Source organism: Hypanus sabinus, chromosome 22, assembly GCF_030144855.1.
Source record: "Hypanus sabinus isolate sHypSab1 chromosome 22, sHypSab1.hap1, whole genome shotgun sequence".
In the NCBI taxonomy this organism is placed as follows: domain Eukaryota; kingdom Metazoa; phylum Chordata; class Chondrichthyes; order Myliobatiformes; family Dasyatidae; genus Hypanus; species Hypanus sabinus.
Genome location: NC_082727.1, coordinates 55,428,336 through 55,654,568, shown reverse-complemented (window position 1 = coordinate 55,654,568; position 226,233 = coordinate 55,428,336). Strand labels below are relative to the sequence as shown.

At 38.6% G+C, this 226,233-nt stretch overlaps 2 protein-coding genes and 1 long non-coding RNA gene across 10 annotated transcripts; 1 reads left to right on the top strand and 2 right to left on the bottom strand.

The window, feature by feature from the left end:
* Positions 1-39,545: 39,545 nt before the first annotated feature.
* Positions 39,546-193,003, bottom strand: LOC132379637 (arginyl-tRNA--protein transferase 1). Of its 8 annotated transcripts, none has more exons than XM_059947802.1 (12): positions 192,649-193,003; positions 187,152-187,215; positions 185,566-185,628; positions 181,748-181,848; positions 177,147-177,389; positions 169,880-170,127; positions 163,551-163,679; positions 141,490-141,522; positions 119,081-119,262; positions 112,595-112,694; positions 64,406-64,526; positions 39,546-41,953 (listed from the first exon to the last, which is right to left on the bottom strand). In XM_059947802.1, exons 1-12 carry the CDS (start codon positions 192,731-192,733, stop codon positions 41,775-41,777), a joined length of 1,548 nt encoding a protein of 515 aa, XP_059803785.1. In that variant the 5' UTR covers positions 192,734-193,003; the 3' UTR covers positions 39,546-41,774. The 8 variants fall into 8 exon arrangements, with proteins under 8 accessions (XP_059803785.1, XP_059803780.1, XP_059803778.1 ...); XM_059947797.1 differs by lacking the exon at positions 163,551-163,679 and adding an exon at positions 165,130-165,258 and having other exon boundaries at positions 192,649-193,000; XM_059947795.1 differs by lacking the exons at positions 163,551-163,679; positions 192,649-193,003 and adding exons at positions 165,130-165,258; positions 191,673-191,803.
* On the top strand, positions 59,898-111,055 carry LOC132379640 (uncharacterized). The gene is made up of 2 exons (XR_009507498.1): positions 59,898-60,041; positions 107,045-111,055. It is a non-coding gene; the product is annotated as an uncharacterized LOC132379640 (long non-coding RNA).
* Positions 193,004-199,311: 6,308 nt separating the features above from the next.
* On the bottom strand, positions 199,312-217,023 carry nsmce4a (NSE4 homolog A, SMC5-SMC6 complex component). The gene is made up of 11 exons (XM_059947803.1): positions 216,769-217,023; positions 215,230-215,310; positions 214,734-214,864; positions 211,850-211,995; positions 211,589-211,688; positions 208,078-208,168; positions 207,333-207,427; positions 204,196-204,244; positions 204,020-204,105; positions 203,727-203,809; positions 199,312-199,476 (listed from the first exon to the last, which is right to left on the bottom strand). Exons 1-10 carry the CDS (start codon positions 216,986-216,988, stop codon positions 203,747-203,749), a joined length of 1,062 nt encoding a protein of 353 aa, XP_059803786.1. The 5' UTR covers positions 216,989-217,023; the 3' UTR covers positions 199,312-199,476; positions 203,727-203,746.
* Between the last annotated feature and the right edge of the window lie 9,210 nt (positions 217,024-226,233).

Below are 226,233 nucleotides of genomic sequence, written 5' to 3'. Positions count from 1 at the left end.
TGTCTGCATTAAATTCCATCTGCCATTTTTCAGCCCATTTTCCAGCTGATCCAGAACCCTCTGCAAGCCATGATAGCCTTCCTCGCTGTTCATTTTGGTGTCATCCGCAAACTTGCTGATCCAGTTAATCATATTATCCAGAATGTTGACATAGATGACAAACAACAATGGACCCAGCAACTATCCCTGCGGCACTCTACTAGTCACAGGCCTCCAGTCAGAAAGGAAACCATCTACAGTACTTCCACTCTCTGGCTTCTCCCACAAAGCCAATGTCTAATCCAATATACTACCTCATCTTGAAATCCAAGCGACTGAACCTTCATGCAGGACTTTCTGAAATGCCTTATTAAAGTTCATGTAGACAACATCCATTGCCTTGCCTTTATCCACTTTCCTGGTAACTTTCTTAAAAACCTCTATATGATTGGTTAGACATGACCTATCACACATGAAACCATGCAACTATCCTTAATCAGTCCATGTCTATCCATATACTTATATATCCGGTCCCTTAGAATACCTTCAAAAAATGGATATACCCCAGATTCTGTGTTCTACTACTCCTATGGTGGTTAAGGTCCTGCTTTGCTTCTGTTTATTCAAATGCATTTTTCCCAATTATTAACACTCATGTTTTTGCATTTACTTTAAGCATCTACCCAATTTAAATACGTGATTGTAATCACTTAAACAAAGCATATTATAATTTCTAAATGTTTACTCTCAAAAAAATGAATTGAAATGTATTAAAACTGCAAACATATTTATTTTTTAATCAGAATCAGAATCAGGTTTATTATTGCTGGTATGTGATGTGAAATTTGTTAACTTAGCAGCAGCAGTTCAATGCAATACATAATCTAGCAGAGAGAGAGAAAAAATAATAAAATAAACATAATAAACAAGTAAATCAATTAGTATTTTTGAATTTTTAAAAATGTGCAAAAACAGAAATACTGTATATTTTAAAAAGTGAGGTAGTGTCCAAAGCTTCAAAGTCCATTTAGGAATCGGATGGCAGAGGGGAAGAAGCTGTTCCTGAATCGCTGAGTGTGTGCTTTCAGGCTTCTGTATCTCCTACCTGATGGTAACAGTGAGAAAAGTGCACGCCCTGGGTGCCAGAGGTCTTTAATAATGGACGCTGCCTTTCTGAGACACTGCTTCCTGAAGATGTCCTGGATACTTTGTAGGCTAGTACCCAAAATGGAGCTGACTAGATTTACAACCTTCTGCAGCTTCTTTCAGTCCTGTGCAGTAGACCCTCCATACCCAGACAGTGATGCAGTCTGTCAGAACGCTCTCCGTGGTACAACTATAGAAGTTTTTGAGCGTATTTGTTGACATGCCAAATTGCTTCAAATTCCTAATAAAGTATAGCTGCTGTCTTGCCTTCTTTATGACTACATCAATATGCTGGGATCAGGTTAGATCCTCAGAGATCTTGAGACCCAGGAACTTGGAGCTGCTCACTCTCTCCATTTCTGATCCCTTTATGATTGTCCACTGCCTTACCCTTTCTGAAGTCTACAATCAGCTCTTTCTTCTTACTGACGTTGAGTGCCAGGTTGTTGCTGTGGCACCATTCCATTAGTTGGCATATCTCACTGCTCTATGCCCTCTCATCACCACCTGAGATTCTACCAACAATGGTTGTATCGTCAGTAAATTTGTAAATGGTGTTTGAGCTATACCTAGCCACACAGTCATGTGTATACAGAGAGTAGAGCAGTGGGCTAAGCACACGCCCCTGAGGTGTGCCAGTGTTGATCGTCAGCGAAGAGGATATGTTATCTCCAATCCACACAGACTGTGGTCTTCCGGTTAGGAAGTCGAGGATCCAATTACAGAGGGAGGTACAGAGGCCAAGGTGTTAGCCTTCTCTTTACTTCCACTCTAAACTTGCATGACTAAGACACTTAATTCAAGAGCTCACATCCCTGCTGTCCATCTTATAGTATTCAACATCACCATACCTTAAATTTATTTAAAACTAAAAATACTGCCAAGAATAACTCCAATGGTGACAGAAATTTCCTTAATTTGCTGTAGTGACAGAATTTGTATTCTGTTACAGATCAGAGAAATTATGGTAGCCATATTTTCAAAAAGGAGAGGGTAAAGTTTTATAATGGAGTATCAAATACAGTGGATTCTGGATAATTGGGACACTTCAGGACGAGTACATTTTGATCCCATTAAGTGGCTGCCCCAACTAGCTGAAGTTTCATGGACATAGTTGAAAAGGTATAAAGAAAACAAACTGAGTAGCAAATTACGTATTTAAATGAAATACAGAATAAAAGAGAATATATCAATACTACTGCAGTACTAGAAACCTGTGTATTAGTTCCTGTGTTGTCTTTACGACAGTTATTTAGTTTATAATATTTTTGCTTAGTAATTCATTTGTTAGTATTTTCTAGTTAGAATTAGAAGTGTTTAAAGTATATTCATTGCATGTAAAATATATCGGCATGCGATGACATCACATCCGGTTTCGCCGCGTCTTGCGGGAAAATACCGGTTTGAGATCAACGCGAGGGTGGGGAGCTCACCACGAGGCACACCTGAGCAGAAGTTGTTTTGCAAGCATTAGAAATCACAGTGAGAGCAACGCTGTAAGTTAATAGATAATCGATATATTGAACTAAGATGTTAACGCCGATCCTGTTAAAAGTAACGACGGTCGATAATGTTTATGTTTTCGTTAGTTAAAGAGTTGCGGATAGTTTGCATTGAAGTGTATTTAAAGTAGTCAATGGCGCAGGTAAACTCTGCCTGTATACTGCACCTTAGTGTAATGTAGTTATAGTCACCTTTACAAGTATTTACAATTGAAATCTGATATTAAGAAAGGAACAAATACTGTATCAATCGTATTGTTTTATCAACAGTTTTCACCATATGTTAATGTGAAGAGTGAACAGTAAATGGTTAATCTTACTGCGATCTGGTTTTCATTGACTGTGGTTTATCTCGACGTTGAATTCGGCGTTATTAGTTACACCCGAAGGAGAACGTTACAGTTCCTAATGCATATTGATGGGAGGACTTCATCCACATTGGGCTCTTTTGACTGTAAGTGAACAAAATTACTACAGACACCTAAAGCAGATAATGGACTGCCTTCATTCAATGCTGTTGATGACTTCATCTTCACAGTAACATTTAAGAATCATCAATACCTTCGTAATTCCCCACTTGTTGAAGCAGTGAAATCATTTCATTTTCACTCCCGGCTATTTCTGGCATCTCCAAGCCTGCGTGCTTGAAACCACAGTGAGCAAAGCAGTTCTGAATAGTCTTCCTGCTTATTTCTCATCAACTATCAATGACAAAAAAATCACTGCCTTTTGAACACAAATGCACACAACTGAAGCTATTTTAAAACTGCTTGCTCTTGCAGCTTCTTGCCCCAATTAAGTGGCATAATGCCCCAAATAAATGAAAGGAATCCCGGCTGTTTTCTCAGTTAGTTTTTGTTCTTTATGAGTTGTCCCAAATAAGCAGCTACCCTGATTAACTGATGACCCAATTAACCAGAATCCACTGTAATCAGAACTGCAATTACAGTACATTCCAAAATAGAAGTATTCAAGGGAGCTATCTAAAGTCCTCAAGAATTAATAGGAAATGCTCTGGCTAATTAGTCATACAAAAAAAAGTGTAAGAAATGAGTGGAGTGTTTATAATGCATCTTGATTGGTGGTGAGAACATGGTTCAAGAGAAAGAAAAAACCTGTTTCAGAATGATCTCACAAAATTAGAAACAGTTGAAAGACAAGTGGGATAAAAACATGACTAACACTACACATTTAGGACAAAACAATGTTACTTTTGTTTTAGACTTCACATCAATGTCATAAAAACAATTACAACTAAATGTCTTTTATATTCTGATGTTGATAAATTCAGACGTCTTAAGAGATGGTAACAAAAATACTATAATAAATAAAAATACTTGTAATGTTCCTCTTTAAAAATTTCAGATGCATGTAAACTTGCTCATCAAATTACAAATTAGTATCCCTAGATTTCTGTGATTTCTGTTGAACATTTATTGAACAAATCATGCAATGAGAGGTGCCACCAAGTATTTTGTGATTTAACCATTTATCTACTAAATAAAACTGTATTACAGGAAATGCAGCAATGATATCCTCGAAGAACATCCAAAACTCATAGCACAGGAGGCACACATTTCTACACCATCCAGAATCTTGCTTAAATTACTTCAAGTCCCCAACTTTCAGTACAGCCATGTTAATGCTCATCCAGGACCTCTAAATGGGAAGAGGCTTTTTGTCCCAACCATCCTTTCACATACTTTCCCCCTACTTGTGCTGTCTGCTGTCCTTTCAATAAGTAACTTAAATTTCAATCTGTAGCAACATCTTCAAAAATTTCCTTGTGCCCTCTCTAGTAATATTGAATCCTTTCAGTAGTGTAGTGACCAGAAATATACACAGTATTTTCTCTGAGGCCTAACTATTGTTTAATCCAGCTCTTACATAGAATGCCTTAACTTGTAAAGGCAACTATCCCATACACTTTCCTAACAACAATCACTTTCTATTAATCTACCTCGTTGATGTATATATTCTTGCTCAGTTGCCATCCACAAAACATTACTTCACATTTCTCTTTTAATTCTTGTGGTGGTATCACATGCAATGATGTGCCAGTACGTGATTGGGCAGAGCACTGAGCGTACGCAGGATTGCTAGAATGTTCCAGCACGTGGCTGGGTTAAGACATGTTTGTTTATTACTATAAATAAAAATTCTCTAATTCTTCCAGAATATGATTCTTCATTACCTGAACTGCATCCAGGAGATGAAATAAGAATACAAGACAAAATGAGCACATGGACACAGAAAGCTACAGTACTTGAACAAGTACAACCCAGATTATACATGGTCCAAACAAAGGAGGGAGCAGTGTTAAGAAGAAATCGCAAAGACCTCAAGAAACAGCCAACTTCAGAGATTCAGTTATCTGATGAAGACGAGACAAATCATGTAAATAATAACAAGGAAACACAAGAACTGTGTGTACCACTTAGAAGGTCTACTCATTTTCATAAACATACAGAGACACTGATAGAGACTTGTTGAATTATGTATTTGCTTTGATTAATGTTGTTAATTGTTTTTCCTTTAAGGAAAGTAAGATGTGGTGATATCATGTGCCATGATGTGCCAGTACATGATTGGGCAGAGCACTGAGCGTGCACAGGATTGCTAGAATGTTCCAGCATATGGCTGGGTTAAGACGCATTTGTTTATTACTATAAATAAAAGTTCTCTAATTCTTCCAGAATATGATTCTTCTTTGTTAACCCACAGTACGTTTAAACAGAAGTAACATGACAATTCTATTTGTCAGTGCTTATGAAACCAAATCATTATTACCTTCCTGAACTCCAAAAATACTTAACCATAATTTTTACATTGAATAAAATAAAATATATCAAAAAAAGCAAAGCATCTAGTCCTGAACCCTGTGCAGCCTCAATGCACACAATCCTCCCAAGTCACTAAAACTCAATTACTCTCCACTTTCTCCCGACTATTTCGGGAGTTTGGTACAAGAATGAACTGGCCTGCCAGTTGACTTAAATAAGTGAAATTAGGGCTTAATGTTGGGAACATCATAAAATGATTAGCAAATGAAAAAAGGCCTGCAACAACATCTTTCAAATCATTGTCAGGGAGTTCAGTCAGGCTTGTTTGAAAAAATCTCTGCAAAATTCATCATGAAAAGGGGCAGAACAGCAGTATCATGGTTAACACAATGCTTTACAGTACAGGCGACCCAGGTTCCACGCTGCCTATAAAGAGTTTGTATGTTCTCCCCTTGACCGTGCGGGTTTCCTGCAGGTGCTCCAGCTTCCTCCCACTGTCCAAAGACATACCGATTAGGCTAGGATTAAATCGAGGGGTGTGGCTCAAAGGGCTGGAAGAGGATATCCCACTCTGTATCTCAATAAATAAATAAACACACACACACACCCTATATATATATCTCACCTGCAGTAGAAGGAGTCCCAACACACTCTACCACTGTTACACAACAAGCCATTCTCTCCTCTTACTATTGCTGTCTGGAAGGAGGTACAGGATCCGATTCAGGAACAGTTATTACAGCTCTTGAACTAGAGGCGATAACTTCTCAACTTTACTCACCCAACACTGAACTGTTTCCACAACCTATGGGCTCACTTTCAAGGACTCTTCATATCATGTTTTTGATATTTATTGCTTGCTTGCTTGCTTGCTTATCTATCTATCTATCTATTTATTAATTATTTTGCTTGTGTTTTTGTTTCTTTGTATTAACTGTGAATGCCCACAAAATGAATCTCAGGGTTTTATGGTGACATATATGCACTTTGATAATAATTTATTTTGAACTGTGAAACTATCCAAAAAGATCAATGTGTGAAGAGGGCATGGTTGTAAGAGAACTCAAAATTTCAGAAAACAAATCATAAAAGGCATGTGTTGTTTTGCGTTTTATATCGTCATGAAAGATTCAAAAAAAAACATTTTGTGTGAACATCAATTACTGCTTTAAAATAGAATTCCAATATTTCTTCAATAAAGAAATCCTTGAGGAAAATGATGTCATAGAAATTTATATTAAACATGTGTCTAATATTAAGGACCTCGTGATTTCTTTAACAATATGTCAGTCTCTCATCCCTTTGCATCAAGTATAAAGTTGACTGACAGCTTATATTTCAATAGCAAATTTAAGATGCAAAAACATCCGAAGCGTTTTCCAGAACTAAAGAGCTGCAAGTTGCAAATTTTTCAAAACTCCGTTTGCAGCCCCCTCCCCTCCCCGTAAGGCAAACTCCTCTCAAAGAAAAGTACTTGACGGCACAGAATAAGCTGCTGCATTCCTGCATCTGTGTCATTAACATTTAAATCGCATCGGGGTGCTTACCCACTGAGTACAATGAGAGAGCCATTCAAACAATGGCAGCGCTATCAGTCTCCCAGCTGTCAGAGTGGGGTGGACCGGGCGCCAGGCCCCGTTACCGTGGCAACGGCCAGCGGCTCGGTTCGGCTTTGCAACGGGGGCAGAGAAACCCCCTGCCCGGCCGGCCGCTCGCCCTCCCCGGCAACTGCTTCATCACACCCGCGGCTTAGGCCGAGGGGCTTCGCCGCCCCCAAAGTAAAGGGCAATACCATTCGTGCACTCAAAGTAACAACTTTACTTCTGAATATGTACTTTTTTTTAAAAATCCTCTGAATATGGCAGAATGTTAGTCGCTGTAAAATCGTTTCACTGTAAGTAAACAACGCAGGATATTGAATAGCAAAAATGCCGAAGGGGGGTTTCGATGCAGTTTAATTTAATTCAATACTGGCGGGGCTGCTTCTTTTCGTATATAAACTCATGTCTTGTGGGGGAATTGAATAAATTCCGACAGTTAGTTGGCTGGATTCCGCGGTTACATTACAAGGTCCAGACTTCTCGGCCCACGTTCATAGCCCTGGCCCATAGCCCTCTCAAAAGAACGCAAAATCAGTGAATAACAAAAAAAAAACATTTCACAGAGGATCTCTTCCCAAATCCATCTCATCTTTCCTGTCGTAATGTCACTGCGAAGTTGGGGAAATGTACAGTCTTGCACAGAAAATTTATTTACTGGGACTCAGCGCCAGATTTGTACTCACTCTCCCAACTCACTATTCTTTTTCTAACCAGAACTCACATCAACACTCGATACGTCCCCCCCCCCAATTTAATCTGATTTTACTCTTTAATCTTTCTTAGTTTGCTGTTCCACTGATCACTGATGCATTTCTTTTTTACAAGGTGATCTCACACATTAAAGTCATTTTCACGCAGTTGAAGGTTTCTGCTCCTGTATTTTAATTAGCAATGTTTACATAGAAACTCGGGAACCTTCATCTACACTGGCTCATTCATTTTACGCCAAGGGGGCTGCGTTGGAAGGGTTCGCAGAAAGCTCTCGGAACTCCGTCGATACCGCAAACGAAACATTCCACGGGAACTTGGAGCAATGAAAGATGCTCGAGTCGCCATCTTCCGCTGCTTTCAGAAATATCTGCCCTTTCCTGTCTTGATTATATTGGCAGTAGCCTTTTACAATGTGCTTAAAAGTTCTTTACTTGACATCTGCGAGACTCATTTCACCATTGCACTTTGCATAAGAGCAGAAGCAAACAGAATGGCAAGAGATTATGTGCACTCACCCAAGTGAAACACTGACAGCAGCGTAGCGCGATCCCTAAACTTTCAGCTTGTTTTCTTACAACTATCCCGAATTCCAGCTCTACTCCGCTCACGTGATCACAACCCTGCAGAACTGAGCGCACACAGGGTTTTCCACAGACACTGAATACAAACTACGTTCTTTAATAACCTTTATTATTTTAATACAAACACGGACGTTTAATAGGACACCATAACTTTAAAAAGTATTAATTTATTTTCTCCGATTTGTTTTCACTGCTTCATGTTACAGTTTAAGGAGCACGTTGTAACATCAGTTATTACTCTTAAATGATTTCTTATTTATAGTTAATTATTTGTCGAGTCTAAATAGTGAAATAACAGGTGATCAGATTTGAAATATATTTCTCACCTCTGGACTGTTATGAAATATAATAACGGAAATAATTTGTGTCTGACCCGGTTTGGCATTTTGATCAGGAGAAAGTAATCGCTAAATATTTTCCCCCTGCAAGTTACTGTTTTTACCCTGAATAAACGTGACTTGTCATTTCTAACATTTTAATTTCCTAACTTATATCTCTTCATTTCTTTCAAGGCAGTGCAGAGAAGAACATAAAAAAAGAGCAGTAGTAGGCGACCTCATCTATTAGGCCTGTCTCACCATTCAATAGATCATTTCTAATAGTCTTTTCTTCATGTTACTTTATAAGTTAATATCTGAATTTGATGGGAAAGTAATTTTAACTTTTATTAAAATAACTCAGCAATATATGGAGTAACTCAGCAGGTCAAGCAGCATCGATGGAAAGGAATAAAGAGTCGATGTTTTAGGCCGAGACCCTTCATCAAGGTTGGAAAGCAAAGGGGAAGGCGCCAGAATAAGGAGGTTGGGAGAGGGGAGGGAGTGCAACCTCCTCTGCATTTTGAGACCTGACACAATTTTGGGGAATGCTTTGTCAAGCACTTTTGCTCTGTCCACAATAAATGGAATTTCGTGGTGGCTAACCATTTTAATTCTAATCCCCATTCCCCTCCCAACACGTTGGGCAATGGCCTTCTGTCCTGCAATGATGAACCACCCTCAGGTTTGAGGAGCAACACCTCATATTCTGTCTGAGTAGCCTCCAAACTGATGGCATGAACATTGATTTTTCTAACCTGATTATTTTCCAGCTCCCACTTCTCTCTTCTTCCATTGCCCACTCTAGCTCCCCCTTACCTCTTCTCTTCTCGTCACCTGTCTATCACATCCCTCTGGTATCCCTCTTTTTTCTCCCTTGGTCTACCCTCTTTTCCTGTCAAATTCCTTCTTTGTCGGCCTTTTTTTACCTATCACTTCCCAGTTTCTCACTGCATCACCCACTCTCCACCCATCTACCTCTCCCCTCACCTGGCTTTACATATCACCATCTAGCTTGTATTCCTTTCCCTCTGCCCACCTTTTTCTACTTGCATCATCTCCATTCCTCTCCAATCCTGATGAAGGGTCTCAGCCCAAAATGATGACTGTATATGTTTATTCCTTTCCATATATGCGACCTGACCTGTTGAGTTTTACCAGCATTTTGCATGTGTATTTAGAAATACCAATTGTTTGACAACTGGATCAGGTGATGTTTGCCATGCTCCCTTCCAGACCACTGGGCCCCAGTTAACCATGCCACTTAATTCACTGGGCCAGGTTTTGCATGCTCCCCCTTCAATTCACCAGAACTCTGGTTCATGAGCTCTCTTTAAACTGACCATGACCTGGTTCCCGTTTTTTATCAGATTCATTGAAAGTTTTATTCGAGTAGCATATAGTATCTAAAATAAGTGAAATAAAAATGGGTTGGGTTAATAACACAATGGTTTGGAAAATTAGTTTTCCAGAACCGTCATCTTCCTGACTATGGCAGATATTGGAGTTTTATTAGCTTAAGGGAGATGTTATAATTTTTCTATAATTTAAAAATGTTCGATCACCAAAGAACTAAGATTAAAACATGAAGAAGAAAAACTTGCACATGTTATTTGGTTACTATTTAGAATGCCTTGCCTGAGGAACTGGTGGAGGTTTATAAGTTCACAATATTTAAGAAACACCTGGACAAGCATTTGAATCACCAAGGCATAGAAGCTCGATACCTAATGTAGGTAAATAGAACTACTGTAGTAAAGATTGGAGCAAAGGACACTGTGGATATGAGAGGCCAAATGGTCCTATTCATCCCTGTATGATTGTGTTGACTCTATTCCTTTAAAGGTGCTCTAAAGTTTCAAAAATTATTTTATAACCATTTGAGATCCATTGAAGAATCAATAAGGTTGTGAGACCATAAGATATAGGAGCAGAAGCAGGCCATTCGGCCCATCAAGTCTTCTCCTCCATTCAATCATGGGCTGATCTAATTCTTCCAGTCATCCCCACTCCCCTACCTTCACCCCATACCCTTTGATGCTGTGGCTAATCAAGAACCCATCTATCTCTGCCTTAAATACACCCAATGACTTGGCCTCCACAGCCATTCCTGACAACAAATTCCACAGGTTGTGATGATGAAAGTTCAACAGCCAATTTGCAAACAGCAAGGTTCCATAAAGAGCAGTGTGATAATGACCAAACAGATGGTTTTAGTAATGTTGGCTAAATACACAAGAAAAAAATTGAAGAAAAACATGGGCCTTCTGTGTATCCTGGTCTGGCTATGCTTTTCTTCAAAAATGTGTTGTTGTATCTTTTATGTGCATCTGAGAGCATGAACAGGGCATCGGGGCTTAATATCCCAACTGGAAGATGAAGTCACCAACTGTGCAGGATTCCCTTTGCTGACCTACGGAGACAGCCTAGATGTTACTCCACTTTTAGCAATGTGCGAAAGCTGACACAAAATATTAAAAATGAATGAAATTTTGAGATGGCATTAGTTGGCAAGGCTTTTCTCCCAAGTATGTTTGGAACCAGTCAATAATAAAAGTCTCAGCTGACCTTTGAGGAATTTGCTTTTGCAGATTATTTACAAAAGTGAAGAATTTTGATGTTATTCTTTTTAATTTTTATTTGTAAGGACAATACCTCAGAACCAGTATTATTAGTTGGATATGTAGCTATAATGTGATTCATATTGATAGGATGATGTACTGGAGGAGACTACTTGGTTTATCGTATCTGTCCCAAAAAATATAACTTTCCAGCCTAATGCCAACTTCCCTCACTGATTTCATAGCCTTGCAGATCACAGGAACATACAAAAAAGTAAGAGAAGAGTAGGCCATTCAGCTCCTCAAGCTTGCCTTATTATTCAATAGGATCACGGCTGACTTCATTTCCTCTTCTGCATCAGTTCCCCATAACAATGTCTAATAATCTGGCCTCCACACCCTCAAGGGCAGAGAATTTCAGAGATTGATTATCATCTGAGAGAAGAAATGTCCTCACTTCAGTTTGAAATGTATGTCTTATTTTGTAGCTACACTCCCTTGTCCATGTTCTCCCACAATTGACAACAGGGTTCAATGTCATTTATTCTGAATACTGGCCAAGTAAATGGGAGTGAAGTGTGATTAACTGATTAGTTATTCTTCAAAACTGAAGAGTGGTGATTTGGTCCCACTATATAAGAAAGAGAGGATCAGACAATGGGAAATATAGATGCTGATTTTGCCATGAATAATAATAATAAAGGGATTGGAAAACGTTATGCAGGTTATAATACCTAACTTCCACAGCTGGGTAGTTATTTGGAATATTTTCAGGAAATAAAGTTCTACTTTATTAATTTTATTGAGTAGTTTGTTGTTAATAGAATATTGGTTCAAGCATTAGGTCTTGGCATTAAGATAAAGAACAAATATTAGTTGGTATAGGAGGTGAGAAGGTACAGGAGCCTCAAGACTCACACCCCCAGATTCAGGAACAGTTATTACTACTCAACCATCAGACTTCTGAACCAAAGGGGATAACTTCACTGAACTTCACTTGCCCCATCATTGAAATGCTCCCACAACCTATGGACTCACTTTCAAGGACTCTTCATCTCATTTTCTCGATATTTATTGCTTATCTATTTAATATTACTATTTCTTTCTTTTTGTGTTTTTACAGTTTGTTGTCTTTTGCAAACAAGTTGAACACCCAAGTTGGTGTGGTCTTTCATTGATTCTGTTATGGTTATTGTTCTATTATAGATTTATTGAGTATGCCTGCAAGTAATTGAATCTCATATGTAGTGACATATAGGTACTTTGATAACAAATTTACTTTGAATTTTGAAATATTAGATTGGATAACCATCTATTTGAAACCACAGTGCAAATTTTGAAACCTGGCAAAAATAAATATTTTTATGACCTAGTTGAATCTTAGTGAAATATGAAATGGCTCTCTTGTTTAGAGTACCCAAACTTTTTCTAGCTTCAGCCATGGTACTAGTATGCCTATGCCAGTTGATCAATACTTTAATTTCAGTGGACTTGACAATGGTGGGATCATAGAAGTTCAAGGGAGGACAGCTAAATTATTTGTTTGTTTGCTTGTCTGTGGTTGGTAGTGACATGATGAAAATATTACCTACAACCTACCAGCATGGACTTTGCTGATTACCAGCTACTGCAATGATTTGATTCGTTACCAAAATATTTGTGAATGAACACTATGGAATAAGTAACAAAAACAGCCGGTTATAACTTTATGCTGAAGATATAATCATTGATAAATCAGCCATTGTCACTTGAACCAAGGTTACTTCCTTGAGTCAGACTCATAGAACACTACAGCACAGAAACAGGCCCTTTGGTCCATCTAGTCCATGCCAAACTACTGAGCTGCCTAGTCCCATTGGCCTGCATCCAGATTATAGCCCTCTATACCCCTCCCATTCATGTACCTATCCAAATTTCTTTCAAATATTGAAATCTAACCTAATTCCACCACTTTCGCTGGCAGCTCATTCCAAACTTTCACCACCCTCTGAATGAAGAAGTTCCCCCTCATTTTCTTTTTAAACATTTCACCTTTCAACTTTAACCCATAATCTCCAGTTCTAGTCTCACCCAACTTCAGTGGAGAAAGCCCTTCATAATTTTGCATACCTCTGTCAAATCGTCCATCATTCTTCTACACTCTAGCGACTTAAGTATTAATCTATACAACCTGTCCCTATAACTCAGGTCCTCAAGTGCTGGCAACATCCTTGTAAGTTTTCTCTGCACTCTTTCAAATTTATTGACATCTTTCCTGTAGCAAGGTGACCAAAACTGCACACAATATTCCAAATTAGGCCTCACCAATGTCTTATACAACTTCAAAATAACATCCCAACCTCTGTTCTCAATGCTTAGATTTATGAATGCCAATTAAACCTTTCTTTATTACTCTTATCTACAGTACTGTGCAAAAGGCTTGGGCATATATATATAAATATATGTATGTATATATATCTTACATTGCCTAAGACAGTGGTCCCCAACCACTGGGCCATGGACCAGTGGTTGGAGACCTCTGGCCTAAGACATTTGCACAGTACTTTTATTTGTCAACATGGAACGGAGAGCAAGTTTGTAAATCTGGTGGGAACAAAGGATGTTGGGAATGGTGAGGGTAGAACACCACCAGAGGGGTGTGGGACAGGTGGCAAAGAGGGAGTGCCAGGGAAAGGGGTTGGCACAGGTGCAGACATACTCAGCCCTGAAACATTAGGCAAGGTCATGTGGATAGTCAGAGGCTTTTTCCCAGGGCTGAAATGGTTGCCACAAGAGGACACAGGTTTAAGGTGCTGGAGAGTAGGTACAGAGGAGATGTCAGGGGTAAGTTTTTTACTCAGAGAGTGGTGAATGCGTGGAATGGGCTGCCAGCAATGGTGGTGGAGGCGGATCTTTTGGATATGTACATGGAGCTTAGAAAAATAGAGGGCTATGGGTAAGCCTAGTAATTTCTAAGGTAGGGATATGTTTGGCGCAACTTTGTGGGCCAAAAGGCCTGTATTTTGCTGTAGGTTTTCTATGTTTCCATGTAATTTGATTCCAAACTATTGGATTATTGATCATTACAGAATGTCTCTCTTGTGCTTCCCGCTCCCTCCCATTTCCCTTCCCCTTTTCCAACCGTGATTCCCCCCTCCCTGGTCCCTACCTACTCTCAGTCCACAATAGAGACCCATATCAGAGTCAGATTTATCATCATTTACATATGTCATGAAATTTGTCTTTTTTGCAGCAATAGCAGTACAGTGTATTACATTAAATTACTAAACTACTGTGCAAAAATCGTATGCACCCTAGCTATATACATGTGCCTAAGACTTTTACACAGTACTGTACCTGTGATGCCACTTTCAAGGAATTATGGAACTGTTCTACCACATTCTTCAGTGCCCTATTGCTCAGCAAGTAAGACCTACCCTGGTTGGTCCTGCCAAAGTGCAACCCATCGCACTTGTCTGCATTGAATTCTAACTGGTGCAGATCCTGCTACAAGTTTTGATAGTTTTCCTCGCTGTCTACTACACCACCAATCTTAATGTCATCTACAAATTTGCTGATCTAGTTTACCACATTGTCATCAATATCATTGATATAGATGACAAACAATTGACCCAGCACCGATCCCTGCAGCACACTACTATTCACAGGTCGACAGTCAGATAGGCACCCATCTACTATCAAACTCTGGCTTCTCCCACAAAGCCAATGTCTATCTCATCTTGAATGCCAAGCAACTGAACTTGCTTCATCAACCTCCAATGCAGGACCTTGTCAAAGGCTTTGCTGAAGTCAACCATGTTGAGAAACCTTTGTAATGATATGTCTTATTGGCTTAGAGGGTTCCTTGTAGGTATATTCTATTCTGGTCCTTAATTATTGAATGGAGGTTGTGAGGATCTAGTCTAATGTCCTACTTTGGCATAAGGATGAAATACTTATTTAAGCCTCAGAGAAAATTAAGTTTTTTCTTTAATAAATAATTGGTGGAAGCTGAACTTGCAATTTTGAGGTGTTTTTCCTTAAATATTAGATCACAAAGTAGGTATCTAATGTTACCAAATTTTGCTATTTTCTACTCATTTCCATACAAAATCAGGCCCATCCATCATTTGGCCTATCTTGCATGTGCCAAACCTTGTAAAGTACTAACTGCTTTTTCCTTGAGCAACATTCTCGAAATGCTGGAAAAGCACAGTAAGTCAGGCAGCATCTATGGAGAAGAATAATAAACAGCATTTCAGGTTGAGACCCTTCATTGAGACTGGAAAGTAAGTGGGGGGGGGGGGTTAGAAGCCAGAATAAAATGTGGTAGGAGGGGAAGGGGGATGTATTAAATGGCTGGGATGTAATAGGTGGAAGAGGTGAAGGCTGAAGAAGAAGGAATCTGATAGGAGAGGACAATGGACCATGGAATAAAGGGAAGGAGTAGGGGCACCAGAGGGAGGTGATGGATAGGTGAGGAGATGAGAAGAGAAGGGGAACCAGAGTGGGTCCATGGCTTCCAGTACTGCCATGATGAGGTCACACTCAGATTGGAGCAGCAACACATCTTCTATCTGTGTAGCATCTAAACTGATGACATGAACAATTAGTTTCTCAAAATTTCTCTTTCTTCCCCTTATCTTTTTTTTCCATTTTCAATCTGGTCCACCCCCACCCATTTATCATTTATCTAATTCCTCTTTAAAATTATAATGAAATCTGCTTCCATCAGACTATCAGAGAGCATGATACAGATTATCCCAACTCATATCAAAACAATACTTCTCTTTGCAATGATATATGTTAATTCCCCAGTTGTTTGATTCCCTGGATTCTCTACCCCCACAACACCCAATGAAAACCATAACATCTACCTATCACTTCTACCCCAAAAGGCACCTATCTCCAGCCAGCATTTTGAACATTTTCTGCTGTATTTTTCATGGTTAAAGCTGACAGAAAGAGGGTTTTTTATCATTTTACCATTAGTGGCTACACCTTCCAGCTGCTAAGACTTACATTGTTAGAATTCAGTCCATAATGTTCACTACCACTCTTTCTTTCTTGAAGACACAAGTTAAGTTCTACCACTTTAAGCTTTTGGCTTATAGTTCTTGAACTGTTGTGGTTTGGTGTTAAATTTAATTTGATATGGGTGCTGTGATCTCCAGTGTGCTATATTGCTGTAGTAAAGGTGCCACACAAGTTATTATTATTTGCTGGACAACCACTTCCAGACACTTGGCACTGGGAAAGTCATAAAATAAGGATATTGGTGTTTTATAATTATAAAACAATAAGACTGGTTAACAAGTTGCTTATTCTTTTCATTTGAAGTCCAATCAAACTTTGATGCACTGCATCTGAATACCTGTAAATTAATAGAATGCATGAATGCACTTTGCTTTAAAAGCAATCTTTAAATGTTTTTCAGTCATGAAGTGTTCGTAAGATAATAAAATTATGATCCCAAACTCTTGCAAGTGATTGAAAAAGCAAAATGAATTACACAAGCTGATGAAAAATTATAACAGTATGCAATAAAATGTCAAAACATATAATCATTTAATAATATCCTGCCAGATAGAAAGTTGATGATTCAGCAGATCATTGCCTAATATTTTTTGCATAGTAGTAGAAGAATGAAATACGATGTTGCATTTATGATAATTGACAAATCAAGTTACTGCCTTTGTGAGGCTGTCATGTGGGGGAATAGAGCTAAAGATAGATACTGCCCCAAGCTTATAAGGCAGGTAACATTCAAAACCATTTTTTTAATGCCAAGGTATCTAATGTAAGAAATGTGTTAGTTTGCATGTTTACACTGTATGTAATTTGTGACTGAATCTTTACAGTATGAAAACCTCATTTGGGCACTAATTCTGGAAAATGCAATAGTAATTGCTTGATTCACATTCAATACTTACGACACATGCAAAAGCAGGTCTCCACAATGAGATTTACTTTGGCAATACTCAGAACCATTGCTAGCTATGTGGTCTTATATTAACAAACTGAGCCCAAGCCGTGGCTCTCTTTTGCATAGCTGCATTGTGACTTTGACACCTTATTCATGACTTTAGCATCTGATTGTGGCCTTCTCTCAAATCAAAATTTATTATCATAGTGGCTACTTTATTAGGTACAGGAAGGGAAGCCAGTGTGGTCTTCTGCTGCCATTCATTTCCCCCCACAGAACTGCCATTCACTGGATGTTTCTTTGTTTTTTGTACCATTCTCAGTAAACTCTAGAGTCTGTTGTGGATTAAATTCCCAAGAAATTAGCAGTTTCTGAGACACTCAAACCACCTGGCACCAATGATCATTCCACAGTCAGTCATTTAGCTCATATTTTCCCCCGCATTTTGATGTTTGGTCTGAATAACAACTGAACCTCTTGACAATGTCTGCAAGCTTTTATGCAGTGAGTTGCTGCCACATGATTGACTGATTAAATATTTGTACTATGGAGCAGGTGGACAGGTCACATTCTTACAACTTCACAATGTTGTTTTGAATTGTGGGGCTTATGAACATCTTAAAGCCACTCACCAGCAGATGTATGAGTTTGAAATAATTTGATTTTAGTTATTTGAGATTCAACATTGTGGAAGATCATTTCAAGTACACAAGTGCAGAGAAAAATTAAGACATTATTGCTCCCAGATCAGATGCAGCACAAAAAAAACCAATAAGATAAAGAACATAATAATAATATTAAAAAACACAATGAATATAAATACATAAGATAGCTATATATGTGGATTGTATGTCCATAAAGTGATGCTAGGCACAGGATTTCTGTGCATAAGGTGACTGACAGGAAATAGCAAAGTAGTGTGGTTGAGGGGTGTGAATTGAATTGACTATTACTTACATTCTTCATATACATGAGGAGTAAAAATCTCTACATTACGTCTCCGTCTAAATATGAAATGTGCAATAATGGTAATTTATAATAAATATTCTGTACAACAGGATAGTCAATATAACATAGAAATACAGCTGCATCAGCATAAATTAAACAGACTGATGGCCTGGTGAAAGAGGCTGTTGCCCTGGCTTTTATGCTGTAGTACCATTTCCCGGATGGACGCAGCTGGAGCAGTTTGTGGTTGAGGTGACTCGGGTCCCCAATGATCCTTCAGTCCCTTTTTACCTTCCTGTCTTTGTAAATGCCCTGAATAGTGGGAAGTTCACATCTACAGATGCGCTGGACTGTCTGCACCACTCTCTGCAGAGCCCTGCACTTGAGGGAAGTACAGTTCCCTTGAGGGAAGGAGAGGGTTAGTGGCTAGAGGTGTTGACCAGCCTTACATTGGATAAAGTAACTGTTTTTGAGTCTGGTGGTCCTGGTGTGCATGCTACATAGCCTCCACCCTGATGGGAGTGAACAAGCAGTCCGATGAGTAGAGTGGGTAGGATCCTTCATGATCTTACTGGGACTTTTCCAGCATCCTTCTGTATATACATCCTTGATGGCAGGTAGGCTGGTGCTGGTGATGTGTTGGGCAGTTATAAATACCCATTGTAGAGCCTTCCTGTCCACCACAGTGCAATGTCCAAATCATGCAGTGATGCAGCTTGTTAGGATGTTTTCAGATGCTCATCTGTGGAATGATGTGAGTATAGATGTGCATAGTCCAGCTCCCTTCAGCCTCTTCAGAAAGTAGAGGCCTTAGTGAGCTTTCCTGATTGTGTGTAATGTGTTCTGCTGTACTTTGTCAGAAGATGCAAGGACAGTGAAAATTGGTAGCTGAAGCCAACATCATGGAATATTAGAATCATTACAGCACATACAGCACAGAGAAAACCTAAGCAACACCTACAAAATGCTGGAGGAACTCAGCAGGCCAGGTAGTATCCATGGAAAAAAGTAAACAGTCAACTGATGAAAGGTCTTGGCCTGAAACAATAACTGTTTACTCTTTTCCATAGATGCTGCTTGGCCTGCTGAGCTCCTCCAGCATTTTGTAGGTATTGCTTGGATTTCCAGCATCTGCAGATTTTCTCTTGTTTGTGACAGAGAACACCTGTTAGTTTCTTTCCTCATTCTTTTTCTATAGCCCTGTACATTTTAATTTATTTAAATCTTTTTTGAAAAGCACTAATGTAGCTGCTTCCACTATAGATTCAGTCAATGAATTGCTGGTCATAATTACGTGCTGCTTGGAATTTTTTTTCCTAATACTCTAATCAGCTTTGGTTATTTTACCGATCCCTCAAGTCAGCATCCTTTGACACTTAACAATTCTTCCAATGGTAAGAAAAAATCAAATTTATCTTGTTTAAAATCTGGATGATTTTGAATACCAACAAATTGTTTTTCAGCCTTCATGCTTGTGGAAAATAATTCTGGTTTCTGGGTGATTACTGACGTTCCCAGAACCTTTGGGGTCAACCTTTTCCAGAACTTTTTATAAAGCTTTCATATACTTTTTTAAAAATGAGATGCACAAAGCATAGAATAGTACAGCATAGTATGCATCCAATGGTCCTCAATGTTGTGCTGATCTTTTAATCTACTCCACGATCAACCTAACCCTCCCATCCTACCTAACCCATAATCCTACATTTTTCTTTTATCCAATTAGCTATCTAAGAATCTCCTAAATTTCCCTAATGTATCAGCTTCTACCACCAACCCTGGCAATGTATACCAGGCACTCACCACTCTTTGTGTAAAGAAAATCTATCTCTAACATTTGTTTTCACAACCAAAAATCTAGTTTAGCTGAATGAAACTGGGACAACAGTAGATCATGGCCAAATTCCCCAGTCACATTCTGATATTCCTTAAATGATGGCCACTGGCATTTACCTCTGTGAAGGATGACTAAGGGCTCAGAATGAATTGTAAATATTTCATACGAAACCTGGAACCGACTATGCTATGTTCATATCATAAGGTCATAACAGATGAGAGCAGGAGTAGGCCATCTGGCTGTTGAGCTGTTATCATTCAATAAGATCATGGCTGATCGGGCCATGGACTCATGTCCATCTACATGCCTTTCCCCTGTAACTCTTAATTCCCCTACTATACAAAAATCTATCCAAATTTGTGTTAAATATATTTACTAAGGTAGCCCCCACTGCTTCACTGGGCAGAGAATTCCACAAATTCATCACTCTGAGAAAAGCAATTCTCCTCATCTCCATCCTAAATCTACTCCCCCAAATCTTGAGGCTATGTCCCCTAGTTTGAGGCTCACCTAACAGTGGAAACAACTTTCCTGCCTCTATCTTATCTATCCCTTTTATAATTTTATATGTTTCTGTAAGATCTCCTCTCATTCTCCTGAATTCCAGTGAGTACAATCCCAGGCAACTCAATCTGTCCTTATAATCTAACCCCTTCATCTCTGGAATCAACCTGGTGAACCTCCTCTGCCCTGCTTCCAAATCTTTCCTCAAGTAAGGAGACCAGAAATGCAAACAGTACTCCTGGTAGAGCCTCACCAGTATCCTTGCAAGTGGCAGCATAACCTCCCTGCTCTTAAATTCAGCCTCTCTGTCAATGAAGGCCAATATTTCATTTACCTTCTTGTTAGCCTGCTGCACCTGTTCCCATCTGTTGATGAGAAGTGGAAGAAAAATTATGATGAAAGTTAGGAAATAGCAGGTTTAGAACAAAGATGGTCCATGTTAAAATGGAAATATCCAATGGACTTCGTGCTCAACATCTGTAAGACCAAGGAATTAATGCTGAGTTTATGAAAGGAAAGTCAGGACAACACATAGCAGTCCTCATAGTAGTAGATAGGGCAAGCAGCGTCACGTTCCCTGGCATCAACAGCTTTTCTTATGGCTATGAGGTATTTGGAGTGAGAACACAAGTTCTCTTCTAATTTGCCTTCTTTTACATACTTCCTCTTCTTCAGCCCAACTAAAATCAGGAATTTATGGGCATCAAACTTAGTGTATTGCAGCATATTGGCAAATTCAGTGAGTTGTACCGCCAGGCTGCAAATCTGGTCCAAAAGTTGAATATAATGAGTTCCTTGCAATTGTTTTCAATGCATCCTGTGCCATAAATTTAAATCAGACTTAGGGGTCATTGGTTAGTATGGCCTGCTTGTACCAGCATCTGATTGCAATCACATTATTGACCTTAAAATTGTGTAAGAATTTTGTATTCTCGTCATGTGATATACACTTTTCAGTTTACTTGGATTGCACACAAAAGCATTTAGGATTGATAATATTGGTGGTAAAATAAGTGAAGAAATAGTGTGAGAAGTGTGAGAAGATACAAAACAGAAAAAAGTTAAGAATTGATTTATTGCAATGTTAAGTTTTAAATAAATCATTATTCCTGATAAAATCAACAAAATGTGTAAATTAACATATAACTATATGAATTATTGCTCAAAGTGCAAGTAATATCCATTTAAAACATAGAATAATCTTCTGAAAACATCCGCTTTACATGTCTTTTTTAATGATACTTTTGAATATGCCAACTCCAAGCAATAAATTCTTGGAATATACAGAAAAGAGATAATTTAGAAATAAAGTGGTTGCCATGGGAATGCATTTTTTGTTAAATTAAAACCAAGAAGGTTGACTATTGCAAAGAATTAGGTACTTGTCTAGACAAGTGAAGAGTATTCTAAAAGCAATCCCCCACAGAGTGTTGATGGAATAAGACTTGGAAGAAGTTCAAGCACAATCAAATGTGATAATACAAATACAGACGCGCGTGTGTGTGTGTGTGTGTGTGTGTGTGTGTGTGTGTGTGTGTGTTGGAGTCCACAGTGCTCCATTTGCTGAGCTCCTAAACCTGGCATTAAGAGACTTTGCTTATGTAAGGGGATGAATGCCTATTTGAGGCCTCTTCTATAAATTTGGATTTCCCTGAACATACTTAGTGTCAGTTTGGCAGAGTTGAGTTTTTAAAAAAACAGATCTAAATGTGACTAACAGAAAGGTCCATAAAGGAACCTGTTCAAGCCACTGTTGAGAAGTGTATTAATAAGACATCTAAAAAAACTGTGTTTCCCTTGGCACTATAATAAGTTAAGCTATTGCCAGTTATCACCTACATCCTGCACTCACCAACCCTAATATCCCTTCTCACTTTTCCAGATTAAAGCACTAGTCTATGCCACCCTGCCTTCCACTCCTCCCCTGAACCCTGTCTCGGTCAGCCAATTAATCTTTTATTCTTTCACTGTACCACCCCATAGACTTTAAGGCCTACTCTCAAGGTCTGATACTTTATAAGGCTTCAGTTAAGCCAACATGTTCTAATGCAGAAACAGTTTAGAAACAGTCTAAAGCTAATGTTGCTGTGGCCATGAACAAGGACTAAGAAGGCAATTCCGTAAACACTTCTGTTCGGAAGGTTTTCATCCTGTGCTAACTACTACTTGTGTGTGAATGTTAATTACTAAGGAATAACCAGCCCTGGTAGTGAATCCCTGTTTTTAAGTATGCCTCTCCTAACCAATTAACTGTTTGAGTGTAGATTGGTCATTTAGGTATGATATAGGAAGGCCATTGATACTCATGGTCTGATAACTCATGAGATGCTTATTTCTGGAAAAGATAGATAAGAAATCAAGGGGGGAAAGAGAATATCAGAGAACTATTGTTATTGAGGAAATATCTTCATTGATTTGGGGCCCTTATCTGGTTATACAGTATGTATCTATCATGTTCTAGTCATTTCACTATAAAAATGCAGGCAGGTAGAGTGAACCTTTTTTGTGAGAACTTTGCTGACCTGGAGTGTTTTCATTGTACAGGATTTCTTTCTCCCAACTCCAATCTGCATATAATAATTTGGAATTAAATATCTCCTCCATGCCAGTCAAACTTAAAATGAACGTATTGTCTCTGGCTAATGTAGTACTGAATGTCATTCAGTGATTTCTCCATGAAATCAGGTCAGCCTGACATCATTTTTACTTGCAGCTGCCAATCTGACATTAAGTTTCCACTGCAAAATGTTTATTTTTGTACAAGATCAAACTGCACTGCAATCTAAGTACTAATCTGTTGTTCTGTTCATGTTGTTTTTATTGTGGTACTATTTATTACCATGTATGCTTTACACTGCAAGCTTCATGCAGACAAGGAATTCCATTGCATCTTGGTGTTAATAACAATAAAACTAATTTAATCTAATCTAAATACACTGGAAAAAATTAACTGCATTGTTTAAAAAATACAACCTCATTATTTGAAAAGAAATGACAGGTTGACAAAATTTGTTCATGGCTGCATATTTTTCCTCTTGTGTGATAAAGCAGAAGATTAAGAAAATAACAACACTAGTCTTTAAAAGAATGGTTAAGCATCCTTCAATTTTAGACATCCAATGTAATAATCTGAAATTCTGAATTAAACTTGGATAAGAATCTTAAAAGTCATCAGAAATCATTTCAAAAGGTGGTCAGGTTATCAAAATTTCTTTGTAAAGACTGTCCAATTTCTTTGGACAGTTGCAAGGGTGCGGGACCAGACGGCATCCCAGGGTGGGTACTCAGAGTGTGCATGGCAAAACTGGCAGGCGTGTTTACAGACATTTTTAATCTCTCCCTCTTCCAGTGTAATGAAGCCCACTTGCTTCAAAACATCCACCATTGTTCTGATACCTAAAATGACCAAGGTAACATGTCTGAATGACTGGTGTCCTTTCGGAGTCAACTCAATAATAAGCAAACGCTTTGAGAGGCTGGTGAAGGACTACACCTGCAGCATGCTACCACCCACAATGGGCCCCCTACAATTCACCTAATTTTCATAATAGAACATAGAACATAGAATAGTACAGCACAGTACAGGCCCTTCAGCCCACAATGTTGTGCCGACCCTCAAACCCTGCCTCCCATATAACCCCCCACCTTAAATTCCTCCATATACTTGTCTAGTAGTGTCTTAAACTTCACTAGTGTATCTGCCTTCACCACTGACTCAGGCAGTGCATTCCACACACCAACCACTCTGAGTTAAAAACCTTCCTCTAATATCCCCCTTGAACTTCCCTCCCCTAATTGATCGACAGTTGACACAATAGCCACAGCTCTACCCACTATCCTTACGCATCTGGAGAAGAAGGATGCTTATGTGAGAATGCTGTTCTTGGAGAACAGTTCAGCATTCAACACCATAATTCCTTCGAGGCTTGACAAAAAGCTCAGAGACCTCGGCCTTCACCCTGCCTTGTGTAGCTGGATCCTGGATTTCCTATCAGATCACCAGCAGGTGGTAAGCGTGGGCTCCCTCACCTCTGCCCCTCTGACCCTCAACACAGGTGGCCTTCAGGGCTGTGTACTAAGCCCCCTCCTTTACTCTGTGTACCCATGACTGTGTTACCACCTACAGCTCCAATCTGCTAATTAAATTTGCTGATGACACTACACTGATTGGCCTAATCTCAAATAGTAATTAGGCAGCCTATAGAGAAGAAGTCATCACCCTGAAACAGTGGTGTCAAGAAAACAACCTCTCCCTCACAGGAGCTGGTTGAGGACTACAGAAGGAATGGAGAAAGGCTAGCCCCTATTGACATCAATGGATCTGGGGTTGAGAGGGTGAACAGCTTTAAATTCCTCGGCATAAACATCAGTGAGGATCTCGTGTGGTCTGTACATATCGGCTGTGTGGTGAAAAAGACACAATGGCGCCTCTTTCACCTCAGATGGTTGAAGAAGTTTGGTATGGGCCCCCAAATCCTATGAACTTTCTACAGGGGCACAACTGAGAGCATCCTGACTGGCTGCATTACTGCCTGGTGTGGGAACTGTATATCCGTCAATCATAGGATTCTGCAGAGAGCAGTACGGACAGCCCAGCGCATCCCAAGGTGTGAACTTCCCACTATTCAGGACATTTACAAAGTCAGGTGTGTAAAAAGGGCCCAAGGATCATTGGAGGCCCGAGTCAACCCAACTACAAACTGTTTCAGCTGCTACCATTCGGGAAATGGTACTGCAGTATAAAAGCCAGGACCAACAGGCTCCAGGACAGCTTCTACCACCAGACCATCTGAGTGCTTAATTCATGCTGACACAACTGTATTTTTATGTTATATTGACTGTCCTGTTGTAGATACATACTACTTATTATAAATTGCACATTGCATATTTAGATGGAGACGTAACATAAAGATCCTCATGCATACGGTGGATGTAAGTAATAAAGTCAATTCAACTCAAAAGAAAAATGGAGCTAAATATTCTTCAATAAACGAATGAAATGTGTATAATTTGGTTTTCAGCAGTTTTAGATTAGAGCTAACAACTTTCCACTTACAATGGGTTTTTATAAGTTTTGTGACATTGGGTGAGCAATTCTAACAACAGCATATTCTATATTTTGAGATTGTCAGTGCAGAAGAAAACAGGTCCAGAAGCAAGACACAAGAGGTACTGCAGATGCTGGAAATCTCGAGCAATACATACAATGTGCTGGAGGGGCTCAGCAGGACAGATAGCATCTATGGATGGTAATAATCCTGATGAAAGGTTAACTGTTTATTCTCATCCACAGATGCTGCCTGACCTGCTGAGCTCCTCCAGCACATTCTGTTCATAGGTCTAGAAACTCATTTTCATTTGAAAGCATACTAAAATGGGTTTGTACGATGATTTTCAACTGTTGAGCTTAAAAAAACCTTATGTGCATGCATGATTTGCAATATTAAATGGTTGTGCATTTTAACAACATGTTATTTTAGGAATTATACTTGTCAATTTAGACAATTGTGCACTCTATGGCAAAGTTGTGAATGAAGTACAATATGGAGTACCGAACTGCAGATGCAGTGAGCCATTAAATTGACAGATGGAAGTGTGCAGGGGAGAACTCTGCAGCAATCACACTGATGGGAGTGGCTCCGGGGCTTTCAATACACCCAGTTTTATGCAGCTAGAAATAAGAACAATGAGTTACAATTGTTCACATCCCAATACAGCCATTTATGGTTCGTGCAAGACGATGTAGGTGGCTATTGAGCCCATCCATTTCTGTTGTATATAACTCCAATACTTGTTACATTAAGTTTTCCTCATTCCTCATGTCATATGACTGTGCTTCACAGCCATTCAACTATCTTTGTACCTCATCCTTTACTTATTCATGATACTAAACCTCAAGGCTCTGATACAATAATCATACTTGTATTGCTTGAAACGTCTATTCATTTCAGTTCTTAACTGCTGAGCCTTTTGTCTCAAATGAGACTGTTGAAATTCTTACTTTGGTTAAATCTCCCAGGATAGAGACCCAGACCCTTCATGGCCTAATTTACTTCTACTTTTCTCCAAACCCCTTTCCTATAGGAGAAATACACCACACTCGAGCCACAATACTAAGGAGGTGAAGGTGCGGAATGATTGCTCTTCATGTATCAGGCTGCAGGGTCGATATTTATTTATTATTGATTGAGATACAGCATGGAATAGGCCCTTACAGCCCTTCAAGCTACACTGCTCAGCAACCTAGCCCAATCATGGAACAATTTACAAAGTGATGCACCATCAATAACTCTCTGAGACGTGAGGTGAGATATAGGCTTTTATCGGCTGGAAGAAAGAACAAGCAGCAATTGACCACCACACTGCATCCTGGAGACTGAGGCCGGGGCGGTGTCCCCAATCGCCTTTATACCGGGGTCCGTGGGAGGAGCCACGGTCAGTGGGAGGAGCCACAGGAGCAGTCAGCAAAGGGGGGTGTGTCCAGACAGGTATATGTACCTACCAACCAGTAGGTCTTTGGACTGTGGGAGGAAACCTGAGCATCTGGAGGCAAACCACACGGCCACCAAGAGAAAGTACAGAAGTCCTTAATGGCAATGATGGGAATTGAACCCAGGTCACCTGTACTTTAAAGCATTGTGCTATGTTAATATGTTATTATGATACTGTGATATTGGCACAAAGAGAGTCTGGATCACAATGGTTTCAGCATTAAAGGAAGCCATGTGAAATACTCGAAACCATCTCGACATAATAACTATGTAGTTAGCCCTGTTCCTTGCCCTCTTCTCAAAGTCCTGTGAGTATCTCTTTCAAATTATTATTCCGTATTCTTAGGAATGCTATGAGTGAATTCACCTCCACCGCCCAGGCACTGCATTCTGGACCCAAAGCATTCACTTTTAATTATCTTACCAATCACCTTTATTCTGTGTCACTGTTGTTGTGCCTTTCATTAAAGAAATTGCTTTACTTTTTGTACTTTCATTATTTTAATTACCTCTGCAAGATACTTTTGACTATTCTGTTCACTGAAATATAGTCAGCTTTTACAATCCATCCACATAAATGAAATCCTTCAGCTCATTTATCATTTTACAAAATCTCGTTGGTACCCTCTCCAGATCTTTTACATCCTTCTTCAAGTGTGGTGTTCATAACTTCCATTAGCCTGTCTCTGTATCCTTGGTTTATTACTGTCCTCACATAGTTTCAAGTTCCTGGATCCCTGAAAATCTATCCAGGGCCCAACATATTGATACAATTACAAAAATGGCACAGCAGCAGCTATATTTCATTAGGAGTTTGAGGAGATTTGGTATGTCACCAAAGACTCTTGAAAATTTTTATAGATGTACTGCAGTGAGCATTCTAACTGGTTGCATCACCATCTGCTATGGAGAACCCACTGCACAGTTTCAGATAAAGCTGCAGTAAGTTACAAACTCAATCAGCTGCAGCATGGGCTCTATACTACCCAGTATCCAGGACATCTTCAATGCCTCAGAAAGGTGGCATCTGTCATTAAGGACCCCCATTACCCAGGATGTGCCCTCTTCTCATTGCTGCCATCAGGGAGGAGGTACAGGAACCTGAAGACACACACGCAATGTTTTAGGAACAGCTTCTTTCCGTCTGCTATCAGATTTCTGAATGGACAATGATACCATATACACTACCTCTGTATTTATTTTTTGCTCTCTTTTTTGCACTATTTATTTAATTTAATTTTCAAAAGTATATTTCTTATTGTAACTTAGGGTTTTTATTATTATGTATTGCAATATACGGCTGCTGCAATATGACATATGACAGTACGATTCTAATCTGATTCTGGTTTGTGTGTCATCTGCAACTTTGAAATGGTGTCCAAGTCTTTAACGTATATCAGTATTCCTACCACTGAACCTGAGAACACCAATATACCTACCTTTTCCACCAATTTGAAAAACAATCTTTCAAGACCTGTGTTTCCTGCTATTTGGTCATTTTTCTGTCTATGTTGCTATAGCCAATTTGCACGAGCATTAATCTTGATGATAAATCCAGTATGTGGCATTTTATTTAACACCTTTTAGAAGTTCATACTGTAATATGTATCACTTCAACTACAGTTTCCTCATCCCCTCTCTGTAACTTCATCTAAATCAACTTTATGTGGTTGGTTTACCCTCTGTGACTTCCTCCATTTCCGAAGGGTCTCCTCCATCTACAGTGCATCTGTGCTTACCCCATCCATTTGTAATAGTGATAGAGTTCCTTTGTCATTACCTACCACCCTATTTGCCTCCACATCCAACACATTATCCTCTGCAATTTCTGCCACCTGCAAAGGGACACTACCACTAAACTTATCTTTACCTGTCTCCCTCCCCTGTGCTCTCTGCTGGAATCATTCATCCTTCCCCACTAATCTCCCAACAGGCACTTGATCCTGCAAGCATACATCTCCTCCTTCTCCTCCATTCAGGGCCCCAAACAGTGCTTCCAGGCCAGCTAACATTTCATCTGCGAATCTGCTGGGGTTGTCTATTGTGTCTGTTGCTGCCAATGCAACCTCCTCTGTATTGTTGAGATCTGCCGTAAATTGTGGGACCAATTCACTGAGCACCTCTGCACCATCCACCACAAGCGGGACTTCCTGGTCGCCAAACATTTTAATATCGATTCACATTTCCATTCCTGTTCCGATGTGTTGATCCATGGCTTCCTCTTGTGCCAAGGTGAGGCCACCGCAGGGTGGTGGAGCAACACCTTGTATTACTTCTTTGGCAAGGACTCTCCAGCCTGCACTGACGATCCCTTCTTCCTTCTTCAACCTTCCTCTTCCTGGCCATCTGCCTGCACTGGATCTTTTCATTGCCAACTGCTGACGAGCCATTAACCAACTCGACTTCACCACTCCTCTCTCCAATTTGAACCTCACTCCTTCCGAAAGCACTGCTCTCCACTCTCTCCCCACTGATCCTAACCTCACCATCAAATCCACACATAAGAGGGTGCTGTCGTCTGGTGAACTGATGCCTACCTTGCTGAGGCCAGGTGATGACTCTAGACACCTTCTCTTACCACTCAAACAGGACCACACTAAGGAGCACCAGCCATTGTCGCCCCCACTATCACCGACCTTATTTACTCCGGGATCTCCCATCCACTGCCACCAACCTTAAAGTTCCCTTACCCTACACCTCCCACCCAAGATCCACAAACCTGCCAGGTAGACCCATTGTTTCTGCTTGTTCTTGCCCCATTGAACTTATATCTGCATACCTCAATTCTGCTTTACCCTTCCTGGTTCATACCTTTCCTGTCTGCATCCATGACACATCACACAGTCTGGATTTTTTCAATGTCTTCAAGTTTCCTGGCCCCGATTGTCTCACTTTCACTATGGATGTCCTTTCCCTAAACACCCAAAATGTCGACTGTTTATTCTTTTCCATAGATGCTGCCTGGTCTGCTGAGCTCTTCCAGCATTTTGTGTGTGTTGCTTGGATTTCCAGCATCTACAGATTTTCTCCTGTTTGCAACACCTTTTTTTCTGTCTGGGTAACATCCATTCTGATGGTATGAATATTGATTTCTACTTCTGTAAGCAAAACTCCCCCCCCCAACTTTATTCCTCATTCTGACCATTTACTTCTTTTCACCTGCCTATTATGCACCCCCGTCCCCTCCTCCTTCCTTTTCTCCTATTGTCCACTCTATCAGATACTTTCTTCTCCAGCCTTTGAACTTTCCCACCTACCTGACTTCACATCACCTTCCAGCTAGCCTCTTTCTCTTCCCCCACCTTTTAATTCAGGCATCTTCCCCCACTTCACTCTCAGTCCTGAAGGGTCTTGGCCCAAAACATCAGCTGTTCATTCATTTCCATAGGTACTGCCTGACCTTCTGAGTTCCTCCAGTATTTTGTGTGTGTTGCTAAGGATTTACATCGATAGATTTATCGTAAGGTACAGCTTGGTTGGCAGCCTTCAAATGATATCAAGGAATGTGGGTAAACATCCTTCCCAAAAGGAAAGAGATAGGCAATTCAGTGTTACAGATGGTGATACGTATTTCATTGTGCAGTGATTATTGGGCAAATTTCTGTTTCTATTATCATGCAGATGGAGGTAGCCAAAGACTACATGCATCAATGGGATCTCAATCTGCTCTTAGAGCTCTTCTTTCTGTCCCCTAGAAACAATAATTGACCACCAGGCAGCAGACATTTGTTGTTTGGGACTTTATCCTTCTAAATCATTGCACCATTAGTGTGGTGATCAGAATTATACACAATACTTCAACGATTGAAAGTACATTTATTATCAAAGTACGTATGTAGTATACAGCCCTGAGATTCATCTTCCCACAAGCAGCCATGAAACAAAGAAACACCATGCAATCAGTTCAAAGAAAACATCAAACACCCAACGCGCAAAAATGAACGAGTCGCACGGATGCCAAAAAACAAATGAAAAACACAGTATACATCACAGAGTCATTGGAAGTCTAGGACTGTTCAGTGTAGTTCTGTTCAGTTCAATTTAGTACTGTGACATTCGTTGCCTGCAGGCTACAGAGCCAGTCCACCCCGATTAATATCACACAAAATAGCAATTATAAAAAAAGGAGTAACTAGAAACCAGAAACACACCATAACATTAACTAAAGAGTCCAGTCCACAAACTGTGTCACTTAAACCTTGCCCAAGACCCAAGACTCTGGCACCAGTGAGCAAGAGGGATAGAGAGACCAGTCAAACGCAGGCAGACTGCATTGCACATCTGTTCTTGTCCTCATTGATTTCAGTCTTGCTTGACGCTTTAATCAGCAAGAAATAGAGTTGATCATGGGCTTACACCCCCTTTCCAGGCTTCTTGGCCTGCAGGCTGCACATTCTGCTTAAAACCCCACCAGACTCCTTCAGCAAAGTGCCAGATCACCCGATCAGCCTGAAAGCACACAATCAAAATGTAAATCATAGGTTTCAATAGTAGCAGTCTTTAATCTTTGAAAATTTGAAAGAAAAAATAGTAAAAGTAGTAGTTTTGAAAATTGTATGAAGGACACCACCTTTGGTCATGTTGTTCACTGGCATCATCTTCTTCAACTGTGGTCTAATTGAAAACCACAACTTCTGCTATTACACTCTGCAGCCATGACAATGAAGGCAAATATCCTATATCCTTCTTTAAACATTATAGAATGAGCAGTCATCAAATATCTCCCATTTTCCACTGCTGCAAGACCATATTTCTGCTTCTGTAAGTGTTTTGATAGGGCATGCAGGAGAATCTCTGTATAAATGTTTTTTTAATGATGAAATTATTACTGACGCTGTATTTTGAAATTTATTTCTTTGAAGATAGGTTTCATTGAAACCAGCTGGCAGACGGCAAAGACGACTTCATAATGTTTTTTTTGAACAATCCATATCAGTAGTGTAGTGCTCAAGTATCCACATGGAATTACTTCATGCCATTAATATTTTCATTAAATTACAAAACTTCAGTCAGCATCAGATACAAATATCTACCATTGAGGAAATTCACTGCTTTTGTGATTGTCATAATGACCAGCAATGGGACAAGGAGCTGTTATACTACCCAGGACTCTAGTCAACTTCCAAGCAATACAGCAAATCTTCCACTGAGCCCAAATCACCATCGTCCATCTTTGGAGCACACTATTTCCTCTAGTGTGGTCCTGGACTCAAGTCTTCTGCTGAAAACCTGGCTCCCAGATGACTGAAGACATTCAGCACTCTACTACAGTGCAGAAGCTCTTTTCTTAAGTGATCAGCTGCATGCCCAGAGTGATATTTGGTGAGGCTATGCCCCCAGGCTCAAAAACTGTCAAAGCTTTCACTGATATTGAACATAAACACACAAAAAAACTCAGGAATAAAAATAAAGTTAAGAAAATATTTGTTTTAAAATATTCAGATACAAAGTTGCATATACATTTAAAAATATTAAATACTTTAAAACTTAACGACTAATCAAATAAAAAGGCTAGCTTAACTTTCGGACCATAGGCACACGTCCACATTTATTCCCAATAAGAAAGCTGGGAAAATAGCAGAGGAATGTTCAGATTTCAGACCAGTGTGCTTGGGGATCTTGGTAATTGGAGCCACCTGACATTGTTAAAATGGAAGAACTAAGCCATCTTGTATTTACAGTTTTCCATTCATAGAACAATACAGAAACAAGGCCCTACAGTCCAGCTTGCTGACCAACCTCGTCCCATTAGCTCTAAATATCCCTCTAAATATTTCCTCTCTATGTATTTATCCAAATGTCCTTTAAATGATTATGGTTGTACCTGCCTTAGCTAGCATTCTTGTCATTTAAAAATGATCTGTTATGCAGATTATCTCAACTCAAATAGAGGGCAGATTCTGCTTGTGGTGCTTGGATTTTTGCATGTTGGTTGTACCGGGGGAGCAACTCTTTCACGATCAACTCAAACATGAAATGTACAATTCTGAAGTCTCTTTTTTCATCTTATGGGTGTAAGACAGTTAATTCCTATTGGGTAACCAATGTTTCCTTGCAATCTTTGATTTCCAAATGCAAACCAGATGTAATCTGTGCAAAGACACCAGAAACAAGGTTCATGACCAAAGGCTTCATGTATGTGTCTGTAATGTTTATATTGGAACCTAATACTTTTTCCTAGTAAAAGCTTGGATAGATGTACTTTGTCACAGAAAATTTCTCATTGACAATAACACTGTAAATGAAATAGATGTTGATGACAGAAGTAATTTAAGATTCTGCAAACTATAATTTTCTATAATATATTCCAAGGTTTCGATGGTATGCAGAGTATCAATTAGATATAATTCAGGCATTTGAAAAAAAAATTGGCAGTCACACTTTTTTTTAAAAAGATGTTCCCTCTATGCTATGTCTATTTTGAGCAAGCTTTGATAAGGGCAACCAAGGTCTTGGTGAGAAAAAATTACCAGCAGTTTTACTTCAATGTTTAAATTTAGTTTCACAGTTGGCATTACCAACTATCCTTAATGGACTACCTGGAAAGCTATCAGGTAATTATGAATGAATGCTTCTCATGACCCATAAGAATTCCACCTGCCAGTAGTCACTAAGCAGCTTATCAACATCCTTTGAGTCTTAACAACCAGAAATGAGGCTGGGAGCTCAAGTTATCGGAATGAATACAAACATTAATATGGATTGGAACTCTGGTTCATCAACTGGGGGTACAATGTGTAGGCCTCCGTTAGTCTCAGTAGGCCATGGATTTGCGCTTTGGAAAGTTTCCAGGGCGCAAGCCTGGGCGAGGTTTTTTTATATGGAAAACCAGCAGTTGCCCAAGCTGCAAGTCTCCCCTCTCCATACCACTGATGTTGTCCAAGGTAAGGGCATTAGGACCCATACAGCTTGGCACTGGTGTCATCACAGAGCAATGTGTGGTTAAGTGCCTTGCACAAGGACACACATGCAGCCTCAGCCAAGGCTTGAACTAGCAACCTTCAGATCACTAGATGAACGCCTTAACCACTTGGCCACGCGCCAACACTGAGGGTACAATACCCATAGGAACACACGGTGAATATTTTCATCAGTGAAAATAATAAATTCATAATCAAAAATACACAATTTTATCATTACCACAATTCTTGAGATGGATTCATAAATGCAATGTCCAGTTTGTTCTTGTCCATGCATCTTTCTTCATAATCCACCAAAGAAATTACTCTTGTCTGAGTTTAACATGAGTAATAAGGACCTATCGAATATATTTAAGAAATTTAAGTGGAAAAAGAACTCTGTTTTCAAAAATTGACCTTGTTAAGTGCAGTGATGAACATCTTGTCAAGCTACCATCCTAAGGAAACAAGCCTACGTGACTCCCTTGTCCATTCATCCCTCTCCACTGATCTCCCTCCTAGTACTTAGCCTTGTAAATGGAACAAGTGCTTCACCTGCCACTACACCTCCACCCTCACTACCATTCAGGGCCCCAAACAGGTGAGGCAACACTTCACCTGTGAGTCTGTTGGGGTCATATACTGTGTTCGGTGCTCCTGGTGTGGCCACTTGTATATTGGAGAGACCCAACTTGGATTGGGAGACTGCTTCGCCGAGTATCTATGCTCCATCCGCCAGAACAAGCGGGATCTCCCATTCCGATATGTCCATCCATAGCCTCTTCCACTGCCAGGATAAGGCCACGCTTAGGTTGGATAAACACCACCTTATATTCCGTTTGGGTAGCCTCCAACCTGAAGGCATGAACATCGATCTCTCAAACTTCCAGAAATGCCTCCACCCATCCCCCCCTTCACCATTTCCCATCCCCTTGTCCCCTTCTCATGTTATTACCTTGCCCACCCATCACCTCCCTCTGGTGCCCCTCCTCCCACCCTTCTTTTCTCCATGGCCTTCTGTCTCTTACACCAGTAAACTTTCTACCTCTTTGCTTCATCCCTCCCCCTCCAAGTTTCACCTATCACCCGGCATTTCTCTCTGCTCCTTCCCCCACCACCTTTCAAAACTACTCATCAACGTTTTTTCTCCAGTCCTGCCAAGCCTGCTGTGTTCCTCCAGCATTTTGTGTGTGTTGTTTGGATTTCTGGCATCTGCAGACTTTCTCTTGTTTGTGAGCCATCAATACACATTTGTGTTTGATATCCTTAAATAATTCAACTCGTAATCTTTTTTAAACAATCTTGCATATTACACTTTCTGAAGAATAACAACTGAATTAGTTATATTGTTTTATTTCTGCATACCATAATTATGTATTGTACATTTTATAAAAAGCACGTTAAGTCAAGACACAGAAAATAATATGACTGAACTGAGTCAATATGGCATTATGAAAAACAAGTCATGTTTAATTAAACTTTGGGGTTCTCTTTATCTGGTACATGAGAGAGCGAGCCCAGTGGATCTGTATTTAGATTTTTGTGAGGCTTTCAATGAGATCACACACAGGAAGTGCTGGACAAAGTTAGAGAATACAGAATTGACAGTAATACACATGTAAGGATAGTAAATTAAGTGTGGGGATCGAGTGATCCATCTAGAGGTTGACATCCTGTGACCAGTGGGATACCATAGGAACTTTGGTAGAAAGAAAAATATTGATTAATTTTAATTGGTGTGATATCAGGAAATGTTGATGTTGAAGAAGACTTGGTTAGCACTGTAGACTGAAAGATAACATACCTCTACAGTATTCAATTAGGAAGGCATAAAGTACGTTGGCCTTCCTTTCAAGTGGATTTGAATGTAAGAGTAAAAATATCTTACAACAGCTATATAGGACCTTATTCAGACCACAAAAGGTGTACAATTTTTGGTCTGCATATCCAAACTTGAATATATTTGCTATTGGACACAGATCCATCGTTAAAAAAAGATTAAACATCAGAGGCCTAGTTATTTCAATATTCAGATAAGTAAGAAGTGATCTTATTTTTTAGAGGTTTTGATGTAACTATGTGGAGAAAGTTCAAGATATTTTAGTCAGGGAAAACAAAGTCTCAAAATAATGCATAAACCATAATGCATAGGTAGTAGGGAGTGACTACTGGGGTGCTACAGAATCAATGCCTGGGTAATCAATTATCAATAATTTGGATGAGAGAGTTAAAACAACATTTCAAAGTTTGCAGAGACTCCAACGTGATGTAGGCAATTTGAGTAAGTAGGGAAATATGTGGTCCACTTTGATTCTAAAAACAGAACGACATTTTTATAAGAATGGAAAATAGACTTGGAAAAGAAAGGGTGCAACAAAGACTATGAGGGTCTGTGCACCAGTCACTGAAATCAAGCATCCAAGCACAACAGTATATGGTGTAATACTGGCCTTCATTTGCAGGATTTGTAGCATTCAAGTAGGACGTTCTTGTTATGGAACACTAACAAAGATATATGAGATGAATTCCTGAGATGGCAGAATTGAAGCATTAGGAAAAATTTGGCCAACTGGGTCTTTTTCATTAGAGTTCAGACAAGTACGGGGGGGGGGGGGGGGAATTCTCAGAACCCTGGAAAGTTCCAAAATGAATGTGACTATAGAGAATAGAAAGGGTGGGGGTAGGGAAACATTCCCAGTGGCTGGAGAGTCTAGAACCAGCGGATACAGTCTCAAGGTATGGGGTGATCCATTTTAAATTTGCGATCAGGAGAAATTTTTTCACCCAGTGAGAGGTGAACACGTGGAAGCCAAGTCATTAACTAAATTCAGGGAGATGGATATATATTTAAAGGTGAAGAGATCAGGCATTGTAGAGAGACTATAGTATCGAGGCACTGAAGCAGACAACCAGTTATGAGCTTATTGAATGGCGGAACAGGCTCAAGAAGCTAAATGGCATACTCCTCTTATTTCTTATGATCTTATTCGAATTAACATTAACTGATTAAAGTACAGAAATTCACAAAATGTAACCACTGATTATACGGACAAATAACTGCTTTGATTCGTACTACTTATATAAAAAAATCAAAAATACAATACAAAAGATGCATCATTTTGATTTTAAGTATTACCAGAGCACGTATATTTCATTTGTAATGGATTTCTAAAAGGTCAATTTTAGATATAAAGACATTGGATAGTTCTTGTTTCAGAAAAAAAAATCACTGACAATGTAATCACTTTTTAGAGGCACTTTTACAACAAAATAAACAGACGGAAACAATGACTTAGCTTTGATAAAAAGGATACGCTAGATTATTTTCAACTCAGAAAACCAGGACAACATGCTTACCATTTAAAATGTGCAAGTACAATAAATTGAGAATCATACATTGCTGATTTGTAGGAATAATATCAATGTTTGAAGAATCTTACAAAAATACATTCAACTGAGCAGGAGGTTATTAATCAAAACCACTTCCATGTGGACCACCAGAGAGACCACTTAGTACTCGTCTCTCAGCAGAAGAAAATGCAATTTGTTTATTCATAAAAAGCATGCAAATTGGGAAAAAATGATCTCTACTTTTAAATGAATGAGTCAGATCATTCTCATTTGACCTTTCACCTGAACTAGTGACTGAGAATTATCCTAAGTATTTTAACAAAAATTTTGTGGTGAAACGATAAGAAATTATGGTATCTCAGTATTTCAACAACCATTTACCCTGCATTTTTAAACTTTTCTCATTTAGTCTGTTGCTACGTGATCATGCACCTACAGTATATGCTACCAGGGACAAAGCTTTTTAAACCATAGGCAAACTCTTAATTCTAAAAGAATGTTACTTAAAGCCTTTTCACAAATTTAACCAGATACCTGACAGTATGTGGCTAAGATATAAGCTACACATCTTTGTAGTTATGAAACTAATTATTCTCTGTTAGGAATGCAAATCCATCATCTGTACCATGGAAAAAAATTAATGTTTACCTCTGCTCTGAGGCAAACCATGACCTTGGGTGAAATTGGGGCTGTAATTTACAGGCCACCCCTGGAAACAAACCTGTCCCATTTCTAGATGTCCGTGAGTTGATTTTGTCCTTAACTTAGAAAATGTGCAATAATCACTTGATAAGGTAACCATACATCTACAGTATTGCAATGAATGACATTAAAAACACAAGATTGATGAGAAAGAACAATTACTAAAAGTGGAGATGGACCAGCTTTGCTGTTCATGGAGTGAATGTATGATAGACTTTTGAATTTAATATTACAACCTGCTCATTTGTGGGCATGTCCACAAGTTGAGCTTTCTTAAATGGGGACAGCAATATAGTGAGTTTAGGATTGCTTCCATTCCTATCCATGGTCAAAGCAAATTTGAGGTCAACATTGCCATGTTGAAGCATTTCAAAAGATATTTATTTACAGATTTTTTAAAATCTCATGGAAAAGTTTTAAATTTACAAAAAATCTATTGACTTAAATAATAATGAAGATTTTGGATTAAATATATAGTCTGCCATACAAGTCAGAACACTTGCAGATCAAATGAGCAGGCATTTGTTCTGAAAGCTACATTTGCATTACTAATTTCTTTTCAAAAGAGGTTAAAACCTCTTACGCCCACACTAATTTTATTTTACAAAATATAAGTGTAAAATTTAAAGCACTTGTAAAATTATCCCAATTTCTTCCAAATTAATTTCACAATTATATTTAAATGGTGATGCGCACCTAATTTTTCAATCCAATTTGTATAAATATTAAATGTAGCACTTTAAAGCAAAAAGCCTTTGAGGCAGTAAAATAGCACCTCAGTTCAGATTCACAGTTTCAATCAAAACTGATTCTGGACAACAAAATCACACACAAAAAAAGAACAAATAAATCTTCTAGAGATGTACTCTATTACCATTTGGTTCCTCTGCACAGCCAACTGCTCTTGTATCACTTAATAATTCTGTTAAATAGACAATATATTGATGATGTTTAGAGATAAAACTTGGAGTAGGGCTTTCTGACCCTTCCAGCTGTGCCACCCCAGAAACCCCTGACAACCACTGATTTAACCCAAACCTAATCACGGTACAATTTAAAAGGGCCAATTAACCTAATAACTAGTACGTCTTTGGACTGCAGGCGGAAACCAGAGTGCCTGAGAAAACCCATGCACTCCGCAGGGAGGACGAATAGACTCCTTACAGAGGACATTGGGATTGAATTCTGAACCTCAACATGCAGGCTATAGCATTCTACTAATCGCTACACTACAGTGGCACCCCAATCATAGGAATGTGCTTGAGAGATATGCAAATATAACCCTGTCTTCAAATCTGTATCATGCAACTTAACACTTTAATATTACAAGTTTTAATAGTGAGGGAGGTTTACAGTATTGGAAATGCCTGTTCTGTTTCTGTAGATATTAAGAGTAGAAAGGTAACAGAAAACACATTTTTCCAGTTCTTAGCCAATATTCACACCTAACATTATACACAACACCTTGCTGTAAGCAGAATGGCTTTTAAATTTGACTTGATGAATATTCAATTAGTGGTATCCGAAGCAACTGGCATGAAACAAAGTAATATGATCTATCCTGAAATATTTAATAAGGCTTTACAGCTATAATGATTTTTCTTTTTCTCTGTGACTATAATAGCACATTTCTACACAATGCAGAAAAAATACTGTGATCTACTGAAAAAGAAAACAAATCTCTGTAAACTTCACATTTTATAATCGAATGCTCTCTACGAACAGAATTGGCAATGGTATAATGGATACTTTATTATATTTTGTTCCTTGGAAAGTTCTCCACAATTACCTCATGAAACAAAATGGAAAACCCATTATCTCACTGAAACAAATACAATATAATCAATATAGCTGTTTGGATGCTCTGAGGCCATCAACATTTACCTTTACAATGGGACTGAGAATATAATTTAATACTCAAGGATTTGGACAATCCAAATAGCAAAAGATGCATTTTCAAAGCATAGGATCTCCTGTTCTTTATTCTGTTTATTACCACAGTTGATGCCCCTTTGCCACTTAGACATGTATTTAAATCACTTAAGACAGCAGTTCACCTGTTACATCAAAATGCTTGATGAATACAACACATATTCTCTGCTCAATCTAAACACAAAACAATATAGCTGGAGATGTTCTCATAATAACACATGCACCATTTCAAACATTTTTTCATGAATGGCTTTGAGGATAGTGATGTGTTTGTTCAAACAACATACCTTTTCTAAAATTATCACCTTCACTTTTCAACATGATTTATGGCTCAAAGTTTGAAGTAAATTTTATCATCAAAGAACATACATGTCACCTTATACAACTCTTAGATTCATTTGGTTTAAAATGGAGCAAGTTTGGATTGATCTTAGTGCTGGGCCGATTTGGAAAGGTTGGGTTTGGATGAGAATGTGGCAGAGTCCAGGCCCAGAGCGTATTGATGCAGTGGGGCTCAGGTCCTAGTGCAGGGCATGACCCAGTGTTTGGACAATTTAAACACCTGGCCAGATTGACTGGTCTGCTTGCTGCTCCACTCTCAACACGGAGGCTGAGGCTGTGTCCTGCTCTGGGTTTTGTGCCTGTGTGCTTCGCTACGATTTGCCCCACTGTGTGACGGACTGAGGCTGACGCTTTGGACTCACTTTGGTTATGAATGTAGTTGCTTCTCTTACTCTTTGCATGATTTGTGTTTTTCCCCTCTCTCTATGCATTGGGTGTTGGTCTTTTTTATAAAAATTAGGTTCTTCCAGGTTTTTTGTTTTGTGGCTGCCTGTGAGCTGATGAATCTCAAGGCTGCATAATTTATACAAACTTTGATGATATATGTACTTTGAAATTGAACTTGAGAGTACTTTGATATGTAGCTGGTTGCCTATGATATAGACAGGTGAAATGAGCTTACTATACCATTGGGGCATTCTATCAATACATTTTTGAATTAAGATACAAAAATGACAGTGTTTTAAAAAATTGAAAATTTGCTTATATAGTATTTCTAAAATGAAAGCCCAACCCAACCCAAAACTTTATATATAAAAACAAAAAAAAACCCAAAAATAAATACACCCCAGAGAAGCACTTGCATTTATTTTGAATTATCACGTAAATACATATTTCTATAACAATATTAACGATGCATATGATAATAATTGCTTTACTTCCCCATTGTTTGCTCTGTAGATAGGTCTGTGTTCTCCTTCTAACTCCTCAGTTTTCAACAACTTTACTTATTAATCACTCTATAGGAATTTTTTTACCTGAACGTTAATTTCTCAAAATAGTTTACAGTAGAAGAAATTAAGTACATCCTTTGCAAAGGCTGCTCCCTCTTGCCACAATATATAATCTTTAATATATCACTTTTTCAATTTGAGCTAAGATAATAAAAGCCAATCTGTTATTTTCTGTTTTGCTTTGAACTGCCAGAGGCATTATATTGTATAAAACTTCCAATCTACAGAATAATAAAAAATTTAATCATGAAAGTTGGCTGCAAACTTTTTAGCACAAACCACAACACTTAAAAGGACCCACCTCTGACTATCACAAAATTTTCTACTCTGTTCAAAACTGCAATTTTCTGAATCATTAATTTAAAGATTGCACTATAAGCAAAGAAAACGTGCTTCTGTGAAAGCAACCTTATATCCAAAGGACAAGTGCCATCATGAGCAATTCTTAAGGCTATTGTTCAGGTGACAAAATAAGAATGGAAGAAAGTGAAAAGAAATTTGGAAAGAATTGATGTTAATGATATGATTCTACTCAAAGAAAATTCAAATCTGATATAAGTCTGGAAAAATTTGAGAATATATGAATATACTATAGCAAATGTTTGTATAAGACATTTACATGTGCAAAATGTATTTAATACATTATGCATTCTTATACTATTACACAGCATTATCTCAATATACCATGTTATTTTAATTGTACATCTTTAACATTTAAAAATACTGTATTTAGCTTCTATAAAGTACCATCCGTTCTGCACAGGCCTGCCCAACCAGGCTTGCATATTGTTGTACTACAGCTTCATCATTAATCCTCTTCTGCCGTTTCCGATAGATGTTATAAGGCATTACTGTATTTTTGTAAAGAATCCGAACTTTATTCAGGTTTTGGAGACTGTTTTCATCTTCTGAAAAAAATCAATAATAGTTGCTTAATAAAAACTGAAATACAATAGGCAATCACATTTTTCTCAACAATGTCCAAACAATTTTGAATATGCTTAAAGTTATTAAGTATTTCAATTAAAATTGTTAGCAATTTAAACTTGAAAAATGCAATCTCTCTTTGGGGTAGGAGTGAGACTTCACTTGAAAGAACCACATAAAGTATTCAAAATAGTTTAAAATCAAGTGAAAATTGAATCTTATCTTGATTCACTAAGTATTTTAGCAAAACATATCCAATAAACGTATTTCTGAAGGATTACAGATTTTAGCCATGTATGTATTTTTAACCCTCCACATTAGTAGGTTTTTTTTAAACTAAAGTAAAACAAACTGGGTTAAAGTTGTTTAGTGCAAATAGTCCATGAGAATAACTTAGGATGATTATATATGCTCTGTATGTAAACCAAATTGAAAGCTAATATCTTGTGTTGCTGGAGCATTTTTTGAACTGGATAAAATTGAGGGCAAGTGAAAATTTATATATAAAAGAGTGAGCTGCAAAGCCAATAGTGTGTTTTTTGATTATTCTTTCAAAGGGAAGATTTGTAAAATTTATCACTTCCTAATATGCATTAAATTTAATTCATTTCCTATTAATAAATCCTTAAAAACATTGATTTTGCTGAAATGTTAGGAATTTTGTTTTGCATCTTTGCTTGATAAAATTAATAATTCAGAAAAGTTCAACATTATACTCAGAGATCACTTTATTAGGTACCTCCTGTTTCTTCCACTCAGCCTATATGGATGTTTTCTGCTCTTGGCCACTATCCCCACCTCAACGGGATACAGGTTCTATCTGACTAGTCTAACTATATATCTCTCATAACCTTATAGCACCTTGCTCAAGTTATCTTTCATCCTCCTTTGCTCCAATGAGAAAAGCCCTAGCCCCATCTTTCCCTCATTTGACACATTCTCTAATCCAGGTGGTGTCCTGATAAATCTCTGCATCCTCTCCAAAACATCCACAAACTTTCTATAACGGGGCGACCAGAACTAAATATAATACTCCACATTGTGGTCAAGAGTTTTATAGAGCTGTAACATTATCTCTTGACCTCAGTCCCCTGACGAAAGAAGGTAGCACACCATACATCATCTTTACCACCCTATCAACTTGCATGGCAAATTAGAAGGATCTATGGATGTGGACCCCAAGATTCCTCTGTTCTACTCCACCTTCATGTTTGATCTTGCAAGGTGTAACATTTCACACTTTTCCAGGTTGAACTTGCTGGCTGAGAATCAATTGCTAGACAACATCCACTCCTCTACTTTCATCAATTTGTTTTGTCATCTTCTCAAAAAACTGAAATCAGACGCATGAAACATGACCCTCACAAAGTGAACTAACTAAACCTAATGATATGACTCTCCAGATGCTCAGAAATCCATTGATGTTAAGTAGTTGGCTGAGCTTGGCAATTAGTTTGCAGATGCTTCACCACTAGTTGAGCTGACATGCTAGTGTTTGTCTCTGGGTTGAAGATCGCTTTTATCTTATTTTTATAAGATTATTGATCGACCTCTTGTATGCTAAAGGTGAATGCTTGACTTTTCAGTCTAATATATCATGGCCCATGCACCTTAACAATCTACCTGCACTGCATTTTTTCTGTAACACTATATTCTGTTATTTTTTTTCTTTTGTGCTACCTTAGTATACATATATATGGAGTGAATTGTTTGGATGGCATTGAACAAAATGTTTCACTGTATCTAACAGCAATAATAAACCATTTACAGGAACCTTCTCAGCCAGCAAGCAGGTTCCTTGTGGGTAGATATTACAAACCTCTGGACGTCAGCACTTCTTATTGAGTATGAGATGGCAGACTGCTAATTATTAGTATGGACATATATGATAGAGATCAAACTAAGAAATGTTCCTTTTAACTCAATGATGTCTGCTTGGCACAGCAATTTTCTGACCAACCGAGCTCCTATGGCCCCTAGTTCTGAACCATTTTGCTCCCTCAAATAGGGAGGGTGATTACAAAAATAACCTACTCATGAAGGTTCTTGCCAAAGCAAGCCCATTGAGACAGCCATGCCAGGACATAACAGAGAAAGGATATTATGTGACAGGGCAGACATATGGGATCAGTTTGTTCCTTAAAAACTAGTGTCCACCTGTCTAGATATAATGCACCATGTCATCTCTGTGATCCCTTCTAAGCTTTTCTTCAGCGCATACATGTACTGAGGCCACTAATATAATCTACTTTGCAGTTGTGACGCAACTAAACTATGGCATGCAGTCCAAGTTCAACACAGAACACATGTAAGAACTTAATAAAAAATACTGATGCTAACAATTAATCGAATATGGGTGGATTTAGGGTGGGGTGATAGTTGGGACAAAACATTTGCAGAAACAATTTTTCTGCCAAAAATCTCACCCTTTACATTCAAGTACTATATAGAACATTTTTTTAATGAATGTTACATGCTATGTATTGAAGTCTAGTATTCAGAGCATAGAGCTTTTATAGCTTCTTGAGAAATTCACTGTTATTTGTTTCATCTGTGCAAACTGAAATTTCATCCTTATCTTTAAAGTTTTCAATTGTGAAAAAGAAGTTCAGCTAGCAATACAGTCAACGAATGATCTTCAAAAATCATGAGATATATTTATTCATCTTAGATTGACCAGGATTGGAAAGAATAAACAATGAACAGAATTGCAAGGAACTCCCATACTTGAGGGACTGTATTTAGTCAGTAATTTTCTAAACTATTAGTTATTCAATATCAACATTCATATCTGCAGTTAGGTGAAACTATTCCCAGAGCACAGGTGAAAACAATGTGCTGTTCCTCCACTGTAAAAATACTGTAAGATCATCTTTAAATTTGATAGCAAGCATGAAAGGCAAGATTAATACAACAAAATCAAGCGTTTTAAGTATTTTATTAGGAAGACTGCGCTGCATTATTTACAAACTTTGGTTTCAATTCAGTTTGAGTAATCATCCATCTAGGAAAACAATAGTATCATACTTAAGAAGTTCAGAATTTTAACTATTTATATTTTCTTACTTCCTATCTGTAATGAAATCTAATGACTCTAATCCACACTTTTACATAATGTTTGTTCTGAAATTTATAAATCTCACAGCTTTATGTTGAAACTTTGTTAACCCAGTCATTCACATAAGCCTGTATTGTCAGATTGCATTTCCAGACAGTAATAGCACAATAGACTTTTAAGCTTGTGTTCAGAAAGCACACTAATCCAATGAGCAGTAAGTTATTTTTTACTCCAGTGAAGTAGCCATTTTGCTCATTAAAAATTGAGTTTCAGATTTCTTGCTTCAAAGAATGCTTCATTTACTACAGTAAATGCTTCCATAATGAGGCTTTGAGAAATTTAAAAGGTATCGGACAGACAATATTGTTCCATGTATCACATTTACTAATGCCAGATAATGGTGAATAAATATTTTGCAAATGTTTTCAATGCTGAAAATATTGTAAACCCAAGAGAGAAAACACTTGTTGCCTAATATCTGTGACTTGGTAATATATGTACATAGTTTAAGAAACAGAGTGTGATGGTGCATTCCAGAGCATCCTGTGTAAATATAAACCATCTGGTTAGCAGCTGGTATTGTAACTAGACAATTCTATGTAAATCGAAAACACACATTTATTTTCATTTTTCTTCAAGTCAAAACTATCAGCTATATACAGTATTTCTGTAGTTTGATCAAGAAACAGTCCTTGAATACACTTTGTTTGATAAACTTGAAAACAGCTGTTGTGTGCCAGATATTGTCATTTCAACTGAAGCACGAGTGGAATGATATTCTTTCTCGCACAAATCTAAGATTTTCACATTTGTTGAATTCGTAACTAAAATAACTCAGAATCTGCCACATCCTTATAACTGATTAACAACTACCTATTGCAAACCAGGTCCATCTTTATTGCTTTTAATCTCCATGGGATGTAGTTTCTTTGCTTGCATGGTCTATCAGCAGGAAGCATTCCAAATAATCTGGTTAAAATTACTTACGGAATCATCAACATTGAAACAATAATTTACCTTTCTCATCTCATCACTGGCTGTTTATGGATGTTCCAAGTGAAGGTACAGCACTTGTGCTGTTCATGTTTTTCTTACCTGTGTTACACTACAAAACTATCACAGTAGTTTTTCACATTTGCCCCAGGCAGTGACAACAACCAACAAGAGAAAATACAGCTATCACCTCCAATATTAGCATCACTGAATTCCCGCATTATCAATACTGTAAGGACGACCATTGACCAGAAACCGAACTGGTGTGCACACACACAATGTACAGTAGCTACAAGAGCAGGTCAGAGACTAGAGTAAGCAACAGTAGGGTAAGCTACAGTAAGCAACTCACCTTCTAACACCCAAAAGCCTGTCCATTGCTGTTGTGATGGAAAATAACTGGTTCTTTGAGTCTCAACAGTAGAGGCCTGGACACACACAGTGTTGATAATAAGGAATTTATTTACAAGGGGAAGTCGGGTCAACACAAGCAACTACAATACACAGGAAGCGGTGTGGGGACAGGGTACAGTTACACAAACAAAGAGCAAGGGAAAAGCACTACAACAGCTATCCCCCTTGACCTTGGATAGCTACGGCTCCCTTACCAGGACAAACGGTAGACCTTCCCAAACATAAATCAATGCACTTACCTTCAATGAGGTGGTCTCTAAGAGAGAGCGAGCCAGGGACAAGTCTCACCTTTGATTAGTTGGGAAGGACCAAATGTTGATTGGCGTGTGGTGTGTCCTCCGACCAGCCAGGTGGCAGTGCATCTGTCACGTGGCTGGTATCTCTGGATAAACTGCCTACAGGGTTAGGAGTGTAATGGAGTACTCTCCACTTATCTGGAGCAGCTTCACACCACGCAGGATGTAGCAGTCCGCTTGATAGGCACTCCACCCACAACCATTCACTCACTGCACCACAGCTGCACAGTAATAATCTGAGTAACTACTTATTTATAGACCACTTTTCATTCAGACGATGTAGTTCAAGTTGCTTTACAATGGAATGAAGTGCAAACATGAAAATATAAGACAAAATTATGTTAATTAAAAGGAAGAGTGAATAAATAGGTTTGAGCCAGTGTTTACTGAATCAACTGAATCTGCATGTCCTATTGTTTTAGGTATTGAATTCTACATATTAGGAGGGTAGTTCAAAAAAGCCGACTTCCCAATTATTTTACGAGGGAGATTGTTTAAATTTAAGACACTGGCAGAGTCTTCCGGTTTAAGATGGCATTATTGAAGCATTACTGCAAAAGCTTACTGGTGGTTCAAAAGTAAAAATGATGATTAAAAACATTATTAATAATGCTTTCTTTAAAAAAAAGTAAATTGTGATAAACTATCACCGCAAGCAATGAAGAGGCGAGTGATGGCAAAGCAAGCTCGGGAAATATGCCCTGCCACAATGGATGCACTTGCAGTTGGAGCAATGCTGGTTGGCGCGGACGATCCAGAGGGGAGAAGATGGGATGGAGGAGTTCTGATGCCCGTCCAACTAACCTGGTGTGAGGATGGATTGCTCTAAGCATCCAGCCAATTAGGTGAGACAAGAACAGCTTCTTCAGCAGCGAACCCAGGTCCAAAGCCGATTGCTGGGAGCAATCCATCGCAGCAAGGTCCGGGTCCTAACACGAGGTACAATATGCTGTTTGGACAATCTAAACATCAGCCTAGATAGCCAGGAAAGGCAGGTATCGAGAGTCGAGTAAGGATGGATCACTATAAGTGCCAAGCCGAGTTGGAAAGAATGAGAACAGGTTCTCTGACAGCTAAATCTATGCCTGGAATGCTTTGTCATGGGCGGGACTTGGGTCCTAGTGCGAGGTTGAGACCATTTAAACACCGGCTCGGATAGTCTGGGGGCTCCTCTCTCCACGACGCTAAGGCTGTGAGATTGCCCGTGACTGCTGTGCTCTGAAGTCTGCGAACTTTGGGGTAACTTCCCCACTAATGTGTTGAACTGAATACTGAGGCTTTGGACCTACTCTGGGCTGCTCCGGGGATTTGGATATAAGGTCTCAGTTTGGTTCAGAATGTTGCTGCTGTTGCTCGCTTCTACTGTTTGCATGATTTGTTTTGATATTTTGTTTCTCTTTCTCTGTTGGCACTGGGGGTTGGTCTTATTTTTTAATTGGTTCTTTTGGATTGCTTGCATTGCCCACTGCCTGTTAAGCAAACAAATCAATGCTGTATAATTTTATACATTTTTAGATAATAAAGGCACTTTAGATCTTGAATCTTTGAAGAAAGCCTGAGAGCTTGAGCAGGATTATAAAATGAAAGTGATTCTATGATGTTCTTACACAGGTTTGTACCATCTACAAGATGCACAATGGCAAATCTCCAAGACCTTTTAGATAGCATCTTCCACCAGCTTAAAGGACGCGGGCAGTAAAACAGGGAAGTTGCTCTCCAAGCCACACACCATCCTGACTTGGGAACATGCCCCTCTCCTTACTGTTGCTGAGTTACACCCTGGAATGCCCTCTCTAACAGTATGGTGTACATATCCATTACTTCAGAAGATCAGCAATCGAAGGCAGCAGCTTACCATCACCTTCTCAAGACAGTTAGAGATGGACAACAGAAACCGGCTCAACCCGTGATGCCCATGCCCCTTGAATGAATAATAACAATTATTTATGAGGAAGGTATCAGGTCAATTTAAAACCTCATCACTCATTATTTGCTACAGATCTAATATGCTCAATATGTTCTGGACTGAGCCTAACTCATTCATTGTTCACTCTTGGAGATAGCCATTGATGTCCCATAACCCAAATACAACTGTGCCCTTGCTAGTTTTTGTGCTTCTTCCAAATCTCTGGGTCATGAAAGGAAACTTTTCTGGTCACAGAGACAATGGACTGACTCTACACAAACAGAACCCAAGAGGTAAATCTCCAAAATTAGATATGTCACAGAACTGTGAAGAGAACTTTACAAAGGCAAATGGGTTCGGAACTACTTTGTCTGGGTCAATGCCAAGTTTGATGCTGGGTGGTCTGTCTGGTATCATCCTTATTGTTTCAACACAGTAGTAATGGAACAACTGAGTGGTTTAATAGGTCATTTTAAAGGCCATTTAAAAGACAAGCACACTACCTGGTTTGGTGTTACAGGTAGGCTGACTGGGTGAGGATGGCAGATTTAAATTCTCTGAAGAACATATGTGAACCAGATTGTTTTTTATGACACTTTAATAGTTTTGTAATTATCATTACTATTTAAATTGTGGCATCACTGAATTTACTGCTAACAAAGTAGGATTTGAATTGAGGTCTCTGGACTGATGATTCAGGCCTCTGGATTACTACCCAGTAATTCAATCGCTCCACCACAATGATAGTCATAAAGATTTTAAATCTACTGCTTTTAACTCAAGTTCATTATATGACCATTAATTTTCTATACCAGAATCCCTCCTCCTGCTCCAATTTCCTGACTAATTGACTGTTCAAGTAAACAAATCAACTCTAATAAAGGGCAATATATTAGGAGCAGCTGCTTAACAGCATGTACAGTATATACAAGATTGCAGTTGATCAAATTTACAGATCTGCCACAAGAATATAAGGACCATAGTAACCATTTTTCAATAAAAAGCAGAGAGGGAAAGACTGGGTGACAGAATAATGTTACGCTGTTCTCTGAACCATGGAATAATAATCACTGATGCGGACTGTCAGATTCGAAGTTTTTAAACTCTGAATAACGGCCCTCCACCCAAGTTAACAGTAGGCACCTAATAAACATAAACTCCAGCTTGAGGATGTTCAAGGGATTAAATAATTAATTGAAAATAATTGTTAATTAAAACATTTTGGGGAATATTCATGCCATTTTAAAAGCCTTTTAAGGCTTCTCCACTAGTTTTGAAGTATGTACATGTATATAACTATGGCTTACATAATATAAAGCATATGTAAAATGAACATCATGCCACGTTTGCTTTATCAGAATTGAAACATGGACCGCTTTTTAATGTCATCCAACATTTCCAACATTTCCTCTCAGTATAACATCCATAATTTTGTCCAAATTAAGATTTGTGCTCTTTCTTACATTATAATTATTTTTATTGAACTTCTGACCTCATTACATGAAATATGAAAGGCATCAGTGTGTGCAGTAAATTTGATGGCATGTTAGTGCCAACATGTGAAAGAAATGAAAACAGGAAGATAATGGTGGAAACTCTACACAATTTCAAAACCGCAAATATTCTGTACCACGGCTTGATTTCTTGCATCATTTTATCTTTCACAGCCAGACAGAGATATGACAGGGAAGCAGGCCTTTGGCCCTTCAAGTATGTGCTAACCATCAAAAATCTATAAACACCCATTAACTTAAGTAACTTACATTAAACCAATATTTATATTCCTTCACATTCCCTATTAAACTTAGATTAATCCCATATTTCATTCATCTCAACTCCCCTTAGGTTCTACCACTCACCTACACAATAAGGCCAATTTACTGAAGCCATTTAATCCACCAATGTGAATGTCTTTGGTACGTAGGAGGAAACTCATGTTATCACAGGGAGAATGTGCGAATTCCACACAGACAGCACACAAAGTCAGGACTGAACTCTGATCTCTGGTGCCTTTGAGCTAGTGTCTCTACTAGTTGTACCACTGTAACTGAAAGCTTATTTGCAGAAGATATCTACATTACCTAAGCTCAATCCTGTCTTTTTAACCGATCCTCTCGAGGATCATCCCCTGCTTGATTTATTCTGTTTTATTACCACTCTACTTCCAATCTCCCACATAACCCATTAAAAAGATGATCAACTTTCCACTCAATGACAATCTCTGCTTAACTTGCTAAATCCAGTCATTCCAAGTGTGCTGAAATATCCAAACTGAAAATCAGAAAAACATTTGGAGCATTTTGTCTTAATGATACCACTCCTTTATAAATCAATAAATTATTGAAAATATCACTGCTACTGAATGGTTCTATTTCTATTTAATTATACATCTTTAGTACTTTCTTCTTGTTCCTCCTGCTTGATCATGATGATTGCTTCAAAGGTATCCCAAAAAGCACTCTCCTTTCCCACTTTATCTAATTACAGTCCATCAGTGATAGTCTCAGGCAGATCCTTCATTTTAGATCAGCACCACATTTCATCTCACCATATCTCTAAATCCTTTCTCTCTCTGATGCCAGACGTTTTGCTCAGCACCAACTTTTAGATGAGCCACAACTTCCTTGAGTCACAATTTGTTAATCTAGGCAAGAAACTCTTCCTCTTGACTCCATCCCTCATGAAATTCTATGAGGATGAAGCAGCCATAATTGCAAATTGCTGTCCTATTTGAGCATACAAGTAGTCCCGGGTTACGTACGAGTTCCGTTCCTGATTCCCTCTTTAAGTCAGATTTGTATGTAAGTCGAAACAAGTACATCTGGTATTATTCAGCCTCAGTTAGTCAAGCGTTTGTCTTAGTATATAGTATATATTTTACCTTTCTATGCACATAAAACACTTAAGAAATGTATGTATTCCAATAATTAAATCTCTGCATTGCTTAGTAATAATTGTAGCTCTCATCGGGGCAGGGCCTTTCATATGCTCCATTATTCTCACTTTATCTGTTATCGTTTAAAATTGTTCTGATCGTTGACCGACTGTAGCCTAACGCTTTTCCAATGACCGATGGCATTTCACCTCTTTTCAAATGCTTTATTATTTCCACTTTATTTTCAATCGCGATCACTTCCCATCAATGGAACAGAAACACTGCGGGCAGTGGGTCCCGACCTGCGCCGGCTCCCGAGGTCTGCTAGGTCCTAAGGACCACCGCACTGAATTCCCCGGGTCCTAAATTCCACCGCACTGAGACAGGTTAAATGGGACAAGTGGGAGCTGTGCTGGGTTTGGGTATTTGATCCTCTGCAATATTCCACGTGGGAATTTAAACTGGAGGTAGCAGAGTGTTTTTTTACAAAGTTGAGTTGCGAGCTTGGCATCAACCCGGCACGGATGGTACGGGAGTCACTGGATCAACATCAACCTGGCATGGGAGCGGTCTGTCACCAAATCGAACTCTGGAACCTCCGTTCTCGAGCCTGGCACTGTTCTGACTGCGCCACCAGCTGACCGGAACGGGGCGGGGGGGGGGGGGGTGGGGGAGGATTGGGGTCAGGGTGAATCTTACTGAGAAAAATTTAAGCCAAATACAAAGTTAAACACTCAACACAGTGTCAACGGCAACAACTTAAAAAGGCGGACGGCGTCGCAATCCAACTTAAAATGGCGGACGGCGTTGCAGTCTGACTTAAAATGGCGGATGGCATTCTCCTTCCTCAGTCCGTAAGTACGAGTTGTCCGTAAATCAGATGTTCATGACTCAGGGACTACCTGTATAGTGAACTTTTAAACTTCACATCCTATTCTACACCAACACAATTTACTTTTATTTTCATAGTCTTATTTATCATGATGCATGCCACTTGTTTAAACCTGCATGCACCGAGCTGAGATAATCCATTTTATGCTTATGCTAATTCTTATGTTTCATCTCTACAAATCCCTACTTTCACAAAATACAGCCTCTAGTAATCTGTGAAAACAACTTCTTATTCATTCATGGCATCTAATGTCATAGAATTCATAAAAGCATCATGTTTGCCATTTTTGAAGATGTTATAAAGTTAACTAATAATAGACAGGGATAAACCCAATCTTTTCACCCAACTCTTGAGAGCACCATGAAAATGACTTCTAACTGCATTATAATATTAGCATAATCACTAGGCTGCATCCACAAGATATGGTGTACTTTTGAAATCAAATGTCCCTTCAATACATACATCTTATTGTCCTCTGCAGCCAGTACATAGAATCCTCACAAACAAGAGAAAATCTGCAGATGCTGAAAATCCAAGGAACACACACAAAAAGCTGGAGGAACTCAGCAGGCTAGGCAGCATCTATGGAAAAGAATACAGTTGACGTTTTGGGCAGAGGCCCTTTGGCAGGACATAGAAACTTCATGTTGTCTCAAAGATTCTAGCTTATATGCCAAGCCAAAATGTTGAACAGGTTTTTCTTACAATTTCTGACAGCCACTTGCTATAAATTTTCCCTCCTACAGCTACCCTAAGGGCGCTGGAAAGATTGACAGCAAACTTGGAAGCTGAGGTCACTGGCATCTCTAGCGAATATGGGCCAACATTATCTTCTGGCAAGAAAATATGCATTTTGTAGTAAATCCCAAAACTATTATCACTTATATTTTTCTTCCTTTCTACCACAATAACTCCAGGATGCAAATTAAGCTCCAAATCTGTTATGCTACAGTATCAGTAAACTTGATAAAAGCTGTATTATTGATTTCTAACGTCTCTTTTTTAAATACAGTTGGCCCTCCTTATCCGCGGAGGATTGGTTCCAGGACTCCTCGCGGATACCAAAAAATGTGGATGCTCAAGTCCGTTATTTAATCTGTCTCATTGCGCGTGGACTTTAGGACCCGGGGGAGCTCAGGACCCACTGCCCATGGCTGCTGCTGAATCTACAGTGTTTCTATTCTGTTGATGGAAAATGGTCACAATTGAAAATAAAGTGGAAATAATAAAGCAATTGGAAAGAGGTGAAACGCCATTGGTCACTGGAAACGCATTAGGCTACAGTCGGTCAATGATCGGAACAATTTTAATAGAGCATTTGAAAGGCCTGCCCCGATGAAAGCTAAGATTATTACTAAGCAACGCAGTGGTTTATTTATTGAAATACATACGTTTCTTAAGTACTTTATATGCATAGAAAGGTAAAATATATACTATATACTAAGGCAAACGTCTGACTAACTGACGCTAAATAATACTGGATGTATTTGTTCTGACTTACATACAAATCCGACTTAAAGACTGCCTATACTTTAAACCATCTCTAGATTACTTATAGTACCTAATACAATGTAAATGGTATGTAAATAGTTGATGTACTGTATTGTTTAGGCAGGGAATAATGACAAGACAAAAAAAAGTCTGTACATGCTCAAACAACGAGTGCTGGAGAGAGAACTTCCAGGTTTTCCCGATCCACGGTTGGTTGAATCCGCGCATGTGGAACCCGCGGATAAGGAGGGCTGACTGTAAAAGCTTCATAATGTCTTTAAGTAAACTACCAAGAAATATCACTTCACCCAGATGAGAGTTATTTAACAATATTAGACAGATGTGACTTGGCACTTTGATTCTCTGCCAGCTCTTCAACTCCCATCCTCCAGTACTTTTTTCAGGATCCAATAAACTATTTGAAGTGGTGGGGTGGAGATATGTCTCTACCATAGGCGGTGTAAGGCGCTCCTTCCTTCCGCTAACCTGCATGTCACCCTTGGGCAAGGCATAGCACCTGCTTAGCAACCCCACCACCCCCAATCAGGGTCACAGGTCATGTGAAACCACGGAAGCAGATGGAGGATGGCCGTATGAGCAGCTGGTGAGTTGGTGTATATCACAAGTCCTGGTTATCTGACCATTGACGCCAGGCAGACAATCTCTGAAGTATATTGATAATGGCTGGGGTCACCTGTCTTGGAAAAGCACTACCCAGAAGGCAGCAATGGTAAACCATAATGATGCTAACGACGGCAAGTTAAACCTTCAAAGATATGTCCAATTCTCTTTTTGTAGTAATTAGTGAATTTACCTCCAACATCCCCTGTGGCATTACAGATCAGAAGAAATAGTTGTGGAAATTACCAACCTCATACCCACCTGCCCAAAAAAATTGAACATTCTTTTACCAATGGCCTTAAATTTATGTCCTGTTGTTACTGATGTTTCTGCAAGAAACACATGATGACTTTGGAAAAACTTGCCTGTTTTCATACTTTATTTAAAGGTAGTGATAACTAGACAGAGATGGAGTTAAGATGGCACTAAATGGTGACTCCTTTGCTTGCATCTTCGGAAACAGCTCTACTTCCATCTTTAATATCTTTATTTTTCCCTTTCAGGGTTCTTTTGAAGACTCTGACCTGGAGTTACACGCTGACTGGTTCTTTGCAGGAATGGGACCCGTTCTCGGGGTTTCAGGATCGGCAGTTGTTTGGCAGACCAAGGGGTAGGCCTGAGAGTCGGCCTAGTGTTTGGAAGCTTAAGATCTCGGGGCTCTGGAGACGGGTGGATCGAGGTTTGGTGTCACAGCAGGAGACTCGTGTGTCGTCGAGGATGCCGGAAGATCTTTTGCTGTGGGCCCGAAGGCCCGAGATCTTGGCAATCTTCAGGCACAGAACTCAGAAAAAGTGAGAAAAACAGTCTTTTTAACAACAACCAGCAGGTTGTTGTTATGTCTCCTGCTCGCTGTGAAAATGGGGCACCTCACGGAAGAGAGAGAACCTGTGAGTTGCCAAATGCTGGATGAATTGCAATAGTCTTTGGGGTAACTGCAAGGTCTGTGTCTTTGTTATTGCTTAGCTCACGCTCGTGCTCGGTAGTGGGTGTGCATTTTGTTTTCTGGTGGGGGGAGGGGGTATCGTTGCTCACTGCCGCTTACACGCAGGAGGGGGTACTTTGTGGTTCTCACATTTAACTGTCATTCATTCTTTGGGGCACTTCTCTGTTTTTGTGGATGTCTTACAAAGAAAAAGCATTTCAGGATGTATATTGTATACATTTCTCTGACATTCAATTGAACCTTTGTATCTTCTCCTGTCACCTTCAGAGTCGAGCATGTAGAACTCCACCACTCCACTCCTCTATTGAGTTCATTTCCTATTGCACATTTTTCTGTATTAAACAATTGTGATGCATTTGCCTCATTTATCAGTATATCTACACCTTGAAGACTAATACTATTTCTTACATGCTTATCATTTAAAATTTGCCACACATAAAGGCTTTAAAATCATACTTTGGTGAGGTTATTAATATACATTAACAGTACCATCAAAACCAGACACTCAGAGGCACCACTCCAAACAAATCAGCAAAATAATCCTTCATAACTCTGGTTTCACCATCTTAATCAATTTTATAAACAACACATCACTGCTACTTTTGCCACATAGTCTTTAGCTTTGCTAAAAGATTTAACAAATGGTTTTTGATGGTCCATACACTGCAAACAACACAAGCGCTTTCCTTCATCTACCCTCACCACTATGCTGTCAAAGAATGCAGCAGAATTAATCAAATGCAATGAACTTGAAATATTTCAATGTATGAAATTGCATTGATCAATGTCACCAAGAATATTCAGAGCCTACCATGAATATGCACGTCATACTAAGGGGCAAGGACAGAATTTGCAGAGGAACACAACACAGAAACAATCCAATTGCAGTTTAATTCCATTACAAGATTCTATTATTCTTTCAACTATTCTAACCCAATATCTGCATTTTTCTAATTACCCATATTTCAGTTCTCTTCCCTTCAATGATGTGAAGCCTCCATGCTGCAATTAAAATAACTTCTCTGTGAAGCATTTCTCATGCTGAATATTCATTTACTTGATATTCTTTGATTCTAATCAACATGGACTACATCACTTTGGAAATCACTGATATTGACCATCCTTCAATTATTTTCATCTCTGAATTTTCCCTGCCCTTTTCCATAATCATGTTCTACATACTGATACTGAATATAGTGCTCCCTCAATGTTCTCCCAGAGAAACACTCTTTATTTGATCCCCAAAGACAACCACAGCACTGTATCTTTTGTGGTTAGTCCGGAAAGATATTGAACAAGACAATTATCTTGTTTGTATCTAAGGGACTCCCTTAGAATCTTCATCACTTACACTCTTATGTTCATTGTCCATATTAGGTTGTGTGAAATATCTCATTATCTACTTAAAATTATTACCTTTCTGAAATTTGCTTGTAAATTTTCTCCATATCCTTATTTGGTGGCCTATCTATTCTCTGCCAAGCAAACCATAGTATGTAAACATCTAAAGCAAACAAAGACTTTTTAAAAAAAGCAATGGAAGCAAATTTACTTTGCATAAATCTAAATTTGGCAGCAGACCCAAACATATTATGAGCCTGGGATAAAATTTGTTTTCAAATATGGAGAGGTGAGATAAAACAACTTAACAAATATTAAAGCAATATGAATGATTACATAGGAAGGGAGAAACAAGACTCTCCAATCAATGCTGTGGGATCTGCCAAGAACAGTTCGTGAGAGCCCAAATAATGAACCACATATATCAAACAGTACACAATTTCACGTCATCCTGGGGAAGAGATCAAGGCTGCAGTCATAGGTGTGTTCAATCACTAAAGAACAATGACCACCACAGCAAGAATACTAAACAGTACATTAAGAAGGAAGGTAGAGGACAGAGTTCATGCCAGAATTGAATAGCGTTCAGGTCAGATTATATTTGGCCCAGAAAATGCTTGCAAGTGCCTGAGTAGGGCATTATTCTTATCAAAGAGCATTAGTCTCAAACTTCATTCTATACAGTAAATCTGTCTCTATACTCTCTTGCAGAGTGTGATGGCAGAGTGCAAAATTCCTGGAGTTCTCAAGGATTTACACCAGGAAGTCTGGTCATGGATCTGTGTCAGGTTACATCTGGTCTACCATTTATTTGAATGATGATTTTGAAGGCAAGAATGAAAGTTAAGAATGCAGTAGTGGTGGAGTTTTCGTTGTTGTGATTTCTTTAAAAAAATTTATAACTTTAACAATAACATGACTGTTACTCATTTCAAATGTTTCTGATTGTAAATGACTTTCAGAAGCAATGAAATAATGACACATTTAATGGATGGAAAAGCTGAGGACAAGGCTTTGACACTTGTCAAAGTTTCTGATAATTTCACAGGGATGGTTTCTGGCCCGCCCATGTGACCAGACTAGATTATGCAAATGTGACTGTATTCAACTGATTTTTCCTTATGGGTATGTACAAGAAAACTAGAAGCAGCAGGTAGATCAGCGAGTCAAAGTCAGCAAAATCTAAGCCCAAACCTCTATACAGTGTTGATCAACAGGACATAGAAGAAATAATCAAGCTCCAAATAAAAATATAGTTAGGTAGTCTATCTTAAAGATCTGAGTACAAGAAACAACAAATAAATGGTTATTCACAATAGCAAGGAGACACTGGAATTGATCCAAATGAGACGACTCTATAGATAACAATACAAATTCAGTTAATGACAGTGTCATAACAACAATGTTACCTTCAATGGCAGAATAATAAAAGAGCTGGCCACTGGCTTAGATCATAAGACCATAAGAAATAGGGGCAGAATTAGTCCATTTGGCCCATCGAGTCTGCTCCATTTCCTCATGGCTGATCCATTTTTTCCCTCAGTTCACATCTCCTGCCTCTACCCCACCCCCTTATACTTCATGCTCTAACCAATCAATAATCTATCAACCTCTGCCTTAAATATACATAACGACTTGGACTCCACAGCTACCTTTGGCAACAAACTCCACAGATTCACCACTCTCTGGCTAACGAAGTTCTTCCTTATCTTCAGGTCTTGGGTTTGTGCACATATGCTCGTCTACATCAATGACGCTGAGGTTGAGAGCTCAAAGGTCCTAGGAGTGAACATCACCATAAGGTTGTCCTGATCCAACCACGTAGATGTCATGGCCAAGAAAAGTCACTAACACCTCTACTTCCCCAGGAGGCTGATGAAATTCAGCATGTTCCTAGCGACCTTTACCAATTTTTGTCGGTGCAACATTTGTCATTAAAGACCAATGTTCCCTCAAAGCTGTGCATGTGCACATTTCTTTTGCTACTAGTGCACAAAAGGTTATCACCCTCTACCACACTGGCATGTTAAGTATATTTCACAATCATACACAATCACACTTTCTTTTCCGGTTGTTGGTGCGGACAGTATTGACAATAGGGGAGTTTGCAATAATTTGTCTGCAGATTTTAGGACTGGCTTATTTATATTGTTTTTAATTAAAGAAATTATTGATTCAGAATGTTGAATTCCAAAGAAGCAAGGGCACGAAGTGCCAAAGAACTGCTAGTTCATTTAAAGTGGAATAGTTCAATGAAACAGTAGAAACTGCTACATCAAAAGCTTATGAGGTCAGGAACATGCAACTATGAGAAATACAGTATTTATGTATAATACAGAAATTGGTGTTACTTGCATCTGTTGCAAAAGTTGCTGGAGAATTTGCAGTAGGAAGAAGTGGAATGATGTTTGGAAACTTGACTTCTTAAAGCATCATTTAGCAAGCAAATCACATATGGACGGTGTGCAAAGGCTCTGGCGAGGAAATCCTTCATTAACTATGTACGTTTTGTGAGAGTGCAGATGAACAAGAGCAAAAACGATCAAACCCTGAGGAAATCACAGTCCTTATTGACAGAGTTTTGCTAGTTGTTAAAATGAATACCTCTACATATAAAATTCGGTGCACACATGTTGTCGTCACTGGGCAAATATCTGTACAGCGCAAGATTCTTTGCGCACACTGTTCATTACAAATCAGAGGGAACATTGTTAAGGATCCTCGTCTCTTCTCATTGCTACCATCAAGGAGGTGGTACAGGAGCCTGAAGATACACACTCAACATTTCAGGAACAGCTTCTTCAGTGGGAGCCCTGGGCTTGTTTCCCTGAAACAAGACAGTCCCATCGAGGGGTGATGGGAGATAGCGATACTCAAAGGGGGTTCCTTATGTCCAGTCTATTCTGCAATTTAGTTTTCGTGGCTCTTAGCACTTGCTTCTGTCCTGTTCGCTCACGTTTTTTCCATTCAAAAAAACTCAATGGGTTTGTCTTTTAGTGCAGGTGCTTGGACTTAAGGTGCCGAAGCAGTTTTCATTGCCTCATTAAACAGCCTCTGGGCCCGAATTCCAGCCTCCTGCCCGCCTGCTGCCAGACGCCTTGGCCAGGTGCGGCTGGTCGTGGGTGGGTTGAGAGGACAAGGTCAGGTCAGGGATGGGGGTTCCCATACTGGGGCTGCGGCGGTTGCAGTCTGGAGAACGAGCAGGAGTGCGACAGGGCGCGCGCCCATCCCCTTTGTAGGTAGGTAGGATCCATCAGCCAACAAAGGTTTGGCTCGAGAAATGACTTTCAGTTGATCGCAGCAAGGTCTTTGCTACTTACGAAACCCTGAGCCTGAATTAGGTCGTCTGCGATTACTTTAGCACTGGGTTCCCCACGAATATTTGGTGTGCTAAACAGGTTTAGAGGTGGCACCCATCTGTCCGTGCTCCAGGCCAGTAGCAATGGCACTTCTCGCCGGCCACGCAAGGCGGCCGTTACCCGAGGCCAACCAGTGATCCCTGGCGCAAGGGTATCACTGCGCTTAGGCGACTGATGACCTCGCATGGGTAGTGACCTCGCGTGCGTTCAAGTTCAACAGTGGGTATAACAGGGAATGAGGAAAGGTGCAGCTGACTCATATTGTTTCATATTGTCAAATCATATCGTTTCCTCGCAGCCCAGTAGAACGTGCTTTGCGGCCCGGTGGTTGGGGACCACTGCTGTAATAAGCAGCTGCCTGGGATACAATTTCTAATTTAATTTTACATTCTCAGCAAACAATGCTTTGCATTTAATTATTCCAGTACTTTGCATACTGTTTCTAATAAGTCTCTAATTTCTTCTGTTAAATTATAAAGGTTGACCATTTACTGTATATTCAAATTGCAATAATTTGCAATAATTCTTTGCAATAATTATTTATTTTTTGTTTTTCTTGTGACTCTTCCTTATGTGATGCAATGTGCCTGTGATGCTGCTGCAAGTTTTTTTAAAATGGCATTTATGCATACATGTACTTTTGGATCATGAACTCCACTTTGACTTTCAATTCTGCTACAAGCAACCCACACTGACAGATAGATCAATAACAAAAATATAACTAAACCGGTAGCAAAATATGTCTATCTTTGCTGAGTGTTGTAGTAAAGCCCACAAGACCTTTCATAAAATTTGCTACTTGCAGAATTCATAGATATGCGAAGAAAAGTTTAAAGTTCCTGGGAACAATAAATTACAGTGCTCTCACTAAAGCTCTCTAGTCTTGTGCATTGATCTATCAATTAGGCCTTCTCTGCACTCCGTTGAAGCATTATTTGAAGTCAATTTTCTCGGCACTTTCAGGTGGGGAAAAGTAAATAACTATCAGTTTGACAAATTGAACTCATACAGAATAAATAATGATGAATAAGCCCATAACTCAAGAGATTTTCAACATACAGGAGTGAAATATTTAAAAGCTTCATACTTGAACTGGTAAAAATGACACAAGGTTATATAAGAGGATGTTAAAAGTATACTGAAGTCATTCCAATATTGCTTTAATTAATTATTCAAATCAGGTTAGTGCAAATGCTTCAACCTGATTATTAAATAAATCCTGTTCACAATCAAATTCACACTGTAAGCATAATGTTTTCAAAATGCAGAGATGGATTAACTGAGGAGTTTTACCAGTTGGTGCACTGAGGTTGGTGATAGATGTTTATTATGGAACTACTTGCCTGAAATCAGCAACATGGAGATGATTTCTAAGAAGCAGCACTTGAATTAGATTTAACTTTTTAACAGTGCTCCTAGCCCATCTTTTTTAGGTTTGATATGGATGACAATATAAAAGCAATTATATGAAATGCCATTGGCACAGTTTTACTATTCGCATAATCTGTTAATACCTCTGTAATATACTACTTCCATCTACCCTAACAATTATTGGCTAACAATTACATTTCTGGACCACTGATCCAAGGTGCAAGTTTAAATCTTATTATAGAATTTGTATTGAAGAAATTAAATAAAGCTGGAATTAAAGCTACCACTAGCTATGGTTAACTAATTCTGGATTATTCTAAAAACCTATGGCTGAGCAACAATAGCACAATAATGGAGACAGCTCCCTTGAAATGTTGTCCCTAATTGATCCCAGAAGTCATCAGCTGAAATACCAGCTCTTCCTGCGGACATTAACTGATGATCTCAATACAGTTGGCAATAGTGGTCTGCATCTGTGGCATGTAAAGGGTACTCCAGTTTATTGGAGGGTGAGGGCACACACAAATGCTGTATATAGAGTTCAAGCCAGAACTTTGAAGGGCAGATTGCAAAGTTAATTGTAGACAATGAAATACTTGGCAAAGTACCAGGTTTACCAGAAAAGAATGCATGACAACGACAGGAGTACAAGACCAATTCCAACCTTGCAAAAGGTTTTGTGTAAATTTTGAGTCTACTTTTTCCCGCTATTAATTTGATAGAGAGTTTCATTACAATACTTGTGGACTCAACCATCTTGTCTTTGATAGGAATTGTCTCCACTGTAGCACAAGTAAAAACTCAAATGTCTTGAGTGTTGCAGAAGAAGCAGTGATATGTACCATAATAGCAACATGTCCTCTCACTAAATGGTTGAGTTCTGTTTATTTCTTAAACCAATTTTCTCTTTTCAATTATTTATCTGGTATAGTTTTTAGTCATTGTTTCTCTCTTTTTTACCTTTCTGGTAGCCTCCCTTCCACTTGTAGGTGATGATGAATTTAATCTTTCTAATGACTATCTTAAAGCCTGGAGGGGAAAAAAAGTTTGTCCTGTTCACTAAATCTAAATCCTTCACAATCTTGAACAGCTTAATCAGAGACAATCTTATTCGTTCTGTTCTAATTAAGAGAAATCTAGCTTTCCAAGTTACTCTTTATAATCAAAGTCACGTATTTTTTTTGTATTTGCACATTGATTATTTGTCAGTCCTGTTGGGTGTGGTCTTTCAATGTTCTGTTATGGTTCTTGGACTTACTGAGTATGCCCACAAAACAAAATCTCAGGGTTGTATATGGTGACATACATGTACTTTGATAATAACTTTACTTTGAACTTGCCCTGGATTCCATGGGCCCTAACCTTGTGGCCAGTCTTCCATGAAGGCCTTGTCAAAGCCTTTACTGAAATCCATGTAAAATCTCATTTATTACCTAAGTCTACATTGATGCTTTTTGTTACCATTTTACAGAATTCAGTCAAATTGGTCAGGCAGGATCTCTCCTTGACAAAGTCAAGATGAGCTTTCTTCAATGAGCCCATCCCTTTCCAAATGGTTATTAATCAGAAAGTTTTTCTGCATCTTCCCTACCAATAATGATAGACTCACAGGTCAAAGGTTATCAGGCTCTACTCTGCTCTTTTCTCAATGGACAGGGTGGTGCACATTTACTGTCCTCCAGCTCTCTAGTATCTCACTTGCTTCTAGTGAAGATTTAAAACTTTTGGCCAGAACCTTGGCAAACTCTTCTGTTGTTCCTATAATAGTATAGGATAAATCCCATCTGGTGCTGAGGATTTATTCTACCTTTAAGCTTTTGAAATCACTACTTTCTCTTTACTTATGGAGATCTGTACTAGATACTCATCTTATTCTTCACTGAATTCTTGAACTACAATGTCTGTTCCCTTTATGAATGGTGATGAAAAGCATTAAGTCAGAATTTTAACCATATCTTTTGGCACAGATTGCCCATTTTTTCCCATTGGTTCCTAAAGGATCTCATCACAACGTTGACCAAAATAGTAGAAGTCTACCATAAAATGAGAGCAAGTGCACTACAGATCAAGGCAGCATTTGACCGTGTGGCATCAACAGGGCTGGTAAAACTGAAGTCAGTGGAATCAAGGACAAATATGCCAAATGGTCAGGGTTGGGACTATGTGAGAAGAAAGATGAGAATGATTATTGGAAGTCAACTATCTCAGCCCCAAATTATGATGGCAGGAGCTCCTTAGGGCTGTTTCGTTGACACACTTATCTTCAATTTATCACGAATGACCCTCATTAGGTCAGAATTAGTGATACTTGCTGATAAAGGAGCAATGTTCAGTTCTTGTCACAACTCCTCAACAGACAAAGCTGTCCACGTCTTCTGCAGCAAGTTACCCCAGAATCTTTCTACAATCTATAACCAAATCCCCTCAGCCCTGATTTTGAAATGCATTGCTGTTGGGTCTATATCCTGGTGTTCCCTCCCTAAGACATTATGGGAGTCACTTCACCTGAAAAAATCCAGTGACTGACCACCATCTTCTCAGGAGCAATTGCAATTCTCAGATCCCTCTCCCAAAAAAGAAACAATAAAACAAAACAGAGTTGTTACACACAAAACAAAATGAAGAAATAAATGAAGGAAATATATGTCCTCAGCAGCAAGATACAATATCATAGATATCTCAACTAAACATACTGATCGCAAACACGTTGTCCAAATAGAAAAATAACATTAAACAGAGATAAAATATAGAGTCATTTCCTTCATAAGAATTGATTATATTCTTCTGAACACTAATAAGCAGCACAATCAGTTAGTTAGCTAGCTGATACCTAGTAGGCAAAAGCAGCCTAATTCATCAGTCTGTAAACCAACCTGCATTTGAATCTTCATTTAGCCGGCTATATTTAGACTGGTCTAACTTTGCCCGACACATCTCAATGGGTTCCCAGCTATACGTCTCTGGACACAACAAATCAGATGGATGGTACTGACCCTAGGAAACAAAAGAAACACTGGGTATAAGTTGTACAGTTGCAGTGTGAATGTCTCTTTATTGTAAATTAACAAACATTGAAAAATAGAAGCAAAATGAGGGGAAATTCAATGAAACTTTAAAAATGTAACTGTAACAAGAGTACATTATTCCTGCAAAAGCACACAAGCCAAAGTAGTAAACATCTTTTGCGACGATCCACAGCATGATGTTTTAATTTTAAATAAGGCAGCCACATACAACTGGATAACACCCATAAATATACATTCACTATGTGATTTTGCTTCAATAAAACAAGGGCAGGTTCTGTCTGTGTGGAGTTTGCACATTCTCCACATGACTGAATGGGTTTCCCCTGGATGCTTGGGTTTCCTCTCACATCACAGAGTTGTTTGGGTTGCTATGTTAATGGGCCATTGTACGTTGCCCCTGGGGTGTAACTGAGTGGAAGACTTTGGAGGAAGCTGTTGAAAATGTGGGGAGAATTGATCCTACATAATCTTAAATGTACAAGAATCAAAACATATAAAAATACCACATTTAAATAAAGCTCTGTAAAGTCAACCACTTTTTCAGTGATGAAAGGAATGTCTGAGGAACTAACACTACATTCCATATTCATACCTACATTGAATGGGTAAAGCTCTGGGAATGATATCTCCATCAAGGTTCTAGAGCCTTGGAACAGTAGTTAGCAAATAGCAAGTGCGAAGTATAATCAGAAAATAAGGAAGATTAATACAACTACAAAGTTAACAATGTTTATAACCACTAGAAAAATAAACAATGCCGCACTTTTTTTGTGGACTACATTAATTATAGTAACTGTAATTGATCACAAGTATAAGTTTGCAATGAAGTTGATTACCTAAGTATTCACCCCCATTTGACATGCCAAATTATCACTGGTGTAGCCAATCGGTTTATGAAGTCACATAATTTGTTAATGGATATCATCATGTGCCGTCAATGTGTTTCAATTGATTGTAGTAAAAATAAACATGAGAGGGCACAGTTTTAAGGTGCTTGGAAGTAGGTACAGAGGGGAGGTCAGGGGTAAGTTTTTTATGCAGAGAGTGGTGAGTGCATGGAATGGGCTGCCGGTGACGGTGGTTGTGGCGGATATAGATAGGGTCTTTTAAGAGACACCTGGACAGGTACATGGAGCTCAGAAAAATAGAGGGCTATGGGTAACCCTAGGTAATTTCTAAGGTAAGAACATGTTCGGCACAGATTTGTGGGCTGAAGGGCCTGTATTATGCTGTAGGTTTTCTATGTTTCTAAATATGCCTGTGTCTGGATGGTCCAACTGCTGGTGAGTCAGTATCCTGGCAAAAACTACACCATGAAGTCAAAAGAACTTTCTAAACAACTCAGTGAAAAGGTTATTGAAAAGCACAAGTCTGGAGCTCGTTACCAGAAAATTTCCAAGTCACTGAATATGCCTTGGAGCACAGTTAAGTCACTGATCGGTAAATAGAAAGAATATGGCACAGCTGTAAATCTGCCCAGAGCAGGCTGTCCTCAAAAACTGAGTGACTGTGTAAGAAGGGGACTACTGAGGGAGGTCACCAAGGGACCTGTGACAACTCTGGAGGAGTTACAAGCTTCAGTGGCTGAGATGGGAGAGACTGCACATACAACAACTGTTGCTCAGGTGCTTCACCAGTCACAGCTATATCTGAGAGTGGCAAAGAGAAAGTCACTGTTGAAAAAACCTCACATGAAATCTCAGCTAAAGTTTGCCAGAAGCACTTGGAAGACTTTGAAGGAAGCCAGAAGAAGGTTCTATGGTTTGATGAAACCAAAATTGAGCTTTTTGGACATCAGACCAGAAACACCAGAAAAATCACGATCTCCTAGTAGCCACTCATTTTAATTCCACTTCCCATTCCCATTCCAACATGTCAATCCTTAGCCCTCCTCTACTGTCATGAGCAGGCCACACTCAGGTTCAAGGAACACCACCATATGTTCCATCTAGGTAGCCTCCAACTTGATGGCATAAATATTGATTTCTCAAATTTCCAGATCCTCCCACCCCCCACACCATTCGCCTTCCACTTTTCCCTCTCTTACCTTATCTTCTTACCTACCCATCGCTTCCCTCTGGTGCTCCTCCCCCTTCTGTTCCCTCCTATCAGATTCCCCCCCCCTTCAACCCTGTATCTCCTTCACCTATCAACTTCCTAGCTTCTACCTCAACCCCCCCCCACCCCCAGGTTTCACTTATCACCTTGTGTTTCTCCCTCTTTTACTCTGACTTCAGTCATGCTGAAGGGTCTTGGCCTGAAATGTCAACTACACTCTTTTTGATAGAAGCTGCCTGGCCTGCTGAGCTCTTTCAGCATTTTGTGTGTGTTGCTTAGACTAAATGCCATGTTTGGCGTAAGCCTAACACCGCACATAATCAAAAACACATCATCCCTACCTGAAACATGGTGGTGGCTGAATCATGCTGTAGGGATGCTTCACAGGAAAATCTTGGAAGAAAACCTGATTCAGTCTGCAAGAGAGCTGTGACTTGGGATAAGATTTGTTTTCCAGCAAGACAATGACCCCAAGCATAAAACCAAAGCTACACAGAAATGGCTTAAAGACAACAAAGTTAATGTCCTGGAGTGGCCAAGTCAGAGTCTAGACCTCAATCCAATTGAGAATTTGTGGTTAGACTTAAAAAGGGCTGTTCACTCATGATTCCCATGCAATCTGACAGAGCTTGAGCAGTTTTGTAAAGAAGAATGGGGAAATATTTCAGCATCCAGATGTGCAAAGCTGATAGAGACCTATACACACAGACTCAAGGCTGCAATTGCCGCCAAAGGTGCATCTACTAAATACTGACTTGAAGGGTGTGAATACTTAGGCAATCAAGTATTTTGTGTTTTATGTTTGTAATTAATTTAGATCACTTTGTAGAGAACTGCTTTCACTTTACACAAAAATGTCTTTTTCTGTTGATTAGTGTCAAAATAGCCAAATTAAATCTACTGTGGTTCAGTGTTGTAAAACAGAAAAACATGAAAACTTTCAGGGGTGTGAATACTTTCTATAGGTTCTCTATATACGGTATAATTTAACTGTTTACAATTTCAAGATGCTAATGTAATCAATAAGCTAACAAAACATGGAAAGGCAAGTTGATTATATCTGATAATACAACTAACTAGCAGCAATTAGTTTTCTGCTAACAAATAAATTGCTGCAAGGCACTCCTCTGCGATGATGCTTTGCGTATAGCATGTGCTCTACGTATATGCAATGATTCACAATATTCATTCTTCATAATGCCAACAAATTACACCAGAAATTCCTATCTAAACAAGTCTTGGATCAGTTAATTGACCAACGCCCCTAGAATAATAAGGCTTACTTATAGTTTCTTTTGCTTGATAATACACAGATCAGTTCATCAAATTAAGCCTCTAAATAAATAGACCAATTATAAAGTATGTAAGAACGTCATCTGTTGAAACGCTGAACATAATAATATTCTTTTGAAGATTTTGTTTGAAAATTTCAATCACTGTAGCAAGGCATTTCATTTGATAGTTTAACCCACTGTGATAAACACACACCAAATGCTGGAAGAACTGAGCAAATCAGGCAGATCTATGGAGAGGAATGAATAGTCGACGTCTTGAGCCAAGATCTTTCCCCAGGACTTCATTCTGGCCACAGGTTCACCATCCCTACTCTAGGCTATGGCATGAATGTTAACATTTCTTGCAAAATGGTACCTGAAGCTTGTACACTCTATACACCAACCCACCCCACCAAATAGGAGTATATCTATTTGCCAGCCTTTTCAATACTCTCCTATTGATCCAGCTGACTTCCATCTGAGTTCTCAAAACCAGTCCTGAAGGGACATAACCAGATTAAACCCAAATGGATCAGAACTCCTTTCTTTATCATAACATTTCTTGATGTAAGACTGAAGTCAGTACTTGGTGGAAACTCATCCTGTTTGACATAATCATTCTTAAATATCACCTATGCTAAAACAATAGAACATGTGCCTCACTTTTGAGCCCTAATGGGACTGTGCTGAACAAATAAAACTTGCTTAATTTAATGCACAAGATCCTTGGCTGTAAACTCCTTTACGATATATTTGCAAATAGAAGAAGATATCAGAAGCAGTAAAGGAACATGCTGTATAAAAGCATAAGATGTAGGAGCAGAATTAGTTCATTTTGCCCACTGAATCTGCTCCACCGTTTCATCATGGTCAATCCATTTCCCTCTCAGCTCCAATCTCCTGCCTTCTCCGCAAAATCCCTTCAAGAATCTATCAACCTCTGCCTTAAATATACCCAATGACTTGGTCTCCACAGCTGCCTGTGGCAACAAATTTCACAGATTCACCACTCTCTGGCTGAAGAAATTCCTCTTCATCTCCATTCTAATTGGACGTGCCTCTATTCTGAGACTATGTCCTCTGGTCTTAGTCTCCCTCACCATAGGGAACACTTCCGCATCCATTCTATCGAGGACTTTCAACAGTCAATAGGTTTCAATGAGGTCACCCCTCATTCTTCTAAATTACAGTGAGTAGAGGCCCAGAGCCATTAAATGTTCCTCATATTACAAGCCTTTCAATACTGGAATAATTTTCGTGAACCTATCCTATGTCAGCACATCCATTCTTAAATAAGGGGCTCAAAATTGCTAACAATACTCCAACTGAGGATTATAAGGCCTCAGCATTATATCCTTGCTTTAATATTCTAGTCCTCTGGAAATGTTATCACCTCCAGTTCAAAACAGTGGTAGTTTAATCTTGCCTGACCACTTATATTCAAAATATCAATACAAAAAAGGTGGAGTATACACTTTTTAACATACTTTAACCCATAGGTAAAAGTGAAACAATTACTATAATCACATGCAAATTTATCGAATAAAGCAAGTCATTTTCACTGCCACTGATTCCAAAAGGGTTACGTTCTTGCAAAATGTTTCACCAAGGCTTTACACATTTCTTTCAATGAAATGCTTTTGGCTGTTCTCTGGAGATCCAGAGCCTCAGTCAAAAATAAAATACACACTTAAAAATGCATCTGTACAAACTTTTACAATAAAACAAAAATTTATTAAATCTTAAATCAAGATTATACAACCCAATATAATGTATAATTTCAGGGTACTCACCAAGTTGGTTAACAAACAAAATCAATGTGTAGTGAGACTCCAAGTAAGGAGAGGATTTCATATGGTAAAATTGCAGACAACAGAATGAGTTGTAAAAGGTGGACAAAATCGAAAAGGATGAATACAGGATTGAAGGTGTTATATTTGAACGTGCATAGTGTACAGAATAAGGTAGATGAACTTGTAGCACAGTCACAGATTGGCATGTATGATGTTGCAGGCATCACCGGATCATGGCTGAAAGAAGATTATAGCTGGGAGTTTAATGTCCACGGATACACATTGTATCGAAAGGACACACAGGAAGGCAGAGGGAGTGGCATTGCTCTGTTGGTAAAAAATGAAATCAAATCATTAGAAAGAGGTGACATAGGGTGGGAAGGTGTTGAATCATTGTGGAGTGAGCTAAGGAACTGTAAGGGTAATAAGATCCTGATGGAAGTTATATACCCCAAACAGTAGTAAGGATATGGTCTACAAATTACAACAGGAGATAGAAAATGCATGCCAAAAGGCATAAGTATTTTTCACCATTACAATAGTCATGGGGGATTTCAATAAGCAAACAGATTGGGAAAATCAGGGTTTGTGCAGGATTCCAAGATGGGAAATTTCTAGAATGCCTACGAGATGGCTTTTCAGAGCAGCTCTTGGTTAAGTCCACTAGGCAATCAGCTATTCTGGATTGGGTGTTGTGCAATGAACTGGAATTGACTAGAAAACAAGGTAAAAGAACCCTAAGGGCAAGTGATCATAATATCATCAAAATCACCCTCAATTTTGAGAAGAAGCTGAAGTCAGATGTATCAGTACTACAGTGGAGTAAAGGGAATTACAGAGGTATTAGAGGAGTTGACCAGAATTGATTGGAAAAAACACTGGCATGGATGACAACAGAGCAGCAATGGCTGGAATTTCTGGAAGCAATTCGGAAGGCACAGGATATATACAGCCCGAAGAAATATCTCAAATGCAAGATGACACAACCAAGGCTAACAAGAGAAGTCATAGACATCATAAAAGCCAAAGAGAGGGTATATAATAGTGGGAAGTTAAGAAGATTAGTAAGATTTCAAATACCAGCAGAAGGCAACTAAAAAAGTCATTAAGAAGGTAAAGATGGAATACAAAAGCAAGCCAATAATATTAAAGATGATACCAAAAGCTACTTCAGATGCATAGAGTGTGAAAGAGAGGTGAGAGTGGATATTGAACTGCTGGAAAATGATGCTGGAGAGGTAGTAATGGGGAACAATAAATGATGGATAAACTGACTAAGTATTTTTCATCAGTTTTCACTGTGGAAGACACTAGCCTTATAGTGGAAGTTACAGGTGTCAGGAGTCTTGAAGTATGTGAAGTTGCCATTACTAGGGAGAAGGTTCTTGGGAAACTGAAAGATCTGAAGGTAGATAAATCACCTGAATCAGATGGTGTACACCCTAGAATTCCGAAAGAGATGGCTGAAGAGATTATGGAGCCATTAGGAATGATTCTCAAGATTCTAAAATGGTTCTGGAAGACTGGAAAACTGCAAATATCACTCCACTCCACACTTCAAGAAAGGAAATTATAGGCCAGCTAGTCTGACCTTAGTGGCTGGGAAGATGTTGGAATTGACAGTTAAGGACTTTGTTTCGGGGTACCTGGAAGCACATGATAAAATAGAGCACAGCCAGCATAGTTTCCTTAAGAGAAAATTTTGCCTGATAAATCTGTTGAAATTCTTTGAAGAAATAACAAGTAGGACAGACAAAGGAAAATCAGCTGATGTTGTGTATTTGGATTTTCATAAGACCTTTGACAAGGTGCCACACATGATGCTGCTTAACAAGCTATGAGCCTATGGTATTACAGGAAAAATTCTAGCATAGATACAGCAGTGGCTTTATAAATTTGCTGATGATACAACCATCGTTGGTAGAATCTCAGGTGGTGATGAGAGGGCGTAAAGGAGTGAGATATGCTAACTAGTGGAATGGTGCCGCAGCAACAACCTGGCACTCAACGCCAGTAAGACGAAAGAGCCGATTGTGACTTCAGGAAGGGTAAGATGAAGGAACACATACCAATCCTCATAGAGGGATCAGAAGTGGAGAGAGTGAGCAGTTTCAAGTTCCTGGGTGTCAAGATTTCTGAGGACCTAACCTGGTCCCAACATACCGAAGTAGTTATAAAGAAGGCAAGATAGCGGCTATACTTTATTAGAGTTTGAAGAGATTTGGCATATCAACAAATACACTCAAAAACTTCAATAGTTATATCGTGGAGAGCATTCTGACAGGCTGCATCACTGTCTGGTATGGAAGGGATACTGCACAGGACCAAAAGAAGCGTCAGAAGGTTGTAAATCTAGTCAACTCAATCTCGGGTACTAACCTACAAAGTACCCAGGACATCTTCAGGGAGCGGTGTCTCAGAAACGCAGCTCCCATTATTAAGGACCTCCAGCACACAGGGCACGTCCCTTTCTCACTTTAAGCAGGAGATACAGAGGCCTGAAGGCATACACTCAGCGATTCAGGAACAGCTTCTTCCCCTCTGCCATCTGATTCCAAATTGGACATTGAATCTTTGGACACTGCCTCACTTTTTAAAAAAATATACAGTATTTCTGTTTTTGTACGTTAAAAAAATTATTCAATATACATAATTAATTTACTTGTTTATTTATTATTATTTTCTCTGCTAGATTATGTATTGCATTGAACTGCTGCTGCTAAGTTAACACATTTCATGTCACATGCTGGCGATAATAAACTTGATTCTGATTCTGAATACAGTGTCAGAAAGTCTATGGTCATGCACTTTGGTAGAAGAACTGAAAGGGTTGACTATTTTCTAAATGGAGAGAAAATACAAAGAATAGAAATTCAGAAATCAGAGGTGCAAAGGGACTTGGGAGTCCTTCTGTTGGATTCGCTGAAGATTAATCTGCAAGTTAAGTCTGCAGTGAGGAAGGCAAATGTTATGTTAGCATTCATTTCAAGAGGGCTAGAAGATAAAAACAAGGATGTAATGTCGAGACTATATAGAGCACTGGTGAAGTCTCACCAGGAGGGTTGTGAGCAGTTTTGGACCCCTTATCTTAGAAAGAATATACTCAAACTGGAGAGGGTTCAAAGGATGTTTACAAAAATGATTCCAGGTTTGAAAGGCTTGTCACATGAAGAAGGTTTGATGGCTCTAGGCATGTATTCACTAGGTGACCTCATTGAAACATATTGAATGTTGAAAAGCCTTGATAGAATGAATGTGGATAGGATGTTTTCTATGGTGGGAGAGTCTAAGACCAGAAGACACAGCCTCAGAATAGAGGGGTGTCCTTTTAGAATGAAAATGAGGAGGAATTTCTTTAGTCAGAAAGTGGTGAATCCGTGGAATTCATTGCCACAGGCAGCTGTGGTGGCCAAGTCTGTATGTATAATTAAGGCAGAGGTTGATAGATTCTTGATTGGTCAGGGCATGAAGGGATTTTGGGAAAAGGTAAGAGGTTGCAGCTGAGAGAAAAATTGTATCAGCCATAATGAAATGGCGGAGCAGGCTCAAAGGGCGAAATGGCCTAATTCTGCTCTTCTGTCTTATGGTCCAAGTGAAATATATAATATCCTCAAAGATCTTAATAGCATAGACGTGGAAAGGAGGTTTCCACTCATTGGAGATACTATCTCAGAATATGAACTTTTTATTTAATATAGATGAGATAAAGGTTTGAGCTGCAAACAGTGGAATGCTGATAAATAAAAGCAAAAGTACCATCAATACACAGTTGGTCAGGTACATATCCAGCATTTGTCATATTTGCCTCATGGAATATTCACAATGTGTATTTGTGTTGGCGCGTGGCCAAGTGGTTAAGGTGTTGGTCTAGTGATCTGAAGGTCGCTAGTTCAAGACTTGTCTGAGGCTGCGTGTGTGTCCTTTTGCAAGGTACTTAATCACACATTGCACTGTGATGACACTGGTGCCAAGTTGTTTGGGTACTAATGCCATTCCCTTAGACAACATCAGTGGTATGGAGAGAGGAGACTTGCAGCTTGGACAACTGCCGGTCTTCCATACAACCTTGCCCAGGCTTGTGCCCTGGAAACTTTCTAAGGTGCAAATCCATGGTCTATCATGACTAACTGAGGCCTAGACTATTCACTATGGACACTCCACAAAACATAGTTTTAATGATTTCTTACGCCACACTTCCTTGAATGACTTCTTATATCCACAGTCTTGATGCATTTTTAAGTAAAAGATACTTACATAATTATTTAATTAGGCCATTGAAGTGGTGATGAAGGAACTTGTTATTGAATGGTATGCTACATCAGTATAACACTAAGCATTTGATATCTCAGGTACCTGAACACTTTCAGCTTGATACCCAAGTTTAAATAATATTCAAACTTTGCGTTTTGAAATTATTTTTATAGTAGTCCAAAAAACTTGAGCAATTACAAAATAAAATAAACCTTTTACTTTAAGTTAACTTAATGCAATTTAAATCATCGTACATCCCAAATCTTAATTATTAGTAAGAGAATCTATCCTGCAACCAGTAAAAATTCTGCAATTATATAACATTAATTACAGCTTTAAGCATGCTGGTGTCTGATACAATACCATATCTTTGCAAATAAAAGTTAAGAAAGTGGGGAAAGGCAGAAGTGGTTTTATGCTGGAATTCTGTCAGAAAGGATAGTTTGGATGTCTTTTGCTGGCTGCTCAAATTGCTGGTTTGGTATTTACTGTCATCATATAATTACGAACTCAACAAACAAATTTTGCAGCAGGACAATTCAGAATACAGTTCCACGTGAAGTAACCAATAAGAGTTTAAGCAACAGATAATTGAATCACACACAACCTATTGACTTACAATGTAATTTCATGTAAGTTACATCTCATGGCAAATAATTAAATCTGTGATTAGTTTCAAGGGATTTAATTTTTTTCCTTCTGTTACGCTGAGTTGCTCATTCTTCCATTTCTGAACTCAGTCACTAAAAGAGACAAAGTACAAAATCTGCTCTGACTCCTAAGAATCCCTTTCTCAAAGCAAAAGCCCTTTTCAGATAGCACTGAGCACCTTGAGTTGCCAAGCAACCGCTGGTTTAACCAGAACCCAATCACGGGACAATTTACAATGACCATTACTGTCCTTGGATTGTGGGAGCAAACTAGAGCACCTTGAGAAAACCCATGTATTCCATGAGATGGACGTACAGACTTCTTACAGATGTCATCAGAATTGAAGTTCGATGCCCCAAGCTGTATTAGTCATGCTAGCTGCCATGCTACAGTGGCACCAGATTACAGCAGTGTTCAGTTTTAATAAATTTATTCATTCTTAAAGTCTTAGAACTAGAGTAACTGTGTGAAAATAGCACACAAAGAAGGCCCTTAAAACTGACGATTCTTTACCAGAAGTTAAAGACAGATCCATCAAAACATTTTCCCTGGTTTTTCATTTGTCTTGCTCACTTTGTTCCAATACGACAGATTAACTCATACACACCACCCATCTTGACTCCTTTACAAAATTATCATTGTAACATAGAGACACACATTTTGAGCAAAGTTCCCACCTTGAGTGGATTTGCAGAAAGGGTTACCTATCTGAATAAAACAATGAAAGGTGGTCAACAATTCAATGATAGTTGAAACAATGACAGCTGGATGTTTGCAACTGAAGGAAGCAAAAGCACAGCAAAGACTTACAATAGCAAATGGGTTGAGGCAGCGGTGTTGATAAAACAAATAGATGAATTTAAATGCTGGAAGCTTTCACCATAGTATTAGTTGGATAGTCAATGGAGGATGCATTTAACAACTTTTTTTGCAATGGGAAGGGGTGAGAGTGGAAATCAAAGCAGTTTTTAGACACCTAGGAAGAGGAGAGACAGGGGCCAGAAACTAGTATTTTCAATGAGAGTAATTTCAGGGGTTGGGTCAACACATGATGAGATCAACACTGTGTTCTGAAAAATGTATTGGTTGGGAGATAATATTATCTCTGATGTAGAAACTACTCCAGGAGTGTATAGGCGGATAATATCAGAAAGAGCTTAGTTACAGGTCTAGAATTAACAGAAAAAAGCTAAGAACAAACGATATTACCTTTCGCTCTTTGGGTGGTGGGAGGTGGGGAGAAAAGAACTGATTTTCAATTGCTTAAACTGAAGGTGGTATGCAATTGAATTTCCAGACAATAATCTGTGGAATTTGAATTTTCTTTGAGCAGGAGAGTAAATGAAAACCATAATCAAACTCATCGGATTCTATTTACATGTCAAGCTGCTTGTCCAGATGACTAACATTAAGAAATAACAAATCTATTTGTACTAAACAAAATTTCAAAGACAGACATCTAAAAATAAGAATTAACAAGGAATGGAAATTTCAAACCCAAAATTAACAGAAACCTACTGAAATATTGGGTAATTGCAAAATTAAAAAGGTGAATAAGAAAGCAAAAAACATATAACTAAGCTACAGTATGAGACATTCTAGTTAACTGCTAGACTGTACTTGTTATTTCTGAAACTTACTTTTTTTTCCCTTAATTATGAATAATATGTCTCAATGTGGTTTCCATTGACCTGAATAACTGCAAAATGAAGCAGCAGTATTTCATTAAAGTCCAGAAGAATTCAGCTGGAGGAAAGAAAGGCAGTCATTAGGATTATTAAATTCTTGTCTTCTGTGAAAGAAGACACCCATAGATTCTCTTTAATAAACTTGGTCAAGGATTTAGTGGCCCCACTTACTGATTCCTTCACACAAACATAGATTAATTTAATTATATTTTAGATGAATATGTTGCCTCCCTTCAGAAGTAACCCAAGCCTGCCTGTTTTGACTAGCATTGTGGGGCAATTCAGTGTTAGGAAAATAATAGCAGAAAGCAAACAATTCAGAACATCAAATCAAAACCACGCTAACCCATGAGAAAATAAATTTATTTTTGTAAGAAATGCTTACTAAAGAAGACCCCTTTGAAATGAATTACTCAGATAAAGAGCTCAAAAACTTCCATAATTTTAAATTAACTTTAATCCAAATATAGTGTGTTTGATACATTTCTGCTACTTGTAGATGTATTACAGGCTACTAATACCAATATTTTATTTGTAATTTGAAAAACAGCAAAATAACATATCTGCAGAACTAATCTCAGAATGTTGCTCAAAGATGAGCAAAGCAGTTTCAACTCATTACTGCAAAACATAAAAGCATCTATTTAGTGTATAATTCCGTGGAAAACTTAACCTGTAATGTTTTATTAATTTGTCTAATAAACTGCTTCTGTTGTGATTCTGAATCAGCTATGTGGCACGTTACCAATGCAGACTCTCCCTTCCCACTTTTAGCTTGCAATTAATTTAGCTTTAGCTTTCATCTCTTCAGTAAATTTTCTCTGCCATTCAGCTAAATAGCTGCTTCCTTATTCTTTTGATATCAGAGATCAGCAGTTTTCCTTTGGTATCTTTCTTCTCAAGTTTAATATTCAGTACAATTTCTGAATGATTCCTTCTTTTTCTGGAAATTCAGTTTCAAAGCCATACAGCACTGAAATTAAGTTTTTTTTTTGCAAAAATTAATGTGTTAACAAAATATTTTTTCCAGAAAAAGATAGTGGAAATGTAATTGCAGTGAAGCCTAGGTTACAGGAAAGATCAGGACAGTGGGGCTATGAAGCTAAACCAAGGTTAAAAAAGAGAGGAAAAAAGTAGGAAAGGAATAGGCCTTGTAGCCCATTGAATCTGCTCTCCTATATGATAAAGTTCTGAGTAAAATATCTATATCAATTCCTTAAGTCCCCAAAAATCCGCTGATCTCAGACTTAACTGTATGAATTGGCTGAATTAAACATAGCCTTGTGAATAGAGCACTGGAAAGGTTCACAACACTTTAATTGTAAACATTTCTCCTCATCTTGGTTCTAAATAACTCACATTGTACCCTGCAATGACGACTCATTATTTAGATCAAGGGAGTAAAGGCATCATCAATTGATTCTCTAAATACGCCCTAAAAATGAAGTCAATGAGATTGCAAGATGGGCAAGAGAAGGATAATGGCAATGTAGTTACCATCTTGCAGTTAGCAAGAATTAAACCTGCCTGTCTCTCTAAATATATGTATATCACCTTCATTTCACTTATACTGAAAGGCTTTTGCATTGAATCATCATGGCACTGGAGGCCACTGGCTATTCATGTAATCCCATCAATCCTATTCCCATTGTTTTTCCTCTTAACTCTGAATATATTTTCCCACAACTAGCCTCCTAATTCCCTCCAAAAGCCTGACTAACTGCTTCTACCACTCAAACAGGTGAGACTTTCAGAATACCGAGCTCTCTTAATGGGCTCTATCAAATCTTCTTTCAATTTCCTTGATTCTAAGGAGCACAAGACCAATGTTTATACTAGTTCAGGCTTGAAGCTGAAATATCTAACTTTTCTTAGTGAATTGTTCCTGCAGCATTTCTACTACTTTAAAATCCTTTCTAAAGTGTTTTACCCAACATTGAATACATCTGTCAACTTCTGGATGCATGCATGAATGGTCACAAAGTTTCTGGTCAATTTGCTCAATAATATTAAAAGAAATATCACTGGCCAGGATGGAAAGAGAACAATCTTGTGCAAGGTGAACTTTGAAAATCATTACCAAAAACTTGAAGAGGTAATGATTACCTACATTTATTTTGAACTGCTGTAGTTTTGAAGGTATTTCCAGAATGTTGTTGGCCAGGGGGTTAAAGCATTTAGATCCACTAATGACAAATGAACCATGATATACTGTAATTTGAAGTCAGTTTGGAGGGGTACCTGTAAGCAACACTGTTCCAATCAGCTGCTATCCTTGTTTTTCATGAGAAGTTGAAGATATACGAGTCATGTCTAAGTGACATATGCAAGCAACTGCAATACTTACTGTAGTGAGCACTTGCTGGACCCAAAGTGTGTTAATGGTAGAGAGATTAAGGTGATAGATGAGGTACCAGTCAAGCCCTCGATGCTGTCATGCTTCTTGAATGCTGAAGGAGCTGCATTCATCCAAGAAAGTAAAACAAATTCCCCAACATTCTAGTCTTGCACTTGGTAAATGTTACAAAGTCTTTGGGATATCATGATATGTTAGTTGAATCAGAATATCCATCCTCCAACACGCTTTTGTAGTTACAAGAGCAACAGAAGCTTAAAACTCCAATTTCACATCACAACCAACTACTAGAATCTTTTTTCCTATACTACATGTAGAAACATAGACCCTAATGGCATTGTATAGACAATAGTCAGGAATTTTTAAACACAAAACAATTTTGAAGACAAAAGTTGGAAGCTGCTCTTTTTATCATTTTTTTGTCTTTGAAACAATGCAAGAAAGGATTAAGTAGAGTTAGTAAGCGACACACAGAGGATTAAGTTCTGCCACGTTAGCCCACAGCTCAAATGAGGTCTGACTGGCTGACCTTAGAATGAAGATCTAAAACTAATTACCCGCTGCCTTAAAGGTTACATTTTTTGATGGGTCTTGACTGAGGTTATACACTATACATTATGCAAGCAGCTAAGATTTGTTTTAAGTACATTGCCCAATAAACCACCTTCCTTTTCACTAATAACCATTTAACTTTCTCCTATAATTTGTTCTTTACAATTTAACAAATGTATTATGTATAATTTTTCTCAATCATACTCCACATCTCACATGCAACAAAATTGAAATGCGGCTACAATCCTCTACTACTCCAGTATGTATTAAAAAGACACAAACCTATTTAAATATCGCAGCATTTCCAGAAACGTTTCCCTTTGTACAGAAATAACAATACAGCCAATCAAACCTTACTGAATGCTGAGTAAATATTTACCTGATACTTCATGAGCTCCACTTTGAAATTAATGAGGCTGTTTTCCAAAGCCCTCCAATGTTAAGTGAAGTATATAGGGCTATAACATGCATTCCCCTAGCAGCACTCTAATTAAGAGCAGCCAGCAAACATCCAACTTGTATGAAGGTACTTGCATTTTGTTTCATTCTAAGGCAGTGGTATTTTATAATTTATTTCTTTCCAGATTTACTTTTTATGTAATTGTAATAGTCCTAATTACATCTCTGAAATATTCATAAATGATGGTCACAGTAATACATTCACCAGGCTGTTGTTTATCAATTATAGCTTAGTGTTCAACACCATTCAATATTAATCAACAAGCTTCAAAATATGGGCCTCTGTACCTCTCTTTGCACCTAAAACTTTGACTCCTTGTCAAGAGACCACGTTCAGTGCTGATTATTGATAATATTTCCTTGCTGACTATCAATCGTCACAGGTGCACCTCACAAATGCATGATAAGGGAAGCATACAGGAGTGAGCTAAATTGGCTGGTTGAATGATATTGCAACAACTTCACACTCAATATCAGCGAGACCATGGATTTGTTTGTGGGTGTCAGGAAAGCAATGCGGGGAAAAGACACTCTAGTCTTCCACGAGGGGTCAGTGGTGGAAAGGGTGATCAGCTTCAAGGTCATAGCTATTAACATCTTGGAGAACCTACATATTGAACCAATCACAAAAAAGGCACACCAGTGTTCTACTTCATTTAAAGCTTGAGGGAACTTGGTCTGTCACCAAAGACTCCTGCAAATTTCTACAGATGTACGGTGGGGATCATTTTGACTGGCTACATCACAGATGGTATGAAAGCTGGAAGGAAGGAAGCTGAAGAACATCATGAACTCAGCTAGCTTGATCATAGGCACAAATGACCCTACCATTGAAGACATCTTCAAGAGGTGGTGTCTCAATGTGGCTAAATCCATCACTGAGGACACTCACCATCCAGGACATGCCCTCTTCTTGTTACTACCACTGAGGAGGTGATGTGAGAACCTGAAGACTCAAATGTAAGATTCTCCCTCTCCGCCCTCAGATTTTTGAACCCATAAACATTTTATTTTGCATTTAATTTGTAATTTATAGTAATTTTATTACACTGTACTGCTGCCAAAAAAGTAAATTTCACAAGTCAGTTACAATAATCCTGATTCTGACATGTGATCCAAACTTCATTCATGTCTGAAATAATATGCAACAATCTACTAATACTAATATAAACTTTAATGTTCAATTGGATTTCTAGAAACTTAATAGCTTCCAAAATCCTATTCAGTCCAAATAGCTTTGATCAGGGGGTAGAATTAAAGCATTTATCCTATGCAGTATTCCCATCACTAAGTAATTTTATTATCAAAGTACATATACGTCATCATATACAATACATAACTGTGGACTATGACCTTTAATTTTACCAAAGAAAAGATGGCTGGAGTTGCTTAGCACTTTTGTGCAAAGGTGTTTATTAGGTGCGTCAAAAGTTAGTGAAAATAGTGAAAAAATGGCAATATTTACTAAAAGATAACTACAAGAAAACACGATAATAGCTCTATATTTATTCTTATCTGGTACGAACTTCTTGCAGCCCCCATCTTGCTCTCTTACTGAGGGCAATGAGCTCCTTTTCTCAGCACTTGAACATACCATCTTCAATTCCCAACAAAAAATCATTTCCTTATGGGCATACAAATCCATAATAGATTAATAACCATAATAGAATCAATGTATTATCGGTAACATTAATTCCTCAACAAGGTATGCAATTCAAGAAGAAAACACAAAATATCCTGAAACCACAACACGCAAATCTAGTGTACCTGCTTACAACTTGCATTCAAATTCACCACTGGTATTTTGGTGGATAACTTGATCCAATTACTTTAAGAGTAAATTCTGCTGTTACACAAGCAGAGAAATGTCTCAAATGAAGAGTTATGATACAGGTTTCCAGGAGTGCCAATACAATTTACTCATAACTCATTGTATTGTTGAAGAAATTTAGAATATACCCTAAAATAAAGAAACCAAAGTCAAGTCTAAACATTGAAAACATTACTAAGCTTCAGTAAATATTTAAAAACTGTTTAATATTTTTGTCCAAACAATACGACTCTTGGATTTAAAATATTACACAAAGGACAAATGGAAAATCTTTTACATTTTATTAAAACTAAAATATCAATATTAATCATGTCTCCACACGTTTACACAATGGTTTCATTTATTTCTAACATAATGAACTCTTTCTAAAATCTATTTTATCATTTCAGAAATGAATCTGAAAAGGACTTAGCTCTGATAGAGTTGAAACTCAAATCCAACCCATAAGGAATTATAAATAACACAAATTATTTAGTCTACTTGTATTCCCAGTTACTTTTTAAGACCTGCAACTCAGACAATTGATGAAAAGCAGTGACAGGTTTATAGAAGCTGAAATGCATTAGACTTTACTATTTGTTTACCCTGAAATTTAAAGAATAACAGGCCCGCAGACTGTAAGAGGTATGAAAGTCACTATTCAATGGAGCTAGGGAAAATATTTCTTGAGTAATGGCTAAGAGACTTTGTCTTGACCTTAGAACAATATAGAGTACAGAAATGTAGAAGTCCACTGCTTTACAAAGTTTCAAAATGAGTCACAACCCTTTGACAACTCTGTAATGGATGGTCCCAAGCCCAGATGTGAAAGGAGGTGGTTTGGGCATGAGGCAAGCACCTCCATCCTGAAAAACCCAGTGCTACAGAAATGCCAACAAAAACTCCAAAGTCCTCATCCCTGGGAGAGCAAGAAGATGGGCTACACTTAAAGACAAAGTGTAAGACTGGATCAGGACAGATAACTGTCTGCAGCCTATGATCCGGTAGGGATGATGAAGCTTAACAACAACCCTTTTAACAGTTATGGATACTTTAAAACATCAAAATCTAACAACCCATATTCAGAAAGCAGATTAAGCAAATAAGTTGTTTCCTTAATTCCAACTAAAATATTTTAACAAAGTTTAGAGATTACAATTGCACTAGAGTCCAAAGGAAATTCACCAGGATGTTGTCTGGAATGATGGACTTGAGTTATGGGGCAGAGGTTACATAGGCTGGACTTAGAAATGGCCTGGAGCAAAGCAGGCTGAGGAGTGATCTGACAAAAGTACATTATATTATATTATGAATATCACAGATGGGGTAAATAGCCAGAATCCTTTCTCCCTGTGGCAGGGGTATCAAAAACAAGACTCCATTGGTTTAAGGTGAGAAGAAGGAAAGAACAGACTGATGAATAACTCTAGTCCTTTTACATAGAGAGTCGTTGAAATGGAATTGTAATGCCAGAGGAGGTGGACGGATCAGATACAATTTCTATACCTAAAAGGCATTTAGATGGATGCACAGAAAGTCATGGTATAGAAAGACACAGCCCTAATGCAAGCACATGATTTACTATACAAGAACAATAAGGTTGATAACTAGCCTGTTTGTGTACTCTGACTATGAGATCCATATACACAACACAAACAATACAGAAAAGTACTTCACAAAGAAAGCATTAATGTCAAATCATTGGGCAAATAGAAGGTTAACTTATGAATACAAAGTACACTGTGCATACAAAGTTAAAAACTCATGCACACAAAGTTGCCAAGAGTACCGGGAAATTGGAAGATTGGGGAAACCTTAAAAAGCAACAAAGAATCACTAAAGAAGCGATAAGGAAATGAAATCTAGATTATGAAAGTAAACTTCCACAAAATATAAAAATAGATGGCAACTGGTTGGGTTGAATAGTTCTGCAATCTTGGCAATTTACTTGCAAACGTTTTGTCACTATACAGGGAAGCATCATCAGTGTGCTGTTGATTGCAGTGTGACCTTCGAATGCTTGGCCTTATCAATCAGCTGATTGGTCATCAACCACCCAGGCACCCTATCACCAGGCAGAATGAGAAGTGACAACCTTATCAGCTGACTGATAACTATATAAACATAGAAAACCTACAGCACAATAAGGGACCTTTGGCCCACAAAGCTGTGCCAAACATGTCCTTACCTTAGAACTACCTAGCCTTACCCACAGCCCTCTACTTTTCTAAGCTCCACGTACCTATCGTTTCTGCCTCCACCACCACCACTGGCAGCCAATACTAGCACTCACCACTCTCTACGTAAAAAACTTACCCCTGACATCTGCTCTGTACCTACTTCCAAGCACCTATTATTGACTTTTTCTGCCCTGCAATTACTGTATTTCAAAATTATTGTCCATAACTTTCATAACATTATAGAAGAGATTTTGCATGCTCATGTATATAAAATTCAGCTCTCCACCTTTATGATGAAACACGTAGTTCAAATCATACCATTCTGTGTTTGATTAATGATTCACAACTGTTTTCATTTAACTGAAATATTAGAAGACCAGAAGACTGTTTGTGCACAGACATTGCTTTATTGAGTCATTTATAATGTCATTTCGACAGTCAACTGAGCACCACCTTTTCTATAACAATTTTTTTTCTGATTTTTTTAATATAGTTGTTAAATATGGAGTTCAGATTTACCATTCTTTCCTATTTAAGCTTCTAAATACTAATGCAACTGTCTTTATATACCTGAATACACATCTGCACTGAGGAACATTGTTGGCAATGAACAAACACTCAATGTGAATTTATGAAACTTCCTTGAACAGTTACTGAAACTGACATGAACCATAGCACATTATTTAATCACAAAACCAATGACCTTAATGATAGATAAACATTGGTTGTGAATTTCTTGGAATAGTTCACACTGAAGTAACAGATTAGGTCTGAAACCCAACACCAACACGATGCAACTTTTGATTTAATTAATCTGATCACTTAACCTTATACATAAAACAACAAAGTTATAATGCAATCTTCTCCAACATTAGACCAGCAATAATAAATAATGCATTATATTATAATAAAAGTGATATTATAAAGTCACACTCTTAAAAAAGTGTTAATCAATGGTATTCACATTCAGGAAATAGGCAACCAAAAATACAAAAATTCCCATTTGTTTTAATGATCATTCTGACATCAGACTTGATGCAGAAGGACATTTTCAATGACACCAGTTGTTGAAAATAGTGAGTCAAACAAATGAAATGAAGTTTAGTATTTCAAACCCAAAGCAGTTGTGAATTATAACTATAATTTTGAGTATTAAGATGGTGTTTCAGCTTCTGTGTTTGTAATTCTGGTTTGTCAGTGAAGTCTTGGATCAATTTATAGGTAATTTCACAGGAGAGCCCCCTTAATATTTATTTGATGATGAAAACATGTCTCCTAAAAAAAAGTGAAACAACAAAATCTAGTCAATGGCAATGATGCCAATCCACCAGAAAAATGCTTGGTTCTTAATAGATGAAATGAAATAAAAAGTTTCCACTACAAAAATACAGTATTGTGCACAAAACTTCTTCAAAGTATTGTATTTGTCAAGGTGGAGCAGAGAGCAAGTTTGTGAATCTGGCAGGTAGTTATGAATGGTGAGGCTGGAACGCCGCAGGAAGGGTGTGGGACAGGTAGCAGAGAAGTAGTAACAGCGATGGGGAGGTGGTGGTGTGGGGGTGCAGACACACCCAGCCCTGAGACACCAGGCAAGGTCATTTGATTCCATTCAATTGGTTTATTACAGAATGTATTTGTGGTGCTTTCCACTTCTTCCCTTCTCCCTTCCGCAAGAGACCCATATCAGTTTGTCATCACTTACATGCCATGAATTTTTTTTTGTGGCAGATGTACAGTATAATACGTAAAATTACTACGGTACTGTACAAAAGTCCGAGGCATCCTAGATATTTATGCAGTATATGTGCTTAAGACTTTTGCACAGTACTGTCTGTTTTTATGTATAAAGTTTATACAAGAAATACAACTATAGATTGCTTTCTTTACATTCATGGTAATGTCGAGTCAGTATATTCATAGTATAATAAAGGCAATACAGGTGCAGCATCATCGTTAATATTCACTAGGTATAAAGCACCAGTGCCACTCATGTGGCCTCTCTGAACAACAGACCCTTCAAGTGTCCGTGGGACTGTTGCAGCCTCGAAGCATTCAGGAGAGATCACACCTTAGAGTGCAGTCCTTTCCAACAAAGCATTTATGTTGGCTCCCTTTGCACATATGCCTGCAAACTAAATTGTGCCAGATGACAACATTCACTTATGGATACCTTGTATTGAAAAAATGTTTCAGCCAGACTGAGGTGAGACTCATCCCAGGGAACAGCCCATAGGGACCTCAATTAGGGCTCTTGCATTCTTTCCCAGATCTTCTTTGCAGTCACAGTTCACAAAGATGTGGATAACCATCTCACCCTCATCATGCTATCTTGAGGGCAGTGTACATTGGGAGTGAGACTAACCATAAGAAAGGAACTAATGGGGAAGGCCCCTGTCACTGCCAGCCAAGCAAGGTCTTGGCGCTTGTTAATGTGCTCTGGTGATGAAACATTCTGTCGAATGGTTTTGAGAATTCCACCGGGAAACCATCCATGGGACCCATCAAGCCATTGCTCCGCAGGGTCGGATGAGACAGTTCATGACCTTCTTACAAAGGATACACATTCCAACTGAACACTGCCAATAAACACAAAGTCAGGCTCATCTTCTGAACTCTAGGGACAGATGAAACCAACCTGGTGTTTGCATACTTCTGTCCTATGAATTGTTTCATCTAGCCACCCATAAAGTTGGCCATCAGAGCAAAGGCAATGTTGGACATCCCCTCCACCCTCATCTCCCTCCCAATCCCAAGTTTCTGTATTGCGGCCCCTTGGATATGCTCATTTTGATTCTTTAGACGAAAGGAAAGATAGCTTGGTGAATACCATGGAGCAGAAATGGAGTATGGGCCAAATCTGCATCATGCACAGCAACACCAAGACAACCTCCCACTGGATAGCCAGGTTCCTCACTGCCATCCAGAAGGAGTGTCTTTTTTACTGCCTTAGTTTTTGAAGGACCTTGCCTATCCGTTGTAGACAATTGTTGCCTAACTGTCTGGCTTACCCCAACTTCACAGTGAAGGGAATAGAGGACTGATTGGGCTGCTTACCAAACTGGTTGTAGATGCTAATCGATCAGCAGACTGATCATGGATCTGAGCAGGGCATTGACATTATCCACACAGACAGTCACTTTGAAACACTTGCCCACAGTGTGGTATCATTACCCCTCTTCCTGGCAAAGAATTCTAAGCAGCACACACAAGACAGGAAGGTGGGAAACCCTGCCCTACTGCCTCTGATTTGGTCGACACTTCTAATGGCTTTGCAGAGCAGTTGGATCCAATTCGCTCTTTTTGGATAATATACCCAAAACGTATATGTGCACTATTCTATCAGTACCCTTTCCTGGTTGAAATCGACCAGGCAAGACTCCATTCTTATCTTAAAAGAGGACAGTGGTACATCTGAGCAACAGAACATTTCCCGGCTAGGTATGACACAAGTTTAAACCAGGTGACACCTCTCCCAGAAAACACATGATCCATCTGATGGTGACTTTGGACATGATCTTTAAATCCCTGTTTAACAGCAAGAACGGTTGCCAATTTTTAAAAGTCTGGCATCTCCAAGTTATGCTTGTAAATGGGGCTGCTGATGCTCTCTCTCCTGAGTTTTGACCTGAATCAGCCAGAGGAGGAGTTCCCAAACTGTGGTCCACGGGTCCCTTGCTAAATGGCTTTGATTCATGGCATTAAAAAGGCTGAGAATCCCCAAGCTAGATGATTAGCATTCTGCACTTCCTGCAGGTCTCACAGAGCTGAATACAAGTCAGTCAGTACACTATTGTTTCCAGGAGTTTTAATCATCCAAAGGAAATGGAGGGAGCCTGCCAGCTTCTCCAGGAGTAGTAACAGGTCCAGGCTCATTTGCTGTCGTCCAGGGCTTCTCTGAAAGAGGGTACAAAATTCTGAGACTGGAGAATATTTAGTGAACGTTTACTCTTTAGTGCTCTTGGGAGTATCTAACAACCCTTAATGTGCAGTGGGACCTTCATTCTTACTAATACACATTTAAATTAAAAAGAATAAATTACTGAATGTTAGTTATATGTCACAATACAGCCTGCATTCAATGTTTGCCAATAGGTCCACACCATATACATGGGCTAATTTGCAAGTTGCTTGTTCTGTATTGTATCAGTATGGAACACACTTTTTCTGTACACAGTAACTTTATGATCAGGGCACTCATACACCTCTGGTACTGTAGCTTTCTGGAGTCACCCAATGGCAATATATCCCTAAGTAAAATCAATCACAGGAAGTGTGAATGAAGTACAAAGAACATGTGAATAGTTCAGGTATCCACAACATACAAGAAGCTCCTACACCTTTTAAAGAATATCTATGTTTTCTTGTTGTAATTTTGTCCTCTGAAATCATTGTTGTAAATGATGCTTTTTGTTATGTTTGTACTGACTGAAATAAATTAATTTCATTCATTCGTACACCTAAGTTTGCATTGTCACTGCTAGAAGGCGCGGTATGCCATGAGGAAGAAAGCACAGCACAAGTGAAGGGCAAGGATTAGACAAAGTGAGTGAGTAAATTTATTAATTTGTGTGTAAACATGTAATCTGAGAAGGACAAATAGGAATATCTACTATGTGCAAATAGAAAGCAATATATTAAAGCAAAGACTTTGAATATCTGTAGACAAACATCAGTGTGTCTACTACATAGATATAAAAACACCTGAAGAAAATTGGAGTTACAATGAAACACTGACTGAGTTGTACATTCTGCATTCAGTTTGAATGTCCCATGATTTGCAAGATCATACTGCAGTTTTACCATTATGGTATTTAGACTTGAGTAAATTCTGAGGACAGTTAGCATAAAGTTGATACCAATTAATTTTAAATATAAAGATATTTAAAATTGTGTTTAAAATAATAGACTGATTCAATGCACTAGATGCAAAGAGGCTAAGTTCTTTAGTAAAATAATCCAGAACTAGAAGCCATTCAATGCTCAATGGTAATTCTTTCTTGAGGACCAAGAAGGATGAATCACAACTGTGAGAGAGATACAGCACAAAACACGTAACTATACAGCACAGTACAGGTCCTATGATCCATGATGTTTTGCTTATAACCTATTCTGTGATCAACTTAACCCTTCCTTCCTACATAGCCCATAACCCTCCATTTTTCTTTCATCTTTTTGCTTATCCAAGAGTCTCTTAAAAAATGTCTCTCATGCATCAGCTTCTACCATCATCCCCAGCAGTGCATTACAGGCACTCACCACTCCATCTATAAGAAAACCTAACCTACTACTGACATCTCCCCTAAACATTTCTCCACTCATTTTAAAAGGATCCTCTGGCATAATTCAGTGTTGACACTTATCTATGCCTCTTATCAAGTTGCCTCTCATCCTCCTTCACACCAAGGGAAAAATACTAGCTTATTCCACCCTTCCTCATAAAACATGCTCTAATCTGGGCAGCACCTGGTAAATTTCCTTTGTATCCTTTCTAATGCTTCCCATCCTTGTTATAATGAGGTGACCAGGAATGAACACAGTAATCCAAGTGTGGTCTTAACAGTTTTACAGAGCTGCAATATTACCTCATTGCTTTTGAACTTAATCCCTCGATTAATGAAAGCCTCCTTAAACAGCCTATCAACAAGTGTGGCATCTTTGAACGATCTATCGACTTGGGACTGCAAGATCCTTCTGATTCTTCACACTGCTAAGAATCTTGCCATTAACCTGGCACTCTGCATTAAGTTCGATCTTCCAAGGTACATCACTTCACACTTCTTCTGATTGAACTGCACCTGCCACTTCTCAGCCAGCTCTGCATTCTGTCTATGCCCTGTGGTAAATTACAACTTTCTGCATTACTCACAACATCACCATCCTTCATATCAATATAACATAGGAAAACACAGCACAGTCCCAGCCATCTGGCTCTCCAAATCAAGCCAACTACCAACCTCTCATTTACATTAAACTTGTATTTACCCTGCTTTTAAACTTCCCACATTTGCTTCATCTCTTCCCAGATTCTATCAGCTACCAACACATGAAGGACAACTTTCTACAGCCAATTAACCTGTACACCTTTGGAATATGGGATGAAATCTGAACACAAAGGAAACCCAACATGGTTATAGGGAGAACATGCAAACCCCAGACTCCTGAGGGTCAGGGTAAAACTTGGGGGTCTCTGTCATTGTAAGGTAGCAACTATACCACTTATGACACCCCTCCCCTCCTTATACTTTCCTCCAATCACCTTAAAATTATACCCTTTCCTAATCTCTATCAAGTTTAATATCACTGGCAGATGTTGTGAAATTTGATATTTTACAGCAGCAGTACAATACATAAACTATAAATTACAGATATAAAAAGTAAATTAAATAGGTAGTGCAAAAAGAATGCTCAATAAAGCAAGGTAATTTCCACCCTGGGAAAAAGACACTGCTATCCTCACAATCTATGCCTCTTACCATCTTGCACACCTCTATCAAGTCCCCTCTCAGCTTCCTTTGCTCCGAAGAGAAAAGCCCTAACTTGCTCAAAGACATCAGAATCAGGTTTATTATCACCAGCATGTGTCGTGATATTTGTTAACCAGCAGCAGCAGTTCAATGTAGTACATAATATAGAAGAAAGAAAAAAAGTAATCACAGTATATGTGTATCGAATAGGTTAAAAATCATGCAATAAACAGAAATAATATACACTAAAAAAGTGAGGTAGTGTTCAAGCGTTCAATATCCATTTAGGAATCAGATGACAGAGGGGAAGAAACTATTCCTGAATCACTGTGTGTCTTCTGGCTTCTATACCTCCTACCTGATGGTAACAGTGAGGAAAGGGCATGCCCTGGGTGCTGGAGGCTCTTAATAATAGATGTTGCCTTCCTGAGACACCACGTAGTGATGTGCTACACACAGAGCTAGAAATAACGAAACACAGTCTGCAAGTTGCACTCGAGATTAGTTTATTCAAACTTCGCAGCACTGGCTTTTATGCAGTTCCGCTCCCGCCCTCTCTGGGCGGAAATGACATCAGAGGTGCATCACAAAAGTATCTTCCCACGTGCTGACTTTCTCCCCCTGCTGGTGAAGAAGGCACGCGCCATTTTGTGAGCCGGTTCACCTGAGTAGAAAGTGGGTCACCACAACTGCTCCCTAAAGATGTCCTGGGTACTTTGTAGGCTAGTATCCAAGACGTAGTCGACTAAAGTTATAGCCCTCTGCAGCTTCTTCTGGTCCTGAGCAGTAGCCTCCCCCCATACCAGACAGTGATGTGGTCTGTCAGAATGCTGCCTAGTTTTTGAGAGTTTTTGTTGACATACCAAATCTCTTCAAACTCCTAATGAAGTATACGTACACAACGCTGGAAGAACTCAGCAGGCCAGGCGGCACCTGTGAAAAAAGAGTAGCCAATGTTTTGGGCCGAGACCCTTCATCAGGAAGGACCCTAATGAAGTATATGCTCTTTAATCCTGTCAGCATCTTGATAAATCTCTTCTGCACACTCTCTGAAGCTTCCACATCTTTCTATAATGGAGTGACCAGAACTTAACGCCATACCCCAAGTGACTCACTTTCACGGACTCTTCCTTTCATGTTGTCAATATTTATTGCTCATTTATTATTTATTTTTATTTATTTATTCATTTACAGGGTGTGGGTGTTGCCAGTTAAGTCGCATTTATTGCCCATTCCTAGTTGCTCTTGAGAAGGTGGTGATGAGCTGCCTTCTTGAACTGCTGCAGTCCTTGAGGTGTAGGTACACCCACAGTGCTGTTCGGAAGGAATTCCGTGATTTTGACCTAATGACAATGAAGGAATGGCAATATGTTTCCAAGTCAGGACGGTGAGTTCTGGTGAGCGACTTGGAGGGGGATTTCCAAATGGCGGTGTTCCCAGGTATCTGCTGTTCTCGTCCTTCTAGATCAGGCATGGGCAAACTACAGCCTGGGGGCCATATGCGGCCCGTTAAGCTTTTTAATCCGGCCCGCAGAACTTGATGAAATTATATTAATAAACCTTGTTAACGTTTTTTCCCCGCGTTTTCCCAATAGATGACGCACTCTATATACATTTGTGGCGACCCACTTCCTGGCACATCCGAACCGGCTCACAATTAGCCAGCGTTCCGGCGAAGGGAGATAGCCTGCGGGGATTTGCGAGCACAGAGCTTTGGAGCCTCTGCGCCACGGGGGCAGGTTGAGGGAGGCTTAAAAGTGAGGCTGGGGATTTCGAATAAAGTTTTTTTATTTGACTGCAGTTACCGACTCCGTGTCGTAATTTTAGCGGTGCATGTAGCACACCGCTACACATTGACTTTTGTTGAGGTGCAGCATATTACTCCACATTTGCACTTTACTCTTTGTTCGGCTCGACCTATTTGTGTGAACAGACGTTCAGCGTCATGAACATCAACAAAGCCAGCCACAGATCCAAGTTAACTGACCACCTCAGATCCATCCTGAGAATCGCCACAACAAAACTAAATCCAGACTTTGTTGCGCTGGCTAAAAAGGGAGACCAACAACACTGTTCCCACTGAAATTAAAAATAAGTTTCTTCGTTGTGTTATTTAAAAAATGCATTTGAAAATATTTTTTTCAATAAGCCTTACATGTTACATGTCATTTCTGTTAAGTGATGGACATGAGTAGTGCGCAGGTGCACGTACGTTCTCAAAATAAAAAAATGCGCTCCAGATCAAATAACGTGCTCTGCATACTGGCGCGCTGTCACTGTTCTCTCCTTGTGCTGGTCCTTGTTGAGCTTTGGCACAGGGGACAATTGAATAAGAAGGAGCAGGACAAGTAGACCTGCATCTCCTACCGTTTTTGAAATAAAGACAGGCAGGAGGAGAGTGATGATGATAATATCTTGAAGGATAAGAGAATTTTCAGTGCTTTAAAATAATAACTGTTACTATTAAAAAAGCTGTATTTTATTCATTTAATTTTCAGTGTTTTAAAAGTCATTTCAATAAATAGCTAATACCATGGGACTTCAAAGACAGATATTTTGTTGTAATGCATTTATTCATTTTCAATTGAAATTAAAGCACATGTTTTCTACATATCCCACGATATTTTATTTTCTCTTATGAGGTGTATTACCAAAACACTCCATCCATCTGCTCCTGGTCCGGCCCCCCTGTCAAATTTTAGAACCCTTTGTGGCCCACAAGTCAAAAAGTTTGCCCACCCCTGTTCTAGATGGTAGTGCTCATGGGTCTGGAAGGTGCTAGCTTAGCAACTTTGTTGTTGCAGTGCATCTTGCAGATAGTACACACTGCTGCAACTGTTTATCGATGGTACAGGGATTGGATTATTGTTGAAGGGGTACCAATCAAATGGGCTGCCTTGTCAAGCTTCTTAAGTGTTGATGGAGCTGCACTCATCCAGGTGAGTGACAAGTATTCCATTACATTCTGGATCCGAGCCTTGTAGATGGTGGACAGGCTTTGGGGAATCAAGAGGTGAGTTACATGCCACAGGATTCCTAGCCTTTGACCTGCTCTGGTAGCCACAGTTTTTATATCACTAGACCAGTTCAGTTTCTTGTCGATGGTAACCCCCAGGATGTTGTTAGTTGGGGATAGTAGGGGAATATTTATTATTTCTTTTTCTATTTGCAGAGTTTTTGTCTTTTTCACATTAGTTAGGGGTGGACTTTCATTGATTCTATTGTGTTCCTTATGTTTACTGCAAATGCCTACAAGAAAATTAATCGCAATTGTTGTATATGGTGATAATAATGTACTTTGATAATAAATTTACTTTCAACTTTTGAACTAGTTGTGCCACTATACCATCCAGCTCAGAGCTAAAAATATATATATTTTTAGATAAAGGTATCAAGGAGTATGAAAACGTGGCGAAAAATATTGTTGAGGTATACAGCATCATTAAATGAAACTAAGTGATGCAATGGATTAGATGTTACTTAGCCTTTCATTAATTTGACAATATATTAACACTTAAGAGCTTGGAGTTAAGTACGAACTGAATGACATATAACTATCAAAATACCAAAAGGTTATGACTAACTTTCTGAAAACCAAGCCAAGTATCAATCTTTCCAAGTACTGCCTATAAGAGGATGCACATGGGAAGAGGAACACATTCAATTCTTGATTCATTTCTAATAATTTGCTTTGTAGTTCTGGGATTCAGAGTTTTCAATTTACTCAGACAGCTTATTATCTAATCATCTACATAACAAGTGGAATGCTTCCTATTTAACTTGAGAGAAAAACACTATAACTTTTTATTAAATTAATGCTCATTGATCTGAATAAATATGAAATTACAAATCAGAAGCAGATCACTCAGTCTCTCAAGCCTGTTCCATCATTTATTAAGACCATTGTTTGTGTAAAGTTAACTTCAACTCAGCACATCAGTTCATTCTTATAACTTTTCAGATTCCTCCTTAACTGAGATCTCCCTCGGCCTTAAAATTATTCAAAGAATCTTCTTCCACTGCTCCATAAGGATGTGTTTCAGAGACTCATAACATTCTTTAAAAATATATATGCACTTCATATTTTGAAAAGATTTTCGCCCACATTGATCACATCAAGGTCCTTCAGGATCTATGTGTTTCAACCAAATCATCTTGCATTCTTCTAAACTCCTATTTAAGCTAACTTGCAAACCTTTCTCCATAAGGCAACATGGTGTTCTATAAAGTGGATATAGGTTTAGTAAACCTCTGAACTGCTTCCAATGCAGTTACATAATTAAGTTAGTGATCAATACTATACACAGAACTTCTGGTGCTCTATATAACTGACACACTGTCAACTCTCCTTGCAGTAAACAGCACACTTTGTTATCTATCTTATTCACTATTGAACCTGCCAGAATTTGTTTTAGGACAGTTTCCTTTGCACTTCAGATACAAACTGGAAGAACCATCAAGCCAATTGCTTTTACTCACTCTTCACCAATTCTTATGTTATATAGGTGGTTGACAAAGTATTAGATATTTTATCAATAGAAGACTGCCTGTCATACAACCTCACCATGTAGAGTCTTGCAACAGATTTGCAAGCACTCTTTACTGAAGGCACTGTTAGTTCCAACAGCACCGTCAATAAAAGCTTTATGCAGGCACAGTGTGGTTTAAATCAGATCATATAAAAAAACAAACTTTGGGGCTGGCAGTTTTCACTCCAATGTTAACCAGCTCATCACCCATGGATAATATGCCAGCATAACAAATTCAAAGAACTATAACATTTCTGCTTCAGCAGCAACATAATACGATGGGACTGCAGCCAGTATTTAAGATCAACAAAAGATTAGATCAAACGGTAGAGATTAAACACTCACAATTGAACTGTATTTAATCCTAGTCCAGAACGTCAAATAGTGATGACACTCTTAAGTGCTGTTGAAGAACATTTTTTTCCAAAAAAACTCAACATCAACTTTTCAGCCTTTAATGCTAAGTGTCCTCTCAACATTGTTGGAATTATCCCTAGTTTGATAAACAAACAGCTGATCAGTCTACACATAGGAAGAACATTCATGAGTGACGTCTTACTCTTCTGTCATGCATACAAAAATGATGCAGCTTTTCATTTTTGATAGAAGGCAGACTAAATATATACAATCCTAAAAGAGGGTCATTTAGGTGTTTTGAGATATACAGGGCTTTAGGCAGCAAGTAGTATATCTGACTATCTATTGGCATTCATTATCCTGTAGGACTGAAGCAATTGTAAGAGATTTAAAGGAAATAGGTCCTTACAATGAAAACTGTATTGCAACAACAGTATTGATCTTTATTATGAATTGTTGTATTGTGTAACGTTCACCATTGTTTTAAATGGCAGCTTACTCTACCTAACAAATTTCATGACATATGCCAGTAATATTAAACGTGATTCTGATTCTGAACCTTTACTTAATACAGTGATGTCCAAGACATCAATCCTTGGAAAGTGGTTTGTAATGACCAGGTTTTCAATTATATCTACTCTTTTTTTTAAATTAATCAACTGCTTTTTATTGACATCGTGGCTCAGATTACAAAATGTTTCTTGTTACTCAAATGCCAGAAATACCTTCAAAGATTAAAGTTGCTTATATGACTGATAAGTAGCTACCAATATAACACAGGCTCAGTCTGTTTGTATCAAATACTAGAAGTGACACAAAAATATTAATTCCTAACTGAGAAAGAATCTCTTAGCCAAATATGCTTGTGTCTCCTGAACTAGATCTTCCTAAGTGATCAATGTAGATTTTATCTATTAAGGCATAGAATGCATAGTCACCACTATCAACTCTACAAAAGAAAAGGTACTGAGCAGCATCAACTATTCCAAATGGCCTTTATGGACCTCACCAAAGCCTTCAAGTCCATCAACTGAGAAAGATCACAGTGCAAACAAAAACTATCACCATTCTTCATCTCATTCAAGTTGTGATCTTTACTAATACAAACCAGCAGACAATCCCAGTTGGGTCAAGCAAGACTATTGCTTTTTGTGAAATTTCAAACCAGCCCCCTCAAGCTCTGCGCTAAAGAATTAATCTAGAAGGTCAACCTGAAACTGTTTAGACATAATATTCCTGCTGCTGGATGAGAAAGTTTTAGTTTAATTCAAGCAATGTACCACATAATTCAAGGTTAAAAGTCATCCTATGCTCAATGATAATATGCTTTCTGTCCTTGCATACTAACAGGCTTGTTTGCTTTGCCCACTTTGTTTGACGTTTATACTGATGCTAAGGGCGTGCTGGACCAGTTGCTAATGTTGCTTCATTGCTTAAAAGCCATAACTTTGGTACAAAATGGATTGATCGGTATTTTTGAGATTTGCAAGTATACATGATAAGATTCTAGGAAGACCAAAATAGAGAGGAAAAAAAAAGGCAAGTTGATAGAGACAACAGAAAATAATGATACTCTACCTAATAGGTATCCTGTAGCCATTGATAAAATTTGGCAAAATAAGACAATTCATCAGCTGAGAAAAAGTTATACAAATTAGTCTACACAAAAGTAGACAGTTATGCATAACACCACCAATGCATTCTTGGCAAGTCTTTCACTACATCTGAACAAAACAAGTACACATACTTCAATGGTGCATCAAGTAGTTAAACAATTTATGCAATAATTCTGTTCATTTACAATGTGCCAAAGCATGCTTTTGCCATTATCTTGTGAAAATTTTAAATTAAGACCTATAAATTAAATTCACAATTCAATCATTAGTGTGATAATACATCATATATGGAATATTATTTTAATAGGAATATAATAGTGAAGTAGATAAGCTGTATGAAACTGGTCTGAAACCTTGGAATAATGCCCTTCATATTTTTAGAAATATCTACAGTCAATGCAGATGGTGCCAAGAATATTTACGAGCATGATACAAGAAGGAAAAGGGTAATATATCTAAAATGTTAATACTTTAAAAATGAGAATACAGAGAGAATGCATTGCGGAGAAGAGCATAACAAGAGTCCATTATTTTAAAGAAGTCATCCAGAAACCCTCTGGGGAATTTGGAATAATATCCTTTACCCAACTATGGTGAGAATATGGAATTCAATAATGCTTACACTTGGTCTTCCAGTAGATACTCAAAAAGTGGGAGATAAAAGTTCAAATTTCAGAGGAAAAAAGTTAGTAAGAAATAAAGAGAAAGTTTGTTACAAGATGGAGAGCAAATGACATGAAATGATTCAAGTGGTGATGGAACCAACTGAAAATTCATAAAGATTTGTTTGAAAAACAAGTCTGTGATATGTGAGAGCAGGTATTTTTAAGAAGGGATATGATGAATTAAACCTGAAATCATCATAAAGGGGAAAAAATTGAAAGGTGAAAATGCAAGAAACAAAGCTGAACTGGTTGATTATTAAAATTTTTTCACACTATTGTTAGCTCTATAAAAGTACCAGTACCATGTCTCAAAGGAAAACAAGTATGTATTCTTCATGTTTATGTCAAACGTTGTAGGTGTATAAGACACTGACGTCAAATTAAGAGTAACAAAATAATAGGGAACTGGAAGTTCAGCATCAAGTTACAAACTGAATTGAGGCTTTCTGCACAGAGATCACACTACTTAGGTTTTCTGTTTGCATTATAGATTTACAGCAGTCACAATAGTTTGCCTTTTCCCTAATCAAAATTGTTAATTTTCCTTTCCAGAAGTACTTTATTAGCTTGCCATATTTTCCAAGAATGACTTAGCTCCCCTTAACACCCAAGACAATGGTAGGTTTTCAGACTGGGTGCCAAAAGCTAATTGTTGGAAAGTGCTCTTCCTTCCTAATATGATTCTTACAATAAAATTGGATTACAGGCAGTCCCCCGGGTTACGTACGAGTTCCGTTCCTGAGTCCGTCTTTAAGTCGGATTTGTACGTAAGTCAGAACAAATACATCCGGTATTATATAGCGTCAGTTCGTCAAATGTTTGTCTTAGTATATAGTACATATTTTACCTTTCTATGCATATAAAACACTTAAGAAATGTATGTATTCCAATAATTAAACCATTGCGTTGCTTAGTAATAATTGTAGCTTTCATTGGGGCAGGGCCTTTCACATGCTCCATTAGTCTCACTTTATCTGTTATCCTTTAAAATTCTTCCGATCATTGACCGACTGTAGCCTAATGCTTTTCCAACGACTGATGGCCTTTCACCTCTTTCCAAATGCTTTATTATTTCCACTTTATTTTCAATCGCGATTGTTTCCTGTCAATGGAACAGAAACACTGCGGGTGGCGGCTCCCGAGGTCTGTTGGGTCTAAACTCCACCACACTGAGACAGGCTAAATGGGACAAGTGGGGGCTGTGCTGGGTTTGGGTGCCTGTTCCTCCACAATATTTCGCGTGAGAATTTAAACTGGAGTTGGCAGTGCTTTTTTTTACAAGGTCGAATTGCGAGCTCGGCATCAACCCAGCACGGATGGTACGGGAGTCACTGGATCGACATCAACCCGACACGGGAGCGGCCTATCACTGGATTGAACCTCTGTTCTTGAGCTGGGCGCTGATCTCACTGCACCACCAGCCGACCGGTACAGTGGGAGGGGGTCAAGGTGAATCTTACTAAGAAAAATTTAAGCCAAATACTAAGTGAAACACTCAACACAGTGTCAAGGCAAAGACTTGAAATGGCGGACAGCATTGCAATCCAACTTAAAATGGCAGACAGAGTTCTTCAGTCGGACGTTCGTAACTCGTGGACTACCTGTATTAACAGTCATGATCTTATATCTTTATTTTGGCACAACTTCCATGCACACACGATTCTGGTTTGAAGCAAAGTACTGCCAGTTCTCTTTATTCAAGTTGCTATCTTTCAGTCCTCACCTCAAATACTTTTGAAAAAAGATATATCCATATACTCGCACACTGAGGAACCAACCATTGACAACATTAACACCATGACCAGCTTCCAGTGTCATGTGCTGATTGAACAGAATGTAAAATTATTGTACTTTGTCAACCAACACTTTGAAGTTCTACACATCTTAGTAAAGTAGCTTGTTAGCTAATACCATTTCCTTTTAGATATTTGAAACTTTTAGTGAGTTTAATAATAATGCTTGTTAATACTTTTAGAATACTATAGGGTATATTTATGTTTACAGAGGGACAGATTGCGTGTAAAGGTGAATGTCTTCGTGGCATCCATGCTTTTGCACTTCTTGTGCAAAATCCAAAGTCTATCATTGTGGATGATAAGGATTTGGTGCAAGCTAATTTTCTATATTTATTCTGCATAAATATGAAGAACAGACAATAAAAAATGGAGTTACAGAAAATGATGATCTGAGATTGCAAATTAACCAATAAGACAATTGTTTTACTTAGCTTGTCAATAATATGATAGCACTTCAAACCAGTTTCTTGCCCTAGTTTCTGAATTTTACAAAGCAATTGTGTCTAGGTTTGCATGTGTAACTTCAGTTGATATAGTACTTTTTTTGCATGCTTGGATTGGGGCAATTGTTATAGGGACTTTGTCAAACAAAATGTTTATAATCTAAGGACATTGCTCATAAGTTTAAAAAAACTGCAAAGGACAGTGGCTGGAAAGAAGCATAAGCTAGCCTTGATTTCCATCAACCTAGTAAGAAAGAGTTTAAAGGTTATCCCTCAAGTGCTTGGCAGATAATCACAAATGCTGTTCATCATGTATAGATTAATTTTAACAGCTAAAACCCCAGAGTCATACTTACATTTCTGGTCACAAAGTATTTACCCACATTCGATTAATTTTGATTTAGGAAGCTTATTTTCAGGTTAGATTGATACAAACTAACTTCAGGTGTACTAGTTCATATTAGAACATTCAAGTACTCTTCAGAGCAACAAAGCAATTACCTTATCAGACACAGGCTGAAGAAAATATGTAAAACAAATTAAACTAGTCAAAGGTGAAGAATCACCGAGGGCCAAATCAAATTGACCAAAAGCTAGTCTCCCAGCTCACACTAATCCTGTGCAGGGCTTTTGGTGGGTGGGGGGTGGGGGGGAAGAACATGTAGGAATTATTTAACTTTGGCTTCTTTAACTATGTATTGTTTGTACCGGATTTTAAAAAAAATGTCTATTGCTTATGTTTAAAGCCATTGACAATGGAAGGTTGCACTCCACCTTGTGCATGAAGCCAACCTCAGTTACAGATTAGGCCTTCTATCCTCTATTCATGCAGGGGAATGGGAGGAGGCATTTGAGTTGCACTTGATATAGTTGAATACAACCTCAGTGCTATCCAAACCCTCCACCAACTAGCTCAGAAAGATCACAATCTAAAATGGTACACCATGGAAGGCGCCGGCCTTTCATTGCCAATAACCATATTTCAAAGCAAGGCTAATTCAGGCAGAAGCTGAAGATCTCATTAAACCAATAGAACTATAGATTTGATTGGCATCACGGCTTGCACGCTTCATTCATTAAGACTGTGTATAGATTAGCCAGCTTTTCTTCGCACTGCAGCTGGTGGGATACACACCAGTCCTTATAGAGGGATCAGAAGTAGAGAGAATGGGCAATTTCAAGTTCCTGAGTGTCAGTATCTCTGAGGACCTAACCTGGTCCCAACATATCGATGCAGCTATAAAGAAGGCAAGACAGCAGCTATAATTCATTTGGTGTTTGAGGCTACCTGGAATGTCACCTAAAACACTCTTAAATTTCTACAGATATACTATGGAGAGCATTCTTACTACCTGCATTACCTTCTGGGGTTGGGGGGGGGGGGGGAATTACTGCACAGGATTATAATAAGCTGCAGAGAGTTGTAAAAGTAGTCAGCTCCATCATGGGCATGAGCCTCTATAGTTTCCAAGACATCTTCAAGAAGCGATGGCTCAAAAAGGCGGCGCCCATCATTAAGAACTCCCATCACCCAGGACATGCCCTGCTCATTGCTGTCATCAGAAAGGAGGTACAGGAGCCTGAAGGCACACATACAATGAGTTTGGAATAGCTTCTTCCCCTCTACATCTGATTTCTGAATGGACAATGAACCCATGACCACTACCTCACTACTTTTATATATATATACACACACACACACACACACACACACACACACATACATACACACACTATAATTCAGTTTTTTTCTTTCTGATGTTGTGTACTGCATTGCACAGCTGCCACAAAGTTAACAAATTTCACAACGTATGCTGGAGATACTAAACTTGATTCTGATTCTGCCTTAATGCATGCCCTTACAGCCCATTAGAAATTAATAACATATGATTAGAGGCCAAGCATTATAGAAACAAATTCTTCCAATTTATTAGAGTAATAGGATAGATAAAGATGTAAGCAGAAAACACAAGGGTGAGAACAAAAAATAAACATAATGAATAATGACACTTTCAAGTGCTCACATGGAAGATATAAGGAACAAGAACTCTGCACCGAAAAAGCTTTAAACCAGTGAAGGATAGTAATGAGGTGAACATTCTAGATATGTTGAAAACAAATAAATCACATGACTTTGGTTACTTAGTAGAGAGTACATACAGAAAATAACAACTTAAAACCAGAATGCTGTATTACAGTTTTTGAAAGTCTGAACTAAAACACAATCAGAGACCAGCTGAGCCATACTACCCTTGATCAGATCATCTTGTTCAAAACAAAAGCTCAGCCACTCTAGTTCTAATAAAAGATCACTAAATCATTGATGAAGTATTGACAATCATTTAGAAGGCATTAAAATCCCTAGTAGCTTCAGGTACACTCTAGCAAGCATTGCATTTGAATTTTTTTCCAAAATTTGAGTGAGAAATGATCATACAACTTTCAATGTTCTTCTTTCTTAAGTTACAAATACTTTTTCTTGATCACTATACCCATTCTTTATGCACAGTGAAACTAATTCCAATCCAATTTAACTGCAGCTTTGTTAAATATGACAGCTCAAATCAAGGTTTTCTAAACACAAGTCACATAAATGTACAGTCCCAATGAAGGGTCTCGGCCAGAAACGCCAGCTGTTTATCTTTTGCAGAGATGCTGCCTGGCCTGCTGAGTTCATCCAGTATTTTGTGCATTTAGTATTTCCAGCATCTGCAGATTTTCTTATGTTTAATTGTTTTCCTATTATTGTTACATTGCTCAAACAGATAAATTGTTTAATCAGCTGTCTTAGTTTTTGGGGAAAATAATACTAAACCATATTAATTAATTTAACTTAACTGAGTTTTGATGATAGATTTTTTCCTTAATTGCAGTATATAAATAATGATAAAAAAGTAATATTTGCCCAACCCAGCCTGCTTAAAATATCCAGGCAAAATATTTAATTGTGTTAATTTTAATTCATGTAATCATGAACTGGAGTATTCAAACAAGTTTTGATGGAGAGACAAATGAAGGACAAAGAAACATGGACCAGTGAGAGTTAGTGTTGCTTTCACATCCATCACATTTATGGGAATTGTTCAAGGAGGAAACAAATCTCACAGATTAAGGCTAATTAGAAGCAGTATATACTTATATTTTGGCAAACCGCCGAACATGGTGCCATACATGCTATTAGCCTAAAGGGCTGGAGGCACTAAACTTGGTTTCTGGAGTGAATCAAAAATTGGCTCGATCAGAGGAAGTAAAAGGGGAGCTTTTTTTTAAAATGCACTCAAACGTAAGAAAATGATTAGCAGAGTATCATTATTGTCAGCAATGATTTGAAAATGGAAATACAAACAAAACTGTAAATAAAAACACAGCAGGGGCACAGCAAATTACAGGAAGCAAGAGCAAATACCAACCAAATGAATGATTGTGCTTGGTAACGTGCAAGTTATTCACAGCACACCAAGGATAATGACCAAGAACACTGCTGGATAACATGTTAAAACCATAAATGTAACATCAGAGAAGTGATAAAACAAAATCACTATATACAAGAGACGGCACAAATTGGGAAGGATGACTGTAATGTGAATATATTTTATGCCAGATCAATTTTGATCAATAGTACTCATTGATTTTACAAATGGAAATTCTAGGCCTGAGTGTCCAAGCTTACACATTTTGAAAAAAAAAGGTTCATCATTTGCGATCTATTTATTGAAGTCATTAACTGACAATGAAACCTGTTACTTTCTCCATGAGCACTGCTTGATCTGCTGAGCATTCAATAATAATGTAAATAGTAACCCATAGATGTTTAACCCTCAAGAAAATCTGTCTTTTCAGGCTTAAACTACATTTAGTTTATGTGATGAAGATGGATTATTCCCAATACGGTTGAGCTTCAGTCAATAAAATAAGCAGCATGTCATAACTAGTATCAGTAGCTTTTACTGATCAATACAGCACGGCATGCATGAGCTACATAATAGAAATCCTGCCTACACTCCCACAGCAATGTAACTCTGGTGTCATTCTATCCAGCTACACTGTCTGGAACAAAAGCTGAGACATAAGATATATTTTTGCAATACATGGCACTTCATCGCATCAGAACGTACTATAAGGTCTCTTTTTACTAGACTGGTCTGTAATTAATCACCTTGTTAAAATAAAAGAGACCATTATTCTAGGTTTGAGTTAAACAGAAATTGTACTTGGACTTTTACTGTTCTCCACAGTCTTTTGGGCAGACGCCTAAGATAAACAGTTACTTTCAGATCTAACTTATTTCTTATAACTGAGATACAAAATAGATAATTTAATATTTGTTAAATCATAAAACTTCAATATATGGAAGTCAGAAGATAATCTGCTCCTGCTTATGTACATGTATATTTATAGTCTCAACTGGGCAAACAGTCTTTATAGCTTGACAATACCGCAAATCACCTGTGAATGCACTCAGTGGTGGACCTGTTCCCTTGAGTACCTGTCATGAATTAATGCATTCAAGTGACATCTCTTCAAACAAAGCCCTGACTGAATTCAGAGAGAAGCTGCTGTGTTCTAATTTAAAAGGAACAGTTTTAATAACTTATCAGTAAGCAACAGCTACCAATTTATCAAGATTTAGCATGCATAAACAGTGTGCACAATATAAAACAAATAATTCAAAAGCTAAGATCTTTCAACTCTCTCAGCACTCCTTTTGGTACATTCTTTCCTTTAAACAAAAGCTTATAATAGAAAATGAACTCAAAATATTATCACATGCACACGCATGTATTCTTTGGCCTGAGTGCTCAAATTTTCCATTCATGATACACAAAAAAAGTAACCAGTTATGAATTACTCAGATTTTCAAGATCTAATTGAGTTTACAAAGTTGACCAACTGACCATACTAGCAAAGAGTCTGCCCAAAATTGAAGTCGGTGAGAAAGAAGGAAAATCTAATTGACTGGAATCAAGAAAAATGGTTATGACTGTGGCTAGTCAATAACTTCACAGAAGTCACAGTACGATTTCGTCAAGCAATCACATAAATGGTGATTGTAAGAGTCACAGCCTGGGTTTTCATGAAATAAAACACTCAGATTGCCCTCATGAGTGGAAAACTTCTACATTCTGGGATCTTGAAACAACACAGGAAAATAGTTAACTTGATGGGTGCTCCATTTATAACCATAGTCATTCTCTCTACCAATGGTGCAATATAATTGCAGTGAATACAATCTACAAGACGCACAGCAGCAATTCACCAAAATTTCTTTGACAGAATCTGCCAAATGCAGGACTTGTTTTCAAGGTATTGAGAGAGCCGGGAATATAAAGGTATTTACTTCATGTAACAAATACCCTAACTTGAAACTATATAGAAATATTATCAAAAAGTTAATTTAGTGTTTTGTCTGAGCTTTTAGAACTCAGCGTCACTCTAAATGACTTTTTAATTTGTCCTAACCTAATTAATTGAAAATATAGTGGTAAGTCACCATGCTGAATAGCTAGAGATTTCTCAACCAAAATGAAAGCTCATGGTCCCTCCTGTGGATCAAATTGATAATAAACTTGATAACTCACAGCAACACACACAAAATACTGGAGGAACTCAGCAGGCTAGGCAGCATCTATGGAAGAGTAAGCAGTTGATGCTTCAGGCCAAGACCCTTCATCAGAACTGGAGAAAAAAGATAATCAGTCAGAGTAAGAAGGTAGGGGGAGGAGAGGAAGAAATACAAGGTGATAGGTGAAACCGGAAGGGGGTGAAGTAAAGAGCTGGGAAGTTGATTGGTGAAATAGTTAAAGGGCTGGAGAAGGGGGGGGATCTGATAAGAGAGTACAGAAGGCCATGAATGAAAGAGACATGGGAGGAGCACCGTAGGGAAGCGATGGGTAGGCTAAGAGATAAGGTGAGAGAGGAAAAAGGGGATGGGGAATGGCTGGGCTGGAGGGGGTTATTACCTGAAGTTTGTGAAATCGATGTTCATGCCACATCTGGTTGGAGGCTACTCAGATGAAATACCAGCTGTTTATCTTCCAACCTGCATGTGGCCTCATTGCGACAGTAGAGGGGACCATGGTTTGACATGTTGGATGGGAATGGGAAGTGGAATTAAAACGGGTGGCCACCAGGAGATCCCACTTCTTCTGGCATTTAGTCTGATGGCCAAAAAATTCAATTTTGTTTTCATCAGGCCATAGAACCTTCTTCCAACTGACTTCAGAGTCTCCCACATGCCTTCTGCAAATTCTAGCCAAGAATTCATGTATTTTTCAACTTTCTCTTTGCCATTCTCCCATTCAGCTGTGACTGAAAAAGCACCTGAGCAACAGTTGTATGCACAGTCTCTCCTATCTCAGCCACTGAAGCTTGTAACTCCTCCAGAGTTGTCATAGGTCTCTTGGTGGCCTCCCTCACTAGTCCTCTTCTTGCACGGTCACTCAGTTTTTGAGGACGGCCTGCTCTTGGCAGATTTACAGTTGCGCCATAATCTTTCCATTTATCGATTAGGGACTTAACTGTACTTCAAAGGATATTCAGTGACTTGGAAATTTTCTTGCCACCATCTCTAGATGCGTGCTTTTCAAGAGTTGCTTGGACTGTTCTTTTGTCTTATGGAGTAGTCTTTGCTAGGATACTGACTCACTAGCGGTTGGACCTTCTAGACAGTTATATTTTCACTACAATTAATTGAATCACCTTGACTACACATGGTGATCTCTATTTAGCTAATGTGACTTCTAAAACTAAATGGGTACACCAGTGATGATTTGGTGTGTCATATTAAAGGGGATGCAAACAATTATTTTGTGTTTTATATTTGCAATTAATTTTGATCACTTTGTAGAGATGTTTTCACTTTGATATGAAAGAATCTTTTTCTGTTGATCAGTGTCAAAAAATAACCAAATTAAATCCACTGTGACTGAATTAAAGCAAGAAAACATGAAAATTTCTGGGGGAGGGCAATACTTTTAATATAGTGGATAGTGGGTGACCTATGATAGTAAAGTATTGAATGTCAAGAATCAGTGATACAACTCTCCCTGGCTGGAAATTCTCAGTGCCTGGTTCTTTTGTGACACTAATGTCATCTGCCACTTCTCAGTCCCTGTCTGAAAATTGTTAGGTGTGGACTGTTTCATTGTTGAATAGTTGCAAGTGAAACTGAACCTTGGTCAACCATCAGCAAACCTCCCCATTTGTGATTTTGTAATGGAAGAAGCGACTAAAGACGGTTGCATCCAAGATATTGTCCAAGACTCTTCCAGTGATTAGCTTGAGGTTGGAATGATGTGACTAAAAATATATTAAAGATCTTTTTCTATTTTGAATCAAATGGGCTATCTAGACATTAATCCTTTTATTTTGCAGCATAGTGTCCATAAAGTCCAAATACAATTTAAATCACCAAACACAAAAACACAGTAATTCATCTTACCTTCAATTATTTTCACATAAATTTTATTTGAACTATTGACCTGGTATTAATATTCTGATCAAATGGTTCCGGTACAAATGAGCTTCTATGTTTCTCATAACAGATTCAAATGAAGACACAGATGGCATCAAAATTGGCCTGGAAACTCTACAGGACTGATTTGCTACTTAAGGGAAAGAAGCACAGAGGCTACTGCAGGTCTAGACAGCATTCAATATAGGACTTCAGGACAAATAATAATTGTTGAATATGGTACAGTACACATAATGTACTTTTCACTGCAGTGTATTAATCCCAACATTATGTAAAGGGGGTTTCTTCTTTTTTCTTTGTTACTGTTGGGAAAGGGTTTCCTTTTGTTAACTAGCAGGAATGCTAATTTACTGATAACGAGAATGGTATTCCTTTGTAAACCAAATGGGGATTAATGTTCTTTCTTCTGAGTCTGTAAGCTTTTGTTGACGGGCTTTTGGGCAGATCGGCGTGAGGGGGTCGAGAGAGAGGACGCAATGCTGTAAATTGAGCGAGGATCGGACCCCAAAAGGGGGTCCGAGGCTGGGAGGTACTCCGAGGAGGGGGGATGAAGCGAGATGTGCTTGGTTGACCACTCGGCGGGTCCTGAGCTGCGAGTCGAGGAGTTCGGAGGGGATCGAATGGTGGCCAGAAGACTTCAGTAATTGATCTCCAATGGTTGTGCACGAAGTGGTTTGGACTTTGATAAGTTTGGCACCTTTTCTTTATTTTTTTTCTCTTCATATATACTGTATCGTTATTAATCACTTAGTTATAGTAACCTTTATAAATTGTACTCATTTAATCGCATGTGGTGTACTGTCTGTTTTTGGGCGAGGCGGGGACATCACACAGTATCCACACCAGCTGATTACCCAGTTTGGCGGGGCCGAAGACTGCTCCCCCTAGACGAAATGAGCTGAGCCAGCCTGATGCGACCCATGGGGTTACATTGTGGGGTGCTCGTCCGGGGTTGATTTCTGTGGAAGCTGTGTGATCACCCTTTAAATTGTGTCTGCGGCAAAGAGCTGGTGTGCCTTTGTGGGTGTGCGATTGCTGGTTATCACTGCGTGTGTGTTGGGTGGGGTGGCTGCTGTTGGTAGCCTGGAGGTCGTTGTTCGAGTTCCGACTAGTGCTGACGAAATGGTGGTGGGACCATGGGCTGTCCGTACTGTTTGGAGAGTGAGGAGTGACAGGTTGGGATGTTTCAGCAGTGGTGAGCTCCGCCCGGTTGTTGGAATAATGTCCAGCCCTAAAGGGGCGGAGGCATGGGCGGAGCGGACCCCTCAGTTGTTGGGTGAGTGGCAGTGCTTGGCTGAGGAAAAGTGACAGGGATGGGTTTAAAGTTTGAGTAGGCGGGCTGGTGACTTTGTTAGAACTGTCGGGCGCAATTACCTCGAAGTGACCGCTGCCAGTTCTGGGAAAGTGTGGGAAAATGCGTGTGGTTCGACTGGAAGTCAAATGCCGCAGCTGGGGGGGCTTATCATATCGGTGGCAGGAGATTGGTGGGAAGTTTTTAGGGTATCCCTTTTTGCCTAGGGGGGCAGATAAATTGCTTGTGGTGCCAAGGGGATCTGTCAAGGGGATCAGTTGTTCCGTTGATTCGAGAGATGTCGGGAAACTTAGAGGAGGCCCAGTGGGGGAATGGCTTGGGGTCTCTGGGGGAGCACATTCCCAGCAATGTACCAAGGAACTCCTGAAAGGAACAGACTCTATTCCTGAAGGCTTAGAGGGGCCACGCGCACAGGTGTTGTTACGGATGGATGGAAGTCAAGTTAAAGCCATCCTCGGCACCGGGGAGCCGGTTAAGCTGCTGTACAGTTTGTTTCATAATCGTTATTGGAAGCATTTACCCTTGACAACATTGAGGACACTGGAGATTCGGGGTACCAGTGCTGGTGATTATCCAGACAACGGTTGTTGGTCAGTGAAAATGGAGTTCTTAGAGGCAAATGTGGAGGAGACTGAGGTTCATGCTGATGTGTTCGGACTCTGTTGAGACGGGCAGCGTTTCTGTTCGAGAGAGAACCAATATCCTGCTGGTGCGCTTGGGGGCCTGCCCGGAGGAGGCGGGTGAGCGCTGTTTGGAGGCATTGTTGATTCACCCAGAGTTTCGAGCTGCTTGTGCGGACGTGTGTAGCAGCATTGGGCTGATACCGAATTCAAACAAGAGCCAGTGGTGGTACGGCCTGGGAGAAGTATCTGAGGGTGAGACCCTCTTTGTGGACGCTGCGAAATACCACGAGGGAGGGGAGTTGACTGCTGAAGACACCTCGGAGAGAGAGAGGTTGCGGCAACTGGCCCCTACAGCCGTGGAAGACGTAGGCAGCGTGTGTGTGGATTATATTGCGTTGAAGAGGCGCACTGTCAGTGACCAGAATATGGCCCTGAGGGCCGAAGAGGCGATGGCCTGTTTGAGTGGTGCGATGTGGTTTAAGGTGCTGGATCTGAGGAGTGGATGTTGCCAGATCCCAATGAGTGGGGCCGACAAGGAGAAGACGGCCATTATAAATTCCCTAGGAGTCTTCGGGTCCGAAAAGATGCCACAGGGCATATCTGGAGCCCTTGCAACCTTCCTGCAGGGCAGGTGGAAGATCATAGGGGATGTGTAGGTGTTTGGAGTTTAGGTGTATGTGGATGATCTCTTGGTGTTTGGATTTGCCTCAGGAGAATATGAAGTGAGGTCGTTGCAGGAGCAGCTGAGAACTACCGAGTTAAAGTGTTTTCTGGACACGTGCCAGGGCTGGCGAAGGTCGCAGCTCGTGAGTGACTGTCTCTACGGAATCAAGTTTGAAATGAAGACGGAGAGACTGGAGCAAGTGATCTGGAACCATTCGGAAGACTTACAAGTTGGAGAGAATGAAGAAAGTTGTCTAACTGAGGGTAATAGCAAACTGAGAACCCGGAGAGGGGAGTTTGCGGAGGTGAAGAAATTACAGACAAATCTCAGAAGAGAGAAGCGGAAGCTTGAAGGGAACCTGAAGATGACCTTTGACAGTTCAAATGAAGTGCAAAACCTGAAAGTTGATCTGGAAGAAGTCATGAGGAAGAAAAAGCTGGAGAGAAGTGCAGTGAATACTGAACAGGAGGCTGAAGAGACTGCGGGAGCAGTGCAGGCCACGAGTTTCCGTTTGGAGAAGATCAAACAGCAGCTACTGATCACAGAAATGAGGAAGACTACAGATTCGATGGATGATGTGCTGGATGTGTGGTACATGCTGCCTTTTGCTGACTTTCCCTCGATTGAGGAACAGACCTTTGGCCCTTCTCCCATTGAGTCAGGTGTAGTGGGGAGAGTTAGCTGTGTGCAGTGTGGGGCATGAGTGAGAGGTTGAGAGAGGAGTTGGTAGTGGGCCCAAGATATCCCCAGTTGTGTCCGAGCCTGAAGGGTTTAGGTGAGGGGGTACGGAGGTCTCAGAAGGGTTAGGGAACTCCCAGATAGTTGGCCTAAGTAGCGCCTGAAAAACAGGGTGTGAGGTTTACTGTGTGGGGAGGAGATGTCACTGTTTGTGCTTGGGTTACGGTGTGTTGGCAGGAAAGGTGGCGAGTTATTTAGTAGTCATGAGGACATGACTTTTATTTGGTGGAGGGAGAGTGAGTTTTTTCTTTGTTACTGTTGGGAAAGGGTTTCCTTTTGTTAACTATCAGGAATGCTAATTTACTGATAACGAGAATGGTATTCCTTTGTAAACCAAATGGGGATTAATGTTCTTTCTTCTGAGTCTGTAAGCTTTTGTTGAGGGGCTTTTGGGCAGATCGGCGCGAGGGGGTCGAGAGAGAGAGGACGCAATGCTGTAAATTGAGCGAGGATCGGACCCCAAAAGGCGGTCCGAGGCTGGGAGGTACTCCGAGGAGGGGGGATGAAGCGAGATGTGCTTGGTTGACCACTCGGTGGGTCCTGAGCTGCGAGTCGAAGAGTTCGGAGGGGATCGAATGGTGGCCAGAAGACTTCAGTAATTGAGCTCCAATGGTTGTGCACGAAGTGGTTTGGACTTTGATAAGTTTGGCGCCTTTTCTTTATTTTTTTTCTCTTCATATATACTGTATCGTTATTAATCACTTAGTTATAGTAACCTTTATAAATTGTACTCATTTAATCGCATATGGTGTACTGTCTGTTTTTGGGCGAGGCGGGGACACCACACAGCATCCACACCAGCTGATTACCCAGTTTGGCGGGGCCGAAGGCTGCTCCCCCTAGACGAAACGAGCTGAGCCAGCCTGAGGCGACCCAGGGGGTTACAATTATATCTCTTTATCTTTGTTTAATCATCTCCTACATGTAGCATTATCAAAGGTCTTTTGAAAGACCAAAAAGATTGGTGTATACTGATCTACAAATTTGTCCAACAATTCTTTCATAGATGAAACTGACTCTGGCTAATCATTACATCATTTTCCAATTGCCTTAATAATATATTCCAACACTTTCCTTGGCATTTGCTACCTTTATGTTTGGGAACCTTTCTTGGATCTGAGATTTGGAACATACCAAACAATGTTATCTCTATAGCCACTGCCTTCAGAAGCACGGGTAAAGGGTCTCAATCTGAAATTTTGACCCACAGATGCTGCCTGACTGGCTGTGTTCCACCAGCCTTCAAAACTCCAGGATGCCAGTCATAAGGTTCTAGTTCATAAGGTTCAATGCTTTTCACTCATTAATTTTTCAAATACTAATACTTCTCCATCAGTGTTCATTTACATGTGCTCCCTGGTAGGATTGCTTCCTATTAATACACAATAATTGGGGTAATGAGATGCCGTGAGCTGTAGGACAATGGTTTCAAAATGGTAATTTAACCAATGAGTCAGCTCTGCATAGAAACTGATATAATAATTTGCCTGTTCTACGTACTGCAAGTGGATGTCAACAAGCCATGCTCCAGCCCCCTTACTAGATGGGGTTTGGCATGCTGAACACAAAATGCTTTCTTCTATCTCATTTTCTATTTCCCCTCCATCCTTTCAATTCATTAATGCTAGTCAATACCGTAGAATAGCGGTTAGCGTGATGCTATTACAGCTCAGGAGGTCCTGGAGTCTGGAGTTCATTTCCAGCACCGTTCTGCAAGGAGTCTCTGTATGAACTCCCAGTGTAATGCGTTGGTTTTCTCTGGGTGCTCCATTTCCCTCCCACAGTCCAAAAAAGTACTGGGTAAGTTAATTGGTTCTGTGATCAAGATAGGGTTAATCATGTTGTGGGATTGCTGGGCAGCATGGCTAAGGGTGGAGGGGTGCTGTATTGCTAAATAATAATGTCATAATGTAATACTCTGTAAATTATCATATCATGGTTTTGAATTGTTGTTAATCTTCACAACTACACGAAGCTACCAGCACCTTGTGTTGCTACACTTAATATAGCTTGTGCGCCAATATACAGTATAAATTATATACTTCCTTATTATTTCCTTTCCTCAATTATTAATCACTTTTAAAAGCTCTTGGATATTCACTTGAAGAGCCATGAATTGCAGGGCTACAGAACAAATGCTATGAAGTGGGATTAGACTGGATAATTCTTGTTTAACTGGCACAGACATAATAGGTCAAAAGGGCTCCCATATTGTTAATTTTCAAGCACCACGATTTTGCAACAATGGATAGGAAGTGACAGTGCAGCCAAACAAAACATTACCTTGTACTTCATTTTAGGACACGAATGGATGTAGAAGCCCATGTAATAATAACACAGAGCGGGAACTGTCTTCTGTAGCTCAGTTGTAAAAGCAACTTCCCTAAAATAAATCATAGTACACAATCAAAATCAATGGGTATTTAAGTGTGTTATAAGCAATAAAAGGGTTATTCTTGAGCTATATTTCTCTTAGTTTCAGCATTCTAAACATCTTTCTCTCTTTAATCCACTCCAACCATGCTAGGAGAATGAAAAATAACAAAAGCATTTTAAAGGACACAGCATTCAGAAAAGCATCAATGCCTAACAAATGATGCTTCTATTTCAGCACCATCTCTACAAGTAGCTGATCTGAAATTCAAACAGCCTGCGATTAAAGACCCCATTTAGCAGTTTCTAGTTAATATTCATGTATCCTGATATTTTTCTTAACCAGAGATCATCATCCCCAGCTGGGTAGAAAACAACAGAAAAGGCAATAATGAAAGCATTTTTCTCCTTTGTGTTTCAACAAGCAAGAGAGAAGACTTCTCAGGCGCAAAACTAATTCATATGCAAATATACCACCTGCACAAATAAAAGTATAAGCATGCGTCTTAATCGAAACTTGGAATTTTAACAATGCAGTCAGTTGTACTGATTGGAAAGAAAAGAATGAAAAAGTGCTTTCTCAGTTTGAAGTACTACATACATATGGAAGAAAAATACATATTATATTCGAACATTTTATTTTAAATTGCTGTAGCCTGTTTTTTCAGGGGCCGGCTCTCTAGAGAGCTTACTTTAATAACCAGCAGAATTCAAAATACTCTTGGTAACTGGAAGCAGTCTCATGTTAAAAAAAATTAATTATGCCACTAGGTAAGAATTAAATGCAAGAAATTTTTGATTTGACAATTTTAATTTGAGATCAAATGTTTTATCGCAAATTCAGATTTAGATCCTAGCTGGAATTGGACAGTTATCTGGAGAACTTCAGCATTTCTGAAACTTTAAGTTTCAAGCAAGTGTTCAAGCTTTTGTGTCAAAGTTCCCTTTGATAATTACAGCTTTTTAGAGTGAGCACACAAAGTCACAGCAGCAAACTTTCCAAATGCAAATCATTAGCTAAAAATTTTCATTTTATTCTCACCATGATAATGAGTCATGAGTGAAAATGTAGTTCCATTTAGAACAGTCTACTAATCTAAATCATATGCACATTAACAAATAGTATACAGCCCTTTCAGTCCTACTGAAATGTGCCTGCATTTGTGTTCCATGTATCACTTCTCCTATCACATTTCATCAAATTCACTGAACTTGGCATACACTGCTCCAGCACATGCCCATTTAGTTTCTCAAGAGTGATTTTGTAGAATGCCTATGAGATAGCTTTGAAAGCAGTTTGTAGTTAGTTGAGCCTACTAAGGGAACAGCTATACTAGATTGTGTGTCATGTAATGAACCAGAGGCGATTAGGAAGCTTAAGGTAAAAGAACCCTTAGGAGGCAGTGATCACAATATGATTAAGTTCAATCTGAACTTTGATAGGGGGAAAGTAAAGTAGCAGTATTTCAGTGGAGTAAAGGAAATTACAGTGGTATGAGGGAGGAGTTGGCCAAAGTAAATTGGAAGGAGATGCTGGCAGGGATGACAACAAAGCAGCAATGGCTTGAGTTTCTGGGAAAAGTGAGGAAGGTGCTGGGAGACCTCAGTCAGTCCGGATCGGAAGCAGCATCTCCAACACCATCACACTTAGCACGAGGCCCCCCAAGGGCTGGGTGCTCAGTCCACTGCTGTTCACTCTGCTGACCCATGACTATGCTGCAACATGCAGCTCGAACCACATCATCAAGTTCGCCGATGACATGACCATGTTGGGTCTCATCAGCAAGAACGATGAGTCAGCATACAGAGAGGAGGTGCAGCGGCTAACAAACTGGTGCAGAGCCAACAACCTGTCTCTGAATGTGAACAAAAGAGATGGTTGGGTTGATTTCAGGAGGGCACAGAGCGACCTCTGGCCACTGAATATCGACGGCTCCTCAGTAGAGATCGTTAAGAGCACCAAATTTCTTGGTGTTCACTTGTCGGAGAATCTTACCTGGTCCCTCAACACCAGCTCAATCGCAAAGAAAGCCCAGCAGCGTCTCTACTTTCTGTGAAGGCTGAGGAAAATCCATCTTCCACCTCCCCACACCCATCTTCATCTCATCTACAGAGGTTGTATTGAGAGCATCCTGAACAGCTGCATCGCTGCCTGATTCAGAAATTGTAGCATCTTGGATCGCAAGACCCTGCCGCAGATACTGAGGTCAGCTGAGAAGATCATCGGGGTCTTTCTTACTACCATTATAGACATCTACACTACACGCTGCATCTGCAAAGCAAACAGCATTATGAAAGACCCCACGCATCCCTCATACAAACTCTTCTCCCTCCTGCCATCTGGGAAAAGGCACCGAAGCATTCGGGCTCTCATGACTAGACTATGTAACAGTTTCTTCCCCCAAGCCACCAGACTCCTCAAGACCCAGAGTCTGGACTGACACCAACTTACTGCCCTGTACTGTGCCTATTGTCTTGTTTATTATTTATTGTAATACCTGCTCTGTTTTGTGCACTTCATGCAGTTCTGGGTAGGTCTGTAGTCCAGTGTAGTTTTTGTACTGTTTCATGTAGCACCATGGTCCTGAAAAACGTTGTCTCATTTTTACTGTGTACTGTACCAGCAGTTATGGTCGAAATGACAATAAAAAGCGACTTGACTTGACTTGATAGGTATATTCCAAAAGCAAAAAAAAAACTCAAATAGCAAAATAGTACAACCATGGGTGTCAAGGGAAGTCAAAGCTAAAGAAAAATGAAATACAACAAAGGGAAAAAGTAGCGGGAAGATAAAGAATTGGGAAGCTTTAAAAAACCTACAGATGACAAAAGATAATCATTAGGAGGGAAAAGATGAAATACAAAGGGAAGCTAGTAACACTATCAAGGTGGATAGTAAAAGCTTTTTCAAGTATATAAAAAAATAAAAAAGATTAGACTGGATATAGGGCTGCTAGAAAATGAGGCTGAAGAATAACACTGCCAGTTGTTGAAGGGTGTGAAGGGAAGAGAAGTGAGTGCCATTACCAATGCAAGGGAGAAAATGTTCAAACAGCTGAAAGACCTAAAGGTACATAGGTCACCTGAACCACATGAACCACACCCCAAGGTCCTGAAAGATGGAACGGTAGAGATTGTGGCGGTATTAGAAATGATCTTTCAAGAATCACTGGACTCTGGCATGGTTCCAAAGGACTGGAAAATTGCAAATGTCACTCCACTCTTTAAGAAAAGAGGCAGCAGAGAGGAAATTATAGATCAATTAGCCTGACCTCAGTGGCTGGGAAGATGTTGGGAGTTAATTGCTAAGGATAAGGTTATGGAGTACTTGGAGACACAAGACTAGATAGAATAAAGTCAGCATGGTTTCCTTGAGGGCAAATCTTGTCTGACAAACCTGTTGGAATGTTTTGAGATTAGAAATAGAATAGATGAAGGGGATGCAGTGAATGTGGTTTATTTGGATTTTCAGAAAGCCTTTGACAAGGTGCCGCATTGAGGCTGCTACCAAACTAAGAGCCCATGGTGTTACATAAAAGTTACTGGCATGGTTTGAGCATTACCTGATTGGTAGGAGACAGCGAGTGGGAATAAAAGGATCCTTTTCTGGTTGGTTGCCAGTGACTAGTGGTGTTCCACAAGGTCAAAGTTGAGACTGCTTCTTTTTATGTTGTATATCAATGATTTAGATGATAGAATAGATGGCTTTGTTGCCAAGTTTGCAGATGATACTAAGATTGGTGGAGGTGGAGGTAATGTTGAGGAAATAGAAAGGCTTCAGAAGGACCGACAGATTAGAAGAACGGGCAAGAAAGTGGCAAATGAAATACGACATTGGAAAATGCATGGTCATATACTTTGGTAGAAGAAATAAATGTGCAGATTATTTTCCAAATGGGGGGGAAAATCCAAACATCTGAAATGCAAACAGACTTTGGAGTCCTTGTGCAAAACACCCTAAAGATTAACTTGTAGTAGAGTTGGTGGTGAGGAAGGCAAATGCAATGTTAACATTCATTTCAATAGGCCTATAGTATAAGAGCAGGGATGTGAGCTGAGGCTTTATAAGGCACTGGTGAGGCTTCACCTTGAATAAACAGTTCAGGCCGGTTCATTGGCTATATTTAAGAGCAAGTTAGATATGACCCTTGTGGCTAAAGGGATCAGGAGGTACGGAGAGAAAGCAGGTTCAGAGTTCTGAGTTGGATGATCAGCCATGACCATACTGAATGGCGGTGCAGGATCGTAGGGCCGAATGGCCTACTCCTGCACCTATTTTCTATGTTTTAATATTGTGGGCTCTTCATCTAAGAAAAGATGTCATGACATTGGAGAGGATTCAGGATGATTCTGGGAAAAGGGTTATCATATGAGGAACATTTGATGGTTCTAGGCCTGTATCTTCTGTAATTTAGGATGGTGGGGGGGGGAGGAATCTCATTGAAATCTTTTGAATGTGGAAAGCCCTAAACAGGGTAGATGTGGAAAGGATGTTTCCCATGGTGGGGGAGTCTAGGACAAGAGGGCACAGCCTCAGGATAGAGGGATATCCATTTAAAACAGAGATGCGGAGAAATTTCTTTAGCCAGAGGGTGGTGAATTTGTGGAATTTGTGACCCTAGGCAACTGTGGAGACCAGATTGTTGGGTGTGTTTAAGACAGAGATTGATAGGTTGTTGATTGGATGTGGCATCAAAGGTTATGAGGAGAAATCCGAAGAGTGGGGCTGAGGAGGGGATATTAAAAAAAAAGGATCAGCCGTTATTGAATGGCAGAGAAGACTCAATGAGCCAAATGGCCTAATTCTGCTCCTATGTCTTATGGACATATGGTCATATATGGTCTTCTGGTCATAATTCTTGCTTGTCAAAGGAGCTACCTTTGATTAGCAAAAGATGGTATATGATTTGTCATTTTCACTTCTCATTTTGTAGCTTGTTTCCTACCAATGTTCTGACCTACGTTTTGAATCTTCTGGGTGTTGTCACCTCATATCTACTGTGTTGCCCTTAAAAACACTTACTTTTACTTCAATGTGTGATATAAAGCTGGCTAAGCAATTTTTCCACTTGAAATCTTAGCTTATCACTCATTGTACTTTTAGCTTTTAAATCTCCAAACTAACTGTACTTTTACTCCCCCAGAATTTCTGATGTACGTAGGTATAATTGTAGCATGCATTTTACCTTCCCCATAACATCATCAACCTTCTAACATAAGCAGCATTACATATTAAAATATGAAGCTTAAACATGGAGTCAACTAAGCTGTAAAGACTAGATACAATATTAATACACAAGAATTCCTCTAATGAAGTTTGAAGCTACTAATTTGTTAGTGTAAAATTTGTTTATTTTTATACTTTATAGCACATTCTTTGTTCAATCTGTCAACTCTTACATCCATGGCAATTTAACAGGATCAGCAATTTAATAGTTTACAATTTGCAATATTATTTTTGAGAAGAGGACTACTTGTTGGCTCATGAAGGACTGTCAAATCAGAGCTCAATTCAAGACATAAGCATACACAAGTTGAAGAAAAGCAACATTTAAATACAGATGAGAATAATAATTTGGAGCAGGTAGTTATCTCAACGGAAAGAAATCATTCAAAAAGAATACCTGATAAAAGGTAGAAGCAAAATTACCAGCTGTCAACATAACACTGATTTTTACCCTTACTACATATGAATTGCATCCATAGAACAAGAAATAATGACAGCAGCAATTTAAAAAAATATATCAGGTAGATTAGTTTGATATGTATACACTTACCCAAATATTAAGTCAGTCTGAGGACAAAGTCTAAAACCTTGTTCCCAACTGAAGTTAAACAGATCTGCAGATGCACTTTTGCCTCCCTCCCTGCTTAAATAATAGAAATACACGTGCAATTTTTCAGTGCAATATTAAGTTTCTGAATCTAAAATGTTGATCGAGAATTTATTTGGTCTCTTGGCTTTGTTTGTTAAATTGCAAGCAAATGCAAAAGCATTTCATTACCAGTTTATCCTCCATAAAAATATTTATTTATTTTATTTAGAGCTACAGTACGGATTAAGACCTTCCAGCCCCTCGAGCTGCACCATTCTGCAAACCCCAATTAACTTCCGATTTAATCCTAGCCTAATCATGGGACAATTTACAATGACCAATTAATCTCCTAAACTGATACGCCTTTGGACTGTGGGAGGAAACCAGAGAACCCAGAGAAAGCCCAAGCATTCAATGGGGAGGACATACAGAAGGCTTACAGATGACGTCGGAATTGAACTCCAACGTCCCACAGTTCAAGAACATTGCTCTAACTGCTAAGCTACTGTGTCGTCTGACCTGAGGGTACAACACATGTTAATAAGGAAATACAGTGAAAATAAATAACTGAACACCTCACCTGACTGCAGAATAAATACCCAAAGACAGGAATGCATAATCTGGATCATAATAAAAGTACACCGAGGAGACACAATGAGGAAGAATATCAATTACTCCCACAGCAATAATCTTTCCATCCAACCAGTACTGTTGGTGAAATGATCCATAACCCGATTCAGGACCCTCAGGTGGATTCTCTGCCTAGAGAAGAAAAAATTTAATCAGGTTTGCCCAAACTATTTCATATATACCAAGTAAAATACTGAAATAATTCATTTTGTTAATTATGCCTTAACTGAGCTAATTATGTCATCTATAATTCCAATTCTGTATTTTTGTGTGTATGATATTCAATAATTTGAAAACTGGCTTATAAGAGTAACATTTTAAAGTTCAGAGGTTCATTTGTTATGAAAATATACAATTCTGAAATTCTTCAGTTCTCTGGGTAGCCATGAAACCAAGAAAGAAACGAAAGGCAGCACGACCATCAAATTCCTCCTCTTCACAGAAAAAAACAAGATCGGGCAAAAAACAGCATATTAAAAACTGTAAGACTGGAAAATAAAGTCCATAGACCAAGACCACATCCGAAATGCAGAAAAACCTGGGCAACACTCTGGGCACAGCGGCAGGCTTTCCCTGCTCTGGTACAGAGCAACTGGTCGCCATCTACATTCGCTTCGATGCTTCAATCTCCCTCATCACCTTCACCAGTAAACAATGGGAACTTTCATTGGCGAAACGGAGCCAAACATTGGCATGCGCCCTGTCCTGCACCCTGCTCGCTACAAGGTTTGCACACACTGCCTCTGCCTCCTGGAATGCTATCGGAGACTCCGAACAATCTCCAAACTTCCACATTCGCCTTGATGTTTCAATCACCTTCGTCACTTTAATTGGAAAACAATGGATGCTATAAACGGGAAAATGGGGTCAAACAGCTTGCACCTTGTCCTGGAGCCTTGTTGCCAAGAGGTGCACTCATGCTGCCTCTGTCGTCCGGAATCCTCTCAGAGACTGTAGAGTCTGAAGCACCCAAACAATCTCCAAACAGCAAAACAAGGGCTCTAACAGTTTCAGAATCACATTCAAGATAAGAAACCAACATAAGAGACACAAAAGAAGTGAAATACGTGTTTTCATGAACTATCCAGATGTTGACCAAACAAGCACTGTACATAGGTGCAATCTTGATCAGAAGTGACCAGTATTAGCACTTCCACATCAGGAAATGGCACGACTTTTCCTCATGTTTATCTTAACTTCTTTACAATATTTTTAGAACATTCTTAGAATATTAATCCATTTTAATCAATACTTTAAATGCATTTATTTTTCTCTGAGGGTGAAATATTGTGCAATAGCCTGAAGCAAGTCAAACCCACAACTTTGAGTTATTACATTTTATTGATGCAAGCTTTGACAGAGAATATTAATATGCCAATTCATTACAAGGAGTATCACAGCCAACTTTGATCTGTCCCTGATCTAACATGAGCTCCTTCCGATAGTTAAGATAACTATACTCAGCGAACACTGCATTCAGGATGTGGGGAAATAAGGGAATTTAAACAGGAAACATCACTGGTCAGAATGGCTGAATATCAATCCAAATACCTATTGATATGAAGGTAAACCTGAAAGATCTGTGTTCAATTATTCAATATTAATATTCACATTAAATAAATATTCATATTAAGTATTTTAAAAAGAAAATACTCCTGGTTGTTACTTATTCTCCATAAGTACAGTTCTCAATTTATCTTGCAATATGAAATGCAATTCTTCATACACTACAAATAGTCTATAATCAGCATATAGGACGGAGATTGAAAACCTGGCTGGATGGTACCACAACAACCACCTATCACTCAATGCTAGCAAAACCAAAGTGCTGATTATCGACTACAGGAGGAGGAAAACAGAGGTCCATGAGCCAGTCCTCATCAAGGGATCAGAGGCAGAGAGGGTCAATAACTTTAAATTCCTCGGCATTATCATTTCAGAGGATCTGTCCTGTGATCAGCAAGCAAGTGCAATTACAATGAAGACATGGCAGTGACTCTACTTCTTCAGAGATTTGCACAGATATGGCATGTCATCTAAAACTTTGCCAGACTTCTATAGATGTATAATGGAGAGTATCCTCATTGTTGGATCACAGCCTGGTAAGGAAACACTAATGCCATGAATGGAATATCCTACAAATAATAGCGCTTATAGCCCAGTCCCCACGATTGAGCATATCTACACAGAGTGCTATCAAAGGACAACAGCATCCATCATCATGGACACCCACCATCCAGGTCATGCTTTCTTCTCACCATTGCCATCAGGAAGTGGGTACTAGAGAGTTGGGTCCCACACTAGCAGGTTCAGGAACAATTATTACCCCTCAGTTTAAATGAGAATTAGACAAAGAATTAAAGACACCAACTGATGCACCAAGTCAATTTTTCCACTCTTCCAATTAAAGTTCTTGCTGCTGAATTACCCAAGAATTCTTTTATTCTTTTATAACAGAAGTAAAACCTGTGACTTATAGCTTTTTGCCCCTTTTCTGTAAACAGTATTGTTATATTTTTCATATTGATATAAGTTACTGAAGGTGTATGCAAGCTGTAAGATGAGCTTCAGCAGCAATCCACATCCACATTGAAACCCCTGCAAATTGATTCCCAACCTGACAAGCACCAAAAATAAATGATCAAAGTCAAACGTCACTCAATACCACTGTGTTCTTCAGTTCAATTTATTGAGTCACATGCACTTCGATTGAATTAATTTTGGAAGAAGTGTACATCCATTTTAGCAGAGGTAATGGAGGATGAATATCTACCCATTTATTTTTAAAATGTGATTTTTTTTTGGGTGGATTTGTACTTTTATAGATATCTTGTCTGATTAAACAAAGCTGTTGTATTATTGTTCCTGCTCCATCGAGGCTTTTCTCCCTTTGCTGCTGCTGGCAGATGCAGACTTTGCTAGTAATTGGCCCTCTAAGACCGATCACACTGAAGCTTTTAGAAAAAGTGAATACTAATCAAACTGCACAGAAAACAAATATACTAAAAGGGGTAAATGACCACAGAATGAAGCCGATTCATTCTTACCTCTGTTCCAGGCCTGATATTCTTAAGAATTGCATTATTTAACCAAAAACTAGCTTTTAAATATATGCATTTACAAGCAAAAATTTGTGACCAGTGGACTAAGACAGCAATACTGCCAAGCATACTATCTCCAACTTAAGAATGCTGTCACTATCAATGAAGTACTAGTGATGTTTATTTAAAATAAAAAGGGTAGTGCCATATTGGCATGGTACTTGCTTTAACCTGGTCCAAGCAACCACTGACCAAGTTATAATTTTCTTGCCAGTATTCCAGGACTGATGTAAATGGCACTGTAAAGCCAAAACAGCTCAGAATCAGTTAAAATCAATGTCTTTTAGCTATGCATCATTAGGTACGAGACTCTTTATCTTTTCAAAAGAACAAGCACAACAGTACAAATATTAGAATTGAATTCATAGTATAGGTCATAAAATACTCATAATTGCATACAAGGCTTTAACAAATCTTCAGAGGGTCTAACCCCACATCCCTAATAATGACCTTAGATCCACAAATATTAGTTTCCTTAATGTTCCTAGAGCCAAGCATATAAAAACTGGTAATGCAGCCTTTTGTTTTTAAGCACCAAAAATCTGGACTACTCTTCTGACTGAGTAGTACTGAGCAAGTACTGTGGAACGTTCCAAAACACTTCTAAAGACCAACTGTTTTGAAAAATTTGGCTGACTTATTGGATTTCCTAATGCCTGCTGATGTTGATTACATTTATATAATTTGGTATATTTGATTATATTTTATTTGATATAATGTTGGTCTTTACTTATGATTTTTAATTTTTGCATATATTTATGACCATATTGATTTATCTATAATCTATGTAAAGCACTTTGAGTCTGCATCTTAATGCATAACAAGTGCAATACAAATAGTTATATTATAAATAAATGACCTTGATGATAAGGTATCAGATGCTTTAAAAAGTGGGACATATTTTAAAAATGAACACATGAAATCCCACTCAGCAAGAATAGTTATAGAGTAACCATGGTGCTTCAAGGAAACCTTATTAAGAACATTAAAAAAGTAGTCATACAGAAATCTGTCCAAAGCCAATAAAAGTAACTGGCACTTCTATTATTTGTTAGACCATAAGATCTTAAGATATAGGAGCAGAAGCAGGTCATTTGGCACACCGAGTCTGCTCCGCCATTCAATTATGGGCTGATCCAAATCTTCCAGTCATCCCCACTCCCATATCTTCTCCCCATAACCTTTGAATCCCTGGCTAATCAAGAACCTATCTATTTCTGCCTTAAATGCACCCAATGACTTGGCCTCCAGAGCCGTTCATGGCAACAAATTCCACAGATTTACCACCCACTGACTGAAGTAATTTATCTGCTTCTCCGTTCAAAATGGATTTCTTTCAATTCTGAAGTCATGCCCTCTTGTCCTAGACTCCCCTACCATGGGAAATAACTGCCACATCTAATCTGTTCAGGCCTTTTAACGTTCAAAATGTTTCTATGAGATCCCTCCTCATTCTCTTAACTCCATGGATTACATCCCAAGAGCTGCAGACATTTCTCATACAGTAACCCTTTCACTCCTGGAATCATTCTTGTGAATCTTCTCTGAATCCTCTCCAAAGTCAGTATATACTTTCTAAAATAAGGAGCCCAAAACTGCACACAATACTCCAAGTGTGGTCTCACAAAGGTCTTATAGAGCCTCAACATCACATCCCTGCTCTTATATTCTCTACCTCTAGAAATGAATGCCAACACTGCATTCACCTTCTTCACCACCGACTCAACCTGGAGGTTAACCTTTAGGGTATCCTGCGCAAGGACTCCCAAGCCCCTTTGCATCTCTACATTTTGAATTCTCTCCCCATCTAAATAATAGTCTGCCCATTTATTTCTTCTGTCAAAGTGCATGACCATACACTTTCCAACATTGTATTTCATTTGACACTTCTTTGCCCATTCCCCTAAACTATCTAAGTCTCTCTGCAGGCACCCTGTTTCCTCAACACAACCCACTCCTCCACCTATCTTTGTATCATCGGCAAATTTAGCCACAAATCCATTAATCCCATGGTCCAAATCATTGACATAAATTGTAAAAAGCAGTGGTCCCAACATCGACCCTGTGGAACTCAACTGGTCACCGGCAGCCAGCCAGAATAGGATCCTTTTATTCCCACTCTCTGTTTTCTGATCAGCCAATGCACCACTCGTGTTAGTAACTCCCCTGTAATTTCATGGGCTCTTCTCTTCCTAAGCAGCTTCATGTATGGCACCTTGTCTAAGGCCTTCTGAAAATCCAAGTAAACCACATCTACTGCATTTCCTTTGTCTACCCTGCTTGTAATTTCCTCAAAAAATTGCAGTAGGTTCATCAGGCAGAATTTTCCTTTCAGGAAACTACGCTGGCTTTGGCCTATCTTGTCATGTACCTCCAGGTACTCTATAATCTCATGCCAAACAATCAATTCCAAGAACTTTCCAGCCACTGATGTCAGGCTATCGTTTCCTTTCTGCTGCCTCCTACCCTTCTTAAATAGCGGAGTAACTTTTGTAATTTTCCAGCATCCAAAGATTGTTTAAAATGAGAGAAAGTCAACTTGATTTGAGAGGAACATATATATTTCAAAATCAAAGGATAAGAACAAATGTAAAAAATCATTGTATTTCAGTCAGAGGGGTTATTCTATGGAACAGTTGTGAGAATTTAAAAACATGCACCACACTTAACAAGTTTAAAAAATAATTTAATTAACAAATATATACATGATTTAAAATGAATGGGAGTAATGTAAATAAGTGATACTTGGAATTGGATTTTGTGTTAAAAGATTATGAATTCTTTTGTTTTGATCTGATGATTGACACCAAATATGTTTTCGTATAAGAGGGGTAGGCATAATAAGCTGTAGCTTCAGCATACACCCTTTTGGTCTGTTTTAAAGATTTTTATCATTTAATTTTGTCTTATGAAATTATTGTTATGAAATCATCATTGAAAATGTTTTTTGTTATGTTTGTACTGACTAAAAAATAAAATTTCATTCATTCAGTCATTTTCTTCCATTTGAAAATTTCATCTTATTTGGAATATATCTGTCTTGCACTTCCCTCATTTTTCACAGAAATGCCAGCCATTGCTGCTCTGCTATCCTTCCTGCTAGTGTCTCTTTCCAGGCAACCTAGACCAGTTTCCCTCTCATACCATTGTAATTTCCTTTATTCCAGTGAAATACCAACACATTGGAACTTAGTTTCTCCTTCTCATATTTCAAAGTGAACTCGATCATATTGTGATCACTGTTCCCCAAGGGTTCCTTAACCTTAAGGGTCTCTTATCACCTCCAGATCATTGCACAACACCCAATCCGGCACAGCTGATTCCCTCGTGGGCTCAACAACAAGCTATTCTAAAAACCATGGCTCTCTCTTGAGGTCCAGTATTGACCAGGCTTTCCCAATCCACTTACATGTTAAAATCCCCAACGATTATCATGATATTGCCCTTTTCTATCTCCTGCTGTAAATTGTAATCCACATTCTGGCTGTTGTTTGGAGGCCTGCATACAACTTCCATTAGAGGTCCTTTTACTCTTGCCATTTCTTAACTCAACCCATGGAGACTCTACACCTTCTGATCAAATGTCATCCCTTTCTAATAATTTAATATTATTTCCTATACATAGGGCCACATCACCCTCTCTGCCTACTAACCTATCTTTTCAATACACCGTATATCCTTGGATGTTCAGCTCCCAATGGCAGCCATCCTTTAGCCATGTTTCAGAGATGGCCACAACATCATACTTGCCAATCTGTAGCTGAATTTCAAGATCGACCGTTTTATTTCTTATGCTGTGTGCATTCAAATATAACACTTTTAGTCCAGTATTTGTTGATTTGTTTTAACTGCAGCATGCCTCTATTGCCCTGTAACGCATCCCACTGGCCGATTATGCCTCATCTCGTGCCTGTCCTTTCTATCATCTCTGTTGCACACTATCGTTGATTTATTTCTGTTCTTCCCTTCCTCAGTCCTATCACTTCGGTTCCCATCCCCTGCCAAATTCCAGGTAGTCCCCATGTTACAAACGTCCGACTTACAGACAACTTGCACTTACGAACTGAGGAAGGAGAACACTGTCCGCCATTTTAAGTCGTTGCAGTTGACACTGTGTTGAGTGTTTAACTTAGTATTTTGGCTTAAATTTTAATGAGTTCAATCCAGTGACAGACCGCTCCTGTGCTGGGTTGAAGTCAAGCGTGCAACTCGACCTCGTAAAAAAAAAAACACTGCCACCTCCAGTTTAAGTTCCCACGTGGAATATTGTGGAGGATCAAATACCCAAACCCAGCACAGCCCCCACTTGTCCCATTTAACCTGTCTCAGTGCGGTAGACTTTCGAACTTGAGGAATTCAGTGTGGTGGTCCTTAAGACTCGACAGCCGGCGGAGGTTGGAACCCACTGCCCGCAGTGTTTCTGTTCCGTTGATGGGAAGCAATCGCGATTGAAAATAAAGTGGAAATAATAGAGCGTTTGGAAAGAGTTGAAACGCCATCAGTCATTGGAGAAGCGTTAGGCTACAGTTGGTCAACGATTGGAACAATTTAAAGGTTAAAGTGAGACTAATGGAGCATGTGAAAGGCCCTGCCCTGATGAAAGCTACAATTATTACTCAGCAAAGCAGTGGTTTAATTATTGGAATACATATGTTTCTTAAGTGTTTTATATGCATAGAAACGTACAATATATACTATATACTAAGACAAACGTTTGACTAACTGACACTAAATAATACGGGATGTACTTGTTCCGACTTACGTACAAATCCGACTTAAAGATGGACTCAGGAACGGAACTCATATGTAACCCGGGAACTGCCTGTAGTTTAAACTCTCCCTAACAGCTCTATTAAACCCACCTGCTAGGATATTGAACCCCTTTGGGTTTAGTTGTAACCTGTCCTTTTTGTAACAAATGTACTAAAACAAAAGAGCCAGTGAAGTACAAAGACCACTTAATGTCTTGTGTCAAGAAGGTAGAGTACAAAACATATAAAGCTCTCTTCTCCAATGCAATTTCTTCTAAATTGCAAGTGAGGGCTCACTCTAGTGGCACTCAATTTACCCACTAGTTTGGAGAAATGTGTTTTACGAGCAAAATCTCGAGCTTTACAAATTATAAAATACAAAATGCTTCATTTTAAACTAATCACACTGGTGCTTTTAGTGTGAGAGTGTGCATTTACTCTTTGAACATTAAGTATAATAATGCAGAAGGCAAATAAATCAAAGGTGTTACTGGTGCCAGATATAGAAAATAATGGGGGAGAAAATCACTGAAAATTACAAAGCATAGTAAATTCCAGTTCTTATTGAGTCAGGATTTAACAAAGAAAATAAAATTAAACTGCCTCAAAAGTTTCATGTTGCTGCTCTAAGTACTTTTCCATTTTAGTTAATAAAAACATATAGACTGAAGTACATATATGTCACCATATACTACCCTGAGATTCAATTTTCTTGTAGGCATTCACAGTAGAACAAAGAAATACAACGTAATCAATGAAAAGCTACACACATCGACTAACGAACAGCCATTCAAAATGGCATCAGTGCTATGCAGCAATGTTTTTTGGGCAGCTCACCAAACTACTAGATATATACATATCGATTATGCACAGCTAATCTATACCACTCTATTGTCGTGATTTTTGTTCACTCATTTCTGTTGTAAGCAATATAAATATGACCATTCCCTAATTGTTCTTGAAAAAGTAGGGCCAAAATGGTTTTAGGGACCAAGACGGAACATGTGATGAAAGCATTTCCAGGATAAGGTAGAAAGTTCTAAATACTTACTTTACTTTATTGTCACCAAACAATTGATATTAGAGCGTACAATCATCACAGTGATATTTGTTTCTGCCCTTTGCGCTCCCTGAAGTACAAATTGAAGTAAATATAATAAAAATTTTAATTATAAATCATAATTAGAAAATAGAAAAGGGAAAGTAAGGTAGTGCAAGTTAGGTCCAGATATTTGGAAGGTACGGCCCAGATCTGGGTCAGGATCTGTTCAGCAGTCTTATCACAGTTGGAAAGAAGCTGTTTCCTAAATCTGGCTGTACAAATCCGACTGTCCCAAATATTGGATTACTTTATTTCATTGTCGAGTCAATTTGGAATGCAACTTCTTGGCAACGTGACAAAGTACTATCTGATGAGCTGGATGATAGGTGTCACAGTGCATTGACAAATTATTACAGTGCATTTCGCTGATGGCATAAACTGCAGTCACAGTGCCTTTGTGATGGTGGTGGGAGGGGGGGGTCAATGTTTGGACTGGCATCTGAAGGTGGCAATTATGTCAGCTACTTTTAATAATGTTAAGTTTCTTGAGTATTGATAGAACTACACACGCAGTTAAACAGAGCATATTCCATTACACATGACACAAATTGCAGATGTTTTAAAGGCTTCAAGGAGTCAGGAGCTATGTCAGTTTTCATGACTAACTAGAATCAGATGTGCTCCTGTAGACAGAGTATTGATGTAGACGGTCCATTTAGTTTTTGATCAAAGGTGAGTCCAAAAATGGGGAGATATTGATTGTCAACTTCAAGTTTGTGATTCAACCGTACATGAATACTCATGAATATAGCCAAAAGAAACTGCTTTACTCTGGCCCAAAGTGCAAAACACAGTACCAACAGCAACACATAGCACAAGGCACATGTAAGATAGCAAGCTCAAATAAGATATCAGTAAAATAGTTACGCAAGAAATATGTGCTCCAAAACCCCGAGACCATGAATATTGCTGCAATCTGTAGTTGAACACAATACAGCTTGTCTTCTGCCAAGCAAACACTTGAAGCAGCACCAACTTCAGTTTAGATACCACGTCAAACCGCCTCTGATGGAGTTCACCGACTCTGCCACCTCTCTCCTGGGCGGCTGTAAACAGGCGACACCACAACTTCAGGCCTAGTTCTCGCTGTGTCCAAGGCGACACAGCTACCCCACCGACCGCCCATGCTGTCTACCAATAGATCAGTGAATCAGACTTGTAGCATTCCACATCAATAATATCCATCAGGGTCCTGTGACCACAAGAAAAGTGACTGAGACAAGCACTGAATGTTAGACTGCACATCAATTCCTCCAATGGCTGGCTCTCTGATGCAGGCAGCAGAATCCACACCGAGTCTAGCTCCTGAGGCACAATGTTACTTATCTGCTCCAGCTAGAATATCTCCTGTGCTGTAAGAGGGATGTGGATTGCAATGTTACCCGAAGAATTAAGAATGGGTCTGACGTCATCTGCAAAAAAACTGGTAACTCTGACATGGTGGAATGGTACTTGATTAATGTGGGGAAACTATTCTTTTTAATTGTTTCTCTTAATGATGACTGGCAAAGTTAAATCTTATTGAAAATGTCACAAATCAAGTTCACACTAGATGCTATATAATACCAATTTCTATCTCCATTATTTTGGTTTATTTTTAATATGCTTGGTTTATAGAAATAATATACCTTTTAATATTGAAAATTACTGTGATTCCATTGAAACTTTTATTCAGAAGTTATCTTCGAGGTAAGACTTTAAATCAGGGAGCTTGATAATCAGCATTCTGCTCAAATGCAAGCCTCTTCTCAAACTTTGGCAAAGCTCAAAAGGCCAGATAAAATCACAGCTAGAGTGCTCAACTAATCAAGCTGTTCCACTACTGCTACAACCACATTATCATCAGTGGTCCCTTTGTCTCAAAACACCCAGTAAACCAAAGCTTGAGGAATGTTACATAATTCTACAATGTCTTTGATTTCGCCATGTCTGCTGCTTGCAATATCAAATCAATCTATCAACTGTGAACTGCTCTCCACTGGTACATCCCTGAAACTGGTAGCTGCAGAATAACCCAGGCTTAGATGAGATTGTAAGTGGTAGTACAGTAAAGCACAACGGGTGACCCCCATATAACAGCCATTTGGGCAACATAAATTCATCCTCATTCATAAATCATTTCTGAAAATCTGGATAATGAAGTCATTACCAGCTCTATCATAAAATCCTGTATTTAGACATGAACTAATTATCATGACTATATAGTATTAGTATTTGCAGGACCCTTAACTCTTTCAGGCCTGTACATCGATTTCAGTGGCCGACATGATGCAAATTTTTGTGCCCGGTGACAGCAGATTTCATCCTTGAAGTCTTGATTCCAGTGATTCTGTTTCTGTGTTTGGCAAACCCAAGTCTCCGACCAGCTCTTTTAACCCAGATTGAGTTATCAGATGAGGCTTACTTAACGCAAAGGGTTCAAAATCTGTATCAGTATCATTTTCCATTCCTGGCTGTGCATCATGACATCTTCATCAGCCTCCTCTAGATTCTAATGGCTTTGGCACTGGAAGACTAGCACCATGCAGTCTCATGACTGAAGGGAGATAGGGATATTCAATGGTTTTTCTGTTTCTAGCAGAGAAACCAGACACCACTGGTCAAACCAAAATGGCAGTCTGTCAATGATCCTTCTGCTCTCGCCATATCATCGGGACCGTGAACAGCACTGAGATCCGAGTATCTTTGAGCCAAGCTTTAAAATTGGCTGCGCAAGTTGCAAGGAGCCAAGGCTGTGTCTTGGTCACCAATTTTACATCTGAAGTAGGGCTCATCGGCTTTCTTAATAACAGGAGTTAAGATCCTTCTTTGAGCTTTAAGTATATACTTGCCACAAATACAACAAAGTATTGCAGCTGTTGTAACACATGAAAGACATTTTGCTATCACAAATACAATTATTTTATGAGTACACTCAATATGCTATGCGTGCAGAGAATGCACATCAGCGTGATCAAAGTGATCACATATAATCACAATGCTTAGAATGGTGTAGGTAATGATTTTTATAGCCTTTCTAAAACCTGTCCTGCCAAGTAGCATCTGCCTTGCCTAAGCAAAATAGCTTACAAGGTGGGCAACATTTTAATTGACTTGAATTAGGAATTAAAATAAATGCAGGGGAATTAAAAATAAATGGTGTGTGATAGGGAAATTTAATGGTGATTTTCATGATTAGCAGTCTAAAATCCATAAACTTACATTCAAGAGTAATCAGGAAGCAAAATCTTTATTGTCCAGTATCACTGGACAAGTTTCCCCAGAATCAGATTTTCTGATTTTGAAACACAATGCCCAGTGTAGTAACTTGCCATGCATAAACTGAGCAAAACTTTTTATTTATGTTATCACAGTGACTAAACTTCAAAAGTACTTCAATGCTGATAAATTTCATGAAAGTGACGCAAAGTGTAATATACAATTTAAAATTTTTATTTTTCTTTCTTTCCTGAAGGGACATGACAATTTTGTGACGTTTGATTTCACAGTGTCAACACTGCAACTTGTTTTTTGCCACATGCAAATACCATGACTTGCGTAAGGATTCTAAATGCCAAATAAATAGCTACAGTTAATAAATTTCTAGTTGACTACTCTCAAACTAATTGAAAAATATCGATTCTGTGAAAGAAAAAGAAATGCAAACTATGGAAAAGTAAAGGGAGCTTGTAGCTGGCAAAGTTGTACAAGACAATTTAGTTTTAATCATTAATCAATCAGTATACCATGGTGGCTATTGTGGCAAAAAGGAAATAAAACTAGAACAATTGAGGAACCTTGGCAAAATATCAGTGTAAAAATAAAACGAGCCTTTAACCTTTACTGACTGCTTCATACTTTTTCAGCAAGTGCTAAGTGTCAACACTGACAGCCAAACTGGTATGAAATATTTCACTTCACAAAATATATTTTTTCACAACAGTACCTCTTCCAAATGAACTTTTGAAAGCAGTTTCTTTATCCTACCTCAATATATTTACAATGATAAAAAGAATTATGAACTATCCATTATCTAGTAATCTAAACTTACAATATTCATAGTCTGAGATGGTTTCAACATAAACAAATTTGTCTTCAAAGCATATTTTAAAAAAAGCTTTCAATCATATCCTTTTAGAAACTGCGTCCTGTTGTAACATGGAGAAATAGAACTAGAAATGCAAACTTTTGTTGGCCCCTGGAGCAACATAAAACAGCTGATGCATGGAGAGTCATGGGCGCTGTGCTTGGGGGGTGACAGGGAGAGGAAGCAATGCCTATTTCTTTCTCAAAGTTCAATAGTTGCTGTATTTCAATGAATTAGACACCACTGAACTGGCCTTCAACAAGGCAAAGATGTAGAAACCATGTGGGTAGAATTAAGAAACTGCAAGATTAAAAAGAACCATGACAGGAGTTAAGTACAGGCTTCTGAACAGTAGCCAGGTTGTGGGGTACAAATTACAATGGGATACAGAGAAGGCATGTAAAATGGGCAATGTTACAATGGACATAAGCAATTTCAATGCAAAAGTAAATTGTTAAAGTCACTTTGATACTGGATAGCAAAAGAAGTAATTTGTAAATGCTATGTGATGGCTTTTATGTTTGAGCCCACTATAGAAAAGGCAATTCTGGGTGTTATGTTATGTTATGAAAGCAGATTTGAATTGGGAGCTTAAGGTAAAGGAATCCTTAGCAGACAGTGATCATAATATGAAATCATAATACACCCTGCAGTTTGAGAGGGAGAAACTAAAATCAGATATACCAGTATTACAGTGGAAGAAAGGGAATTAGAGAAGCATGAGGCAGGAGCAGGTCAAAGTAGATTGGGAAGGAACAACAGCAGGGATAACAGTACAGCAGCAAAGGATGAAGATTCTCAGAGTAATTCGGAAGGCACAGAATCAGTTCATCCCAAAGATGCATTCTAAAGGGACGCAGCAAAGGAAGTCAAATACAACATAAAAGCAAAAGAGAGAACATATAATATAGAAAATATTAGAGGGAAAGCCTAATGATTGGGAAAGTTTTAAAAACCAACAAAAGGCATCTTAAAAAAAACTAACAGAAAAGATGAAATATGAAAGTAAGCAAGCCAATATAAAAGATGATACCAAAGGCTTTTCAGATTATATATATATATATATATATATATATATATATATATATATATATATATATATATATAAAGTAAAAGAAGCAAGAATAGATATCGGACCACGAGAAAATGATGCTTGAGAGGTAGAATGGTGTCTTAAAACAGCAAGCAAACAGAATTAGTATTCTGCATCAGTCTTACCATGGAAGACACCAGCAGTAGGCCATAAATTAGATAGTGTCGGGGGCAGAATTAAGAGCAGTCGCTATTAATAAGGAGAAGGTGCTATGGAAGCTAAAAAGTCTGAAGGTAGTTAAGTCACTGGATCAGATTGACTATACCCTAGGGTTCCGAAAGAGGCAGCTGAAGAGATTGTGGAGGCATTAGTAATGACCTTTCAAGAATCCCTAGATTCTGGAATGGTTCCAGAGGACTGGAAAATTGAAAATGTCATTCTACTCTTTAAGGAAGGGAAGGAGGCAAAATACAGGAAATTATAGGCTAGATAGCCTGAATTCAGTGGTTAAGAGTCCATTATTAAGGATGAGGTTTTTGGGTACTTCAATATACATGATCAAATAGGCAAAATCAGCATGGTTTCCTCAAGGGAAATTTTGCCTGACAAACTTGTTTGAATTTTTTGAGAGGATAGACAAAGCAGTGTCAGTAAATATTGTGTACTTAGACTTTCAGAAGCCATTGTCAAGATGCTCCTAAACAAGATAACAGCTCATGGCATTACAGGAAAGTTACTAACATGGAGAGAAAATCGGCTAACTGGCAGAAGAGAAAGAGTGGAATAAAGGGGGCCTTTTCTGGTTGGCTACCAGTCACTAGTGGTGTTCTGTAAGGATCACTGTTGGGACCACTGTTTTTCAGATACCAAGTGATCAGGATGGCAAAATTGATGACTTTTTTGCTAAATTTGAAGATGACACAAAGATAGGTGAAGAAACAGGAAGTCTGCAGAAGGACTTAATTTAGGAGAATTGGCAAAGAAGTGGCAGATGGAATACAGTATAGAAAAAAGTATATTTATGCACTTTGGTTAAAGGAATGAAAATAAAGGAAGGCAATGTTAGCATTTATTTTGAGAATAAAAAGCAAGGATGTAATGTTGAAGCTTTACAAGGTGTTGGTCAGACAGCACTTGGAATGTCTTGAGCAGCTTTAGGCCCAATATCCAAGGAAGGATGTACTGGCTTTGGAGAAGGTCCAGAGGAGAATGATCCACAGAATGAAAGGGTTAACAATGGGTCTGAACCTGTAATGACTGGAGTTTAGAAGAATAAGAGGGAATCTCATTGAAACTCACCAAATATTAAGGAGCCTGGATAAAGTGGACAAGGATCAGATATTTCCAACAGTGGAGAGTCTAGCTTTAGAGGGCACAGCTTCAGAATAGAAGGATATCCCTTTCAAATAGATACAGGAGGAATTTCTTTAGCCAGAGGGCGGTGATTCTTTGGAATTCTGAATTTAGATTTCTGTGGAGGCCAAGTCTTTGGGTATATTTAAATCAACAGGTTGACTGACACTCTTACTAGTTAAGAACCTATCGACCTTAAGAACCTTAGGATAAGGCAGGAGAACGGAGTTGAGAGAGTAGAATCCATCACAGACACCACCATCCAGTTAACGCTCTCTTCTTGCTGCAGCCATCAGGAAGAAGGTACAGGAGCCTCAGGACTCACACTGTCAGGTTCAGGAACAGTTATTACTCTTCAACCAACAGGCTTTTGAATCAGTGGGAATAAGTTCATTCAACCACATTTGCCCCATCACTGAACTGTACCTACAATCTATAGACTCACTTTCAAGGACTATTCATCTCATGTTCTTGATAATTATTGCTTCTTTTTTATTTTTTCTCTTTTGTATTTGCACAGTTCGTTGATTTTTTTCGAAATCGACTGTCCACCATGTTAGGTGTGGTCTTTCATTGATTCTAATATGGTTCTTGGACTTACTGAGTATTCTTGCAATAAAATGATTCTCATGGCTGTATATTGTGACATATTGTACTTTAATAATAAATTTACTTTGAACTTGAACTTTGAAATCAGCCATGATCGAATGGCCTAATTTTGCTCTTTTGTCTTATGGCCTTAAATCACTAGAATCTAACAGATTTGGAGAGTTTTCTCAAGTCAGAAAGAAATTTCTGTCCCCAATGACCTACCCTTCATTGTGAAACTTGTGAATCCTGGTTCTAAACTCTTCCAACAAGGGACATATGCTTTGTAAACCAAATATAACTCATCTTCATTTTCATCTATAATAACTTGTGTATAGGTAGTACCTTTAGATGTACAGAGAACAGAATAGTCGAAAGCAATATTTGGTAGTAATATTTTGCAGATGCTGGAAATCTAAGCAACATACACAATATGCTGTTAGAACCCAGCAGGCCAGGCAGCATCTATGGAAAACACTGGAGAAAAAAAGATGAGAAATCAGAGTAAGAAGGTGGGGGAGGGGAGTAGGAAGCAGGTGGTAATAGGTGAAATCGGGGAGGGAGAGGTGAAGTAAAGAGCTGGGAAAAAAAAGATACAGGGATGTAGAGCTGAAACCTGATAGGAGAGGACAGAAGGCCATGACAGAAAGAAAAAGGAGAGGAGCACCAGAGGGAGGTGATGGGCAGGTAAGAAGATAAGTTGAGAGGGGGAAATGGGAATGGGGAATGGTGAAGGAGAGGTGGGGGGGGGGGGGGCATTACCGGAAGTTCAAGAAATCGATGTTCACGCCATCAGGTTGGAGGCTACCCAGATGGAATACAAGGTGTTGCTCCTCCAACCTAACCATGGCCGTATTACGGAAGTACAGAAGGCAATGAACTGACATGTTGGAATGGGAAGTGGAATTAAAATGGATGGGCACTGGCAGATCCTGGTTTTTTAGGGGGACGGAGCGTAGGTGTTTGGCAAAGCGGTCTTCCAGTCTACATCGAGTCTCACCGATATACAGGAGGACGCACCAAGGAGCACTGGGTACAGTAGATAACCCCAACAGAGTCACAGGTAAAGTATCGTCTCACCTGGAAGGGCTGTTTAGGGCCCTGAAAGGTAGTGAATAAGGAGGTGGAGATGGCAGAAGTTATGGAGAATTATGTGTTGGACGCAAAGGCTGATGGAGTGATAGGTGAGGGCAAGAGGAACCCAATCCCTGCTGAGGTGGCGAGAGGATGGAATGAGGGCAGAAATGGAAGAGATGCAGTTGACAGCAGCGTTGATAGTGGAGAAAGGGAAGCCCCTTTCTTTGAAGGAGGACATCTTAGTTCTGAAATGAAAAGCATCATCCTGAGCGCAGATGTGGAGGGAAAGGAATTGAGAGAAGGGGATGGCAATTTTACAAGTAATTGGATGGGAAGAGGTATAGTCCAGGTAGTTGTAAGAGTCAGCACCTAACAAAATAGATAGTTGGCATTTCAGGCTGAGACCCTTTTTCAGGACTAAGAAGTGGGAAGATGCCAGAATAAAAAGGTGGGGTGGGAGGGGAAGAAGGCTAGCTGGAAGGTAATAGGTGAAGCCAGGCGGATGGGAAAGGTTAAGGGATAGAGAAGAAGGAATCTGATAGGAGAGGAGAGTGGGCCATAGGAGAAAGGCAGGGAGGAGAGGACCCAGGAGAAAGTAATAGGCAGGTGAGAATAGGTTTCTACCCATTTCAAATTGGCAACTATTATACCAGTGCCCAAAAAAAGTGTGAGCTGCCTTAACAGCCATCCTCGAGTAGCACTCAGATCTAAGGTGATGAATTGCTTTGAGAGGTTGGTCAAGGTTAGAATCAAATCCCACCTCAGCAAGCACCTGGACCCAATACAATCTCAATGGCTCTTCACACAGCCTTAGATCATCTGGACAATGTAAACACCCATGTTAGGATGATGTTCATTGACTACAGCTCAGCAGTTAATACCATCATTCCTACAGTCATGATCGCTAAGCTACAGAACCTGGGCCTCCATAGCTTCCTCTGCAATTGGATCCTCGACTTCTGAATCAGAGACCACAATCTGTGTAGATTAGTAACAACATCTCCTCCTCGGTGACACTGGCACACCACGGGGATGAGTGCTTAGCCTACTGCTCTACTCTCTCTGAGTAGCGACTGAGTAGCTAGGCAGAGCTCAAATGCCATCTATAAATTTGCTGATGATACAACCATTGTTGGCAGGATCTCAGATGGAGACGAAAGGGTGTACAGGAGCGAGATATACCAGCTAGTTGAGTGTCACAGCAACAACCTTGCACAAAATATCAGTAAGGCGAAAGAGCTGATTGTGGACTTCAGAAAGGGCAAGACAAAGGAACACCAACCAATCCTAATAGGGAATCAAAAGTGGAGAGAGTGAGCAATTTCAAGTTCCTGTGTGTCAATATCTCTGGTGCCAACATATTGATGCAGCTACAAAGAAGGCAAGACAGTGGCTATATTTCATTGAGAGTTTGAGATTTGGTTTATCACCTGAAGCACTCAAAAACTTCTACAGATGCACTATGGAGAACATTCTGACAGGCTGCATTACTGTCCGGTATGGAGGAGGCTACTGCACAGGATCAAAAGAAGCTACAGAAAGTTGTAATATTAGTCAGCTTGATCATGGGTACTAGTCTCTAGTATCCAAGACTTCTTCAAGGGGTGCTACCTCACTTTTAAAAATTATTATTTCTGTTTTTGCACTACTATTTTTAATTTAACTATTTAATATACATACGGTAATCTATTTTTTATATTTATCATGAATTGCATTGTATTGCTGCCACTAAGTTAACAAATCTCACAACATATGCCAGTGCTATTATACCTGATTCTGATCAGGGTGGGGGTGACAAGTTACTATGTTAAGAGATTACCTGAGTGCATTTATTTATTAAGTATGACTTCAAATTTGATACATAAACAAATGTAGTGAAGTTTCTGCAACATTATTTATACAATTCAATCCTGATTCATCACTTACTGTGTAAGTATCTGTATTTTCATAAAGAGAACTAAAACAAATGAAAATCAAAATACGCGCTTGCATGTTGGATTGCACACAATAACGACTTTTCGCAAGTGGACAGAAATGGAGCTACTAACATTTCAATTTCTGATTTTACTTCATCTATGTCATGATCCACACAGCAAAAGGAAATAAATACAGTAACTGAAATATTTACTATCACCAATTCTTCTTGGGTCTCCAAGAAAACTGGCCTCAGTTTTCACCCAGAATACTGTAAGTGACACATGAAACCATATAGTATAACCAGGGATCACAGTGGAGAGATTAAGTGGAAAAAACTGTAGAACAAAAGTGTGAAAGAGATTTAAAAAAAAAGTGATGCAGAATCGTTTGCAGATAAGGATAAATATTTGACCACCCTGCTACAGGAATGTTATTAAGCTGGAAAGAGTACAGAGATTTGAGGATGTTTCTGAACTCAAGGAACTATATAATGGCAAGAAGTTGAGCACACTTTATTCAATGAAGGATTGGAGAATGAAGGGAGGTAAATCCAGTCTTTTTGCCAAAGTTGGAGAATAAGGAACTGGAGGGCACAGGTTTAGGGCAAGAGGGGAGAGATTTAACAGAAATCAGAGGGGCAAATTTTTCACCCAGAGGTAGCCTGTTTATGAAATGAGCTGCGGAAATGGTTAAGCTGGTACATTAACAATACTTCAAATACACTTGAATAGATAGGAAAAGTTTGGAGCAGGGGTTCCCAACCTGGAATCCACAGACCCCCTGCTTAATGGTATTGGTCCATGGCATAAAAAAGGTTGGAAGCCCCTGGTTTAGAGTGTTATGGCCAAGTAATAGGCAAATATGATTGGCTGCCATGGGTGTTGTGGTTGGCATGAATCAGTTGAGTCAAAGGGCCTAGTTCCATGCTCTATCACCTTTGTCATATTTCTTCCAGATACAAACAGTTCTCGACACCCAAAGTCAGAATACGTTCACATACAGCTGAGGCACATTAATTACTTCAGTCATCTTAAATCTCATTTGATTTAGTAACAGTGATGCATTTTATATTTAATCAAATCAATGTAAACAATTTCAATCATTTAATTGTATATACAAGCTGAAAGTCATAGAGCAAAATCTCAGTATATGAAACCAGTCAAATATTGCATTATATTTCACAGCAATCAATACTAGTAAAAACATACTGTGACAGAAACCAAATTAACTATTAATGCCAGTTCAATTTCCTTCGCCTGATAAATCCACATAACAAATTGTTTAAAAAAGTTCAGTCAATTTATTATCAAAGTACATACATGACAACACATACAACCCTGAGTTTCATTTTCTTGTGGACATACTTGGTAAATCCAAGAATTGTAATAGAATCAGTGAAAAACAGCACCCAACAGGACAGTCAAATGACCTATGTACAAAAGTCAACTGTGCAAATGAAAAGGAGAAAATAATAATAATAAATTTCGAGAACATGGTGATGAAGGTTGTAAAAACAGTTCGGTGATGGGACAAGTGAAGTTGAATGAAGTTATCCCCATTGGTTCAGCAGCCTGATGGTTGAGGGATAATAACCGTTTCTGAAGCTGGTGGTGTGAGTCCTGAGGCTCCTGTACCTTCTTCCTGATGGCAACAATGAGAAGAGAGCATGACCTGGGTGGTGGGGGTCCCTGATGGTGGATGCTGCTTTCTTGCAACAGTGCTCCATGTATGTGCTCAATGGTGGGAAGGGCTTTACCCGTGTTGCATTGGGCCATACGCTCTACTTTTTGTAGGATTTTTCATTCCAGGGCATTGGTGCGGCCTTGCCAGGCTTTGATGTAATCAGTCAATAAACTCTCCACCACACAGTTTGTTGAAGTTTTAAATATCATGCTGAATCTTTGCAAACTCCCAAGGAAGTAGAGGAGCTGCCATGCTTTCTTCATAATTGCACTTACACGCTGGTCCCAGGACAGGTCTTCTGAGATGATAATAACGAGGCATTTAAAGTTGCTAACCCCTCTCCATCTCTGATCCCCCAATGAGGACTGGCTCATGGACCTCTGGTTTCCTCGTCCTGAAGTCAATTGTCAGCTCCTTGCTCTTGTTGACATTGAGAGCTAGTTGTTGTGGCACCACTCAGCCAGATTTTCTGTCTCCCTCCTATATACTACATATTGATTCATGACCTCATTTGATTCAGCCAATGACAGTATCGTCAGCAAATTTAAATATAGAATTGGAGCTGTGCTTAGCCACATTCATAAGTGTAAAGCGAGTAGAGCAGCGGTTAGCACATGGCCTTGTAGTGTACCTGTACTAATGGAGATTGTGCAAGAGATGCCATTGCCAATCTGAATTGACTGGGGTCTGTTAGTGATGGAATTGAGGATCCAATTGCACAATGATGTATTGAGGCCGAGGTCTCGACATTTATTGATTAGTTTTGAAGGGATGATAGCACTGAATGCTGAGTTGTAGTCAATAAAGAACATCCTGATGTCTACATCTTTGCCATCTACATGTTTCAGTGTTGACTGAAGAGCCAATGAAATAGTATCTGCTGTGGACCTGTTATGCTGGTGGGCAAATTGGAGCAGATCCAAGTCACTTGTGAGACAGAAATTGATGTTTCATCAATAAACCTCTCAAAATACTTCACAGTGGTTCCAAGTGCTACTGAATAATCATTGAGGCAGGATACCACGTTCTTCTTAGGCACCGGTATAATTAAAGCCTGCTCGGAACAGGTAGGTACCTCAGATTGTCCAAGTGAGAGGTAAAAGAAATCAATGAACATTCAAGCACAGGTCTTTACTACTCAGCCAGGTACCCAATCTAGGCCTAATGTTTTCCATGAGTTTACCCTTCTGAAAGATGCTCTCACATTGGCCTCAGAGACCGAAATCACACGATCATAGAGAGCTGTGGGAGTTCGTGAAGATTCCTCCATGTATTGATGGTCAAAGTGAGCATAAAAGGCATTGAGCTCTCCTGGGAGTTATCACCAGTGTCACTTGATTTCACACTGTAAGAGGTAATAGCATTCAAGCCCTGCCCCAGTGATTCACATTCAGTCTGGCATTACCAATTTGTCCTTGAGACGGCTTTCCAGAGATCATTCCTGGACCTCTTGCATCCTACTTAGTCGGCAGATCTGAATGCTTCTGATTTGGCCTTCAGCAGATTGCAGACCTTATGGTTCATCCAGATCCATGGTTCATCAAAAGAAACTGAGCTCACATCTTAAATTTTCAGCAATGTAGTATCTTATTCTAAAGCAATAAATGGCAGATACCTAGCTTTGCTTCTGCATCTCAAATTACAAAAAAAAATTCAAAACATACCAATGAATCTAATGTGGTTCTTACCTGGAGTGGAGACTGACAAAGGAATCGTGTATACTACGTTGAGATAAATCGACATTCATTGCATGAAAAAAGAAAAAAAATATTATGGCCTTAATAAAGATAACACAGTAATCATGTAGATAACCATAATTAAAATATATAAAACAATTTTGTTCTATTATAAATACAATTTATCAGTTCTTGTAACTTATTACATATAACATCACAACTGTTATGAAGATTAAATATACAAAGTTTATTTATTACATAGAATGTTCACTCCTTATATCGAATTTATCTATTCAGCAGTTTTACCTGTATTCACATCACTACCCAACCCACCAAGAATGGATTAGAAAGAATAAAGCCAGATCAACTGAAGTTATCTTTTGTGATGAAAGCTTCAATTTAAAGATAGTTTTTAATACTTATACCCGATTAAAAAATAGAAAGTGTAAATAGAATTACCATGTAAATATGAGGTCTAATAAAACAATTATGTCCCAAGGTGCTACACAAAAGAAATAACAAAATGCTGGCTGTACAATACTTAACATAGTTTACCAAGATCTTAATCTAAGAGGCTGGTTGCAAAGAATACATTAAAGGAGGAAATGAGGATAGAAAAATGAAAACATTTATAGGGAACTCTAAAATGCAAGTCCATGAAAGCTGAAGGCTTGACTATCAATGGTGGTGAACTCAAATTTAGAACAATTGTACAGAAATGGAGCAATGCAGATATCTCAAGAGTCTGATTTTCATAATTGCTCAAAAATCCACATTCTTCTTTTAAATTTACTTTAAAACCAATTCTTTATCCCCTCTCCTTTACTCAAGGGCATCTCAACCCAGTTATTGTCAAAGTTCTACAAATGCCCTAAATGCACAACCATGTTCCCAGAAAGATTCTCCAAGTCTAGTGGTAAATTTGATTTGTTCTACATTAACCCACTGTACTCCTCAAATTACATATTCACCAAAAATGCTTCTCCTTGTGTCAATTTGCATTTTATTCAGGCAAGTAACTGAAATTATACCCATGAGATCCTCTTCACTTATACTATTGCTAATACTTTCCAAAATGAATAATTTCCCTACATTTGTTTTGAATTGTAGTCCACACTGGGATAATCAATTACTGGAACCAACCTCTCTACCACCTGAACCCCAGTATTCCTTCCAATCAGTTCCAGCTCTGACCAAACAATATGCAAGACTGGTACAGTACCATATGGGACTCCTCATACTCTAGTTAAAAACCCTCAATTTCTGCAGTTTCAACACACTCTTTCACATCAGCTCTTTGATGACAGGACAGGCTCCTGAAGCAAGGTGACATTACTCTGACTGTTCGACAATACCATAAGACATAGGGGAATTAAGCCATTTGGCCCATCAAGTCTGTTCTGCCATTTCAACATGGTTGATCTATTTTCCCTCTCAACCCATTCTCCTGCCTTCTCCCCATAACCTTTGACATCTGACTAATCAAGAACCCATCAACCTCCAGCTTAAATACACCCAATTACCTGGCCTCCACAGACACCTATGGCAATAAATTCCACAGATTCACTACCCTCTGGCTAAAGAAATTCTTCATCTCTATTCTAAATGGACATCCCTCTATTTTGAGGCTGTGCCTTCTGGTCCTAGACTCTCCCATTATATGAAACACCCCTTCCACATCATTACTGATGCTTCACAATCTTTTCAGCTACTTCTTTCAGAACAATGGAGTGTAGCTCACCTGGCCCAGGTGAATTATCTACTTTCATATCTTTCATCATCCCAAGCACCTTCTCCCTAGTAATATTAACTCAACTCACTTCTGCCCCCTGACACACTCCAACTTCTGGCATACTGCTAGCGTCTTCCACAGTGAAAGCTGATGCAAAATACTTATTCAGATCGTCTACCATTTCCTTGTCCCCCATTACTATCTCCCACGTCATTTATCCGCAGTCTGATAGCCACTCACGACTTTTTTAATCTTTATATTTCTGAAATCTTTTGGTATAGTCTTTGATTTATTAGCTAGCTTACCTTCAAATTTCATCTTTTCTTTCCTGTTTCAGCTGCCTTCTGTTGCTTTTTAAGCACTTCCAAATCTTCTAACTGCACATTAATTATTCCTTTATTTTTTGCCCTCTCATTTGCTTTTATATGGTCTTTGACCTCCCTTGTCAGCCAGTGTTGTATCATCCTGCATTTAGACTACTACTTTGTGATGCATCTATCCTGCACCTTCTGAATTCCCCACATCCCCCCATAATTACTATTCTGCTATCATCTCTGCTAGTGTCACCTTCCAATCAACTTGGCCAGCTCCTGATGCTCTGTAATTTCCTGTACTGTAATACTGATACATTTGATTTTCTCCTTCTCAAACAGAAGGGTGAACTCTATCATATCATGATCATTGCCTCCCAAGGGTTCCTTTCTTTAAGCTTCCAGATCAAATCTGAGTCATTACATAATATCCAATCCTGAATTGCTGTTCCCCTAGTTGCTGTTCTAAAAAGTATCTCATAGGCACGGTACAAATTCCCTCTTCTTGAGATAGAGCACCAACCAGATTTCCCCAATCTACCTGCATATTCAAATCCTCTATGATTATCGCAACATTGTCCTTTAAACATGCTTTTTCTATCTCCTGTTGTAATTTGTAGACCACATCCTGCCTACTTTTATTTGGAAGCCTTAATATAACTCCCATCAGGATCTTTTTACCCTTACTGTTTCTTAACTCTTTCGACAATGATTCTACATTTTCTGTTCCTATCAATTTTTCCTTTTTTTTTCAGTTTTATTAACCAATATAGCCACCCCACCCCGTGGACCCATGGATGTTAAGTTTCCAACTATGTTCTTCCTTCAGCCACAACTAGATGTACCTACAATATCATACCTGCCACTCTCTAACGGTGCCACAAGATCATCTACCTTATTCAGTATACTGCGTGCATTCAAATACCTTCAGTCCTGTATTCAGCACCCTTTTTGATTTTGCCCCCCGTTACACTTTAACTTTTGCCATTGACTTCAATTTTGCTCTATCATCTGCCTGTACTTCCTCATAGCCTCACGGCACACTGCATCTATTTGTACAGCAACTGCCCAATTGCCAGCTGTGGAGAACCCACTTTTCAGCTTTTTACCCAACTCCCAAAATTCTCTCTTCAGGACCTCCTCCCCTTTCCTTCTCATGTCATTGGTGCCAATACATACCAAAACTTCTGGCTGCTCACTATCCCCTTTTAGAAAATTTCTCTAACAATTTTAATCTATGCTCACAGGTCGCAAGTTACAATTTACCTGCTGGTTCCTTGTTCTGTGTATTATTAGGGGTGCCTTGATCTTAGAACTTTTGGAGATGTGTCTTTCTCTCTGAATTCTATATTCATCCTCCTTTTAACGCACAAAGATTGTCATTGCAAAACAGTTTGCACGAATGACAAAAGTACTGGATAATTTGAAGCTGTGAAGTATTGGGCTCCTCTGCACTTTAATTACACTCAACCTTATATGTTATTTATAATGCATTCAGTTAATGATCATCCTACACTTTTATAAGACCATGCATTTTCTAAGCAAAGTTGTTTGAGTCCAACTTTTACAATTTTGAATCCTTTGAATATAATCAATTTATCACAGTTCAACTCTAAATCCTTCCCAAATATGAAACAAAAAATAAACATGCAAAACAAGATACTGCTAATAGAAAAAAAGTGACTGGATGGAACATAACAAATTACCGTTTCAATTCGAATATAAAAGCCCAGGTAACTTTTAAAAATAAAATCCCAATACTAAAAAAAAGCTTTGGGGTTCTGATGTTACCATCATTCATTCTTCGGGTTTCTTGTTTTGCAGATATTTGTGAAGAGTAAGAATTTCAGGATGTATACTGTATATATTCTCCGATATTAAATTGAACAATTTGAACCATTTGAAAAAGCTTTATAAATAAGCTAAACTAACAATGTTTGAAACAAAATTAAATTCTAACTGCCACATTGCCCTATGTCACAACTTTGTGGATTTCAGACAGGAAATAATGCAATTAAAAATCAATAAGCCTAACATCTAATGGTCAGAAATTGGAGCAATTAATGTTAAACATGCACCTGCTAAGCAATGCCTAATTATCCAACAGTTAACTTAATAATCGGTGGAAAGCGGCCAGTCAGCGGACATGAAATTTGACAAAGTTCCCTTTCAAAGACTTTTCAATAAAATTGAAGCTTATGGAATAGAAAACAAATTATTGTGCTGAATCATTGCTGACTGATAGCCAGAGGTTTCAAAGGGAACTAATAATTATCACCACTTGTCTCTCAGAAATTTAGTCTTCTCAGAATGTATGCCCGATCACAGAAGTCTGAGACTTCTCTAGCTGGAGTCAAGACTCCCCAAAAAAAGGGTCCACATTCAGTTAACATTACACCTAAGAAAACGTATGAGAACAAAGACACTATTCATTTGAATGGGATCATTTGACACTGCGCAAAAAAAGGTTAGAGTATGTTAATATTTTCCTTGGTTTAACAGGTTTCTAATTATGTGTTAATGTTTGATGCTTCTGTAAATAATCTTTTTAGTAATTTCTTTAAATTGCTTAATTTTACTTTAACAGTTTTCAAATGTGTCTGCCAACCTTTAAAACTTGTTATAAAGCTTTTGACAGGCTGGACAGCTCATTCACGGTCCAAGGATTTGACTGTCTTGGGGTATTGCCTGGGACACGCTCTCACAGTGCAGGCAGCTGGTGATTCTGGAGGGTCTGTACAACATACAATAGTATACTCTCCTAAGCACCTCCCTCCTGAAATGCAAGCCATACACACAAACTGTTTGATATTGGTATGACCAATTCTTTGTGAAAGGTTTCAATTATTAAAATCATTGCACTTCCAGAGTTAATCAATTTGCTTTCCTTTCTTGGGTTTCAAATATTTTGATGTTTTAAGATCTAAAAATTCAATTACTTTTTCAGAATATACTGACAAAAAGTTGCTTAAAATGCAATGACTTTAATATATAGGATCTTGATTCTGCTGGAAATAGCACTGTTGCTTGAACTTTTCAGCTCTTTCCCCTCATACTTCCCATCCCCAACACTCTCTATTCACTTAGATATCTAGTTGCACCATAATTTTCTGAAATGCATCTAGCAGCTTGTTGAAGTACACATCACATGAAATAACTGAGTATAAAGCAGACTGAGGTATATGGCTCTGAGAAATCAAATGAACTTTAAGCAGTATATTTTTAAAGTTAAACATACATTCGTCAAAGATTATAGAAGTTAATTCCACGACCTGTTTCCACAGAAGCATGGACATCACCTTCTTTATCCAGCTACTCTATATATGTTCCCACTTTAGCTTCCTTAAGAAATGCTTACTTTGCTTTTCTGCATGTTCACTAATGCAGTTCTCTGCATGCTGTTTTCAATTAAAGTTTAATTTGCTTTATTTATTGCCTTTGTGCCCCTGTCATAATTGGGATCATTCTACAATCTCAGCTCATACTTCCTGATACACCTCCAGTGAAGTGTTTTTGGTGGAGGAAGGATTAAGGGGAGTAATCACTGGTCGACTTCTGATCACTTTCCATTGCCATCACACCTTCTCCCATAAAAGCACTGCAGGCTAAGAACGTCTACTTCCAGAGCCATATCTTCTGACAAGATTCAATGAAATTCTTACCATAAAGCAAAATTATGGACAACACAGAAGACTACAACCTTTGGCACTTAACTGAACATACTTAGTACACACACACAGTTTAAAAAAACATCAGAATCACTCGATGACATGCTGGGTAGTTACTGGAAGATGGCTATGTGTTTCGTGCACAACTATAGTTTTGGTAAGTAGGCTTGCCCCTCAATACTTACCCACCTCTGTTTGCTCCGTATTCTCTCATTAAGTTACAAAAACCGATTACTGAAAAGGATAATAGCAATGGGAATGCTACCACTGCAGAATCATCAGTCATTATTAGATCACTCATATCATTATTTCCAACCTTGTTGTTTGAGGGATATAAAATAGCTTAAAGGCAGCAAAAGTTTGCTTGGTGATCCTAGTCTTTTTCCCACTTTTGGAAACATCAACAGTGGAAAGGTTGTCAATCAGTCATAACACTGAAAGTTACCAACTCTATAATTTTCTGGAATATTTACCTATTAATGATTCTTGTGCTCAGGGTTAATGCTACGATACTACTCTAGCAAATTCAGGCCCAATAACAGTCTCATTTAAAAAATGTCTATGTTGATTCTCTTAGAGTGTGATTTGTTGCTGTATTCAGTTTTTAGAAACAAAGAAATCTTCACTTTATAGCTGTTCAATAAAACCAGACTGGAGTGATAAAGAGAAGAACACTGGTTTCCACTGTATATGTTTTGAAATTGTTAGGTGTCATTCCTTCCTCTTTGATAAACTACTAATAGATGCAATTTGTCACAGCTTAGTGTCATAAACCTTTAAACAATTTACTTCCAACAAAGATAAGCAAAGTGAATTTAATACCGAAATTTGCTTCTAAAAACAGTTAGATTTAAAATCTTAAGACCTATTTATCCAATAAGCTATTTAAGGAAATACTGACACCAAATGTCTGGCGTCAGATGTACCCAAGAAATAAATGTTTATTACTATTAACTATAGTCAATGTGCAAAACCCTTAAAATCACTTATTTTGGGGAAAAAAACTATGATTACCTGAAGTGATCTTTGATTGTTAGTATCTATGCAATATGCAACAGACATTTCTTTGTGAAGGCACGGGTTACAAAAACATTCCATTAAATTTGTGAATAATACCCAACATCTGTTGTAAATAATTGCACAGAGGTTACTGACCTATGTACTATAGTGGAACTGAAAGATTATAATGTCAACATTAAATATAATCCACCTCATATTTCACAAGTAATTAACAGCACCTCTTTCACATTTGTTTGGCAGCATAATTTTCAAAAATTTTTTTGTATAGGTAGTTTTCTTAAAGGTACCATTGTGGCAGTGTGATATGTGATTTAACATCTCTTATCAAATGCTGTTGAACATTTAAAAATCATGCAAGACTTCAATATTTTTAAAAACATTTAGTTTTAGATCTATAGCAACTGTGTTTTAAACTCTTCTTTACACTGTGGAAAAGAGAGAGTTCTGTTTGCAGTGTTTTGCTGTAGTTGTTCATGACTACTACAACTACTACCATTATTTCATGCAGTACCTTCAATATTCTAACAACTTTCCATAGGCTCCTTTAAAACTAGCTGCTGTTTTCTGATTATCTTGCCAATAAAAAAGTTTATTCTAATCATTGCACTCTCATTAGAATCATAGTTTAAACCAACCTGCATGGATGAATTACCTAGTGTTATTCTGGCAACTCTCCTCTAGATCAGTCTCATAGTCTTGACACGCACCTTAAAGGGTGGCACATACAAGTGCAATTGATCCCACACTAAAATTCTAAACTTGACCTACCACCTTGCTAGAAAGGTAGTAAGCATTCACAAGCAATAGTATATTTGATTACATTAAAATTCCAAAGAGTAACTTATTCTTAACTAAAGCCTGGTTTATACTTCTGTGTTGAATCCATGTCGTAGGTACCGCGTACCCTACGCCGTAGGGTAACGCACACCTCCCCAATAAAGTAACTAACACGTCGCAGCGACGCAGACCACAACAACTGTGATTGGTTCGCTTGGTAGCGTCGCATTTCCTCCTACACATTTCCGGTAGCTTCTTCTCCGCCATGTCTGTAGGCTGTGCGTACACCGATGCAAAATAAATGGTTGGAGGCGATGAACCAAATCGTCAAATCTACCTGTCGACATCTGAAAATATTTGAAATGCATTTCCTTGTCCATGTCTCTCACGAAGAAACTCAACACAGTAGCATAGGAACCCCACTGCCAACTAGCATTTTGGTGGTGAATTGCAGAGCGATGCACACACCAACATACGCAGAAGTATAAATCAGGCCTATGGCGTAGCCCATACACAGAAGTATAAATCAGTCTTTAGGTCACTTCACAAAAAACACCAATGCAGCCAATTACAGCTCGTTGGTTTGCTGAAAAAGCTAAAGAAAGCTATCCTTCCTATTATATACAAATACTTTATTTTTGTATTAAACTTGAAGACAAGAGAAATTTATAAGAGAGAATTGGAAAGGATACCAATTGCACATTTTATTAATTGGACAGTTACTTATTTTTATTTAAGCAGACAAGTTCACCTAAACATATGGCACGTCAGGTTTACAAAAAGGTTCATATATTAATATCTGAAGTTGTTACATTTCATGCTGTCACTATTGAATTATCAGGACCCCATGGGAAGTTAATTTCATAGTGCTCGTTAATTCTGAATCATTACGAAGCCATGGCTTGCAATTTGTCAAATTACTAACAGTAGATGCTTAAAGAGATATCTCAATTAGCATAAGCAGGTGTCACCATCAGGACAAAGCTTTTTGAGTATGTGAAATAAAGACAGTGAACATCAAGTTTATCAATGCTTTAGAATCTAGAGGGTTCCCAACCAGAAGTCTACGGACCCCTCGGTTAACTGTAGTGGTCCATGACATAAAAAAGGTTGGGAACCCCTGGTCCAGAGCTATTGAAGCAGCATTCCCTACAAGGTCATAGAGGGAACATGAAAACTCCACACAGATAGTACCAGATTGCACCTGAACTGAACCAGAGTCTCTGGCACTGGAAAGCAGTGGCTCTGCTAGTTGTGCTACTGTATCATGCTCAGGATTGTCATCCCCAGCCTCTGAGTTATCTGTCTGCACATTTATTCCCTGCACCACTTTATCGAAAGTCTTCTGAAAATTCATAAGCACCACATACCTTTTACTACATCATTACCTCTGAGTTTAGTCAACCAAGTTAAACAAACAGACTTGCCTGCAATCACCTGGCATATCCTCACAGCTCTTCATGACAACAGTCACTCATTACAGGGATAGACATAAAGAGAATGCAAGTTCTTATAATACTTTAAAGTGCTTTAAGTATTTTAGTTGATTTTTACAGATATCAATGATTAAACTTGCTAATTTTTACTTGATTTTAATAGTTTTTAAAATGTTTCTGACAATGAGAGCAGATGCACAACAGCAACAAAATACTCATCAAAATGGGTAAATATCCATCCAAAAAGAAACGTCTGTAAGTTAGAGATAGATTTTTAAAAAAACCTTTGTTTCACAATGAGTGAAAGACCAAGCAAATTATCTATTGGAAATATGAATTGTAATGCATCAGTAGTTGGAAGAGTATGGCCCATCATCAGTATAGCAAAAGAATAGCACAAAGCCTGCAGAAAGACGCAATAAAACAAACTACACGAAACATAACTAAGGCACAATGAAACTACACAGGCTTGAATTTGACTAAAATGATGTGAAATCTAGAAAGCACTGGAGATGAAATTCAGTGGATTTGATCTCCAAGTGCAATGCTGGATTCAGTGATAAGCTCAGGTATGATGCAAACACGAGGAAATCTGCAGATGCTGGAAATTCAAACAACAACACACACAAAATGCTGGTGGAACACAGCAGGCCAGGCAGCATCTATAGGGAGAAGCTTCATTTTGTGTATCAGGTATGATGCTTTGGCTTGCAGTCAAGCAGCAAGATAAATTTTGAATTTGGTCTATAAGAACTGTTTTGAGATGTCTCTGACCACAAGGGTTATTTACAAATAGCTGAAAGAGCCCTGACAGACAGATTGAAGTCACCCAAGGCAAGAATGGAGGACTGTTTCTTAGGATAAAGGAAGAAAATGGCCTGAAAATTAACCAGATACACAAACTGTAAAGGTATAATGCAGTCATTAGAAGAGCTGATTGGTGTGGGGGGGGGGGGGGGGTTTGAGAACAGAAAACAATGATTACAAAAATGAGCCCAATTCAACAGGTTCTGTCTATTCATGCATGTATCAACATCTTTAAAATAAGATACCACAAATCATTAGAATTAGCACAAGGACATTGCTTTATATTGGGGAAAAATGGGGAAAATGAGAAATATATTCAACTTATAAAATTGTCAACTTAAGTATGGGAAATTTCAACCCAGTTCAACTAACAGTAGCATAATTATGTACTTGCTCTTCAATCCAGAATGATTCAGAAACACATAATTTGGACACTTTTGTTTTTCAACTACTGCTTGGGGGATATCACATTACTATGCAGGGTCACCAAAATCTTATGCTCTAAATGTTCTTACGTACAGCCCAGTGTTCCAATATCCCATCCTAATTGGAATGTCTAAGCACATTTTAAAACCTCAGTACATTTTTGAATGCTACTATTTATTACTATATTAACATGCATTACTATTTTTTCTTCATAGCCAAATGATTCCTTTTCCACCAGGATTAATGAGTGCCAAACCTAATATTTAGTCATGCACAGGTCAAAATGTTATGCAGCTACCTTTACATTGGAGGCTGTGGGAGACATTTATATTTGATGAAGCTGTCACTAAATGTAAAGCCAACCAAAACCTTTCTAATCTAATGTACTAAAGCACGGTTACAACTGTTCATTCAGGATTGCTTTGAAAAGTTTGAAGCTTTATGGTGTTATGACAATTTTACCCACAAACATTTGGCATTTTGCATTAAACTCTTGTTCCTATATATAAAAATATCTAGAGTAAATAATCAAAATGTAATTTCATAGTCTCTTCACAAAACATTTAAAACTGACAACCCAAATGTATGTAAGCCCAAAAATATTTACCTACTTTTCTCTATAAAGATCTGATTAGCTCTTAAATCATAATATTCAGTAAAACATTACGTATCTAAACTTGATTAAATTTGTACAGTTTCATTTGCTAAATGGTGATATCAGGAATAACTAATTTACAGTACTGTGCAAATAACACTTAATACTACTGAGATAATACAAAGCTAAGTAATCTTATTTCTGTTTTCCAGCCACCTTCCCATTTTTAACCAATATACAGTGCTGTGCAAAAGTCTTGACACCCTAGATATATATGCCCAAGATTTTTGCACAGTATTGTAAAATCTTGATGATGTAAAAAAGATTCCAGTTTATTGCAACCTGATGGAGAAGCAAATATTAGCCTACTATTTCAATTTCATTATGGTTTCATTCCAAAAGATTGATTCAATTATAAGAGATTGCATGCAAAGCAATGAATCGTCTACTTGATCCAAATCGCCACCAAACTGGTGCACAATCAAGTGCTTGTACAGTTTTGCCTATTAATCCCCATGTTGTCTGTACAAATAGGTCACTCAGTAAATAAACTATTTTCAAATACCAGGTTTTTTAACCAGTAGTTAAATAAGGAGGGATGGTGGAGGTGGGAACAGAAATGTCCCTGTCCTGACATGTGGTAGTTTTGTTCATCCTGATAAATGAACATGTAACACAAGAAAAATTAATGCAGAAAATAGTAAACAATGATTTTTAAAAACACAAACACATGACCAAAGTTCATTTGATCAGTAATCAAGAGTATCGATAGTGAATACTGCAGTATTCACTCAAAACAATTAATGCATTAGACAACTATTTCAGATTACTCCAATGAAATAATGCTTTGCCTTCGACTTCTTGTCCAACTTACAAGAAACAGTTACATCCCCACTAAAAACAACGGCTATGTCCAGAATGAATCACCCTTCATAACCTAGCTGAAACTTTCTGCACTATCATAGGCCAAATTCAAATGTGAGGAACTACCCTTAATCTCCTATCTGGCATGTTGCAGTTTTCTAGACTCGATGTCTCATCTTCAATTTTCAGTAACTCATTCACTTTATTTGTGTATACTGATAGTGGCTATTTCTCACACTTTTTTCCCCTTTGACCTGTTGAACATATCCTGCAGTTTTGAAATAAGAAACACAAGCAAAGACAAAGTATAATAATCTGATTCTAACATGTTTCCTTATTCTACCCATTTCTCTCCCAGCCTCTGCTACTGTGGACTAACTTGTATTCTCTCTTTCCCATTTCTGTTGAAGGGTCTTGACGCAAAAGGTAAACACTACTTCTTCTCTGAAGTTTGTTGCCCTGCTGATGGTTTCCAGTATTTTTTGTTTTTTTTATTTCCAGCGTCCTGCAAATTTTATTTAATTAGCCAACTCCTGAATCTCCCTTGTATGCCAAGTATCTTTTGGTACCTCAATACCCCCATCCCACACCCCATTTAAAATGAGCATGCTGGCCTCTTTCAACGTAAATTTATTATCAAAGTACATATATGTCACCATATACTGCCCTGAAATTCATTTGCTTGTGGGCTTACTCAAAAATCCATAATAGAGTAATAACCATAATAGAATCAATGAAAGACTGCAAAGGACTTTCAACCTGTTTGCAAAAGCAAACTGTGCAAATACAAAAAGAAAGAAATAATAACAACAAATAAATAAGCAATACATATTAAAAACATGAGATGAATAGTCCTGAAAATGAGTCCATAGGTGGTGGTAACAATTCAGTGATGCGGCAAGTAGAGTGAAGTCATCCCCTTTGGTTCAAGAGCTTGATGGTTGAGGGATAATGACTGTTTCTGAACCTAATGGCACAAATCTTGTGGCTCCTGAACCTTTTTCCTGATGCAACAACGAGAACAGAGCATGACCTGGGTGGTGGGGATCCCTCATGTCGGCTGCTGCTTTCCTGTGACAATGTTTTGTGTAGATGTGCTCACTGGTGGGAAGGGCCTAACCAATAGGCTTAGAACTACAGCACAGCTATGCTTTTGCCTTTAATGTGGCAAGATCTCTGGAGGCATCCAACCAGTTTCCCATATTCTCCTTGCAACAGCTAAGGCAGTAGTAGGGAGAGGTGGCAGCAGCAGCAATGAAGGAGCAGGTGAATAATTGAAAGTTGGAAGTCTATATTGTATGCTACTGTCAGTCACCACCGGCAGCAACTCAAATGCAAGCACCACAAAGGCAAAAGAGACAGTCACATTTCACAACACACTTGACAAGAGCATATCACAGTCAGACAAAAATGAGTCTAACCCTAACTGCCAGACTGAGTTTCCACATTGCAGTTTGTAGACTTGGATGAGGACATACTTTGGCAAAATATGGAATGCATGCACTACAAAAGGTTTGGGATATCATGTCATGGCTAAAAGGTGGCAAGAGTGCAGAGTTCAATCTGTATCCTCACAAAGAAATTCATGTGGCATTTGAAGTGTTATAACTTTGCTGCACATAGTCTCAACTTTTCCATTGAAGAGTTGGGTTCACCAAGGCACAGATGGAGACATAATGCCTCATTGGGTATCAAGCTAATCCCTCCAGACACGCTCTTCACATATAATGGAAGAAATACCAACTTGATGAAGATGCCATTAAACTTCTCATACATTTGGACTGTACCTCAAAGGATTGTTTTTTTCCTCAAGTATAATTATTTTCTGAACTGGGGTTTGGAAAACAGTACCAGGCACACCAATATGCAGTTCCTTTATAAAGTGAAAGCTTAAGTTTTGGAAGTGAATGTCCCTCTAGCTGGACCATTATAAAGATAGCAAAATTATTTATAGCTTGATGAAGGAGTTTTACAAAAAGATTTAAAGCTTATTGTTTAAATGTACTGCTGTATAGGCTAATCTGAACTCAGTAAGAAATGGACCCCAATCTAGATTTGCTCTCTGGTTTGAGAGTAGGAGATTAATCCCAATTTGTAATTCCAGGTATCAAGGTGAACAAAAATATAAAAAAATACAAAGAGGGAGACAGGTTAAAAGTGTCACTGGCAACTCTGAAACCGCATCCACTTCGAACTCTCAGAGAGTAATGATATGCCTGACCTTTATAAACCACATCTTGACATACTGTAACACAAGATACAGTCAATTCCAGATTCTCCACTGTTTACACAGATGTCTTCAGTGACCTTTAACACCAGCCTAGAATCATAATAAAACATTGCAAACTAGGTACTAAGATGCACCCTTAAATTTTGATATTTCATATTTAAACATTTCTCTAATTCAGAAAGATCATCAATATTAAGAACAAACTACTCCTTATTTTTGGAGAAAGCATAGGTGGAAAGTTAAAAAGAAAAATGTATTTACTAATTTGATCACAAATCTTCGAACAGAATGCACGCAAAAACATGGCTGGTAAATAATTCAAATTCATTAAACAATTGTTCAACAAAAAACATTAAAAATCCATTAAGCTTGCACTGCACACAGGCAATAGAATCTTTAAGCAACTCTACATTAAGTTGTAATATTGCGTATTAGGGTAGAGAGACTGTGAACAAGCATTGATATTTCAATAATTTGCTCATTTACAGCAGAACTTAAAGGTAAATCATTGGAAATAGATGACATTTTTACATACATCATAATCCAAGTATGAATCAATGACAATATTCTAACCCATGCATAAAATGGAGCTCATAGATCAACATTCATGTTGACTGCATTAACCCTAAAGGAAAATCATAAGTGCATCTATGGTTTAGTGCCTTAATACAATTTAGATAAAAAGAAAAATAAACTTTAATAGTAATAATTAGTCCTGCCTTTGTAGAGGAATGAAAATATAATCAATTCAGACTTTTATACACACTTGAAAAATGAATGAAGCTTATAGTGGATTAACTATTTCAATTCCTCAAATCAAAGCTACAAACAGAACATTGTTGCTCTAGTCCATCTACATCATTCGCAGATTTTGTTCATTAAGTCCCAAATTATCAGTATCAAAGATTTAGCAATAGATTCTGAAATAACGTGAAAAACAGGAAATTAATTTTATGTATCCATGTTTATACATGCAACACGGAGAGTCCTTGTTTTGTACAACAATCTTAATGAATGCCTATAATGACAGATAATCCTACATTAGGTTCTTGACTGGTCAGGGCATGAAGGGATTTGGGGACATGACTGGGACCGAATTATAAGGAGAGACGCCAAAGCCTGGGTCTGTTTTCCCCAGAATGTAGATAGCTGACTGTTGAGCTTATGGAGAATCCCTTTTCCTCTCCTTTAAATCTTTTACCACTCAACTTAAATCTACGCTCTCTAGTTTTAGACGCCCCTGTGCTTGAAAAAGTCTCTTTCCATTCACAGTGTCTATGTCCTCTTTAAGTTTGCCCCCTCATCATCTGATACACCAGCGGCCAGAAGGCCCACCCTATGCAGTCTCTCCTTAAAACTCAATCCATCCTTTCCCATCGTATCATGGTGAATCACATTTCCATTGCAATCACACCTCTCCTACAATATAGTGTGACACCAGAAGTGTGCTGTTCTGCCATGGCCCAACTTATGTTCTTAAAAATCCTTCCAGGACTTCTGTGTCCCAGCTAATGAAGCCAGCCTTCTTCACTCAATCTGTTTCTGTCATCTTCAGGAATCTTTGTATCTGTACATCAAGATCCCTCTGTTACCCAGTATTCCCTCAGAACCATGTAGTCATGGTATATCCTATGCTTATTTAACTCAAGGTAAATATTGTCTCACAGTTATCAAGATTACATTCAAGATTTAAATATTCCAGGACCCCAACAGTTGCCTGTTGTCACCCACAGCAGACTGAGATATATCTAATCAAGCACAAGGGATTTATGCACCATTAACCCTGCTAAGACATCTAATGTCCCCTCCTTCAGAATCTTCATGTGCTTTGGAATTTCACTGCACCGTCTGAAATATCCATACACGATGTTTTTCTCCAAGGTGAATATGGCTGAAAGCTAGTTATTTCAGACCGTGTCCACCTCCTCTGGCCCCATAGATTGTAACTTGCTGCACAACAGGCCTCACTCATTTGCTGGTTACACTATTGTTCTTCATATACTTAAAACACTCACTAATATGTTTATATTATTAACATTTATTGAGCATTCCCTTACTCTTAGCTGCTACTGATAAATGATGACTTGTCTTTGCCCATCTAATTTCTACTCTCAAACTCCCTACACACTCTCCATATGGTGGAAGAGCTTCCCCAATCTTCAGTACTTTTTCCCTGAACGACAGAAACTTGACCTGCAGCTGGACTCATTCTATTGACCAAGATGTCTATCTGTGTGAGTCCCACTTGTCTGTTTGGTCCACAACCCTCTAAAACTCTCCTGTCCATGTACTTGACCAAATGTCTCCTCTGTAGCTTGTACTATATACGCACCACCTCTGTTTGGAAAAAGTCACTCCTCAGGTCTCTTTTACATTGGTTCTTCTGGTTTTAAACTCCTCTTAACTTTCAGCCCCTTTCCAGTTTAATGACATTCATCCTGTAAATGGGTGACCAGAATTGTGCACAATACATTGTGGTCTCACCACTAACATGTACAGTCCCAACTCCTGCACTCAAAGCCATGACTGATAAAGGTAGTGTGCCAAATATCTTCCTCACCACCCTCCCTACACTTTCAGAGAACTATATGTACTTTCACCCCTTGGACTCTCTGTTCTCAAACACTTAAGGACTCTACTTGTTGCCACAGATACACCTGGCTAGAGTTTTCTGTCAATGTTGTTCACCCTGAACACAGAACAATACAGCACAGGAACAGGCCCTCCTTTCCACAATGTCTGTGCTGAAAAAAATGCCAAACGAAATTAAACCTCTTTGGTCTGCGTGTGATTAATATCACTCCATTACATATCTGCTTCCACCAGAACCCATGGCAGCACATACCAGGTCCCGCCACTTTGTTAATGAAACTAAACTATTATTTGCCCCACACACACCCTTGAAATTCTCTCCCTGTCACCTTAAAGCTCTGCCTTCTCGTATTTGACATTTCCACCCTGGGAAAATGATTCTGACTCCATGTATGTCCCGTGTAAGTGTAAAGTTGTGAGTACAGATGTGCATACACCAACACTCTTGAGCCTCCTCACAGGAAGTCGAGGAATTGGTGAGCTTTCTTGACTGTGGAGGATGTGTTCTGGGACCACAAGAGGTTGTGTAAGATGCGCACTCCCAGAAGTTTGAAACTGCTCACTTCAGTATTCCTCTGCACCAACCAGTGAGCAATGAATGTCAATACACTATTCACTTTCCAAACCCCTCACTGGTGTTTTGCAGTGCAGGACAACACCTAGATCCTTCACCATTTCTCTCATTTACAACTTCTCTTCACATAAATAAAGTCTCTGTTAATTCCTCCTACCACTGTACGTGCCACTATATGGGACCCTGGTCCAACCCCACTTGGGAGTACTGTGCTCAGTTCTGGTCACCTTACTACAGGAAGGATGTGGAAACTATAGAAAGGGTTCAGAGGAGATTTACAAGGATGTTACCTGGATTGGGAAGCATGCCTTATGAGAATAGGTTGAGTGAACTTGCGACGGATGAGAGGTGACATGATAGAGGTGTACAAGATGATGAGAGGCATTGATCACGTAGATAATCAGAGGCTTTTTCCCAGGGCTGAAATGGCTAAAATGAGAGGACACAGTTTTAAGGTGCTTGGAAGTAGGTACAGAGGAGATGTCAGGGTTAAGTTTTTTTTTACAGAGATTGGTGAGTGTGTGGAATGGGCTGCCGGCAACAGTGGTGAAGGCAGATATGATAGGGTCTTTTAAGAGACTCCTGGATAGGTGCATGGAGCTTAGTAAAATAGAGGGCTATGGGTAACCTCAGGTAATTTCTAAAGTAAGTACATGTACGGCACAGCATTGTGGGCTGAAAGGCCTGTATTGTGTTGTAGGTTTTCTATGCTTCTATCAATCATGGCAATCATATTCACAAAATTCCTACTATTAGTCAAATTCGATTTCTCTTTCATAAACTAGAATGGTCATGTTCAATCATAGTGTTTTGAAATGTCTTGTTTCCAATTGTTAACAATGAATTCCAGAATTTTTCTAATTGGTTGTCCTTTCTGTAAGTTACCTTCCATTTGCTATGTTCCAATTCACAGGGACTCTTGAAAAATATAGAGATCTGTAGATCTTAATCAACGATTCCATACTCAGCAGCATCCATTCATGACATTGCATTCAAGTTTTTGTTTTTCTGCTCAGCTTTTGGTCTCACTTGTTGAAAGTGATACTTTTACTGGTAAGAAGTAAAACACTTTTTTACTAGTAATAATATCACTTTCATTTCTTCTTCCCCATTAGTCTTGTTTAATTTTCTCAATTCAGTAAACAGTTTAAGCTTTAGAAAACAATTGGATCATAACAAAATTGTTGCAGAGTCAAATATGAACATTTAATTTGTTTAACATGTGATCAAAATATTAATCAACCAATAATCCATAACAGCCAATGAGGACAACAATGGAACTTTATTGGAGTTTTCCTAAAATTGAATTCAGAAATTTTAACTTGTCAATAGAAAGGACAATGGCATCACATTATATTACCATTTTGTCATAGATAAAAATAAAACAAGAAAAACATAAGAATAATTCACTCTCCTATGACAAATTGGTAAGATTATTACCCTAACCTTCAAAGCTAGAATTAGACTAAAATTATATCGATTAATTTTTGGGAACACACACAAGATGGTGAAGGAACTCAGCAGGTCAGGCAGCAGCTATGGAAAAGAATAAACAGTCAATATTGTGGGTCAAGCCCTTTCATCAGGACTGGAAAAAATATCAACTGTTTATATTCATTTCCATGGATGTGTGTGTGTTGCCTTGGATTTGCTGCACCTACAGAAATTTCTTATATTTGTGATCAATATGGATTTTTCTTGACAGAGGTATCCTTCTGAAATCCAAAGATTTGGGAAAATAAAATCATAATCCCCTTGCACAATTCTGATTTTAGAAAGTACTGGAGGAAGAATGGACTTCTACAGATCGGAATATGTATTTGCTTCCTATAAAATGCTGGATTCATATTCCAGTTAAACCAGAAATCCAAATCAACTTTTATTTACAGTTTAAAACTTCATATTAGTTATATAAGAGTGCATGAACTATAGAAAGGGACTACCTGGTCCCTCAAGCTTGCTTTATTATTCAATCTGATCATGGCTGAACCACCTCTTTAATAGAACCCCACAGCATTCAATGTCCCAAGGTTTCAAAAAAATTATCTGCCCCAAATACTTCTAATAAGGTTGCTACCACAACTCTCTGGGGCAGAGAATTCCATATGTTCACCACTTTGTGTGATCGGAAATTCCTACATGCCTCTCTCAAATGATTGGCTACTCGCTTTAAAACTCTTCCCCCCCACCCCCCCCCCCCGCCCATTCATGATTCTTTTATTGCAAAAATATCTTGTTATATCCTGTCATGATAGAGGGCCTTGGCCTAAAACATCGACTGTTTATTCCTCTCCTTAGATGCTGCCTCACTCTGAGTTCCTCCTGCATTTTAAGTGTATTGCTCAAGATTTGCATCATCTGCAGAATATAACCATATAACAATTACAGCACGGAAATAGGCCATCTCGGACCTTCTAGTCCGTGCCGAATGCTTACTCTCACCTAATCCCACTGACCCGCACTCAGCCCATAACCCTCCATTCCTTTCCTGTCCATATACCTATCCAATTTTGCTTTAAATGACAATACTGAACCTGCCTCTACCACTTCTACTGGAAGCTGATTCCACACAGCTACCACTCTCTGAGTAAAGAAATTCCCCCTCACGTTATCCTTAAACTTTTGCCTCCTAAGTCTCAACTCATGTCCTCTTGTTTGAATCTCCCCTACTTTCAATGGAAAAAGCCTATCCACGTCAACTCCATCTATCCCCCTCATAATTTTAAATACCTCCATCAAGTTCCCCCTCAACCTTCTTTGCTCCAAAGAATAAAGACCTAATTTGTTCAATCTTTCCCTGTAACTTAGGTGCTGAAACCCAGGTAACATTCCAGTAAATCTTCTCTGTACTCTCTCTATTTTGTTGACATCTTTCCTATAATTCGGTGACCAGAACTGTACACAATACTCCAAATTCGGCCTCACCAATGCCTTGTACAATTTTAACATTACATTCCAACTCCTACACTCAATGCTCTGATTTATAAAGGCCAACATACCAAAAGCTTTCTTCACCACCCTATCCACATGAGATTTCACCTTCAGGGAACTATGCACCATTATTTCTAAATCACTTTGTTCTACTGCATTCTTCAATGCCCTACCATTTACCATGTATGTCCTATTTGGATTATCCTAACAAAATGTATCACCTCACATTTATCAGTGTTAAACTCCATGTGGCATCGCTCAGCCCACTCTTTTAACTGGCCTAAATCTCTCTGCAAACTTTGAAAACCTACTTCATTATCCACAACGCCACCTACCTTAGTATCATCTGCATACTTACTAATCCAATTTACCACCCCATCATCCAGATCATTAATGTATATGACAAACAACACTGGACCCAGTACAGATCCCTGAGGCACACCACTAGTCACTGGCCTCCAACCTGACAAACAGTTATCCACCACTACTCTCTGACATCTCCCATCCAGCCACTGTTGAATCCATTTTACTACTTCAATATTAATACCTAACAATTGAACCTTCCTAACTAACCTTCCGTGCAGAACCTTGTCAAAGGCCTTACTGACGTCCATATAGACAACATCCACTGCTTTACCCTCGTCAACTTTCCTAGTAACCTCTTCAAAAAATTCAATAAGATTTCTCAAACATGACCTTCCACGCACAAATCCATGTTGACTGTTCCTAATCAGACCCTGTCTATCCAGATAATTATACATACCATCTCTAAGAACACTTCCCATTAATTTACCCACCACTGACGTCAAACTGACAGGCCTATAATTGCTAGGTTTAGTCTCAGAACCCTTTTTAAACATTGGAACCACGAGCAATACGCCAATCCCCCGGCACCATCCCTGTTTCTAATGACATTTGAAATATTTCTGTCAGAGCCCCTGCTATTTCTGCACTAACCTCCCTCAAAGTTCTAGGGAATATCCTGTCAGGACCCGGAGATTTATCCACTTTTATATTCCTTAAAAGCACCAGTACTTCCTCCTCTTTAATCATCATAATTTTCATAACTTCCCTACTTATTTCCCTTACCTTACACAATTCAGTATCTTTTTCCTTAGTGAATACCAAAGAAATTGTTCAAAATCTCCCCCATCTCTTTTGGCTCCACACATAGCTGTCCACTCTGATTCTCTAAGGGACCAATTTTATCCCTCACTATCCTTTTGCTATTAATATAACTGTAGAAACCCTAACACCTTGTGTTTCTAACATCTACCCTGAGAGCTTAAAATGTATTATGAAGAAAAGAGAAATTCATCCTTTTTCCAGTTTCCCACTTTTCTCAATATGGATAACATACTTATTTTGTCACCTCATGAAAGCAACCTTGTGACAGTATTTAAGATTTACTCTTATAACAAGAACTATTCAGAGATCTGTACAGACTATGAGTAAATATTGTAACATGCTTTTTTTTTCATTTATTTCCTGAGCATGAAAACAGAAATGAATAAAGGGGCAATTCACAGTACAAGCTTTCAACACCATTGAGAAGCATGTGCAGGTACGCACCAAATCAGGAATAACTGTATCAGCTATTTAACAAATGTTAATATTAATAAGAGACTCAGCATAAATATAAAATTATATGCTCCAATTGCAAAAAATTCTTTAAATGGCAAATCATACAATGTAAGAAAAAAATCAATGTTTTATAATAACATAACTTTCAGTGCATCATTTGTGAGTCATACCTTACAGTTTACATGGAGTGCAAGTGTATTTAGAGAACTAAAATGAAAGACTACAAGAAAGGGATATGACCAAACTAGACATATGTATGTCAAACTAGACATATACATGCCATATATTATTTTCTTTCTTTTGTGGGAATATAGAGCTCTCCATGCCCTAGTCACCAAACCTGTTTGTAATTAACATTTTCATAATCAGCAAGATTTTAAAAAAATACATGGTTAATGCGGCATCTAGAAATCCAATCCAACTGAGAGAACTTTTTTAACAAAACAAATTATTTTTTTGTGAAGTACCAATGAAATAACTGCATTTTTATAAGAACCAGTAAATTAACAAATATAAAGATTTTTACCTCTGACACACTACATTCATCAGGTGAATCATGGTGCACAGCCATCTGATATTTGGAATACAGAGTTGCTGACTGGTTAAAGGATTCAGTGAAAGCTGGATCATCGAAGGAAACTGGCACTAGTTTCACCTTCAGATCATGAGATGATGTAAATTTTCAAAATAAAAATTGATAACATGTTTATAATAAGACACAAAGTAAACAAAAGTTTACCATTAGGTTTTACCACTGAAGGCAAGAGTAGTGCAGGGTCTCCTCCACATCCAGTTCAAAAGCCTATTTAAATATATTCATGTGTCAAACTACTCATAAAAATTTGTAACTAATAAATTAGAATTCTTTTCTCTTTTATATGCCATCTGCTGGCAATAAACAACACATCAACTTGATTTGTAAGTTCTAACTCTGATTCAGTCCACGCTGCTAATGAACACTTATGTTTACATGAACAAACTGGCTCCAGGTCAAATTGCTAGGTGGATCATTATCATCACCTAACTGTTCTCTTAGATGCCATAGTCTCTGTCCTGTGCACGTAACTGCTTGCACAGTAACCTAACCTGAAGAGATAATTGCAAAGTCTACTCTAATTGATTCAAAAACATCAGTATACATTTTATTGTGCAAATTTAGCATTAGTGGAGAGGTTTCTTATTGAAATCTGAAAGGAGTCCACAAGAATTCCTTTTAAGAATTTTAACTGGTCTTCTTTTAACACCAGCTCCACAAAAAAATGTTCCCCCTTTTCAACCTATTAGAATTCAATTTGAAAATAGGAATTCCAAACATCACTTGTTAGTTTTTCCTTTGGCACAGGAAATAGTTTCCTCTTCTTGGCATCAGCCCAGGAGACAGTACAATTCACATGGCTTTAATGCCCTTTCTAAAATAGGGGTGCCCAAAAATGAAGGATATACATTAACTTAATTTAAAAGGAACTCACATCTTTCCAGATATCAAGATAAATGTTTTTGATATACAAATTTTGTGCTCTGGACTCCCATAACAAGGAGATATTGAATAAGAAAACATCTGCCCCTGCATGTGCATAGGTTCTGCCCAGCACAAGAGTTTTAGGCTGTCATTTTTAACAGCAAGATGGATAGAAATGGACTGCTAAATCTGTACTATAAATGATCATCCAATTATAAAGAACAGAATGGCATCTCTATTCTTAAAATTGGTTTGATAAAATTACAAAGCCATTTTATTTTGTTAAAAAGTGATTTTCCAAATTTAATTTGCTCATTTCAGAAATTCCAAAATGTTTCCTTTAATTTCATAATTCAATCTAACATTTAATTAAATTTTACACATATGCAGAGTGATAGTATTAGAATTATTCAAATAAGCTATAATTTGAGGATTATGATTTATGTACTTACCCTTATAAGGAAGCTATATTATACACATTTATTCTCACTACTTAATGTTTTACTTATTATTCCTTAACCATTAATACATATCCACTAAAATTAGAAAGGGAAAAAATATTCAGATGAACCTCATTGGCAATCCTTTCATTAGCTGGGCTGCTTTACCTCTGTGATTTGAGAATTAAGTACTCCTCATTTCTAACCTGGTGTTCAGTTGGTTTATCAGGGGGGTCCTTGTGGATGGCCATCTGGTACCGTTTATAGACCTGGTATGACTCTTGGAAAGTTGCTGTGAACTGGGAGTTTGGTGGAGATGACCTCACTAGTCTTACCTTCAGGAGGCAAGAAGAAAATAAAAACAATAAAAGCAAGAATAATAAACAGCTATATTAGTTACTTATCAATGCAATTTTATAGGATTTAATGCAAACAGAAAAATTGCAAGGAATTTTCAGAAAAATTACAAAATGCAACAGCATCATCCAAACAATGCAGCTACAGTAATCAATGCAATTAATGTTAAGTAATATTAGGTTTTTAGACTACTGTAAAACAAAATCTCTATGCTGTGACCTTGAATAAATCACTTCTGCAAAATGCCATTATCCCAATGCTTTGAGTCAGCATAACGGACTAACGTGGTTACATTTTGAGGCAAAGTTTTAAGTTCAACAGTAATTATACATTCTAATTTGCTGACTCAGGGTTCACATGTTTTACGGATCAGTTAAAGCCACAATCACAAAAGTTGGAAAAATATGAAAATTGATTCTTCCAGCTTAGATAACTTACAGTAATTAATGCTTTACCAAGCCCTTAAACTTCTTAACAAAAATAGGTCAACATAAAACTCTTACTGGTAAATATGGACAAAATTTGCATTTTATGTTTACTTTTTTGTCACTTTTTTTAAAATTAGCAGGTCTAAATAAAATAGTTCAATATTAACTCAATTTATTGATCCAATTTCTGCAAGATATATCATAGTTATTGTCCTACCATGATCATACACATCCTACTTTAACCATATATTACTCATAACTCAAATTATTTTTAAATGCCAAACATATCCCTAGTAATATAAAACTTATAGGTGGAGTTAATAAAAAGGAATAAAGTAATAGTCAGGAAGAATATTAATATTTCCAACTCAATGATTAGTTTTATCTCCAAATTTTGCAACATTTCAAGATATAAATGAACTGCGAGCAGATGCAGACGTACAGTATGTCCGCATTCCACTAGTTTTGGAATTTGTTATTTTACATTTTATTGTAGCTTTAAAAAAAAATCGGAAGGTGACGAAGATTGATCATTAAAAGTAAACCACTATTTGAGAAGAATTAAATTTGGAGGAAAGAGTGAATTAAAAATTTAAAATATTGTACCTCTTCTGACCACTTAGTGTCCTCAAAAAGGCTGGTCATGATATAGTAATATTCCTCTCTATCAAAGGTATAGAGCTTACTACTTTATTAATGGATGGGCTCCAAGCTTGGCTTACAGAATCAACATTTAATTTCATTTTTAAGAAAGTTGGGGTAGGTTTTAAAAAAAACACACTTGGCCATATATTGAAAATAATTCCTAACGACCGAGGTCATTGAAGAGCAAGTGCTAAGACTTGAGTGGGTGGGTCAGTGCAGCTCAGATTATGAAGTATTATTTTCCTTCTGTTGATCTTCTTGCCACCCACTACAATTTCAAAGAAACTGACGAATACCCCAGTGTCTTGACACTCGGGAGTTTAGTGCATTGTTTAAAGTTTACCTTGATGTGCAACGCATGCACTGGAGGATATTTTATTAATTTAAAGTAGTATTTTGTTTTATGTGCTGCATGTGATACATGTTTTGTGGGTGCATTGTAGTCTGGAAGAACGTAGTTTTGTTTGGTTGTATTTATGTAGTTATTTGACAATAAACTTGAACTTGAATCTGTCAACTGTGTCCTGGACATCAATCTGTTCAGTAAAGTGAATGCTAGGCAAGGACTGTTGATAGACTTTAGACCCCAACTCGAGTACCTTGGTTGCAATTCCAACCTCTTGTACTGCTTTTGAGAAGTCTTTAATGTGAAAGAGTACTGACTCATCAACTGAGTAAGGTCACAGATGGTAACATCAGGTAGTTTCTTTAATGCCATTGATTCCAGACTCAATGCAATCATATGTTATGGATTGCTGAATCACTTTCTGATGACTGTGTACCGATGATTTAGTCTTCTCTAGCAATTCTGTCTTTGTGGCATGGCAGAACTTACACAAGAATAGTGATGGAGATGTCTGGGTATAATTGCCCCAGGCTGTTTTTTGACTGACTGAAGAAATCACATTGCCTTAAGATAATTTGCAGGAGATTGCAGAATTGATTAGATCCATCGTGCATCATGTCCAGTGCTTAGTATGATACAATATGGTCTGCTAGTGTACTTTTTATTCACATCATCACGTTATGCAGTGTTGGCTCATTTACCTAGCAGTTCTTATATAACTGTCTGTTGCAAGTTTTTGAGGATCCTTGACAAAGAACCAGGGATTACTATTTAAGATTAAAGGGTCTGTCATTTACTAAGGCCAACTGTTTTGGTTCAGTGTCACAAGTCTTTAAAACTTACTGTCTCAAAGAACAACAGAAATACATACTTAAAATATTTGTTTCTTTAAGGCAGGGGTAGATAGATTCTTGTTAAAAAACTGAAAGATTACCTCAGCTCTGACCTTACTAAATGACAGGGCAGCAGGCTCGAGGGGCCGAATTACATAAATCTGTTTGTAATTAATTTGTAGTTTCTGTTAAACTATTCAGGAATGGTTAAAACAAAAAAAAACATTCCTTATAAAGAACAAAATCATTCCTTATGAAGAACAAAACAATCAAGTCATTTTTCACCACCAGCAGTTTATAATTGATAGGAATCATGTTTTCCCTTCTCATCCTCTTCACTACAAGACATAAATGAAGCTAGTACTGGTTGAAAAAAAAACAGGTAGAGCCATAAAACTGCACATTTTTAATCACTGAGAGGGAACCATCAGTATTTGTCAATTTCCACACATTGAAACAAATTAGATTATCTAATAATCAAACAAAATCAACTCCTTAATCACCCAAAAAAATCTGAAGAGATGTGCTTAATCCAGTTACATTGAGAACTATGCATGTTAAAATGAACTTTGGAAGCATATTGTATATGAACTTGCTAATGTATTGCTGACCACATTTAAGCAGCAAGTCAAAAATGTATTTTTAGTAAGAGCATGAAACAAATAAAATGTGATAAAAGCACAAGCCATTTGTTCTTCCTTAATATTCTTGTCAACTTTTTATTAATATCCTTTGCTTGCCAGGTTCAATGGAAAAACAAATGTTTTAAACTTAATCATAAAAATTAAAGCACTGAATATTAATGTCATACACGTGTATCAGAATTTCTCAATTTGTGTTTGAAATATATTTACTGATGCACCTAGGAATATCAAAGAGACATTTTCTATTTCCTCTGCTGGTAAACTAATTTATCATAAAGGCTTGTTATCTAAACAAAATCAGAGGGCTGCTACATTTATGTCCTGTCATCTTAGCTTTGGTCACTACTGATTTGCTTAATGAAAGCAAGCTATTTATACATGGACTTCTATCAAATGTAAAATACTTCGAACATTCTGGAGCACAACTCATTGAAGGAAAAAAAAACTTGAAATAATGTTCAGAAAGTTTGAGAAATTGTTTTCAAAAGCAACTGAAAAGGAATTATAAAGCACACGAGTATGTTTACTTATTATTTAGAAAGATTGTTTTTTTTGTAACATTGATCAATAAATTAGAAATAGGATATACAACAATTTTCTGCCAATATCCTGATGAAAGGTCTCGGCCCGAAAAGTCAACTGCTAATTCTTCTCTGCCTGGCCTGCTGAGTTCCACTGGCATTCTGTGTGCGCTCAGGATTTCTGGCATCTGCACTTTCTCTTGTTTGTGGTCCCAAATATCCAGTTGGGATATGAAAGACTTCACAAGATTTGATCATTATATGGTGTTGATGTTTCAGACATTGGCAATGACAATATTATATTCTAACCAAAGAAAATTATGTCGTCAGTCAGAAATACACATAGACTGAGGAGTTTAGAAAGGTAGAAATATCCTTGCATTAATGCCAAGATCAACAATGAAGGATGTGGTGACACCCAGTGGCCAGAACATGGAAATAAAAATACGGGTTTTTATGGCAAAAGGCTGAGTGTTCCAAAACTATGTCTCATTTGGAGACATCTTTAGGCAATACAGATGATTACCAATAAATGTGGGCTTGGGCAAACACTGAAAGCAACATGCCATCTGCTTGAACATATTGCGGTTGGGGAAGTAAAACTGCAGCCATCTCATCTCTAAATTCTTCAAATGAATGAGTTTTATCTGCAGTGAAAATCAATTTTAAATGTTAAGAGATTTTTGCAAGTCTCAGATAGACTAATTTTGTTTTATGCCTTTAAGTGCTAACAATCTTCAAGATTTTTGTGCCATTATCAAGCATTGATTGTAAGTTTGTACTTTCTCCAGTTTGTGATGACTTTTATCAAAAATAGGCACTTGTAATTTAAAAATGGGATTATATTATAATTCTGGATATTCTTTCCCAAAGTACTTTGAAATAACACCATGAGAGGCAAATCGTAAATTTATTTAATCAACAGTGACAAATCTTAAGTGTTAATATAAATATTTTGGATACAAAGGTAAAAAGTCAAAAATATCATAGAGCAATGTATTAGCATATCTTTCCATTCTGTATTAACACTGATTAGAAACGCGATGAAATATGATCAAAATCTATTCAAATATTTAGCTATCTTTGTTTTGATATTTGAAAACTACATTCTTGAAATTAATACAAGAATATTAATGGAACAAAGGCCCGGCATGAGTAATTGCATTGAAATTAAAAAGGTACCTCTAACTTATGGACTGCATCTGGAGATAAAGATTCAGAAATAAATTCTTCCAATGACTTTGGTTGATTTGCTTTTGGGACATGGTGTTGTAAGAGGAGATTAGAGTTTTCACAAGAAGCTTCTTGGTGTTGGGAGACATCAGCCATTTCCATACATTGCTGTTTCTGAAGCAGCTTTTTAAATTTTCTCTCTCTCCGAATATCTTTTGCTTTGCGGCATGGCGGTTTAGTTGGATCAGCTCCTGTGCCTTTTTTTTTAAAAAAAAGAAAAGGTTGGTTTAAATACCAAAATTAGACAGATCTTGATATCATAAAATTACTTAGAACAAATTTACCATTGTAAACTTAAATAAAAAAACATACCAAATAATCAATTTAAGTCCATCTTAACTGCCAACTATTTCAGAACATTCATTCTATGTCAGACAACATTAAGAGCAATGTCTTAGCTGCACTGAAACATTCATCTGAACAGTCTCCATCATATTTCACTTTTACTGCCTGTGTGACACTTTAAAAAACAGCATCAAGAACTGTGGAACTGCTCCAAACTAATATTATTGAATCTGCCAATTACGAGTATATGTAGGGTAGCCAGTTCATATGCCATCCTTTGAAACTCAAACTTGCCATTCCCTCAGTTGTTGCACCAAATTTGATGCTATGTTCACTATAATAACCAGTCAACTCATTCTAACTTGTTAATCAACTGATCTTGTGTAGTTTTTACTGCTGGTGCCATTCTGCATTGCCTGGCTTTCTGTGAAAATTAAAATCTTCCATAACAAGTACTTTGTCTTTGAATAGGTTTCACTGGCACCAGAAGCTGCAACCCAACTGTCAGTAAGATTGTACCAATCCATTTCATAAACTTGGTCCTCAATCAGGCACAGGACACTATAGGGCTCTAAAATGGGATTAGCACTGACGAGTCTCCACGGGAAATGGGTGGCTGATGGACTGTTTCCATGCCGTATGAATGCCTGACTGATTCATGGATTCTTCCATGATTCAAAGAAGCTTTTCAATTCAAGCCATCATTCTCAAAATCTTTTTAAACCATCTCTATTACATGTTGAACAAAACCAGTCTTAGTACTCCAAATTAAGACTAACCAAAAATTCCGTACAAATGTAAACATAACTTCCCTACAACTCTTCCCCTGCTAAAAATCTTGTTAACCTATGTTAGTGCTAATAGTAAATGTGAAAGTACTATCTTTCCAGAGACTCTGTGGACTCTTATTCTTCCTTTCTACCACTAAGTATTGTCTTATACTTGTTCATGCTGCTTTATTTACCAATTCCCATTCAAAGTTTTCTCTGTATTCCTCTATTGTCTTACAGTTGTCCTCACCAGAACACCATAAATCATTAACAGGAGGAAATAAATCATTCCCTTATTTGGTGCTACTGCTCAATCTTGATTCTAATTGAACTCCAGAATTCAAATTGATTACATCAACATTAATCAATATCAATTCTATTAGCAACATTTGTGGAATATCATATATCAATCCAAGCAATTCTGTAATATACAAAAGAATATTTTATAACCAACTGTTACTAGTCCCCAAAATCTACTTTCAAGACTTAGCCACAATTTGACAATGCATGAAATAAATCAAAAAGATGTTTAACTGCACTTCATCACATTTGCTTGCTTGTTTTGTCTTTGGAATTTAAAACAAAATTGATTAAGTGTAGCCTTCACTTTAGGAATCCAAGCTATTATTTTTTATTCCATATTTTTTCTGGGAGAAGTTTGATTAAGAATTTTATCATCTTTCCTACTGTTAATATTATGGAATCAGCATAGTTACAGAACAGGAATTCATTCAACAAATTGCACACATGCCAGTTCTCTCAGAATAGCTCACTGGTTCCTCCACAGTAATCTTGCAAATTTTTCTTCACCATCTGTCTTCCGTAACATATGCAGGTAGTGCATTCCAGGTTCCAAGTACACAATTTCATAAAAAAAGATTTTTCTAATGAGTGTTAAGTTTCTTCCCCTTAGTTTCAGACCTGTGATCTCTAGTCCTCAATCCCTTTCAATTGACTGTCCTCAGTCTCCACTCCATCCGAACCCTGCCACGCTTTATACATCACCATCCCTGCAGCATTTGGAAACACTGTGATATATGCCTTGAAGGCCAATGTACGAGTACCGCTCAAGAAGGTGAAGCTTGCAAGGGGTCAGGTCCTGCTGGTGCATCTGGTAGAACACTGAAAACCTGTGCCAACCAACTGGCTGGAGTGTTCAAGAAATTCCACCACTTCTCACTGCTCCAGTCAAAGGTTCCCACCTGCTTTAAAAGGGCATCAAATCATACCAGTACCAAACTATCACCTACTAGCTCTCACATCTACTGTGAAGTGCTATGAGCACTAGAATTAACTCAGGTGTGAGCAAGGACCTGAACCCACTGCAATTTGCCTTCCGCCACAACAGTCCTTTAGAAATTGCATCTCATTGGCTTTTCACTTTTCATTGGAGCACCTGCACAACAACAAAACATACTTCAGGTTATTGTCTATCAATTACAGTTTAGCATTCAACATTATCGTACCCTCAGTATTAATCACCAAGCTTCTAAGCCTGGACCGCAGTGCCTCCCTCTGCAACTAGATGCTTGACTTCTTCATTGGAAGACCACAGTCAGTACAGATCAGTGACAACATCTCCTCCTTGCTGACAATCAAGACAGGTACACCTCAAGGATATGTGCTTAGCCCATTGCACTACCTTGTCAACACTAATGACAGTGTAGCTAAGCAAAGCTCAACTGCCATGTTAAATATAATGATTACACAACTGCTGTTGGCAGAATCTCAGAAGGTGACAAGGATGCGTCCAGGATTGAGATAGATCATCTGATTGAATGATACCGTGACACAACAGATTTGCATTCAACATTAGTAAGACCATGGAATTGAGCGCAGACTTCAGGGAGGGGAAGTTCAGAGGACACAGACTAATCCTCATCAGGGGGGGGATCAGCAGCAGAAAGGGTGAGCAGCTTCAAGTTCCTGGCATCAATATCTCAGGAGGATCTCAGAGGGCACAACATATTATTACAATCTTGATAGTCCATGAAAACTGCCTCTTTTTTCGCCCCATTGCGTATTTAATTATTTTATATCTTTTTCTGTAACTCAAAGTAGTATTTTTCTGTATTGTATTGTACGGTTGATGCAAAAGACAACAAATTCCATGACATACATCAGTGATAATAAACCAGATGCTGGCTTAACTACTGTTTAATACAGGACATCAACAGCATTTATTCACCAAGGCTCTATTGATCAGACTACTTATTTCTATCTAGGCTTGCTTCACGTTCCTTTATAAATGTAGAAATTATGTTAATTATCCTTAACTCTCCTGTACTTTGACCTGATAAACAAGTTTTATCTTTATCTCCCAACTCATTTTAACATTTGCCTCATTCTCAGAATTCACCCGGCATACAATTCTATTTAAAAATTTGAAAAATTAAGGATGCATATGAAAGTGATCAGAAGTTGAAACACATACATGTATTTATTTGGTTTTAGGGCATGAATGCCACCATAGTGCGCAAGATGGATTTTTATAGCAACACATTTATTTTTTCCACCATTACTGGCACTAGCTTTGTGTTTCATGTTAATTTAATTACTTGAACTTAAATTTCCCAACTGCTAGAATCAGGTTTAAATTAGAGCCCCAAATCAACAGTCCAAGTACTACCCCACCAAATTAACCACTAGTCTGTCACACATAACATCTGTACTGTAAAACTAACAGTTGCAAATGACCCGTTTAAAATAGAATTTTTCTCAGAATACAAAGCAGTTTGTGTTCAAATAATTTTAATCAGAGAAGTTTAATTTCTTGAGGCAAGCTAAACTTATTTTCAGCTCAAAGACTATTAAACTAAAACTGACCTTAAAGATCTGTAAAGCCCTTCTTTACAAGGCACAGATTGTTCTTGTATATAAAAAAAATACGACAAAAATTTTCAAGTCAAATGCTGGATACACATATTAGTAGAGAGGGAAAACGAGCTAATGCTTCAAGTCAAAGACTTTTTCTTAACTGGGAATTAAACACATCTTCAATTGTAGAGAAGAGAGGGGTGAAGAGAACAGACAGATTACAATGCATTGCAGTTAATTGGACCATCGGTTAAGTAGGACAGCCACTTATTTCAGAGAACTCAAAAGAAGAAAAATAGAGAAAATAACTGGGATACCCTTCATTTATTTGGTACATTATGCCTCTTAACTGGGACAGTCACATTCACTTGCATAGCCATTAGTAGTACACCTTGTTTGGAGTGAGTAATTTTGAAATAGTGTCAGTTGCATGTGATTGTGTTTAAAAAAGCAGTGATTTTTGTCGCTGATAATTGCTGAGAAATGAGCAGCAATACAATTCAGAACTGTTCTGCTTGCTGCGTTTCGCACATTCAGGCTTGAAGGTGCCTGGAACAGCCAGGAGTGAAAATGAAACACAATTTCACTACTTCAACAAGTTAGAAACTACAGAGAATTTGAAGATATCAACAATAATCTTGAATGTTACAATTAAAATTAAAATTTGGGGGGATGCGATTGTCAGCAGCATTGTATGAAGGCAGTCTGTTATCTGCACTAGGTGATTACGCAGATTTTGTTCATTGACAGTCAAAAAAATGTTACACGGGTGAATTCCTCTTTTGTATTAGGAACTAAAACAGTTTCATAATACTATAGTAGCATTGGTAGTGTTTTAATTGGCTCTATATTTCATTCAAATACATAAATTGTTACTCAGTTAAACAGTAATTTATCTTTTTTGTATGCCTTTTAACTATTACTGCTTAATTGAGCCAAAATGTACTGGTCCTGATGTAACCTAGTTAATTGAAATCCACTGTATTTTCTGATGGGATAGAAATGAACAGCGATGAAATATAACAAAAGATAGTGCTAGTTGAGAGTAGGTGTTGAAATTTTGTTAACTACAAACACCACCTTTTGGGTCATTTAATTTTCTCTTGCCTCTCTCTGTCACAAGCATTGTTTGCTCTCTTCGTAGCCTAAAGCGTACTCAGTTTCTAACTTCTCCGAATTCAAATTAAGTTCTAGGCAGGGAGTTGGTGTAGTTGGATCCAATTATTACTGAGAGGGCAGACTGGATGCAACATGAAAGGGAATTTGCTCATCATACGTCACCAGGAGAAGTGATTGGGGTCTAATGAGATTCTACTTCTCAAATATAATAACAAAAAAGATGTTGAGTGACTGTCAAAGCCCATCAACCAGACCATGGCTAGAATTTACAACCAAGACACATAATACGGATCTGGGCCGTACCTTCCAAATTTCTGGACCTGACTTGCACTACCTTACTGTCCCTTTTTTATTTTCTAATTATGATTTATAATTTAAATTTTTATTATATTTACTTTGATTTGTACTTCAGGGAGCAAGAAGCACAGAATCAAATATCACTCTAGTATCAATTGTTTGGTGACAATAAAGTATATCAGTGTTGCTATATAATTCAATATAAAGATAAAAGTTGTAGGCATTCTATTAGATGAGATAGAGTTACAATTTGCAAAGTGATACAACTTAAAATTAGCATTGATATCATCTTGTCAGCATTCTGTCAAATGAAATACAATACTAGCAAGTTTAGAGCAACTAGGTCACGTTACAAATACATGAAACCACCATCACCAAATACTATTTTTATGCACCTTGTCCTGATAAGGGACAAGTGTTCCGCTTATGGAAGTACGTACAGCAAGAAATTCACCTATATTTGACTTTACATTTAAAACATTTTTCTCAGACAAAATTATTATACTGCACTGCCACCCTCTGGTGATACCAGTTCATTAAAAGTCTTGGATCTTTTAAGTTACATAAAGATCAAGGCAAGAGAGCTCCTATACTGTGTACGCGGGGGAAATAAAAAAAACACTGCTCACCCTTGCTGCACGAGCTGTTAAAGTGGAATTTTATGCTTTTTCAATATTTCAGTCAAGGGTACATGTTTCGTTATGAACACACATACGTAAAGAAACATTTTATAATTACTCTTAAAAGGTATACATTAGGTTTCTTTAAAAACTGATTAAAACAGGAATCTTAATTAGAAAAGAACATTCACCCTTTGTCAACATTACCTGTAGAAGAACCAATTTCTACCATGAACCTAGACTAACAGCAATAGATCCTGTCTTACCACCTCAAGATAGTTGCCCAAGCGTTCTATTTGAATTCTACAAGACAGAGCAGTCTTTCATGAGCTTCCGAGTGCTCAATCTGGGAAGCCTGCCCCCATGCATAAAAGGCCCAATTCAAATAAGTGATAGAAATTAGCTGATGTAAGAAAGACAGGTGATCTCTTTTGCTACTTAGTCTCAAATTGCAATCTTAATGTATAAATAAATTTATAAAATTATGAAAAGAACAATTCTTTGAAAGCTTCTTCTAACCTTTACAAAATGCTGAGATAAGAAAGATTTACAAACATCGTGACCCTGATCAAACTTCTGAATGCCTGAGAAGCAGAATCAAGGCGCCACAGTAGCGTAGTGGTTATTGTGATGCCATTACAGTTCAGGGCATCAGAGTTTGGAGCTCAATTCGACATCACTTGTACGGACTCTGTATGTACTCCCCATGGAATGCATGGGGCTTCTCCAGATGCTCCAATTTCCTCCTACAATCCAAAGGCGAATCAGTCGGTAGTATAATGGGTCATTGTATATTTTCACATGATTAGGCTAGAGTTGAATCGGGGGTTGCTGGGATGATGGAGCTCAAAGGGGCAGGATGTATCTCGAAATAAATAAATCTCACCTGCTTTCAAAACAGTGTGAATCCAGTATGCTGTCCAACTAGAGACAATTCCCATTTGCGCTTAGCTACACAAATATGAAGTGAACCGAGCTCCCAATGGACTTACTGACCTGCTTAAACAATGTTCCTTCTTATAACAATGTTAGGGCTGGCGGGAATTCAGTAACAACAAAAAAAATGCACATAGGTACTTTCAGATACAACCACGAAAAATTTCAATATCTAAAAGGATTCCAACTCTCTTTGGGCAAGAGGTGGGAAGGGGAAATAAAGCTGCATCTACATTCCAATTAGTGAATCATACAGAGTATTTTCGGTTAAGGTTTCATAACAATCAATAGCCCTCAAATATCAATATATAGTACATTCTCCCAAGAATGTTACATAGAAGTTTCCACGTCAGATAAGTTATTTAAACCCACCTGGCTTAGGAACACTTTTAAATGATTCAGAAAAATCATTTGCCACCGAAGATGAACGTTTCTGGCCTGGGTTCTTCTCATCATCAGCACTGACTGTTGGAGAATTCTGAAGCACTTGAGTTGACTTTGGTACTTCTTCAAGGCTCACAATCTCCAAAGGTTTCTCCAGATCTATATTAACTTCTGAGGTACATGTTGGATGGCCAATTCCAATATCATCATTGCAGGAATCCATGGGTTCAGCTTCGTAACATAGAACAAAATTTAATTAACAAAGGATAGTTGAAAAAGAACAAAAATCTTTTTGGGGGATCAAAGGCAGAGAGGGTGAGCAACTTTAAACTCTTGTTATGATTTTAAAGGACCAGTCCTGGGTCCAGCACACAAGTGAAGAAAGCACGGCAGAACCTCTACTTGCTTAGAAATTTGAGAAGATGTGGCTTGACATCTAATACTCCTACAAACTTCTATAGATATATGGTGGAAGAGTACTTTGACTGGTTGCACCAGAGCCTGGTATGGAAAGTCCAATACCCTCGAATAAAAAATCCTACAAAAAGTAACGGATATGGCCCAGTCCATCACGGGTAAAGACCGCATGTCCACTGAGCACAATACACAGAGTAGCATCTATCAGGGACTCCCACCACTCAGCTCATGCTCTCTTCCCACTGCTGCATGAGAAAGGTGATACAGAAGCCTCAGAGTTTTCACCACTAGGTTCAGGAATAGATACCACCCTTAAATCATCAGGCTCTCCTATCAGTGATAATAACTTTATTCAACTTCACTTGCCCATGACTGAACTGCTCCCAAAACCTGTGGACTCAATTTCAAGGACTCATCATCTCATGTTTTTGATATTAATAGCTTATTTTTATTCTTTTGTATTTGAACAGATTGTTGTCTTTTGAACATTGGTTATTTGTCTGCCCTGTTGGGTGCAATCTTTCATTGATTCTATTATAGTTCCTGAATTTACTGAGTATGCCTGCAAGAAAATGGAACTCAGTACATACATGTACTTTGATTAAAAAAAACTTACTTTAAATAGTAAATGGTAGGGTCTAGGACAGGGGTGGGCAAACTTTTTGACTTGTGGGCCACAAAGGGTTCTAAAATTTGACAGGGGGGCCGGACCAGGAGCAGATGGACGGAGTGTTTTGGTAATATACCTCATAAGAGAAAATAAAATATCATGGGACATGTAGAAAACATGTGCTTTAATTTCAATTGAAAACGAACAAATGCATTACAACAAAATATCTGTCTTTGAAGTCCCATGGTATTTAGCTATTTATTGAAATGACTTTTAAAACACTGAAAATTAAATGAATAAAATACAGCTTTTTTTTAATAGTAACAGTTATCATTTTAAAGCACTGAAAATTCTGTTATCCTTCAAGATATTATCATCATCACTCTGTCTTTATTTCAAAAAACGTAGGAGATGCAGGTCTACTTGTCCTGCTCCATCTTATTCAATTGTCCCCCGTGCCAAAAAAAGCGGGCCATAGTTTGCCCATGCCTGGTCTAGGAGTATTGAGGAACAGAGGAATAATGTGATATATAATATGGCTAGGAAGGCATATGGCCTTCATTAGTATTGGCATTGAACACAAAAGATGTGCTCTAAATTTATAAAAGCTTAGTCATACATCAAATAGAATACTGCATGCAGTTATAGTCACCATAATACATAGGAAGGATGTTGCCTGGAATGGAGCAATTCAGTTATGAGGAAGGATTAGAGAAGCTAGGTGTGCTCTCTCTAGAGCGCAGGAGGTTAATAGGCAACATGTTTAGATGTATAAAATTATGAGCATAAATAGGGTAGACTGCAGGAAAATTTTCCAGGTGGGGCCTGGGGCCTAGAGCAAAGGACAATCCAATGTTTGGCCACTGCTGAAGCAGACTTAGGGCCAAATCAAAACAGAAGGGCCTGGCCAAGGGACTGAGGAACGAGCTAATATTTGATCAATTTAAGCACCAGGCCAGATTGAAAAGGTTGGTACTGGCCAAACCAAGGTGGTGGGGCCTGGGTCTGAGTGCATGTGTAAAGGGGGGGTTCTTCTTTATCTCTGTTACTGCGTATGTTAATCAAAATGGCTTCTCTGTTAAAAGGAGGAATGCCTTTTTGTTGCGAGAGAGTGCTGGAAGCTTGTTTGGGTTAAAATTTACCGATAAGGAGAAATGTATTCCTGTGTAAACCAATTGGGATTAACGTACTTTCTTCTGAGTCTGTAAGCTATTGTTGGCGGGCATTTTGGAGAGATCGGCGCGAGGGGCTGAGAGAGAGAGGACGTGAAGCTGTAAACTGGAAGAGGAATGGACCCCAAGAGGGGGTCCAAGGCCAGGAGGTACCCCGAGGAGAGGAGATGAAGACAGATGTGCTTGGTTGACCACTTCGGGTGGTCCTGAGCTGCAAGTCAAGGAGTTCGGAGGGGATCGAATGGTGGCCAGAAGACTTCAGTAATTGAGCTCCAACTGTTGTGCATGAAGTGGTTTGGACTTTGATAAGTTTGGTGCCTTTTCTTTATTTATTTTCCTTCATATATACTGTATCATTATTAATCACTTAGTTATAGTAACCTTTATAAATTGTACTCATTTAATCGCATATGGTGTACTGTCTGTTTTTGGGCGAGGCGGGGACATCACACAGCATCCACACCAGCTGATTACCCAGTTTGCCGGGGCTGAAGGCTGCTCCCCCTAGATGGGAATGAGCTGAGCGAGCCTGAGGCGACCCAGGGGGTTACACGAGGAGCATGTTTGGTCGTTGCTGCAGTGTACTTGAAGCCAAAATGAAGCAGCAAGGCCCAGACCTGCGAGTTTGCTAATTTAAGTACAGGGCCAGGTTGAAAAGGTCAGGATGTCAGAGCCAGAGGTGATGGATGGGCCAGTGTACAACTCTGCGAGGCTTACTCGTCTCTGCACTTAACTGAGGCTGTGGCCCGTAACTAATCGGCTCCTGAATCAGCTGATGTTATGACTGGCTTTGTGGCTATGGACTCACTTTTGTGAACTTCAGTTCTGAGTTTTATGTATTTACTTTTTAATTCTTTGCACTATTTGCTTCTTTTTTTGCACATTGGTTGTTTGATGGTCTTTTTTTAATGGGTTCTATTGGGTTTCTTTGTTTTTGTGGCTGCCTGTAAGGTGTTGAATTTCAAGTGTTATATAGTATAGATATTTTGATACTAAATGTACTTAGAACTTTACTACTAACACACCAGCCTATACTTTCCTAACTTATTCTCACCCCCCTTTTTTTGAGCATGAAACAATATTAGCTACTCTCCGGTCTTTTGATATCTCAAACATAGCTAAAGATGATGCAAAGATCTCCATCAGATGTCCAGCCATCTCCTCCTAAGCTTCACAAAATACCCTAGGATAGATTTTAATCAGGTCCTGGTAATCTCCCACTTTAATGGACATCAATATCACTAATATTTCCATTTTCCTGATACACACTCTAGACCATCATGAACGCCTACCCCTGCTCTCCACCCAGTCTTCTGGTTTTCATTCAGAGCAACACATATATCCCCTTGCTCTGCACAAAGATTTTGGTTTGGTTCCCAAGGGGACATTCTTTCATTACCTACACTTCTTCTAAAATACTTTTCAAGAATAAGAATGTGGATTTAGATTAAAGAGAGAGTGATTTATCGTTGCCACGAGAGGGACATTCTTCAACCAGAAAATGGTGAGTGCCTGGATTGTAACGCCTGATAGCATGCTTGAAGCTCAAATGATTTAAGAATTACACAGATGAGCACTTGAATCACTTAGACATAGGAGTTATGGACCAAGTGCTTGGAGATGAGATTAATATAGAAAGGTACCCACAGGTCAACATGGATAGACAAGTTGGATCGAATGGTTTATTTCCCTGCTGTACAATTCTATGCCCTTATGATAATGGTTGTAAGATTAACATTAAAATTTCTCTCTTTAACAGATACAGCTCAAACTCTTTTTAAATAAAAATACACTTTACAGAATATTTAACTCCATTGGTGAACAAAGAAACAGGAGATACTCTCTGAGAAAAGACCATAAGGCATAGGACCGAATGAGGCCATTTGGCCCATCGATTTTGATCCACCATTCAATAAGGGAAAAGCTGAAACTTCATTCACAATCAAAATGAAAAACAGACCCAATTTTAATCAAAGTACTCGAGTTGTACTCATCTTTCTTGGATGGCACACATGATTTTAAAAAACTGTTTACTTATATCTTGCGTATGAGCAAATCTGAAAGCAAAATGGAGAATTTCTCTTACAGTAAGAGCATGGAACAGGATAATTGCCATTTAAGTCAGCATTTCACTTTTTTTGTCAAGATCCTTTGAAGGACACCTTACTTCGCATGATTCTGGTACTTTCTTCACAAAGCTCATCAAAGTTAGCTTGAGAGAATCTATAGTTGTCATCTAACAGTCATTTTAAAAGGAGATGAAATCGAAGGTAATTTCATAATATAGATTGTAAGGTAGGAAACGAACAATGCCACCCAAAGGATATGAAAGGTAAATGGCTGTCAGGTAATTGAATCATCAAGACAATAATATAGTAGTGGATACTCACTACCACTTCCTTTTTCTCCTTCTCCTTTGGAAAGGAATCGTGTCATTTTCTTTAATACCTTCTTTGCAGATTTTGAAAGTTTGAAATCCAAAATACGACATCTAGAAAGATAAAATAACATTCAAAATAGAAGATTTTAACCTATACATTCAAGTATTCTTATATAAGATATCTTCATATAACCTCAAAATTATTGCATGAATTACTAGACAGTAATTTGACTGTGTATATCTAATACTAAATGACTTGGATTTAAAGTGCAGCAATTACTATATTGTTAATGTTAACTAATAATGCTTACAAGATCAGTGGAAGTGGAGATGCTTGCCTCAAAAATACTAACGCACAAATTTCCATTACAAGTATTAAACTACATTCTTATGAACTGATGGCTACCTGAAATTAAAGGACCTTCAAATTTGGGAGAGAATTAATTTAACAATTAAAAGATGGCCTAAATAAAGTAAGCAGTTTTAACTAAGGTTCTGCCCGTATATTTAAGAAAAATAACCACATACTGTTGAAATCAGAAGTTTACATACACTTAGGTTGAAGTCATTAAAACTCATTGTTTAATCACTCCATAGATTTCATATTAGCAAACTATTGTTTTGGCAAGACGTTGAGGACATCTACTTTGTGCATGACACGAGTAATTTTTCCAACAATTGTTTACAGACAGATTATTTCACTTTTAATTGACTATATCACAATTCCAGTGGGTCAGAAGTTTACAAACAAAATCAAAAGAAATCAGCCAAGACCTCAGGGGAAAAAAAATTGTGGACCTCCACAGGTCTGGTTCATCCTTGGGAGCAATTTCCAAACACCTGAAGGTACCATGTTCATCTGTACAAGCAACAGAACCCAAGTATAAACAGCATGGGACCACGCAGCCGTCATACCACTCAGGGAAGGAGACGCATTCTGTCTCCTAGAGATGAATGTACTTTGGTGCAAAAAGTGCAAATCAATCCCAGAACAACAGCAAAGGACCTTGTGAAGATGCTGGAGAGAACAGGTAGACAAGTATTTATATCCACAGTAAAACAAGTCCTATATTAACATAACCTGAAAGAATGCTCAGCAAGGAAGAAGCCACTGCTCCAAAACCACCATAAAAAAAGCCAGACTACAGTTTGCAAGTGCACATGGGGACAAAGATCTTACTTTTTTGGAGAAAAGTCCTCTGGTCTGATGAAACAAAAATTGAACTGTTTGGCAATAATGACCATCATTATGTTTGGTGGAAAAAGGGTGAGGCTTGCAAGCCGAAGAACACCATCCCAACCATGAGGCATAGGGTGGCAGGGGTGCTTTGCTGCAGGAGGAACTGGTGCACTTCACAAAATAGATGATATCATGAGGAAAGAAAATTATGTGGATATATTAAAGCAACATCTCAAGACATCAGCCAGGAAGTTAAAGCTCGGTCGTAGATGGATCTTCCAAATGGTCAATGACCCCAAGCTACCTCCAAAGCTGTGGCAAAATTGCTTAAGGACAACAAAGTCAAGGTATTCGTGTGGACATCACAAAGCCCTGACCTCAATCCGATAGAACATTTGTGGGCAGAACTGAAAAAGCGTGTGCAAGCAAGGAGGCCTACAAACCTGACTGTTACACCAGTTCTGTCTGGGGGAATGGAACAAAATTCCAGCAATTTATTGTGAGAAGTTTGTGGAAGGCTACCCAAAACATTTGACCCAAGTTAAACAACTTAAAGGCAATGCTACCAAATACTAACAAAGTGTATGTAAACTTCTAACCCACTGGGAATGTGATGAAATAAAAGCTGAAATAAATCATTCTACTATTATTCTGACATTTCACATTCTTAAAATAAAGTAACAACCCTAACTGACCTATGGCAGGAATGTCTTCTAGGATTAAATGTCAGGAAGTCTGAAAAACTGAGTTTAAATGTATTTGGCTAAGGTGTATGTAAATTTCTGACTTTAACTGTAGATCCTTCTGCAACCTCTCACTAATTCTTTTCCTGTTTACTACTCCTACAATACTTCCCAGCAGAGGTAATGATGACCTATCTATCTAAAATTTTTTTGAACTAGGTTTTTAGTATCCTGTACCACACTCACAAACTAACCCATAAATGTGACCGAGATCACGATCACACCCACCACAATTTCCTTCCTCACTTCATTTAATACTAAGGATACTTCCCATTTGAACCATGTGATTTAAAGTGCTGCTTTCCATTCCATCAAGTGCTAATCACCAATCTTTAGCCCATCTAGAATCCTTATTGCATGCTTCATTGCTGAGATGCTGGCAGCGTCACCCTCCTTGGTGACAAATATTGTTAATTATGAATTTAGTACCTGAGCCATGCCCTCTACATCTAATTGGCACCATTCTCCTTTTACAGTACCCATAATATTCACATGCCCATCGAATAATCTTGGACTCAAAAGTTACTGGGAGCCTTTTCACATTTTCCATCTTTGCCCCTCTTATTTTCTTTTTTTTTCCATTCTGAACATCTGCATGGCTCTAATGCAGAGTACACACATTCCTTCCTCTATTGGTTTACACTCATTTACAAAACTCCAACCTCCCTACTCCCTTCATTGGCATGAACATCAAACTGTAACTGGAATATCTCTAATTTTAAGTCCTTTCACTGTCCATATCTTCTTCCCAAAACTATTAAAATCTTACACCCTTTTTGACAATTCCCCAAAAGGCTCAACTCATTTTCAGAACCCCAGCAATACCAACTTCTTTGTTGAAGCCAAGTGACCAAGAAAGTTCTATTGAATGATTTTCTGAAACCTTTTCACTTCCTTGCCCCTTATATTATTAGCATCCATGTCCACACCTACATAGTTACAAGTTCAGGATCAGAAACTGTATTGAGCTTATTATCAATGACATAAGTCAAGAAATTTAAGTTTGCGACAGTGCAATTCATAAAAATGTGCAAATTTAAATTTTTAAAATTAATAAATAGTGCAAAAGAGAAATAGTGAGATAGCATTCATGGACCATTCATTATTTCCCCACTATTTCCAGTTTTTTGCACATTTCGATTTCTCTGCAATTTATACCACAATAACCTTCTAAAACAAGTTAAGCATGTGTAAAATAGAGTAAGTGTATCTATTAAATTCTCAATTCTAAACAGAAATCTTTCCAACCTTCAGTTACTTGCATGGTTTTATTCATCTCCAGGTTTTCTCTGTGACTACTGCAGGATACTTTCTCTTTCTAGCAGAGTAATGTTTTCCTTAATACTGCCACACTTATTTCCACCTCCAAGCACTCTTCCTTTCCTATCCTACCCTAAAACCTTGTATCCAGGAATATTTAGTCACAACTGCCCTTTTTTTGTTTTGCTACATCTCTTATTGCCACTATAACCACAGATAGTTAGCTGTGCCTGCAGCTCATTGAACTTGGTTAATACTGTATGTCTCCTGCATGAACTGTAAACCAAAAATATAACTTAGTGCTTCTTCTGCCCTTTTATAATTTGCTTGTAACTCTAACAAGTTAAAACCTCCCCTATCAAAGAACAAGAGTATTGAGTAAAACAAACCACCATATGCTGAGCTCAATTTTATTGTTATAAACTACGAGGTGGCCTATTGCATACCAAGTGGCATCATATATTTCTCTAAGTACCAACTCTAAAGTTTCACAAGGAGAAACTCTCTAGCACAGGGGTTCCCAACCTGGGTCCATGGATCTGTTGGTTAATGGCAGGAGACCAAGGCATTTAAAAAAAAGGCTGGGAACCCCTACTCTAGCACTTAGAATGAATGTGCTTACCTGAAGTCAAGCATGATCCTTACCTTATCGTGTACTGAGGGCAACATGTTCGATTCAGAACAGGCTTATAAACGTACATACCGCTCCTAAAATGATTAAAAATTTCCTATCAGCATACTGGCATAAATTAAATTCAAATACAGATATTTTGAATAATTAAATATACATCACTCCATTACCAGGATTAGTTACACTACTTCTGTTTTCATCACTGTGGAGATATACAAGTTCAGTATAAATCAGTTAACATAGCCCTTTAATTTTATAATTAATAAGAAATGAGATAAGAAAATTGCATCAGAGCAATATATTAAAGGATGAGTTTTATTCTGAAGTCTTTTTTCCTACTTCCTCAGAGACTACCATCCAGCACTCACACTTTGTCTACTTTTAATGATCAAACTTTGAGCTTTTTATAGTTCTCTTAAACCTCAAATTTCCAAGAAGCTATTCTATTTTGTGGCGCGTGGCCAAGTGATTAAGGCGTTGGACTAGCGATCTGAAGGTCATGAGTTTGAGCCCCAGCCGAGGCAGCTGTGTTGTGTCCTTGAGTAAAGCACTTAACCACACACTGCTCCAGTCCACCCAGCTGAAAATGGGTACCGGCAAAATATTCGGGGGTAACTTCATGATAGACTGGCGTCCTATACGGGGGGGGGGGGGGGGGGAAGAGTCTTGTACTTTCAGTCACTTCGCGCCACAGAAACTGGCATAAGCACTGGCCTGATGCGCCTAAAGGCTCAGGACAGACTTTGAATTCTATTTTAGTGCTTTCACAAAACAAAAGATTTGAAATCATTTGTTTACTTATTTCTTCAAAATTCGGCTTTACCTAATCATACCCATGTAAACACATTGCATTCTTTTCTGTCTTGATTATATCCTGTAATGTGACCTTATTTGGGTTTCCAGCACAACTTTAATCAAGTACACACAGAGAATGGTGAATCTGTGGAATTTGTTGCTACGGGCGGCAGTGGAGCCAAGTCATTGGGTGTATTAAAGGCAGAGATTGATAGGTATTTGAGTAGCCAGAGCATCAAAGGTTATGGTGAGAAGGCAGGGGAGTGGGACTAAATGAGAGAATGGCACAGCTCATGATAAAATGGCGGAGCAGACTTGATGGGCCGAATGGCCAACTTCTGCTCCTTTGCCTTAAAAAAAACAGAAGTCACATATAGCACTCCAGCAACATCAACAGAACAGAGGAACAACCGCTCTGATTACATATTTCTCCTTTAAGGAAGTTTACATTGGAAATATGCACAATATACTTTTTAAAATTTTATTTAATTTTATTGAGATACGGGGTGGAATAGGCCCTTTTAGCCTTTTAAGCCATACCACCCAGCAATCCCCTGATTTAATCCTATACAAATCACAGAACAATTTACAATGACCAATTAACCTATCACCCAGTACATCTTTGGACCATGGAAGGAAACCCATATGGTCTCCGGGCGAACGTACAAACTCCTTGTGCAAATTCAAATTATTTCCCTCCTTCACAAACAAGTTCACCAAAGAACTTAAATACAAGCTTGCCCTTCTTGGCTGTGGTTCTGAGTGACAGATTAGAGTTATACAACTACACAAAGGAGATACTTGCCTCCTCCAACCTCGGTCAATTAGATCTTGATAGTCTTGAACAGTCATAGTATGAGCCCACATACCTACAACAGAGAAATATTTCAATTTCCTCCAATTCTCCCTTCAGATGATCATATGGAACACCTTTAATTACACTAATAGTACAGATTTAAAAATACTTAGCAAATTTACATATTTAGTACAAAGACAAAAGCTGGTAAGCAAGCTCTGTTAAAACAATGTATAGAATGAAATTTGCTCAGTCTTTTCTAAAGATATCCACTTGATTTCATTCAGCATCTCTCATCCCAGAACTCTGTAGAAAATTAGCCGTTGTCATCAACTTGAATAAATCACCATAAATAAATGCCTGCCAGTTATTGGCCTCTAAGCAATGAAAAGCATTCTTTCAGGTGTTTGCTGTATTAAAGCCATTCATGATTGTAAACACCACTATCTGGTTTCCCTGATCTATTTTAGTTCTCCCCACACAAGTAAAGTCCCTTGGCAACCATACAATTCCAGTAAATTGTAGTATTCATACTAAAGTGTGGTATCCTGAATATAGTTCTCCAGCTAGAGCTGAGATTTGTGTTGACATCATTTTGCATTTTCCTCTTTCTATTAACAAAATCAAAGTGCAACGATACCTTCAACAATTTTTCTGTCTACCGCCTTTTCTGTCTCTTCTTATACTCATTCTGAAACTGCATTATTTAGTTCACTTTGCCTCTGATCCTTCCCACAACTCCATGAAATTTCATCAACCATTTGTCTTCCCGATATGACCAAGCCCTCCTCGATACAAAAGCAAAATACTGCAGATCATGAACGCCAAAGCAACACACAAATAGCTGGAGGAACTCAGCATGTCAGGCACCGTTTATGGAAATTAATAAACAGTGGATGTTTCGGACAGATGTTGGAAAATTGAAACATAAATAAAATTTGAAGTACCTGTGGAGAGGTACAGTACTGTGCAAAAGAGTTCGCCACATTTATATATAGCTGGGGTGCCCAAGACTTTTGCACAGTACTGTAATTTTACACATTGCATTGCACTGCTGCTGCAAAAAAAATTTTGTGATGTGTAAGAGTGATGATAAAGTGTAGGAAGTGGGCAGAGAGAGGGGAGTCATTGTTGGGAAAAGGGGAAGTGAGACAGGAGGAAGAAGGAAGCACCAGAGAGACATTCCATAATGATCAATAAATCTGCCTCAGGGTTGGGTGTCTGCACCTGCACCACTGGCACTCCTTCTCCACCTGTCCCAGACTCCTCCCACAAAGTACCACCCTCAACATTCCCAACATCCTTTGCTCACACCAGATTTACAAACTCACTCTCTGCTCCACATCGATAAATACATTACTGTGCAAAAGTCTTAGCCACTCTAGCTACAATGTACCTACGACTTTTGCACTGTAAATACATCATTCATATTTCAATAAAAGATGGAGAAAGATAAAGGACAGGAAATATCTACAAAAGCGGAATTATTAAATAACAAAAGGAAATGCAGTGCAAGTAAAAAAAAAGGGTCCTGGGAGAAGGAAAAAAAAGCACCAGGAGAGATGTAACTGGGAAGAGCTGATCACCTGAAATTGTTGAATCCATAGAGCAAACACGAGGAAATCTACAGATGCTGGAAATTCAAACAACACACACAAAATGCTGGTGGAACACAGCAGGCCAGGCAGTATCTATAAGGAGAAGCACCGTCGACGTTTCCAGCCGAGACCCTACGTCGACAGTGCTTCTCCTTATAGATGCTGCCTGGCCTGCTGTGTTCCACCAGCATTTTGTGTGTGTTGTTTGAAATTGTTGAATTCAGTATTTGCTTTGGAAATCTGGGAAACTGGAACACACTTGTGAATACAGAGATAAGTTCAGCAACAATTACCTTCGACATCTAATTCTCTTAGGCCTGGCATTTTTAACACTCACAATATGCTTTTGAATTCCTAAAGAAATTGATCACTTCTGCAATACCAATGCACCATGATACAGTCACATTAAAGTGAATTGGTCCTATTGATGAGTATCTGAGAACAGGCAAACCCATGACAGGATAAAACTGAAACTTGACTGAACATGTCTGTAGAAAATAGAAGTAAGATCAGCAATTCCCCACTCTGCCTTCACTTACCTTCTCTTCTTCTGACCTGCCTATCATCTCCCCCGGTGCCCTTCCTCCTTCTCTTACTCCCATGGTCCACTCTTCTCTTCTATCAGATTTCTCCTTCTTCGTCCATTTAGTTTTCGAATTCGCACCTCCTAGCTTCTTACTTCACCCCCCCCCCCCACCTGGCTTGACCTATCACCTTCTCCACCCCCACCTTCTTATTCTGGCTTTGTCATCCCCCCCCCTTTTCCAATCCTGATGAATGGTCTTGCGCAGAAATATTTCCATAGATGCTGCCTTACCTGCTGAGTTCCTACAGCATTTTGTATGTGTTGCTCAGGATTTCCAGCATCTGCAGATACATAAAGGCTGGAGAAAATAGAAAGTGAGGACATGGGGAGTCCTGTCCTTGCTCTAGAGACAAGTGGAGGTAGAATGAGGAATTGAAGAGGGGGGGGGGGGGACTGAAAAATTAGCAGATGGAGAAATCAATGTTCATGATATTCATGTTGTCAGGTTGGGGGCTTTCCAGACAGAGCACGAGGTGTTGCTCCTCCAACCTAAGAGAGGCCTTCTTGTGGCAGTAGAGGCGGCCACTGAACTCCTTTTATCAGCTAAGATTTGCATCCTGTGGTCACGACATCAGAAAAAAATGAACACAAATGAGGGGGAGGGGGGAGGTTTGAGTGTTTTGTAAAACACTTCCATTCAGTGTACATGGGCGACCCTGAGGCCCCAACTGCATGTCATTTTAATCCTCCACCCTGTCCCTACTTTGACTTCCCCTGTTTTGGCCTCTTGTTACAACAAAGCTCAATGTAAACTTGAGGAATAGCATCTGATCTAACACTGCTGCAGTTGGAGGTCAACATGGAATTCAACAAATGCAGATTTTTTAAATTTCCCCAGCTAGCCAACTTGCAATATTATCTTAGCTTTTCCCCACTCCACAGATGTAGCTGACTTTAAGGCTCACAGTCATAGAAGATTTACTGCACAGAAAAGAGTCTGTGCTAAGTGTGCCAAGAGTCCCACTACATTATGATTGTCCCCACATTCTTATAAACTTGCCCAGATTATACCATTCACCTGCATACAGGGGCGGGGGTAATTTACAGAGATCAATTAACCTGCCAACCCACACATCTTTGGGAATTACTCAAGCTTCATTGAGCCTCACTAACAGTGCAAGAGGACACAGACTGAAAGGCCAGAGCGAGAGTGGTAGTGGGAATTTATAGTAGGCAATAGGATCAGCAATGCAGATGAAATACATGTATTTTTCTGCAAAGTGATCACTCAGTCTGCATTTGGAAGCCACAATCTGACCATCATATTTAGTACACTCGATTGGAAATAGCAGAGAATGACCGCTTTACCTGGAAAGACTGTGTACTTGTGTGGTGGGAGAAGAAGGAGAAAGAGGATAAGTGTTATGTCACCTATGGGTACAAGAGAAAGATGTGTAAAAAAAAATGGGTGGGACAAATGAGTGAAGTCACAAAAGGAACACAAAGGGAAGTGAAAATGTGCCTCGTGGGGTGATCACTTTGAAAGAAAAGGAAATGGCGTGGAATAATCTATTGAATGTGGAGACTGGTAGGATGGGAGACGAAGACCAAGGAGACTTTAACCTCATTCTGTCCTGGTGGAAAGGTCACACATAGGAAATGGAAGAGATGCAGTCAAGAGCTTTTTTTTAAACAATATTAGAGGGAAGCCACAGTTCAAAAAGAAAAATAAACTATTTCAGAGGCACCTCCACAATAAAAGTTATCGTTGGATTAAATACAACAAATTCAGAGGGACCAGAAGAATAGAATAGTATTTATAGGAAACGGGATAGAAAAAAAATGCACTGAACGCAACAGTTTCATTATTTTTGATGCCAATTTCCACCTCGCCCTCATCTTCACATCTCAGCCTTCCCTTCATTTTCCGAATCTGTCTCCATCTCCAGAGGTGGTTGGTTATTGACATCCATTATAAGCCTATTAATCTCCATTGGTATGATTAGTACTGCTCATCCCCGACACATTTAACTCTTTCTCTTCCCATTTATGACCTAACTTGCACAGTATTTCCAGCATTTTCAGATGGCAGATAATTTTATCTAAATATCATTATGTTATTAGATAGGATACTGCAGTACAGCAATCATTTATCGTTTAAAAATTCACTCCGGACATTTAAAACCTTCCACAATCTCTGCACGTCTTCACTACAGAAAGTTAGGGAGGACCGTGTGAAACAATAGCAGCCGTATCCCTGCGAGACTACTTGTTTGTTTGACCTCATAAAGCTGCAGAAGAGGAAACGGGCCTCAGTTCAGCCTCGAAACATAAACACTCTCCTCGCTTTTGTCGCTCGGCCTAGTTAACTACATCAAATCATCATTGCCCCAACTTTTCGCTCACCATTCGAGTAGTTGCTGGAGGCACCCTTGCAGTAGCCGCACTTATATCCTTCATCTTCTGTGAAATACTCCACAATACTTAGACCGCCAGCAGCCATGATCTCAACAGCTGTTTCGAGGCTCGCAGCATGCGCGCGCCCGACAACCAATGAGGACACAACGCTGCCCACCCGACAACCAATGAGGACACAACGCTGCCCACTCGACAACCAATGAGGACACAACGCTGTCCACCCGACAACCAATGAAGAGTAGGCCACTCGCCCACCAATCAATAAGAAAGTATGGGAACGCGCGCACCTTCTCACCGGCTTTCAATGAAGGGACAGCATCATTGGTCATCCGTCAACCAATGAGGAGACACAGCAAACGCGCGCCTACGGACTTGCCAATCAACGAAGGGTCATCGGTGCGGGAGCGCGCCGGGGCTGCGAGTGGCCTCGGTTGTTTTACTATGTTTTAATTTTACCCGCCTTGTTTAGACACGAGCAAAACCAAGACTTACGAAAACAAGTATTACACTATTTGCAAAATACATTGTGGCAAGTGGTCGGGAACCTCTCAACTTAAATGCATTTAACTGATGATTGTGTTTTGATGCGATGCAAAGTTGCAGTCTGCACGGAAGTAACCTACCCAATGTCCACCTTCTGTGATCAATCTGTGCTTTATATATCGTGTAAGCTTTAAATGTAATACCGCTTCAGCAGAAGTAAAACCCGGTCCTCCGCTGACGCAATAGGATTCTTCGAATTTAGAGCTCAAAATCCTGCGTCATGCTGGAGTTTGTGTATTATTAAACGGACATTAATTACGATGGATTGAAATGTTATTTTACTGTTCTGGACCCTGAAGTACTGTAAAAGTATTACCCGAGCAATCTGGCAGGCCTGCACGGATCGTTCACAAGTGTGGCTCCAGTCTAGATTTCCACCGAGTGTGGCCCACTCGTAGCTTTTAGCGAACCATTAACTTACCCACAGATGCCTTTCCGTCGACTAGGCCACAGTATCCACAGTCATAATCGGACTTCAGGCCCTTAAATTCCACGATTGAACACATCCCGTGTCGTTGGATTGAAGTCGTTCAATTCGAAGTACCTTTATTTTTACATTTGTCTTTCAGAAGGCTTTTCGAGGAAATAACGTCATGTACCAACTACCAGCAAAACTGTTACGTTTGAAAAGCAAGCGCTTCTTTAGCACGCTTCTCAAAACGCTCACAAAAAGCTGGGGGAACTCAGCAGGTCAGGCAGCATCTATGGAAACGTGTAAACAGACGACGTTTCGGGACAAGTCCCTCTTCAGGACTGAGAGGGAAAGGGGAAGTTGCCCGAATAAAGAGGTAGGGAGGGAAGGAGGCTAGCTGAAAGGTTATAGGTGAAGGCAGGTGGGTGGGAAAGGTCAAGGGCTGGAGAAGAAAGAATCTGATGAGAGGAGAATTGATAATAGGAGAAGGGGACCCAGGAAGTGATCGGCAGGTGAGCAGTACTAAAGGGTCAGATTGGGGGGTGGGGGTGTTGAAAGGAATTTTGTTCACCAAAAGGAGAGATACTCATACCCTCAGATTGGAAGGTACCCAGACTGAATACAAGGTTTTGCTCTTCCACCGAGGGTGGCCTCATTTTGGCACACAAGGAGGCCGTGGATCGACAAGTTGGAACACTTTACCTGCAAATCTATTGGGAGTGTTTATTGTGTCCAGTGTTCCCAACGCGGCCTCCTATACATTGATGAGACCCGTCATAAATTGGGGGAGTGCTTCACTGAGCACCTCTATACCATCACGGCCAAACATCTTAATTCTGATTCCCATTCTGTTGTGTCAATCTATGGCCACTCTCAGGCTGGAGGAGCAACACCTTGTATTCCATTGGGTATCCTCTAACCTGATCGTATGAATATCAATTTCTCCCCCCATTCCCTATTCTGGCCTTTTACTTTCTCTTAGCTGCCTATTGCTTCCCGAGACCCCTCCTTCCCTTTCTATTGTACACTGTTCTGTTCCTATCAGATTCTTTCTTCTCCAGCCTGACCTTTCCCACCCACCTGGCTTCGCCTGTCATGTTCCAGCTGGACTCCTTTCCCTCCACCTCCCCCCCACCTTTTTATTTTGGCATCTCCCCCCCCCCCCCCACTTCCTTCTCAGTCCTGAAGAGAAGGGTCTTGGTCTCAAACGTTGACTGTTTATTCTTTTCCATAGGATGCTGCATGACCTTCTTGGTTCCTCCAGCGTTTTTTTGTGTTTTCCAGCATATGGAGATTTTCTCATGTTTATAAAAATGCTGTTCTTTGTAGACTAATTTTGTCTAATTATGTAAAGAACTAAAATGAGGAGTTTTTTTGGTAATAGAACTATAAGGTTTGTCAGTTCTCCATTCACTACCTTCAAAAAAAATCTGCAGAGTTTCTCTCATCTTTCAAGATGTCAGGTAGTAACTTAAATTCTCTTCCATTGTGTCAACAATTAAATTTGATCTATAAGAATGTATCAATTATTTTCCTTCTTGACTGGGAAGTGAAATTTTCCTTCACTATTTTGCAAAAGGTGATCAACTTGGCTGTAGTCGGAGAATAAAATTTGTCATATTTTAAATGCAAATAAATCATAATTATTGCACTAGCCTTTTTCAGCAGGATTACTTTTAGAACCGTGTTATAAATATTGATTAAAGTTAATTGTTCTTCCATGAAAAAAATAACATGGAGTAACGATTTAACAAAAAAGGTCCTCCTAAGTTAGTTCTTGCATAATCTAGCTGCAGTACTCATCATCTTGTCCCAGTACAGCACTGGGCAGTAACTTACTGACAGCAAGCAACATTTAGCAGCTTACTGATGATTTGGAGAAATGCCCCGCAAGGCTACTGTCCTTGGCAGGCACAACTGGAGAAGGCTGTGTTTGGAGTGTTGACCCTCAAAGAACCAAGGGTGGCAGTCCCTTAAAACTTTGAGGAGTGAGGAGTGTCAGTTGACAGTGGTCTAGAAGGAAAGTCACAAAGCATTTGAATAATCCTTGAGAAAGTGAAGGGCAAGGGTGGGTGGCAGCCACAGCAAGGGAAAAGAATGACTCAGGAACAGTCCAGGTGGTGGAAGGCAACATTAAGGATGCCAACATCCCTTGGGGAACAGGAAATGTCCAACAACTAGTGACAAAAAGAAAGGGTAGTTTATAAATGGTCTGAGGTGAAAAGGAATAGGGGAACATGAGGGAGAAGTGGTGTGGACAACAGGTGCATCCACCGGTCTGTGTGTGATAAATCCATAGAACAGTCTTGCCTCCAATTGTCTTTGGGTCTGCCAAGGTGGTGGATGAGCAATTGCCACTCTGTATTAAAACAGGCATCCTTCACTTTCAAAGTAAAATTTGAAGTAAGGATCTTCATTGGCAACTTTAGTCTGTGGTCTGATATTCCCACCTGCTCCAAAAAGGGCAGCAATCAAACTGGTGTATGAGAAGAGCAGGGTGAGCCATCTCAATAATTATCGCCTGGCAGCATATACATCTGTGATAACGTGCTTTGAGAGATTGGTTATGGCTGGAATTAACTCCTGACTGAGCAAGGACCTGGATCCAATAAATTCGCCTACTGTCAGAACAGGTCTACAGTGGAGGCAATCTCACTGGCGCTCCACTTTGCTTTGGAGCAACTAGACAACAGCAAAACATACATCAGGGTGCTGTTTATCAATTTCAGCCTAGCATTCAACACCACCATCCCCTCAGTATTAATCACCAAGCTTCAAATGCTGGGCCTCTGTACCTCACTCTGAAACTGGATCCTCAACTTCTGTATCAGAGACCACAATCAGTACAGATTGGTAATTACAAGTCAGGAGAGCACACACCAGTTTTCATTGAGGGGTCAGTGGTGGAAAGGGTGAGCAGCTTCAAGTTCCTGGAAGTTAACATCTTGGAGGATCTGTCTTGGGTGCAACACATTGATGCAATCACAAAGAAGGTAGTCCAGCAGCTCTTCTTCATTTGGAGTTTGAGAAGATTTTTGATTGTTGCAAATTTCTAAAGATGTACAATGGTGAGCATTCTGACTGGTCACATCACCACCTGGTATGGTGGCTCCAATGGAAAGGGTTGAAGGCTCAGCCAGCACTATCACAGGCATGACCCTCTCCAGCATTGAGGGCATCTTCAAGTCTATAATTCTCGGCAAGACAGCACCCATCACTAAGGATTCCCACTATCCAGGACATGCTCTCAGTACTACCAATGGGGAGAAAGCACCGGACCCTGAAGATCCACACTCAATGATTTAGGAACAGCTTCCTCTTTGCCATCAGTTTTATGAATGGTCCATATACACTTAGTTATTCCTTTGTGTTTGCATTTATTTATTTTGTAATTTATTGAAACTTCTATACTTTTACACCGTACTACTGCTATGAAACAAAATTTATATCAAATAAATTAATGATAATAAATCTGATTCTGAACCAGGATAGAATCACTTGGACTATACTGGCTGGTATTCTTTAAGAATGGCTAGTCGGAAGGGCTCTCTTTTCATGATGTTTATTTCAGAATTAACGATCCAGTATTCTGGCTTCCAAATGACTGTCCCTGTGGGATAAATGAATGCCTCAGATCTCTTGGTTTACTTTAGCACAGTAGCAGCATGCCGTGGTTGTCATTGCATTAAGTTGCAATCCCAAAAATGAGCATTCAAGCTCTAAAATTCAAATTAAGTTCATTATTAAAGTACATATATGTCTGCATATACAATCCGGATTCATTTTCTTGGATGAATTCATATTAAACACAAGAAACACAATAGTATCAAAAGACCACACTCAAAAGGACAATCAATGCTCAAAACACAAACTGCAAATGCAAAATCAAAGAAAAAATAATAAAAATAAATATCAAGAATGAGATGAAAGGCCATTGAAAGTGAGTCCATAGGTTGTGGGAATAGTTCTGTGATGGGACAAGTGAAGTTGAGTGAAGTTATCTTCCCCCCTCCCCCCAACCAGTTCAAGAGCCTGATGTTTGAGTGGTAATAACTATACTTAAACCTGGCTAAGTGGGTCCTGATGCCCCTGTAACTTCTTACTGATGGCAGCAGTGAGAAGAGAGCATGGCCTGGATGGTGGGGTCTTTGATGATGGATTACCTTTATCCACTACTTTTCTGTTCAAGGGTATTAGTATTTCCATACCAGTCTGCAATGCAACCAGTCAACATACTCTCCACCATACATCCATAGAAGTTTAAAGTTTTAAATGGAATGGCAGAGCAGATTCAGTGGGGCAAATCACCTAATTCTACTCCAATGTCTATGGTTTTATGACTCGCCTAATCTTAATAAACTTCTACGAAAGTAGAGGTGCTGTGGAATTCTATTCCATCTTTCACCAGTTACAAAGTCATTTAAACTTACTCTTTTGGTTATTTTTGTACCAGATTTTGAAAGGATTTGAACCCCAGAGAAGTATTTGTTCTTATTTTTTGGGATTTGTCATCACTATAAAAGCTTCCATAAATTGCTTGTGAAAAGATTGTCGTCAGTGACCTTCTTAAATTGCTGCAGTTTTTCTAGTGAAAATACTTCTAACTGAGCTGTTGGGTAAGGAATTACAGGACTTAGGGCTATGGGAACCTGGTGCAGAAGAGAAGTCCTAGTCTCTTTAGAAAAATCTGCTAATATAGAATGTGATATTTTTATACAGTATTAACCATGTTTAATAAATGTATACATATTAGCTACAAAATACAGGTTTATTAAAATGAACAGAGCTTCAGAAGTCAGAAGCAAAACAAGTTGATAAATATCCACATCTCAGTTCTGAAATATATTATCTTGAGACTACATTTAAAAATGGGACATACAGGTAGACACAAGAACGGTTTTAGTATTTTCTGGTAGCAATCTGAAGCATATGAAAAATTGTAAGGATATGTGCATGGGGAAGTTATCACAATGAACTGATTAAAACATTATGAAGACCTGGAAAATACAGCAAAAATTCATATTGATGAAAGTTGAGAATAGGATTGTTAGTATGAAAGATGAGGTATAATATTTTTATTGGATGCAAGAAAATATTGATTGTTTTGAACTACTGGTATGTTGGAAGTGCGTTAATAATGAAAACTTACTTGTGCTGTTTGGTGACCGACTCAAGATTATTACAGGAAGGAAGCTTTAACATGATTACAAAATTATACTACAGAACTATGGTTAAGAAATGCAAAAATAAAAGCTTATGACTTATCTGCAGCCTTTTGTTGCTCAAAATCTTTTTTTCTTTTTCAGGTTTATTGCATAACAAAGCTGACTGATGAAGTGGTTGCCTGCTAGTCTGGAACACCTTCAGAAGAACCCACTCCAGGAGCAGGGCAGTGATTGCTGAATGGAGCAACTTTCTAGATCACAAACCTCAATTTTAATAGTAACTACTCAAGTGAAAGAAGAATGTGACATTTAACTGGCTGCAGAACAGAAGAGGAAGTATTGTAGATGCATTTTGACTAGAATTGTCCTTTGATCTTTAACATATAAAATGTCATGTAATATTGTGTCAAACAGGCCTCTTCATCCGATAGTGTCTCACTTTGGTAAATAAAACATTTCTGTATCCACTGGCTTCAGTGCCTCTCTGGTGCTACAACAGCAATAGAAAATTAATGTTCAGAACGGTGGAGAAAATGTTTAATAGGGGGTTGCTTCATCTAGGATAAAATTGAAATTTTTATATCTTATCGAAACTAAACTCCCAGGAGTGGAGAATATTCCAGTTACCAAAGAACTACTGCTGCACCACAAAATTTTTGCACACCCACTTTGAAGTTCTACCTCCTTACTATGATGGGATTAATCTCTCTCTCTTTGTATCCCCTTCCATATCTAGCATTTTGCCATCACCACCACGTCAGTATCCTTGTTCCCTTTTCCCTCCCACCCTCATCTTCCTCTTTGGCTACTTCGAACTTAAACCAGTCCACAGTTCTTCATCTTCCATCGTATCCACTACTACAATCAACATTTCCCCCCATTCCTGTCAGCTACCAGGGATCACAAAATCATCCTGCTCTGTGACAGCCATCTTGAACTTCCAGTTGCACATCATTTTAACTTGGCTTCTCATCCCACACTGAGCCATCCATCCTTAATCTTCCCTTTTGCTAGAGGCCAAACAAAATAGAATAACATCCCACACTCCACTTGGGAAGCTTTGAAGCAAATGGCATAAACACTGACTTTTTCAATTTCAGGTAACCCACACACTGAACTGCCTACCTAGTTCTTTTTTGTTCACTTTTCCTTTCTGCTCCCCTACTTAGTTCCATCAGCCCATCATCCTTTCCCCATCTCATTCCACCCATCACCTCGCCTTGTACTGCTGTATACAATGGCAATTATTCCTCTTCCCTCTCAGCCTGTTGCCAGTCTCACCCTAAAACATTAATGCTTCCCCTTGCCTCTTCAGAGTTTGGTGCACTAAATTCTATCATCCTGTTTTCTGTAATTATAGATGTTGGAAAGTCTTTCTGAATTCAGGTGCCAATGTTTATTGCAGAAAACCCAGCATCTGATCAATGGAGGCTCCAAGTACCTAAATTGGGGATTCACCAATCAGAATAGTGTTGCCAAGCAATAAAATTTTACATGAAGAATTAGAATAAATTAACCATTTATTTCTGAAAATGTAAAAACTGAAAACATGAAAAATAAAAATACAAGGAATTTTATCACATTATTGTATAAATCTCAAATTACAATTATACAAAATAATCTTCATTTATGCAGAACTCCCATCTTCTATTAGCTGTGGGGTATAAGGCACCTGCAAAAATTAAAGGTTAGAGTTACCTAAAGAAAAGCAAATGGCACTTAAAAAACTAAATAGTCTTGATATCAAAATAGAGCTTGAAAACTTCTGCTGGAGCCTGCAAGCTTGCAGGATGTGTTTTAATAAATGTAAACAAAGAACAGAGACAAAATATAAATGTCATATTTTAAATAGAGCACAAGAAATCTTACCATGCAGATACATGCTCAGAAGAATGACAGCACAGACTCCCTGTACAAGGCTTCACCTTTGGGCTATACCTGCCACCATCAGGATTTTGCAACCTTTTTATGCCATGAACCCCTACCATTAACTGAGGGGTCTGTGGACCCCACATTGGGAACCCCTGCTCTAAGACAGCTTTGATGATAATGTGGTTTCTGACATCAAGACAGTTTTGGCTATTTCCCTATTCCTTTGGCACTTTACTCTTCTTGGTGCTTAATTTGTTTCAGCCCTTCAACTCATAAATTTCTCATTCTCTTTTGCCTAATCACCTACTGTGAGAAGGTTCTTGATGATACTCTGCTTACATTCCAAGTGGCTACTCATACCCAAACACATTCTCTTCCTAGAATCCACTGCCTTCCAATCCTCCTTTAACCTTACAAATCCCCACTTGTTTTCATTGCTCGTCCATTGGTATAGTCACCCTGTAGTCTTGCTACTTTCATTAAATTTAATGTTCAGTCATTTTCTTCAATTGTTCTCTTACAGTACATTTCCCCACAGACGTGCCCTTCTAACATTATTTTTTCTTGTCTGAACTCCCCCAATTCACTTGCAACTTAACTTTAGCATCCATTTACATACTGCTAATCTACTCAACCAAACACCAATGCAAACCTTTGACACTCCAGTTCCAAATAAAAATCACTAATCCGGACACTCACTCTATTACAGCAGTTTTCTCCACTTCTTTAGGTTTCAGAAATGTAGATGGATTGTGACAGAGGAATAATCTGCTTGGTTATTCACCAACAGATCTCTGGCTAGGCTACAAAACACCACCAGGCTCAGTTTGTGTCCAATGCAACTAGTCAGGATCATTGAATTTATGCTCCTTTGCAGCAAAACCTATTTAAATTGTTCATTTTTCTTGACATCATTTTCTGCAAATAGCAAAATGACAGGAGCCACGTTTACTTCAACAGTACCTCTCCCAACCCTCCTTTCTTGAAATCATTAGGTTTCATCCACTTCTGGGTGTGTGGAAATTTTCTCTGATGAAATATTTGAAAGTCTTGCCAGTGTCTATGTCCCTGCAGCAAACTACACTTCCTGGTCACTCACTTCACTGTCTCGAGGAAACCATAGAAATTGCTTAAGGCTAAACAAGACCATTTGCAACTTAGTTGTTTAATGGTACCACACATGATCCTTTTATGCCCCTTCTTTAATATTGCTGTCCCTGTGTAGCTCATTTGCAGCCTAAATGTTTGGAGCCACATCCAGACCTGACAATTCCAACAAACTCCTCACCAGTCTCCCCTGGTTCTTCACTCCACAACCAAATCTACACTTCGTGCCCAATCCTTATAAATCCCTTTCAACAAAAACTCATTTACTTAACAAGCTGCATTGACTCTTACTAGTTGTAATTAACTACCTCAGATTTAAAACAGAGGACACTCTCCCCCTAAAAAAGAAAGTTTTCTGCTGCTTTGCTCCCTAATTGCCTTCAGTTTGACTATTCTGAAGATATCTTCTTTCTTCCATGTTCGTATAACAATACAGCACAGAAAAAGGCCTTTGGCCCACTATGTCTGCACTCACCATGATGCCAAATTAAAATAAATCCATCTGCCTGCACATAGTTGACATCCTCTATTTTCTGCCTCTCTGTGCAACTGTCCAAATGTCTCAAACATTGCTATTGTATTTTCTTGCACTACCTCACCTGGTAGTGCATTCCACGCACCTACCACTTTGTGCAATTATGGACAATTCCTATTTTTAATTATTACCTCACTGGAAACTGAACCTTCAGTGCTCAAGCCTTAAACTCTGAGATGACCTCCCCAAATCAGCTTGCAATCTCTTTTGTCTTTCAAGTCGCTCATTAATGAAGGTTTTAATTATCTTAAGAGATCAGCTGAATTTGTTACACATATGTCGAAACAGAGTGAAAAACATCATTTGTGCCAACTACTAACATAATCTAAAGATGTGTTGGGGGCAGCCTGCAAGTGTCCCCATGCTTTTGGTACCAAGATAGCATGCCACAGCTTACAAACCCTAGAATGTATGCATTTTGAATGTGGTAGGAGCACAGGGAGAAAACTCTAATGGTCATGGTGCAAATGTACAAACTATTTAGACAGCAGTGAGATCTGAAACTCAATCTTCCAATCACTGGCGCTGTAACGCATTACACTAGTTACTATGCTACCATGCTGCCCTATACTTCCTTGAACCTCAATCAAATTCTGTTTATGAATATTCTTAACATTCTTACTGACTAAAGTTGAAATTGTGCTTTTGTACTTAATTTGATAAAATTAGACTAATACAGTGTACTCGGAGGTTGACACCCAAACAAAAGCAGCGCTTGCCAAACTAAAACCAATCTGGAGAGACAATAACGTCGCTTTCAGATCGAAGTTGAAAATCCCGCATGCATTTGTGCTCTCCATCTTCTTATGTGCATGTGAATCGTGACAGCAGAACTGCAAAAGTAGATCCAGGCAGCAGAAATGAGATGCTTCAGAAGGCTCAACATCTCCTATACAGGCCATGTCTCAAACAATGAAGTCCCCGAGTTACGAACATCTGACTTATGGACAACTCGTACTTACCGAGGAAGAAGAACGCCGTCCGCCATTTTAAGTTGTTGCCGTTGACACTGTATTTGAGTGTTTAACTTTGTATTTGGCTTTAAATTTTCTTAGTAAGATTCACCCTGACCCCACACTCCCCCCCCCCACCCCCCCCCCCAGTTCCGGCTGGCTGGTGGCGCAGTGAGATTAGCGCCGGGCTCAAGAATAGAGTTTCCCCGAGTTCGATCTAGTGAAAGACCGCTCCGGTGCCGAGTTGATGTTGATCCTGTGACTCCTGTACCATCCGTGCCTGGTTGATGTCGAGCTCGCAACTCGATCTCATTAAAAAAAAAAGGCCACCGCCAGTTTAAATTCCCAAGCGGAATATTGTGGAGGATCAAATACCCAAACCCAGCACAGCCCACACTTGTCCCATTTAGCCTGTCTCAGTGTGGTGGAGTTTAGGACCCGGGAATTCAGTATAGTGGTCCTTAGGACCCAGCGGACCTCAGGAGCCAGTGCAGCTCGGGACCTGCCGCCTGCAGTGTTTCTGTTCCATTGACGGGAGCAATCGCAATCGAAAATAAAGTGGAAATAATAAAGCGATTGGAAAGAGGTGAAACGCCATCAGTCACCGGAAAAGCGTTAAGCTACAGTTAGTCAACGATCAGAACAATTTTAAAGGATAACAGATAAAGTGAGAATAACAGAGCATGTGAAATGCCCTGCCCTGATGAAAGCTACAATTATTACTAAGCAACGCAGTGGTTTAATTATTGGAATACACACGTTTCTTAAGTGTTTTATAGGCATAGAAAGGTAAAATATATACTATATTCTAAGTCAAACGTTTGATTAACTGACCCTAAATAATACCGGATGTACTTGTTCCGACTTATGTACAAATCCGATTAAAAGACGGACTCAGGAACTGAACTCGTACATAACCCTGGGACTGCCTGTACAAAGAACCATCACCCAGCACGAGACACTACCAAGATCTACTGTCCACGGTAAAGAGGAGGAAAATAACATGGTATGGCCACATAACAAGATCAAGTGGACTCTCAAAGGCCACTCTTCAGTGAGTGGTGCAGGGGAAAAGAGAAAGGGGCAGACAGAGGAAGAAATAGGCAAACAACATTGCAGAGTGGACCAGAGAGAGCTTTGCCGCACTCAACCACAACCGTGAGAGATGGAGGCAACTGGTACAGCGCTCATCTGTACAGTGCCCCTACGACCAATATGCAATATACGATGGATATGCAACCATAACAGTGTAATTTTTGTATATTCATTGTATATTAAATATATATGCAAAAATAGGATATTTATTGTTTGCCTTGTACTCAAATATTTCCAGGATACAGTCCATCATACCGAGGAACTGGTCCATGCAATTTAATATTCACAAAGATGATAAACTTTTGCAGATAGACTGAAGTACACATTTTTAAAATGTGAAGATTTCAAAAGGCTACATACATCAAATACATCAAGATTCATCAATCTCCTTGGGTGGCTGGTGGTATCATGGCATCTGCTATTTCAAATGTATCAATTATTTCCTGTAACACAAAAAATGTACTTAAGATATAATTTAATTAAGATTCTTTAACACACAGTGAGTATGATCTATGCTCTACATAAAACTAATATTAGGAGTGTATATTAATCTAACTTTGATGAAACCAGCACCTAAACCAAATGAAGAAATAGAAGACAATCCTGAATTTCATCAAGAACATAAGTTTGTTAGTTTTTAATACTATACCTACCCTCCAATCTTGTTGGCTCAACGAAATAACCATCTGTTGTCTTTGTTGTTGTGGCCTGTCATTATCCATACCTTCATTTACTGGTTCTTAAAAATAAAACAAAAATAAGAATTTTCTTGGGAATATACCAATACATTTTCATTTTTTTTCCTATTTACCATAATACAGCAACTTACCAATAATTGGTAATTTGTCTTGATCAAGCCCAATGGCAGCGAAACCATCCTTTAAAAAAAAACAAGCAATGTCTTTAAACAGTAGTTAAAAATTTAGTCAAATCCAGTTTCAATCATGAAGGTGACACAAGCTTTGGAAGAGCGCTTTACAGAAAAATTGCAACTGTAATGGGTATTCAGATCAGATCTAATAGTTATATAAAGACCACTAAACTACAGATGAGAGAGGCTGGAAGTGAGATTTAAAATCAACCAGAAGTCCCACCAAAAAAGCAGAGTGGTAACCTTTTCCAGACATTTTTTTTCTTTAAAAAAGTTAGGCATGTCACCAGTCCTAGACAAGAAACTTTGGCTTTTCAGTCATACAGGAGCACATGATTTTATTTAGGGAGAGACATATGTAAATTACCAACCTCTTCCAAAGACCACCGACAGGAATCGCATGAATGCATTAGAAGCAGGAAGAGGCTCTTTGGCTCCTCCAACATTCAACACAATTTCATTACCACTTTCTTACACTTTCCCTATAATCCATTAAATCCCCCAAAATCCATTGTGAATGTATTCTGCAACTGATCTCCATAGAGAATTATTGTACAGTTGCCAATACTCACCTCTGGTGAGTTTCTGGACACCCCAATCAGGGAAGGCAACAACTCTACATCTAGCCTTGCAATAACTAATATTTTACGGAGATAATCTCTTATTCTTCTAATCTCAAGAGAGTACAGGGCCTGTCTGCTCAATCTCTTCTCTGATATCATCTTAGGAATATGTCCAAGCCATTCAGAAAATATATAGATATATAAAAGCTGTCTTTTCCTTTACTAAAATGGCAGGCTGTGAAGTTAGAAGACATTTGTAAGACCAGAAGTCAGACAAAAGTCTACAGCCACAGTTGTATAACCCAACTCACCCAGGCCAACCAATGTGCCTTCGTGAGCTAGTCCCATTTGCACACATTTGACCCATATACAGTACATCTAAATCTTTACTATCCAAATCCAATTATCTTTTAAACAGAATTATATCTGTCCCCCCATTCCACTTCCTTTGGTAGCTTGTTCCATATCACCACTACCTTCTGTATGGAAAAATATGCCCCTCTGATCCCCTTTAACTTGCTCCACTCTTACTTGAAACCTCTGCTCTCTAATTTTAAGTTCAATCTGGGAAAAAAAATACCAGCTACATTATTCCCCCTTTATAAGGTTACCCCTAATCCCCTTCACTCTAAGGAAAACAGTCCCAGCCAACATATCTCCTCTCCTAACTCAAGCCCTCCAGTCCTTATAATGATTGGGGAATCTTTTCTGCATCTTCTCTGGCTTACATCACATATTTCTTATCATACGGTGACCAGAACTACACACAACATTCCAGGTACATAATGTCCCACCTCTTATATTCAACACCTTGTCTGATGCTTCCTTCACCATCATATCTACCCATGTTGCCCCAACAGCATTTTTAGTTTAGACAAGAATGGAAGAGGGGTAAATACCCAAAAGTCACATATTGAGTGTCCTGTTTGCAGGCCATTTGAAGGATTTTCATGCAGAGAAAAAAGTTTTTTTTAAAAATAATTTTTCCAAAAAATGTTCCTGATAAAATACAGCATTCAAAAACATCCTTTTTTTAAAATTAAGATCACACAAAAAAAAATTGGACAATTCCCTGAATTAAGTGATCCTGAATAGGAACACAGTAGTGATCCTATTAACTGACTTCTGCACTAGAATTATAGAAGGGCTTCCCATTGGAGGCAAAATTGATATAATTTGAAAATGCCAGAGTAAATTTATTGGAAGTTAATCTCGATCCAATGATAACAGCCCTCAAATGACCAACATGCAAGACACTGAAGCACAGTGAAAAGTTTATACATCCTTGTAAAAATGTATATTGATACCAGCAGCTGCTCAAGATGAAAGGACACTTTTATATAATTGGTTTCAAAAAGGGATTAGATATATAGGAGATTGTTTTGAAGGAGGTATATTAATGTCATTTGATTAATTAAAGAATAAATATAAAGTATCAAACACTCTTTTTTGTTACTTCCAATTAAGGGCTTATTTAAGAGAAAAATTAGGTCAAACAATGTTATTGCCGAAGTCTAATGAAATAGAAACTTTAATTCAAAAAGGAAAGACTAAAAAATTTATTTCTTGTATGTATAGCTTGATTCAAAAACAGGCAATTAAACAAGGAGCCCATAAGTCAAGACAAAAATGGGAAAATGACTTGAATATTAAAATTGAAGAAACAAATTGGTCAAGACTATGTCTTGACAGTATGACAAATACAATAAATGTCTGGTTAAGATTAGTGCAATATAATTTTTTACATCTATTATATATTACACCACAAAAAATAAATAAATTAAACCCAAATTTATCCGATCAGTGTTTCCGATGTAAACAAGAAATCGGTACTTTTTTACATTTTACTTGGTCTTGTTCTAAGATTTAACCTTTTTGGACAAATTTAAGAGTTTTATTGGAACAAATTATTGGATCACAACTTTCACATAATCCAATATTATTTTTATTATGTGACATTGAAGGGATAAAATCAAAACCCAAATTGAATAAATATCAGAAAGAATTTATAAAAATTGCACTGGCAGTAGCCAAAAAGGCTATTGCAGTTATTTGGAAATCAGATGCATACTTAAGTATAGATCGTTGGAAGAATGAAATTTACAGCTGTATTCCACTTGGAAAAATTACTTATAATTTAAGAGATAAATATGAAACATTTTTGGAAATTTGGTGCCCTTATTTACAAAAGACAGGATTAAATATATAGGTGCTCCGAAGATAAAATAATTGGTTATTTGGGGAAAGAAATAAATATATATACTAAAGTTATTATGAACTCCATGGAGCATGTGGAGATCTTCTGATATCCAGGCACTCTTTCTTTTTTTCTATAGGGATGTTAGGGGGGAGGGGGAAAGGGTATATATATTTTTTTTAACATCTTTTTTTTTCTTTCTGTAATTATTTGAAAACAATAAAAAAGTTTTAAAAAAAGATGAAAAGACAATGCTCTTCCATATATATCCTTGTTGAAATATATGCTAATGCCAACAGCTGCCCTTTAAACCAATTACTTAACGCAACACTTACTCTGACAATGAAGGAGACATGGAATATATTCTCCACAGTACGTGCATAAGAATGTGGATCAATTACAAAGTCAAAAAAATTGATTGGTGTTTCAGCTGAAAAGACAAATCAATATTTTCAATGACATTATCAAAATTACAAATCTCAAAAGTAAACATTTATCAAGGAAAATGTTCTGCTTTTCTTCCAAATATTGCCATTGGATTTGTTACAGTTACTAGACAGGGCCTTAGTTTAACAGAAAGGCAGCTTCATTAGTAAACATTTGCTCTAATATCGTTGTTGTGTCAACCTAACCTTAAACTTAAACATTTTTAAATTCAAATCTTAAACTTTTAGACTCGAAACTTGAGAATACTAACCAATAGACCATGCTGATAACTTAGAAATAAAAGCAAAGCACGAGAAACATACGATGCACAAGTATCAAGTCAGAATATATTTAAAACTCGAGAGGCTGAAAACAACATAATGATGACTTTAGCCTCAGGTTTTCCTTATAAAAATAGGTAAGACCAGGCATTTCTTAAAGTTCTTATAATTCAGTGGTTTGTTGCAATGTTGATTCACAATTGTTGTTTTAGTGATGGTATAGTGCTCAAACAGATCCATACAATTATCAGAAATAAATTTACTGTAATAGATGGCACATCGTAAAATAGATTATTTCAGTACACTGGATTTTCAGTTGGAGAGATCATGTTCATAATTGTAACAGCTAGCATGCTGTATGTACCATACTTACGGTCAGATTTGAAGTACTCTTGCAATAATCCCAATATTCTCTCCACTTCCTTTTCAGTTGCCTCTTGGTGAGATTCGTCCATTTTCTTCAACTTCACAAACAAAATAGCAATTTACAGAACAACGTTGCTCAAAACTAACTGATTATTTGTAACCTAAATAAGGCTAATTAAAAGCAGTCATCCAAACCACAGAACTAGAGTTTTACTTCTCATTTTAATTCAGTTATTTATTTTTGTCATAAATAGCACTACACTCACCTACTTTTATTTGATAGGCATTGTTAAATTTCTGTTTTCTTTTTGGCTATTTCTTTTTGCATCCAGAGTTAAACTTAATTAATTTTCATGCATTACAAGAGAAACTGCACACCAAAAATCAGGAGCTCCTAATTAATTTTCATGCTGAAATCTCAAAATCATGGACTATGTACTCCTTACATAATGCATTACCATTACCTAGGTAAGTTCCTATGCAGACCAACTTCTACCTTGCTAGGCGGCAACTCTCAAACACCTCCCCATACCTGCCCTTTGAAGAGGAGCCCACACCGGATCATCAGAAAACTGTCTCCAACATAATCACTGACCTCATCAACTCTGGAGAACTCCCATTCACTGCCACAAACTCATAGAACCCTTCCCTGCACTACTTGCTTCTATCTCCTACTCAAGATCCACAAACCTGACTGTCTGGGTAAGCCTATTGCTTCTGCCTCTCCTGCCCCACTGAACTTGTGTCCTCATACCTCGACTCCATTCTATCCCCCTTGGTTAAGTACCTTCCCACCTACATCTTGACACTTGTCATGCTCTCTGTCTCCTCAGTAACTTTCAATCCTCTGGCCCTGACCACTTCAATTCACCATGTCCAATCCCTATACACTTCTATCCCCCAACAAGAAGTCCATCAAGCTCTCCAAATCTTTCTTGATAACAGAACCAACTGGTCCCCTTCCATCACCACCCTCCACCATTTGGTAGAACTGATCCTTGCTCTCAACAACTCATCCTCTAGACCAGGGGTTCCCAAACTGGGGTGCCCACACCCCCCGAGATGGAATTTCAGGGGGTGCAACAAAGAGTGCCTTGTGTGCTTGAGTGACAAGTCACGAGTCATCACTCAGCCAGCTGCCAGTGTGCCTTGAGAAGTGGTAGTAACGTTTGTCCCAAGCACACTCCAGTCTCCCGCTGCCCGAGTCAGCGCTGAAGATTCTCATCAGTGTTACCTGGGAAGTTACACCTCAGAGTTGAGGAGTCTCATCAGTGTTACCTGGAAGTTACACCCCAGAGTTGAGGAGTCTCATCAATTTACTGTTTACAATTGTTTCTGAATAAATTAGAATCTAATTTTTCAATTTATATTTGCATTTTATGCACTGAGTTAAAAGCTTATTATTTATTTTTAAGTTCAATTTGTTCACCTGCAGTATTGTACGTGGTTCAAAAATTAGAAATTAGACTTCTTCATCTTCAAATGTGATATTACTTTTGTAGGGGGTGCGAACATTAATCAAACGTTTCCTAGGGGTGTGGGGCATAGAAAAGGTTTAGAACCACTGCTCTAGACTCAAGGAGTAGCCATGGGCATCTGCAGGGCCCCAACTATGCCTGCCACTTTGTTGGTTACATACAGCAGTCCACATTCCAAGCCTCGCTGGTAATGTTCCCAAATTCTTCCTCTGCTACACTGACAAATGCATTGATACTGCTTCATGCACCCAGGTTGAGCTCATCAATTTCATCATCTTTGCCTCAAACTTCCAGCCTGCACTGAAATTCACTTGGTTCCTTTCTGACATCTGCCTTCCCTTTTTCGATCTCCATCTCTGGAGACAAACTGTCAACTGACATCTTTTATAAACCTATCAATTCCCAGTTATCTTGACCATAGTTTCCCACCCTGCCTCCTGTAAAAATGCTATTCCTGTTTTTTCAGTTCCTTTGGCTCGGCCGCATCCGTTCCCAGGGTGCGGCTTTCCATTCTGTGACATCAGAAATATCCCCCTCCTCCACCAGTGATGCTGCCCTCACTCACATCTCCTCCATTTCCTAAACATCTGTACTCACCCCATCCTCCCACCACCTTAAGAATTCCTCTTGTCCTCATCTACCATCCCATCAGCCTCCTCATCTTCCACTGTCTCCAAAGGGATCCTACCACTAAATATATCTCTACCTAACCCCCCACTCTGCCTTCCGCAGGGAACACGCCCTCCGTGATTCCCTTGTCCATTCACCCTCATAGCACTTATCCTTGAAAATCGCTTAAGTGCTACACCTGCCCATTCATCCCCTCCTTCACACCCATTCAGGCCCCGACAGTCCTTCCAGATGAAGCACCATTTCACCTGTGAATCTGCTAGAGTTGTCTATTGAGTCTGGTGATCCCCATGTGGGATTGGTGAGACTCAAAGTAAAATGGGGAAATGCTTTGTTGAGCACCTCCACTCCATATGCCACAAGCAGGACTTCCTGGTGGCCAAACATTTTAATTCCGATTCCCATTCCTGCTCCGATGTCCATCCATCGCCACCTCTTATGCCAAGATAAGGTCACCTTCATGGTGGAGGAGCAACACCTTATATTCCTTCTCTAACCTGATGGCATGAATATCGATTTCTCTCTCAAGTAAAAAAAATTGCCACGCCTCTCCTCTTCTTCTATTCCGCACTCTGATTTCATCTCTTTGCAATTATCTATTACCAACCCCTGGGTCCCCTCTTCCTTCCCTGTTGCCTCTGATCCACTCTCCTTTCCTATCAGATTCCTTCCTTTCCAGCCCTTTATCTTTCCTACTCACCTGGCTTCACCCATCAACATCTAGCTATCCTCCTTCCCCTCCTCCCCAATTTTTTTTTTATTCTGGGACTTCTTTCTTCCTCTACAGTTCTGAAGAAGGGTGTCGATCTGAAGCATCAACTGCTTATTCATTTCCATAGATGCTACCTGACCTGCTAAGTTGTTCCAGCATTTTGTGTGTGTAGCTTTAAGTTTCTATACAAGTTAATTTTTAGTTTATTTTGAGGAAAATGACAGGAAGTTTGGAAACATTAGCTAAATGAATACCATCATGTTATCTCAAAATCCAGACAACAGATAATCACTGTATATAAATCTGATTACACCACAAAACACTCTGCAATTCTGTGCACATCAACAGGAAATTCAAGTTATGTTCTGTCTCAAGAGGCGCTGTTTGTTTTGTACAAGCATCACTTGCTGTTGGTAAGCTTTCTTACATCACTTTCTGCACAGGCTAATTCAGATTCTGACGATTCTATACTGAATCTAATACATGTTTTACTTAACTTTCTGCAATTTCAAAGTTTTCTCATTAAAAATCCTGAAGAAAGCTTCTGCTTCAGATGATTTTTGAGAAGGTGTTTAACTTCTTGCCTAGCTTTGCATGCAGTGCACTGCAAGAGCTGTAGAAGTTAGTTTGGTGCAGAAGCAGACAAACTTGTGCTTGAAATAATGAAATACACAATTCTTAGTTGCTATCAAACAAACCTGTGTTGGCATTATTCTGCGTTCTTCCTTTGTTGGAACTTTCTTCTGTCTCTCTATTTTCTGTCGTGGAACTGGAGGTTCACTTTTGTAAGATCCCAGCCTGCACCATAACCATAACATGGTAAACTTTGTAATAAAAAAAACTAATATTACTTACACCATCTCAATTTCTCAAAGCACTTTACAGTTAATGAAATAGCGAAGTATGGTACTGAAAGAAAATCTATTGTGATATATAAATGGGAAAAATATTTAACTTACATATAATGAAAGGCTGGAGCTCTTTTAAAATACTTTACAGCTTCATTTCCTAGTCTAGTCCAGGCATCCTTTGGAAGCCACCCTGCAGATTCATCATCATCATCACTCCCTTCAGTTTCCAGCCGTCTCAAACCCATGAATGTTAACTGCACAGAAATAATTAGAAAGCAACATAAATAAGGAAAGCAACAAACTAACAAAATCATTTTTGACAATGATAAACTCATAAAATTTGGCAGATTAAGATTTATACACAAACTTTTATTTCATACTTAGGAGAAATGCTATCTAGGAAACAAAATCTAAAACATGTGCATCCCCACAGATAATAATCTAGACAGATATGACAACTCAGCTGACATCTCTTTACAATTTAAACAATGTATTGATATATTCTTACCAAAATACTCCTGTGGCATAACTGTATATTCTATCTTTTATGAAGTAAATGTCAAGGAGATCTAATTATAAAGCAATACCTTCAGAACAATCACTATCTTGCCTGCTGGAATCCTTTTCAAAATGTATCAATTCATGGCTCAAGAGGTTTGTTGCAAAGGCATGCATTTAGTGACAAAGGCTTGAGAAATTAGCAGAGAACCATATCATCAACTGTTGGGTTCATTTTGGTCAAAGTCTTACAGGAAAGGGAGTTCTGGGATGTACATCCAAATACAATGAAGGAACAGTAATCTAATTCACTAATTAGGATGCCATAGACTTAGAGGGAATCAAAAAGCAATTGCATTTCCACATGGCTGCAGGTCGCCATTGTTCGTGCAATAGATAGCAATTTTTGGAAGTTCTGCTGGAGTAGCTTAGAAAAGTATCCACTTTTGACATTGTAGGTGGTATACCCTGCAATCATAGTATGCTTGAGCAGTGCTAGTGAATACTTAAACACAAGAGATTCTGCAAATGCTGGAAATCCAGAGCAAAACACACAAAATGTTGAAGGAACCTAGCAGGTCAGGCGGCATCTATGGGAATGGATAAAAAATTGATGTTTCAGGCTGAGACCCTTCATCAGGACTGGAAAGGAAGGGAGTAAGATGCCAGAATAACAAGCTGGAGGTAGGGGAAGGAGGACTAGCTTGAAGGGGATAGGTGTAACCAGGTGGATGTTGCTAGTGAATGTTTATGGTGATAGATGAGTCAAGCCTGCTGCTGTGTGCTGGATGGCACTAAGCTTGAGTGTTGAAGATACAGCTGTCCAGGAAGAAAACTATTCTTTTTACACTTCTGATTTGTGCCTAGTAAAAGACAGAAAGGCTTTAAGGAATTGGAAAACAAATCTCTCACGGCAGGATATTTAGTCTCTAACTTGTTCTTGTGGGAACATTGTTTTACCTAGCTAGTCTAGTTAAGTTTCAGGTCAATATGACCAGGAACCCTCCCATTTCTGGGAACCTGCTATCTTTTTTTTCTGCTGGTGTGCAACTCCACAGAATTAAAGCAATATGTTAAAGTTAGTTAGATCCCATTTTTCATTCACGGTTCCCAACCTTTATTATTCTATGGACCCCTACCATTAACTGAGGGGGTCTGTGGATGCTAAGTTGGGAACCCCTGTTTCTCATTGAAGATCTTAATACATGGCATGTGGGAATAGTATTATTTGCCATATATCAACCAATGCCAAAAAATTTGTTAAGTCATGCATGTACTACTTCCTTTGCTGAGGCCATTAGGATGACATTCAAACTATGTAAACATAATACTTTCATATCTCATACTACCAGGTTATTAACTCCTCAACCATCAGGCCCTTGAGCCAGTGAGATAACTTCATTCAATTTCACATGCTCATCTCTGAATTGTTCCCACAACTTTTGGACTCACTTTCAAGAACATGAGATGAAAAGTCCTCGATATTTATTGCTTATTTATTTTCCTCTTTTGCACATTTGTTGTTTTGCCATCCTGTTGGGTGCAGTCTTTCATTGATTATATTACGGTTCTTGGATTTTCTGTGTATGCCCGCAAGAAAATGAATCTCAGGGTTGTATACTGTGACATTTATGTACTTTGGTAATAAATGTACTTTGAACTGCTGACCTTACAATAGAAGGCCTTTAATGATTCACTAAAGACTGCTCATCTTGGGATGTTGTCCAGTGCCTTTGTCTTTGATTTTGGCTAGATCTTGCTGAAGACCAATTTCTGCAATAACACGGATCTTAGAAGTCCTTGATGGGTAATTAACTCAACACTTTGGCTGAAAATGCTTAATCTGTTCTTCTGCACTTACATGCAGGGCTCTGTCAGTCTTCCCCACCCAGCTCAATAACTGTGCTAGATCAAGAGTTGTGTCATGAGCTTATCAATTGCAGTGAAATACAACTCTGCTGCTGCTGCTGAAGAATCATGGCACCTCTCAGGTGCCCTAATCTGAGATTCTAAAAGTGTTCTGATCACACCTAGTGCAGCGGTAGCACTGGAGAACACAAGAGAAAATACCCTGCCAGACAACACAATGGAGCTACCTGATGCAAAGACAGGACTTTGACTCCAGTGGTTATTCCACTAAGGATGCAGCTGCCAGGGTCAGCACTCAAGGAGCAGCAGCTTTATCCCTTATGTTGTTTCACAGAGCACCTTCTACAGAACCAATCTGATAGCAAAGACCTTCAGTGGATGGCTCTCTTGGTTATCAGTATAGCGATTACACCAGAAATCTGCAATTGCAAAGCACAGTTACCAAGCAAGCTGTTCCACAGCCTTGCACAAAATTAAATGAAGCAGACCTGAAGACAATTCCATCTTCTAAACTTGGAATAAATTTGAAAACTTCAGATTTTTCAATCTGATAACTTGGATATAACCACTTCACAGCATCATTCCTTGTGCTTTCAACATTTTAAAAGAAATGAAATATTCTTACCAGTTCCTCTGCAAAGACTGATGGATCAAATACCATCATGTCTGTGTGCAGCTGATTAGCTTTCTCTTGTCCCAGATTTGTAGCAAGTACAAGAAACTGAGCATCCAGGGCTGCCTCGCTGGTCTGACGTACTGAAAAAGGTGCACAGTGAGGCATTATTTCAGTTTTCTTAAGTAGTTTTGAATCTTTCAATACAATCCATCTACTGAACAATGTCACCATGTCATTAAGGGAGTAAAAGAAAATGTCAAATGACTATCAAGAGAATTCAAAGGTAGAAAATGTATCAACAAATGCTAAAATCACCTAACCACTTTTAGTTAAACGTTTTAACTACTGTAATAACAGCAAAAACTTAACAAGTGCTACTGTAGCTATACTTTGATTATAAATGTACTTTGATTCTTTGAGTTGACTTGAATTAAAATAAAACTTAAGGCTTTTACTGTTCCTGAACTATTTCATTCCAATAAATGTCAAGTTAAATAGCTCTCACCATTGGAAAACAATTTATTAGCTTCCTCCAATGCTTCTGTTAATTTATTACTGTTGGGTCTGATCATGTCCTCCCGATTCTCTGAAACATTGAATGAAGAGAAATAAAGCACTTCAGGAAAAAACTGAGTTACATTTGTGATTATGACACTTATCGAGAAGGTTACATAAATAAGAGGCGATGAGGTCATGGCTCAATATTCAATAATAAAATCTTATGTCACTGGATGAGACTTCAAGGTCTGCAACAAAAAAAACAAAGTACTGGAGAAACGCAGCAGATCAAGCAGCATTGATAGTGTAACAGTTCAGATGGTGCATCAGGACTTATAAATGGTCTCACCTAAGAGTGACAGTTCTGTGTGAAAATCAGAATACAATTTGAAATGGCATGCAAACTGCAGATCAGTATGGCCACTGAGGACAAAACATTGGTGTTCCATTAAATCAGGGGTTCCCAACCTGGCTTAATGATATTGGTCCATGGCATAAAAAAGTTTGGGAACCCCTGCACAAAAATGGCTGTCTATTTTATGGTTGGTCTTGCCAATGTTGAAGAGGGTACATCAAGAACACCGAATGCAACAGGTGAGCCAATGGCACCCCTTATTATTGCAGGAGAAAGTGCCCAGCACAGGGAGGAATGGGATGGGTAGTTTGGTAGGGATGAACAAATCAGTAAGTCACAGAGAGAATCGTACCTACAGAAAACAGAGGAAATGGGTGAGGAAGATGTGGTCTGGATGTCCAATGGACAATATAGTTAATAAGGACTAGGATAAGCAGATATTCAAGCGACAAATGAAAAAAAAATTCAGAAAACTGAAGATGTTGGAAATCAGAAAACAAAACACAAAATACCAGAAGAATTCAGCGCAGTTCTTAGAAAGGGTTCCATCTAAAATATTAGCATCTTTTCACAGCTCCATAATGAGCACAATTTTCCCTATCATTAAGTTATCAAACAGTGGTAGTCAATCATATCCATCACCAGTGACCTTTGCCATTTGAGACATGCCCCTATCCCACAACTACTCTCAAGGAGGAGGTAGAGAAGCCAATACATCCACATTCAACTTCCTCCCTTCCACCATCATATTTCTGTACAATCCAGAGCTACCCCATTGTTCTTTTTTTTATACTTTCATTATACTTGATCATAAGCCTGATTCTACTTCCAGCAGTTGTTCTTAGAAATATAGCCTGTAAGTACCATTACATGGCGCCCATGTTCAGAATCCCTCTCTGTCAGTAAATCGATTTCTGGAGAGCAGAACAAATCGTGTATTCTAGTTTCACCTTCCACAGATGATGTCTGAGCATTTGCATAAGTCTGTATATTATTTCGGACTGGTTTTACTACGATTTCTTGAGTTATTTTCTGCACAAAGGTAGCACAAGTTATTCTGGCTTTTGTTTATAATTCCCGACGGCTGTGCCAGGGTGAAAAGTGGGTATTTTCATCTCAGTGGCAATGAACCACCGGCCGAGAGCAAAGAGAGGCTTTTCAAGAGTGTACTGAGGGAGAGCCGCCACTCACGCTGAACACTGTTGATGAGCTCCCGGTACTGGTGCCTCAGCATCCTCCGGCGGTTCGGATCATCGTCCCGGGCCCCGTACGGGATGCCGCCTTCGCCGAGGTCCTCGTCCTCCGTCATGGTCGAGTCGGAGACGACCGAGTTTCTCCTGCCGCGCGGCTGCCCTCCGGTGCCGTTGGAGGTGCTCACCGACTGCGAGCGGGACCGATTTCTCTCCGACATCGGCGCGGGCTCCTCCGTTCGGCTTACGTCACATGTCAACAGTACGCGCTGATGTCATTGACGTGCACCGGAAGTTGCTGCACGACGCCTGTCTTCTTCCCTTTGCCCTTTCATTAGCTGCAGATGCCTTGGAATGAGGAAGGTTAACACCTCAACGTCTTAAATAATCAATTAGATCAGTTTTCCGGTCCTTTCTGAGATTGGATTCAAATGTTCTCATCCACAGCTACTGCCTGACAGTTGTTGTAAAACTAGTTCATTATGAGAGAAATATTGAGCGATTTAAGGCTTATTTAAAATATGAAGAGAGAGTGAGTAAACGTTTCGATATAATGACACAAGTTGTTCAAATGTTGTACATAAACTTTATTTGTTTTCATTCATTATTCTGGTTTTTAAGATAGTATCAGAATCAGGTTTAATATCACTGAACATGTCTTGGAATTTGTTAACTTTGTGATAGAGAAAAAAAACAATTACAGTATGAAAATATATTAAGTAATTAAATGATAAGCAGTGCAAAAGAAAAGAAAGTAAGAAAAGAAAATGTTAACTCAGTGTAGATGGTGGAAATATAAATAACTAGAATGTACTGCATATATTCAGCAGGCCAGACAACAACTCGTGAAAGAGAATCAACAATTGCAGTGAAAAACAATATTTTTTTTTGGAATAGCACAAGAAAGAGAAAAAAGATTCAAAACACAAAGAAAATGTATCAAGTTAAAAGAAAAAATAGCCACCAATTTCATGAAAGCTTTAACTGTATTCCTCCAGCTCCCAACATGGAAAAATTACAGAAACACCCACAAACTACCCTTAAATGGTTGCATTAAATATTCTTACATGTTTGACTTGCTTTTTCAGACTTCCAGTATTTGCATATACTTGCTTGTAATTGACATACATCATTGTAAGATTCATTTGGATATACAAATGTAACATATTTTGTTAATGGCTTATTCCCTTATTATGTTAAAAATGTCATGAGAGAAAACGTGCATTGTAGCTTTGCACTTTGTATTTAGCATATTAATTTCTAATCGATGTTTGAATGAAACATTGAATTTTATTAATGGCAGAAAAGACATACACTTGACTGAAATATTGAGCAAGTATTTTTCCTTGATAATTCCTAGAAAGTCTTTGACTTGAAATATCAACCCTTTCTCTTTTGAGGACTAGAATATAAAAGCAAGGATGTAATGTTGATACTTTATAAAGTACTGGTGAGGCCTCACTTGGAGTATTGTCAGCAGGTTTGAGTCCCTTAGAAACTATACTCTGAAACTAGAGAGGGTTCAAAGGAGGCAAACAAAAATGATTCCAGGATTGAATGGTTTGTCATATGAAGAGCAGTTGATGGCTCTGGGCCTGTATTTACCAGAATTCAGAAGAATTCTATCGAGTGGTGGAAGACCTTGATAGAATGGATGTGGAGAAAATAGTTCCTATGGTAGGAGAGTCTAAAACCGGAGGAAAGAGCCTCAGAAGAGAGTTGTGTCCTCTTAGAATGAAGATAAGGAGGAACTTCTTTAGAAACACAAGAAGCATAAGAAATAGGAGCAGGAATAGGCCAACTGGCCCGTCAAGCCTGTTCTACCATTCAATAAGGTCATGGCTGACCTGGCCATGGACTCATCTTCACCTACCTGCCTTTTCCCCGTCACCCTTAATTCCCCTACTATGCAAAAATCTACCCAATCTTGTCTTAAGTATATTTACTGAGGTAGCCTCCACTGTTTCATTAGGCACAGATTCACACTCTCTGGGAAAAGTAGTTCCTCCTCATCTCCATCCTAAATCTCTTGAGGCTATGTCTCCTCAAGCCAGAGAGTGGTGACTCTGTGGAATTCACTGTCACAGGCGTAAATGGAGCCCGTGTCTTTATGTACATTTAAGACAGACGTTGATAGATTCTTGATTGGTCAGGGCATGAAGGGACACTGGGGGAGGGGAAGGAGATTCGGGCTGAGGGGGGAAGTGGATCAGCCATGATATCGATACTCTCTCTTGATTCTACCTAGCATTATCTGTATTTTTAATTTTTTTTTTAATTAAGTGCAATCGGGAACAATAGCCAGATCAGAAATGCTGATCAAGTCAGCTAGTTCCCAACGAGAACTCTGATAGACCAATCAGATGGTTAACTGCTGCTCGGTGACAGAATACAGAAAAATCATATCTACAATTAAGAAATATTAAAAAGTAGTAGAAATACTGGAATCAATGATCATGATGAAGTCTGCTGGAGAGAGACATTTAAACACATGCTGTCCTCCATAATTCAAACAGATTGAAGGATAAGGTTGCAAGGTGACAAAACGTGGCAGGAGCACTTGGAACTAAAAACTAATCCCTACCAGGAGAAAGGAGCACCTGTTCTTTCTACACTGTTCTCCAGCAGTTTAAGGACTAAGTCCAGCAGAAATATAACTCACAAGTCCTCTTGAAAGTCAGTTATTAACCCTACCTACCAACAACTAAGCATTGCCATCCTGGTCCCCTTCATAGGAGTATCCATTTATAGAAGTTCTTTAGAGAGCTTACAGCAAAATTGCCTTAAAATACGTAACAGCAAATGTCTGCTTTCCTTATCAGATTTGTAGCAGTTCTTAATCTATTTGACATTAATCAGAACCAACAAATCCATTAATTACACTGGACAACAAAGATTTTGCTTCCTCAACACTTTTGCATGTATCTTATGGATTTTGTGCTGCTGATCATGAAAATCACAATGAAATTTCCCTATCACAGACCATTAAAAAAACCCCCATATTTCTTAATTCCTAATTCAAGTCAATTAAAATGTTGCCTACAACACAAGCTAAAAATTTTCTATCTTGTCCATGTTTAGACAAGGCAGATGCTGCATGGCAGGACAGATTCTAGAAAGGCTATAAATTTCCATTAAGGATTTCAATATTTGAAACAGAAATTCCCAGAATAACTGATGCCAAGATTAAGGAGGGTATTTTTGTTGGCACACAAAACAGGTCATCAGTGACAGGCAATTGGGACCAGAGAAAATCACATGGAAGGCACTAAGGATGTTGTTGAAAATTTTTGGTAACTACAGAGCCTGAAACTACATGGAGCTGGTTGACAACATGCTTCCAGCAAACAAAACAGTGCAACATGTCACTAAGGATTCATTTTCTGCATTCCCATTTAGACTTCTTCCTTGCAAATCTTGGCACTGTCATTGACGAGCATGCTGAAAAGTTTCACCAGGACATGACTGTCATGAAGAAATGATATCAGGGCAACTGGAATCCATCAATGCTGGCTTATCATTGTTGGACACTTCAGCAAGAAGCCTCAGACACAGAGTACAAATGAAAATCATCAACAAAACATTTTTAGTTTAGTTGAGCTATTGCAAAGCGTCAGCACCATTATGCAATTGAAATGCATTAATATTCAATACAAGTTAATTTCTTGTTTCTCCAAATTCCTACCTAATAAAAGTCTGAAATTATATTTGTGCTCATCTTCAAAGAATCTATCATAATCATCAAAAAATTCTGAGGAAGCAACACATATAGAAAAAAATTGCTCCCCAGTGTTAGCACATTAATACTGGCCTTAAAGTATATATGACAATTATTTAATAATTCATTATCCTTTGACAAGTGTGTGAAATCGAGGAAGTTGTGTTCCTCTGAAGGCAATACTGATTTAAGTTTATTTCCAAATAAAACCAAATGGTTGACATTACTAAGTAATCTTTCATAATTTTTAAAATTTGTTCTTCAGTTTTTTATACAGTACTAAAACAGAAGTAGCTAGAAACAACAGAACAAAGGTGTTTCAAATGGCATGCAGAATGCATTCCATTAATAATCAAGACCAGAGGTCACTACAGAACAACTGCAGCTTAGTGATTTGCACAATGCTTTCCAATTCATGTGATCTGGGTTCAATTCCTGCCGCTGCCTGTAAGGAGTTTGTACATTCTCCCTGTGACTATGTGGGTTTCCTCTGTGTGCTCCAGTTTCTTCCCACGGTCCAAAGATGTACTGATTGATAGGTTAACTGGTCATTGTAAATTGTCCTGTGATTAGGCTAGGAACTGGATGGTGTGGCTCAAAGGGCCAGTGGGCCTATTCTGCTTTGTATCAATATATAAATAATCAGCCCATAACTTGAGTACTGTTAATAGTACTGGTCATGATATAAGAGCAAGGAAGTCTTTGTACTTCAGAGGATGTTGAGGAGATACAAATTCATTGACAGGACTAGAGATTCAATAGGTTGGGATTATTTTCTTTCCAGCTGAAGAGGAAGAGCAGAAACTTAATGGATGTGACAAAGATTATGAAAGCCTCAACTGGAGTAATTGGAAGAACCTTTCTTGTTCCAATAATCAGGTGGCTTTAACTGGTAATTTACAGAAGGGCTGGGAGCATAATAAGGATTTTTTTCCACCCAAGGTCGTCAGGGCCTGGAATTTAAAGCCTAAAACAGGACCTCTGCTGCATTTAAAATACTCATATCTATTCTTGAAGAGCACGGTTATGGAACTAGGCAGCTTTAGGGGCAGACATGTCATAAGAGGCTGAGAGGCCTCCTGTGCCATAAATCTTTCATGCTTCTAGGAATTCCAAATAAGAGTTCAAAGAGCTCTTACCAGTCTGTAAAGACTCTGACTCCTTCTCTGCACCAACTGAGCCAGATATCATGTTCACATGATAGGTTTGAGTGAGATATTCCTGGAAATCCTTGACGATATCCACAGAAACAGCTCTTTTTTCATCCATGTTCTTGGTGTTCAAGAAATTGTTTATTTCCTGGAAGGAAAATGTTATTAGGAATTTACACATCACCAGTCATAACAATGAGCTACATAAAACCAGGTTTTTGCAAGAATATGTTATTCTGCCCTGATCGGATTTTAATGAATTCATCGTCAACGAATTCATCAAAATCCGATCAGGGCAGAATAACATAGCCTATTTTTGTGAAAGAAGAATTTCAAATCATCTTTACTAAAACTGGAGTTTCAAATACACCATCAAAAGCATGATCTATAGGATTGGGCCACTTCATCAACATTCGTCACTAATCTACATTTTTACAAAATCAAGGTTGACCTTTAACATCATATTTACCATGTCACCCCTTCTCAATATGCTCATATTTGCCAAGTGTTCAAAAACTATTAATTTTAACAAACATATTCTGCAGTTGAGCAGCTATGAACCTCAAGGTAGAGAATTCAAAAGATTCTGATTACTAACATGGCTCTCAAGAGTCAATTTCCAGTTGCTTTGAAGAAATTTATGTTTTTATAACACATAATAACTAGGTAAAATACAGAAGATCTGACAGTAGCTAGCGAGTTACTGGTTCCAAATTACTGTCTATGAATTGAAAGAAATAACTTTCACAGAACTATGGCTGGATGTTTTCTGACAAAAAATTACATTTCATGGAAAGAAGCAACAATAATTCAAAATTTAGCAGAAAGTTCATACATGATAAATGTTTGTGAATCAAGAAGGATAAAAGAAATCAAGTAAGGAGGTGGATAACATACAGGATCACCATGATATAACTGAAAGGCAGAGTAGGCCCAATGTTCGGATACCACCTCTTTTAAAAAAGCAGTTTGTTTCTTTGATGTTGTCCCAAGAAGTAAATATTATAGTTTCACACAAAACATCACATTAACATTTGGAATGGCACTACACAAATTGGGTCTAGGACCAAAGGCACAGCTTCAAAATACAAGGATGCTGCTTTGAATAGAGAGGAAGAAGAATTTCTTTAGCCAGGGGGTGATGGATCTGTGGAATTCAGAACCACAGATGGCTGTGGTGGCCAAGTCACTGAGTATATTTAAAGCGGAGCTGGATAAGATTCTTGATCAGTAAGGGAGTGAAGGGTTACAGAGAGAAGGCAAGAGAATGGGGTTGAGGGGGATAATAAATCAGCCATGATAGAATGATGGAGCAATGTGCTGAATAGCTTAATTCTGCTTCGATGCCTTATGGACATTCAGAGCAACATCACAATATTAATGTTAACAAATATAGTGTGCTCTATGAACATGCTTAATATTAACAAGCTTTATTGTATTAAGTTATAATGACAGAATTTTTGAGTTAAGGCTTCAAGCAACCCCCGTTTGACCATAAGACATAAGAGCAGAATTTGGCCATTGGGCCCACTGAGTCTGCTCCATCATTCCAACCACATTCTCCTGCCTTCTCCCATAACCTTTGATGCCCTGATTAATCTTTCAATCTCCGCCTTAAATATACCGAAGACTTGGACTGCACAACCATCTGTGTCAATGTATTCCACAGATTCGCCATCTTCTATCTCAAGACATTTTTCCTCTTCTCTGTTTTAAATGGATGTCTCCCTATTCTGAGACTGTGTGCTCTGACACCGAGTACAAATGAAAATCGTTGACCCAACCTCTTTAAGTGTAGTTGAACTATTGCAAAGCATCAGCACCATTATGCAAATAAACAGTTTATATTCAATAAAAGTTAATTTCTTGTTTCTTCAAATTCCTACATGATACAAGTAGTCTGAAATTATATTTCAGTTCAGCTTGCAGTGGTCTATCATAAAAAAATACAATTCAAGGAAACAACACTTTTGAAAAGATTTGTTTCAAAACAAACATCATAACATCACTTTTGATTGGTCAGATGAAGCATCAGTTTTTAACTTCATAACACAAAAGCTGCATCCAATTATAAGTGGTGGTGGACAATTAAAAGGTAAAAGGAAGAGAAAGTGACATCAGCATTGACAAAAATGGTGGGAAGCTGCACTTGTACCCATGTTTCAAAGGTAAGGCTGAACACCTTCAGTCAGAAGAGCCAATAGGCTAATCTGTCATCAGTTCCTCCAATGTCCTCAACATAATTGCTGAAGGTGCTCAGTTAATTCCATTCACTCCACGCACTTTTAAGAAATGACTGGATGGCAAAGTACAGAAAAGTCCATGGTGCTGACAATGTCTGGCTGGAGTACTGACATTGGTACATCTCAGCCCAGGTATATCTATATTTTTCCATATCTAGCTAATTGACATTGTAAGAATAACAACCTCAAACATGCTATTGAACTGTTCAAAAGTCAGGAAGTTATGTTGTAGCTTGATAAAACTCTCGTTAGGCTGCATCTGGAGTTTTGCATACAATTCTGGTCACCCCATTGTAGGTAGAATGTCGAGGCTTTGGAGAGGGTGCAGAAGTGGTTTACATACCCGGATTAGACAAACAAGAAAATGAGAGGTTGGACAAATTTGGGTTTTGTTTTCTGGAGTGGTGGAGGCTGAAGGGAGAACTGATAGAGTTTTGTAAGATTATGAGATACATAGATAGAATAGACAGCCATGATGGAATGGTTGAGCAGACAATGGGCTGAATGGCCTAATTCTGCTCCTATGTCTCATTGTTAGACAGCAACTTTTTTCCTAGTGTTGAGGTGTCTAACACCCTCAGGCATGCATTTAAGGTGAGAGGGGTTAAGTTTAAAGGAGATGTGGGGGGGCCAAGTTTTTTTTAAACCAGAGAGTAGTGGTGCCTGGGGTGGTATAGGGAGTTAAGAGAAGTTCAGATAGGCCCATGAATGTGAAGGAAATTGAAGGATATGGGCATTGTGTAGGCAGAGGGATTAGCTTAATTGGCAATTTGATAACTAATTTAATTGTTCAGCACAACATTGTGAGCCAAAGGGCCTGTTCCTGTAATGTACTGTTCTATGTTTGAGGAATCGAGGGCACAACAAATAATTCTAAAATCAGCCCATCCCAGACCATGTATTGAGCCAGGATGGCACACCCTGAGCACAAATATTTTATCGAATTGAGCATCGAACTAAGCTGAACCTGGCACATGTAGTTGGGTCCTGCTGGGGTCCTGTCATGTAGTCAAGACCTGCTTTGAGTCATTGGTGCCCACGTGCTTTCTACAAAAGCAGAACAAGTACATTTGTCAAATTACAGCTTCATCAGTAGTCTTCATATTTCATGCTACAAATTAAGAAACTATTATCCTTTTGATCTCAATAAAAATGCAATGTGGTCATATTAGTTTTAAGTTAAAACTACTGAATGTTGGGTATTTTTAGTTATGGAAGGTTTCCTTGGTTTTAATTTCTGTTAATTGTAGGCTGTAGTTGGATTTCTGAGTTTTTTTTATTCTCATAGTATAAACTTCACTCATCTCCAAATTTGACTGCTTTAATGTTCTCCAGGCCAGTGTACCATTTTTGTGTCTTCTTTAGTTTATATGCTAATTCTAAAGCATGATGCCCTTCCCTGTTGCATCAAATTCCCTCTGAGTGTACCCTTGCTGTGCTCATTGGCAACTATCTGCTCCTAATCTGGCACTGTGTTGGTTTTAAGATTTACAAATCCTTCTATGGTAACACTCCTAATCTCTGAGGCACTTGTTTAAAAACAGTTTTAAAATTAAATTGGCACATAACCATGCAACATACCATAAATTCCTTTCCAGCTTTCTTTTAATCAATCAGTATTACTTAGTGCAGTGCTGAAAATAAGTCATTAGTGCGTTCAGATTAAAAACTTTGGATTAGAGAATCTTTATTTTATTCTGATGACATAGGACTCCAAACAACATCTGTGTGATCTAGATTATAGTAATATTGTAAGTTTTCCACACACAGATTCTGAAGTTTCACTTACTTTAATTGCTGCAGCACCATACTAAATACTGAATGGTCACAAGGAAGAAAACGAATGCTGAAGTTTATCAGAGTACAAACATGTTTAAGAACATAGAGGTAAGCTTGAAGTCTTCAGAATAGTAAAATGTACTGTGATTTTCAGACGGAGAGGATTGTACCGGTTAAACTGATTTGTAAGTAACAACACTAACACTGGGCTGTGTCAATTTAGATTGCAATGGAATAGAACGAAGAAACTGATTCTGCCTCAGAGCTGTTGCACAATTTAATAAACAGTCACAATGTTTTCAATTCATCCTTAGTCATCCCTGCCATGAGAGCTCAGTTTTGTTGCTGTAGTTTAAGGAGTATTTTAATCCAGTTTTACAGGCTTTTGACAATCAGCTCTTGAGTACAAGTGTATCAGATATTTCATACTGTCATAAATCATTTCTCTTACTCAAATTGATGAAAAATGCAGCTTAATTGTGACTGGATCTTCTATTTGAAATATATTAAAGCAGTATATTCTGTGTATTGCTTAAATTTTGAATATTATAGTTTACTTTCCAATAAAGTAGCTT

Coding starts and splice junctions, on each gene's coding strand:
- LOC132379637 (XM_059947795.1), bottom strand. CDS start 191,769: ATGGCTGCTGGCGGTCTAAGTATTGTGGAGTATTTCACAGAAGATGAA. Junction 119,263..141,489: donor TTTGTCAGTCTCCACTCCAG/GTAAGAACCACA, acceptor TTTCTTCTCTAG/GCAGAGAATCCACCTGAGGG. Junction 64,527..112,594: donor GTCCTAAAATGAAGTACAAG/GTAATGTTTTGT, acceptor TTTGTTTCCTAG/GGTCAGTACCATCCATCTGA.
- nsmce4a (XM_059947803.1), bottom strand. CDS start 216,988: ATGTCGGAGAGAAATCGGTCCCGCTCGCAGTCGGTGAGCACCTCCAAC. Junction 211,689..211,849: donor GCTCCAGCCTTTCATTATAT/GTAAGTTAAATA, acceptor GTTATGGTGCAG/GCTGGGATCTTACAAAAGTG. Junction 207,428..208,077: donor AGAGTACTTCAAATCTGACC/GTAAGTATGGTA, acceptor TTGTCTTTTCAG/CTGAAACACCAATCAATTTT.